This window comes from Bos grunniens, chromosome 21 (genome assembly GCF_055505025.1).
Source record: "Bos grunniens cultivar Pamir isolate PY7600 chromosome 21, Bosgru_T2T1.0, whole genome shotgun sequence".
Classification (NCBI taxonomy): Eukaryota; Metazoa; Chordata; class Mammalia; order Artiodactyla; family Bovidae; genus Bos; species Bos grunniens.
This window is the reverse complement of record NC_141185.1, coordinates 3,536,064-3,809,056: the sequence shown is the minus strand read 5'-3', so window position 1 is coordinate 3,809,056 and position 272,993 is coordinate 3,536,064. Positions and strand designations below refer to the sequence as shown.

Sequence of the window (272,993 nt, the reverse complement as noted above, 5' to 3'; positions counted from 1 at the left end):
TTGATCTCTGGTTCCTCTGCCTTTTCTAAAACCAGCTTGAACATCAGGAAGTTCACAGTTCACATATTGCTGAAGCCTGGCTTGGAGAATTTTGAGCATTACTTTACTAGCGTGTGAGATGAGTGCAATTGTGCGGTAGTTTGAGCATTCTTTGGCATTGCCTTTCTTTGGGATTGGAATGAAAACTGCCCTTTTCCAGTCCTGTGGCCACTGCTGAGTTTTCCAAATTTGCTGGCATATTGAGTGCAGCACTTTCACAGTGTCATCTTTCAGGATTTGAAAAAGCTCAACTGGAATTCCATCACCTCCACTAGCTTTGTTCGTAGTGATGCTCTCCAAGGCCCACTTGACTTCACATTCCAGGATGTCTGGCTTTAGGTCACTGATCACACCATCGTGATTATCTGGGTCGTGAAAATATTTTTCGTACAGTTCTGTGTATTCTTGCCATCTCTTCTTAATATCTTCTGCTTCTGTTAGGTCCATACCATTTCTGTCCTTTATTGAGCCCATCTTTGCATGAAATGTTCCCTTGGTATCTCTAATTTTCTTGAAGAGATCTCTAGTCTTTCCCGTTCTGTTGTTTTCCTCTATTTCTTTGCATTGATTGCTGAAGAAGGCTTTCTTATCTCTTCTTGCTATTCTTTGGAACTCTGCATTCAGATGCTTATATCTTTCCTTTTCTCCTTTGCTTTTTGCTTCTCTTCTTTTCACAGCTATTTGTAAGGCCTCCCCAGACAGCCATTTTGCTTTTTTGCATTTCTTTTCCATGGGGATGGTCTTGATCCCTGTCTCCTGTACAATGTCACAGACCTCATTCCATAGTTCATCAGGCACTCTATCTATCAGATGTAGGCCCTTAAATCTATTTCTCACTTCCACTGTATAATCATAAGGGATTTGATTTAGGTCATACCTGAATGGTCTAGTGGTTTTCCCTACTTTCTTCAATTTAAGTCTGAATTTGGCAATAAGGAGTCAGAAATAAATAAATAAATAAGTAGATTTTTTAAAAAAAGACTTCACCTTCCAATGCAGGGGGTACCTTCACCTGGCCAGGGCAGTAAGAGCTCACATGTCTCCTAGCCAAAAAAAAAAAAAACAAACATAAAACAGAAGCAATATTGTAACAAATTCAAGAAAGACTTTAAAAGTGATTCACATCCCAAAAAAACCTGTAAAAAATCTTTTAAATGTCATGCCTTCCACACTGCAAGTCAGCGTCCAGGCACTCCGCCACCAGTAACACTGGCACAGGAGAACGATGGCTGTGAGCCTGAGATGGTCCCAGTAGCCTCGGTCTCTACAGTGAAGAGTGGGGGAAGCCACAGAGAACTTATTTCATAAATAAAGGTGCATCCTGAGAACTTAGAGCTCCTGGCACATAGCGGCTCCGTCCAAACCCGGGCACGAAGAGATGATGAAACTCCAGCCTGGTTCCTGTGGCACGAGGCTGTGTCCCTAGGAGGACCCCAGGACCCCCCTCCCCATTAAAACACCCGCCTGAGAAAGCCAGGGGACTGCCCTAGGAGAATTTTCCATTTGTTCCAGCCGACCCCTGACCACAGGCCCTGACTTCCCTTCTAGAGCATTTACTAAGAAGGGCTTGCAGTTGTGAGCCTTCCTCTGCCCCTTTGAGGCGGACGGGTACCTCCTACAGCCCAGGAGTGTCTTTCTCAAGGACCTGAAAGTCGTTCCCTTGAAATGGACTCAGAAGGAAGGATACAGCTCCCATGGAGGTAGAATTCTGACCCAGCCGCCCTGTCTGATCTGCACTCACCCAGCCTTGGTGATTTTTCACTTGAACCCCCACCCTCCACACGTCCCTTCTGACTCGCTCATCCTCTCTTTAAAACACCTGTCACCTCTGCACAAGTCAGAGCGGAACTCAGCTTTTCCCCTGCAGTCTGTAGTGACTGAATGATATCTGTTTTCACCGCTTTAGCTGATGTCGGCTCTGTTTATCCTTAACCATCTGCAGAACAGAACAGTATGTAAACTGTAATGAAAGCTCTCCAAGCACTTACAGTAGTGCCTGGAACATATTCAGGGTACTATTATGATTATTATCATTTTTCATCTGTTGGAAAAAGGAATGCATTCGGAGTGTGCACACGCAAAGATATATCGAGCCACAGGCCTAAGATGAATATATTTTATGCTTTCAACAGTTCCATAACAGTTTTTAAAAATGGACAATGTGTTAAAACTGTATGTTCTCACATGGAAAGTTATTCAAAACATATGTTTAGATGAAACAAGCAAGGTCCAAAACAGTTTGCATAATAGCATCACATTATATGCAAACACATATATAGCATCCCACACTATAACATATGTATTTATTTATATATATACATATAATACTGTTGTCCAGTCATTAATCATATCCGATTCTTTGCGACTTCATGGATGCAGCACACCAGGCTCCTGTGTCCTCCACTGTCTCCCAGAGTTTGCTCAAATTCATATGTATTATGAATATATATGTTATATATAATGAATATATATATGTCTATGGCAACCTGATACAAAGAGTCAACTCATTGGAAAAGACCCCCGTACTGGGAAAGTTTGAGGACAAGAGGAGAAGGGGGATGAGATGGTTAGATAACATCACCGACTCAATGGACATGAGTTTGAGCAAGCTCCTAGAGATAGTGAAGGACAGGGAAGCCTGGCGTGCTGCAGTCCACAGAGTCCCAAAGAGTAGGACACAACTCAGCAACTGAACAGCAATATATATTATACCATACACTATATATAATGTCAGTATTGCAAAAATTAAATATTCCAAGAGCCTATATATTTCTGAAATACGTGCACTGATCTCACACGTGTACGTTCCTGATTTTTTTTAAATCGTGTGTCACCTATCAATGCAACATTTGGAGTCAGGCAGTCCCGCTGCCTCTCAGGCCATTACGCTGACCCGCAGTCTCCCTCCTCACCACTAGAGGGCGCCAGAAGCACCCACAGAGATTTCCCCACCCTCTGGCATGTGGAGAAGGAAATGGCAACCCACTCCAGTGTTCTTGCCTGGAGAATCCCAGGGACCGGGGAGCCTGGTGGGCTGCCGTCTATGGGGTCGCACAGAGTCGGACAGGACTGAAGCGACTTAGCAGCAGCAGCAGCTGGCATATGGGATGCCTGAGCCTCCTCATGCTAAACTGTTTCTACATAATTGCTGGTCAGGTTGTGCTGTAAACTGAACACTCTGCTTCTTGATGCATTCTCCCAGCATCATACCCTTTAAATGAAATTAAGCTCTTGTGAGATGGACAAAAACATTAACTCGGTTATGTTTCTCCAGCCTAGTCCAGGTCATGGTTGGCTCTTCTAAGCTGGAAGGGGAGAATGGAATTTTTTTTTAGTTTTTTTAATTAAAGTATAGTTGATTCATAATCTTGTGTTAATTTCTGCTGTATTGTGCTTCAGTTATATTCTTTTTTATATTCTTTTCCATTATGGTTTATCACAGGATGTTGGATATAATTCCTTGTGCTATACAGTGGGACCTTGTTGTTTATTCATTCTATATGTAATAGTTTGCATCTTAACCCCAAGCTCCCAGTCTGTCCCTCCCCCACCCAGAAGTAATTCTTACTGAGTGCCTACAACATGCTGGACTGTCCCTCTGCACACAGCATCTTATCGAATTTTCACAACAATTAGGTTAGTGTTCTTAATCCCCACTTTTCAGATGAGAACACTGAGATTTGGAGGGATTAAGTGATTGAGCCAAGCTCACCAGCTAGTCACTAACAGACTCTGAATCCAAATGCAGGCCAGCAGGGCCCTAAGATCTTGCTTTACCCTCTGTAAAGCCCTCACTGTCTCCAAATTTATGAATTTGTTGTTGTTCAATCACTCAGTCGTGTCCGACTCTGAGACCCCAGGGACTGCAGCACACCAGGCTTAAGAAAATAAATCCAAGGTATATTGGTGGGAGACCCCCAATCAGAACCCAGGTGTCCAGGTATCCAGAATGTGCTCTTGCTAATGCTCCCTCTGCCTTCAAGTCTGGTGTGTGCCCAGCTGGGACCAGTGCAGAAACACCAAGGCCTGGCATCACTCTCTGACTTGCCATGTTGTTCAAAATTCAAAATGAAAAGCAGTAAAAAACAAAAAACCCTCTCCTTCCAACCCTCTGTGCCCTCCCTGCCCCAAACCATCCATTCACCCAGTTCCACTCCCCGAGACAAGTCTGCTTGTTTTTCCAGAGATTATCTTTAATGTTTGTAAATCAATGCTGTTTTATTCAGAGTTGGCTCTGGCTCTGGCCTCCCCTAAAACCCAAAGACAGTGTCACCCAGAATTTTTATTATTACCATTCCCAAACTATAAAGACAAAACTCGATCCCTTGGGATTTGGAGTGACCTGCCCAAGGTCCCACAGCTGGATGACTGAGGGTCTGAACCTAGGGCCGGCTCTCTGACCGAGCAAGCCGCTGAGTCCCACTCTTCCCAGTGTTCCCTTTGTGTCTGTGTCACTCTCTCCTGCCTTCCTTCCTTCTCTTTCCCCGATGTAATCACTTCTAAATCCTCACCTAACTCAAGTGTTGCTCAATTTGAATCACAGGTAGGAGGACCTTAATGATGGGTCCAGCCCCCACACTTTACAGATGGGCAAACTGAGGCCCAGAGAGGCTCCTGCCAATGTTCAGATTTCCACAACCAGCCTTTGTTCAGCTGTTCCCTTTACCACCTCAGTCTGCCCAACTCCCTCCTGCCCTTGAACCGCTCACATAAACAGCCAGCCAGCTCTTCCTATGAGAGCACCCCCGGTTTTGCACCGTCCTCTCATCGGTCCACACATTCCCAGCAATCCTCCAAGGGTCAAAACGCTGGCCCTGCCACCTTCTCTCCTCTCCTCCTGTGACAGCTGGAATCTTACCCATTCTGCTCCCCTCTCTACCCTGACTCGGCTATTAGCTATTTATCTTTCAGTCTCAGATCTCCCTGGTGACCCAGCCAGAGGCACCCACGACCTGTCCCTCAGGTCTTAGCTCAATGTATCTCCCATAGACCGTGAGCTCAATGGGTACAGAGCCTGAGCCCGTCTTGTTCACCACTGTGCCTCCAGGGTCTGGCGCTGTGCTCCACCCCTCGACTGGCTGGTTTACAAGCTCAAAGTCGGGTGGAAGAATGAACGGTTGAACCATCCGCCAGAAAGAAGAGCCTGACTCCCCCAGGCAGTTGTGCAATCAAAAGTTGTGTACAGGTAATATCAAGTGTTTCTTTGGAGTAGACAAGCGTGTGCACACGGTAACTGGGAGAAATAACGTTAGAATAGTCTCTTCCCTCTAATAAGCACCTCTGAACATCTGTGCCAGATTCTATGCTGAGAAAAGAAAAAGAAAAAAAAAAAGCCAACGGATGGACTAAGTGGGGCCCCATTAGTCCTGCGAGGGTTCTTAGCATATAAACCTAATAAAGGCCTCCCCACCAACAATCCGCAGGAGCTCCTACACGGCCTGCGTGTTAGTCGCTCAGTCGTGTCCGACTCTTTGCGATCTCATGGACTGTAGCCCGCCGGGCTCCTCTGTCCATGAGATTCTCCAGGCAGGAATACTGGAGTGGACTGCCATTTCCTACACGGCCTATCCTGCATATAATCTGAAGGGGATCCCAGAAAGCCAGTCAAAGACCCCGGCTTAAGTATCCCTAGTCTAGATGGAACGAGGAATCTCAAATCAGGGCTTGGAGCGCGAGCCAGGCCTAAGACAAAACCGAGGGTGGAACCCAAGGCTTCGGAGAAGGTCGCGGGAACAAGGCCTTTAGGGCCAGGGCAGGGACGGCCACGGAAGACCCGAAAGTTTTGAGAAACTCGTCCCATTCGCCAGAAACAATTGAGCCGAACCAAGGTTTCCGGGTGAGGACCGCAAACCGCAGGCGGGCTCGGAAAGATGACGCCAGCGGCGCGCGAAGACACACGTCCGCCCCGCCCGATGCATTGTGGGGCTTAAAGTCACCAATTGGACAGCAGTCTCGCGAGCAAGCGAGATTCACGCAAAAGTCGGAGATCTCGGAGAGAGATTCCCGCCCCCCTGGCAGGGAGGGGCCAATCCCAGGGCGTCCGGTCTCGGCGGGGCACGTGACCGCAGCGGCCGCTACCGGGGTAAAGGGCTTAGAGCGATCTGGAGTCAAAACGGGCTTCCTGCTGGCGAAGCCCGCGGGCTGCCGGGGGGCGGGGAGTGGTCCAGGCGTCCGCACGCCGCCGCCGTGGGCAAGTCCCAACGCTGACTGTACAAGGAGCCCGCCGGAAACGTGGTCCGGCCTTCAGTGCCCTCACCTGTGAGACGGGCCCAGGGCTGCCCCCAGGCGAGAGGAGGCGGGGTGCGTGGAACGCGCCGCCGGCTAGGAAGCTGGGCGAAGGCCAGGAGGGACTCGGCGGCCCCGGGAAGCGGGCGCCCGGTTCCACCAGCCCGGGAAGCTGACCGCAGATCACGCGCTGAGCAGAGCCCGCTGTCCTTGTCTGACTTCCGGGGCCGCCGTCCAGAGTTGGCTTGTGGCGGTGCGAACCGCTTGCTCGCCTTGTGTCGTCTTGCTAGGTCTTAGCAGCAGCAGTATGGGGTCGGCGTCGTAGAGGGGCGTCAGTGCTGACGCCGCACAGCCTGGGCGCGAAGGAGCCAAGGTTGGACCCAGGTGTCCACCTGCTCAGCCCTCAGGCCTTCCACCAGGTGGCTCCTGCACCCGGAGGAGCCCATACAGCTCCTCCAGAAGGGACTCGGCTCTCGTCGGTGAGAACCGCCTGGCCCTCGTGCCCCCCTGATCTCCATCGTCGGCCCCGGTGTCTGGAAGACCAGGCTCCTGGTCTTCTGGGAGCACACTCAGGATGCTGGAAGGGCGGGCGGGAGCTGCGAGTTTCACCGTAAAGGGAGGGGCGAGCCCTGAGCAGACTAGGCATGGCCACCCCGGGACCCTTTCCCCAGAGAACCAGAGCCACCCACCGCCGCGTTAGGAGGTCTGATCCCCCTCGAGAGGAGGGGCTCTGTGACCCATGCGGTCATCACAGCAGCCCCTGCCTCACTTTCTTTGTTAACAGACTTAAAAATTTTTCGGTTTGCTGCAAAGAGTAAAGGGGTACCTATGTTACTCCTCATGGCACCACCACACAGCACAATTTCCTTTGTTATTGACATCTACGTTAGTATCTCCTTTGTTACTAACATCTTACATGGTTGGTGCGTTTGCTACAATTGATTTAACGGTATAGACACGCTATTGTTAACTGGAGTCCACAGCTTGTTCAGAGTTTCTTCGTTTTTTTCCCAGTATGTTTCTTCTGCGTCAGGATCCCGTCTGAATACTGCATCACATGTGATTGTCCACCTGACTTTTTCATTGTGAAGGCGCAGTATTGAGAGATGAGGTTAAAGAAGCATGTACTTGCTGAACTTCTCTTTGGCTTCAAGTCTGAGTAAATGCTAGGGCGGAAGCTGCTGCCGGGGGCTGCGTTCTGTGTGTGTGACAAGTGACAGCTGAGGGGGCACTGGGTTCTGGGGAAGGGAGGTCTCCAAGGAGGAGTTCCTTCCAGAGCAGCGCCTCTGGTTGGGGTGACAGGGAGTTATTGTTTAGAGTAGAAAGTTTCTGTTTGGACATGGTCGGACACGACTGATGCGACTTAGCAGCAGCAGCAGTAGTGATGGTTGCCACCAATTGTACACTTAAAATGCTTCAATTTTATGTATGAGTGCGTGCATGTGAAGTCATTTCAGTCGTGTCCAACTCTGCGACCCTGTGGACTGCAACCCACCAGGCTCCTCTGACCATGGGATTCTCCGGGCGAGAACACTGGAGTGGGTTGCTGTGCCCTCCTCCAGGGGATCTTCCCGACCCAGGGATCGAACCTGTGTCTCTTATGTCTACCTGCATGGGCAGGTGGATTCTTTACCACTAGCGCCACCTGGGAAGTCCCAGTTTTATGTATATTTTACCACATTTTTTTGAAAGCTGAAAAAATAAACATGCAATTTAAACAAGATATCTGATCTTAGCTTTTCAATAAGGGAAACCTATATGTATATGCTTCAAAACTAAACAGATCTGTGCCCAGAAGGTCCTACATTCCTCCCAGACCTGGGATCAGGGCTCAGTGCAGACTGGGCTCCAGCGCTGCTATCATTATTACTAATAACAGTAGCATTAACAAGAGCTGCTGTGAGTGACCTCTCACTGTTCTGGCAGCTTTACCGCCTTATCTCGTGTATTCCTCACAGAGCTGCCGGGGCAGTTAGGTTCATTATCTTCATGTAAGGAAGGGGAAGATGGCACAGAGAAGTTAGGGGACTCACCCAAGGTCACTCAGCTGGTAGTGGCAGCACCAGGATCCTATCAGAACCAGAACTTGCTCACCACCCCCTGCCATGCCAGCCTCACATTCCAAACCCCTCCAAAGGCAGCTTAGTAGCGGGAGAAAGGTATCTTTCAACAAGCCTGAGAGCAAGGCAGGCGGATGTCTGTGGAGTCCTTCATCTGGCCGAAGTGAGGACTATCAGCAGAGCCGCTGGTTGCGAGCTGTGTAAAACTCACGGCCCCGGTTTACTGAGCGCCTGGGTCTGCTCTGTGCTGGTGGCTCCGTGCATCGCCTATAGGTCTCTAGCCCCACACTGGCTCGATCTCAGTGTTCCACTGAAACATGCCATAGCCAGGTAATTTGGGGAACACCACACCTTCCCGCCCCCTGGAGAGTCACGTGGCTTTTGCAAAAATCTCACATTCTGCGGAAAAGTCCTGTCCTTAAGCTTTGTTTAGCATAGGGATTCCCAGCCTCACTTGATCCCATTTTCAACGTACAACCACCCCCCACCCTCCAGGCTGCGGTGCAGCTTCTCCAGACAATACTGGGCAACGTGCTTCTAAACACCGTCTCCTGTCCTCATGGGCGACGAACAGACGTAGAGAGAGCTTAAATGGCTTAACCACGGCCCCTTCTTGCTCAACTTAGAAAATACATACAAAATCGCTTAGGATAGAGAAACGGCAATTGTCAGACTTAAAGAAGGCCAACTGGCAGAGCAGGGGATTCCAGCGTCTACTGGGGTCAAGGAAGTAGTACGTGTTTCCTGATGAAACACTACGTCCTGTCACTTTGAGGGCAAAATTGGGGTTTATCTTGTCAATAAAATTGTGGACATGTCCAGTCTGCCTTCATGCTGAAAAGAGACCGTTGCACTGAGGTTCGACAAAGTCCCACCTAGCAGGACACCACGCCCTCTGCTCTGCACCTCACCAGATAAGGAGTCCTGCTGGAAATCTGGGGCAGGGGGCTGTAAAATGGTTCCATCCCTTGAAGTAAAGGAGGAAACTCTTTTGTCAAAGTGAACAATAGGATGCTTAACCCTCCGAGCAGATATTTGGATGACCATGTTGTCACTCTAGGCCAGTGGCCACCATTTTACAGATGGAAAGTGGAGGCTCAGAGAGTGGCTGCTGGGGGATATTTGGGAGAGAGAGAGGGAGCAATGGCAGCCCCTCTGTGCTTGGTGCTACATTGGAGACTGGGGGGTGGGGGAGATGGCCCACACCGTCTTGATGGTTAAAAGGCTTTAGACATGTGCAGTATCACCTGAGTTTGAGCTCATCCTATGCATCTTGCTATCTATGAGATCTTTAGCAGGTTACTTCTGCCTTCGACTATTGCCCTGTCTTCAAACTGCAGTGATAATAAGCTATCTCACTAATGTGGACGTCAGATAAAGCCATCAGGTCAGGCTAGCTCAGGACGGGGCACAGCCGTGCTTGTCAGAGGCATGACTCCCCAGCCAAAAACGTGTGTGCGGGCCATTCCACCAGCTCCGCTTTCTGTAACAGCCTAATTTCTGACCCCAGTTCCCATCCCACGATTCCACGGGGTGGCACATCACAGGAGTCCGTTCCAGAGCTCTGCACCTTCCTGAGTCAGGACTTCCGCAGGAACAGGGCCTGGGCGGGGGGGATGAGACCTGCTGGCCACTCCTCACCCACCCACACCAGTCCCTGCAGCCCCTGGATCCCATGTCTGCTGCCCCCAGCCTCGAGGGCTGCTTTGGTGAGCCTGTCGGGGGTCCTGCACCTGAGCGCACCCCCCCTGCATTGCTCTCTGGGGGCCGATGGGCAGCAGGCCCGGGACCCCCTCCCCTACCTCTCCCCGCAGCCCAGGATACCTCATCACCCACCGCTTCTCCAGGACACTTTGCCCACAAGGGAGACTCCAGTTCTTCCTTCCTCTTCCTTACATCCTTGTTGTCTGGGACTTAGGGGAAAATCCAAAGTCTGAAAGACCCACAGGCACCTTCCGCTTTCAGTCCTGCGGCAAGGGGCCCAGGCTGGCTCCTACTTACAGGGGGCAAAGGAGCAGGAAGAGGGAAGGAAAGCGACAAGGTAGGCGGTCCCTGCTTACACAGCTCCGACAGGCACAGAGCTTAGTTACTGTGGGCCAGTAAAATAACAGCAGTCCCTGCAGGGCTCGGATATCAGTCACCTCGGTGTGTTAACGAGAGTGACTTGCCTCAAGAACGACCTGCGCTGCGGGCTATTCGGCCTGCGCCAACCCCTCATGGCGCTGCTTTCAAAGTCTTGCCCGCTGCAGAGCTGCCACTCAGTTCCTACAGCCAGCAAAGTGTGCAGTTGTGTTGCCTCCTGTGATAAACCCACTTAACGTGTTACAAAAATGTATCAACGGAGGAACCTCCAGGGTGGTCCAGTGGCTAAGACTGTGTGCTCCGCAATGCAAAGGGGCCTGGGTTTAATCCCTGGGTGCGGAACTAGATCTCACAGCGAAGAGCCGCTTGCCCTAAAGGACTCACATGCTCCTGTGAAAACTGAACATCCCACCTGCAGCAACTAAGACCTGACCTAAAAATATATAAAGTAAAATAAATAATTTTTTTAAACTGTATCACTGACACAGGAAGTTGGCTAAAAGGTGGAAGTGCAGGAAAGGTACCAAAACTGCTCATAATGCTCAATCAGATTGGAGTGAGCCAGTTTTCCCAGGTGGCGCTAGTGGTAAGGAACCTGCCTGCCAATGCAGGAGACGAAATCGATGCGGGTTCAATCTCTGGGTCGAGGAGGAAGTGAGTTAGCATGCGTGTGACAATTCTAGAAGAAAGAACTGGTGGGAGATGTGGATTCCGCTGCTGCTCCAGGGCCAGAAGTGTCAGCTGAGGAACCTGGTGAGTGATGAGAAGGAGGAAGGCTCTGAGGAAGTGGTGCTAACAAAAACCTTCGTGGTAAAGGAAGTCAGAGATGTTTCAAATGGTTGAGCATGCAAAGGCCACGTCGGAGGCTGGTCCGGATCTAGAACGGACAATGACAGTTCACCATGGCAGAGAAAAGTGCCTGTTCCCTATGGTCAGTTATACAATGAGGAGAGGGCAGGCACTGTTCAAACTACTCCTGATAAGTTTTCCTTAAAATTGTGGTTAAAGACATACTATAAAATCCACATCCAAGTATACAGTTCTGTGGCATTAACTCCACTCACACTGTTGTAAAATGTCAGACCACTTCATGAATTTGTGTCACCCTCGTGCAAAACTGCGCTCACCTTCTCTGTATCTTTCCAGTTTTAGTATCTGTGTGACCTTTGTACAAAGAAATAGAGCACTCTAATTCTCAGTGCTTCTAGTGTTTTAAGTTAGAATGTACTAGATAAATGTTAGTTGTACTATTTTTTATTTCCCTATGCAATTATAACCAAGAAGAAAATTGTTAAGGTTTGAAGGTCATAAAACAATCACACTTTCCCCACTGATTTTTTTTTTTCTACCACTTGTTCATTAAACAATTTCTATTGGGACAAAGTTCACATAACACAAAATTCACCACCTTAACCATTTTAAAGTGTACACGTCAGTGGTTTTTAGCGTATTAGTGGTATCCTGCAAACCTCCCCCACCCACTGACTAAGGTGGTTCTGCATGTTTTTAACTTGGGCAGTCATTTCTAGAGTCCCACGCTACCTTGCGAATCAAAGACTGCCTTACTTCAAAATATTACCCTCTCACGGAGAAATCAACCCAGTCATTCCGGTAGCCTCAGCGCTGTGGACTCCTGATCCCCAGCTGGGAGTCCTGCCTGCACCACCACCCAGCCCTGTCGTTTTCAGTGAGGTATGCAATCTCTCCGAGACTTGGTTTCCTCAGCTATCAATTAGGGATAATCACGCATTTGTTCACTCAGTAAATATTCACAGTCCCAGCTCTGTGCTGAGCTTTGTTCCAGGAGCTAGAGATACGAAACCTTGGGCTTCCAGGGCACGTGGTGGGGCTCCTACTCTGAGCAAGATGCGCCCAGGGGACACTTTCTGTCCATCACCAAACTGACAAGAAGGCATTGCCCCCGGAAGAGAGTTGTTGGCATCTGCTCTTAAAAAAAAAAAAAAAAAAACTCCTTTATAATTAGGAAGAGATATAGAGCTACCTGTTTTGATTATCTTTATCACTAAGTAGTATCATTCAAGGTTTCCCCTATCAGCAGAGCTCCCTGGGTCAAATCCACTCTCTCTGCAGTCAGCCAGCTCTCCCTTCCCAGTACTGCTCCTGAGGGCGCCCCGTTACCCAGCAAGCTTTTTGTATATTTTGAATTATGTTAATGCCTCATCACCTGATGCACTGGGGTCTTGTTCTTCAAGAAGAAGAAACTGGTGAAAGCCAGGAATCCTAACATCTTATCATTGGAGTGTCTTCACCCTTAAACAACTTATTTTAATTTAAACTCTATAAAAGAAAAATATATTTAAGTATAAAAGTATATTTTACTGGATACATAGCTTCTTTCAACCCTCATTTAACTCATGATCTATTTGCAGGGGTAGGAACACTAAAAAATAAAGAGCCTGCATTTCCCAGACTCTCTTGCAGCTAGGATTCCGTTGGACATGAGGTTTTACCAATTGAACATATCCATGCAAGCCTTGGGGGTAATCTTTCCAAGGAGATTAGGGCAGTAGGGGCCAAGCAGACTCTGGCAGACATGTATGTTGGCAGTAGCTGGACCTAAGCCCCACTGCCTGGTCACCTGCTTCATGGTGTGGGTGATCAGACAGGAACAAGCTCTGACTTCTGGGTGACAGCTGTGGTGGTAGGGCCATAAAGCACAGGTCTGGATCGGCCCCTGATGTCTGTGCCTTTCTGTAAGCACTCGACTCCCTCTGCAAAATCCCTCTCTACTTAAAATACCTGGAGTGGGTTGTTTCCTGGCCTGAACACTGAATGAGTCCACAATGGCTTTTAAGTGAAGCCTGGAGCCTTTAGTTTGGGGAAGATGCCAATCAAATGCCTTCCTATCTTCCATGCACAGTCCTCACCTGTGAGAGATTGTGTATAATTTCTTGGTTTCTTCAATGTCAGAGCTGAAAGGCACTGCGTTAGCAGCTGATACACAGAATCCTAGATGTTTATGATTTCGCCAGTGTCTTCACTTATCTGAGTCGAATATAATTCAACAGTATTTTTAGGGACTTGCTGTTATCCAGTCTTCCAAAAAAATTCAACTTCATTTTCTTAGAAACAGGAACGCCTTTTGCCTTCACATTTCACTGCTTACTGCAGCATTTCATTTCCCCTCCCTGTGAGTTTACACATCCTTGTCCAGTGACATCACGCTTGGCCATGTGACTTGCTTCGACCAATGAAATATGAGAGGAAGTGACACGTGTCATTTCTGAGCAGAAACCTAAGAGCCAGCATATGGTTCTCTCCATCGTTCATTCCTTCTGCCATAAAACAGGTACTCTGGCCTAATTGTTTGTGTTCCCTGCCCCAGGGGACATGCTGAAGCCCCAGCCCCCAAGCTGATGATATGTGGAGATGAGGCCTTTGGGAGGGAATTAGTTCAGGGGAGTGAATTCCTCATGAATGAGATTTGTGCCCTTATAAACAAACAAACACTAGAGTGAATTCCCTGGTGGTCTAGTGGTTAGAGCTCAGTGCTTTCACTGCTGTGACCCAGGTTCCATCCCTGGTTGGGGAACTAAGACCCCACAAGCCATGTGGCCAAAAAAAAAAAGAAACACTACGAAGATGATTTCTCTCTTTGCTATGTAAGGACACAGCAAGAAGGTAGCCATCCGTAAACCAGGAAGACAGTCCTTGCCAGAACCCAAGCATGCTGCACCCTCAAACCCAGACTCCCAGCCTCCAGAACTGTGAAAAATAAATGTTTGTTGGTTAAGCCCCCAGTCAAAGTATTCTGTTACAGCAGCCAGAACTGGCCACACCACAGACAGTGCTCCAGATAGACGCTGTTCCATCAGCCTGGATCTCAGATCACACGGTTACAGCCAACCCCCGGTGGACATGTATCTGGGGCAAGAAATGAGCCTTTACTGTTCTAGCCACTGAGATGCGTGAGTCATCTGTCCCTGCAGTACAGCCCAGCCTCCTGTGATCGGAACGGCTACCCATACTCTCCCTGGGCTTGCGTGTTGCAGTCTGCTCCACTGGGTTCTGAGACTATGGCGTGGAGATCATTTCAATAGCCTCCCCCTGGGCTCAATAAAAAACTAAAAATACAGCTACCATATGATCCAGCAATCCCACTCCTGGGCATGTATCTGGAGAAAACCATGCTTCAAAAGACACACACATCCCAGTGTTCACTGCAACACTATTTACAACAGCCCAGACATGGAACCAACCTAAATGTCCACGACAGAGAAATAGACAAAGAAGCTGTGGCACACATATACAATGGAATAGCACTCAGGCATAAAAGAGAAAAGAAAGAAAGAATGCCCTTGGCAGTACGGGTGACATAGAAATGATTATACGAAGTGAAGTAAGTCAGACAGAGAAAGACAAGTATCATACGAGATCACTTATGTGAGGAATTTAAAAATTGGTAGGGGTTTCCCTGGTGGCTCAGTGGTAAAAAATCTGCTTGTCAATGCAGGAGATACAGGTTCAATCCCTGATCCTGGAAGATCCTACCTGCCTCGGAACAACCAGCCCACATGCTGTAACTACTGAGCCTGTGAGCTAGAGCCCAGGAACCACACCAACTGAAGCACGAGCATACTAGGCCCGTGCTCCCCAAAAAGAGAAGCCAGCACAGCCAGAATCCTGGGCACCGGAACTAGAGAGGAGCCCCCGCTGGCCACAGCTAGAGAAAGCCTGTGCCCAGCAGTGAAATTCAAAAATAAGGAAATAAAATTATTTTTAAAAATTGGTACAAATGAACTTATTTACAAGACACACACAGACTCACAAGCCTAGGAAACGAACTTACAGTGGTTACCAAAGTGGAAAGGAGTGGGGAGGGATGAATTAAGAGTTTGGGATTAACATTCACACACTGCTATATATAAAATCATCAACAAGGACCTACTTGTTGGTGGGCCCTACTCCAATACAAAATAAAAAATTTAATTACAAAATAAAGACTGTGTAGCACAGGAAGCTCCACTCAATACTCTGTAATAACCTACAGGGGAAAAAATCTGAATAAGAACAGATATAACTGAATCCTTTGGTGGTACACCTGAAACTAACACAAGACTGTAAATCTACGCCAATAAAAAATTAAAATTAGAAAAAACCAAACCCCCCAAATTGCTACCTGGTCCTAATATTTATTGCTGACACAAACAGATAGAACAGAAAGAGGGCGCGGAGCAGGAGCTTGTGTCTGAGGAAGCGTGAATCCCCTTCCAGGAAGGAAATCCCAGGAAACCAACAAGAGACCTAGCCTGGTGCCGGCATCCCTCAGCTCGGGGTCCAGCAAACTCTTCGTGAGGGTCGGAAGGTGGGCTCGTGCCGCCCACACCTGTAACGTCTGCTGCAGGCGTCAGGGGCCCCGAAGACAAAGCTCCCTCTGCAGGCCCCACTCAGTGACAAGACTGCATCCGTGTCAGTATCCAAGTGAACCACCTGCTGCGGCACAAAGACGCTGAAAGCAGCATGCTGCGACGGCACTCCTAAGGGAGCTGCCGGAAGTTCACGTCTTTGTGCCACAGTGGGCTTCCCGGGTGACTCCACGGTAAAGAATCCACCTGCGATACAGGAGACGGGGGTTCAATGCCTGGGTCAGAGAGATCCCCCGGAGAAGGAAATGGCTACCCACTCCAGTATTGTTGCCTGGAGAAGCCCAGGGACAGAGGAACATGGTGGGCTACAGTCCATGGGGTCGCAAAGAGTCTGACACAACTGAGCAAGCAGACAGGCAGGCCTGTGATGCATCAGACACAGAGGTCTTCGGCTCATTCTGCTTTGCAGAGGACACGGTGACAGACTTGCAGTGGGGTGATCTATCCCACGGCCACCGGAAGTCTCAGACAGCTTCATTTTCTGCAGATGCATGCCTAGCTTCCTTCCACCCCACAGTCTCGAAGCTTCCACGATGCAGGATTCAGTGTTCTGGCAGATGAAGAAGGTGTCTCTGGAATAGCGGTGCACTCGTTTTCCTAGGGCTGCTGTAGTAAGTTGCCACACACCGGGCGGTTACAAGAGAAATGTGCTCTCACCCAGTTCTCAAGTCGACATCCAAAATCCAGGGGAGGGCAGGTTGGTTCCCTCTGGAGACTCAGGAGCATCTGCTCCAGGCCCCTCCTGGCTCCTGGTGGTGGCCAGCAACCCTTGGCTTATGGACACATTGTTCCAGTCTCTGCCTCCATGGTCACATGGCATTCATCCTGTGTGTGTCTGTGTGTCTGGGTCCAAATTTCCCTCTTTCCATAAGGACACCAGGCACTGGATTTAGGGCCCAGGCTAATCCAGAATGACCTCATCTCAACTTGATCACATCTGCAAAGACCCTATATCCAAATATGGACACATGAGGTTCCAGGGGTCAGGAAGTCAACATATCTTTCAGGGGGACATAGTTCAGCCCACAAGTGGCCTCTCAAATCCCCAAACAGCCCACCAAGTGACTCTTGATAAAGATACATCAAGAAGTTTATATTTGTGTTGCCCCTTCCCTAAGTCTTGAGGAAATGAAGGAATGCATTGTGGGGGACCTCCTGGCAGTCCAGTGGCTAAGACTCCACACTTCCAATGCAGGGGGCCCAGGTTTGAGCCCTGGTCAGGGAACTAGATCCCACATGCTGCAACTAAGACCCAGCGCAGCCAAATAAATTAAAAAAAAAATTTTTTTTAAGAAATGCATCATGGGTACCATTTCAACCATGGATGGAGCTAAGCTCCAAAGACCTGGAATGACGTAGAGTGAAGATCACAGTGTGTGTGACAGGAGGGGTGCTTAGCGCGTGTCTGTAGCATCATGGAAATGTCATGACCAATTCTTTACAAATCGGCTTCGATGTATCTGCAGGTAATGAGAGCTTACAGTGAACGGTGTGGGATTCGTGGTCTCCGAAGAAGATTTAGCTTCGGGACCAGGGACCAGGGACCAGGCTTGATCACTCAGGAGCTTTTGTGGTGCACAGTTTTATTAAAGTGAAAAGGAGAGAAAGCTTCTGACACAGACATCAGAAGGGGGGCGGAGAGTGTGCCCCCTTGTTAATTTTAGCAAGCTCTCTTCTGTCTGTTAGAGAGCTATTAATCAGATAAGAGAGACACCTCAAGGCTGAAGGAGTTTCACCAGGCGCCTCTCCAAAAAATGCATTTTTGAGGGGATGGCACGAGGTGTGCCATCCCCCAGCTATAAAACAATCGATGTGAATACTTGTGTGTTGAGCTATTGTTAGCCCAAGGTTTGAGAAAAGAAAAAGCTAGTCCTAGGTGGAACCATTTTGAAGAAAGGCAAACTCCAAAGCAAATACACAGTTTCATTAACATAGCTTAAGAAAAATATTTCCATAAGAAGAAGACATTTGGTTAGCTCAGGTTTGAGAAAAGTTCAGGTGGAACCAGGTGTCGTCATAGCAACACAGAATTTTAAGAGACCCTGGCAGCCTGTTTCCTCTGTTTGGAGACCCCTGGCCTTCCTGCCTGTTACGGTCTCAGTAATAGCTGCTGAGTCATACTTTTAAAAAATCTCCTGTTTTTTGAGAATCACCTTGTAATTCACCAGGAAGGAACAGAAGTACTCGATTTCCTCAGGCCTCAAAGACTCCCTCCTCACTCACGGTGAGCAAAATGCAGTTCCAGGCGCTGGCCTGCCCTGCGTTTCAGCATTAACCAGAGCAAGCCCTGCACTGCGTGGAATCACATTCTAGCTGGGGGTGCGGACCCTGAGCAAGAATCGCAAGGATATCTCATACAGAGAAACATGCTCCAGAGGAAAATGGAGCAATTAATAAAGGGGCGAGCAGTGGGGGTGTTATTTTGAAGGCTCCTCTAAAGGGTCCCACTTTAGTGGAGGTCTGGTGAAGAGAAGGAGCGAGCCCTTTAGGATCCTGGAGGAATATTTTTTTATTTTTTAAAAAAGTTTAATTGAAATATAGTTGATTTACACTGCTGTTAGTTTCAGGTATACAGCAAAGTGATTCAGTTATAAGGGCATCAAGCCAGTCAACCCTACAGGAAATCAATCCCAATATCCATTGGAAAGGCTGATGCTGACGTTGAAGCTCCAATACTTTGGCCACCTGATGCGAAGAACTGACTCACTGGAAAAAAACCCTGATGCTATTAAAGATTGAAGGCAGGAGAAGAAGGGGACAACAGAGGATGAGATGGTTGGATGGCATCCCCAATTCGATGGACATGAGTTTGAACAAGCTCCGGGAGATGGTGATGGACAGGGAAGCTTGGTGCGCTGCAGTCCATGGGCTTGCAAAGAGTCAGACACGGTTGAGGGACTGAACTGAACCGAACTGAAAGGATGGAAAAGACCTCACACTGACGCTGATCCAGAGAAAGACGAGAGAACATGCTGACATCAGACAAAGTACATTTCAGAGCAAATAATTCCACTAGGAATAGGAGAGGCATTTCATAGTGTTCAAGCAATCAATTCATGAAAAGGTCACAACCATGTGAAATGTTTATGTGTCTAATAACAGAGCTGCAACCTACAGGAATCAAAACCAGACTGAGCTGTGTGGAGAGACAATCGCACAGTTATACGCCGAAAGTTCAATACATCTCTCAATAGAACGAGCAGCACAGATACAAAGTCTTAACACTTCAGCCAAGCTGGCTGGATAGGCATTTTCTGGAACACTCCATGTGACAACAGAGGGTGTGGCTCCTAGGCTGGGGGGAGTCACCGTGCACAGATGTGCTGAGTGTCACAGGGCTCGGGGGTATTGGCAGGACACACAAGACCCGCTGTGTCCACAGCGCCCAAGGGTCAAGAAAGAGGAGGACCCAGAAGGGGTCAGTGGATTTGCCCATGTGCAGGCCACCTGGTGACCTTCACCACGGCACTTGCCAGGGAGTGGGGTGGGGAGCTGGCTGAGAGGCAGCCCCCAGCTACACTCTGCTGAAAAGCATGAGCCTGCTGGCAGGAGGTGTGGCAGGGGTTTCTCTTCTTTCTTTCCAAAGAAAGGGTGCGTTGGAGAAGGCTGGACATGGTTGAGAAGAGTCCAGGAGGGAAAGAGGGAATGTTTGAGAGGGCGGGGAGAATTTCAGAGGCATGTCCATGAGAAGGGGTGGGCTCCAGTGCCCCCAGGGAGCGGTGGCCCTGGCTGGGAACACAGACGTTCTCAGGTAAGAGAAGGGGCTGGATCCCTCCAGAGAGGGGCGGCCAGGGCGGCAGGAGGCGTCTCAGAGGGCCTGGGGCTCAGCAGAGAGACTGAATTGCCTGCTTTAGAGGCAAATTTCCCCAACTTTACCAAAGGGCGGTGGGATGCAGGCGGGACCACGGGCGGGGATTCCCCCCGGTCACTGCCGTTGCTTGCTTGGCGGCCCGGGTGACCTTGGGAAGGTGAGCCTGGAGGCATTCCGGGGATGGACCCGGCCAGGAGGCAGGGAGGAGGTCTGGGGCGGGAGACGGCTCCGGAGTGCGGGTCCTCCGCGTCACCGCTAAAGGGCGCCACGACACCGCCCTGCTCCTTCGAGGCGCTCCCCCTGGGCGCCCCAACCTCGCCAGGAGCCCGGGGAGCTTCCAGCCTCGCCCCGAGGCTCGCTAGATAGACAAGGCACCGAGACAGAAAAGGGGGTGGAGGCTGGGACAAGCGTCATCAGAGAGAGACCTGCAGCCCGGGGGAGCGATCGGTGGGTGGAGTCCGGCGGCGGCGCCAGGATGCCGCCGCCTGATCTCATGCAGCTGGGGAGGTTCCACACCTAACGTGCGCCCTGTGGACCGGCCGCCGCTGCCACCCGGCCCCGTTCCCCGGGCGTGAGGCCTTCTTTTCACAGCCGTCAATCAACCACACGCCCATGTAGGCCCAGGCCCTGCTGGTGCTGGGAACGGGCCGTGAAATGAATGAATGAATGAATGTGCGAGCCCAGTGTGGAATTTCCCCGGGGGAGAGGGGGCCCCCAGGCGCAGAGCCTGAAAGTGCTGGGCCAGCCGGGCTTGGGCTGAGAGCTCAGTGTGGTCCAGGGTCGGGAGAAGGAGGGGAAAGGAGAGTGGGGCTGAGAGCAAGTCCCCAACTTAGATCTGAGGAGCCATCCGGTGCAGTCCAAGAAGGCGGGGAATGGACATGCCAACGGTTCATCACCAATTTCAGATAAAATACAAGTGGCCCAGCAGCCACTCCCATCGCCCATCATCTTAGAAAGGATTCTCTCGCCAGCACCCACTGCCCACTGCCAACAGAAAGCAGATTCTACTATGGACAGGAGAAAGCAGAGATGGCAGACCAAGTGGCCAGGGGAGAAGGGAAGAGGCCACTTCTGGATGGATGGCGCACCTCCACGGAGAGTCAGCTTCCCAGGAAGTCCTGCCCTAGGAGGCCAAGGCAGCATCTCACAAAAATATCCCCTCCCCTGTCAGTCTGGGGCAGTCTAGCCAGCCCTCAGAACAAGGAATTTACAGTGCCTGGCACTCAATCAACACTGACAATTCTTCTTACTATGTATTTATTAAACAGCAAAAAAAGTGGAAGTCGCGTCCGACTCTTTGCGACCCCATGGGCTACACAGTCAGTCCATGGAATTCTCCAGGCCAGTATACTGGAGTGGGTAGCGGTTCCCTTCTCCAGGGGATCTTCCCAACCCGGATCGAACCCAGGTCTCCCGCATTGCAGGCGGATTCTTTACCAACTGAACTATCAGGGAAACATCCTTGGAAAATAGAAATGCAAGCACATTTGATCAATGTATGGATCCTGATTACTCAGGTTCCTCTAATTTTCATCTGTTTAGAAGTAACACTTAATTTTGAAGCCATCAGACATATAGGGCTGCACATCTGGAGCCTGCTACTCTGTTGCCCTGGCTCGGAGCCAGGCTGCAGACGTTTGAGTCCTGTGGAGGCCCAAGTGGCTGCGTCTCTTGGGTGGTGCTGACTCACCCTGCAGGCTGCAAGCAGCCTCTCTCCATCTGCCAGGTCACTGCTGGGTTTCTGGGGCTCAAATGGGGTGTAGTCAATTCAGGGTTCACTAACCTGCACCTAATAGATCCTCTTGCATCCCAGTTCCAACCCCAAAGGACACGAGGCAGGGAGCAACCCTCGGCAGAGTGCCTGCTAATGACGCACTGTCGTTGTCAGTGGCATTACTGTTTCTCGTTACCATTATGATCATGGCACAAACTCACTATAGGTGCTTTATCTTTTCCCAGGAACGTTAGTTAGGTCTGTTCAGGCATATGACACAAGAGTGGACTGGTGTGAAATAAGACAGACAGAGGACCAATATTATGTGATAGTACTTCTGTGGAATCTAAAAAAAATTATACGAATGAACTTATTTACAAAGCAGAAATAGACTCACAGACACAGGAAACAAATTTATGGTTACCAAAGGGAATAGCAGGGTGGGGTGAAAGTGTTAGTCGTTCAGTTGTGTCTGACTTTTTGCGACCCCATGGACTGTAGCCCACCAGGCATCTCTGTCCATGGAATTTTCCAGGCAAGAATACTGGAGTGGGTAGCCATTCCCTTCTCCAGAGCACCTTCCAATTCTGGGATTGAACCCGGGTCTCCTACCTTTACCATCTGAGCCCACCAGGGAAGCCCTAGCGGGGTGGGGTGGGGGAGACAAATTAGGAGTTTAGAACTGACATATATACATTATTATATATAAATCAGGCAAACAAGGATCTACTGTATAGCACAGGGAACTACACTCAATATCTTGTAAAAACCTATAATGGAAAAGAATCGGAAACAAAAAATATATATGTATACGTATATATACACACATACACACACATACATATGTGTGTATATATACCTTGCTATACACTTGAAGCTATTAATAACCCAACATTGTAAATCAACTATACTTCAATTAAAAAAATTCCACAAACAAAAAATAATGGACTGATGGTGGTCAGGAGGAGGATGGGCTATTAATCTGTCCCCTCTTCCATGAGCTGCTGAAGAATCATCTGATAGTCTTCATGTTCCAGCAGCTCCTGGGACTTGGCACCTGGTAATTGAGCAAGAATAGGCATACTGTATGTTTCTCAGTTTTCCAAAGATGATTTGGGGAAATCGAATCAGCCCATCGTCATTCCACCAATCAGAACTTAGCTCTCTGACTGTGCATTTTGATACAAAAATAGGGCTTTTGACTTCCCTTCCTCCACCCAACTTAAAAAGTGAGTTGTGAGTTTGAACTTTCAAAAGCCAATTAACACTCCTTATAATAACTGTCACTTCTAAAACAAGAACTGAGCAGCATGGATTCTGGCCCTTAAGTCATCTCGGTGTACCAGAGGAGATCCAGGTAGATGGGAGCCGGGGGCACACTCACTGAGCCGGCTCTGCAGCCCCTATCCTACCTTGTATGGCTCCTGAGGCTAAGACCCTCGGAAGCACAGTGCCGGCTTGGGATGCTAGGGGAGCATCACCGTTCTAAGCGGAACGTAGGAATGTAGGTCTCTCTCTTGGTCCTCGGGGCCTCCTAGGGGTAATCATTTTGCCATTAGCAACCGGGACACACAACAGCTTGGCTTCACCCCACCGTTCAAGTGGGCTTTCCTGTAGATCTCTTCTGCAGTCAGGCCTCTGTCTTTGCAGAAGCTGGTACCTGCTCTGGGAATGTCCCCTCCCAACTTCCCTCCTTCCGGCCTAGCAATGTGACACTCCCCTCTTCTCCTCCCCCTGTGAAAAAGATACCCACTCTCCCTATGTGTGTTCTAAAACACAGAAAGCTATGTTTTAGCTCGACACATCGTAGTCATTCATTCGTTCAAAGAAAGAGCACAGGTTAAGGGCTTAGAACAACATCAAGCAAGAGATAAGTGCTCTAAATGCGTTAACTGGTTAACACCATTCATTTATGCACTCATTCATTGATTCATCCATTCAACATTGTTGTAGGGTCTCAGGCTCTACGCTGCTCGCTGAGGCCGCAGCAGTGAACAGGCGGAACGGAGTCCCTGACCACCCCGCCCCACGCCCCACCAAGTTCCCACCTTCAGGGCTTGAGGTGCGGGGACGGCGAGGCCTCCGCCCAGCGCTAGAACTACGAGTCCCAGAAGGCCGCGCGGTGGCGCCGCCCGGGTCTCCTGCGCGCGTGCGCGACGCCATGACGTAGGCGCCGCGCGAGGCGCCAGTGGCCGCGGCGGGCGGGCGCGCGACGTCGTGACGTAGGCGGCGTGCGAGGCGTGGCTGCGGCGGGCGGGGCGGGGACGGCGGGCGGTGGCCTTTAGGGCGGAGCCGGCTCCCGCTCTCCCTCAGTCGGCCGCGGGTAGCGGACGATCGGCCCGCGTCGCCCGTTTCTCTCGCGCGCCGGCTCGCTAGCTCGCTCTCTCTCGCCGAGTCGCGGCCGCCTCCTCAGCCCTGCGCGCGGGTCCCGAGCGCGGCGCCATGTCGGAGCCCGGGGGCGGCGGCGAGGACGGCTCGGCCGGCCTGGAGGTGTCGGCGGTGCAGAACGTGGCCGACGTGTCGGTGCTGCAGAAGCATCTGCGCAAGCTGGTGCCTCTGCTGCTGGAGGACGGCGGCGAGGCCCCGGCAGCGCTCGAGGCGGCGCTGGAGGAGAAGAGCGCCCTGGAGCAGATGCGCAAGTTCCTCTCGGACCCGCAGGTGCACACGGTCCTGGTGGAGCGCTCCACGCTCAAAGGTGCGGGGCCCGGAGCGGCGGAGGGGGTGCCCCGCCACGTCCGCAGCCGCCGGGGACGCCCCCCCGGGGACGGAGACCCGCGGGGACAATGGGCTCGCTTTGTCTGCTCGGCCTCTCAAGATGGCCGAGTTGGGTGGAGACGGCGTCTCCCGGGCTGAGCGCGGGCGGAGGCCGCATCCCGGCCTCCGCTGTCACATGAGCTCTTCGGTTTCGGTTTGTGTCCAGGCCGGGCCTGCCTCGGGAGGGATCCCTGCCGGCCGGCCTGGATTGTGGGCCCTTCGGTAGCCAGGATGTAGGGGGAGGGCCCGGCGGCCCCCCGCTCCACGTCCGGGGGCCCGGGTAGGGACCATGGCAGCTCCGCCTGCCCCGCGGGGCTTCCCGTGTGCTAGGTTGGACAGCGCATTCAGCGCGGCCTCTTGGGCCTCAAGCTGTCCCCTGCCGAGGCGAGGTGCCTCTCCCCCAACTTCATACTCGAGAAAACTCGAAGCCCCGCTAAAACGACTGGTCCAAGGTCACACCAGCGAATCCTCCCCTGACTGGACCCAGCATCTCAGGTTCCAGTCCGCTTGTTTTCATTCAGACATACCTTGTATTTGTGGAATGCTCCCTGGTGGCTTAGACAGCGTCTTCCTGCAATGCGGGAGACCCGCGTTCGATCCCTGGGTGGGGACGATCCTCTGGAGAAGGGAAAGGCAACCCACTCCAGTATTCTTGCCTGGGAAAACCCATGGACAGAGGAGTCTGGCAGGTTACAGTCCATAGGGTCACAAAGAGTCGGATACGACTGAGTGACTTCACTTTCTTTTAAAATGATCCTAAACGATGACCTAGCGGTCTTTGAATCTATTAGGTTGGTCAGAAACTTCCTTTGGGTTTTTCCCTAACATCTTACGGATGTTGGGCACGTTTTACCATCTTCAAAGGAGAGGATTCGGGTTAGGCACCGTGCTTGCTTTGGCAGCGGGTATACTGAAACAGGTTAGGCACGCAGTGGAGGGAAGGGGCGAAAGGTTTGCATATTCCAGCGGTCTCCTCCAGTAGTGACCTTCCTAAGGCAGGGCTGGACTCCTCTTGAGAGGGAAGCTAGCCTTCCACGAGGGTTTCCCCTGGATGCTTTGAGACCTTTTGTAGCCAGTGGCCCGCGGGTCTTGACAGTTCAGTATGGGTGTGGCCGGGTGCATGCAGGGACCAAGAGGATGAGGACCAGGTCGATTCTAGCTTAGTACCGAGGATGGGGCATTGTCTGGAAGTGTTGGGGGACAAGCTTCTTGTAATCTCAAAAAGCTGTGCTGTCTGCCTCATGGTCCTGTTCCCTGCCCCCTCCCCCCAGACTTAGATTTGTTTCAGATAATTTATTTCTTTCAAAGACTTTCTTACTCAGGAGATGCTTCATTGTAGCATTGGTCTCTGCAGGAAGGTCAGCTAGGGGGAAAGAGAATTTTTCTTAGATCCACAGAGAACGTTCAAAGCCAATAAACCATCCAGGCATATTTTATGTTATATGAATATTAATGTTTAGGGTTTTCTTTTATGTTTGGGATTGTTTTCCCACATGGAAACCAACAGTGTTTGAAAAACTGTTTTTGAACTCATTTCCTTTTTTTTTTTCTTTTGAAGTATATGATCTCAATAGAAAATTAAAGTAAATAGATAATTAAAATCACCTGGAATCCTTCGACCTAGATATGATCACAGTCAGCTTTTTGGTGTCTGTCTTTGTGGTGGTTTTTCAGTGAACATACATTGTTTTATTAAAATACATTTTAATCTGTGTTGTTACTGTATTTTGAGTGGCTTGACCTTGGCTAATTCTTGATCATATTTTCATTGCACTGTTTGTGTTTTGAAATCAGTGATTTTTGCATTAGATCTCAGTTTCTTTTTACGAAAAATAAACTGTAAGTTTTGTTCTTTGCTTCTAGGGTTCTCTTTAGTGGTTCACTTAACTCAACATCTTAGGATTGAACTTTGCTAAAATTATTGGAGAATAACCCTGTTTCTGTCGAACGCTTTCTGGTGCAAATCACCTCTGTTTTCTTGATGGTACATTTTCTCCTTCAGGATCCAGGCATCCGAATCTTGGCTCCATAATGACTTGCACTTTTGAACGTTGACTAAGGAATGAGACTGTCTAAAATGGAAATCCTATCTCATTCATGTATTTATAAAAGTCCCATAAGTATTTCTAGTAATTCAATCAGTCTGTAACTTATTTTTCACTTACAGAAATCTGAGGGAAAATTACATGGTCCCATAAGTCTAATTAGCATCCTGCTGCACTAGCATAATTTAGACACAAGCGCAGGCCCGGGTCACTCAGTAGGAAGACTGTCTGTCTTCCAGGTGGTTTTTTGAGTTAGTGTTGCCATTTGCTCCTTTAAGCAAATATGAACATCCAGTAGTTACTACAGTGGAAAAGTAGGCTTCCAGTATAATATTGAGAACAAATCTGAGTGGTTTAAACTGAATAAAGACCACCACGTACATTGAAGTCATATCATTTATTCAATGAATTTATTTACTTTATCTTCCCCTCACATGCCCCCCTATTTTTATGGAAAGAATTTTCTAAACACATAATTGAATATAGAAGCATTTTTTATACTGAAGATCGGTCTGTTGTTTTTTTTTTGACTGCTGCCTTTAGCTTTAAACTTTCTTGGTGAAGTACAGCACTCCTTGCAGTGTAGAATAAAGGTTGTGAATTTAGCAGTTTGTTTGGGGGGCTGCCCGTGCAGTTTGCAGCATCTTAGTTCCCCAGTCAGGGTTGAGCCCCATGCCCCCTGCAGTTGGGGCGCTGAGTCCTTACCACTGCACCACCAGGCAAGTTCCTATCAATTTCATTTTGATAGCGGAGAGTTGGTAGGAAAGGGAAGGTTAACTTATGGCTCCTCGATGTAAAAAGAGAAGTCTCCCTCCTATAATTCTTGGCCTGTGGAAAAGTGTTTTCTTCATAGCGTACTTTTGAAAATATGACCAGGTAGGTGATCATTACGTGATGGGCATTTTACGACGGCAGTGACATTTCTGTAGCGTTTTTTACCTGATGCATTTTTGTTTGAGTTCCTTCTCCAGGAGAGTGGAGGTGGAGGCCGGGGAAGGTGAGGATGCTCTGGGTGCAGCTGCTGGAGCTGGTGATTCCAGGGCTTGTCTGTGGCCAGGCTGGGAGCAGGTGCTTGGGGCTCCGGTTTTGCTGTGTTCCACTCAGGTGTCTTAGCCTTGGATGGGACTGAAAATGGTGGCTGCCTTTTACCTAAACTTGGAATTTTAGTTTTTCCTGGCAGTTGTAGTTGAGGCGGTTTTACCTCCGCTTCGTTAATGCAAAGCTGGCTAGCAACTGGAGTACGAAAGAAAGCTCGTGGTTTTTACAGGACTCGCCCTCCTAGAGGTGTAGTGGTGTAGAAAGATTTACGGGGAATATTTTTGTGGAGTTTTAAACATTATTTTTCCGAAGACTTGGTTTCCCTAAAAGATGAAGAAATAGATTGATGATTATAAGAAGTATTCCTTTCTGGCCTTTGCTTAGACCCCAGAATGGTTAATAAGATGATTAAGAAATGAACAGGAGGCATTTCCTGTGACACCGACCTGTCTTGGAGCGCTGGGCAGGAGTCCCTCAGCCTGGGGCCTCACTGTCCTGTGCGGGCCCTTGGGAGGTCACAGCGGTCTGCCGCGGGGTGAGTTTGGATGGGCAGTGCTTCATAGCGAGTGGAATTCGTGTACAGGAGAGGAAAAACAGTCACTTCTTTTTGAAAAGCTAAAAACAAATGGAAATTTCGTCTGCAGAGTATCTGGCTGGAAGCAGTGGGAGAGAGAGAGGTAGCCCAGCCCACTCCGTCCTGAGTGAGGAAACCGAAACCGCAGGCTTTTAAGACCCAGTTAGGAGCAGGATGCTTTGAGGAGGATTCTGAAACCTAAAAACAAATTTCTCTGTTCAGTCCCTCAGTATCCATTAAAAAGGGGTGTTTGTCTTTATTTCCCTCATGGAGGTTCTTTTCACTTAGTATGAGCCTTAAAAAGTGTTCAGTCTCTTAGGCATGACTGACTTACTCGTTTTTCTAGAAGTGTCAAAATGAGCCCCAGACTTCCCTAAGGTACAAGGGGAACGTGGGGTTTAACCCTCCTTTCATATTCCCAATGGTGGTGAGTGAAGAGGCTCAGGGCTCTCCCCGAGAACATCACAACCTCTGCAGGAGGACACAGTGTGGACCTGGGGATGACTGGAGAAGGTTCCAGGGATGTGAAAGGGGAAGAGCCGGAGTGGCCACGGGAGAAAAAGCGGGGAGGATATGTGTGGTCGCGATTGGCCGAAATCCTATGCGATTAGCAGCATGCTAGGGTTTTGAAAGGAAAAGAAGATGAAACGGAAAGAGAACCTGGAGCGTGCAACAAGTACTCTGGCCGAAGAAGCTGAGCGGCCTTGTTTGCTTGGCTGTGAGGAGGCTTGCCCCGAGGCTGGACAGAGTTGGGAGGGGACGGCGAGCGCGGGAGTGACCACGGGCAGGCCAGCCTGGCCCGGCCTGTTCACCAGACTGCGCACACGCACCCCCCGTCACCTGGGAGAGGCGGCGTGAGCCCTAGAGTAGGTGAACATGGATCTGCTTGCATTTCATTCAGCGAGGCGTATTGCTCACCTAAGTCACAGTGTAACGATACATCATTTGTGGTTTGAAATACAGTCGTCTTTCAAAAGAAGTATACACAGCGTAGTGCTTAAAGACATTTTGAACATGTTGAGAAGTTTTGATAGACTCTCCGAAGTTAACCAGAGAGATGACCACAGGCCATGGTAATGTGTATCAGGGTGGCTGGCAACAGAGGAATTCGAGAGGCGGGCACACGCTGTGGGCTGGTATTTCGGTTCCATGCGTGTATTAACAGACAGCACAGTATCAATCTGTTGTGTATTCACCAGTAACTGTAGCATCATTAGGAAACTGGCTCAGACTTTACGGAAAGAGGTATATTGCCTGGAAAACACGCAGCCTGTGTGTGTCTGTGTCTCTAATACTGCAGGGTGGATAGTCTCTGTTAGGAGTCAACTAGTAAGTATCTTTCTCTCCTCCAAACAATTTTTTTTAAATGTTTCTGCAGAAGGAAAATTACTGTTCTTTGGAATACGTAATAATTTATGAAGAGGCAGGAAAGTTTAAATTGTTTGGCTGCTTACAAAACAAGGTCCTGAGTTCTCCATAATGGGACTCAGACCCACTCAGGCTTCATGTGGTCCTTGTGTTTATGGGGAACAGGGTTAAAAAGCCTAATTCAAAATGTAGTCTTCAGCTGATTACTGACGACTTCCAGCAATTACTGTCATCAGAGGCAGTTTTGCAGAGCCGAGGAAGACACCTTGCACACCCTTGTCTGAGGGTGATGTCATGGGGCGTGCCTCCTGCTGCAGTGCAGTGTGATTCCAGGGTGGGCTGGGCGGGCCCTGCACAGCGTCCTGAGAAGGAGACAGAGGCCGAGGCGGCAGTGACTCATCGCCTGGCCGCCTGCCCACCTCCTTTAACCCCGTTCGCAACGTGCGGGCAACGTGGTTAGATGCTGAGTCCAGTCAGCATGCTTGAGTTCATTTATATAGAGGATGATGTTTTGTCCGGGAGGAAGAAATTATTCAAAGTTATTACTGTATTTTTTAATTATGTCAGTAATTTCCTTTGGTAATTATTTTCTGTTTATTGTTGGAGTGTTATTTTAAGGACATCTATTTTATGTAACTCAAAGAAGAACATTACTGAAAGTTCCAAAAATTGAGGGAAAAAATACTTCATAGTCCCACCACCCTGACAGCTGCTTTAGTTTGGGAGTATTTCCTTATATTCTTTGTGCTCGCATTTTACAGACTGCAGTTACGTATTTGGTTGATTTCAGGCAGTATGATTTATCTGTTGGTATGTCCACATTTTAGTAGTTAGAAAACTTGATTGGTTTGGGTTTTTTGTTTTTTGTTTTTTTTGGGTAGTTGGTTGGTAATGTTTCAGAAACAGCTAGGAAGTCCCTGGCACGCTAGAATGTTCTGCCGCTCACTTCTCTTCTCCTTCCTGAAGATATACCAAAAACAACATTTTGGAAGAGTTATTGTCGTCCTGATTAACATACCAATATTTTCTGTGCTTTTAGTGTGAATTTTGTATTTGTCTCATCTTAAAGCCAGAGATGCAAACAGCTTTTGCTCATAGTTGTCAGCATTTGTAGAAACCTTGCAGACCACCTGGTTCGGTGCCCAGCCCCTTTCTGGTGCTGCTTTTACACTTTACACATCCGAAGCTGAGGGGAGAAGAGTGACTTTCCCAAGATCAGTCAGTCAAGTCTGCTGCCTTTGCTATCACACCATGACTTGGAAGTAACGGCAGATCCCATGTACCTAGTTAGAGTAATCCTTCTGTATTTATTCTTCCTAATGTAGTTATCCCGCGTAGTATGTCATCGCAGAGATGATTTAACGAGCGGGTGTCTGCATTTAGTCAGTCAGTGCTGGGTCTAGAGGTTTGGATTACTTCCCCTTTTTATAATTTTTTATATATTTTTCAACTTTGACTTTTAACTCTCTAGAAATTGTATTCACATTCATCTTGAGTTATCGTAGTTTTACATTCCAGTAAGCTTTTTAAAATTCCTGCTGCATTCATAGGTTGACCGCAGAGCAGGCTCTCAAAGTGCTGTACGGGCCGAGGGGAGGCCGGGCGAACGCCCCCTTGTGACCCTGGGGGCGTTTCTTGGCAGCAGTTTTCTTGATGGAGGGAGGAGGGCAAGCTGTTGACCTGTGAGGACCCCAGGTTTGGAATCGCTTCTGCATCGTCCCTTGTTCCTTTCTAGTCACGTGTCTGAAGGCAGTTTACTTACGTACTTTGCTTGGAACCTACGGATAACAGTCGTCATGCCACCCCCGCAGGGTTGTCGTGAGGGTTAAGTGTGTGATACACGACGTAATGCCTGTCACATAGAGGGTGCCGAGTAGACAGCCTAGCAGAATACCCTGGGGTGGGGAGGTGGGGGGTGGCCTGCGTGTCAGGAGCTCCCGGGATGGGGTGGGGGGAACCTGGCCTTGGTGCGCGGACACCGCTGGCACCGCCTGAGGCCAGGCCCGCTCCAGGCATCGGCGCAGTCAGCCCTTCAACTGCCCAGGCATGCCAGCGCACCCCGGTTTACAGACGAGGAGGCAGAGAGGCCGGGAAGTTAAGCACCTTGCCCGGGATCACGCTGCAAATAAGCGCCTGGACCCGTCGGCACTCAGGAAAAAATGGTGGAAGGGAAAATCAGGGCGAGCCACGTCACACGGGGTGTAAGTGCCAGGTTGGGGATGGGGTGAGGCTCATCAGGCTCTGAGCAGTTGATAAATTCAATTAAAAATTGAAATATTGACTTGAATTTAATAGAACGTCTATTATGATTTGCAGAGGATGTTGGTGACGAAGGAGAAGAAGAAAAAGAATTTATTTCCTATAACATCAACATAGACATTCACTACGGAGTTAAGTCCAATAGGTGAGTAGTATAAATATACCATTATTTTGGACTATAAAACTTGTGAGAATTAAATGTAAATCCTAATCAAGTCAGAGTTACCAAGAAACACTCGAAAGATTTCTGCTCTTAAATTCAGTTTCTTGTCTTCGATTTTATCTACTCAAATTAAGAGGATTTCCAAGTCAGTATTAAAGTATTTTAATTGCCATGTCAGGGCATTAGCCCTTGAGCCACAGTGTATTAATACTTAACATGTCTAATAATGCTCTGAGATTATATCTGAGTTTTCATTATTATAAATAAGTAGTGCACATTCATAGGTACAGGTCTGATTCTTGATAGGATAAATCCCTAAAGGTAGCACTACTAGTTCAGATACAGTATTAGCGTCTTTAACACACGTTACCAGATTTCCCACCTTTTAAAAAGATTGTGCCAATTTTTATTCTAGTAGACTTAATTGAAATTCAGTTATGTAAATGTGTATTTTGCATTGGCTTTTTAAAACTTTTTAGTTTGAATAATTTCAAGCTTACCAGAGTTCCCTGGACAGCATACGGCACCTCCCAGATATCGGTTAGCCTTTCCCACGTCTGCATTGTCATTTTTCTCCAGAGCCATCTGAGAGTGAGTTATCGACAGGCTGCCCCTTTGTCCCTAAACATTCTGCAGCCATTTCCTAAGAACAGCCGCATCGTTGCTCACAGCCCCAGTACAGTTTTCAAATTGCCGAAGTTTTAGAACAGTTTACTCTAGGCACAGTGCGTGCTCGTATGTCCTCAAAACTGCCCCTTGCAGTATTTCTCCCACGATCCAGAATCCAGCTCCATGTCTTTGATGACACTGGTGTCTTTGCTGAGCACAGACCAGTAGTTTGATGGGGTGCCCTTGCCCTGGACCTGTCTGTTGCTTTTCCATGGTTACATTCAAGTTGTACGTTTTTGGCAGGAATACTGTTGTGACTATGTTCCTTCTCAGCGTGTCACAGCAGGAGCTTCATTGACTTTTTAGAATAATAGGAAGTATTGTGTCTAAAGGCCATATACATAATGTGAGAACTGGAAAACTCAGATATTGCTTCCCTTGAAGCTGTTGGTTTCACCTTTGAGCACCTGTAACACAGGTGCTCACACCTGTGCTTACACCTGTAGCACAATATAACAGCGGTGGGTGTGCAAAGGAATAAAGCATAACTCCTGTTCCCAAGAGGTTCACGGTCTTTGGGGAGGAAGAGTGGCAGATACACAACTAGCTATATTACTTGGCAGAATCTTAGAGGTGCAGAATACCGTGAAACCTGGGAGACTGCCTCTGCTTAGGAAAGGTCCCATAGAAGAAGTGATACTGGAGTTGGGTTTTGAAGGTTAACTTGGAACTTCAGCAGTTGAATAGATTTCTTAAGCGACTGCAGAAAAACACATGCTGTTAGAGAACGGGTCATGTGGTTCACAGGGTGTCTCAAGTCGGGTATGGGGTGCATGGCAGGAGAGGAGACCAGAGGAGTTGGTCTAGGCCTGGTGTAAGGGCCTGGAGTGTTCCCTCATCACTTTAACCTGCAGGTGACTTCTGTTGCGGTCAAGCTGACATGTGATTCAATATCATAAATGAATGGGACAGATTATAATGAGATCACATTTAAGTTCTTCACGGCTTGTAGCTTGCAGTTGCTAGGGAGGTTAGTTTTTGTGAGGACAAGATTATGAACTCAACCTCCATATGAGACAAGTTAACTTGGCCTGGTTTCATGGTCACGTGTTATAACCTTAACCTTGATTCCATTGTTGTCACATAGAGAATAAAGAAAACGAAGCAGCGTATTTCACTATTAGAAAAGCAACAATTTATTCTTAATATGATTTTAAAATTAAAACATTCAAATGGATTTTTAATTTGCGTGCCCCACAAAGAAGTCTGTCATCATTAAGACTGATGAGGATGAGACTATTTGTTCTAATGTTTTCTTTTCCTTTCTTTCAGCTTGGCGTTCATTAAACGAACTCCAGTGATTGATGCAGACAAGCCAGTGTCTTCCCAGCTCCGAGTCCTCACGCTCAGTGAAGACTCGCCATATGAAACCTTGCACTCTTTCATCAGCAATGCAGTGGCTCCTTTCTTTAAGTCCTATATCAGGGAGTCTGGCAAGGCCGACAGGTAAAAACCAGTTTTCCTTCGTTAGTTTGAATGTCATGTTTTCCTTAATGTTCGTAACACGCCATGGAGAGAATGATGCAGTGTTCAGAAATTGGGAGGGTAAAGCCAGTAAACCTGGAGGATGTGAATCTGTTGCATTAACGTATAGCGTTGATATTTGACAGACCTGAAATAATGGAATCCCTTTGGAGACGATAGCACGCCAAAATTTGAGATGTGTTTTGTCTTTTAAGGGACGGTGATAAAATGGCTCCTTCGGTTGAGAAAAAGATTGCCGAGCTTGAAATGGGACTCCTGCACCTGCAGCAGAATATTGAAATTCCAGAGATCAGCCTGCCCATTCACCCGATTATTACAAACGTTGCAAAACAGTGTTACGAGCGTGGAGAAAAGCCGAAAGTTACAGACTTTGGAGATAAGGTCGAAGACCCGACCTTCCTCAATCAGTTACAATCTGGAGTTAACCGCTGGATCCGAGAAATCCAAAAGGTAAGAGCATGGTATTGAAAGTATCATGTAAAATGCTTTACTCTTTAATGTCTGTGAGAAAACCGGTACGAATTCTTGTCAAGGAGGTGAATTCTGTGATGCCCATTGGCTCTCCCTCCCGTTGGTCCTGGGAGTGCTCGGTGGAGGACTGCATGGAGCGGTCAGGGTACCGTGTGACATGGTTAAGTACTGCCCGTGAGACAGCCTTAATCTCAGCTGTCTCAGTCCTTTGGTTCCAAACTAAACCACCTTTTATACAAGGAAGGAAATCTACTTGAAATATTGGCCTTAAATTTTAATGCGCATATTCAGTTAATGATATTTTTCTACCTTTGCTTAAATGCTGAGTACTCTTGAATGTTACTTTGTATTTAAGGTGACCAAACTTGATCGAGATCCAGCCTCAGGAACTGCCTTACAGGAAATCAGTTTTTGGCTAAACTTGGAACGTGCGTTATACCGCATCCAGGAGAAACGAGAGAGCCCCGAAGTTCTCCTGACTCTGGACATCTTGAAACATGGCAAGCGATTCCATGCCACCGTCAGCTTTGACACTGACACAGGTAAAGACTAGAGCTTGGAGCCAAGAGGCGGATGCCAGTGAGCTCTCAGCCTGGGTTTGTGCTGAAAAGGAACAGATGCACCGTCTCTCCTGACTGCTTATGCCTTTGCATCTTACCTCGTCTTTCCCCAGCTCCAGGTGATGGAAATGATCTTCCCACCTACCTCCCTTTCCCTTTAGGGCTTTCGAGAACAGGAGCCAGGTTCTAGGCCTGAGTATAGGGAGCCCTCGGGGCCCCCCTCCTGTTTCTTAGTTGCTTGGTTCCCTGAACAGACTGTGCTTCTTTCAGTGTAAAGTTAAGCGTGCCTTTGACGGTCCAGGCAGGAGCGTGGTTTACGTTAAGCAGAAGTTCTTTGCCCACAGGGCTGCGGAAGGAGGGCTGGTCAGTACTTTCTCTTCTGCTATTTACCTGCCCCTCCTTGCATTCTCCGCCCTCTTCCCTGTTCTGAACCATTGTCAAGATGAAAGTGGTCTCTGAATGGGTAGCAGGGAGGGTGACGTTGGATGAGCAAGTGCCGGGCGTGCAGATGTGGAGTGCCGGCCGTGGCCAGACCGTGCTCTTCACCAGAGACACATTAGAACCAGTTATCGGGACAGAAGTCGTCATGTTCTTTTCCTTCTCCTCCAGAAAGGTTGTGGTGCCCGCATTTTAAATGTTAGAGGAAACCTTTTCAGTTCCTGTGACCACATTTTGTATACTCACTAAGATATGGACATTCACTAGTGCCGAAATGTGTACCTTGAATTTTTTTTAATGCCTCTGAAACCTTTCTTTCTTTCCTAATAGATTTCTTTTTTTAAAATCTTATGCCAGAGAAAGTTTAAAATAAAAGATCAAGACCCAGGTTTTTCTGTGATCCATGTCTAATACACTCCCCCTAACTTGAGCCCTGTGTATAAAATCTAAATTTCAGTGTTCTTAATGCTGATAAAATTCAAGTTTTACAAAACTAACGTAGTATTACTAAAATGCTTTGATAGTCTAGAAAGCAGACAAAGATGACATGTCTGGACTGCCGCTCACAGCCTGTGGAGTACGCGTGAATACTGACTGACGCGTACGGTACAGTCGGTGTACAGTCGGTGTACAGTCAGTGTACAGCATACTGGCTGACACTCTTCAGAAGCAAAACTGAGAGCGCACCGGGATCACCTGTTAATAACATTGTTTTTTCAAACAGCACAATTTCTGTGTTTACTAAATCTTTTGCAGCATCAAAATCTTCCATTTTGAGGATGTATTCTAGTTTACCTGACTAGTATTGGGTTCGCCAAAAAGTTCATTTGGCTTTTTCCATAAGATCTTATGGAACAAACTTTTTGGCCAATATTTAAACCTAGAAGGAATACTGTTTTACTTTTTTTAAAAAAATTGAGGTGTAATTGACATATAACAGTGTATACTATAGTTGTCTGGCTTCATGTGAAAGCTATGAGACTGTGGACGCTTGATGTGAACACTATGTAACGGTTTCTCTGTTAATCTAGGTCTGAAACAGGCTTTGGAAACGGTGAACGACTATAATCCTCTGATGAAAGACTTTCCTCTGAATGACCTGCTGTCTGCTACTGAGCTGGACAAAATACGGCAGGCACTTGTTGCAATTTTCACCCATTTGAGAAAGATCCGAAACACAAAATATCCCATTCAGAGGGCACTGCGCTTGGTGGAGGCGATTTCGAGAGACTTGAGTTCTCAGTTACTCAAAGTGCTGGGCACTAGAAAGCTGATGCATGTTGCCTACGAAGAATTTGAAAAAGTAAGTTGTAATATCTCAGGAAGCCAGCTTTAGGGCATTTCAATGAAAACGTGCTTTAATAATAAGCTTCCCCTCTTAAATTATATCCCAGGTTATGGTCGCGTGCTTTGAAGTTTTTCAGACTTGGGATGATGAATACGAGAAACTCCAGGTATTGCTGAGAGACATTGTCAAAAGGAAAAGGGAAGAAAACCTCAAGATGGTGTGGCGGATCAACCCTGCTCACAGAAAGCTTCAGGCTCGCCTTGACCAGATGAGAAAGTTCAGACGCCAGCACGAGCAGCTGAGAGCGGTCATCGTCAGGGTCCTGAGGCCACAGGTGTGGCTCACGGTCTGAAAATTCGTGCCTGCATTGCTTGAATGACTCTCTCTCTTTTTTTTTTACAGTCAGCTACCTGTGTCTCTTTCACACTGTGAAGTGCTTCTCTAGCTCCTTTTTCATCTGTCACTGTCATCTTGAAGATCTAGTGATTCTGAATCATAGTGTTTGAGTTCAAATCTTTAACATTCTCCATCCATTCATTCCCATCCCCAAACTGCATGGACCCTAGAGCCAAACCTCATGGGTTTACATCCTAATTCAGCTGTTGAACTAGCCGTGTGACTGGGCTCACTGTTTTACTCTTTTCCTCAGACTCCTTATCTGTAAAATGTGGATAATAATTGCGTTTGGCTCAGATTTATTGGAACAATTAAATGACTCCTTTTCTTTCTTCATGCTTTTTTTTTTCTCTTCTCAGTTCACCACTTTTCTGAGCACTGCTTTTCTCACTTTAAACAATCCAATCCAGAAGTAGCGGGTGGATTGATACGTGTGTAGGTAGACGAATTGGTAAACGGATAGATACACGCGATAAAGCCAGTGGCCAATGTTAATTGGTTGGTGTTAACCATAGGCTCTCGGTGGGGTCTTCCGTGTATGTGTTTAGGATTCTCTGAGAATTCTGCAGTGTTAGTTGGGATGGGCGGTCCGGTCTAGGAGCCTTGCTGTCTCGGTCGTTCTCTGAGGAGGAGCGCCTGCCGCCCAGGGTGGACCGGGGTGGAGCGGGTCCGTAGTGAGTGCTTGGTGCCTTCTCAGCTAGTCAGTCCCCATCCACGTGGACACGTGTGCGTGTGTTGGTTTTACATGTTAACCCTTTACTGTGTCCGTGAGAGCCTTGAAGCTGGGACTCAGCCCTCCGTTCCCTGTCCTTCTCAGCTATCACTGTGTTAAAGCATCATTGTCTGCTTTCCATTTGTAAACCATGTGGTGTCTGCACTGCCTTTTTGTTCATAAAGTGTGTAATGAACTCGTGTGCAGGCGTGCATTCTCAGGATGGTCTTATTGGAGGATTGTTCACATTTAATGTAGTTATTGATAAGTTTGGATTCAGAGCTGCTGTTTGCTAGACTTAACAGCTATATTTCTTTGCATTTTCTTTTTTAGTGTTTGCTCTAGGGATTACTATAGGTCTCTAATTTATCACGATATATACAATACTGACTGAACCTCATAATCAATATAAATCTGTTTCCTCCTGCTTGTCATGTTTACAGAAGAGAAATAATGCTATTCTTACAATGCATCTGTATCCAATATATTATTATTATGTGGTATTACTGTTACATATATTATAAACCCAGAACTACAGTGTTACAAGTTAAGCAGTCACATATATCTTAGAAAAATCAGCAGGTGAAAAGAAAAATAATGACATAATCTTTTCCATTTGTCCCCGATTTACATCTTCCAGTTCTCTGCATTTCTTTCTGCGGACTAAGTTACCTCTGCCGTCTTCTCTCTGTAGCCTGAAGAAATTCTTTGCCATTTCTTGTCCCATAGGTTTGCTGGCAGCACTCTCACATTTGAAGGATAGTTTCACTGGTTATAGAATTGTTGGTTGACAGCAAGTTGTAAATCTGTCCAGACTTTTCATTCTTGCAGGGCTCCCAAGGGCTCCTGTGTGTGTCTAATTTACTACGTTGGCCCTTGTCAGACTGTCTTTTCCAGAACTCCCCCTTTATTTGTTTTCTGAATTGTAGGTGCTAGGTCTTCGTTGCTGCGTGGGCTTTTCTCTAGTTGTGGTGAGTGGGGGCGACTCCCTGTGGCCGCGTGTGGGCATCTCGTCGCGGTGGCTTTCCTTGTTGCGGAGCACAGGCTCTGGGGTGCCCGGGCTTCAGCAGTTGCCGCTCCCGGGATCTAGAGTGCTGGCTCTGTGGTGCGATGCACAGGCTTGGTGGCTCCGCAGCATGTGGGGTCTTCCTGGAGCAGCGCAGGCAGATTCTTACCCCCTCAGACGCCAGGGAAGTCCCCAGAATCCCTGCTGTAAGCTGCTCTTGTGCTCCCACCTGCAGAGCTGCGAGTCTTCCTGCCTGGGGTGGGAGCGCCCCAGGCCGTAGGCTCCCCGCCCTCAACTGAGGTCGGCACACCTCAAAGTGTCAGCTGCATTCCGTTGCTGTCCATTGTCCTGAAATGGCTGTTTAATAATTCTGTCCAGTTTTTGCTCCTATAATGTCCTTGCCAGGAGTTCTCAGGATGTTTTTAAATATATAAAATAAAAGGCAGAGGTTTACAAGGAAACATTTGTCCATAGTTCTGAAATTGTGATCTATGGACAGTCATCTGTGTGCTTCTCCGTGAACATGTAAAAGAGCAAGACAGGCCTGCTAGCAGGATTTTGAAGTAGTGAACATAAACAAGCTCTCAGGACTACAGTACAGCTGTCGTGTGACCTGGAAGAATTTATTGATGGCAGAGGGCGCTGGGGACAGCTGTAACTGTTGCCTACATCATGACTGAAGAAAATGCTAAATTTAATTAGGCTTAGTGAAAATGATTTTCTCCAAACAAATTCACAGACTGTCTGAACTTCATGGGAGGCGTCTGTGGACCCCAGATCACGCCCCCTGCCTGGCGGTGTAATTCTGCGAGAGTGGGCCTGAGCTGTGCCCGGGGGTCTGCTGCGTCCCGAGGTGCTGGGCCTGTGTGCTCTGCTGTCTGTCCAGGAGCATTCAGGGGACTGAACGGACCCTCTCAGTTACTGTCATGCTTGACCTGTCCCTCTGCTGCAGTGTGGACCCTGGGCTGTAATCTAAAGTTTTAGAAATAAAAATGAGAAGTGTACTGGGTACTGGCTTTGTATGAACCATTCCTGTGAAGTCCTGAGCTTTCCAGTGCAGTTTGAGGGAAGAACCCCAAACCCAGGTCTCAACACATTTTTTTTTTTTAGCTTCTTTGGCCACAAAACTACATTGCCTGAAGGTCTTTACAGCAGAGTTAAAACGTACAGTATCGTGTCTTACACGGTCTTGACTTGTGGTTGTAAAATGTTTGACTAAACGTTAGGCTTACATGGTGGACTGGTCATCTTGTGTGGTGTGTGCTACTCAACGAGATAAAAGTTTTCCCCTTGGCAGACCTGTTTTCTTCCAAACCCTCTCCTCCCAGGTCACAGCAGTTGCACAGCAGAACCAAGGAGAGGTGCCTGAGCCCCAGGACATGAAAGTGGCTGAGGTTCTCTTCGACGCTGCCGACGCGAATGCCATAGAGGAGGTCAACCTGGCTTATGAGAACGTCAAGGAAGTGGACGGGCTGGATGTCTCCAAGGAGGGCACAGAGGCCTGGGAGGCCGCAATGAAGAGATACGATGAGAGGATCGACAGGGTGGAGACCCGGATCACCGCGCGCCTGCGAGACCAGCTTGGCACCGCCAAGAACGCCAACGAGATGTTCCGGATCTTCTCCAGGTTCAACGCGCTGTTCGTCCGGCCTCACATTCGCGGGGCCATCCGCGAGTACCAGACGCAGCTGATCCAGCGTGTGAAGGACGACATCGAGTCTCTTCACGACAAGTTCAAAGTCCAATACCCGCAGAGCCAGGCGTGTAAGATGAGCCACGTGCGCGACCTGCCGCCCGTGTCCGGCTCCATCATCTGGGCCAAGCAGATCGACCGGCAGCTGACGGCCTACATGAAGCGCGTGGAGGATGTGCTGGGCAAGGGCTGGGAGAACCACGTGGAGGGCCAGAAGCTGAAGCAGGACGGGGACAGCTTCCGCATGAAGCTCAACACGCAGGAGATATTCGACGACTGGGCCCGCAAGGTGCAGCAGCGCAACCTGGGCGTGTCGGGCCGCATCTTCACCATCGAGAGCACGCGCGTCCGGGGCCGCGCCGGCAGCGTCCTCAAGCTGAAGGTCAACTTCCTCCCCGAGATCATCACCCTCTCCAAAGAAGTACGAAACCTCAAGTGGCTCGGCTTCCGCGTCCCGCTGGCGATCGTGAACAAGGCTCACCAAGCGAACCAGCTGTACCCCTTTGCCATCTCGCTGATCGAGAGCGTGCGGACCTATGAGCGCACGTGTGAGAAGGTGGAGGAGCGGAGCACCATCTCCCTGCTGGTGGCGGGCCTGAAGAAGGAGGTGCAGGCACTGATCGCCGAGGGCATCGCCTTGGTGTGGGAGTCCTACAAGCTCGACCCCTACGTGCAGCGCTTGGCGGAGACGGTCTTCAACTTCCAGGAAAAGGTGCATGCCGCTTCCATCTTCCCCATCCCAGAGGGTGGCCAGTCGGTTAGCAGTTAGCTCTCCACAGAGGTCGCCCGTGGTCCCAACAGCTCAGGGCCATGTCTGCTGAGCGGGAGAAGGAGGCCTTCCCCTCACCGGGCTGTTGGATGGTGTGGGGCCTTTAGGGAGGCCGTTCAGTGACAGTCCCCGTTGCTAGGGAGCCAGGGAAGAGATGAAGGGCACGAGAGCGTTGTCACTGATAAAGCTGCGTGGACAGCGGGCTGGTGGTCGGCCTGCCCCAGACCTGGCCTTCCTCCCCAAAACCCCCACCTGGCTGTGCCGCGGTCAGCTCCTGGCCCTGCTCCTGCCTCTGCAGGCAGCGCAGAGTCCACTGGTCTGGTGTGTGGCTGGCTCCTGGAGAGGGAAGGTGCAGAGCAGTGTGCCTTGATGTCCTGTTCCCGCATGTGCGGGCAGAGGGCGCCTTCCCTGGAGCGGGAGCGGGGAGGCGCCGGTGTGCATACCTTTCCCCTCCCTCCTCGGAGACAGGTGGGGTGTGGCGTCAGGCTAGCACGCAGGGTTAGTGCTCTGAGGAAGAACTTCTCTGTCTCAGACGTTTATTAATTGAGAAGAATATACATGACATAAAGGCATGGAGTAAGCTGGTGATTTAACGCAAACTGTGCCTTCCTTTAGGTGGACGATCTGCTGATTATCGAGGAGAAGATAGACCTGGAAGTCCGCTCCCTGGAGACGTGCATGTACGACCACAAGACTTTCTCCGAGATCCTGAACAGAGTGCAGAAGGCTGTGGACGACCTCAACCTGCACTCCTACTCCAACCTGCCCATCTGGGTCAGCAAGCTGGACATGGAGGTGAGCTGGTGCCGGCTGCACCTAGCGTTGTCTGCCATCTTTGGGGGTGGCCCCGGTCCACAAGTCTGTTAGGTCAGGCCTGAAAAGCTCGTTTCTGTGGCAGTTATCACTGACCGTGACCACCAGTTCTTTCCAGAAACCCCCTGCAGCTGACAGTAGCTGAACTGCCGTGCTGGCTGCAGCCGCCCTCCTCCTGCGCCGGAAGCAGGGAGCTCCGGGGGAGGGGAGGAGTGCTGTCTGCTTTCTGGGAGTGTGACAAGCTCCTGCAGCCCGTCTCTGCTCTGCTGATTGACGTGGTTCTCCCTAGCCCTCCTCTCCTGGCAGCCTTCTCTGGCCACCCTGTCTCCCTCCACCACCCCCCCAGCATCCACGTACCTCTTGTTCCTGGTTTAGAGGATCTTGGCTCACCCTTGTGGGGTGGGTGTTGGGAGCATACTTAGCACCCCGTGTGGCTTTCTCGTCAGCGGGTGTCAGAGCAGCCGTGAAGTCTCCAGAAGCAGGGAGGGTGTTTTATGGCAGAGGTCACTCAGTGGACAGGTGGTCGTGGGTCAGTTCTGAAGTTCTGTGTGGGTCACAGGTTTTCCCCTCTGAAGTGGATGAGTAAAATGCAGCAGTTCCTCCAACGGGCCCTGAACAGAGCTAACGTTCAGAAGCCCCAGTCTTCTGAATCGAGTGCGAGTCCCAGGTTTTCTCAGGCCGCCCCCACAGTGTTCCCAGGATGGTTGAGTGACTCACAACGAGGAGGGGGACTCTAAGCAAGATGCGCAGACACCCTAGTCCTTGGAAATCTCACAGATCAGAGATTTCTGACTTCCTTCTTCACTTGTTGAAAGAAAATGGTCACCGTTTGGTGACTGATGTTGACTAGGTTTACTGTGATGATCATATTACAAGTAGGTATACATATTGAATCCTTATGTTGTACATCCAAAACTAATGTTATAGTCAGTTACTGAAGGCAGGAGAAGGGGTGGTAGAGAATGAGATGGTTAGGTAGCATCACTGACTCAATGGACACGAGTTTGAGCAAAGTCCAGGAGATAGTGAGGGACAGGGAAGCCTGGTGTGCTGCAGTCCATGGGGTCACAAAGAGTCAGACATGATTTAGCAACTGAACAGCAACAATAACAAAATCAATTGTGCCTCGATTTAAAAAAGAAAAATGACTTCATCTCCAAACTCCAGTTTCCTGGTTTTGTACCTGAGGCTGGTGTTTGTGCATTTCCTGTCGCACTGAACACATTTCAAGGCCTTCGCCACGCCTGCGCGGCGATGCTGGTCTGCTTGTCGCTTGTGAGCGGGAGTCCGCAGGCGGAGAGCATAGCCAGCCTAGTCGTCCGTGAGCGGGGGCTGGAGGGTGAGGACGTGAGGTTGAGGAGCTGCGGGTGGAGGCTTGGGGTCAGGAACGATTCGTCCTGGGCCGGAAACAGCGGTGTTCTGTCAGTACGCTCTGCGAGCTAACTGGGAGAAACATTGTTCTTGGGACATGTTTCTCTGTAGATTGAAAGGATACTGGGCGTCCGGCTGCAAGCTGGCCTGAGAGCTTGGACGCAGGTGCTCCTTGGACAAGCGGAGGATAAAGCAGAGGTTGACATGGATACAGATGCCCCTCAAGTTAGTCACAAGCCTGGAGGAGAGCCAAAGATCAAGGTGAGTATCTCGCAGGGCAGCCGGTTCCACAGTAAATAAAGCGCGAGTGAAAAAGCCACTGCGGTGGGCAGACCCAGGCCCGGTCAGCGTCCTGGGGTGACGTGAGATGAGGAAGAGGCTCTTCACCCCGAGCTCCTCCCCCCACCATCCACCAGGGCAGCAGCAGGCAGACCCGGGGGGAGGGCCGTTCTGCAGAGAGCACCCCAAGTGCCAAGGCATAAGAGAAAAGTGGGAAAAGCCGAGTGTCGCAGAGTGGAAGGGATTGAGGGGCTGTGGGCCGCCGACTGTGAAGTGGTGTCCTGTGAGACCCGGGGAAGTCTGACTGGAGTCCGTGGGGTCACGGAGCCCCCATGACTGAGCCACTGAACAATGGACCGGCACTCACGTCTTTGTTTTGGTAATGACACCATTCGAGAGGAGGCCGGAGAGGGTGCATACCTTTCCTCTTCATGCCTGCCTTAGAATTCTGCTCTATGTCAAAAACAGTTTCAGAAACACTTGGGGGTTAATTTTTTCATCTATTTGGCTGTGTCGGGGCTTGGTTGCGGGGCGTGGGGTCTCCCTTTCGGTGCAGGCTCGGCAGTTGTGCTCATGGCTGAGTTATTTGTGGGGTCTTAGTTCCCCCACCACGGAGCGAACCCACATCCTCTGCATTGGAAGGTAGATCCCTAACCACTGGACCACCGGGGAAGTCCCAGCTTTTTTTTTTTTTTTTTTTCTTTAATGGAAAATAACATTTAGAAATCTACACTGGGGGAAAATTTCTGTTCTCCTAGGATATACGTAGGAATTAATTTGAAGAACTGGATATAATGGTCTGCTGCAAGCAGAAGTTCAGACTGTGACCCTAAAATGTCAGTTTTAATAAAAATCTGAGTAGAATTCTCACGGAAGGATGCAGCAGTGTACTGCGGAGCACGCTGGACAGCAGCCCTCATCTCCACGCGACTGTTCCCCGTCGTGGGAAGGAGGGCTCTGCTGGGGCTGGCAGGCTCTCCAGAAAGTTCTCTTTAAACTCTGCCCGTAACACAGGTGCTAGTTATAAACGTGTCCACCTTACACTGATGGCATTGAGCCGTGCATTCGTTCTGTGTGGTCTACAGTGTTTGTGTTCTCTTCACCAGTGAACGTCTCCAGATCAGAAGCCTGATAGAAGTGGGCGACTAGAAGCTTTGATCTGAGAGAAACAATTGGCTTTTTTTTTTTTTCTTACCAGACTTCACGTTTTCTTTTAATACTTGAAATGTTTTCACTTTTGAATACTACAGATATTCATCCCCAGAGCATACTTTTTAAAAGAAATTACCGAGATGCAGAAAAGCAAGTGAGGTGTCTGAGTTGATCAGACGTGTTAGTAAAGACTGAGCTGGAGTTCTGAAAGTAGCCCACAGCACTGGCGGGTGGCGCAGGCTGCTCCCAGCCCGTGAACCTACACCAGCCAAGTCGGCCTGTGTCTCTGCTTTCTCAGGCCACAAGGTCCTCACGTCCCGAGATCATCACAGACATCAGATCCCATGGCGCTTCACTGAGCGCCTGTTGTGTGTCTGACAGCCAGGCACTGGGTGCCCAGGAGGAGCCCATGCGCAGCTGCCCTCTGACCCCCTCCAGGCCCTTGGGGGAGGGCTGCAGACCAAACATGAGCTCACAGAAGGCTGGATCTGTTAGTAACTTAATAGACTTTGTGGTTCACACGGAACTAATGTAATGATTCAGGGAGAGAAAATGGTATATTTCAAAGCCCTTGAACTGAAATAGACTGCTGAGTCAAAACGACACCTTTGCTTTCCAGAACGTCGTTCATGAGCTGAGGATCACCAACCAGGTCATCTATTTGAACCCGCCCATCGAGGAGTGCAGGTACAAGCTGTACCAGGAGATGTTCGCCTGGAAGATGGTGGTGCTGTCTCTCCCCCGGATCCAGAGCCAGCGGTACCAGGTGAGTGCCTGCGAGGAAGCCCCAGACCTCAGCTCAGCACTCTTGTCAGCTCAGCGCTCTGGCGGAACGCTGGAGGGGCGCGGTGTGACCCGACACTTGCCCTGTAGTTACTGCTCCACACAGTCTCAGGTGTATCTCTTTTCTTAGCTGTGCACGTAGCTCCATTCTCCCTCCTCCCTCCTCTGGGGCCTGGTCTTCGCTCCCGGCTTCCCCAGCTCTCCCTGCACCTTGCCGGCCCGTCCACATCACTGATCACTGGTTCCTGTGTGTTCTGTGCCTGCCCACCCCCCGTCCTCCGTGTCCCGTCTGGCCATAAGTACCAGCCGTGTGCTGTTTCCATCTTCAGAATTTACCCTGGTCTGTTTCTTGTGATGTCCAGTGCTGCAGTCGTGCATGGTACATCTCACCCCCCTCGGCCTAGTTAAGCCCCCTCCTCACTGGTCTCTGTCTGCTCTTGCCCCTCTAAAAGCTGCCATCAGCGCAGCAGCCCAGATTACCTCTTAGGTGTGTGTTGACCCCGACGCTGCTGTTTGGGGGGCCTGGTAACGGCTTCCCGTCTCGCCCACCACGGGGCCTGCGGGCCTCCGACACGTGCCGCTCTGCCGCCTGCCTCTCCACCCCGGCTCTGCTGCAGCCCGCCGGGCCTGCCCGTCCTCACACGGGCCGGATGGACACTGGCCCCCAGGGCCTCTGCCCTTGCTCATCCCCTGCCCCCAGCTCTGCCAGGGGTCACCTCCTCAGTTGAGGCCTCCTGCGCCTCTCCGTGTAAAATACGTCCTGCCCCTGCATTCCTTCCCACCCCCGTTTCTCCAGAGCCCTGCTCGCCATCTGACGGCCTGTGTCTTTTGCTTTTCCCTTGGTTGTCTTCCCCTCCCCCACAGAACATAAGTCTGTGCCAGCAGAGGTCTTTGTCTGCTCATAATACCTGCAGCAGTGCCTGGCCTGTGACCGACCCACAGGTTGTGGACCCCGAGTGACTGTGTGCACGCTGGTGTTCACACTTGGTGGTGGTGCCTCACTCGCTGAGGTGACACCCTCAGTCCCGCCCCCTGAGATGAGAGGCTCGGGTCTCGTGGGACCCACTCTGGACACCCTGCTCCCCGCTCGAGGCACGCCTGCTCAAACAGGGACGCCACACCTTCTGGCTTGTGGTTGACGCGCCTTTCCTTGGTTTGATGAGTTAGGTTACCTGTGACCGGGATGAGTGAGCGTTATCCCTTAGGTACCATTTCTTTCCATTTACTTCAATGCCGTGAAAGGCAGCTGAGGTTCACATTTCTGTACGCACTCCCTGCTTTCATTTCCGCTTTTGTTCGGTTAGGTGGGCGTCCACTATGAACTGACGGAAGAGGAGAAGTTCTACCGGAATGCTCTGACACGGATGCCAGATGGCCCCGTGGCCCTGGAGGAGTCCTACTCTGCAGTCATGGGCATCGTCACCGAGGTCGAGCAGTACGTCAAGGTGAGGCACGCCTCTCGCTCTGGTGCATATGTGATCTGTCCTAGACGCAAGTGTGAGCTTGAATGAATGTGGAGCTAAGTCTTGACTAAACGTAATGCGATTTATGAGGTGATCTTTGCCATTTTAAAGCAAGGAGTGAACAGTGGAATGGACCTTCTGGGATGTTAATCATTTTGGAGAGGAGAAAACTTTATTCTTTTTTGGTTGGGAAGCTGAGCATTGGAAATGAGAGTTTATTCCTAACAGGGATGAAGGAACACAAACCTTTTTAGCAGAATATGACCGCACGTATTAACATTTCACAAAACGAGACATCGAGCTGCCATGGGTGGCTGTGTTCTCGTTTGCAGGTCTGGCTTCAGTATCAGTGCTTGTGGGACATGCAAGCTGAGAACATCTATAACCGACTCGGGGAAGACCTCAGCAAGTGGCAGGCTCTGCTGGTCCAGATAAGGAAGGCCCGGGGGACCTTCGACAATGCAGAGACCAAGAAAGAGTTTGGGCCGGTGGTCATAGATTACGGCAAGGTGAGCCCAGCCGACTGCCTAGAAGGCGCGCTGTGAGGGCAGCGTCTGACCACAGGGAAGCTGCAGTGTGAACACTCCTCCCCCCACAGGTCCAGTCGAAGGTGAACCTGAAGTACGACTCCTGGCACAAGGAGGTGCTCAGCAAATTTGGGCAGATGCTCGGCTCCAACATGACGGAGTTCCACTCCCAGATCTCCAAGGTGAGAAGGCGGGATCCCGGCAGGGCGGCAAGCCCGCCGGCCGCCTCGGCTCCCCGATCGACGCCATGCTCTCTGCCCACAGTCCCGCCAGGAGCTGGAGCAGCACTCGGTGGACACGGCCAGCACCTCTGACGCAGTGACCTTCATCACCTACGTGCAGTCCCTGAAACGGAAGATCAAGCAGTTTGAGAAGCAAGTCGAGGTGAGCTCTGTCCCTCGCTGTGTCTTGGGGGTCCCCGGGGTGTCTCTGTCTTACCCCCTGGCGTCCTTGTAAAGGTGGACGCCAGTGTTCCAGACGGCTGCATTTTAAAAAGCTCTGCAGGTGATCTTCAGGCACTTCAAGGTTTGAGAACGACAGGTTCTTATTTTTTGAAATCTTTTACTTTAGTTGTTGATCTTCAAGTCCTCAAAGTTGAATTTCCTTCTCATAGTTTGGACCTAGGGTGTGAAGCCCAGTTCCAGGGCGCTCAGGCCCTGCTCGGGGCCGCCTGAGTGTGGCCAGGGCAGTCCCGGGGCTGGCCCAGCGGGCCCCTCAGCGGCCTGCTGCCCTGGGGCACAGCGCTGTGGGGAGGGGAGGTTCCTGGAGGAGAGCAGGTGTGTCCTGTACCCACGGGTGTCTTCTTGGAGTCTGACCATAGCTCTTGTTACTCCTAGAAGAAAAAGCCCGTTTGTTTGTTCCCCCTCCAGCTCTACCGCAATGGCCAGCGGCTGCTGGAGAAGCAGAGGTTCCAGTTCCCGCCGTCCTGGCTCTACATCGACAACATCGAGGGGGAGTGGGGGGCCTTCAACGACATCATGAGGCGGAAGGACTCTGCCATCCAACAGCAGGTGGCCAACCTACAGATGAAGATCGTGCAGGAGGACCGGGCTGTGGAGAGCCGCACCACCGACCTGCTGACCGACTGGGAGAAGACCAAGCCCGTCACGGTGAGCCCCAACGCAGCCCCGCGCTCTCCCCGCACCAGCAGCGTCCTCTGTGTCCCCGCTTTCAGAGTGAGGCGCCCTGCCGCGGCTGAGCTTTCCAGGGTGAAGGCACTGCCCTCCTGTAATTAAGGGAGCCGTCCTTGCAGAGAGTGGCTGTGAAACCGTGAAAGCCCGCTCAGATAGACCTCTTTTCAGCCAGACCCCTCGCGACAGTCATTTAAGGCAGGGAATGCTTCTACAGCCTAGCGTTTCTCCGCTCGTAAGTTACCCTATTAGCTGTACTCGGGAGTTAGACTTGTCCCTCTTGTGGACTCAGGCCAGGCGTCCCCCGGCGCCACTGCCTGGCCTGTGCCCTGGGGCCGTCCTGGGCTGTGCCACTGCCATTGCAGTGGTTAAGGCTCTCTGTGCCCAGAGACTGCTGCAGCCAGGCCGCCGCGTTCACTCCAGTTTGTACTGAGCACCAGCCGTGTTCTGGGTAGCAGGAACACAGAGGTGACCAAAAAGGAGCCTGACCCCAGCGGGACACGTTCCCGCAGGAGACAGGGTGAGAAGGGAACCGGAAGGACACGCACTTCAAGGCAGATGGAGACTCGAGCTGGGGGAGGGTGTTGGGGCCTCACTGCTCTGCGGGGAGTCTGGCGTGTGGAGACCGCTGGGGGCAGGCAGGCATGCCGAGGGGCATGCAGACAGGCAGGACGGGGCTCAGCCATGTAGGTCCCGGCCCGCCTGGTTTTCGGGGTGGGATTCACTCGGAGGCACACGTGTGCACCCCGCAGGAGAAGGTGTGAGTGTATCCTAGATGCTGGTCTGGTTTTGTGGGCGGGGCTGTGGCTCTCCACGAGAGACCTGGGGACCGCCCCCCACGCCCCCGCCCCCGGCCCCAGCACACACTCACGTCTGCTGGGTCGGCCTCCGTCCTGCCCTCAGCTGGTCTGTGCTGCTGCCCTGAGGTCCCGCTTTGTGTCTGGTTGGGCCACGGGGCCCCGGGGTGAAGCAGGCTGTGCCTCACTGATGGCAGAACTGCCAGGTCATGCGGGGGAGTGAGGGCTGATCAGTAAGTAGGCAAGAGTGCAGCTTCTCAGGGTGGGCGTCTCATCATCTCACCTCGCTGGTGATGTTTTAGTTAGAACTCTCTTTGAGGGAGTTCCCTGGGGGTCCAGTGGTTAGGACTCAGTGCTCTCACTTCTGAGGGCCCGGGTTCACCCCCTGGTCAGGGAATTGAGGCCCCACAGGACACAGCGTGGCAAAAAAGAAAACAAAACTCGAATCGGTACTCGGTGTAGTCGTTCTCAAAGATTATTAAGACACCTGTGAATCGTGTTAGTGCAGAAGTCGAGCCGCCTCCGATGAGAGTGGTGCTTTCCTCCTCACCTTCCCTCGTCACTCATACCATGGCCATGCCTCAGAGGGCGTGCCTGGCAGGGCTGTCCTGCTCCGGGCCCAGGTCAGCGCCTCCCCGGCACTCCGCAAGGGGATGCCTGACTCGACAGGTGCTCCCCTTGCCCAGGTCAGGTCTGGAAGTAACGGGCACGCATCAGCAGCGTGCACTTGGGAACATTTACACGCAGACACTCAAGGAAGCGTAGAGTCCCCTCCAGCGCCTCAGAGCTGGGCCCCTCTGTCCTGAGACCTGGCTCTGACTCGCTGGCCTTGACCACTTCAGGGCAACCTGCGTCCAGAGGAGGCACTTCAGGCTCTCACCATATACGAAGGGAAGTTCGGCAGGCTGAAGGACGACCGCGAGAAGTGCGCGAAGGCCAAGGAGGCCCTGGAGCTGACCGACACAGGGCTTCTCAGCGGCAGCGAAGAGCGAGTCCAGGTACGAGCCGCTCCCGCTGGTGGGCGGGTGCGGGCACCTCGTGCCGACCTCGCCCCCACCCCAGCTGTCCCAAAGGCCCCAGCAGAGTCCAAGGTGGCTCCTCTTCTGAAGTGTAACTGCTCTGCCGTCCTTGATCGCAGGTGGCCTTAGAAGAGTTACAGGACCTCAAAGGCGTTTGGTCAGAGCTTTCTAAGGTCTGGGAGCAGATTGACCAGATGAAGGAGCAGCCGTGGGTTTCTGTGCAGCCTCGAAAGGTATGCATCACTAAGACAGATACCGCATTGCCCTTCACATGATGAAAGTTGGAGACTGTACTTAGGAACTTGGCAAGCAAGGAGCTGTACTGTGAGTTCACAAGAAGTCCCTTCCCGGTTGTTTATCTAAAATTTCTTTTAAGGCTAGTTTTTAAATGTTTCATCCTTTAAGGGAACGTTGGCAAACTGAATACCACCTTGGGTTTCTCTTGACAGCTTCGACAGAATTTAGATGGCCTCCTGAACCAGCTGAAAAACTTCCCTGCCCGATTGCGGCAGTACGCGTCCTACGAGTTTGTGCAGAGGCTCCTGAAAGGCTACCTGAAGGTGGGTGACCCGGAGCTGCCGGCTGGGAGTCAGCCGGAAACACGCCACGCGGATGACTCGGCTCCCTCTCTCCACAGATAAACATGCTGGTGATTGAGCTCAAGTCCGAAGCACTTAAGGACCGCCACTGGAAACAGCTGATGAAGCGGCTTCACGTGAACTGGGTTGTATCTGAGCTGACCCTCGGCCAAATCTGGGACGTGGACTTGCAGAAGAATGAAGCTGTTGTCAAGGATGTGCTGCTTGTGGCACAGGGGGAGATGGCTCTGGAGGAGTTTCTGAAGCAGGTGCGTGTCGGGCTGTGACACACACCTGAGCTGTGTGAAAACGGAGCCCCACCTGTGGTCCCTCTTGTCCCCATAACGTTAACTCACTCGGTCACTCATGTGGTTGGCGCACGCCCATACATTGATGACCTGCCTCTTTGGGTTGCAATTCAGATACGAGAAGTGTGGAACACTTATGAATTGGACTTGGTTAACTATCAGAACAAGTGTCGCCTGATCCGAGGCTGGGACGACCTCTTCAACAAGGTCAAAGAGCACATCAACAGCGTGTCCGCCATGAAGCTCTCTCCGTACTACAAGGTACGTGGGGGCTTCCCCCCCGCACATCCACCGTAATGCCCGCAGCCTCACGGGGACGTCCCTGGCGGTCCAGCGGTTAAAACTCCAGGCTTCAACTGCAGGGAGTACGGGTTCGATCCCTGGTCAGGGAACTAAGACCCCAAGTGCTATATGGCCAAAATAACTTAATAAACATTTAAAAATAAAAATGGCCAGGCTCACAGTTACCAGGGACCTGTTTTTAGAAAATGTGAGTCGCATAACTTGGTAGGATGTTCGTCTGCATCTTGGGGTAGGTTCTGGCATATCTGAGAGGGGAGAGGGCAGCAGCTGACCTCTGCCCTGCTTCACCCGCTAGGTGTTTGAGGAGGACGCCCTGAGCTGGGAAGACAAGCTGAACCGCATCATGGCCCTCTTCGACGTGTGGATCGACGTGCAGAGGCGCTGGGTCTACCTGGAGGGCATCTTCACAGGCAGCGCGGACATCAAGCACCTGCTGCCAGTGGAGACCCAGCGGTTCCAGAGGTAGGGCCTCCAGCGGGTGGGGCGGAAGGGCGGGCTTGGCTGGGAGCACCGCGTGAAGGCCGGCAGTAACCTCGCTTCTGATTTGACCTGTAGCATCAGCACGGAGTTCTTGGCTCTAATGAAGAAAGTATCCAAGTCTCCCCTGGTGATGGACGTTCTGAACATCCAGGGGGTGCAGAGGTCTTTGGAGAGGTTGGCAGACCTGCTGGGAAAGATCCAGAAGGCCCTGGGAGAGTACCTGGAGAGAGAGCGCTCGTCTTTCCCCAGGTGGGGGGCGTCTCAGGCGCAGACTGAGGGGAGGCCCAGCTCTGTGCTTTCTTCCCTCCTGGCTTGTGAGTTGCTCACTCTGACATCAAGGGTTTTGTTGCCAGTAATCCATTTAATGAATACTGTTTCCCTTTCATCGATTGATTCCTCTTAATTTTCTACCATGGATTTGTATACTAAGTTCCATTTAAACTATTATTCACCCTCCCAGGCAGCTTGTCTCTCTTAAAAAACTCACTCTGATGATTTTATTTTCTAAGTGGTATTTTTTTTTTTCTTTCTGAATAGTTTGAGTGAGTGAAACTCGCTCAGTCGTGTCTGACTCTTTGCGACCCCATGGACTGTAGCCCGCCAGGCTCCTCTGTCCATGGCCCGCCAGGCTCCTCTGTCCATGGCCCGCCAGGCTCCTCTGTCCATGGGGATTCTCCAGGCAAGAATACTGGAGTGGGTTGACAGTGCCCTCCTCCAGGGGATCTTCCCAACCCAGGGATCGAACCCAGGTCTCCCGCACTGCAGGCAGATTCTTTATGGTCTGAGCCACCAGGGAAGCTCTCTGAATAGTTTACTTATAAGTTGAGCAGGTATTTTAAACATGGATGAAGTGAGGTGAATTATATGAAATGCATTGCATTTCTTTTCAGTGTCTTGTTAGGTAAGTGAGTCTCTCTTGCTGAGGGCTGGAGAAGACCTGGATGTGATCCGCTTTCAGGCTGGAGATGGTCCACACCATCCACGTCCACTTTCCTTTCTTACTGTTTGATTCACCTTATTTGTGTATGTGTCATGTTTTAGCAACTTAAATGCTGTTTCAATTTTAGATTCTATTTTGTGGGTGATGAAGATTTGCTTGAAATCATTGGAAACAGTAAGAATGTAGCTAAGTTACAGAAACACTTCAAGAAAATGTTTGCTGGAGTCTCGAGCATCATCCTCAATGAAGACAACTCCGTCGTCCTGGGCATCTCGTCCCGTGAAGGAGAGGAGGTAGTGAGGTTTACGATTGTAACTCAGAAAACTTCGCTCCTGTCTTTGCACACCTTAATTCGTAGGTTGTCTTTATTTCAGGTTATGTTTAAAACTCCCGTGTCAATCACCGAACATCCCAAAATCAACGAGTGGCTCACACTGGTGGAGAAGGAGATGCGGGTCACGCTGGCCAAACTCCTCGCTGAGTCTGTTACCGAAGTCGAGATCTTTGGTAAAGCAACATCAATCGACCCAAATACCTACATCACCTGGATTGACAAATACCAGGTACTGTCCAGTAGCGGGGCGACGGGCTGGAGCTGGGGACACTGGCTGACCTTTAAAACCACTCTTTTGGGTCTCCTGTGTGCCGCACCTCCCAGGCCCAGCTGGTGGTCCTGTCAGCGCAGATCGCCTGGTCTGAGAACGTGGAGACGGCGCTGAGCAGCATGGGCGGGAGTGGCGACGCGGCCCCCCTGCACTCCGTGCTGAGCAACGTGGAGGTCACCCTCAACGTGCTGGCCGACTCGGTCCTCATGGAGCAGCCCCCGCTCCGCAGGCGCAAGCTGGAGCATTTGGTGAGTCCTCCTCCTGGTCAGGCTCCCCTGCCTTCCCCTCGAGCAGCTAAAAGAGCTCACGCTCGAGAAATATCCTCATTAGTGTCTGGGAGGAAAGCTAGTCGATGGGCTGTTGACAAGCGCTGGGTGGTCCTTGGCGCTCTCTTCCTGTTGAAGGGCAGCCTTGGGGAACAGGAGCCACATGCACGACCTGGTACAAAGGCTGACCTCCCGGTTCAAAGGCTGACCCTCAGCCCTCGGGGTCTCGCCCCGCCTCCCCAGAGCTCCGCCTCCGGAGGCATGTCTGTGAGCCTTGCCATTTTGCTGCCGGGCTTGTGAGGTTGTGTGCGTCAGGCAGACTGTTAGGTCAGAGGCAGCTCTTCTCCATCATGTTTTATGCGAGTTGCAGGGTTTTTACTTAAAATAAGGTGCTTTTCTCACTCTCTGTTTTTGTTGCAATTCTTTATTCTATGTAATTCCATCGTGTGACTAGCAGTTCTATCGTTTTTAAAAGTAAATTTTTGTTCCGGAATATTTATTTACATCATAGTTGGGCCTAGGAACTCAATTTCAAAGTCTCCTAAGTAATCCCAGAAGAGGCATTTCTGTACTTCAGTTCAGGGAGTGTACATTACAATAAACTCTTAAAGTGAGTCTGTCTTCAGATCACAGAGCTGGTTCACCAGAGAGACGTCACCAGGTCCCTGATCAAGAGCAAGGTGGACAACGCCAAGTCTTTCGAGTGGCTCAGCCAGATGCGGTTCTACTTTGACCCGAAGCAGACCGACGTGTTGCAGCAGCTGTCGATTCAGATGGCGAATGCCAAGTTTAACTATGGCTTCGAATACCTGGGTGTTCAGGACAAGCTGGTCCAGACACCCCTCACTGACCGCTGCTATTTGACGATGACACAGGCCTTGGAGGCCAGGCTCGGGGGTTCCCCGTTCGGTGAGTGCCTCCACACACCTGGTCAGGTGAAGTCAGGTGGTAAACCTACTTCTCAGAGATTAAGCAAATGATCTAAATGTATTTCTTAACTATGTGGCTAGTACATTCTTAAACTTTAAATCTTTACATCAGTTACTGCGTTTGTAGTAACCCTTGAACAGCACTGGTTTGCACTGCAAGGGTCCACTTAGACACAGATTTTACTTAGACACAGATTTTTTAATAGATATGCAGTCAGCCTTCCGTGTTCACAGGATTCACATCCTCAGACTGAACCAGCTGTGAATTGACGCTTCCTTCTGAGGTTGGTTGAATCCAGGATGTGGCACCTGTGGATATGGAGGGCCGACAGTGGGACCTGGTGGAATTTGCTTAGAGACAGAGGGCGAACTGTACTTTGATTTTTTTAAAAGAATTGCTTTTTACAGTTCTTAAAGCTGAAGACGTGTTCTCACTTGAGTTCTCAATTCCTTTTCTTCAAATTACAGGGCCTGCGGGAACTGGGAAGACTGAGTCTGTCAAGGCCCTTGGCCACCAGCTGGGCCGCTTTGTTCTAGTTTTCAACTGTGACGAGACCTTTGATTTCCAGGTGAGAGGCTCCTGGGGGACTGCCTAGAGCAGGGGGCCGGGTGGGGACCGCAGCCCACGCCTCTGGGGGCCGTGAGAGGCTCCTGGGGGACTGCCTAGAGCAGGGGGCCGGGTGGGGAGCGCAGCCCACGCCTCTGGGGGCCGTGAGCCGTGCACACAGCGCTCTTTTTGGGAACGGGGTTACTGGAGCTGTTTGAGGGGCCAGCCGGTGCATGACGCCAACTTGAGCCTCACGTCTTCAGGTTAACTCTTCAGTGTAACGAATCTTTCTGGTGGTGTCTGTGTTTAGGAAAAACAAATAGCGAAGGTTTTTTTTTAAACAACAAAAAGTGTTAGCTCTGTCACTGGAATTTTTTGCACAAGAGGGAAAATAATACATTACATCTGTTCATCTGTGAATGGAGTACTTGCTACATGTAGGGCTGGGCTCCTTGCCTCACGGGTGAAGCTGGTTCCACCTTCACAGCCCTCTCCACCCCACTGCACTCCTCTGGGAGGAAGGTGGTATTACTCGCGTTTCAAAGATGAGCAGACAGGTCTCAGGATGTGATTTGCCCGGGTTGGACCAGTCCCCCAAGCCAGGATTGGAACCCTGTACGGCCAGCACCGGGGCCGTCTTTTAGCGCCTTTCTTCTCGTTTCAGGCGATGGGGCGCATCTTCGTGGGGCTCTGCCAGGTGGGGGCCTGGGGCTGCTTTGACGAGTTCAACCGCCTGGAGGAGCGGATGCTGTCGGCCGTGTCACAGCAAGTGCAGTGCATCCAGGAGGCGCTGCGCGAGCACTCCAACCCCAACCTGGAGAAGAGTGAGGCTCGCTTCTTGCTTAGTTGCCCTGCTGTGGGGTAGAAACGAGCGAGGGCTCAGTGCCAGACCCTAGGCTGCAGGCGGGATGGTGCATCCTGACGGAAGACATGGGCGGGGCCCAGGATGGCACTGCCTGCCTCGCCCCATGGCAGCCAGCGGGGTGGGCCGTGCTTCCTCTGCAGACGGAGGCCCCGGGCTCCTCCCTGTGGCCCCGCAGAGCCAGGCCTCCTGGCCGGAGTGTTGGGACCAGACCCTGGTCATGTGTCTGGGGGTCCCTGGGAGCTGGTTCCACACAGAGCCTAGACGCATGAGCTGGAGGAGTTACATACATCCAGGACAGGTGCTTTACCCGTTGGTTTTCCCTGTTAGTCCATAGTAATAGTAGCTCGTCTTACCAGACCCGAGTAAAACAAGAGGAGTGTCAGAGAAACGAGTGCCTGTGAACTCCATGCTCGCTTATGGAGGGAAGCTGACTCCTGAGTGTCCAGAGTTGGGGGGTGGGGGTTGGTTTTGTGGAATGTTTTCTTGAGTGTGTGGGTTTGGTTTTTTTTTTTTTAATGACCTGAGGAAAGGGCCATGTCCATGATCTTAGCCAGTCAGGTTTATCACAACTTGACTGGTTTTTGTTGCTGCAGCTTCTGTCAGGCTGTGTTTCTGTTCTTGCATTGGCCTTGTGACACTCAGTAATCATGCGCAGAGGGGGTAGTGGGCTTCCCACTCTGGTGACTTGATCCGTGCCACATCTGAGTGGCTCTTACGTGGGCAGGGAGTGTGGAAATCGGTCTCCCGGGTAGGTGGTGTCGTGCTGCTGAGACCCCGCAGAAAGGCCAGGCCACAGCTCGCATGGGGTCCCGGGCCGGCGGGGCGCTGGGCTTGTGGTTTCAGATCTTATGGTGGTTTTCTGACCGTCGACAGCCTCACTGCCGTCATCTGAATTTCAGCCTCTGCCCCCATTACCTGCGAGCTGCTGAACAAACAAGTGAAGGTGAGCCCAGACATGGCCATCTTCATCACCATGAACCCTGGCTACGCGGGCCGGTCAAACCTCCCAGACAACCTGAAGAAGCTGTTCCGGAGCTTGGCCATGACCAAGCCCGACCGTCAGCTCATCGCCCAGGTCATGCTGTACTCTCAGGGCTTCCGCACGGCCGAGGTCCTCGCCAACAAGATTGTCCCTTTTTTCAAGTGAGTCACTGAGCATCATTCCTGATCGTGTTTCTGGCACATGTTAACTGCATCGTTTAAACGTGGCCTGTGTAATTACAACATTTCTTTCCACTCTTGTGTCCATTCTCGTTTCTTAACGTTTGACGCTGCTTGGGGCTCAGCGGGTGCTGTTCTTAAGGAAGCCCTTTCTCTTTTAGACTGTGTGACGAGCAGCTCTCTTCCCAAAGCCACTATGACTTTGGTCTCCGAGCCTTGAAGAGCGTGCTGGTGAGCGCGGGGAACGTGAAACGGGAGCGGATCCAGAAGATCAAGAGGGAGAAGGAAGAGCGCGGGGAAGCAGTTGATGAAGGAGAGATCGCGGAAAACCTGCCTGAGCAGGAGGTGAGCGGGTGTCCTCCCTCTCGGCCGGGCCGGTGCAGCCTCCCCCGCACCGATCTGGGGCTTACAGGTCCTGGGACGGACCTGCTAAATGAGCAGTGGTGGGGTGGGTGGGGTGGGGCGCTGGGTCTCCATGCTTGTTCTCAGGGCGGGGGGGTGATGGGTCCCTGTGGGGACAGAGCCATGAACGCGGTGCTGCCACCCCCGGAGCTCAGCCCGTTTCCCCCCTCAGATCCTGATCCAGAGCGTCTGTGAGACGATGGTGCCGAAGCTCGTGGCCGAAGACATCCCACTGCTCTTCAGCCTCTTGTCGGACGTGTTTCCCGGCGTCCAGTACCACCGGGGCGAGATGACGGCGCTGCGGGAGGAGCTCAAGAAAGTGTGTCAGGAGATGTACCTGACCTACGGGGACGGAGAGGAGGTCGGCGGGATGTGGGTCGAGAAGGTGAGTGGGGCCGCGGGGCTGGCTGGAGCCTCACGGAGTCCCCAGGGGCCGAGAGTGACAGTGGCCCTGCCCACCTGTGAGGAGCCGCGTCTGATGGGGCTGTGTCCACCAGGCGTGCCATGTGGTTTGTGAACATTTGTCCCAAGTCCCCCGACAGGATTATTTTCTTAAGTGCAGTGACAGCAAAACTTGCGGGAAATGTTTACTCACGTGGTGTAGTTTGCTCTCTGAAAATGCCAGCTGAAGGGTGTGACAGACACTGGAAAAGCGTCTGCGATAGTAGGTCTTGCCAGCATCACGGTGAACAACGTACATGTGCCCATCGGCAGAGTTTACAGTCTCTTCTGCCCTGGCTGCTTCCCTTCGTCTCCTCTGTGAGAGTCACTTAGGAAAATGGGTCATGTGCACAGGTTGTGCCTGCCTTGCTCCCGGGTTAGATGGCGGAGGATGGCTCCGTCAGCTGCTCGCCGTCCTCCTGGCAGGGGTCTCTCCTGAGGCAGCTTGCTGAGCAGCTCCCATTCCACCGGCTGCGGCCTTCCTGACTCCTCAGACAGCTCCTCAGTGCAGTTAAACCCTTCTCTACCCGCCGTGGTTGTGGCCGGCTCAAGGACTCTGGTTAGAAATCGCAGGCATCGCCTGGAGGGCTCCCAGCACACGTCTCTGGCCGGGCGCAGTGAGAAGCGGAAGGAGCCTTGGCGTGCCTTCTCTCGAGCGCTGACGGTGCCGCTGGATTTGCCCCCAGGTTCTCCAGCTCTATCAGATCACCCAGATCAACCACGGCCTGATGATGGTGGGGCCCTCGGGCAGCGGGAAGAGCATGGCCTGGCGCGTCCTTCTGAAGGCTCTGGAGAGGCTCGAGGGCGTGGAGGGCGTGGCCCACATCATCGACCCCAAAGCCATCAGCAAAGACCACCTGTACGGAACCCTGGACCCCAACACCCGGGAGTGGACAGACGGGCTCTTCACACACGTTCTGAGAAAGTGAGTGCATGTGGGGTGGGGTCGGGGCCTCCAGAGAACTAGGGCCTGGCACTCTGTCCTTGGGGAAACTGCGTTATTCTTACACAGTCTGGGAACACTTCAGAAACGGTTGCAAGCTGAACGTTTCCGTCTGAGTCACCGCTGTCGTAACCCCTCCACTCCAGGATCATAGACAACGTGAGAGGCGAGCTGCAGAAGCGCCAGTGGATCGTCTTCGACGGCGACGTGGACCCCGAGTGGGTGGAGAACTTGAACTCGGTGCTGGACGACAACAAGCTGCTGACGCTGCCCAACGGGGAGCGCCTCAGCCTCCCGCCCAACGTACGGCCTGCGTGCTTGTGCCCAGCGTGCTCGGCCAGGCGGGCGGCTCTGATCGTCCTGGGGTAGCCGGGGTGGCAGTAGCTTCGTGGTCCACGCCTCTCTCTGCTAGGGTTGTTGCATTCCCAGGCCCAGTGAGAGACATTCCAGAGGGTTCATTCGTAACCTGCTGCTCACTGGTTGTTAGGCACGCTCTGTAATCAGCCTTTCCTGCAGCCCGGGGAGGTAGGGTTGTGGTGGGGATTTCTGGGAAGTGGCGCAGGGAGGGATTTAGACGTGGACCTCAGGGTCATCCCTCAGAAGTGAGCCTCTGATAGGTGGGTAACCGTGCACAGGCCTGGCATGGACGTGTGTTCGTGCTTTGACCCCACGTTTATGGAGTGCCACGGTGTGCCGGGCCCCTTCTACGTGCTGCAAATATAGCCGTAACCAACATAGACAAAACCGCTGCTCTCCCGGGGCTCACAGTCAGAGGTGGAGGACACACATAGATGGGAGAAATTGGCACGGGGCTGCGGAGTGAGCAGACGAGTAATGCGGCTGAGGCAGGACGTCGCTCCGTCAGGGCTTCAAGGGGACGCTGGCAGCTTCAGTGGAGACCAGGGCCTGAGGAAGCAGCTCCTGGGTGTTGGGGTGGAGGCCTGGTGGCGGGAGGAGCCCCTAGGCGTGCCCACACACGCCAGGAGGGGAGCAGTTGGCCAGCACGCAGGGACGTAGGGACAGGACCCAAGGGGATACAGGCCTGGGGTCACCGAGGACTGGAGCTTGCCTGCTGGGATAAGCTGAGAGGCTGTGGGGATACTGAGAAGTGACTGAGTTGTGGGTGTGAGTTAAAGTGCTTGCCAGTGGCATCTGCTGGTGGGCTGAGGGAACGGAGGCTCCAGCAGGACCTCTGAGAGGGTGAGTGGGTGCTTTTATCATGACAGAGGGTCAGCGTTAGGGGTTATGTTACTTGAGAAACCAAGATACAGGTCAGGAACACGCACTCAGCAGATGAGTGTCTTGATGTAACTTGTCAGGGTCATCACCCAGTAGATTCTGACTGTTGTCAGAAAGGTGGATATCCTTGCGAGGCACGTTAGCCCTGAGGTGAAAGCTCTGGAATCAGACTCTGTGGTTTGCCTCTCAGCCTCACCGTCTAAAGCAGTGGACCCAGCGAGGCTGCCAACCCCCTGTGCAAACGGAAAGCCTGCTGGCCAGCCTGGTGGGTTCAAGTGCGAGGGCCGGCCACAGCCCCTCACTGCGGGCCCCACCATCCAGGGAGCGATGGTTCTGTCCCATTGGAGCTCCCGGTTCTCGCAACCACAGGGGTTTTTTCCTGTCCACGTTCTCAAGGAGAGAGGTTGCCGGGTGTCGTAATGATGCAGACTCAGATACTTTTACTTCTGAACTGAGTGCAGACAGATTAGAGTTAAATCGCTCTTTCAGTAGGTAGGTAGGTAAACCAACTTTAACTTCCTGATCTCTACCAAGCCCACGTCCCTAAATCTACTTGCTGTTCTCCCTCCAGGTGCGGATAATGTTTGAGGTGCAGGACTTGAAGTACGCCACGCTGGCCACCGTGTCACGCTGCGGCATGGTCTGGTTCAGCGAGGATGTGCTGAGCACGGACATGATCTTCAACAACTTCCTGGCCAGGCTGCGCAGCATCCCGCTGGACGAGGGGGAGGACGAAGCCCAGCGCCGGCGCAAGGGCAAGGAAGACGAGGGCGAGGAGGCCGCCTCCCCGATGCTGCAGGTACGGGCGGGGCTGGCGGCATGTGCCCAGGGGGTCCCCCACCCCCTCGAGTCCGGGCATGTCACAGCAGCCCCGCCCCCCGCTGCAGCCTGGGACTTGCGGGAGGTTAGCATGATCAGCGTTGTCTCACGCCAGCTTCTGAGGAAGCCAGTGGTCACAGTGACAAAAGTGTAGACGTGCGTGGAAAATCTAAAGAGTTCTTTCCGATTTCTCCACAAATTGATGAAAAACGGCCTATTTTCAGTTTTGACGGTAAAACCAATGTTCCCAGGAAGCGTGATTTTTGAGAGCTGCCAGGATGAAGGAGTGGGATTGGTCACTGGAGCCTCGACTCCTCATTTTTCAACCCGTAAAACTGTTTTCATCATGACGGGGCCCTCCCCCAGGCCCGGGTTAGAGCAGGTGAAAGTCTCCCGGCCTTGCTAGCTGGCCGCTGAGCACCGTTGACCCACCCTTGCAGATCCAGAGGGACGCGGCGACGATTATGCAGCCGTACTTCACAAGCAGTGGGCTGGTCACCAAGGCGCTGGAGCACGCCCTCACGCTGGAGCACATCATGGACCTGACGCGCCTGCGCTGCCTGGGCGCGCTCTTCTCCATGCTGCACCAGGCCTGCCGCAACGTGGCGCAGTACAACGCCAACCACCCCGACTTCCCCATGCAGAGCGAGCAGCTGGAGCGCTACATCCAGGTCAGGGCCGGGGGCTCTGGGCACCGCGGTTGCAGGGCCGACGTCGCTGTACATGTCTCTCCTTGAATGTTGAGACTCCACTCAAATCAGGATCTGCCTCCTTCCCCTGCAGCGGTACCTGGTCTACGCCATCCTCTGGTCCTTGTCCGGAGACAGCAGGCTGAAGATGAGGGCAGAGCTGGGCGAGTACATCAGGAGGATCACCACGGTGCCGCTGCCCGCCGCGCCCAACATCCCCATCATCGACTACGAGGCATGTGCCAGAGGGCGGCGTCCTCCCCGCTTCTCGCCCTGCAGCAGCCTCGCCTGCACTGAATCAGCTTTTCCTGTCGTAGAGGAACCTTGTCCCTTTAGTCTCCTGTGGTACAGGGAAGGCGGGTTAACTTGGAGGTCCTGACTTGGGTGAAAGGGAGCGGGTCCTGCAGGCGGGCAGGCCCGGCTGACCCTCACCCGCCCGTCTGCAGGTGTCCATCAGTGGAGAGTGGTCGCCGTGGCAGGCCAAGGTGCCACAGATTGAGGTGGAGACGCACAAGGTGGCCGCCCCAGACGTGGTGGTGCCCACTCTGGACACTGTCCGCCACGAGGCCCTCCTGTATACCTGGCTGGCTGAGCACAAGCCGCTGGTCCTGTGTGGGCCCCCCGGGTCCGGCAAGACCATGACGCTCTTCAGCGCCCTGCGGGCCCTGCCCGACATGGAGGTAAAGGGGCAGGAACGGGCGGCCGACCTCGGGGCCAGGGACGGGATCGGCCTTCCACCGCTCCCCTGGCCTCTGTCCTTCTGCAGGTTGTGGGTCTTAACTTCTCGAGTGCAACCACCCCGGAGCTCCTGCTGAAGACCTTTGACCACTACTGCGAATACAGACGCACCCCGAACGGGGTCGTTTTGGCCCCCGTGCAGCTCGGAAAGTGGCTGGTATTGTTCTGTGACGAGATCAACCTGCCAGACATGGATAAATACGGGACGCAGAGGGTCATATCCTTCATCAGACAGGTCTGTTCCTGTCCACGAGCCCCTGACTCCCCACCCATGTTACTGCTCACCTCTGCTCCTGACGCATCATTCCCTTTTCCTCAGATGGTGGAGCATGGGGGCTTTTACCGAACCTCCGATCAAACCTGGGTGAAGCTGGAGAGGATCCAGTTTGTGGGGGCTTGTAACCCGCCCACCGACCCTGGGAGAAAGCCCCTCTCTCACAGGTACCACCACTGGTAGACTTCCCGGGCTCACAGACACCAGTTCCAGGATTGCTTTAAACAAAGCATAACAGAAACAGGGTTTTGATGATAAAAAAAGGTAACCCCACTGCTCATCAGTGGGGTTCCCCTGGGTTTCCCTGCACTGTGCTGGAAACCTCGGAAACACACTCAGGATGAAAGCAGTAGTGAGCTGCCCACACCTGCCTGCAGGGCCCGGGCGAGGCTGAAAGAAGCCCGAGTCATCTTCCCGCCTCTGCTGGCTTCATATTCAGGTTTCTGCATCTGCTGCTCGGTGTGAGGCAGCCCTGAGCTGTGACGGGAAGCCTGGGGGCGGGGCGGGGGCGGTCCTCTGGCGCGGGTGCGCGCTCGGCGGCTGAGCCCGGCTCTCCCCGCAGGTTCCTGCGCCACGTTCCCGTGGTGTACGTGGATTACCCGGGCCCCGCCTCGCTGACGCAGATCTACGGGACCTTCAATCGGGCCATGCTGCGGCTCATCCCGTCGCTGCGCACGTACGCGGAGCCGCTCACCGCGGCGATGGTGGAGTTCTACACCATGTCCCAGGTGCGCGGCCTCCCTGCCGCTTCCCGGGGCTGAGGGCTCTGGGAAGAGTCGGAGCTCCTTGTGGAGCTCCTGCTCAGCGCCGAGGCTTCCTTCGGAGCCCTCATCAGGTCACTCCTCCAGCCAGTACCGCGCCCAGGCGCCTCGTCTCCCTTGTTATGCTGTCCCGGTCCGGCCCGTGTGTGCGTCTTCATTCCCTGATGAAGCTGAGACTAGATGGTGCACTTTCTAAGCGGGTGTGCACACTTCTGTCTCAGCAGACCCAACCCGGGCACGTGGGTCTGCACTCACTCTTCCATGGTGTTTGTGGTGACCAGGTGTGGCCACCACACTCAGGCTGGACCAGTTACACTCCCACCACGGCGCCTCATCCAGCCTTGGAAAAAGGCTGATTCAGACCGTCTTTGCTCCTTAGATGAGCAGAGGTGCTTCTCATGGTTTTGATTGGCATTCCTCTATTAGCTTCTGACAAGGGCACCTGCAGGAGAGCTGCCAGTGTTCCACTGAGGCATCATCTGGCTTAGAGTCCTGTGTGAGAATGCACTTGTCATGTTATACAAATGCTTCAGACTTTGTATGATTGCAGCCTTTTACCTACATGTTTTAAATAGCATGAAATGTAAACTTTTTTCTTTTTCTTTTTGAGATAATGCTTAGAAAAGTTTTCCTTCAGCTTAGGGAGTACATTTTTTAAAGCATTTTTATAAGAATTTTTCTGTAGTTTTATTTACTTTGATTTTTCTCAATGTAATAAGATATAATTTCAACATAAATTGAGCACTTTGGATCTAACTCTGTACTAAATTATAGTTCCAACATTATCATTTCATTCTTAAATATCGCAGGGTATAGATTCTTTATTTTTAATATAAACGTGTTAGGCAGCATTTGCCTTTGCTACTGCTTTTCTTGTCTTGGGACTTTACATGGAACTTGGTGTTCTTTTTGTTCCCGCAGGAGCGGTTCACTCAGGACACACAGCCCCACTACATCTACTCACCCCGAGAGATGACCCGCTGGGTGCGGGGGATCTTTGAGGCCCTGAGGCCCCTGGAGACGCTGCCTGTGGAAGGGCTCATCCGCATCTGGGCACACGAAGCCCTCCGTCTCTTCCAGGACAGGTGAAGCCGAGGGTCCGGGTAGCTCCCTGCTCCCCTATGTTGACCCCTGAGCTAGAATCTGCACGTGGCCTGCCTGCCCCCTGGTAGAGGGGAGCCTCGCCTCTGGTGATTGATCACGGCCACCCCCTGTCCGGGATCTCAGTGCTGTGACTGCCCTGCTTGGTTACCTTTGGACCTAGGGCAAGGCATTTTAGTTCACCTCTCTCCCTGTTGGGTGGGCCCCACGCAAGGTCAGAGTACAGAGGTCACAGGTGATTTCAGTGCCTTCTCACTAGGCCTGGGGTGCCGTCCTGTAACCGTGAGCCCTCCCTCGTCCTCAGTCTTGGCTCTCATCAGGGGATTTGCAGCTGTGTCTCTGGGGCTTTGGTTTTTCTCTTTTACCTGTTAACCACTTGTATCAAGTGTAAGCTTTGATCACATTTATCACTTGTAAGCTTTGACTTTTCCTGGTTAAGTGACCAGCACCAAAGGGAAGACTTGCTGACAGCTGTAGTTGGTATTTAGCATGGATCACAGGAGGGTCTGTGGTTTTAACCAGTGTGTCAGTAAAAGGCTGAGTCTTTTTATCTTTTAAGGAATCTTAAGAATTACTGACTTTTAAAAATCAGAGCCTTTTCCTTATATTGTTTATAGCCCTGTACAACCTTTGTTTTATGACACATTCTTAGTTTCCCTAGGTCCTGCTTTGTCATCCTTATTTATTTTTCTTTGATTTTTGATTCCATGTGTTTGAGCACTGCACTGTAACACCCACATTCTGGGTCACTTAAGGCATCTTGAGTTCAGACTCTGGTTCTTCCACTTGCAGGAAATGAAGGTTTCTGGGAGAAGACTTAGCGCCAGGCCTTGGAGTAGCCCACGGCACCCTCAGAGCCGGGTGTTTCCTCAGCGCGGCCTCTGTCTTTTCCCCTGCAGACTGGTCGAGGACGAGGAGAGGCGCTGGACCGACGAGAACATCGATATGGTTGCCCTGAAGCACTTTCCCAACATCGACAAGGAGAAGGCCATGAGCCGGCCCATCCTGTACAGCAACTGGCTGTCAAAGGTGACGCGCTTGCACCGTGTCTGCAGTCTCCTTTTTTCTGTCCTTTCAGTTAGGATCAACATCTAATCAGAAACGTCTTTGACTTGCATTCACTGTAAAGGAAGGTATGGTTACAGGCGTGATGTTGTTCAGTCGGTCAGTCGTGTCCAACTCTTTGCAGCCCCATGGACTGCAGCACACCAGGCTTCCTTGTCCATCACCGTCTCCCAGAGTTTACCCAAACTCATGCCATCCAACCATCTCATCCTCTGTCGTCCCCTTCTCCTCCTGCCTTCAATCTTTACCAGCATCGGGGTCTTTTCCATTTAGTCAGCTCTTTGCATCAGGTGGCCAAAGTATTGGAGCTTCAGCTTCAGCATCAGTTCTTCCAATTAATATTCAGGGTTGATTTCCTTTAGAATTGACTGGTTTGATCTCCTTGCAGTCCAAGGGACTCTTAAGTGTCTTCTCCAACACCCCAGTTCAAAAGCATCGATTCTTTGGCACTCAACCTTTTTTATGGTCCAACTCTCACATGACAGAGGCGTGATGGGCTGCAGGATTGTAGCTGTGGATAATTTAGGGCAAACAATCCCAGGAGCAGGCTCCTCTGAGAGCTGTGGATGCTGACCACCAGAAGGTGTGGTTCAACATGTTTGCATTGAAGGGAGTCTTTGCCTCACCTGCTTTTACTTTCCTCACAGTAAAAACAAGGCATTGTGGGTAATCTGTGTGCAAGTGTTCCGTGTACTGAGATCCTAGGCAGAGTGGACGTTTCCAGAATAGCCGGGAGTTGTCCTTTTCTCAGAAAGAGAACAGGGCATCTTAGAAGGTTGCAACCTTGGCATGCCTTTCTTCAGCAGGCAGTGCTGACTTGGGCCCGAGGACAGTCTTCCTTTAGGAGCTCAGACTCGTAGGGTGAAGCAGCTCCGTCTTGGGAGGGCTGACTCCGGCGTGGGGGCTCAGGTGAGTGTTCACAGGCCTCCATCTGGGTGTCAGGAAGGGCGTGGCAGACCTACGGCCTGTGGGAAGCACAGGCATAGAAGCAGGAAGAACAGCGAGTTTTGTGCAGTGTTGCTGCTGCTGCTGCTGCTGCTGCTAAGTCGCGTCAGTCGTGTCCGACTCTGTGCGACCCCACAGACGGCAGCCCACCAGGCTCTCCCGTCCCTGGGATTCTCCAGGCAAGAACACTGGAATGGGTTGCCATTTCCTTCTCCAAACGCAGTGTTGCTAGAATGTCCTGTTTACTTCCAGGCTCTAGATACTAATCCTGTTTCTTTCACAGGCAGCATCTTCTACCAGTGGCTTGTCTTTTCGCTTTGTTTATAGCATCATTGGAAGAATGCGCATTCCTAACGGACTGTCATTTAAACCCTCAATCAGTCTGAATTGAGTTAGCGCGTGGGGTTCCCCGAGTGCGTGTCCACGGCCTGGCGCTGGGGCTCTGGGTGGCTCTGTCACTTGGGTTTTTGCGGGGCCTCTTACAGGGCTCTGTCCTGCTGGCTGGTTCGTTCATTGCTCTCTGGGCTAAAAACCACGTGGTCATGATCATGGCTGTGAATCTGCCTGCTGGGACGACAGTACCTCACTCCTGGTTCTTCTCTGGGGGGTCTTTCCATTCTGGGCCTTTCCTCTTCCAAATGAAGTTTGGAGTTGGCTTGTCAAGTTGTGCCACTGTGACTTCCACCATCCACCACTGAGTCTTTGGGATTACACTGAATCCGCTGGTCGCTTGTGAGGGGCTGGCGTGGTTGTTGCAGTCGTGTATTTCTCCCTCCGGGACTGTGGTGTGTCTCTTCATTTACTGACACTTTCTGTGATGTCCTCAGTGATGTTCGGTTTTCTCCGTAAAGATTTTCCGTGTCTTTAGATCTCGCCCTAGTTTACTTCCATTTTCGTTGCTATGTTGTAAATACCTACTTTTGTCCTCTTTATGACAGTTTTCAGCATGTAGAGATGTGATCCACTTTTCTGTAAGAACTAAGGTGGTTTCTTACTAGTTAAGTGGATCTTCCCTTCTTTCCTATAGGACTACATCCCAGTAGACCAAGAGGAGTTAAGAGATTATGTCAAAGCCAGGCTGAAAGTCTTCTACGAGGAAGAGCTGGACGTGCCTCTGGTCCTGTTCAACGAGGTCTTGGACCACGTGCTCAGGATTGACCGGTGGGCTTTTGGTTTTTGCAGCCTCACCGCTCACCCACACTGCTCTCAGTTTAATGGTGGGGGGAGGGCTCATGCCTGGCCTTGTGCTGGCCTCCTCACAGGGCCCCGTGCCTCCGCCAGCAATTCCTACTTCTCCTCTGAGTCCAGCTGTACTGTCCCCAACGTCCCCACTAAGCAGAGCCTCATTCTGCCTCTCCAGGCTCCTCCCACCTGCCTTGGTTACGGCCGCTCACCCTCCTGCTCGAGTTGTCAGGGTGTCTGGGGACAGGGCCATGTCTTTTTTGACCTTTGCTGCCTCACTGGCAAGTCACAGTTGCTCCACGGATGTTTAAAGTACAAATACAAGTTGAAATGCATTCCAGATATTGTAGAATAGATCCTGAAAAGTGTTAGGATTTGAGTGTCCAAGGGGGAGTGGAGCATAAAAGCCTCAACCTGCATCCCTTCTGATGATGTTCCAGAATATTCCGTCAGCCTCAGGGCCACTTGCTTCTGATTGGCGTCAGTGGAGCGGGCAAAACCACCCTGTCGCGCTTCGTGGCCTGGATGAACGGGCTGAGCGTGTACCAGATTAAGGTAGGTCTGCCCGGAGTCCCTTGATCCCCACAGTGGATCCTTGCTCATGCACACAGCTCCTTGGGCGAGAACAGAGCTGACCCGCCCCGCTCCTGCAGGTCCACAGGAAATACACGGGCGAGGACTTCGATGAAGACCTCCGCACGGTGCTGCGGCGTTCTGGCTGTAAAAACGAGAAGATCGCGTTCATAATGGACGAGTCCAACGTTCTGGACTCTGGGTTCCTGGAGCGGATGAACACCCTGCTGGCCAACGGCGAGGTAACCCCTGATGTGCCGTGCGGGTCGCGCTCCGTGGTGCGGGCTCTGAGGACCAGCAGCCAGCCGCGCGGGTCGCGCTCCGCGGCGGGGCTCTGAGGACCAGCAGCCAGGGCGCTGTCCTGTCTCCCAGGTGCCCGGCCTCTTTGAGGGAGATGAGTACGCCACCCTGATGACCCAGTGTAAGGAGGGGGCCCAGAAGGAGGGCCTGATGCTGGACTCGCACGAGGAGCTGTACAAGTGGTTCACCAGCCAGGTCATCCGCAACCTGCACGTCGTCTTCACCATGAACCCGTCCTCTGAGGGCCTCAAGGACCGCGCGGCAACCTCCCCTGCGCTGTTCAACAGGTACGCCCACTGTGCCCGGCTCTGCTTTCCAGGGGCAGGCCCCGCCCTCGGGAGCTGCTCTGAGACATGGGCGTCTTTGCAGGTGTGTGTTGAACTGGTTTGGGGACTGGTCCACGGAAGCTCTGTATCAGGTTGGCAAAGAATTCACCAGTAAGATGGACCTGGAGAAGCCGAACTACATCGTGCCTGATTACATGCCGGTCGTGTACGACAAGCTGCCGCAGCCGCCCTCGCACCGCGAGGCCATCGTGAACAGCTGTGTGTTTGTTCACCAGACTCTTCACCAGGTGGGTTCTGTCTTGGGGTCATGGGAGAAGCGAAACTGACCACCGTACTGACTGGAACTGAGCTGATGTAGAAGTAGCCCCCAAGGCACCTCGGGTCTGACATTGAACCATTGCCCGGGAAAGAGTGCCTGGTTCTCGCCTGCTTCCTGCCTCTGCCAGCGACGCCTCACCTGCTTGGGGCCCAGCTGCATGTCCTTGGGCCGTCTGGCCCCCTCCCCACGTTGACTCCATCTGACGTGTCTTGTGGCCTCTTTCCAGGCCCACATCCTCCCCTGGCGCAGGGGCCATGGTTTCTCTGTGAAGGGCCAGCTGGTTGGTGTTTCAGGCCTCAGGGTCCCTGCTCGGCCTCCCCGCTCTGCAGCAGTGGTGCGAGAGCCTCGTGGCCGTGAGCGAGCGGGAGCCCCACGTGCAGAGGCCACCCTGCGGGGCGTGACCTGCTGGCCGCTGCCGGCTGCCTCTCCGTGAGCTCTCTGTATCAAAGGAGTGCAGTCTGCCCCATCAGAGGGGTCTGTGAAGAGCACTCTGACCTGCAGGCATCCTGTGGGCCCTGCCCTCCCGCTCCCACAGGCCACCTCCACCGCTCCCTGCCCTCTCCACACCTCCCTCCACCTGCGGGGACTGGAGATCTGCCTCACCCCTCTCGGTGCCGTTTCTTATTTTGGTTCTGCTGAAAATCAGCGGAAGGTAGAGGAGGCGCACTGATGCCTGTGTAGTGACGACTAGTGTTGGGGGTCTTTTCCTGGGAAGTACACCCCTGCAGCCACCAGCACCACCCTCCTCCTCTCGGAGAAGCAGGAGGAGAAAGCTCCGAGGTGGGAGGGCTTCTCGGCGTCTCATGGGAGGCAGCCGGACCCAGTCTCGAGTGATGGGACTCCTGAGGTCTGGAGTCATGCCACCACATCACACCAGCAGAACAGTCTCATTTTGAGGTTAAATCGCGATGTGTTGAGGCTAAATCACAGAGAACTAACACAGTCATCATGTTTCAAAAGGCGAACGCCCGGCTGGCAAAGCGAGGAGGCCGCACCATGGCCATCACGCCGCGCCACTACCTGGACTTCATCAACCACTACGCCAACCTGTTCCACGAGAAGCGGAGTGAGCTGGAGGAGCAGCAGATGCACCTGAACGTGGGGCTCAGGAAGATCAAGGAGACAGTCGACCAGGTGCGCAGCAGCGCGAGAGGCCCTCGCTGGGGGCGCCGGCCCGCGGGTGTAGGCGAGCCCTGCACGCTTCTGTCGCCCTGATGTGGCTCTCGCCCCTCAGGTGGAAGAGCTGCGTCGGGACCTCAGGATAAAGAGCCAGGAGCTGGAGGTGAAGAACGCAGCGGCCAACGACAAGCTGAAGAAGATGGTGAAGGACCAGCAGGAGGCCGAGAAGAAAAAGGTGCCGCTTCCTGTCCCGGGAACCGTAGCCTGTGTGGGCCGCCCGTCTCCGTCTCCCGGGTTTGTGTGCGCGTGTGTGTCCCAGGCGGCGTGAGGAGTGCTGTCTAGGGTTTCATTCAGCAAGTTAACCAGTGCTCACCCCAGAGCTGAGCCATGCTTTGTCTCTAGGTCATGAGCCAAGAAATTCAGGAGCAGCTGCACAAGCAGCAGGAGGTCATTGCAGACAAGCAGATGAGCGTGAAGGAGGACCTGGATAAGGTGGAGCCGGCTGTCATCGAGGCCCAGAATGGTGTGTGCTCGCCGCGGGGGCCTCGCGTTGGGGAGGGCGGGGGGCAGCAGGGCTCCCCGCAGGTCCCGGTGTTGTACATCCCCGAAAGCATCAGTGATAGGTCTCAGAAACCTCCTCTAACTACTTCAGACTGTCCTCATCTCTGAAAACGAAGTCCCCGTGGAGCTAGTCCACTTTTCCCATGCACGCATGCCAAGGTGCTTCAGTCGTGTCCAACTCTTTGTGAGCTCATGGACAGTAGCCCACCAGGCTCCTCTGTCCATGGGATTCTCCAGGCAAGAATACTGGAGTGGGTTGCCCTCCTCCAGGGGATCTTCCTGACCCAGGGATCAAACCCACGTCTCTTACATCTCCTGCATTGCAGGCGGGTTCTTTACCGCTAGCGCCAGCTGGGCCCTTTTTATGAGAAAAAGTTAACAAGATAAGTTTTTCATCAAAACATTCTCTTAACCTGGTAATGATTTCCTAAGTACACTGTTTGCAAATCCTCGGCTTGAATTCCATGTAGGGATGTCATGAAGCATGCAGTTTTGCTCTAACTGTTAAGAGTGTCGTGGTCGAGGCCGGCAGTGACGAGTCTAACACCGGCAGCCTCCTCCCCGCCTCCTCTTGCACCCCGGCTGCTGGGACACGTGCAGGAGGAGATGGTGACGCGCGCCCCTGTCCTTGTCTGCCCCGCACCGGGAGCGGCCTTCACCCCGGCCTTCCCGCCCACCAGCCTCAGACTTGTTTCGGGTCACCTGACGGCTTGTAGTCTTCACACCACAGAGGACTGGCGGTGACCTTCCAAACTGTGGGTTTTCATTGAGTTGGATTTGGATGAGGATTTAGGTCTCACCTGCCAAATGATCACTTTTAAAAGTGTTTTAATGAAAGTTCAGACTGGGAAAAAACGCACGTTTCTGCTTGTGGAACATGTTGGCCAATTTTTTTGAACTGTTAATTCCACATCTTCAGCCAGCCAGTAAAGACAAGTACTAAAGTGTGGACTGAAGATATCTTTGTTTAATGGGTGTAACATAAATGAGCAATCTCATTCTTTAAAAGAGTATTTACATCTTTACAGAGGTAAAGGAGTCAGGGTTTGTGAGGCGTTTGTGCAGATACTCTCCATTTTCCAGAACGTGGCGATCTGGGCTCAGTACCGGAAGGTCTTAGTAGTTGTTTTGGCCGCTGCAGCTACTCCAGAGGGTTTTAAGACAGGCCGTCCCACATTGGCTCAGCTCTCCTGCGCGGGCACCCCTCTCTGCTGGGAGTTGCGGCGTCGCTGTGGTCTGGCCCCCCTCACCGCCCCTTCCCTCGTGCCCAGCCGTGAAGTCCATCAAGAAGCAGCACCTGGTGGAGGTGCGGTCCATGGCCAACCCTCCTGCCGCCGTGAAGCTGGCGCTTGAGTCCATCTGCCTGCTGCTGGGGGAGAGCACGACGGACTGGAAGCAGATCCGCTCCATCATCATGAGAGAGAACTTCATTCCCACCATCGTCAACTTCTCCGCCGAGGAGATCAGGTGGGCGGGCCCGGGCTTCTCCTTTCTGCTGGGGCCTGGGCGTCTCTGACATGGCCTCCAAGGGAGGCCGTGTCAGCTCACGGGTCACACAGACGCCTCTCCAGGCCATTTCCACCCCAGAGAGCCAGATTCCCTCCCCTCGTTCCTGACAGCAGTTCTCTGATCCCTTGCCCCTGCTATCCCCACAAGTGGCTGGGAGCGCAGAGCTGGCCCCGGGGAGCAGGGAAGGGGTGGGAGCGAGAGCCATGGCCTGGAGTGTCCTCCGTGGTCACCAGGGCGGCAGAGGGGAACTGGCTTTTGATTTCCGAAAAGCTCCTCTTCACTTAGGGCCTCCACATGCTTAGAAACACAGCTCTTCTTTTGCAGTGATGCCATAAGGGAGAAGATGAAGAAGAACTACATGTCCAACCCCAGCTACAACTACGAAATCGTCAACCGGGCCTCCCTGGCCTGCGGGCCTATGGTGAAATGGGCCATTGCGCAGGTGAGCAGCCCCACCAGGAGCCCCGGGCAAGGGCCTCCTCACCCAGTCGTGTCTAAAATCCACCCGTCCGCCTCGGCAGCTTAACTACGCCGACATGTTGAAGCGCGTGGAGCCGCTGCGCAACGAGCTGCAGAAGCTGGAGGATGACGCCAAGGACAACCAGCAGAAGGCCAACGAGGTGGAGCAGATGATCCGTGACCTGGAGGCCAGCATCGCCCGCTACAAGGAGGAGTATGCGGTGCTCATCTCCGAGGCCCAGGCCATCAAGGCGGACCTGGCGGCCGTGGAAGCCAAGGTCGGGTTGTGCTTGGGAGGCGGGTTTCCTGCCGCCCCGGCAGCGCTACCTCTGCGCGGGCTTGCCTTGTGGCTCACCTGGTAAAGAATCTGCCTGCAAGGCGGGAGACCTGGGTTTGATCCCTGGGTTGGGAAGATTCCCTGGAGAAGGGAAAGGCTACCCACTCCAGCATTCTGGCCTGGAGAATTTCATGGACGGCACAGTCCATGGGGTCGCATAGAGTCGGACACGACTGAGCGACTTTCACTTCACTGACTGACTAACCTGTTTGATTTTCCTTTTAGGTGAACCGGAGCACAGCTCTTCTGAAGAGCTTGTCTGCCGAACGGGAACGGTGGGAGAAGACGAGTGAAACGTTCAAGAACCAGATGTCCACCATCGCCGGGGACTGTCTCCTGTCAGCCGCCTTTATCGCTTACGCAGGTTACTTCGATCAGCAGATGCGCCAGAACTTGTTTACCACCTGGTCCCATCACCTCCAGCAAGCCAACATCCAGGTAACTGTCTGCAGAGACTCTCAGGAAGGCAGGGGCTGACGTGAGGGTCCGTGAGCTCTCAGTGGCCTCACCGGAAGCCGCGCCATCCGCTCCCCCTCTCAGTTCCGCACAGATATCGCGAGGACGGAGTACCTGTCCAACGCCGATGAGCGTCTCCGCTGGCAGGCCAGCTCCCTCCCTGCGGACGACCTGTGCACGGAAAACGCCATCATGCTGAAGAGGTTCAACAGGTAGCGTGCTCGTGCGCGGCGAGGGGTGGGGAGGGTGCGTGGGGAGTGCTCCCGCTACCTGTGGAAGAGGTGAGCAGATCAGGCTGGGCCGGCAGGCTCGCCTCTGACGGCGGGCTCTGCGCGGTCTCCTTCGTCCCTGTGTTGTGACTGTCCACAGTGACCCTCCCTGAGTGGCCCCCCTGTGACTTTGTGAAATTGATGTGCTTGGCTCTGTGAAAACAGACACTCTCTTAAAATACTGTGAGAACTGAAAGCATCTGGCTGGAGTTAAGGGAAATTGCTGCCTGGTTTTGGCTTAAGGAGGCTGGAGTCAGAAGAGGAACAGGCCTGCCGCGGAGGGGGCTGACAGTGACGTCCGGGCATCCCCAGGCCTGAGCCCGCGCAGAGGTCCCCTGGTGGACCCTCCCTCATCCATGGCAGCTCCCAAACCCAGGCACCCTGGGTTTTCTTTCTGTTTTGAAAACCAAGCCCCGGGTTCCTGTCTCATCGTATCTGTACCTCTCGCTGTGTGTCGCTGTCCCCGGGGTCCAAAGAGGAGCCGACCGTCAGGTCTCAGAGGGCCTCGCTGGGGGCGCTGGCGGGCATGTCCACGCCGTGCGTCCTGGTGGGTCAGGGTGAGGGCTGCACTCACCTGTGCGAGAGTGCACACTGCAGCGCCCGTCCCACAGAGCCTGCACGCGTGAACGTTCACGAGGACAGCGTGTATCCTAGCAAAGGCCCAGAAGTGCCTCAGACGCCCCTCGTCCGGGCCAGTGACAAGGTCACTGTGTGTCTCCCCCTACCCCGGCAGGAAGCTGGGAGCCCTTCGTCCAGAGTCCCACACGGGGGCAGCTGCAGCAGATGGCAGTGCCGGCTGGTGTGCTCCGGGGCCGTGTGTGTCTACAAATGGCCTGAACCTCCTCTGTGTACACAGAGCAGAAACCAGAGGCTGACGGGTGGAGGGGGGAGGGCTCTCCCCACCTGCCCTTTTGTAGCCTCTGAATTCTGTACAATCGCGCGTAGTGTTACGTTATTTTTAAGAAACCTGAATTGGCTGTGTGACCCTGAACAGAGGACGTTGGCCCCTTTGTGGCTCGTCTCCTCCTTTATAAATAAGCCTGGTGTGGCGATCACACCTGTCTCACAGGGTTGCCGTGAGCACTGAGTGGGAGGGTCCGGCACACCTGCAGCTCATGAGTCTGCGGGACAGGGGTGCCAGTTCCTGCTCTCCAGGAGTCTGCCCCGTGGGCCAGCGAACCCACCCAGCCAGCCGAGCGCCTGTGCTCGGCCTTCACGGAGCGGCGTCCTTGCCCCAGAGAGACTAGCGCTTTGGCGTTAGCCCTTCTGAGCAGTCTGCTTGAGTCACCGCCCCCACAGGAGGTCCTCAGAAGGAGGATTTTAGCACCAAGCTATGGGTCACGTGGTCTCTTCTGTAAACCTGGAGCCCACATCTGCGCCTGGGACACCTCCCCATCGCCCTGCCGGGCCCTGCCGTCATGTCCTTGGGCTCCCCTGGCATCTGACCGGTCCTTGGCCCATCCTCAGGTACCCGCTGATCATCGATCCCTCGGGGCAGGCCACAGAGTTCATCATGAACGAGTACAAGGACCGGAAGATCACGCGGACCAGCTTCCTGGACGACGCCTTCAGGAAGAACCTGGAGAGCGCGCTGAGGTTCGGCAACCCCCTCCTGGTCCAGGTGTGTGCCCCCGCCGCCAGAGGGAAGGCCTTCGGGCCGGGTCAGTGATCTGCAACACAGCTGACACGCGTCGCAAAGCACGGTGCTGCCTTCTGGGCTTTGTGAGAAAGGGCTCCCTGGCAGTCCAGTGGTTAGGACTCAGCACTTTCACTGCTGGGGTGTGGAGTTGGTCTCTGGTTGGGGACCTAAGATCCCACCAGCCACGCGGCACAGCCCAAAAAGAAAAAAAAGCAGGGATAAAGCTGTGAGACAGCGCCATAGAAACCCAGCAGAAGCAGTGTTTGCCCTCTAACTCCACTTAGTCTGGACGGCCCCATCCCCTGGGGCTCTGAGACCTGTGCTGAGCTGTGGCCACCCTGCTGAGCACCCTGCTCAGCAGTGTGAGCAAGGAGCAGAGCCCTTCATCTGCTGAAGTAGACGTGGGTGCCTAGCGGCCACGTGTCACTCAGCACAGGTCTAAACCACTGGGAGCTGCTGGGGAGGTGTGTTTATCTGGAGCAGGAATCAGTTACATGTGGGTGGAAATACTCTCTGTGAAACGCGCTGCTAACGACACCTCACGCACGCACGCAGGATGTGGAGAGCTACGACCCCGTTCTGAACCCAGTCCTGAACCGTGAAGTCCGGCGGACAGGGGGCAGAGTGCTGATCACGCTCGGCGACCAGGACATCGACTTGTCGCCGTCCTTCGTCATCTTCCTGTCCACTCGCGATCCCACCGTAAGGCCCCGGGCAGCTGCCCACCCCACGGAGACGGGGCAGCGACGGGTAGGGCGCTGGACGCGACGACGCTGACCGGCTGCCCCGCCGCCCCTCCTGGCAGGTCGAGTTCCCCCCTGACCTCTGCTCCCGGGTGACCTTCGTCAACTTCACCGTGACTCGTAGCAGCCTGCAGAGCCAGTGCCTCAACGAAGTCCTCAAGGCAGAGAGACCCGACGTGGACGAGAAACGGTCCGACCTTCTGAAACTCCAAGGTACGGCTCCGGGTCCCTGGCTCTCGGTGCGTGTGGGGCTGAGCTTCCCCGGGATGAGGTGCCCCGGCCCGCGTCACGGCAGCACCAGGGTGAACTCTGCGACTTCTGGTCATTTCAGGGGAGTTTCAGCTGCGCCTGCGTCAGCTGGAGAAGTCTCTGCTGCAAGCTCTGAACGAGGTCAAGGGCCGCATCCTGGACGACGACACGATCATCACGACGCTGGAGAACCTCAAGAGGGAGGCCGCTGAGGTGACCAGGAAGGTGGAGGAGACGGACATCGTGATGCAGGAGGTGGAGACCGTGTCCCAGCAGTACCTGCCACTGTCCACCGCCTGCAGCAGCATCTACTTCACCATGGAGTCGCTCAAGCAGGTGGGCGGGCTGCGCCGGGGCTTCCCCCCCAACCCCCACCACCCCACCCCCACCACCCGCGCACGCGCACTCACGGCCCCCTCCACCGCCTCCAGATCCACTTCCTGTACCAGTACTCACTGCAGTTCTTCCTGGACATCTACCACAACGTCCTGTACGAGAACCCCAACCTGAAGGGCGTCACCGACCACACCCAGCGCCTGTCCATCATCACCAAGGATCTCTTCCAGGTACAGCGCGGGCCGGCTGCCCCGGCGTGGGGTGCGCCTCGGGCGGGGGGCGGGGATGCGTGCTCCAGGGACGGCGGTGTTCCAATGGCGCACTGCGCGGCGTGTCTCCAGGTGGCGTTCAACCGCGTGGCCCGAGGCATGCTGCACCAGGACCACATCACCTTCGCCATGCTGCTGGCCAGGATCAAGCTCAAGGGCACCGTCGGGTGAGTCAGCTGCCCTAGCGCGGTGCCCCCAGAGGACGCGGTTGTCTCGGTGACAGCAGACGGGACCCCTGCCGAGAGGCCCTGGCTGACAGCTGCCCCCTCTCCAGGGAGCCCACCTACGACGCGGAATTCCAGCACTTCCTGAGGGGGAAGGAGATCGTGCTGAGCGCGGGCTCGACACCCAAGATCCAGGGCCTGACCGGGGAGCAGGCCGAGGCCGTGGTGAGGCTGAGCTGCCTGCCCGCCTTCAAGGATCTGATCGCCAAGGTCCAGGCGGACGAGGTGAGGGTCCGGTGAGCGTCCCCGGCGGGAGCTGGCCTCCTCCCAGGGAGTCTCCTGTCCTGTAAAGCCCAGAACTTCGTGTTGTGTTCTCTCCCGTCAAACGTCGGACACGTCAGTCCAACCGCTCTGCCCAGAGGTGGGCAGAGCCCACGGTGATGCGTCCTCTGTTGTCCCCGTAGCAATTCGGCATCTGGCTGGACAGCAGCTCCCCCGAGCAGACCGTGCCATACCTCTGGAGCGAGGAGAACCCTGCAAGTAAGCCCTTGGGGCCTGCCTCATTGTGGCCGTCCGAACCTGGGCGTGGAATGCACTTCGCTGGCTGAACGCAGGGACGGCCAGGGACAGAAAGTCACTGATTCCTGAGATTCGCATCTCAGTGTTAGAACCTGTGGGGGTGGCTTGGACATGGGAAAGCAAAAAATTTTCAGTTCCTGTTGCAACTCTTTTTGAAAGACTGAGAGGAATAGCCAGAAGGTCCCTGCCCGGGGTTAGGCGTTAGGAGAAGGGGGCTGTTTCTGAGTATGAGGCTCTGGGCCAGCCGGGTCCCGGGAGGGGGTGCGGGGGGCGGGGTTCAGCATGGACACAGGTTGGCGGTGGCTACCGGGTCTCTCGGGCTCTTTGGAGTCCTTCCTGAGCGGGCTCCACGTGGTCATTCAGAGTCAGTAGCCACCCGTCACCCACGGAGGGCCCTGGGCGGAGGTCTTGTCACAGCTGTGTCCAGAGGGTGCTGTGGTGAGGTGGGGTGCTGGCGATTCACAGGCAGAGAGGAAGAGGGGGTGTCCTGATCTCTGCGGTGTTGTTTGAGCAGAGTGTTGCCCCACTGTTTGTGGGGCAGGGGCCTGTGGCAGGGACAGCTGGGGGGCTGTCTCAGGCCTGTGCTGTCGCCGACCCTCCTCCCGGCCTCGTTCCAGCTCCCATCGGGCAGGCCATCCACCGCCTGCTCCTGATCCAGGCCTTCCGCCCCGACCGCATGCTGGCCATGGCGCACATGTTTGTGTCCACCAACCTCGGGGAGTCCTTCATGTCCATCATGGAGCAGCCGCTCGACCTGACCCACATCGTGGACACAGAGGTGCGCGCCGGCCCCGTGGGCGCTGAGCTGCCCGTCTGCATGAGCCCCCAAAGGGCCCTGCCCCTCGACGGGCTCACTGTTGGCGGGCCTCCCCCTCACCAAAGCCCGACTCCCCGGTCTGCAGGTCAAGCCGAACACGCCCGTCCTGATGTGCTCTGTGCCCGGGTACGACGCCAGCGGGCATGTGGAGGACCTTGCTGCCGAGCAGAACACGCAGATCACGTCCATTGCCATTGGTAAGGGCAGTCGGTCTGTCCCCTCCCCGGGACTTCACGGTGGGGGGCGCTAGAGTCCAAGTCCGCCTGCTGACCCTTCAGCTGTCTGTTACCAGGCTCTACAGAAGGCTTTAACCAGGCAGACAAAGCAATAAACACAGCTGTGAAGTCGGGCAGGTAGGCTGCTTTGGTTTTGCTTCATGAGGCCCGAGTCCCCAAGGATTCCGGCCAGAGACGTGAGGCTGCGGCCTTTTCCCTGCCCACAGGTGGGTGATGCTAAAGAACGTCCACCTGGCCCCGGGCTGGCTGATGCAGCTGGAGAAGAAGCTGCACTCGCTGCAGCCGCATGCCTGCTTCAGGCTCTTCCTCACCATGGAGATCAACCCCAAGGTGCGGGGACCGAGGGCACTGGCCTGGCACCGGGCGGGGGTGGGGCGGCAGAGCCGAGCGCTCACGGGCAGCGGGCCCCGTGTGCCCCTCAGGTGCCCGTGAACCTGCTCCGAGCCGGCCGCATCTTCGTGTTCGAGCCACCCCCGGGCGTGAAGGCCAACATGCTGAGGACCTTCAGCAGCATCCCTGTGTCTCGGATATGCAAGGTGAGTGCCGCTGAGCTTGCTGTCGGGCTGGGGTGCGGGGCCGCACAGACATCTGGGCGCCAAGCTGAGGCCAGGGCTTGTGGGCGGGAGGAGGGGGTCGTGGCAGGAATTTTGCATCACAGGACTTCCCTGGAGGCCCAGTGGCTAAGCATCTGTACTTCTCCTGCAGGGGACCTGGGCCCAGTCCCTGCTCAGAGAGCTAAAATCCCACATACCACACGACGTGGCATTAAAAAAATAAAATTATCTACCAATTTTGTGTTTCTTAAGTCCTCTTTTATTTTGGGCCATAATCCACCCTTTCTGCCATTTTTAGAAACTTGTCTTCTGTGTACTTTCCTGTTGGCTGTATCATTTAGCTTAGCAGTGTAATCAGGAACACATCTTTATTAACAGAAAACTTGGTGTGGTTTTCTCCTAGCAACACCATTCGCATTAATGACTGAGGTCAGGGTGCCCCCAGTGTGAGTACGCGCAGAGCACTTTTTAAGACCTTGACTGCAGCAAGCCCCGGACTGTCTTCTTAGTTAGAACGGGCCTACATCCCGATGACCCTGTTCTTGCTAACTTCCCACCTAGTCTCCCAACGAGCGTGCTCGCTTGTACTTCCTGCTGGCCTGGTTCCACGCCGTCATCCAGGAGCGCTTACGATACGCACCCCTGGGCTGGTCGAAGAAGTATGAGTTCGGGGAGTCTGACCTGCGCTCGGCCTGCGACACGGTGGACACGTGGCTGGACGACACAGCCAAGGCAAGCACGGGCCGCGCCGTGGGAGGGGCCCGTGAGGCCGCCGCTTCCGCCCCAGCCGTGACCCGCCTCTCCTCCCACAGGGGAGACAGAACATCTCGCCGGACAAGATCCCCTGGTCCGCGCTCAAGACCCTGATGGCCCAGTCCATCTATGGCGGCCGGGTGGACAACGAGTTCGACCAGCGTCTGCTCAACACCTTCCTGGAGCGCCTGTTCACCACCCGGAGTTTCGACAGTGAGTTCAAGCTGGCCTGCAAGGTCGACGGGCACAAGGACATCCAGATGCCGGACGGCATCAGGTGCGTGCCCTCCCCACCACCACCATGGGGCAGGGGGCCAGGGCACCGGGCACTTCCGCCCACGGTAACGTGTTAACCGGCGTGCTGCTGTTCCAGGCGAGAGGAGTTCGTGCAGTGGGTGGAGCTGCTGCCCGACACGCAGACGCCCTCCTGGCTGGGCCTGCCCAACAACGCCGAGAAGGTTCTCCTCACCACGCAGGGTGGGTACCCCCGCCCACTGGCCAGCCGGGCACTCCTCCTCCGACCAGCCCCCGGGAGGCAGGGAAACCCTCGGCCCAGGCGGTGTGTGTTCTGCAGCCTCCGTTCTGGGACACGGGCTCGGGAGCTAGTACATGGGGTCTGGAGATTGCACTTAGATTTCTGTTTTGGGTTCAGAAGTGATGTCGTCTTTCCTCCTGTTCAATTTCTTTTAAGTTCCTGGCATTAAGTGACGTCTTAGAACTGTTAGTCTCTTTCTAGAAGGTATTTTTACTAGAACTTCAAGACTAGTCAAGAGATCATTTAACGCAGTGGTTCTCAAAGTGTGGTCCCTAGACCAACAGCCTCAGACGGACTGCAGCTTTAGAGATGCAGGTCCTCGGGCCCCACCCTTCCCTGGGCATCCGAACTAGGGGTGCCAGGACACTCACAGGTGTGAGAAGTGCTCTGACCCAGGCTTCTCTTTACTGGAGAAGACTGTCGTGCCCGAAGCCACACAGCTGGGGAACAGGACAGGCCCTCGATTCAGCTCTGTAACGAGGACCCCTAGCTGTGGGGCCCGCCTCCAGCCTGAGGACCACCTTGACTCAAGCCTCTCGCTGTGGGGTCGAGGCGGTGGGCCCCATGGTGACCACGAGGGAGGTCGGGCTGTCTGCGGTTGAGTCTGGATTTAGTTGGGGCGCAGGGGAGGGTCTGAGGCGGGGGCCTGGGTGGGCGCCCTCCTGTGCAGAAGCGCGTGCTCAGAGCATGCAGAGTGCCGACTCCGGTGCCTCCTGCCGGGAGTAGCTTCGGGGTCCCCTCGGCACCGCAGCGAAGGTGTCTGAGCCCCAGTAAAGCCAGAGCTCTGCAGAGAAGCTCGCCCCCAGGCCCGTGCAGGAGGCCCTGGGCTAAGGGTGCCCAAGGTCGTGTGTCCCACCTGGAGGCTGTGAGGTTTGAGCCCCAGGGGCCCGGCCAGGGAACAGCTCAGCGCTGGACTCGGAGGGAGCTCTCTCTGGGGCCAGGACCCTGGGCACAGGCCGAGCCCGGGGCACTCAGGAGGCCACCTGCTCCCCGATGACCGTGGACGCGTGAGCCTTGGCGCCGTCTCTGGTGTCTGCGCGCAGCCTCGGTGCGGCCCCAGCGGTCGTGGCTCCACCCGTGGCGTTGGGCCTTCTCCCCGGCCAGCCTGCCCTCGGTGCCATAGGGACGGGTGCCCGCAGGGCACCTCACGGGGCGCAGGGCCCCCGGGTAGACGCGCAGGGAGGCCTCCGCGCTCAGCCTGTCCCCACCACGCCCCTGCCCCCGCCCAGGTGTGGACATGATCAGCAAGATGCTGAAGATGCAGATGCTGGAGGACGAGGACGACCTGGCCTACGCGGAGACGGAGAAGAAGGCGCGGCCTGACTCCTCGTCCGACGGGCGCCCCGCCTGGATGCGGACGCTGCACACCACCGCCTCCAACTGGCTGCACCTCATCCCGCAGACGCTCAGCCACCTCAAGCGCACGGTGGAGAACATCAAGGTGGCGGCCCCGCGCCTCGGGCCTGGGGCTGGGGCGGCCCTCCCGGGTGGGGCTGGGCCGGGCGGGTGAGTGCTGTCTCAGGGCAGGTGTGCGCCTGGGCCAAGCCGGAGGGCCCAGCCTGGAACGCCCGAGAGTGGAGGAGGTCAGTGACCCTCCGGGACGCAGGGGTGCTTCCCCGTCTTCACAGGGTGGTCCGGAGCTGCTGTGGTCAGGCGCCCACAGCTTCACACCGAGTCTAGTTCAAGGTCGAGTTCCAGCAGTGCTGCAAACCCAGGGCTCCCGAGGCCGAGTTACTGCCAGTTTCCTTCCTCTTCTCCGATCCCCCTCCCCGCTCCACCCCAGCCTTCTGTCTCTCCCTACGACCGTAGGATCCTCTGTTCCGATTCTTTGAGAGAGAAGTGAAAATGGGTGCCAAGTTGCTCCAGGACGTGCGCCAGGACCTTGCCGACGTGGTGCAGGTGTGCGAGGGCAGGAAGAAGCAGACCAACTACCTCCGCACGCTCATCAACGAGCTGGTGAAAGGTGGGCAGCTGGGGGCTCCCGGGAGCTCAGGAGGGCAGCTCGGCACCCACCCCGACCCCCCGCCGGGCCCACACTCCCAGGACCTGGCTCCTGCTGCCTCCACTGAGCATCTGCCAGGACCTTGCCTCGCCTTCCGTGGTTCTAGGACCGAGGGAGGGCAGGGCGAGGCCCCAGGTGTCTCACCTGGCCGCACCGCCCGAGAGGGGGTGTCTGCAGCTGTGGTTCCTCGGGGCGGTCGTGCTCCCCCCTCACTCCCCCGGGGGTCACGCACACTGGGTGTGGAGCAGGTGTGGGGGTGCACCGGCCAAGGGAGGCTGTGGAGCCCACACGGGGGGCCCGCCAGCGCTCGGCAGAGGGGCTGTGGGCACTGACGCGGGCGGGCCCTCCCTGCAGGGATCCTGCCCCGGAGCTGGTCACACTACACGGTGCCCGCCGGCATGACCGTCATCCAGTGGGTCTCTGACTTCAGCGAGCGGGTCAAGCAGCTGCAGAGCATCTCGCAGGCGGCCGCCTCCGGGGGCGCCAAGGAGCTGAAGGTGCGGGCGGCTCTCCAAGGCCGCTGCGGGCCTGGGCGGGGGCCCTCAGGGGGAGGCCGGCCCTAACCCGCAGCTCTCTCCTCCAGAACATCCACGTGTGCCTGGGCGGCCTGTTCGTGCCCGAGGCCTACATCACCGCCACCCGGCAGTACGTGGCCCAGGCCAACAGCTGGTCCCTGGAGGAGCTCTGCCTGGAGGTGAACGTCACCACCTCCCAGGGTGCCACACTGGACGCCTGCAGCTTTGGGGTCACCGGTGAGCGGGGGTGCTCCCGCCCAGCTTCCCTCAGGCCCCCCTGCCCCGTCCCCAGCCTGCGGCTCAGCCACCGCCCCTCACGGGCTGCCTGCTAGCGGTGCCCGCGTGGCCATGCCTGGTTAGTGCCCCCAGGCTGTGCCCACGCAACAGAGCCCCCCGGGGTCCTGACCGCCCCACCCCCACCCCCACAGGCCTGAAGCTCCAAGGGGCCACGTGTGGCAACAACAAGCTGTCGCTCTCCAACGCCATCTCCACCGTCCTCCCCCTGACGCAGCTGCGCTGGGTCAAGCAGACAAACGCAGAGAAGAAGGCGAACGTGGTGAGCGCCCCTTCCCTCCTCCGTGATCAGGTGACTCCGTGGTCGCCCCCTGGGCACTAGGGCTGTGTCCCCGCCGTGGCCCCCCAGGGGACTCGCACCGCTCCCTTCTCGGGTGGGCCCCGCCCCCGGGGCTGCCTCCCCTCGCACAGCCAGCACCCCGCCTTCTCCCAGGTGACCCTGCCTGTCTACCTGAACTTCACCCGCGCCGACCTCATCTTCACGGTCGACTTCGAGATCGCCACCAAGGAGGACCCGCGGAGCTTCTACGAGCGCGGCGTGGCCGTGCTCTGCACTGAGTGAGCTGCCTTCCAGTCCCCTTGTGTGACAGTGATTGATACTTAACGTTATTCATTATGAAAGCCTACGGAAGGTTCACTGTTTAAAGTGTACGGACTTGTCAAGGCAACGTCGCTGGTGCGAGGCTGAAAGCTGCAGGACGTGGAAAAAAGCCGGACGGTTGGGAGGTGGAGCTGGGAGGGACCCAGGGCCGCGGTTCTGAGGGCCGAGGCGGGGCTTGTTTTATGAAATAAAACACTAAGCATGACTTGGCTCCGGCCTCTCGTCTCATCTCTGGCTTTGGGGGACACCCGGGAGCCCGCATGACTCCGGCAGCCCGGCTGGCCCGCCCCAGACCCGTGACGCGCACCTCCGGGGCCCAGCCATGGTCCCTCCGCAGGGAGCCCGCGGCCTCCGGGCTCTCCGTCCCCACGGTCCTGGGGTGCCAGGCGCAGCCTCCTGTGGAATGGGTTCCTGGTGCGTCCGGATCCTCGAGAGCTCCCGGTGGCTGGGTGACTGGCCGGGCATGGCACCAGCCCTGCAATAAAGACCTGCTCGTCCTGGTGGGAAGCGAGCTCGACTCCAGAGGGACAGCCTGAGGCCCCACAGCACCCCCTATCTAGCCTTGTCCCCCCAACCCCAGACAGCGGACGGACCGCAGAGCCAGAGCTGCCACCCACCTGGCTCCGGGACGTGCCCTCTGGGGTCCCTTGGGCGGCTGAGCGCTGTCCAGAGCTGTGTTTGACTGAAAATGGGGGCCCATTTTGAATGCTTTCCTCTAAGCCAACAAATACAGCTTTTGGTGGCTCAGACGGTAAAGCGTCTGTCTACAATGTGGGAGACCCGGGAAGATCCTCTGGAGAAGGAAATGGCAATCCACTCCAGTACTATTGCCTGGAAAATCCCATGGACAGAGGAGCCTGGTAGGCTACAGTCCATGGGGTCGCAGAGTCCGACACGACTGAGCAACTTCACTTACTTGCTACTCACTCTCGTCACCCAGAGTATTTAGCAGTGCCGCAGTCTCTCGCCCGGAAGCTGCTAACACCGAGGAGAGCCCCCAGAAAGCCTGACCCTCCCGTGCCCACCCCATTTACAGTAGGTCCCGAGCACAGAGGCCTGTTGGTGCTGGGCAGGGATTCCCGGTGCAGGAGGAGGACCGCCGTCTTCAATGCCCCAAAGGCCTGGCTGGGGAGGAGGGGCCGCTGCAGCCGCCAGACCCTGGTGCCCGAGTGTCCTGGGGGTGGATGTAGGGCACCGCGGGCCCAGGACCCCACCAGGAGTGCCTGGGGCCCCTTACTTGCTGCTTCCCAGCCTCACCCTGACGTGAGCTCAGTTTAGGGGGTCCAAGGAGACCCCACTTAGATCACTCCTCACTTGCCTTTGCGGGGTCAGGCTCGACAGTAGGCAGAGCTGGCAGAAAGGGGGCCCAGAGGGGACCTGGGGGAGGGCAGACAGCACCTCCTGGGCACCCCTGCCCACCCAGTGCCCTGGAGAAGCCTCGGGGGTCCACCCCGGCCAGGAGGGATGAGACCACGCGCCTCGCCTCAGTGGACTTCGCTTTGTTGGAACTGTGTGTCCCTGGGCAGCAAACACAGCGAGGGGGACTCCGATCCTCCCTGCCAGGAAGGTCTTAAAAGGCTGCATGAGAAAAAGGAAAGCACCTCCACACCCAGGTGTCACCCCACTGGGGCCCTGATCGCAAGACACCGCGCTCAGCAGACCCTGTCCCCGAGGGGAGACGCAACCGGAGAAGCGGGTGGGGTGGAGCAGAGGGAGGCATCTGAGGCCAGGGCCAGCCCCAGGGCTGCTGGGAGAATCCCTCCTGCGGCCTTGCCTCCACCCCAACTGAGCGCCCTCCACGTTCCAGCTGTTCTCAGCGACCCCCGGAGCCGATTCCTCGGCCGCGTGTGAGGAGCTCTGGGTGAATGAGTCACAGCCAGGACCGAGGTGGGCTAGAGGGCCACAGGCCCCAGCCTCTGAGTCCAGGTTTAAAAATACATACATATTTACTTAAGGGAATTCTCTGCGACTCAGGCCGGGGAGGTGGGGCCTTTCCTGAGCTGGAAACCATCTTAGCGCAGTGGTGGGGCCCAGAGGCGTTATTTACAACATAAACGAGTAACCCGCGCATCATCCGCAGACCATCAGCTCCTGAAACTTCATGATACATTTCCATTGTTTGAACAAGAAGACACAAAAGGAGCCACATGCTTCATGGAAGCTCTTTTTGCTATGCTCATCAACGCTGTCCTCGCCTCCGAGGCCCTGGCCCATGTCACCTATCGCCCCGCTCACCTGATCTAGGCCACACACTGCTTCTTTCGCTTACTCTTCTCCGGCTCTGCAAGTAAAAGTTCCAGTTTCCTCTTGGAGAGGGCAAGCTTGGGCCCCCTGTCCCTCTCAGTCCCGAGTCTGGGGGGCGGCCGTGACCCTCTGGTCCTGCCCTGGGGTCTGACAGCCTCGGGGGATCCCCGGTCTTCCTCCATCATCCCCGAGTCCTCCGGGGGTCCCGGCAGCCGGGCCATCCTTCCCCGCGCCTCCAGGCCACCGGCCTCCGCAGGTTGCATGTCCACGTCGCTGGCCTCCGGGGCTGCAGGGGCCCAGCCTGTGGCCGTCAGGACCAGGACTGGAAGGTTCGCCAAGAGGGGGTCTTCTAAGCTCACGTCCCCTGGACCCCTGGACTTGAGCGTGTGCAGAGGCCCATCACAGTTTGCAGCACCCAAGGAGCAGCTGTTGAAATGACAGGAGGTGTGACCACGGGCGTCTTCCCAGTCAGCGTCGTAAGGATCTAAAAGCTGATGACAGAAGGGTTTCTGAGCCGGCGAGCAGGGGAATCAAGGAGAACACACGCCTTACACGCATAAGTAATTTCTTCCGTCATGGACCTTGGCAAATTGTGCACGATCTGCCCTGCAAATAAATCTTCAAAAATGCCTTTGATAAGGGCTTCTCTGGGGGCTCAATTGGTCAAGAATCCAATTGCCAAGGCAAGAGACATGGGTTTGATCCCTGGTCCGGGAAGATCCACACGTTGAGGAGCAGCAAAACTAGTGAGAAGGCCCTGAGCCCTGCGGCCCAGGCTCTGCGACAGGAGAAGCCACCGCAGCGAGAAGCCCACGCACCGCTCTCCACACTTGGAGAGGGCATGTGTGCGGCAGCGAAGACCCAGCGCAGGCCAAAACACGTTTTAAATTATTTTTTAAATGCGTTTGATAAGGACTTCCCAGGTGATCCAGTGGCTAAGACTCCATGTTCCCAATGCAGGGGGCCCAGGTTCAATCCCTGGTCGGGGAACTAGATCCCGTGTGCCACATAAGCATTCACACACCACCATAAAGATCCCGCATGCTGCAGCTAAGACCCAGGGCAGCCACATAACTAAATATTTTTTAATGCATTTGATAAATATCCCAGGAGCCTCCTAAAAGCCCGAGGGTGCCCCACTGTGCGGGTGTCTCAGCCCAAGCCCCATCGTTTAAAGCCCCCCTTCCAGCGCTGGCAGCCCCTGCCCACCACCTCAGTCTGAGCTCATGTTCCTGCTCTGACCCCGGTGAGGGCCTCGCTCGGGCCGCCCCGGGCCCCTGACCGGCCTGCTTATGCAGGCCGTGGAGCCTCAACAGCCTCCACCGCACAGGCCGCCCAAGGCGCCGAAGGAGGTGGAAGTGAGTCTCTAGAACAGTCACTGTTTCCAAGGTGCCCTGGGGGGTTCCTGAAGGCCGACCACAGGCCCATCAGGGCCAGGCGACACCCCAGAGCAGCCAAACGTCTCCCCCGACCTCTACCGCCACAGCCAACGGTGGCTGCAAAGCTTTCTGGACCCTCCTCACACCACCTAGGGACTGAAAGTTCTGTTTCTTACTCTCTTTCACTCCTGCCCCGGGGCTCTGGCTGGAAAGGGCTCTAGAGAAAGCCCAGTTGCCCAAGATCAGGGACGACCCCGTGCTGCACGGAGACCCTTCCAGACAGGCTCCAGCTGTGAGGACCCACAACCCACACGACTCGACCTGTGAGCACCTCCCTCCCCGCTGACCCGCGGCCTCTGCACAGAGGGACCCCAGGCCGAGTCAGCAGGGGGACCCCCCAGGGGCCCTTTCCCTTGGGTGGTGACAACCCCCGAGAAAGCTCACTTGGTCTTTGGACAGCTGACATTCATTTACTCCAGAAGGAGAAATGAACGTAAACACCGTAATCTACTGGCAACCATAACCATTGCGGGGCCAGAACCTGGTCAGCATCGCTGGAATTCACAAAGCAGACACTCGCTCTTGTGAGCCCACCCCCAGCAGAGCAGTGAGTGTCCCCGGGTGTGGGGGCGGGGGTGCCGTGAGGGCCTCACGTTGCTATAAGCCCACAGAATCTGTCCTGGCAAACCAAGAAACGCCCGGCCAGGCCCCCCAGTCACTGGTTTTGGGTAGACGGACTTAGCAGCACGCCCTGCTCTCCAGGGGCACCTGGCGTTGTAAACCACCAGGAGGCCAGGGTTACCTACACCTGCGTGATCCCTGAGAGTGAATTTAATTTGCCTGAGATTCATTCTGAGATTGACTCATTGCAAACCCATGGTCTCCTCAATCTATCTTCCAGGCAAACTACATGAAGCCTTTTGTTCTTACTTAAAAACTTGAAAGAGGAGCAAACAATCAAGGTAAATGTCACAGTGAAGCTTTCTCTAAACTGTAGCCGCGCCGCTGGGCAGGGCAGAGGTCACGGAGCAGGCCTGCGACGGCCTCCCGAGGAAGGTCTGCAATGCTGCCCTCGGCCTGGCCTCTGGGAACTTGGGCTTGGGGGCCCAACCGTCCTCAGAGACAGGAGCGGCTGCTGGCTGCCTCGTTCAGGGACGTACCTCTCTCCAGATGCCTTCAACAAAGTCCAGATGATTCTTCTTGTGACTGGCCTGGAAAAACAAGGGGTTTGGGTCATCCTCTCTAAGAGGGAGGGCGGACAGCAGGTTCGTATTCAAGGGCAAGGATCCAGGGGCTCACTGCCCTGGCCAGTGGTCCTGTCCTGCCCTGCCCACATTCATGGACGGTAGCCCGCGGTGGGTGGTGACAAGGAGAGCCCGCTCCCAGGAAGCTGAGCACAGGCAGGGACCCTCCTTCAAGAGTGTGTTTGTAGGACTTTAGATGAAAACCTGGGCCACTCAAGAGGGGAAAGCAGAGCCAGGAATGTGGCCAGGACAGAGACTCGGCAGCCCACCATCGCTCGGGAAGCCCCGGGAAGGGCCTCCCGGCTACACAGCATGGGGCACCTGTGCTGCACCCAAAGCCAGAAGATGGTGGAAGGTTCTAGGTCATACACCCCAAACCCTCCCTTTGCAGACGCAGAAGCCGAGGCTCACACAGGGGCCAGGCCTTGCTCAGGGTCCCTGGGAAGAACCCAGGGCTGGCATCCCATATTCCAGAACCTTCCCCTCTAACACCAGGCTACCGGGAAAAGCAACTCTTGTTCTTCATCAAAAGACAGACTCTCAAAGGACAGGAATTTGAACATTGCTAGTTGGCAGGGAAAGAAAAAACCTGAGAAGGTGATGCCAAGAGCCGCAGAGGAGACTAATTCCAAGAAGGGGGTGGGGTCCTGGCAAGGGCTCCTGCTCTCTCCGGGGTGGGTCCGAGTCTGCCCTGGCCTCCAGTCCCCTCCGCCCTCCCCACCTTGTCCCTGCCTCGCCAAGAGGGGAGGGGTACCTTGAGGCGATGGAGCCTGTTTCTCTGCCTCTTCTGGAAGCCGGCCCTGGTGCTGGCCGTGAACGCGGCCCGGATGCAGCTGCGATGGCCGTTCCGCAGACCAGCCATGGCTCGGGGGCCGGGGGTGGACCTTTCACTTAACTGCAGAGCATCGGGGACAAGGCACAGCTCAGTGGTTGCGAGGGGTGGGGGCGGGCTGACCACAGGGGCGTGGAGGGAACTTTCTGGGGCCCCGGAGCCGTTGGTCTCCCCTGGGCTGATGCAGATGTCACAAGTCAGAACTCTTTGCCAACGGGGTGACTGTGAGTGAGAGCTCAGCAGAACAAACCCAGGGAGTTTTCAAAAGTTTTTTAACTAAAAGGAAACCCACAGGCAGCTGGTGGCCTGGGAGGGCCGTGCGCAAACAGCACCTTGGTGAGGGGAAAGCCCCTTCGCACCCGGACACCCAGTCGTGTAGAAGCTCACGGGCAAAGTCACACGTCCTTGACACTGAACGTTCCAGGTTGGAGCAGGGAGGGGGTCACACACTCAGCTCCCGTGCCCTCCCCGCTTTGGTTTGTTTTGAACAGATGAGAAAAATAAGCCCCGATTGTGGACTGACGCGCCCAAGGTGACAAACCCGGAGAGCACTCCCTCCCGCCCCCTCCCCCAGAAGCACCAGGTCATCAGAAACATTTGACAGTTTTTTAAAAACCATGCAGCCCAAGAAGAGCAGAGAAAACATCCACTGAAAACAAGACAGATCATGGCGCGACTTACTGAGACGAGAGACTACACACCTCCCTGCTGGTTCATGTCACTTGCTTCCCTCCAGAATCCCGGGGGTCGGCGCCCTGGGCCCTGCAGGAAACACCTCTGTTACAAAGACGCACCGCCCACCACCCATGTGCCCGCGTGGTCGACTCAGGGGCCCCACACCAGACTCCTGGGAATACCAGTTCTGAGGCAGAAACAGGAAAAGCTACAAATCAGACCCTAAAGCACCATACGCATTAGCATTTTATTTATTTTTTTAAAGATGCTTACTTAAATTTATTTTTAACAGTTTATTTTTTGGCCATGCCACATGGCCTGTGGGATCTTGGTTCCCCAACCACGTATGGAACTGGGCCCCCCGGCAACAGAAGTACAGACAGGGGAGCCCCTCATTTTTTTTTTATTTTTTGGCTGTGCTTGGTCTTTGTTGCTACACGAGGGCTTTCTCTAGTTGTGACAAGCAGGGGTCACACGCGGGCTGCTCGCGGCGGCTTCTCGTTGCGGAGCTCGGGCTCTGGGGCGCACAGGCTTCAGTAGCTGCAACAAACGGGCTCAGCTGCCCCCTCGGCACGTGGAATCCTCCCAGACCAGGGATGGAACCCGTGTCCCCTGCCCTGGCAGGCAGATTCCTAACCTCTGTGCTACCAGGAAGGAAGTCCCTGCATTCGCATTTTAAAGGCTAGAAAAGCTCCCGGTAAAGTCCAAAACTCCCTTTTTTCTTTTTCATATTAAGTCCATAAATTCCATACATTCGGATATCATTAGTTGTCCCCCAAAGTCATTTTTCTGTCCCAGGATCCCACCCAGGAGACCCTATCACATTTAGTTAATGTCTCCTGAGCCTCCTCTTGGCCGTGATTGTCTCGGACGCTCCTGCCGTTGATGACCCTGACCGTCCTGGTGGGCTGTCCCTCAGCTGGGATCTGCCCCTGCTCTCCCATGCACACATGGGGTCCTGGGAGTGGGAGGACCACCTGACGTGAGGCGCCTTCTCCTGTCGAGGGCGTCACGGGAGGCGCCGTCACCCTGGCGTGTCCCATCGCTGGGCTGAGGCCATGCCCCGCAGGCTTCCCCCGGACAGGGACCTGGTCTCACCGCCCTCTCCATCCTGCCCTCTTTGGAAAGAGGGCCCTCTGTGGAGCACCCGCTCGCTCGCGGAGGGTTAGGCCGGCGCCCTCGGAGGGCAGCAGCTGCCTAAATTTCTCGGCTGGGGTGGTTTTTCTCCCACCTGTTGATTTGTTCATTGCTTGGCATCACCCACTCAGTGGACATGAGTCTGAGCAAAACTGCAGGAGATGGTGAAGGACAGGGAAGTTCTCGTGCTGCCGTCCATGGGGTCGCAAAGAGTCGGACACGACTGAGGGACTGAACGACAACTGATTGCTCAATCACTGATTCATGTCAGCATGCACTCATTTAATTCTATATTTGTTGTTCTTCAGTTGCGTCCAGCTCTTTGCAACCCCACAGACCTCATCAGGCCCAGCTTCTCCGTCCTTCACCATCTCCCAGAGTTTGCTCAAACTCGTGTCCATTGAGTCGGTGATGCCATCCAACCATCTCATCCTCTGTCGTCCCCTTCTCCACCTACCTGCCCTCAATCTTTCCCAGCATCAGGGTCTTTTCCAGTGAGTCAGCTAGTCCCATCAGGTGGCTAAAGTATTGGAGCCTCAGCTTCAGCATCAGTCCTTCCAGTGAATATTCACGGTTGATTTCCTTTAGGACTAAGTGGTTTCATCTCCTCGCTATCCAAGGGACTCTCAAGAGGATTGAGACTTTGTACTTCAGTCAGTTCAGTTGCTCATGTATGTCCAACTCTTTGCAATCCCATGGATACTGCAGCACGCCAGGCTTCCCTGTCCATCACCAACTCCTGGAGCTTGCTCAGACGCATGTCCATCGAGTCAGTGATGCCGTCCAACCATCTCATCCTCTGTCGTCCCCTTCTCCTCCCACCTTCAATCTTTCCCAGCATCTGTACTTGGGTTGTAATAAAGACGACGTCATTTATGTTGTCCTGACTTTGGCTGGAACTTTAGTTGGCTCCTGTGTCCCTCTAACAGGACCAACCCAAATTAATTTTGATTTCCAGGAGAATACACGCTGTGAGTTAGTTAGGACTCTCTACGGGCTTCCCAGGTGGCACTGGGGGTAAAGAACCTGCCTGCCAGTGAAGGAGACATAAGAGATGTGAGTTCGATCCCTGAGTTGGGAAGATCCCCCGGAGAAAGAGAGGGAAACCCACTCCAGTATCCTTGTCTGGAGAATCTCATGGACAGAGGAGCCTGGCGGGCTACAGTCCAGGGGTCAGAAAGAGTTAGACGTTAGACGCGCTCTCTAGGCCAAAGTGAAACAGGAGAGAGGGGGCAGAGCACAACCTTTGGGAGAGTGACATTGTCTGAGGGCTTAACAGAAGCTGATAAGAGTCAGAGTCACAGAGAGTCAAGACAGCAAACGATTCAACAACCCTGATCCTTAGTGCATGCTCAAGCTAGACGACACACCCAGAGATGCCAGGACCGTTCCAACGCAGACCATCAAAGGCCAAAAAGTGGGCGGTGGCCCAATTCCTGGAAATCTCTGCCCCCTCCCCAGAATGGTTGGAATGATCCTCCTCGCATAGCAGCTGCTCCTACTGGCTGGGCTCTGTTCCCCTACACACACACACACACACACACACACACACACACAGACACACACACTATATGTCACCAGGGGGATATCCTAAGGGGATGTCCAGGACCCCAAGGTCTCAGGGCCAGCGCCCCACTCGCTGGCCCAGCAGCTTCTCCAGCAGAGCAAAGATACAAATTCCCAATGCCCCAGGATTCTCCCCTCCCCCTCCCCGCACACCCTCACAGGTTACACTAAAAAGCCCTTATCATGCAGATCTACTGGAGAATTCTTTGAAACCAAACCTATTATTATTGAAGCCACAGGGTTACACAGACCTTTCAGTCATTCCTGGCCACTCCTTCCAGACCCTTCTTCTGGAGAATTCTTTGAAACCAAACCTATTATTATTGAAGCCACCGGGTTACACAGACCCTGCAGTCCTTCCTGGCCTCTCCTTCTGGACCCTTCTTCCGAGTCAAGGTCAAAGTGGGCCTCAGGCAGGCCCCAGCCCCAATCCCCACCCCGGCCCTCCCTGCTCTGCCCGGAAGGGGGCTCTGCCCCAGGATCCCAGGCCCATTGCAGCCACCGAGCAGCTCTCCTTGAGCCTCTCTGCAGCCACCCTCCCCTCTTCCTGCCCCGACAGTTCAGTGCCTCTGCCGAGAGACCACAACCTAACCCAACTGACAACTTCTTCGGGTGGCCCCACTCCGGGAGATGTTCGAGGGCTTTCTCTCCGGACACTTCCTGAGGAAGAGTTAGAAGTGACCCTCTGTGCTGAGAGCCAGCCACACAATTGCCAGTGCAAGTCCTGTGAGTCCCTGCCCACCCAGCATCTGCCCGCTGCACACACCTGTGTCTGCACATGGTTACATGCACACACACACCCATGAACACACACACACACACACACCTGTGCTCACACACACAGGCCGCACCCACAGGCCACTCCCCGCGTCCATCGCCAGCACCACTCCTCCGGGCCCCACCGCCCAGCCTGCTCTAGGGTCCCTAATAGGTTCTTCCAAATTGACTCAGCCAAGATCAAATAGCTGATCTTTCCCCAGAATGGCCCCACTGGGGTCCTCCTAGCTCGGTGAAGCTACAACCTTCCCATCATATGACGACCCCTTTCTCCCAAGCCCCACATTCAGTGACCAACCACACGGATTGTGCTTCCCATGAGCCCAGAATTCAGCCACTGCCCTCCTTCCCTGACCCAGTCATTCTCTGCATCTCCTCACTGGCCTACCCAACCCCCAAGCCCCTCTGGGCCCCTCACCACCACCACCCCGCCCCTCACCTAGCCCTGCCCAGTCCTCAGCCCAGAGCAATGCCCTGCTACAGAGGAAGTCCCAGCCCTGCCCCTGCACCCAGCCCTCCCCCAGCTCTCCCGTAGCGCCCACCGGGTCCCTCCCACCCCCAGGGCTCAGCCTCCCTTGACCTGCACCTGGCGGCCCCTCCCTTCTATCCTGTCTTACTCAGTCAGTCAGGCCCCTCTCTCTGCGACTGCAGTAGACAAGCTTCCCTGTCCTTCACTGTCTCCCGTGTCATTCAGGTGCTAAGTCCTGTCCGACCCCTTGGATGGCAGCACACCAGGCTCCTCTGTCCTCTACTATCCCCCAGACTTTTCTCAGACTCATGTCCATTGAGTTGGTGATGCTATCTAACCATCTCATTCTCTGTTGCCCTCTTCCCTTTCTGCCCTCAATCTTTCCCAGCATGAAGGTTTTCCCCAGTGAGTCAACTCTCTCATCGGGGGGCCAAAGTACTGGAGCTTCAGCTTCAGCATCCATCCTTCCAGTGAATATTCAGAGTTGATTTCCTTTAGGATGGAGTGGTTGGATCTCCTTGCTTCCAAGGGGCTCGAGAGTCTCCTGCAGTTCCAAAGCATCGGTTCTTGATAGAGACGCCTCACCTCCTATGTGTTAATCTTCCCCGCCTTCACTGTCGGTTCTCTGGCTCACACACAGGCTGCGCATCTCCTGGTCTTCATCTCTAACCTTCTCTGTACCCTCCTTGCCTGTCTCCAGGCTCTGCAGTCCCTCCAACCAGCTCACACTCGCCCGGGCTTTTTACTGCTGTGTCCCCCAAGCCTGGCCAGTGCTCAGCGAGTGTTCCCGGGGTAAACCACACCTGTATGCTCCACAGAGGCCTCTCACCTAGGGTGTCCCAAACCAAAGGCTCTCCCCGCAAGACATGCCCCTCCTTTCCTGTCTCCACTGAACCTAAAGGGGCTCCACCATCTTCCCGGACCCCTAAGCCAGGAACCAAAAAGATTCTCCTGGAAGCTGAAGAGTTGCTGGGCCTGGGACCAGACTTCCTGGGCCCCAAACCCAGGTCTGCTACCAACCTGGCTGCAGGACTTCAGACGTCTAAAGGAGCTGCTCCTTGGAATCCCTGGCAGTCCAGTAGTTAGGACTTGGCACCAGCACTGCCAGGGCCCAGGTTCGATCCTTGGTTGGGGAACCAAGATCACACAAACCACATAGCAGGCCAATAAAAAAATAGAGTGCCTTCTCCCGACTCACATACAAAACACAAACAGACCCAGAGACTCAGAAGACACAGAAAGCAAACTGTGGTTACCAAAGGGGAAGAGGAGGGATACATGAGGAGTTTTGAATGTAACAAATATTGTTGCTGTTCAGTCGTGTCCCCTTTGTGATCCCATAGACTGCAGCACACCAGGCCTCCCTGTCCATCACCCTCTCCCCGGAGCTTGTGCAAACTCATGTCCATCATGTCAGTGATGCCATCCAACCATCTCATCCTCTGTCGTCCCCTTCTCCTCCTGCCTTCAATCTTTCCCAGCATCAGGGTGTTTTCCAAGGAGTCAGTTCTTCGAATCAGGTGGTCAAAGTATTGGAGTTTCAGCTTCAGTATCCGTCCTTCCAATGAATATTCAGGACTGATTTCTTTTAGGACTGGTTTGATCTCCTTGCAGACGAAGGGACTCAAGAGTCTTCAACACCACAGTTCAAAAGCATCAATTCTTCTGTGCTCAGCTTTCTTCACAGTCCAACTCTCACATCCATACATGACCACTGGAAAAACCATAGCTTTGACTAGACGGACCTTTGTTGGCAAAGTAATATCTCTGCTTTTTAATATGCTGTCTAGGTTGGTCATAGCTTTTCTTCCAAGGAGCAAGCGTCTTTTAATTTCCTGGCTGCAGTCACCGTCTGCAGTGATTTGGGAGCCCAAGAAACTAAAATTTGTCACTGCTTCCACTTTTTCCCCTTATATTTGCCGTGGAGTGATGGGACTGGATGCCATGATCTTAGTTTTCTGAATGTTGAGTTTCAAGTTGGCTTTTTCACTCTCCTCTTTCACCCTCATAAAGAGGCTCTTTAGTTCTTCTTCACTCTCTGTCATTAGAGTGGTATCATCTGCATATCTAAGGTTGTTGATATTTCTCCTGGAAATCTTCTTTCCAGTTTGTGATTCATCCAGCCTGGCATTTCACATGATGTACTCTGCATATAAGTTAAATAAGCAAGGTGACAACATACAGCCTTGACGTACTCCTTTCCCAACTTGGAACCAGTCCGCTGTTCCATGTCCAGTTCTGTTTCTTCTTGATCTACATACGGGTTTCTCAGGAGGCAGGTAAGGTGGTCTGGTATTTCCATCTCTTGAAGAATTTTCCATAGTTTGCTGTGATCCACACAGTCAAAGGCTTTGACATAGTCAATGAAGCAGAAGTAGATGTTTTTCAAGATGGTAGGAGGGGCAAAATCGTGTTTAGAATCAAACTTCATACCCACCAGAGACACTTAGAGGCCGAAAGCAAAACCCTTGTGTGCACCAGACCCAGGGACAGGAGCAGTGACCCACAGTAGACTGAGACAGACCTGCCTGTGAGTGTCTGGGGGCCTCCTGTGGAGGCACAGGCTGGCAGCCGTCTGCCGCGGGGACAGGGGCTCCGGCTGCAGCACCCCCGGGACGCACGGCGTGTCGCATGAGTCCTCTCGGAGGAGGAGGTCACCATTAGCCCCACCACAGAGCCGCAGGGCAGACCACCCACAAATTGGAGATTAATTATGCCGAAGAAGTTCTTGCACTTTTGCAAGTTCTAGGGCCGACAACAGGTTTCCCAACCTGGAGATGCAGCAAAGGGACTGAGAACCCCCAAGAAATATAAGATATGCCTTCATGTTAAGTCACTTCAGTCATGTCTGACTCTTTACAACCTCAGGGACTGTAGCCCGCCAGACTCCTCTGTCCATGGGGATTCTCCAGGCAAGAATACTGGAGTGGGTTGCCATGCCCTCCTCCAGGGGCTCTTCCCAACCCAGGGATGGAACCCAGGTTTCTTATGTCTCCTGCATTGGCAGGCGGGTTCTTTACCACTAGCACCACCTGCAAAGCCCATAAATCAACTATACTTCAATTTTAAAGCAAATGCCTGCTGACATGTCCCTTGTGGCCCAGTGGTAAAGAATGTGAATGCCATCGCGGGGGACACGTGTTCAAGGCAGGGGACACGTGGGAAATACGATCCCACACGCCTCGGAGCAACTAAGCCATCACGCGGTAACAACTAAAGCCCGTGTGCACCAGGGCCCGTGCTCCACAGGTCACCCACTGCAAAGGGTGCCCACGGGCCACACCTCAAGAGTAGCCCCTGCTCAGCAAAACTAGAGAAAACCCATGCAAAGCAATGAAGCCCCAGCACAGACATAGTTTTTTAAATGCCTGTTAACAAGGCAGAAAGAGGGAAAGGGGGCCTTCCTAATCAGTCCAAAGAGACTGGAGTGGCCTCCTCTCTGCAGCCCAGGTTAGCTGGCTCCCTTCTCCTCCCTGCCTGGACCTGCCCTGGCCCCCTACGCTGGGAGGAGCGCCCTGGGGAACAGGCCAGCCTCCAAACTGGAGCCCCTGTGAAGGTTCCTACCTGGAGTCCAGGAGCAACCAGGAGCAGAGGCTGAAGAGAGAAGGCGGAGGTGAAGTCCAGAGGGCCGGCTTCTGAGAGCAGAGGAGTTGGGAGGGAGCGACGCTGGTCTGAAGAAGAGAACAGAGAGGCAAAGTGGTCCTTGGCCAAAGAGGGGCTCAGCAAGTCTACTCTCAAGATCCGCCAAGAAGGGGAGAAGACATTGTGACCCTCCTCGCCCCCAGCAGGGGGCCCCACGGATGAGGCACGCTGGGGATGAAGGGGTCTGGGAGGCAGAACAGGGCATCTCTAACTTGGCCTCCGTGCTTTACTCAATTTTGCGTTTCTGCTTGAAAGGAAAAACACACTCAAAAAGCTCTCCCTTAACGATATTCAAAAACTAACCAGCAGTTCAAAGCAGGCATCTTTTCCTTGCAATAAAATTTGCCCTGAAAGATTTCCCAAGCTCCTCTTCCCCCTAAAGTGGTTTCTAAGGCATCACGGAAACGGTCTGTCATTCCACAGGGTGCTGGGTCTTTATGTCTCTGCCCACGTGAAACCAAGATCTGGGTCAAGCTTCGAATATCTGAGCACCTTTCCTGGACTGGGAACCTGAGAGAGCAAGAAGTCTTTGAAGGTCAAATTTCCAAAGATAAACTCCTGCACACACACACACACATACACACACACACACTGACAAGAAACAATCCTGGATCTGTACATCTTCCAAGGACACCTTCACAAGCTCAACTCCCATCCACTGCACCAGAGCAGGTGCTCAGGAAATACTATTGAAGTGTAATAAGCTAACGGGAGGCCAGAAGGTGGAACATTACCCCCTGCACCTCCTGGAACCCTCTGGGACTTCCTTGGCAGTCCAGTGGTTCAGACTCCTCGCTTCCACTACAGGAGGCATGGGTTTGATCCCTGGCTTAAAAGAAAAGAAAGGAAAAATGCACACTCCAAAGAATTATGTTCTGCCTAGTATATTCGGTCAGGTTCTTGTGAAGAGGCAGGGACAGTAAGACCTGTATTTTCATGCACAAACTACAGGGAAAGTTTCTTCTGTTTTTTTCCCTCTAGTGTTAACTGTTTAAATACATATTTATTTATTTATGGGCATGCTGGGTCTTCGTTGCTGCTCAGGCTTTTCTCTACTTGCAGCGAGCAGAGGCTGCTCTCTAGCTGCGGTACACGGGCTTCTCATTGAGCTGGCTTCTCTTGTGAAGCAGGTTCTAGGGTGTTTGGGCTTTGGTAGTTGCAGCTTCCGGACTCTAGAGCAAAGGCTCAGTAGTTGTGGCTCAGGGGCTCAGTTGTTTAGCAGCATGTGGAATCTTCCCAGAGCAGGGATTGAACCTGCGTCTCCTGCATTGACAGGCGGGTTCTTTACCACTGGGCCACCAGGGAAGCCCTCCAGCTTTAACTTTTAAGATGAACCCCCTTCATACCACACTTGGTATTATTTTGACCAGACGCTTTTGGGTGTAATTATTCTGAGATAAAGTTTTTAAAAATGACAGTGGATTTTTTTTTTTCATTTTGCAATCTCCTGTCTGAAAAACAGATCAAAACTTACAACTCCAAGACAATGTTGACCAAGCTGTAAAGGGAGAAGCAGTTTCAGAGGCGGCCACATCTCATGGTAACTTGTGTGTGTAGGTCGGCCTCTCCAGAGCTCCCAGGCTCCTCTCAGAATCCATCAAGGTCACCCAGTTCTGCACCCAAAATAAAAGAATTCCCATTCAGGCTGAAGGAACCCACAGAAAAGCCAGAGACCATCTGAGGTTTTCTTATTATAAATCAGTTTGTCTAGGGAAAACTACAGGTTAGAATAATATTTTATTTATTAAATAAATGCAGTTTTACATGCAGATATTAATTTTGTTGTTGTTTAGTCACTAAGTCGTGTTGTATAGTCAGTCTTGGCGAACCCCATGGATTGTAGCCCGCCAGGCTCCTCTATTCATGGGACTTCCCAGGCAAGAATACTACAGTGGGTTGCCATTTCTTCCTCCATCAGACCTTCCTAACCCCGGGATGGAACCCAGGTCTCCTGCTTCAGGTAAATTCCTGAATTCTTAGAATTCTCCTGTGGGTTTGGGGCAGGGGAATCTCCAGGCTGCTAGAGGTCCCAGGAAGGAGTGGGGTCAGCCCAAGCTCGCCCTCCCACTCGCACCTGCTCAGGGCTGGCCCAGGCCGCCCCACCTTGGCAGGGAGCTGCCGGTGCCCCTTCGCAACCCCTCACTCCACGCCTGAGGAGATGGCAGCGCCTCAGCCTGCACCAGCCCTGGGCAGGGGGGCTTGGGGAGGACAGAACAGCTCAGTTGGAAAAGGATCCGCCTTCAAGGCAGGAGACCCGGGTTCAATTCCTGGGTCCGGAAGATCCACTGAAGAAGGGAAAGGCTACCCACTCCAGTATTCTTAGGCTTCCCTTGTGGCTCGGCTGGTAAAGAATCCACCCGCAATGCGGGAGACCTGGGTCCGATCCCTGGGTCGGGAAGATCCCCTGGAGAAGGGAAAGGCTACCCACTCCAGTATTCTGGCCTGGAGAATTCCATGGGCTAGTCCATGGGATCCCATACTCCATGGGATCACAAAGAGTGGGACACGAGCAACTTTCACGTTGCTTCACTTCAACAGATATTTCTCCTTAAGCGGGAAAGAAAGGGGGCTGTCTCGGAGGCAGGGACCCCAGTCCCTGGGAGGAGGAACCATCCTCACTCCTCATACCCAAGATGGCTCCAAAGTGCTGGCTGGGCAGGGTGAGGAGCCGCCCACTCTCACTGTGGGGTTTCTTCACGCCCCGGAGTCAGGGGCCCCCACCACCAGGGGAAGGTCTCTTCACTCCCAAAGGCAGGGCCCACCTCCTCCCCGGGACTGGCGGTCCTCCCCTCACGGGGCAGGGAGCCCACGCAGGGTCTGAGCTCTGCTGTCTCGGGCCCCTCCTGGCCGCTGGGGCCTCTTGAGGCCCCGCCGCGACCTAACGCGGCTGGCGCGGCTTTAATGGCCCCCCTGCGCGGGCGGCAGGTGCGGGGAAAGGCGCCCCGTGCGGGGCGGGAGCGCCTGGAGGCGCCTGTGGCCGCCCACCTGCGCCCACCTGCACACCTGCGCCCACCTGCCCGAGATCCGCAGCGCCCCGTGCGGCCTCCAGGAGCAGCGAGGAACTGGCTCTCAAGGGTGACTCCGAGGGGGCGGGTTGTTTACTCAAGTCGGGGCCGGGGGGACCCTTGCTCAAGCGAGGCCGGGGCCGAGGTGCTGTTTATTCAGAGCAGCTGGGGTCGCAGGGCACAGCACTGTCACTGAAGGCCTACCTTCTGAATGGCATGTCCATTTTGTTCCCAGTGTGACCATCCACTGGGTCGAGAAGGAAGGTCTTGCGGCCCGACCGGTGTGACGTCACAGACATCTCCATGACAACGCATCCTGCGCCTCTCCACCCGCCCGCGCCCCCAGCGCTCCGGCGGTTCGACCTCGCGGCCCCTTTGCGAAGCTCGTGTGAACCCGCTGAGCTAGGCTCCCGCGTCCCGGCTCCACTCGCGGACACAATGTTGCCGCAAAACCTTGAGTGACTCCCCGGTGCTAGGGGATGACCCTCAAACCGTAACCCCACGTTCCCTGCCGGCGGCATCCAGACCTAAAAACCGCGCCTGCCCCCACCTCTCCTTCCAGATGCGGGAAGTTACCGAGATCCCTCCCTCCCAACCTCCCAGGGCTCTGACTTCTGCTGGAAAGGCTTCCCTCTCCTTGCCCCCACCCCTGACTTTTTATCCTCTTCCTCTTAGTTTGGCACCTCCTCCAAGAAACCTTCCTTAACCTGAAAGTCTTGGTTAAGAGCCATTTCTCTGCACTCTCACCCACAGCAAGCCAGACCAGCCTGTATAGAAGCTGCCTGCTGATTTCTACCTGGTTCACTAGACTGGAGCCAAGGAACTTTCAGTCTTAAGCCCCGCCATGTGCTCATTGTTCAGTCGCTAAGTCCTGTCTGACTTTCTGACCGCATGGAGTGCAGCACACACCAGGTTTCCCTGGCCTTCACTATCTGCCATTAGAGTGGTATCATCTGCGTTGTTGATATTTCTCCTGGAAATTTTGATTCCAGCTTGTGATTCATCCGCCCTGGCATTTCACATGATGTACTCTGCGTATAAGTTAAGTAAGCAGGATGACAATATACAGCCTTGATGTACTCCTTTCCCAGTTTTGAACCAGCCCATTGTTCCGTGTCCGATTCTACCTGTTGCTTTTTGACCTGCATACAGGTTTCTCAGGAGACAGGTAAGGTGATCTGGTGTCCACATCTCTTTAAGAATTTTTCAGTTTGTTGTGATCCACACAAAGGCTTTAGTGCAGTCAATGAAGCAGAAATAGAGTTTCTCTGGAATTCCTTTGCTTTTTTGATGATCCAAAGGATCTTGGCAATTTGATCTCTGGTTCCTCTGCCTTTTCTAAATCCAGGTTGTATATCTGGAATTTCTTGGTTCATGTACTGCTGAAGCCTGACTTGAAGGATTTTGAGCATTACCTTGCTAGCATGTGAAATGAGTGCAATTGTGCAGTAGGTTGAACATTCTTTGGCATTGACCTTCTTTGGGATTGGAGTGAAAACTGACCTTTTCCAGTCCTGTGGCCACTGCTGAGTTTTCCAGAGTTGCTGACATATTGAGTGCAACACCTTAACAGCATCATCTTTTAGGAGTTGAAATAGCTCAGCTGGAATTCCATCACCTCCACTAGCTTTGTTCATAGAAATGCTTGTTAGGCCCACCTGACTTCACATTCCAGGATGTCTAGCTCTAGGTGAGTGACTACACCATCATGGTTATCTGGATCATTAATATTTTTATTTTCTTTTTTGGTATAATTCTGTGTATAATTGCCACCTCTTAATCTCTTCTGCTTCTGTTAAATCCTTACCATTTCTGTCCTTTATAGTGTCCATCCTTGGATGAAATGTTGCCTTGATATCTCCAGTTTTCTTGAAGAGATCTCTAGTCTTCTCCATTCTATTGTTTTTCTCTATTTCTTTGCATTGTTCATTTAAGAAAGCTTTCTTATCTCTCCTTGCTATTCTCTGGAACTCTGCCTTCAGTTGGGTTTACTTTTAATTTCTCCCTTGCCTTTCACTTCTCTCCTTTCCTCAGCTATGTGTAAAGCCTCCTCAGACGACCACTTTGCCTTCTTGCATTTCTTTTTATTGGGGATGGTGGTTATATGCACAGCACAACTGCTCAAAAGTATTTGTTTTTCAATGAATGATGAAAGGAATTACCAAATTAATATGCCACAAATAATATTAGCTTCACAGTCACTAAGTATTTAAAATTGAAATATAGTCGATTTACAATGTTGTATTTAATTTCCGGTGACAGTGATTCAGTATTTTTACAGATTATGCACCATCGTAGGTTATTTACAAGGTAACGGGTTCAGTTACCTACGCTATACAGTAAATCCTTCTTGCTTATCTGTTTTATAGACAGTAGTTTGTATCTGTTAATCCCATACTGCTAATTCATCCTTCCCCCTCCCCTCTGCCCTTTGGTAACCACTAATTTGGTTTCTATGCCTGGGAATCTGTTTCTGTTTTGTATATACATTCATTAGTATTATTTTTTTAGATTTCACATATAATTGATATTTGTCTCTGTTTTTCTGACCTATTTCATTAAGCATAGTGAATAGTGAAGTCGTGTCTGACTCTTTGCGACCCCGTGGACTGTAGCCTACCAGGCTTCTCCGTCCATGGGATTCTCCGGGCAAGAATACTGGGGTGGGTTACCATTTCCTTCTCCAGGGGATCTTCCCGACCCAGGGATTGAACCCGGGTCTCCCTCATTGGAGGCAGACGCTTTAACTTCTGAGCCACCGGGGATAGTCCACATTACCACAAATGTCAGTATTTCACTCTTTTTTATGGCTGAGTAATAGTCCACTGTGTGTGTGTGTGTGTGTGTGTGTGTGTGTGTATTCCTTAAAGGTTTCCATGTAGAAGATCATGTCATCCACAGAGATCACTTTTACTCTTCTCTGTCAGTCAGGGTACTTTTTATATTGCCTAACTGCCCTAGCTGAAACCTCCAGGATGGTGTTAAATTCAGGTGGTAAAAATGAACATCCTGTCTTATTTTTTCATTTTTATTTACTATTATTTTACTTTTGGCAGCTCTGGGTCTTCATCAGAATGCTTTTCTCTGGCCGAGGTGAGCAGGGCGGCCACCCCGCTCGGAGCGCCGGCTCTCGCTGCGCGGCGTCTCTCTGTGCAGGGCACGGGCTCTAGGGCCCAGGCTCAGCAGTAACGGCACACGGGGCTTAGTCGCTCCGTGGCATATGGAGTCTTCCCCCACCAGGGATCAAGCCCACATCCTCTGCATCAGCAGGTGGATTCTAACCCACCACAACACCAGGGACGTCCCATCCTGCCTGGTTTTTAATTATGTATTTTTCATTGCAGTGCCAAGTACCTTGAGTCTGTTTGAATTACAAAGAAATGTTAAGGAAAAGATGAAATACTTACAGATGATATGATTCAGTGAAATTCAGAAACTGCTTCAGAAAGCCTGGGGGACAGAAGTGGGTTGTACAGAGTGTGGACGGGACTGACTGGCCTCGACCATTTGGCTGGATGGGAACAGTGATGGGCTCATGGGGTTCCATGCACAACGAATGGAGTTCAAAGGTGAAATGTTTTATTGGCTTCATCCATCTAGCCTTTTTTTGGCCACACCTCGCTGCTTGTGGGATGTGGAATCTTTTAGTTCTCCAAACAGGGATTGAACCGGCGCCCTCAGCTGTGAGAGCATGGTGTCCTAACCACTGGACAGCCAGGGAATTCCCTATCCATGCAACTTTTTATTTTTTTAATTTTTTTTTATTATTTTTTTTTTCCATGCAACTTTTTAAAAGGTGGAGAGCTGACACCAATTTTTACACTCTCATTTGTTAGCTTTTTTTATTTTTTACCTTGGAATTGAAAAAAACACAACAGTGCATTTTGGGCCACATTTTAAGTTCTAGAACTTTCACTGACCAAGTGTTGAGGCCTTAAGGGACTTTCATAAGGAGGTGATTATGTTCTGAGCAGACATATACACTTGGCAGAAAATATGCTCAGCTCTTCGGAGCCGAAACAGCGTCACAGGATCTTTGTTCGACTTTGATGGTGCTATTAATACACCATGACTCACAAAGAGCCCTGCTTCCTGGAATGTTCCTTCCTATAGAAGAGTAATCTGTTATCACACTTTCAAAGGTTCGAGAAGATCTTGAAGGCTTAGAAAAGGGACAACCATCTTCCCAGATTATACAACTGTTTAAACAATTTGCCATCCCCACAGGAAGGGGGGAGGATCAGTTGCGTGCACCAGTTCTTCACTCAGCCCGCAGATGAATACCCGGCCACTGGGTTGGCAGTGGACAAGCCGGACACACACTTAACCTTCACGGCCAACAGGCCCTGGAGAGGCGGGAAGATGGACCGCACACTTTCCGCTGCAGGACGGTTGTGAGAAATGCGTCAAAGAAAGGGGGAGGATGCAGGGTAAACTGAGGCCAGACAGGGGGCAAGGATCAGGCGCCCGCCATCACTCACACACTTTGAATGGGGTCATGGAAAGCTGGTGTGGGAAAAAAATCAAAGGTCTGTGGACAACCCACTAGGAGTGAGAAGTGGCAGACACGGTCCATTCATGGCGCCCCCTCTTACCCGGGACCACTCGGAGCTGCAGTGGCCTCATCTATCAAAGGGATGAATAATGATCCTTAGAAGATTCCAGGGCTTCCCTGGTGGTTCAGTGGTAAAGAATCCACCTGCCAGCACAGGAGGCACGGGTCTGATCCCTGATCTGGGAGGATCCCACAGGCCGAGGAGCAACTAAAAGCACGCACCACAATTGCTGAAGCCCGCGTGCGCTAGAGCCGTGTTCTGAAACGAGAAGCCACTGCCACGCAGCTCAACAGTAGCCCTGGCTCGCCGCAACTCGAGAAAAGCCTAATGAAGCCCCAGAGCAGTCATAAATCAATAAAATTATAGATAAACAAGGAGATTCCAAACTCAAGTGAGATCCATAACGATAACTGTTGAAGCTGGCTGATGGGACTGTAGTGGCTCACAGAACAGTTCACCCTGCTGTGTGTGTGGAAATAGGCGTGACATAAAAGTTACCATTTTAACCATTTTTAAATGGATGTGAGAGTTGGACCATAAAGAAGGTTGAGCGCTGAAGGATTGATGCTTTTGAACTGTGGTGTTGCAGAAGACTCTTGAGAGTCCCTTGGACTGCAAGGAGATCCAACCAGTCCATCCTAAAGGAGATCAGTCCTAAATATTCATTGGAAGGACTGATGCTGAAGCTGAAACTCCAATAGTTTGGCCACCTGATGTGAAGAACTGACTCATTAGAAAAGACCCTGATGCTGGGAAAGATTGAACTCAGGAGAAGGGGATGACAGAGGGTGGGATGGTTGGATGGTATCACCGACTCAATAGACATGAGTTTGAGCAAGCTCCAAGAGATGGTGAAGGACAAAGAGGCTTGGTGTGCTACAGTGCATGGGGTCACAGAGTCGGACACGACTCAGCAACTGAACAACAACGGTCACGTCTAAGAGCACAGGTCAGTGGAATCAAGTACAGTTACGTCGCTGTGCCCCATCACCACCGTCCATCTCCAGAACTTCTTCATCATCCCCAGCTGAAACTCTGTCCGCATTAAATGCCAATTCCCCCTGCCCCAGCCCCTGGCAACCACCCTGGTACTGTGTGTCGATGAGTTTGACTCCTCTTGATACCTCATATTAAGTGGAATCACACATGGCAATTCCCTGCTTGTCCAGTGATTACAACTCCACTCTTTTGCTGTTGCAGCCTGGGGTTCAATTTGGTCAGGAAACTAATATCCTGCAAACTGTGCAACACAGGCAAAAAGTTTTAAAAAATAAGTGGAGTCATACAGTAATTTGTCCTTCTGTGTCTAGTTTATTTCACATAGCATACTGTCCTCAAGGTTCATTCATGTCTTAACACGTAGTGGATCCTTCCTGTTTAAGGCCAAATAACATTTCATTGTGTGTATATGCCACATTTTGTTTATCCATCAGTTCACTGAGTGATGGGTTGTTTGTACCTTCTGGCTAATATCATGACACTGCCATGAACACTGATTTCTGAGTATATACCCTAAGGTGGAATTGCTGGATCATATAGTTTAATTTTTTGAGGGACCAAACTCCTTCTACATTTTTTCAGTAACAGTTTGAGATAGTCGTATATATACTATACAATTCATTCATTTAAAGGGTACAGTTTGGGGCTTCCCTGGTGGCCCAGGGGTTAAGAATCTGTCTTCCGATGCAGGGGGTGCAGGTTTGACCCCTGGTGGCAGAACTAAGATCCCACGAGCCAAGGAGCAGCTAAGCCAGCACAGCGACTAGAGAAGTCCCCGCACGGCAACGGAAAGCAGGCACAGCCAAAAACTTCCGAACGTGTACAGTTCATCAACTTTTACTATTTTCACAGTACTGAAAAGCCATCACAATCTATGTTCAACACCATGAACACCCCAAAAAGAAACTCTATAGGCGTTAAACGGCGACTCTCCATGTCTCTTCCCCAAGGTCCCTGGCCAGCCGCGCAGCTACGTTCTGTCTCTGTGGATTTGCCTACTGTGGACATTTCATACGAGTGAGATCATGGGATAAAACTGTGGTCTTTGTGACTGATTTACTTCACTTGGCATAGTTTTCAAGGTACACTCGTATTATAGTGTGAATCAGGACTTCATTCTTTCTATGGCAATAATATTCCACTGCCATGGAATATTTACTTTCCATTCATTGGTTGATGGACATTTGGTTTGTCTCCACCTTTTGGCTTTTATGAATAATTGTTGTTCAGTCGCTAAGTTGTGTCCGACTCTTTGCGACTCCGTGGACTGCAGGCTCCTGTCCACCACTATCTCCTGCAGTTTGCTCAGATTCATGTCCACTGAGCCAGTGATGCTGTCTAACCATCTCATCCTCTGCCGCCCCCTTCTCCTTTTGCCTTCAGTCTTTCCTAGCATCAAGGTCTTTTCCCATGAGTCCACTCTTTGCATCAAGTGGCCAAAGTACTGGAGCTTCAGCTTCAGCAGCAGTCCTTCCAATGAATTTCGTGGCTGATTTCCTTTAGGAGCGATAATGCTGCTATGAAAATGTGTGCACACATATCCTAAGGACTCCGAGGGCTGACTTCACCCTTCTCTTCATTCAAGACACTTGGGCATCCTCAGATTTTGGTGTCTTCGGGGGTCCTGGAACAAAGCCCCTGAGGAATAGACACCCTGGGAGGACTGTATGTATTTTTGTGGACATATGTTTTCATTTCTCCTGGGTACATACCTAGGAGTGGGACTGCTGGATCACACGGTAATTCTATGTTTAACTTTTCCAGGAACTGCCAGATTGTTTTCCAAAATGGCACGACTTTACTTCCCCATCATCGGTGTGTGAGGGCTCTGATTACTGCGTGTCCTTGTCAACACTTACTTGTCTCTCTCCACTTCTGCATGCACTTTAGAAATCTACAAAAGAAAAGTTAACAAAGAAACTAGAAACTGTAAACTGTTTGTAAACTGTGAAGGTCTGAGACTAATTTGTACAGAGATATCTGAGTACCATGTGCCAAACACTAAGTATTTTGGATACAGATACTTACCAATCTATGTTGGCGAGTCAGGCTGGTCCTGTTGGCGAGTCAGGCTGGTCCTATTGACTCTTCCTCAGACCCATCACTGAAGGTAGGATCGTCAGACCGAGTGTGGGATTGCCACTGTGGGCGTGCCCTGGATTTCTCAGTGCTGTTCTTCCCGTGTGTAGGGTACAAAGATGAGGCAACTTCACGGAGATGGTGGAGCTGACTGGTCACATCAAATCCACTCAGTATTCCTGGTATTGAGGACGTTTCCCAAGGGGTGGGCCCCCCTATTCTGAAAAAGCAGCCCCATGGCAGACCACGGCGACCCTCTTCCCATCATCTAAGTGGCTGGACAGTCTCCAATCCAGGCCCAAAGCTGATTGTTCAAGGCACACTCAGTAGGTTTCACCTTCTAGCTTTCTCTCATCACTCAGATGCTCAGGGGTCCCTTCTCAAGACCTAACACATCCAGGCTCTCAAGACTTGGTTACACTGGGAAGCCCCCCACCTTCTATCAGCAGTCACCCTCTTCCTGGAGCACACCCCGCCCCCACACCACCCCCTTGGAGCCTTCCCACACACCTGCCCACCCTGCCCCACCAGCTGAGCCCCTGTACTTCCAACCACAAAAAATTGGGGCTCCGTGACCTTTGCCATGGCTGCCTTCCCCCATCATGCATGTTTCTTTGTAGTTTTTTATTCTTTAAAATACTTATTTTTGCCGTGCTGGGTCTCCACTGCTGTGCAGGCTTTTCTCTAGTTGCAGTGAGCTGGGGCTGCCCTTCATTGCAGTGCGTGGGCTTTCTCATTGCGGGGGCTTCTTTTGTTGCAGAGCAGGGCCTCTAGGGCACAGGCTGTTCAGTAGTTCTGGCACACGGGCTTAGCTGCTCCGCGGCATCTCCCCAGATCAGGGTTCGAACCCGTGTCCCCTGCACTGGCAGGGGGATTCTTTACCGCTGGACCAGGGAAACCCCCGATGACGCATCTTTCATGTGTTGGGCTGGTCCTTCGCTGCTGTTCAATGAAAGCATGAGGAATCTGTGCTTGATAGCAACCAGTGAGTTCAGAGGACCAGGAGACAGCAAGGCCACGGCAGTCTGGGGAAAATTCTAGAAGGGCGAGGCCTGGGTTGGGGCTTGCAGGAGGTTACACTGCAGAAAGTACAGGGGGAACTGAGTCCAAGCAAGGTGACCGGCTGAGTAGTGAGCCCGTTAGACACCAGGCACCTGGTAAGCCCACTACCTAGGGAACGCCGGAACAGGCTCCTGAGTATATTAGCTGATTTACAAGTGAAGGGATGAGGCACAGGACGTGCTCAAACTCACTTCTGAATCCCTATAGACTGCTTTCTATAGCTTTGCTTTTTTTTCATTTGCTGTTTATGTACAAAACACGGTTCAGATTCACCCATTCTGTGTATTTTAAGCTAGAATTTTAATAAACACATACGGCTGTGCAGCTGTCCCAAGTTTCGGGGCACGAGTTCCCTCCTGGACCCCCTGCAGTGCAGTCCACTAGGAGGCAGTGTTTTCCTGTCTGGCTTCTCCCACTTTTCTCCGTTTACCTCGCCCTCTAATTTCTGCTTTCCAGTTCTCAGATGCAGGGTCTTGCATGGCTTCTTGTGAAATACATTCCTGTTTAGTATGCTATTACAATTTGTTGTTGTTTTCTAGTACAGATGTTAAAATGCTAGTAGGCATTTTAAAACACTGATGACTTTTTCCTAACAAAATTTAAATCCCATTTCGTATATTGATCTCTTATCTTGGGACTTTGATGAATCCTTGTGCCGGTTTTGTAGATTTCTCACAACCACAACCCCGGAGGAAATCTTTTCCACTCTGGTGGCTCAGTGGTAAACTATCTGCCTGTCAATGCAGGAGGAGCAGGTCCAATGCCTGGTTAGGAAAGATCCCCTGGAAAAGGAAATGGCACCCCACTCGAGTCCTCTCGCCCATGGACAGAGGAGCCTGGCAGGCTACAGTCCATGGGGGTCACAGTCGGTCACGAGTTAGCAACTGAGCACATTCCTACCTTGCACCATACAAATCTCACTTTCCAGCGCTCTGTACACTCACCAGCGTGGGACCAGTTTCAGGAGTGTGACGCGCTGGACTTGGCAGCAGTAGGCGGGGACCCCCTGACGACTGAAGGTGCTGGTGCCTCTACCCCATCTTCTCAGCCCCGGGGTGGGCACCTGTGGTCTCCGTGGTCCGTCTCTGGCATGGGGCTTCCTGGGGGACAGTTCCAATTACATGCCTGCCATAAACACTTTCCATATTCAGAGGGGAAATGCTCTGTGGGCATTTTTTTTCCACTGGAGACCATTTATAGAGGATCTAATACTTTTAATTTGAATGGAATTAGTCTCCTTACTAGAGGTGGGAAGTAAGAAAACTTGCTTTTTGCCCTTCAGTTACCAATTCCTGAACAGCAGGACCACTGGCACCAGACCAGCCGAGCCACAAGGGAAGCCCAAGGATACTGGAGTAGGTGGTACCCCTTCTCCAGCGGATCTTCCCAACCCAGGAATTGAACCAGGGTCTCCTGCGTTGCAGGCAGATTCTTTACTATCAGGGAAGCCCTCCTTAGGCTAACGGGAGTTAAAAATTGCTGCTGCATTAAATTTTAAGGATTAAAGGAGATTATTGCTTACCAGGCACTTACTACCCACCAGCGCTTACTATCCGACAGACTTTCCACAGTCTATGGACTCTTCAGGCCTCTCTCAGGCTGTAGGTCCAAATCCTGGGTAGAACTCCCACCAAGTACTCCAATGCTCACCCCTGCCCTCTCCAACTGCTGTGTGCTGCTTATGGCTGTCAGTAGCCTCCCAGACTGGAGAAGGCAATGGCACCCTACTCCAGTACTCTTGCCTGGAAAATCCCATGGACGGAGGAGCCTGGTAGGCTGCAGTCCGTGGGGTTGCTGAGTTGGACATGACTGAGCGACTTCACTTTCACTTTTCACTCTCATGCATTGGAGAGGGAAATGGCAACCCACTCCAGTGTTCTTGCCTGGAGAATCCCAGGGACAGGGGAGCCTGGTGGGCTGCTGTCTACGGGGTCGCAGAGTCGACACGACTGAAGTGACTTAGCAGCAGCAGCAGCCTCCCGGACACACCTTTCCTGAGGCTCAGTAAAGAACCAGAGAACAAGCAGCAGAGATGGCTTCAGGTGGGAAGGCGTTCAGCAGCTGTGCTTCGTGAGGGCCAGGCAGTAAAAGGGGAGTACTGCATATCCCGTTTCACCAATACCATCAAAGTGCAGCTTAGACACTGAAATCCTACAGCACAATGTCATTAGAAAATCTAACACGTGGACACAGAAGCAGCAAGTTCCATTCTCCTGTGTCTTTTAAGCAGAGGCTCACCCCACACATGTGGCCTGAGCACCCTAAGGTTGCAGCAGTAAGGCTCTAGGGAGGCCACACCACCCACCTGCTTCCTTGACTCTCCTAGGGAAGAGGTGCACACCTCATGTTTTACATTCTGGGACCATCCCCACAAATAAGACATCACACATCATTTCTTTTAATTCATCTGTATTTGTTACAACTTTTTGAAGCAGAATGTGACTTGAGCACTACATTTCCATTCACAAAACTTGCTCCAAGTTACCTTTCCGGCGGCTTTACAACATGCCTGGGCAGGCTTATAATTTTGCTACTCTAAACAATATTTTTCTTTGGAAAACAAGCCCTATGTATGGACAATGACTCCAATCAAGTTGGTTCAGCTTAACACACTAACTTCTAGAGGCCTGGCACATGCAGTCATAACTACAGGGGATGGAAGCTTTACAAAGTATATCCCAGAAGATGAAAACTTGCTGTGACAAGTGTTTCTTTTAAACATCAAGGTATATACTTCAGAACATTTCAGTGACAGAAAATTTTGGTCTACTAAAGAATCTGCTTGATAGCTAAACACTTCAGACCACAAAGTTAACAGAGGTTACATACACACCTTACAACAAACGGCAACTACTTCCATGTGTTAAAATAAGCCAACATGAAACTAGGAAACAACAACTAGCTCTGCTTTAGTGCTAAAAGTATCACAGTATCACACTTAGTATAAAGAAATCTTATCCTCCCCTTATGCAGTTATCATGCCATACAGATTTTTAAATGTTAACAAAAATAAAGAAATACTTGAAAACACATTGGAGGGAATGGAGACAGAGCGCTGAACACAGCAGAGCGACCCTCGGCAGCGCTCAGTCCACTTCCTCCATGCGGGACGTGTCGTCGTCTCCTTCCAGGGGTGGCATTTCCTCAGTGACCGTGGCGCTGCTGTCATCAGCAGTGGGGTCATCCTCGTCAATACCTTAAAGGAAACAAAAAACACGCATTAGGCTTCTTAAAGCCACATAATTAGTCCAACACTACAGCTTCATCATACCCACTCTCAAGGCTGAGCGAACTACAAGGTACGTGACGGAAAATGCTTACTTACCCCCTTTTAACTCATGTGACTTCAGCGTTTCACAAACGGAACAAGAGAGCCCAACTTGTTGAAATTGCTGAAAGTTCACCCTTTTCAACAGTCATGTGTTTGGGTTTTTTTCTTCAATGGTATTACACATAGCACTCGCGTAAGGCTTACCGAGACCAAGTTTGATCATCCTGTAGATCCTGTTGGCATGTGTCTGGGGATCCTCCAGACTGAAGCCAGAAGACAGGAGAGCTGTTTCGTACAGCAGGATGACCAGATCCTTCACAGACTTGTCATTCTTGTCAGCCTCTGCCTTTTGCCTCAAGGTCTCAATGATGGAATGGTCAGGGTTGATCTCCAGGTGCTTCTTGGCAGCCATGTAACCCATCGTGGAGTTGTCTCTCAGGGCTTGCGCCTTCATGATCCGTTCCATGTTTGCTGTCCAGCCGTATGTGCTTGTGACAATGCAGCATGGGGATGTCACCAACCGGTTTGACACAACCACCTTTCATCAGGAAAAAAAAAGTATATAGTGGTAACTGGGCATAGAGATGTTCCAGTCTCAATACTTGATACCAGGTTTATTTGAATATTTAAGGAATTTGAGTATTAATGAATCAGAAATACTATTTGCAAATACTATTACAAATCCGAAGCTTTAAGCTCCTTTTAAGTTCGCATGTCTTTAAAAATCTTAAGGACTATGTATATGTGACTTGTTCAAAAGACACCTAACACCCCTAAGAAGGGTTAGTAACCAAAAAATAAAAGAAAAAAAAGACTATTCACACACCTTTTCAACTTTCTTCTCCAAAATGTCCTTCATGATTTTGCAGAGGTTTTCAAACTTTGTCTTTTTCTCTTCTTGTTTCTTTTTCTCTTCCTCATCTTCTGGAAGTTCCAGGCCCTCTTTGGTGACTGACACTAAGGTCTTCCCCTCAAACTCCTTCAGCTGCTGCACACAGTACTCATCAATGGGCTCGATCATGTAGATCACTTCCAAGCCGTGCTTCCGGAGGCGCTCCACGAAGGCCGAGTTGGCCACCTGGTCCTTGGTCTCACCTAAGAAGCCAAAGTTTTAGATCTTTTAACAGCAATCTCTTTATTTTTGTTAGATTAACACCTACTAAATTACGTGTACCACCACACGGGCAGAAGACACACGCAACTGTTCCCATGGGATCACACAAAGATCGACGGGCGCATTTACTGCCTGTAAGTTACCTGTGATGTAATAGATGTGTTTCTGGTTTTCCTTCATTCTTGTGCAATAGTCCTTGAGAGAAACCATCTCATCACCAGAAGCAGAAGTATAGTACCTCAACAGCTCTGAAAGCTTCTTCCGATTTTGAGAATCTTCATGTATTCCAAGCTGAAAGACATTGTTAGCTTTAAGAAGACTTTCTCTGTGTTCAAATTATTTCAAATGAAAAATCAGTTTGATTACTACTCATAATCGTCAAATGTGTTTCTAACCAACCTTAATATTTTTAGAGAACTGCTCATAAAACTTCTTGTAGTTCTCCTTATCTTCTGCCAGTTCAGTGAAGAGTTCCAAGCACTTTTTGACCAAATTCTTCCTGATAACTTTCAAAATTTTGCTTTGTTGCAACATCTCACGGGAAATGTTCAGAGGAAGATCCTCAGAATCCACCACACCTCTAATGAAATCTGAAAAACAGACCAAATGCAACCAGTCACTCCAAAGACAAAAACTGACAAATTTGTAAACCCAAAAATCCAAAGATGAACGATTTCCCCCATGTTTAGTTTAAAAACCAGAGTTGACAAGATGAATCACTCAGACCAATAACAGTCATCGTTCTTTGTATCAAGACTATACTTACTCAGGTATTCAGGGATTAGCTCCTCGCAGTTATCCATGATGAATACTCTGCGAACATACAACTTAATGTTGTTCTTCTTCTTTCTGTTTTCGAACAGGTCAAAAGGAGCTCGTCTTGGGACAAAAAGAAGGGCTCTGAATTCCAACTGTCCTTCAACTGAAAAATGCTGTAAAAACAATCAAGATTAACACAGGGCAAACAACTTAAACCAACAAAAAGCCCCATATATTACAGAGTTACCTAACAATGACTCCGGGCAAAGCATGGGGCATCGGGGAACAGAATGCTGCCTCAAACATGTGCAGGGATGGTAGTTTTGAAGCACTTAGTCACTCACCTTGACCGCCAAGTGATCCTCCCAATCGTTGGTCAGGCTCTTGTAGAACTCTCCATACTCCTCGTTAGTGATGTCATCAGGGTTTCTGGTCCAGATAGGCTTTGTCTTGTTCAGCTCTTCTTGATCGATGTACTTCTCTTTGATCTTCTTTTTCTTCTTCTTGTCCCCGTCCTTCTTCTCTTCCTCCTCTTCATCTGAGCCAACATCTTCTATCTCGGGCTTGTCATCAGACTCCTTTTCTTCTTTCTCCTTCTCTTCCTCTTTGTCTTCCTTCTCTTCTGCTTCATCATCACTAACTTCTTTATCACGTTCCTTTTCCACCTTCAAAGGAGGACAAATCTTGTCACCTCTCCATCACAAAACCGGGGGAAAAAAGCTAAAGGAGACTGCAGCACTTACACCAACGCCACCTGAGAAACACTAGTAGCCAGGAAGCCACTCACCAATTTCTGAAGGATCTTAACAGTTCCGGGAACCTTGACAAGAGTCGACCCACCAGCCCAGGAATTAATGCAAGTTTGGATCTCTTATGAAAAGCACTAAGGACTAACAGGATTTCAGTTCAGTCACTTTAGTAACCTACATATACAGGATACATGGAACTCACAAAAAGAGTGATGGGATAGCCAATGAACTGAGAATGCTTCTTCACAATCTCCTTTATTCTCCGCTCCTCCAGGTACTCAGTCTGGTCTTCTTTCAGATGCAGAATAACCTTTGTTCCACGTCCCATTGGTTCTCCTGAAAAGAAAGTCCAGAGATTGAGTCCAATTTCAATCACAATGGCCTGATCAAGGCAAAAAAAATAAAAATACTATTTCGCTCTCCCGGGCAGTTATCCGAAAAGTCTACGAAGCAGAAGCTTGCGGTTACAACTGGGAAGAGTCTGAGGGCAGTTAACGGCCTTGCCCAAGATAAACAGCCACAAGTGCATGCTATCACCCTCCAGAGAAACAGGTTTTAAATAGGAAAAGTAAAAAAAAAAAAAAAAAACTACAAACTTCATCCCTCCTTTGGGGTTCCAGTGCCTACAGCACCCCACCCTGTTCTCGGGTGCCTACCTGTGTCAGTCCTCACTGTGAAGGACCCTCCTGCAGAAGACTCCCAGGCATACTGCTCATCATCGTTATGTTTGGTGATGACGGTCACTTTCTCAGCCACCAAATAGGCTGAATAAAACCCGACACCAAACTGGCCAATCATGGAGATATCAGCGCCAGCCTGCAAAGCCTCCATGAACGCTTTGGTCCCGGACTTGGCGATGGTGCCCAGGTTATTAATCAAATCGGCCTTGGTCATCCCAATGCCGGTGTCCACGATGGTGAGGGTTCGATCTTGCTTGTTCGGTATGAGATTAATGTGCAGCTCTTTCCCAGAATCTAACTTACTGGGATCGGTCAAGCTCTCATACCTGATCTTGTCCAGGGCCTATTTAAAAAGATGACACGTGATGACGCACAACATCCCCCCTAAAACAATCCCCTTTCAAACACCCCAATCCACATTGAGAGACTTACGTCGGACGAGTTTGAAATCAGCTCCCTCAGAAAAATCTCCTTATTCGAGTAGAAAGTGTTGATGATCAGTGACATCAACTGGGCAATTTCCGCCTGGAAGGCGAAAGTCTCCACCTCCTCCTCCTCCATCGGCTGGTCCTGGGCCTGGGTCTCCTCGGGCATCTGAGGGAGTACGCGTAGCCCGTGAAGCCACCGGCCGGACCCCTCCCCGCCGCGTCTCGCTCCCGCTCCCGCTCCCGCTCCCGAGCCCGGGGCGCGCGGGAGGAGCCGGCTGACAAAGGATGACCTCATTCCGGGGGCCGGGCGCCGCCGCCACCGCCGCAGCCCACGCCGGCCGCGCGGCGGCCGCTCCGCTCGGGCGCCCCCGCCCGCGGCCCGGGGACCCCACTCCGGGGCCGCAGACCCCGGCCCTTACCATCCCGCACGACCCCCGCAGCCCCGGGCCCACTCGCTCCCAAGGGCGGGTGGGGGAGGGGACGGGAGACCGCCGCAGGCCCGAGGCCTGCCGGGTTAATCATGGCCGCCCCGGGCCCGCCGACCTCAGGGGGCCCCGGGGGCTGCCCTCGCCGCCGCCCACCCGTCCCTGGATCCCCACGTCCCCCTACAACCGCCTCCCCTCACCTTGGCTGAAGGACTAGCACGAGATCCGCAGCGACGCAGCACCGGAACGCAGAGGCAACTGGCGCACCGCCCCCGCGCCGCCCTTATATAGAGGCGGGCCCGCCCAGCGCGCGGCGCCTTTTCCAGAAGCCTCCCGAACCTTCCGGAAGAACCCTCCCCAACCGCCGGCGCGGCCGCGCGCCTGCGCCTGCGTACTGGAGGCCGCCCGCCCCCTCCTCGGGGCCGCGCCGCGGGCTCCCACGCCTCACGGCGTCTGCGTGCCAAGCGTGCCCGCGCCCGCCGCAGTGCGCCTGCGCGACCCGGAACGTTCGGGCTGGTCTCGCGCCTTCCGGGGCCGCAGTTCCCGACCCTACCTGCCCCCGCGCGCGGCGTTTTGCGCCTCGCCGGCCTCCCATCCCGGGCCCGCCAACCCCGCTCGGCGCGCGTCGGCCTAACGCTCTCCCCACCCAATCTCTGTCCAGGCCCCGGGGGCTGATCGCCCGTGCCAGCGGCTCTGGGAAGTCCAGAAAAGTAAACTCTCGGTGGTTAAAGCGTGTCCCCAGATAGTGTGCACTCCGGATCCTCCCAGCATCGGGACTCCCAGACTGCGTGCCTGGGGCTAGGTTTTGAGCCTTGAGGCCGCGTTTAGGGGATCAAAGCCGGGGTGAGGGGTCCAGTCCCGTGTCACATGTATATGCTCGGGCCCTTGATCGCAGGCTTAGGTCCATGGTTAGGGGTTTGGGGGGTCCGGGCAGCGATTAGGGGGTCTAGGGCGCATCTCTTTGCCAGGGACAGCGGTTATAGGTTCAGGGCCCTAGGAATTCAGGCAACAAGTGCCTGCCAGAGCCTCGTTAACGCGGAGGCTCAGAGCCAGAACCTGGTTGTGGGGTGCAGCGGTCTGTGAGCGAGGGGTGACCAGCGTGTGTGCAGGGGGAGCAGAGGGGAGCTCCAGAGCCTCGTGGGTCCGTTCGGCTGGTTCTGAACCAGAGGTGAGCCCTGGAACAAACCGCCATTCCCCCGCCCCAAGGCAGGCCGGTATGGGGATGTCCTGTCCTTAGGCCCCGTTGCGCGCAGGGGGTAAATGTTGAAAGGGACACAGTCCCGAATTCTTACACCTTTACTTAGTTCTTTGGGCATTTGTTCCTCCTTTGTGCTGTGCTTAGTCGCTCAGTCATGTCCGACTCTTTGCGACAGTAGCCCCCAGGCTCCTCTGTCCATGAGGATTCTCTAGGGAAGAATACTGGAGTAGGTTGCCATGCCCTCCTCCAGGGGATCTTCCTGACCCCAGGGATCGAACCCAGGCTTCCTGCATTGCAATGAGCCGGTGGCTTCCCTGTTACCTACTTTGGGTTTGTTTTAAAACCGCATCTTTCAACGCACTGCAGGCCCTAGTCTGGAATTCTGGGACTTGGTGATCATTCATGCTCACCCAACCCACGCACACATCATAATTTTGTAAGGCCCATCTCTTTTACTTATTCTGTGTAATTTGAGATATCGTATGGTGGACGGCTCTGCGGTAAAGAATCTGCCTGCAATGCAGGAGACCTGGGTTCCATCCCTGGGTTGGGAAGATCCCCTGGAGGAGGGCATGGCAACCCACTCCAGTGTTCTTGCTTGCAGAATCCCATGGACAGAGGAGCCTGGCGGGCTACATAGCCCAAGGGATTGCAGAGTCCAACACGACTGAGTACATACCCGGCGCACATGAAGTATATAATTCACGGTATGGGTAATTAACTTACTTTAAAGGATAATTTCTAAATGGGAATCCTAAAAGTGTTTAGAATAGTGTCAGATGGTTGCGGCGAGTGGGGCAGGATCTTGGGTCTTCAGCCCGGTCAATAACGGGGGTGGGGGCGGTGGGCGTTGGCGATCCAGGAAGGCGAGGCTTCCGAGCAGCGCACCCCTGCCCTGCCCAGGCCTCTCCCGCCTCGCTATCCCCTTCCTCTGGTCGCCTTTGTCTCCAGTGCCTTCTACCACTGCCACCCCCACCCCACCCCCACCCCCGCTCTTGGGAACAATCTGGAAGCTCCTTAGGATGTAAACAAACTTGACTGACGACTCCCTCCACTTCCTAGTCTCCAGAGAAACCCAGCTTTTCCAGGAACAGGGTTCTCACACTGGGGCTCGAGCCCCCTTTGGGAGGCTGTGACATCAGCGCGGGGCGTCCAGAGTCCCGTTAAAACGGGGTGAACAGACTGGAAACCAGCAACCACGTGGTGAGGGTGGGTGGGGGTGGTTAGCGTCCGAGGGAAGCAGTAAAACGTGTTTCTGACCTCAGATGGGGTGGCAGCTCCCGGCAGGCGGCCCGGGTTTTCCCTGCGGCCTGGGCTGGGGGCGGGGCGGGGCGGGGGAGGACAAGGGGAGCGGCCGGGGCGATGGCGCCGAACTTTCTCGGTCGCCACCGTCGGCGGGCACCCCTCCGGCGGCCCAGCCCGCTTCCTTCTTTCCGCCCCGCTGCCGTGACCGGGGAAGTTTAAGAGTTGGCGTAGACGAGCCGTTCAGAGCCCCGGCGATGAGATCCCCGGTGTCTGGGCCCTCGTCTCCTCTCCTCCAGCGGCCGCTTGTGGACCCGGCGTTCCCCGCAAGCCCCAAGCCTTAACCCCCTTCTTCCAAACTCCTGCCGCCCGCCCGCCTACTGGCCGCGGTCGCCGAGGACAGGACGGTTCGGGCCCCGTTCCTCCCGGCGCCGGCTCCAAACCAATGGCCCGGGCCGGCCGTGGTCCCCTCTCCCCTGCCGCTCCCGCCCCGTCCCCTCTTGGGCGCCAGGGCGCTTCCAGCCTCCAGGCCTGGGTGCCGCGCTCACGGCCCCCGCCTGCATCACCCCCCCCCCGCCCCCCGGGCACCTGGAGTCTGTCCCCAGCCCGCCCCAACCCCCTCACGCCGCTGTTCACCTGCGAGACCTCCAGAGCCGCGTGGCCGCCTTGCGCGTCTTTCTGCCCTGGCGTGTCCACGTGTGTCCCCCACCCCGTAGCTGGGGCGAGCTGTGAGAACCAGATCTGGCCGTGTCTCCCGCTCCCGCACACACGCCCCAGACCCTGTGGGACACCCCATCCTTCCTGGGAGACAGACCAGGCCTGCAGGGCGCCCCCACCGACCCACTGGTCCTCCGTTCCCACTGCACACCCTGCCACGCTCTTCTCTAACCCTCAACTCCGCCAGCGGCCTGCCCACGCAGGCTGGGACATGGTCTCCCCTCGACCTGAAACACTAGTGTCTTTGCTCATCAGTGTTCTAGGGGAGCTTCAGCACAGGCATTTCCTTAGGCGCCCCTTCCTGCCTGTGCTTTCCTGCCAGGCCCAGCCTGTCCCCTGATAGAGATGGGTTCTCAGCGTGTGGACACCTTCCCTCCTGGCCTGAGCCCCACGGAGCCCTACCCCTGTGGTCTCCACTCACTTCTTTAACTCCCAGCCTTCTCCTGCTTCCTCCACCGTGCTATGTCTAATAAATATATCTTCAAGTCCTGCAGACTTAGCTGCTGAGTATTTGTTGAACTCATCCCAAAGTGATGCTGTCAGGGCAATCTGACCATCTTTCTCCATTTGAAACCTTTCCGTGTCCCTCCATTGGTAAGCTCGGACACCAGGGCCGGACCCTGGGGGCAGGTGTCCTGGATTCAAATCCCAGCTCTGCCACTGCCTCTCTGTTTACTGGGGCAACTCGTTACTCTCTCTGGGCCTCAGGGTTCAGTGTCCGCAGAATGGGTATGTGTCTTCCTCACAGAGCTGTTGTAAGGCCTAATGTGGGCTCATTCTGTTTTGGGAACTGGCCCAAGACAGCACCTGGCAGGCAGTAACTGCTGTACACGTGTTTATTACCGTAAATCAGTAGCTTTCTAATTCCCCTTTTGATTTCTTCTTTGACCCATGGGTAATTTATAAATGTGTTACTTTCTAAGTACTTGGAGGTTTTCCAGTTATTTATTATTGATTTCTAACATTTAATTCCACGATGGTCACAGGAAGTATGTGGCGTGATTTGAATTCTTTTTCAGATTTGTTGTTTTATGGCCCAGGTTGTGGCCTATCTTGGTAAATGTTTTATATATAAAATAATTATGTCAAGGGAAATTATGCCAAGTCATTTATATAACATTTTAGGAAGTGCGAGCTGAAACCCCTCAGGATCTGTGGTTGCCTGGGGGTGGGGCTGACAGGAGTAGGAAGGAGGAAACTTCAGGTGATGAGTCTGCTCACTATCTCATCTCCGTGGTAAGAGTGATTTCACAGGTGCATGCCGATGTCAGAAGGTATCAATTGTACTTTACACATTCATTTTATTCCATATCAGGTATGTCTCATAAAGCTGTTTTTAAAAAACTGACGGGTACGGATGACCTTGGAGAAACGTTCACAATCAAGTTATAACTATGTTGGAAAATGCCCGCTTTGGAAATGGGTATAGTTGACGTGGAGCAGGTTGTCTGTTGTGCCACAGTCAGCTGCTGGCTATGTGACTCTGAGCAGACTACAAAGCCTCTCTGTGCTTCGTTATTGTCTCTTCTACAACAAGGAAACAGAAGGATGCCCTGAGCTAATCCCCGGAAGCCTTGGCCCCTGGGGTGCAGTGGGTGCGCCATGGATGGGCACCTTGTTGTTCCCGTGATGGAGAGCAGGGAGATAGGGTGACCTCGCTGGCAGCCATGGAACACCAGGAATCTATCCTGCACGGTTTGAGCTCTAACTCGAGAGGGGCGGGAGGGCTGGCAGTAGAGCCCCAAAGGTGGGGATGAACGCTGCGAGCGGGAAGGGGGCCAGCCCTCTGTTTCTGGCCATGTGTGTGTGTGAGTCCACTCTATGGTACATTTCCACAGAGCAAACCAGTTTTCCATTTGACTGCAAGACTGGGGATACTTTGGTGCCAAATTTGTTCTTCTTCTGGCAAATCTTCTGGGAGATCCCTGGAGGTCTGGGAGGGGTTGGCCACTTCCTCATCAGTTCATCTCAGAGATGCACTCTCTCCCCCTGCTGTGTTACTGCTGTGAGCGCTGAGTGCGGCCGGCCTTTCCTGCTAGAGGAAACGGTGTCTTGTGTAATGGGCACATTTAATGCCTGTTTACTGAGCCGGTGTGCAGGCCTAGGACGCACTGGGCGGCAAATTGGGTCGCTGCCCTCATGGTGGGGGCAGGTGTGGAGCCAGCGCCAGGCTGACCCATGGATTCATAAGATGGCAGGGTGTGGGCACACCAGAGCCTCCTCTGAGAGCTGAGAGGAGAGGCACCCAGGAGGAGGCAAAGAAATAGAGTTAGCGAAAGCAAAATCTAAAAGGAGTCAGTGGGGAAGGAGGAGAGGGCAAGGCGGCAAAGGAAGTGGAGGCGGGAAGAGCCCTTCCGAGTCATGGGGTTTGGGGGACACAGCAGTGTGAGGCAGGGGGTGAGTGCGCTGCACCAGGGGACCCAAAATGTGGCCCGAGGACCATGGGAGGTATCGGAGGCCATCCCGGGGGCCCATGTCCACTCTGGCCAAGGTGGGGACCAGTGAGATCCATGGAGGGCTGCACCTGCAGAGCCAGTGGGTGGAGAAAGGGCAGGCATGGGCAAGACCTGGAGAATGAGGGACAGCCTGGGTGACGCAAAGGGTCCTGTGTGTGTGGGGGGGCTGTGGTCACCCCGGGGCAGCAGGTGACCGGTTCAGTGTGACCCGTGTTGGGCACAAACGTCTGTGAGGCATTCAGGAGGACAGGCGTCCAGTAGAGGGGCTGCTGAGACGTGGGCAAGAAGGCAGGGAAGGGCTGGCCAGGCAGGAAGGGAGCTGGACAGTGAGGGCAGAAGCAGGACTTCCTGAGAACCGCATCCTTGGTGCAGCCTTGGGGCCGGGAGGCAGAGGGCCTGGGCTTGGGGCGACGCCTTCTGGGGGAGGCAGGGCCCGGTGCGGGCTGTGGCCGGGGGGCACACCCTCCTGGAAGGTTCCTCGTCCCCCACCCAGCCCTCCCTGGTCTCTGTGCTGCGCCCAAGTCAGGCAGAGGATGGGTAAGCAGCTGTGCGCGGTGCCCGGGGCCAAGGCTCAGCTGGAGACTCCCAGACCTAACCTTCAGAACTTTCGTGGGGGAGGGACGGACAGAGTTCAGGCCCATCCCTGGCTCCTACAGGAAACGGCGGTCCTGGACAGGAACGCAGACGACTTTCGGAAGCTCTGCCATCTTCCCTTGAACTCACCTTCAGGCCTTCCGAGTCATCTTTGACTCACCCTTCAGCCCCCACGTTCTGAAGCTGCCAAGTCCGCGGGAGCATCTAAGACGTCCTCTTTCTCCAAGCTCAGGGTCCCACTTGGATCCAGACTCTATGCCATGGTCACCTGGCTCTCCCTGGATTCACCTACTCTGCATTCCTGTCTTCACCTGCCTACTTCCTTTTGCAGAAATGCCCGGGGCTCGCGGGACCCCCAGCCAGCAGCCCTGTCTGGGTGTTCACACCCCAGGCCCCGATCATGCCGCTGGCCCTTCACTCCTCCGACCACTGGCTCTGACCTCAGCCTGACCACTCCCCTGTCCCCACCCCTGACCTAGGTGCTCTCAGACCCAGAAGGCTGGCTGCAGACCCCTGCACCCCACCCCCGGCCCAGCCCCCAGCCCCACTGATTGTCCGAGGCTGGGGCGCCACCATCAGCAACCCTGCCCAGGTGACCAGTAAGAAGAATATGGCAGAGAAACAGGTCCAAAGAGAGGAAGGACAGACTGAAAGTGTGGTGGTGGCCTCTGATGTTGTTCCAGCCTCCCACCTCCATTGCCCAGCTCCTCCCAGAGCCACCCCCAGAGATCCGGGGAAGGCACAGTAGGAGGGACTCCAGGGCAGGGGATCTCCCTAGACACCCTCTCCTCCTCCAGGTGACACTTGCATGGAGCTCAGCTCAGCCCAGAGATCGCCTGCCCGGTTTCCTCTGGGTGCCTCCTCCACGCTCTAATCCACAGGGAGGAGCTGAAACTAGGTTTTGTCTTGTCTCTTGATCCCCCAAACCCAGCTCAGAGCAGGCCTGGGCAGGTGGCTGTCTACCATCTCCACGCACAAAGGTGTTGGAAGAGACCAGGTGGGACTCCTCCCCTTCGAAGGCAGATTAACCTTTGGTGCCATCTAAGGGCCAGGTAGGTGATTGGTTGTGTTTGGGGCCTCCAACTGGAAGTGGCATTGAAGTTTAGGAATTTCATTTTTCTTTATTCTCATCAGCTGGAGAGTTAGGAAAGAGAGGAGAGAATTATGTGAGATGCAGTCTAAATCACCATCATTTTTTTTTGGCTGTGCCACTCGGATTGCAGATTCTTCCCGGACTAGGGATTGAACCTGGGCCCTAGGCAGTGAAAGCTGAGTCCTAACCACTGGACCACCAGAGAATTCCCTAGGTCACTATCATTAATGTCTCACGCTTGAGAGTTCGTGACAAAGCTGTCAGCCTGTCACTGAGTTGGAATGAAACTGAGAGAACTGGAGGCAACTTTTTAAAATTAAAAATATATATATGTACATGTGTTAAGTTATATATAATTTGTATATATGTGTGTTGGATGGCATCACTGATTCAATGGCCATGAACTTGGGCAAACTCCAGGAGATGATGAGGGACAGGGAGGCCTGGTGTGTTGCAGTCCATGGGTTCGCAAAGAGTAGGACACGACTTGGAGACTGAACAATAGCAACGTGTGTGTGTGTGTATTTCACCACTAAAACCCCATATACATAAAGACAGACTGGAGGGTTAAAAGATGCCAACCTCAAATCATCTGAGTCTTAAGATGGAGTCAGGTGTGAGTCCAGCCCTCCCCAGGCCACTCCGCCTCCCTGGCATCCCAGGGTCATGGCCCTAAAGCTGGGGGGTCGCAGGTGGGTTGGGGGCAGCTCTGCCCTTCCTGCTCGCTTCTTTGTCTTGGCCAACATGAGGGCAGGGGCCTTTAGGCTGAGACTTCCCCAAGGGCAGCCTTGTGTTCAGCCAGTGGAGGAATAGGCCAGCTGCTGCTGATCTTCGGATGCCCCAAGGTGAGGTGAGGTGGGTCAGAAGCTGAAACGGGAGGGGGACAAGCAGGTGTGATGTTCCTGGGCCTGGGAGGTGACAGTTCCTTTCCATCTGCACTGAGCCAGGGGTCACCAGGCTGTCAAGACTCTGCCCAGGTGGCCCAGGGGGAGGACACCTAGGTCTGGCCAGCTTGCCACGAATAGGGTCATCATTTTGGGCACTGACTACCCATAAAGGGGACCCGACCAGGCCCTCCGGAAGGCCCTCTGGAGGGCCAGGAGGCTTCTCCTCCTGCTCCCCACCTCAACACCCTGCAATAAGGGCCTCTGCCTGCCTGCCCCAGCCTCCCGCCTGTTCACACCTCTGCTCCTGCCTTCTCTTCCTGTCCAGCCTGGAAAACACCCACTCCTTCAAGAGCAAGATCAACCCCTTCCCTGCCCAGTGAGGTGCTGTCTGCTTCTTTGTCCCTCTTGTGTGCCTCCTCTGCTGACTTTGGGGCCAAGTCTCTTGAAGCTTCAGTTTCCTTACCTGGAAAACGGGGGCAGGGACAGGACAATCGGAACAGGTTCCTTCTGTCTTCCTGCGTGGGTGCGTGTGTGCTAAGTCGCTTCAGTCTTGTCCAACTCTTTTTGACCCTATGAACTGTGCACCAGGCTCCTCTGTCCATGGGATTCTCCAGACAAGAATACTGGAGTGGGTTGCCATGTCTTCCTCCAGGGGATCTTCCTGACCCGGGGATCAAACCTGAGTCTCTTACATTTCCTGCATTGGCAGGCAGGATCTTTACCACTAGCACCACTTGGGAAGCCTGCCTCCCCCTGCAACAATCTGTCTTCATATGGTGCTAAATTCTTTCACTCAAGGACAAATCAACTGTGGCACATATGTGTTATTACCCAGAATCAAGCAGTGAATGAGCTAATGGAAACTTCCACACTTTGCAAACACCCTCTACTTTATCTGAAGTTATGGTAGACAAGCGTGTGTAAGTGTGTTAATTAACAGCCGTGTCCCAATGAATGTGTTGTGACAGATAAAGCTGAGTCTGCAGTTCAAGTTGCTAATGGATATATGAAAGTGCATTAGTTGTTCAGTCGTGTCCGACTCTGTGCAACCCCATGGACCGAAGCCTACCAGGCTCCCCTGTCCATGGAATTCTCCAGGCAAGAATACTGGAGTGGGTAGCCATTCCCTTCTCCACGGGATCTTCCCAACTCAGGGATTGAACCCAGGTCTCCTGCATTGCAAACGAATTCTTACCATCTGGGCCACCAGGAAAGCCTCAAAGGGATGTATAATAAGATTCTTTTCTTTTTCCTTTTTTTTTTGGCCGAGCCACATAGCATGTAGGATCTTATTTCCCTCACCAGGGATTGAACCGTGGCCCCTGCAGTGGGAACGAGGCATCCTAACACTGGACCGCCAGGGAAGCCCCAGAAGCTTCTAATTTCTAAGCTGTTTCCCAATGCAGTGTTCTGAGCAGCACACCAACAGCATGCTGCCCTGTAAATTCGAAGCCCTTTCAACAACTTGGCATTTCATTTAAAACTACTGGATAAGTAAATCCACCCAACACGACATTTCAATCAGCATTGTCTCATTATCCAAAATAAAACAACTAGGGAATTAAACCTGACAAGTGTACGAAGGGTCTGGTGAAGAATGACCTGTCCTAGAAACCCCGGGCTGTTCACAGGGGCGGGAGGCCAGGCAGTCACAGTCACCACTGCGCCCACCACCCTGCCACGGGTTAGCACCTGCCCCCCTGTTCTCAGAGGCCTAGGTGTTCCTGTCATTAACGCTATCTCTTTGCATCTCTTTTTAAAAAAAATCTATAAATGAAGTCATTATTAAACCCGCCCCCCCTTTTAAACAGAAAGGTGGACAAGCCTCCGAGCATATTTCCTTTTATAGGGAGAACGGCAGCAGCGGCGGCTCTGGACCCAGTGAATCCTTTGAGTGTGCTGAGCTATCATGTATATACAGCAGCTGGAGAGTGATGGGAAGACTCTCAACAAAGAAATAGAATCATGCAGGGCCACCCTGCTGAAGGTCATTCAACATCATCAATTTATGGTCTTTTAAAAAAGAAGCTTTAATTATTTATTGTCAATAAATACATTTACTATTAATAAAAACATTTATTGTTAATTTGTTAATGACAAATTTATTATTAAATAAATTTCATAACAAATCCATTAGCTTATCAATAAATTAATGTTATAATAAAATTATTTTTATTAATAAATTTATTTATTTAGGCTGAGCCACGCCGCTTGTGGGATCTTAGTTCCCTGACCAGGGATTGAACCTGCGCCCTTGGCTGAGTCCTAACCACTGAACCACCAGGGAATTCCCCACCAATCGTGCTGAAGTGTTCTCTTTTACCATATATGTATGTGTGTCCTTAAATGATGGATGTGTTTGAATGTAAATAAAGGGTTATCATATGTAGTCTGTGGCTTTTTTTTTTTTGCTCAGCATGGTGAAATTCATTCACATTGACTTGAATAACCAGTTTATCCCTTTTTCCAGTTGTGTAATATCCTACCACAGTGCTGCTGTGGATATTCCAGTCATGTTTCCATGTTTCACAGGGTACTGAACGCCTTAGTTTTAGCTGACACAGCCAAATTGTTTTCACAGTGATTTATATCAGTCGACACTCCCAGCAGAGTCCCTGTTGCTCTGCATTATCAGTAACTCTTGCTGTGACACAGTAACAAATTTTTCCAGTCTAGTGGGTGTGTGGTGGTTTCTCATTGTGATCTTAATTTGCATCTCCTAGTTTAGTAATTATATCCTTTTAATTTTTTGGCCACACCGCATGGCATTGCAGTTCCCCAACCAGGGATTGAACCTGTGCCCCCTGCATTGGAAGCTTGGAGTCTTAACCACTGGACCACCAGGGAGGTCCCAATAGTCCAGTCTTTTCATGTCTTTTCTTGGTCATGGATTTGAATCTCTGCTCCAGGGCTCATGTTGACCTTGGGATCAAGTCCAAACTCCTCAGCACATCTACCAGGCCCTGCCTCCCTGCCCCGGCCCCCACTTACCTCCTGCCAGCACCACTCTCCTCCCAAGATCCGGTCACTCCAACCTCTCCTCTGCAGCACCCCGCCCCGCCGGCCACCCCTGCGCTTTCGCTAATGAGCAGGGGCTCAAGGGGCCGCCCAGAGCTGCCTCTTCTGGGAGCCCAGGGGGTCGCGTGCCTTTCCCCTTTGCCCCAGCACTCTTCTCTAGCCCTGTGTTGTGGCTGACTGCCAGTTGCACTCAGGCAGGGACCTGGCACCTCTTGGGCACCGCTTGGGCCCTAGTGGCCCCCAAGGAGATGCTGGTGCAGTGAAGGAAGAATGGGCAGACAAGGGAAAACAGCTTTGCATTCTGGGATCCTCGCCCCTCACCGAGGGTGGTGTGGAGGGCTGGGGAGCTAACTAGAAATGCTTGGGATAGGAATTGTAAACCTTAGTCCCCTCACCCCTAACCATATAACTGTACATGTAGTGGCCACCTCATTGCGAGGGGGTCTCTCCCGAGGGAGCCCAGAGAACTGGGGAGGAGGGCTATTCTCAGAGACAGACTGAGTGATGGATCCAGACATACATGCCTCATACCTGGGGACACTCGGGCCTTTTTTTTTTTCTTAATATTTATTTGGTTATATCTATCTCAGTTGCGGCATGTGTGATCTAGTTCCCTGACCAGGGGTTGACATTGGGGGTGTGGAGTCTTAGCCACTGGACCACCAGGCAAGTCCCTGGAACTTTGCTGGGTTCGAGTGACCGAGCACCCCGCTGACAACACAAACACCATCTTCCCGACTTCCGGGCCAAACCTGCATAGTCAGCTCTCGGTAAAGGCAGAGCCCACGGGCGATCCGAGCCAGGGTTTCTCCAGGTGTCAGGAGGGAAGCTGTCTGAGCCAACACAATAGCGGCGGGAGCAACATGAACACCTGGAAGCTGACCCAGGGATCAGCCAGCAAGTCACCCAGACACAGGCTGGGGGGAGAAAGCAGCAGGCGAGGGAGGCTTCGTGGGAGGGGACCCCCTGAACGAGGTAGAAACACATCGAACACACACGTGCCAAGCACCTGCTTCCTGCTAGGACCTGTGGCGGGCACAGGATGAACTTGGACCTGCCAGGTAGGACACGCTGGGCTTCCTTAGAAGCCCTGCCACTGTCTAAGGGATTGAAATACGTGGCATGTTCTCTTCCTGCTTGGAAAGCCACCGTGGGGATCCGAAAGGCAGACAGAGTCAGAGGACAGGGAGCTGGGTGACCTCAAAGGTTGTCAGCTCATCCCCAACTCCCATTTCCCAGGAAGGCGGCATGTCGACTGGTGGTTGTGGACTGGGCTAGAGGGCCCGGGGGAAAACTGGAACCTGGGGCTTCTTTTCCCCAGGCTCTGAGCAGCACTGTGTGGACGGCGCAGGTGAGCTGAACTGGAGTGTCTGAAGGTTGGTTGGGCCGCACGGTTGGTGAGCTGGGGCAATCTCTCTTGAAATGCCCCCCAGGAGGGTATCTGTTCGTAGATGTGTGCTATGGGTTTTGCTCCAGCCTGGAACTGGTGCTGGTTCTTCTCTAAGCACTGGATGGGGTGGTTAATGTGACTTAGGGGCCAAGTTGTATGGAAAACAAGGCACTTCACTCATTGGAATCAGGTGAGGGTACAGGTGTTGGTGACCGGCTGTACAGACACAAGGGCGGGCATAATTCCTGCACTGGTTAGACGCACAGAGACAATCAGGAAGCTTTTCCCAGGGACCAGGCAGAGAAGCGAGAGTCCTGTGAACTCGGCGCCTGGCAGGCCAGGCGTTCACATCACATCCGTGCCCGGGTGTAAGCCGAGTCTGCTTTCTCCCTTACTTGCTCAATTACAGCCCTCAGATCAATTATTCCTGACCTCTGAGAGCATCCACCCAAACAACTGCTCAACTGCTCCTGAAGTTTTCTGCTGTTTTCATTTTGGTCAAAGTATTTCATTAGCTTTTGCCTTTCAGGGAGCAGAAAGGAGCCACCCTTTAATGGAGAACCTTTCCTTCTGTCAGCTAATAGCAAGTAGGGAGCTTCTTTAAAAAGCCATCCTGATTATACAGTCATGAATAATCATATGATGGTCATATGAATAACAATAACGATGAAGATGAGAAGAGGGACGCTGTAGTAGAGATCAGCCTGCCAGCCCGAGCTGCCTGATACGAGAAGATGGACAAAATACAGATGAATGAAATACACAGACGGGGCCTGGGAAATGACACCATGCCTGAAAAACACTGTCGGGAAGTGCTGTGGCTTGCCAGAAACCCTGAGGAAGATGAAAAGGTCGTCAAAGTTATTCTTAGAGCAAGAAGAACAAAGAAGGGATGATGAGGGGGACAGTTCCAAGTGGAGTGATGCTGAGAGAAGGCAGAGATGCTGACCTCCAGGGACAGAAAAGCTGCTGTCTTACGCAGTAATTTCAGCAAAGTATAGGCCATTTCCCCTGATGAAATCGGCTGGCGATCCAGCGGCTGAGACTCCATGCGCCCCATGCAGGGGGCATGGGTTCAATCCCTGGTTGGGGAACTAAGATCCTGCGTGCTGTACCGCAGTCTAAAGACAAAATGAACAAAGAACACTTTGACAAGCCTGGGAATGAGGACTCTGGAAACTCCAACGCTGCTGGTGGGGAATGGTCGGTCACAGCACTCTCATAGTTTCATGGGGAAGGACTTCAGCTTCAATAACTATACGGAGTTCTTAACCTTTGCGGGGTATGTGTGGCTGCTATAACAAATTATCGCGACTGGGGGGCATAAATCAGAAGCTTCCGGAGGCCAGGAGCCTGACATCGAGGTTGGGCAGGACCTCACTCCCTGCCCCTGCCCCGCCCTGCCTCTGATGCTCCGGGTGCTCTTGACCTGTGGCCACGTTGCTCCAGTCTCTGACTCCATCTTCACCTGGCTTCTTCTCTGTGTGTCTCTTTAAGGATACTCGTCATTGGATTTAGGATAATCCAGGATGATCTCATCTTAAAATCCTTAACTTAATTAGTCTCCAGAGACCTTTTTTTCCAAAGGAGGTGACATTCACAGGTTTCAGGGTTCAGGACATGGATATATATTTTTTGGAGGGTCACTATACAACCCACTGGGCTTCCCAGGTGGCACTAGTGGTAAAAAACTCACCTGCCAATGCAGGAGATAAAAGAGATTTGTGTTCCATCCCTGGGTTGGGAAGATCCCCTGGAGGAGGAAATGGCAACCCACTCCAGTGTTCTTGCCTGGACAATCCCGTGGACAGAGGAGCCAGCAGAGCTACAGTCCATGGAGTCGCAAAGAGCTGGACACGGCTGAAGTGACTTAGCACACATGCACGTACGCATACAACACGCTACACGATCTTAAACCACTTTCAGAATCTGATGAGAGCTAATGAGCCTTGAATTGGGTCAAGCTCTTGGAAGGACTGATGGTGGCTCAGAGGTTAAAGCAATCCGGGAGACCTGGGTTCAATCCCAGGGGTTTGGAAGATCCCCTGGAGAAGTAAATGGCAACCCACTCCAGTATTCTTGCCTGAAGAATCCCATGGACGGAGGAGCCTGGTGGGCTACAGTCCATGGGGTCGAAAAGAGCTGGACACGACTGAACGACTTCACTTTCACTTGGAAGCAGAGCCTGAGACAGGGGTTGTTGTATGAGTGATTTTTGGAGGGAGGGCTCCAAGGAGAAGCAGGCTCAGGCAGGGGAGAACTAAGCTGGACGGTGGTCTCAGCGGCAGGTAAGCTCAGCCTGACCTCGGGAGAGGCCCTGGAACATGAGCCGCGCTACATGGTTGTTCCCACCTTGAGGCCAGGGGGCAGCCTTTGATGCAGTCAGTTTCCCCTCCTGGGGGCAGGTATAGCCTCTGTGGCTCGGGGCTCCCTTATGGCCAAAGAAATTCATCAGAGAATGGGGCCGGCATGCCTGCTAAGTCACTTCAGCCAGGTCTGACTCTTTGCAACCCTATGGACTGTAGCCCACCAGGCTCCTCTGTCCATGGGATTCTCCAGGCAAGAATACTGGAGTGGGTGCCATTTCCTCCTCCAGGGGATCTTCCTGACCCAGGGATTGAACCTGTGTCTACTTACATCTATCTGCATTGGCAGGCGGGTTCTTTACCACTAGTGCTACCTGGGAAGCCCAGAGAAGTGGGGCACCTGTGATCCCTTTACCCCAGGGCTGCAGTGTGTGTTGGCTGTTATCATAGAGAAGGGGGAAGCTGTGATTAACAGACGACACTCATCGCAGCCCTGGGGCTAAAGGGATCTGGTCAAGGTGCCCACAATACCTACTATAGGCTATCTGGAAAGATATCACACACACAGCTCCATTTCAGGGACTTCACAAATACTCAGAAGTCATGGATGCAGGTTTAGGCCCTCTCATCCCACCTTGTACCTTTTTCTCCGCTCTCAGAGGAAATAAATGATGGGTGATGTTTGGGAGGAGAACTGAACGCCTTCAAAGCAGTTCTGTTGTGATCACCTACCTGCACGCTGCACGCCTCCTGGTTGGCTCTCTGCCCTGGAGAGAGGTCAGTTATGGTCCCACCAGACTGGGACATGGTGGGTGAAATGAATTCAAAGGGAATTTGAACTCACAGCGAAGTGCCTTGGGCCACAGATGTATAACCCATCTTTCTAATCAGCTTTTCAGTAATAAAGCTAATAGCTTAATCTCCACCCATCCAAGAAGTCCTGTGTCTCTCAAGTAATTCTGAACTCAGGCAGGGAAGCGAGAGGTTATTTACAAACCTCCTGAGACTGTAAATCCTCTCCTCAAAGATGGTGCTGCTCAAAGTATGACCTGTGGACCGGCTGCCCGTTCACACACTCTTACCTGACTGCTTGCCACAGGACAGACTCAATGCCCTGCTTCCTTGATAAACGCTAGTCACTCAGTCGTGTCCAACTCTTTTCGACACCATGGACCGTAGCCCATCAGGCTCCTCTATCCATGGGATTCTCCAGGCAAGAATACTGGAGTGGGTAACTGTGTCTTCTCCAGGGGATCTTCCTGACCCAGGGATCAAACCCAGGTCTCCTGCACTGCAGGCAGATTCTTTACTGTCTGAACCACCAGGGAAGCCCCTTGATAGAGCTTGCTACAAAAGGAAGTCAGCTAAACTCAACCGAGTGTGCAGGAGTGAAGATGGTTTGCAAGCTCTTCTCATAGACCGGCACCTTGACCAGCACCGATGTAACCACCGGCTGACGAACCCAGACTGACGGATGAGACAGGTGGGAACTATTTGGAGGGCTCTCATCTGAGCCAGGAAGACAGGACAATGAGTCGAAGTTACAGAGAAGCAACATTTGACTCAAAACAATGGAATTATTAAGGCAAAATGTTCAGAGCCTTTGCTGCTGCTGCATGGCCGGTTCGGATCCGGGAGGCCCAATCAGGGCAACGCAGAGGCTCTATCCTGGGGAAGCAGGGGTGCTTGCGGAAGGAGCTGGTGGCGCCTGTGGGAAAGGAGGCGGAGCAGAGCGGAGAGAAGGGAGGCGGTAGGAAGAGGAGTCTCCTGGTCTAGATGTGGGAGTGGGTTCCTGATTGGGAGTCAGTGGGGTCTGGCGCGTTTTCAAGAACAGCTGCCATTCACGGGGCAGAAGTTAAAACAGAGGTGGGCCCACCACAGAGGTCCCTCACTTGCAAGGGCTCCCTTGGATGGGCCTAGTGATGTGCTCACATTTTGGTAGGTTTTGAACATTCAAACCACATCAACACGAATGGTCCCGACCCCTTTCTGCTCCGTTTCCGCTGTCGCCCTCTGCCCCGCGTCTGAGCGTCCCCTTGGTTTGGGTTCCTGGGTGGTGTGGATGCGGTTGGGTCACTTCTCTGTGCAGTCTGGGGTTCAGACCCAGTGAGTCAAGGGTTTAGGACCAGCAGTTCCCATGGGTCCTACTGTGCCTGGCAACGGAAGCACGTGTGACGTGGGGAGAAACACGACGTGTCAGAAATACACGAAACCAGGAGTTTGCTGGTGAAAATTCTTCCAGTTACCAGATGTCAAAGGAGGATTCAGTTCTCATCAATACTTTGTCAGAACAGAAGTCTCCTCTGGTAGGGATATACTCTGGCAAGAAGTGAAAACAATTACAAACACATCACACATTTTTTTTTCCATTTTGATAAGAAATACATGAAATAAACTTGATCAGAATTCCTGTGTCCTCGCCAAGTACCGGCAGCAATATGACAAATAGCCAAGTCCACCCATGTGGACTGGTAACGTGTGTTTTCTACATCCCAGTGTGCTCTGCCCTGCTAAGTTGCTCCAGTCCTGTCTGACTCTTTTCGACCCCATGGACTGTAGCTAACCAAGCTCCTCTGTCCATGGGATTCTCCAGGTAAGAATACTGGAGGGGGTTGCCATTTCCTTCTCCAGGGGATCTTCCCAAACCGGGGATCGAACCTGCATCTCATGTCTCCTGCATTGGCGGGTGGATTCTTTACCACTAGGGCCACCTGGGAAGCCCTCACCCCAGTCTGTTGGAGTGCAAATTTGCATATCTGATGCACCTTATCCTGATGAAGTCCGGTTGGCAAAACTGTCCCTGAGGCAGCAAAACAGCCACAGAAAAAAGTGTTCCTGAGTTAAGGCTCCCGCACATTTCCATCGATGAGCACAGACGTATACACCGATGTATGAAGTGCACAAACAACTTGATTACAATAATGAGATGCAATGCATCACAGCAGCTGAAACACATTTGAGTTGTCATTTGTATGTCTTCATTTCAGGTTAATTTTATAGATTCTTTCTGAATTGTTCATCACATCAAAATTCAGATATGGTAAGGAGATAACCTAGTGGACGCGAAATACCTAAAATGAAAGAAAGTGAAATACCTTTCTTTAGGTACAGAAAGTTTGGAACATTAAAAGGTACCATTTTACCACAACACTAAACACTCTTATGATCAAAGTCATGAGGATAAAGAGAAGAATCACAACAGCCAAGAAAAACAGGTACTGAACCTTAAGCCAGTAGACACAAGGAAGATTATGAGAATCAGGACATTCCCAGACAGAAAACAAAAAAAGCAGAAAGAAGATAATAAAGAAAACATCTGAGGAGAGGTCAGCAACAGGCCTTCCCTGGTGGCTCTGAAGGTAAACAACCTGCCCGCAATGCAGGAGACCCGGGTTTTATCCCTGCGTGCTAAGTGCTTCAGTCGTGTCCATCTTCGTGACCCCATGGACTGTAACCCACCAGGCTCCTCTGTCCATGGGATTTTCCAGGCAAGAGTACTGGAGTGGGATGCCATGCCCTCCTCTTGGGGATCTTCCCAATCCAAGGATTGAACCATGTCTCTTGCGTCTCCTGCGTGGGCCCGCGGGTTCTTTTCCACTAGCGCCATCTTGGAAGCCCCAAGGTCGGGAAGACCCCCTCGAGGAGGAAATGCAACCCACTCCAGTATTTTGCTTGGAGAATCCCATGGACAGAGAGCCTGGTGGGCTACAGTCCACAGGGTCGCAGAGTCTGACATGACTGAGTGACTAACACTTTCACGTTCAGCAACAGTGTTCTTTTTTTCCCTTTGGTTGAAGCAACTAGGTACGTGGGATCTTAGTTCCTGGCCAGGGATTGAACCAGCACCCGCTGCAGTGGAAGCACGGAGTCTTCACTGCTGGGCCACCAGGGCAGTTCCTGCGTCCTTCCCGTCGTTGATAACTTCGAGTTATTCCACTAATGACTGCCTTGTATTTACATTTGCACTGCCTTTTTTATTCCCCCAATTTTTTTCCTGAAGTCTCCAACAGGTTATTCAAATAACTATCAATATAATATTTTCAAACCATTTAAACGCAGTGGCTCAACTATTAATTTCCTGGAAGCCTCCTTCCCACAGCCTCACATCGTCTTGCTCCAACCTGCCACATATCCTGGGAATTCCTTTCCCCACGTTCCTGGGTTAGAGTCCTTGCTCCCTAGGTCCCGTGTCATCCTTCTCTTGGTTCAGCCCCCACGTTGCAGAAGCACGTTCTCTAGGGACGTGGCACACACTCACGAGGATGCTGGTGGGTGTGTCAGCGGGTGCAGCTGTCCCAGATGGCCATCTGGCTGTGTCAGTCAAATGAAGAACACATGAAGCCTCTGACCCAGGGATCCTGCTCCCGGGCACTCACCCAGGGGAATGGTCATGTGGGCCCCTAAGAGGATACACACAAGAGATGTTCACGGTGAAGCCCTGGTGTATTTGTGTGCAGGAAGTTTTCTGACTTCTGTAGATAATTTATACCCTATCACTTCACCGAACAGCAGCTTTTTAGCTGCTTCTCTTGGGTTTTCTAAGTATCTGATTATATTATCAACAAATAGTAAAAGTGTTACCTCCTCTTTTCTAATCTCTATACATCTAATTTCTTCCTCTTTTCTGATTGCTCTGGTCAATACTTTCGGCACCATGGGAAATGGTAGTACAGTCGATGGCCATTCCTGTCTTATTTTAAACAATTAACTAGTTGATTAAGTTTGGGTTTTGCTGAGGCTTTGTTGCTGTGTGCAGGTTTCTCTAGCTGCGGGGCGACCAGTGGCTCCGCCTCGTTGGGTGTGCAGGCTTCTCGCTGTGCTGGCTTCTCTCGCGGACCATGGGCTTGAGGTGCGCGGGCCTCCGTGCTTGTGGCTGTGGAGTCTTTCCGGGTCAGAGTTCGAACCCACGTCCCCTGCACTGGCAAATTCTTATCCACTGTACCACCAGGGGAGTCCCCATCCTTTCTTGTCCTGACTTTAGTAAGGTTATGGACGTTATATTTTATTTTAATTAGACCATTGGATTTTTTTTAAACTTTTTTATTAAAGTAAATGTACGGTGTTCAGATCCTAAGCATAGAGCTTGATAAAGTTTTACAAATGTACAGATCCAGATCAAAACACGGAATTTCCATGGCACTTCCCTGGTGGCCCAAGGGTTAAGATTCCACCTTCCAATGCAGGGGAAGAGAGCTCAATCCCTGGTCAGGGAACTAAGATCTCACATGCCTGGGGGTAAGTAGAGAAGCCCTGCCTCCCCCTGCCCCGGCGTACCACAACTAGAGAAGCCCCCTGCCTACCACAACTAGAGGAAGCCTGGATGCTGCAACCAAGACCCAGTGAAGCTAAAATTTAAAAAAAAAAAAAAAAAAAATTCCAGCACTCTGGAAAGGTCCATGTATCTCCTGTTAATCATTATCTCATTCCAAGATAACCACTATTCTGATACCATTCACTAGTTTTATTTGTTTTTGAACTTCATAGCAATGGAATTCGGAGAAGGCAATGGCACCCCACTCCAGTACTCTTGCCTGGAAAATCCCATGGATGGAGGAGCCTGGTGGGCTGCAGTCCATGGGGTCGCCAAGAGTCGGACACGACTGAGCAACTTCACTTTCACTTTTCACTTTCATGCATTGGAGAAGGACATGGCAACCCACTCCAGTGTTCTTGCCTGGAGAATCCCAGGGATGGGGGAGCCTGGTGGGCTGCCGTCTACGGGGTCGCACAGAGTCGGACACGACTGAAGTGACTTAGCAGCAGCAGCAGCAGCAGTGGAATTATACAATGTGTACTCTACGGCCAGCTCCTTCCACTCAATATTGTGTCTGTGAAATCATCCACGCTGTGTATGTAGCACTGGTCATTTTTCATTGCTATGTGGAATTCCACAGGAATATATGAATATACCACAACCCATTTAACCATTTCATGCTGATAGACGTTGGGTTATTTCCAGTTTTGGCTATTATAAATAAAGTTACTGTAAAAACGTGTGTATGCATCTTAATTAGGTCTGTATACAGGAGTGGAATTGCTAGGTCACAGGGCATGTGTTTCAGCTCATGTGTGGGTTAGTCACTCAGTCGTGTCCAACCCTTTGCAACCCATAGACTGTAGCCCAAGGGCTTCCTCTGTCCATGGAATTTTCCAGGCAAGAAGACTGGAGTGGGTTGCCATTTCCTTCTCCAGGGTTTTAGCTCATTCATGTGCTCAATTTAGCACACACTGCAGAACCATCTTCCAAAGTGGTTGTAACCAATACACACTTTCAGTTGTTCCATTTCCTTCCATTTCCTCCCCGACACTTGGTTTTTCAGTCAGTGCTTTTAATTTTAGCCACTCTGTTTCGAGTGCAAGAGTATTACTGTGGCTTCACTTTGTATTTCCCTGATGAGTGATGACATTTAGCACCTTTTCATATAGGTTATTGGCCATTGGAATGTTACCTTTTGTAAAGTGTCTGTTCAAGTCTTTTGCTCATTTAAAATACTGGGTTGTCTTCTTGTTGATTTTCTCTATATATTTAAAATTTTCATACATTATGTAACATTATATTAAAAAAAGTTTAGGTCAATTTACCTTTCTATTGAAATTTAGGAAGATGCTAGTTTTGCCATACACACTCCAATGCTGAATAGTATCAGACTATTTGAGTTCAGTTCAGTCAGTCGCTCAGTCATGTTTGACTCTTTGCAACCCCAAGGACTGCAGCACGCCAGGCTTCCCTGTCCATTACCAACTCTGGGAGCTTACTGAAATTCATGTCCATCAAGTTGGTGATGCCATCCAACCAACTCATCCTCTGTCATCCCCTTCTCCCACCTTCAATCTTTCCCAGCATCAGGGTCTTTTCCAGTGAGTCAGTTCTTCGAATCAGGTGGCCAAAGTATTGGAGTTTCAGCTTCAGCATCAGTCCTTCCAATGAATATCAGGACTGATTTCCTTTAGGATTGATTGGTTTGATCTTCCCGAAATCCAAGGGACTCTCAAGAGTCTTCTCTAACACCACAGTTCAAAAGCATCAATTCTTCACTGCTCAGCTTTCTCTGTGGTCCAACTCGCACATCCATACACTACTGGAAAAACCATAGCTTTGACTAGATGGAGCTGTCGGCAAAGTAATGTCTCTGCTTTTTAATATGTTGTCTAGTCCAGTCATAGCTTTCTTCCAAGGAGCAAGTGTCTTTTAATTTCACGTCTGCAGTCACCATCTGCAGAGATCTGCGAGCCCAAGGAAATAAAGTCTGTCACTTTCCACTGTTTCCCCATCTATTCACATGAAGTGATGGGACCGGATGCCATGATCTTAGTTTTCTGAATGTTGAGTTTTAAGCCAGCTTTTTCACTTTCCTCTTTCATCTTCATCAAGAGGCTCTTTAGTTTCTCTTCGTTTTCTGCCATTAGGGTGGTGTCATCTGCGTATCTGAGGTTATTGATATTTCTCTTGGCAACCTCAGTTCCAGCTTGTGCTTCATCTGGCCAGCATTTCGCATGATGTACTCTGCATATAAGTTAAATAAGCAGGGTGACAATATACAGCCTTGACTTACTCCTTTCCCAATTTGGAACCAGTCTGTTGTTCTGTGTCCGGTTTTAACTGTTGCTTCTTGACCTGCATGCAGATTTCTCAGAAGGCAGGTAAGGTGGTCTGGTATTCCCATCTCTTTAAGAACTTTCCACAGTTTGTTGTGGTCCACACAGTCAGAGGCTTTGGCGTAGTCAATAAAGCAGAAGCAGATGTTTTTCTGGAACTCTCTTGCTTTTTTGATGATCCAACAGATGTTGGCAATTTGATCTCTGGTTCCTCTACCTTTTCTAAATCCAGCTTGAGCATCTGGAAATTCTCGGTTCATGTACTGTTGAAGCCTCACTTGGAGAATTTTGAGCACTACTTTGCTAGCGTGTGAGATGAATGCAATTGTGTGGTAGTTTGAGCATTCTTTGGCATTGCCTTCTTTGGGATTGGAATGAAAACTGACCTTTTCCAGTTCTGTGGCCACTGCCAAGTTTTCCAAATTTGCTGGCATATTGAATGCAGCACTTTCACAGCATCATCTTTCAGGATTTGAAATAGCTCAACTGAAATTCCATCACCTCCACTAGCTTTGTTCATAGTGATGCTTCCTAAGGTCCACTTGACTTCACATTCCAGGATGTCTGGCTCTAGGTGAGTGATCATACTTTTTAATGTTTGCCAATATGGCAAGTGTCAAAAGGTATTTAATTATTACTCTATTTTTAACTTTTTAGAACTTTAGGTTGATTCATACAAACACGTATACATACAAGAGTGTGTATTTAAAAGAATAAGAATAAAACCAGGGACTTCCCTGGTGGTTCAGTGGTGAGGACCCCACTGCAATCCCAGTGCAGGGGGCTTGGGTTTGATCCCTGCTTGGGGAACTAGACCCCACACACTGCAACTAAGACCCGGTGCAGCCAGATGAGTAAACAAAAAATAACAATTTTTAAAGGAATAAAATCAATCAATGGCAGTATACCCATCACTCAGGTTAAGAAACAGTATTATTGGATCTTAGAAGCTCTCTATGTGCCTCTCCTTGAGGTAGCTACCACCTTGTCTTCCGTGTTATCATTTTGTAGTAGTTGGGGTATGGAAAGAATAAAGTACTGAAATAAAGATATTCAACACTGCATTAAGAAATAAGTCATTCCCATGCCAGTCCGAGGTGAACAGTTCAGGTTGGTGGGACAGCTCTTGTCTACATGGTCATTCGAGAGACTTGATTCCTTACATTTTCGTTTTCTGCCAGTACCAGGGCACTTCACCATCTCTTTGGTTGAAGCTGTGTCATTGACGCGTCCAGGTGACAGCCGGCAGGAATGGGGAAAAAAATGATGGAGGAGGCACCCAAAAGTGATGGAGGAGGCACCCAAAAGTCTTAGATCCAGACCCAGAAGCAGCACATCACTTCTACTAGGCTTCATAAGCAAGACCATGGTCAATACTTAACACCCCAGAAATGCAGGCCATCTGGGCAGCCATGTCCCCGGTGTCTTCTGTTATCACTGGAGAAGGGTCTGGGTTTTGTGGTTTTAAAATCATGGCTTCCAGTCCCATCACTTCCTGGCAAATAGATAGGGAAACAATGATTTTTGGGGGCTCCAATCACTGCAGATGGTGACTGCAGCCATGAAATTAAGACACTTGCTCTTTAGAAGAAAAGCTATGACCAACCCAGACAGCACATTAAAAAGCAGACATTACTTTGCTGACAAAGGTCAAAACTATTATTTTTCCAGTAGTCATGTGTGGATGTGAGAGTTGGACCACAAAGAAAGCTGAGTGCTGAAGAACTGATGCTTTTTGAACTGTGGTGTTGGAGAAGACTTTTGAGAGTTCCTTGGACTGCAGGAAGATCAAACCAATCAATCCTATCCTAAAGGAAATCAGTCCTGAATATTCATTGGAAGGACTGATGCTGAAGCTGAAACTCCAATACTTTGGCCACCTGATGTGAAGAACTGAGTGAGTCATTGGAAAAGACCCTGATGCTGGGAAAGATTGAAGGCAGGAGGAGAGGGGGACGACAGATGACAAGGTGGTTGGATGCCATTACTGACTCCACAGACATGAGTTTAGGTAAGCTCTGGGAGTTGGCGATGGACAGGGAAGCCTGGAGTGCTGCAGTCCATGGGGTTGCAGAGTCGGACACGACTGAGCAACTGAATTGAACTGAACCTTGGTGTGTACCTTGCAACAAGTTGTTGATTTTTAGTTGCTCAGTCGTGTCCGACTCTTTTGCAGTCCTGTAGGCTGTAGCCCGCCAAGCTCCTCTGCCCATGGAATTTCCCAGGCAATAATACTGGAGTGGGTTGCCATTTCCTTCTCCAGGGGATCTTCCCGAACCAGGGATCAACTCTGGGTCTAATGCCTTTTCTGAACTTCAGGCAGATTCTTTACCATCTGAGCCACTGGGGAAGCCCTAGTTTCCTGAGCAGGGATCAAACCTGGGCCTCCTGCGTTGGAAGCATGGAGTCTTGGCCACTGGACCACCAGGGAAGTCCCTTTTCATTTATTTTCTTGCATTTTCCAAACAAATATCATGTGTAAATAATGATAACTTAACCTTTTTTTCCCAATTAGAATGTTTCTCAGGTCTAAAATTCACTTGTTTTTAGATATTCTGATTACCTACAGCATCTGTATTCATTTCTTAGGGCTAATGCGACCAAGTACCACAAACCGGGTGACTTAAAACATTTGCTGTCTCACAGATGTGGAAGTTCAGTGTCTGAAACTGAGGTACAGACAGGGTCTGCTCTTTCTGAAACTAGTAGGGAAGGATTCTTCCTGCCTCTTCCTACTTTGGGGGGTTCGCTGGCAATCCCGGGGTTCCTCCAATTGCAGCCGCAGCGCTTTGCTCACTGCCTCTGTGTGTCTGTGCCTCTCTTCTTCTCACAAGGACACCAGTCATTTTGGATCAGGGCCCATCCTAATGGTGTCATCATAATTTATTAATAAGTACATTTGCAAAGGTTGTATTTCCAGAAAGATCGCATTCACAAGCACCGAGGGCCAGAACTGTAACATCTCTTCAGTGGGGACACGAGTCAACCCCTAACAGCGTTGAAATGATTTCCTCTTTTTAAAAAGTTTACTTGGCTGTACCAGGTCTCAGGTGCAGCACGGGGGATCTAGTTCCCTGACCAGGGATGGAACCCCGGGCCCCTGCATCGGGAGCGAGGTGTCTTAGCCACTGGACCACCAGGGAAGTCCGTTTTCCTCTTCTTGAGGCACCTTGAAGAGTAGGGTTAACAGCAGAAATCAATGGAATTCGTTTTTCATTTTGAAGAAGTGTCTATGAAACCCTTAAAGTTGTACGTGAAATCGGGTACAGGTATGCATTTGGGTTGGGGGAGGGGGTTTAAGACGTCCACAGGATTTCCACAGGGGTCTTTCACCCCCTAAAAACTTAAGACTTACTCATGCAGACCAAAAAGGCAATATACCTACACTTTGTACGTTTGTGCAGGAATTGGAGATTTGTTGAGTCAAATTGCATCACTCCATCAGGTATTTTGACAGTGATCATCAAATTTCCCTCCAAATAATAGCATTTCACACTCATCAATGGAGACTAAAAGTGCCAATTTCATACTTTTGCCAATGAAAAATCTGCAGTAACATTATTATCACGTTGTTGGGGTTTTGTTGTTGTTGTTGTTGTTTTAATTTTTGGCTGTGCTGGGTCTTCACGGCTGCGTAGGCTTTTCTCTAGCTGCATCCAGTGGGGGCTCCTGTCTAGTCGTGGCGCGTGGGCTTCTCGTGGTGGTGGCTTCTCTCTTCTCTAGACACACAGGCTTCCACAGTTGCAGCACATGAGCTCAGCAGTTGTGGTTCCTGGGCTCCAGAGCACGGGCTTGCTTAGTTGCTCTGAGGCATGTGGGACCTTCCCGGATCAGGGATCGAACCCCGATTGCATTGGCACCCAATTCTTAACCACCAGGGAAACCCTTTTATCAAGTTTTTATTGATAACTTATATTTTCCAATGTGACATTAAAAAAAAACTTCACTTTAATTTGCATTTATTATTAGAAAAGCTGAGCATCTTAGAGTGGAGAAGTTTTTTCTAGGTATGACAAGAAACTCAGAAGTCATAAAAAGTCTAATAAATGCAATTTTGTGAATTGCTTATTTATGTCTTTTGCCTACATATTCAAAAAATGATTATTTTTCCCTTCTTATTGATTTAAAGAAGCATTTTTATTTTTAGGGATAATATCCCCTTGCCATATATGTTACAAATATTTTTTCCAAGTTTGTTATCTTTTTAAATGGTGTTTTGTGCCATGCAAAATATAGAATAAAAATAGCCTAAGGCTTCTGAGTTTGGGGCTATATTTAGAAAAGCCTTCCCTATTTCAAGATTACCAATATAAATATTTACTGAAGTAGTTTCTTTTTGGACTCTTAGGTTAATTTTTATATTTAAGTCTTTGATCCATCTGGAGCTTATTTTGGATTGAGAAAGGAATTAGGAATCCATGTTTACTTTAATTGGCTAGTTGATTTTTCCAATCCCTTTTATTAACCCTGTCTTTATTATATGTCTATTTTTATTGGGGGTCTAATTCTATGCTCTATTGTACTCCATTGATTTTTAAAATAATTTATTTCTGGCTATGCTGGGTCGTTTTGCTGTGCAAAACAAGTTGCAGCGAATGGGGGCTACTCTCCAATTGCGGCTCAAGAGCTTCTTATGGAGGTGGCTTCTTGCATTGCAGAGCACTGGCTCTAGAGCACGTGGGCTTCAGCAGTTGCAGTTCCCAGGCTCTAGAGCACAGGTTCAATAGCTGTGGCACACGGGCTTAGCTGCTCACAGCATGTGGGCTCTTCCCACATTAGGGATCGAACCCGTGTCTCCTTCATTGGCAGGCGGATTCTTTACCACTGAGCCATCAGAGAAGCTCTACTGATGTTTTAATTAAAGAGGTTTCAAAATATGTACTAATATGCACATTAGTGCAACGCAAGTCATTCCCCAACGTTACTCTTCTTTTTCAGAATTTTCCATAGTGATTCTTATTTATTCTTCTAAGTGAAATTTAGAACAATTTTGACAAGTCCCTTTAAAAAAAAATTATTTATTTGGCTGTGTCGGGTGTTAGTTGCGGCACATGGGATCTTCGCTGCACCTCTGGGGATCTTTTCTCGACACCGACTCTCTAGTCGTGGCCCGAGGGCTCTGGAGTGTGCCCACTTAGTTACCCCTCAGCGTGCGGGATCTTAGCTCCCCAAGCAGGGAACAAACCTGCATCCCCTGCACTACTGCAAGGCAGCTTCTCAACCAACGGACCACCAGGGCAGGGAGTGAGTGAACGCCACTCAGTCGTGTCCGACTCTTTTGGACGTCATGGACTACGAAGTTCATGGAATTCTCCAGGCCAGAATACTGGAGTCCGTAGCCTTTCCCTTCTCCAGGGGATCTTCTCAACCCAGGGATCATACCCAGGTTTACCGCACTGCAGGCAGATTCTTTACCAGCTAAGCCACTAGGGAAGCCCAAGAATACTGGAGTGGGTAGCCTATCCCTTCTCCAGGGGATCTTCCCGACCCAGGAATCGAACCAGATGTACCACCATGGAAGTCCCTAATTCTGACAAGTTCTAAAGAAAATTCTGTTGATTTAGGTTGTATTCAGTACATATACTGATTCAGAAAGAACTGGCATTTTTACATTGGTGAGTCTTCTTACCGAGGAACAAGGTGTTTTCACTGAATTATTTTATTCGGTTTCTTCATAGAGTTTTATAGTATTCTTCAAGTACTGAAAACTTTCTGAATATATTCAGAGACTTTGCACAGTTCAACCCCAGGGGGCGCTATTCACATTAACGTCAATGATTGAGGTCCCTGTTCAATGCGTCATGAGTTCCTTTCTATACCTTACTTTCTTACTATGTGATATTCTCTTCTGCTATATTTAAATTAGACACTATTTTGACACGAGAAAGTTACTGATGTTTGAATATTCACTTTATAACCTGCTACACTTGTTGTTTCTTCACACTTTCAGTTGATCCTCAGGTTTTCAACATGTAATCATGATAACTAATGATAATTTCACCTTCGACTTTTATGTTCTGTACTGGCTAACACTTCCAATACAATATTAAGTGATGGGATTAAGTGCAGAACTCACATCAGGTCTTTTGACCTTAATTCCCGATGCTCTTTTTCAGGTACATATTCAATTCATTAAATGATTGCTGAGCCCCAGTTACATAAAAAGCATCATTCTATACAAGAAAGATACGGTAAAAGGAAAAATAAACTGTTCAGTGCTCTAGTTCATAATCTTTTCTTATCCCAATAAAGAGATCTAAGTAAATATCCAGTTGATAATTCTTACGCTGTTAAAAACCTGACAAGTTCAGTATTCTATCCTATTAAATAGAAATGTGACCCTAAAGAAATATTATTCTCCAAAAAGAGGACACAGTTTTGCTTGTTTTTTGAGGAGAGGGAAGCGGCCCAAAGGGCATGATCGATATTTACCTGAAAGCCATACACAGAAAGGAAACAAAGGACCGAATGCCCCCTTGAGATGCTGGAAGCAGAGGTAACGGATAGCACACGCGATGAGGCCCGTAAGCAGAGTCTAACCTTGGGGTAAGGTTTAACCTTGGGGGAAGGTCTAACCTTGGGGTAAGGTCTAACCTTGGGGGAAGGGTTAACCTTGGGGGAAGGTCTAACCATGGGGGACGGTCTAACCTTGGGGGAAGGGTTAACCTTGGGGGACGGTCTAACCTTGGGGGAAGGAAAGCATGACTGAGCGTGTTTTCAAGCACGTGAGCTGCAGTCATGCGTAGCTGACTATCTGGTGGGATGAGACTGCAGTGTAATAAATGTCATCATCAAGTTAAGTATTACCATCAGGTGCTAAAAGTTAGAGGCTGTTTCTCAAAGTGGGTGAGTCATTCACTTGGCAAATCTACATGGGGTGCCTCCTGTCAGGACCCAACCTGGACACAAAATGCTGGATGAAGAAGACAGCATCCCTCTTCTCAAAGAGCCTACAGTCTACCCGGGAGTAAACACAGAAGTATGTGTGGATGTGTTATTAGAAATTGGGGTAGGTGCTCTAAAGCAGTGGGCCCCAGCCTTTTTGGCACCAGAGACTGGCTTCATGGAAGATAGTTTTTCCACAGACTGGGGATGGGGCGGATGGTTTGAGGATGATTCAAGTGTGTTACATTTACTTTGCACTTTATTTCTATTCTTATTACATCAGCTCCACCTCAGACCATCAGGCATTACATCCCGGAGGCTGGGGACCCCGGCACCTGAAGGATGTAACGACGTGCAGAAAACAACGTGTTTGTGTGTTAGTCACTCAGTCATTTCCAACTCTTTGCGACCCGTGGACAGTAGCCCACCAGGCTCCTCTGTCCATGGAATTTTCCAGGCAAGAATACTGGAGTGGGTTGCTATTCCCTTCTCCAGGGGTTCGTCCCCACCCAGCGATCGTACCTACATCTCCTGTGTTGCAGGCAGATTCTTAACTATCTGAGCCACCTGGAAAGCCCTTCAGAGAAGAATCGGGTGCCATAATTTAAATTTGGAACATTTAGGAAGCCTCCCTGAGAAAGCAGCCTCTAAGTTGAAACTTGAGAGCACGCCAGGCAGGGGCAGTTTCCCAGCGAAGGTTCACAGGACGAGATGGCCTTCTATCCCCTCTGAGAAGCAGAGGAGGAAGGGACTCCAGCTTGTGCAAAGGCACGAAAGCTTAGGTGTGACAGGTATGAGGAACTACAAGTATCACAGCTCAGGGAGGGAAGGTGTGTAAGTGGAAACACCAGGAAGAGAAAGAAAAAATAAAGACAAAAATATGAGGAAGGTGGAAAAGGAGAAGGCTTCCCAGGCGGCTCAGTGGTAAAGAACTCGCCTGCCAATGCAGGAGATGAGAGTTTTATCCCTGGGTTGGGAAGATCTCCTGGAGAAGGAAATGGCAACCCACTCCAGTATTCTTGCCCGGAAATTTCCATGGACGGAGGAGCCTGGCGGCCTACGGTCCATAGAGTCACAAAGAGTTGGACATGACTTAGTGACTGAGCATGCACGCATGGAGAAAGCTGGAAATTCATTGAGTATGTGCGTCACGCTACATGAGGGAGAGGGGATCCTCCTCATTCCAAAGAGGAAAAAGAATGGCTTGTCCTCTCGGTCAACTTGGAGTCTAACTGAATGGATAACAGGAATATCCGTCCTTAACAATAATCTTTCAGAGAATACTCTCTACCCTGTCTGAGACAAGATCTTTTTAATATAAATTGCATTTTGCTTTACCCAACGGTAACTCCTAAAGTGGATTTTTATTTTATTTAGGGCTATGCTGCGAGGCCTGTGGGATCTTAGCTTCCCAACCATGGCTTGAACCTGGGTCATTGCAGTGAAAGCACAGTCCTGACCACTGGACCACCAGGGAATGCCCCAAAATGGATTTTTTTTTTTCCAGGCCACACTGTGAGGCATATGGGATCTTAGTTCCTTGACCAAGGATCAAACCTGTGCCCCCTGCATTGGGAACGTGGAGTCTTATCCACTGGACCACTTCGGAAGTCCCATGGATTTTTAAATTAACAAATGCATCTTACTTTCTACTACAGGCTCCCAACCACTACTTTACAGCAGCGGATGGCTAGAAATCACTCAGCTTTGCTGCTTCTCAACAGCCTAATAAAATGTTGATAAGGCTCTCCAAAGAGTCAAGTTCTTTTAATCATGAGTTAGCAGCATGTTAATTTTTTTCTTTACAGATAGCATATCAACTCTTTTTTCAATCTCCTTTTCTCTTTTCTGTTTAAGGTTCTCAGAAAACATCAGAAATTGTTATTGAGGCTATTAAGCTTGAATGTCCTTGCTCTAATCTCTAACAGATAAAACATGTTTGTTGGGCTGCTTGGACAGGCTGTCATTGAACCTGCAACCAGAGGAGCTTCATAATGAAAAACAAAGCTGGCACAAGCTCCAACCGCAAAAAATTGATGTTCGAATTTGGGTGCAGTTCTAAGAATGCCTTAAATCATTCCACTGGTTCTGGGTCTGTGAGCGACAGAGAGAATGTCACAGCCTTGTGACAAATGACTCTCTCATTCTCTTCCTGTATTTTTTCCTTCATTACTATGGTTTGAAATCCACATTTCTGTCTTATCCCAAGAGTCTAAGACATTTAAAATAGCATGTGTGGAACTGAATATATATATAAGGCCGGGGAGACAGCTATGAGTCTTTCAAGGCTGGGAGCTGAGAGACTGGGCATGAGATAGAGTGTTTTGTTTTTAAGCAGAGAAAAAGAGCACCTCTGTTGACTACTATTCCTTGCTCAGCAAGTTCACACTGCCGGGAAGGAGGCAGTGGAGGCAGCAGTGTGCCTGGGAGCCAGGGAAATTAAGCATGCTATCCTGAGCACACAAGAGGGACTCCCTACAAGAGCAAGGGGGAGAAATTTGTTTTGAAAAGGAAAAGCACACAGAGAGAAAAATGAAGGTACAGCTTGGAGACTGGGGGAGGCTCATGCCTTAGGGCAGAGATTCCCAAACTTGCTTGGTTCTCAGTCTGAGCGTATCAGCAATTTCTTTACGTCACCCATCGCCGCTTAGAACAAAACACCTACCAACTGTTTATTAGGTTAAGTCCAAACAGCCTAACGGGACTTATTCCTAATAACTTAGTAGCTGTTTGAAAAGTAAACTGGACCCTGTGTAGCTTGCTCTAGTTTTGACTCCATAGCACGTACAACTTACCCATGTAAAGGGTACACAATTCAGTGGGGTTTGGTATATTCAGAACTAGGCAACTATGCAGTCAATGTTAGAATAGCTTGTCACCTTAAAAAGACACTCCACACCCACAGGCAGCCAGTCCTTCCCCCTCCCCCTTCCAGCTTTAGGCAACCACTAACCTATTTTCTGTCTCTATAGAATTGCCTCTTCCTGACATTTCCTATAAATGGAATCATAAGACATGTGGCCTTCTGTGTCAGCCTCTTCACTCGGCATGTTCTCAAGGTCCGTCCACGCCGGAGCACACATTGGTACCTCATTTCTTTTTGTGGCTGAACAAAATCTGACTGCATGGATACACCACATTTCGTTTATCCATTTATCAGTTAGTAGACATCTGGATTGTTTCTAATTTTTGGCTATTATGACTAATGCTGCTATGTACGTTCATGTACAAGTTTTTGTGTGGACATGTTTTCACTTCGCTTGGGTCTCATACACCTGAGAGAGGAATTGCTAGGTCATTGGTAACTGTTTAAACTTTTGAGGAACAAACACTAGACTATTTTCCAAAGTGGCTGTGCTGTTTCCCATTCCTACCAGCAGGATATGAGAGTCTGGACTTCTCCACATACTCATCACCTGGTATTACCTGTCTTACTGATCATAGCCATCCTAGAGGGTGTGAAGTGGGATATCACTGTGGCTTTGATTTGCATTTGTCTGATGACAGTGATGCTGAGCATCTTTTCATGTGCTTACTGGCTTTTTTGTATATTTTCTTAGAGAAATGTCTATTCAAGTCCTTCGCCCATTTAAAGACTAGGTTGTTTTTTTAAGGCGTAGGAGTTGTCTATACATTATACATACAATTGTCTTATCAGGTACCTGACTTGCAAATATTTTCTCCCATTCTCTGGGTTGTGTTTTCTAGTTTTGAGTTTTTTAAAAAAACTTTTGAATTAAAAAAACACACGTGTTTGCTAGAGAACGGACTTCTGGTTGTCAAGGGGGAGGGCAATGAGGGAGAGATGGAGTGACAGCTTGGGATTAGCAGGTGTAAACTACTATACATAGAATGGATAAACAACAAGGTCTTACTGTATAGCACAGGGAACTATATTCAACATCCTGTGGAGATGAATAGAAAAAGTATGTGTATATGTATACATATACATATATAACGGAATCACTTTGCTATACAGTGGAAATTAACACAACTTTGTAAATCAACCATACTTCAATTTTTTTTAATTTAAAAATACATGTTTGCTTCATTGGAACTGTTATTCTTCCCCCTTCAGTAACGTATGGTTTACAGATGAGTATATTTTGTTACTTTACTCCAAGATGTTTCTCTTTTAAGATCTAAATTCAAGTTTTGTTTCTGTTAACACCTAACTGCAGAGTAGTAATTTGGACAAGTCACTTCACTGCTCTCTTTTGTCACGTGTAGACAGGAGGTAAGGGTACCTCCATCGCCAGGTGGTACGTGAAGACCAGGCTGTGTGTGAGCACTTGGCAAAATGCCCACAGAGCAGGCACTTCCTTTAGGCTGCACTGTTGTTCAGTCACTAAGTCGTGTTCAACTTTTTGCCGTCCCATGGACTGCAACATGCCAGACTTCCCTGTCCTTCACTATCTCCCGGAGTTTGCTCAAATTTAAGTCCATTGAGTCAGTGATGCCATCTAACCATCTCATCCTCTGTCACCCCCTTTTCCTTCTGCCCTTAGCCTTTTCCAGCATCAGGGTCTTTTCCAATGAGTCAGCTCAAGAGGTCAAAGTATTAGAGTTTCAGCATGTCCTTCTAGTGAGTATTCAGGGTTGATTTCCTTTAAGATTGACTGGTTTGATCTCTTTGCAGTCCAAGGGACTCTCAAGAGTCTTCTTCAGCACCTTCTCTAGGGGATCTTCCCGACCTAGGGACTGAATCTGAGTCTCCTGCATCGTAGGCAGATTCTTTAACATCTGAGCCACGAGGGAAGCCCCTTAACTATATTAGAAAACCCTACAAGAGCTCTTTAAAAAGTACTTTTACTGCAAAGTATGTGTGAAATATTAAGTACTGCATCCACTTGATAATGGTTATTTAGAGAAGAATAAGATGCTTTACACAAGATTAATTTGTACATATCATAATTGAACAGTTCCAATGGTGTGTCAGTTTAACCAGTCTGCACATCTGAAATACAAAGTTGAAGTGGTGTATTAGGGACACACGTTACATGATGTTTCCAAATTTGTTTTCCAGTCCCATAATAGTGTTATAAGGAAGTACCAAATCATGACATAATTCGTAATAAAATAAGCTCATCAACAAGATAAATTTGAGATTGGTTACTGTATATAATGAGTCAGTAAAGAACTCCAGTGTAGTTTCTAAAGACACTTATCTGTGCCCATTTTTCTTTATAAGGTCACTGTGCATGCGTGCTCAGTCATGTCTGACTCTTTGCAACCCCATGGACTAGTCATAGCCTGCCAGGCTCTTCTGTCCATGGAATTTTCTAGGCAAAAATCCTGGTGTGGGTTGCCATTTCCTCCTCCAGGGAATCTTGCTGATCCAGGGTTTGAACATTCATCTCTTGGGACTCCTGCGCTGGCAAACAGGCTCTTTACCTGGGCCATCTGGGAAGCCCAAGGCCACCATGGCAAACACTGTTTCCCTTCAAGGTTAAAAAAAACCACTGCTTTCAGAGTCTTAATGAACCAATCTCTGAATTGGAAAAAACAATAAGTTTGGTCTAAAGTGAATACTCCTATGTGTTAAGTTGAAAAAAAAATAGTATGCTCTTTTTCATCAACAAATATTCCTCTTCTTCTCTCTCACCTCCTAGATTGTCCCCCTGTCCCCATTCACTCCCTTGGTGACAGGATCCAGGCTTTGGAGGCCGTCTATCAGCTAAGGACTGCTGAATCCATGCACATGCCAGTGGGCTAGACTTCTATCCAGACCCGATTATTCAACTGCCTCCTGGACGTTTCCTATTAATGCCTCATAGACATCCCACACCCAGCATGCTCAAAACTGAGCTCCTGGTCCTCCTTTATTTTTTTTTTAGAATCTTGTTTATTTTCCGTTGTATTGGGTCTTCGTTGCTGCTCAGGCTTTTCTTTAGTTGCAGTCAGCAGAGGATGCTCTCTAGTTGCCGTGCTCAGGCTTCTCACTGCAGTAGCTTCTCTCGTTGCAGAGCTCAGGCTCTAGGTGTGCGGGCTTTAGTAGTTTTGGTGCTCAGGCCGTAGCTGCGGCTTGTGGACTCTAGAGCACAGGCTTGATAGCTGTGGCTCATGGGCTTAGTTGTCCTGCAGCATGTGGGATCTTCCTGGATCAGGGATTGAACCTGCGTCTCCTGCACCAACAAGTGAATTCTTTACCACTGACTCACCAGGGAAACACTAATCCTCCTTCCAAAACCTGCTCTTCACCAGCCTTTTCATCTCAGTTCATGGTACTTCCATCTTCCAGCTGTCTATCAAGGGGTCATTCTTGACTCATTTCTCCCACAAGTCACCTCTTATCTGCTGGGAAATCCCATTGACTTTACCTTCAGAATGTAACTAGATTCTCTAGTCTTTCTTAACCTCAACTGCCACCACTCCTCATCCAACCCTCCATCGTCCTTGGCCTGGATTACTACTGCTAGCCTCCCTGTCCACTCATGTCTCCCTGAGTCTACTCTCAAACCAGCAAGCAAATGGATTCTTTTGATTTTTATTAATTAAAAAACCTTTTTTTTGGCCATGGCACATGGGATCTTAGTTCTTCGACCAGGGATTGAACCCAGGTCCCCTCCATTGGGAGTACCGAGTCCTAACCACTGAACCATGAAGGAAGTTTCCCAGATGGATACTTAAAGCCTGCAATGGCTTCCTCACTCACTCTGCTCTGGCCACACTGTCTTGCTACTCCTGGCACATGCTATGCACACTCCTGCCTTGGGAACCCTGTGGGGGCTTTTCCCTCTGCTTGGTCAGCTATACCTAGATCTTCCCACGGCAGGGCAAAGAGCTAAGGGTGATAGCAGAAGAGTTTGATTGGAATGGAGGAATCATGCAAAACAGAGAGTATGGATAATCAAAGTCATCGAGAGTTTTGGGGGCAAAATAATGTAATATCTAAAGCACTGTTTTAAGAAAATTAACTTAGTAGCTGTCTATTCGAGGAAAAGTTGAGAGAAAAAAAGTGAAATGAAGGAAAGGTATATTGCTAAGGAAAGCTATATTCAAGAAGCTATAATGACTCAACTTTGAAGATGTGGATAAGATTTAGAGGCTAACAAATCTGAGACACAAATCCACGTAAAAATGCCTGGTTTGAAACAGAAATCAGTCAGGCCCAGTTATATAAATTTGGTGTGATTTATTGAATTCAGTGTGTAGCAGGGTAAATGAAAAGAAGAAAACTATTAAAATTTTCAAAGGATTTGGATGGGACAAAGTGAACAACCTATTATTACTGTGATCACAATCAAATGTTAAATTTATATAGAATAAAACCTTAATAGAAGCCTAAGATTATAGGTATTATTGGTAATCGAAAGTTGTGGTTAATTTGAGGGTTAATTTCTGCTAGCTTAGGTTTTTTTTTTTTTTTTTCCCTCCAAGAAGTATTATTATGCTTTCCCCCCTTGGTAACTAAGGAACACAGTTGAATTATTTTTAGACGATTCAGGATGTCACTATCCTTCAAGGAGATTATACACATTTTCAACGTAAAATAACATGGTTACAAGAAATTGGGATAAATACATGGGACCCAGAATACATTGAGGCATTTATAAAGACTTCTGATGCCTATTCGACTTTCAGCAAAAGACATAATAACATCGAAACAATTGTAACACAAAATTTTAGGTGTTTTAGGAATCTATTCTTTAAGTAGGATTTTATTCTAGAGCTTTTCTGCCAACATGCACATCGGATACGGGATGTTAGCGTCAAACGCATTATTACATCAGTGACACCGTCTGCACTGGCATCTGCTTGCTTTGTGATACATAAAATGTTTATGATTTAAACTCTTCTTTACAACTTAGCTCCCTCTACTTCTTTTGTGACCCTCCATCTATGATTTGGACTGAGGGAACAGAACATTGTTGGTGTAAAAATGTTGGCCTCGCACTCCAACTCCGCAGTCTATTAGAATGTTTATGACTTGAGAAACTCTCTTACTCTAGTGCAATATGCAAAGAAACCCAAGGATAAAAGGTGATGGTTTAATCCGCGTGCCTACTTTACAATCGAGACCTACTACAGCATATCCCCACAACTACGCGGCGTAAACCATTCTGCAGATTCCACTTGAGCCTGATAAAAAAAATCAACAGCCTCCAACTTTATGGAAAGCTCTTAATGAACTGTGGCGCAAGAGAAGGCAATCTTGCTTCGATTCAGTATCTGGTTTCCCAAGTCATTTCCCCGACCCGACCCCTCCCCTTTTCTCTAAACACCTGTTGGAGATACACTTAAGAAACAGAAGCGCCGACACAACCTGCTTTCCTGAAATTAGCCAATGCTCACCGCATATAGGTATGCAGATATTTGACTAGCAAACACAGATGCTACGTATCTGTACGTCCTCTCCCCGGCAATCCGTCTAAAAAAAAAGAAAAAACAAAAGGGTGAAGCGGCAAGCTGAGGTCCTTCAGTACCTTGTCGGAAACGGACTCTGGGAAGCGCAGAGGGGCTTCCTGACTCGCGCCTAAACGGTCGCGCGGGGCAGTCTAGCGGAGGCTCAGGACAGGGCGGCCCGCCCCCTGCCAGCCTCGGGGCTCCCCCGCGCCCTCCCCTGGGTCAGAACACTGGGGCTTCCGCGCTTGTTCGCGGTGCCCCACGCGCAGACCCCGACTTGCCGACTGCCGAAGCGGCTCCCTTCTCAGCCCCTAAAGGTCTCGGGACCTCTCAGGGCAGGGCCCGAGGCAACTGAGGAGGCCGTCCCGAGTTTGCCTCAGCGCCGCCGACCGCAGCCTGGCCGCGGCTTCAGCTAGCCTGGCTCAGTCCAGTCAGCCCGTCCGCCCCTTCACACGTTCATCGACCCCGCACACCTCGCACCACAACACCTGCGAGTCTCTGGGGTCGCGCCGAGGCCGCGCCCGGCAGGGGGAGGAGCCTGCGGACGCCCCGCCGCGTGGAGCGCGCCAGGTGAGCACGCCTGCGCAGTCGGGCCGTAAACAAGCCCGCCCCTTTCTCCTCGCCGGCCTCCGCCGGGCCGGCTCACGGGTGGGAGGGGCCAGAAAGAAGGGGCGGGGGCCTGGTGGGGGGGGAGGGAGGAAAGAGCGAGAGCCCCGGGACGGCGCCTGCGCGGTGGGCGTGATCCGGGCACTTAGGGCAGGATGAACGCTGCTTTCCAAGATGGCGACGGAGGGAGGAGGGAAGGAGATGAACGAGATTAAGACCCAATTCACCACCCGGGAAGGTCTGTACAAGCTGCTGCCGCACTCGGAGTACAGCCGGCCCAACCGGGTGCCTTTCAACTCGCAGGGCTCTAACCCTGTCCGCGTCTCCTTCGTAAACCTCAACGACCAGTCTGGCAACGGCGACCGCCTCTGCTTCAATGTGGGCCGGGAGCTCTACTTCTATATCTACAAGGGGGTCCGCAAGGTACCGACCGGGGCGTCAGCGGGACTTCGCCCCGGCGTGGGCAGAGGCCGGGGGCAGGGCGGTGACAGCGGGGGGCCGGGGTGGCCGCCGCTCTCACTTTGGAGTGGGCCGGCAACTCCACCGGAGTGCTCCTGAGGAAGGAGGGATTCGGGAGGAGGAGGGTGGCGGCGGCGGGGGCGGTGGAGTGGGGCCGCGGGGTGCGGGGCTCGGCCCGAGAGGCCCCCGGGAACGTGTGGGGCCGGCTGCCGCCCCTTCGGCGGGTTTGTCAGGTTCTGACACGGCCGGGGAGCCGGGCCTGCGAGTCCCCGGAAGAGGTGGGGTGGCCGTCTGGTCGCGGCTTGGGCCGCCTCGCCTCCCGGGGAGGGTTGCGAGTCCGGCTCTGGGTGAGAGACCAGGGGCGGCTGGGGGCAGATCTGTAAGGCGGAACCCGGCCGGGAGGCGGAGGACTCGGTCAGAAATGGACCGGCTCGGCACCGAGGGCCGCCTCACCTGCTGCCGCACCGCCACTCACTATGAGCCTCTTCTGCTGTTAGCACTTGGCCGTTTCCAAAAAAAAGAAAAATCATCCGAGGGAGGCCGGCTGTCACTTGTCTCCGCGGAGGGACCCTTTCTCCTGAGAGATTGTTAAGGGAGGGGTCATCTTGTCCCTTACAGTATGGAAAGGGCTGAGGACCACACTTGGGAGTGGAGGAGATGTTTTCAGTGAACTGAGCTGGTTCTTAGGGATGCTGTATGAGCGTGCCCAGATCCATCCTCGTCCAACAAGTCAGACTGTATGTGCCCAGCAAGGGAGGGATATGCCTTAAAAGCTGCTTCACAAGAACCATTATTCTGGGCGGGCGATTTTAACAGTAATTCTGGCAAGCATGTAATCATCCTCTTAAAGTATCTCTTTGAAAGAAGCAACTTATTAGAACTTTTCTTTCATTGGCTACGTAACTGTGTTCTCATTGAGAACTACTTTCTTTTGAGATACGCCGTCTGGGAGTTCACTCTTGGAAAAATGAGGAAATTAATGCCCCCCCCCCCCCCCAGCACCTGGGCGTGGGAAAAGGTGTTAACAGATTAATTTATAAATGGTCAGTGTGAAAATAAATTGTATGTATTGAAGGCTGAACGTTTCCCCGGATATACTGTATCCAGAAGCAGTGGGTTTTTGCTTGGTTACAGGATCTAGGAACGTGGCAGTGGTATCTAGATGGAGCAGGTTGTCTCATTTGTTCCCGGTGAGCCTATCTGTTAGTGTTTGCGCTAAGTGTACTACTGTGTTTGAGGTATCCTGTTATAAATTACCGCAGGGAAATCGCTTGACTTTGTTCTTTTGCAGAATTGGAAAAGTCTGAAGTAGTTAGTAGTCTAGGAGTTGAAGTTTTTAGTCCTACCCTCAACTTTGTCACTGACTTGCTGGGTGACCTTTGACGAGTTACTTAACTTCTATCTGCAGCTCTTTAAAACAGAATATTGCAGTACAGCTGTTGTGCAGTATAGCTATTGTGATTTTTAGTATTATGACTATAATGAACTTTAAAGGCCCGAAACATTCAGTAGATGTAAAATACAGTTCAGATGAGCGTTAAGAGCATCTGTCACACAGGAGCGTTTATCTTGATATTGATGCAGTGACTGAAAGGATCAGCTTTTTCTCTGAAAATAAGTTTAGAATTTTAAGTTGTTAAATTGATTTACAAAAAAATTTAAAAGTGCCTAAAGCTAAATATATTAAGTTACTAGTGTAAACATTACCTTAAAAAATTTTTTTTTCTTTTAAAGTATGCTATTTTTGAAGCATTCTAGTGGCAAACTGTATCTGTACCTGGTAGCTCTGGTTTGTATCATAAAAATAGGTCTCTTGCCTGGAAGTATCATAATGGTGCCTACTTTTAGTCCTACTCAATGAAGGATGAATTAGGAGATCTTTTCAAAACTACACCAAAAAATTATTTTAAACAAGACAAATCTTAAACATGTAAATTTGCCTTCAGCTGTATAATTTACTTGAGCACATTAACTTTTCTGTAAAATTTCATTTTCATGTGGTAATATCTTGTAGATACATTTGCATTATATGTTGGACATTTAAGCTCTTTTCTAGCCACTGTAATTTTTTAAAAAAAGCATGTCCAAGAATGAGTTTGCATTTATTTTTATTTCTGAATATAAGTGATTGTTTTTATGACTCTGTTTTCTGATTTTAAAACACAACAGATACTTTTCCTTAATTAAAAAATCTTAATTAAAGGTAACCTTAAAAACTTCAAATTTTACTTTTTGGGGTTAGGAATTATAAATCTGTATTTGACATTTCGTCGTTTTGACTCTTTAAAATTTTTTCCTTTGGGGCATATGAAGTTTTACGACAATTAATCAGATTATTTACATCATTTAGAAGATTTAAAATTGGATGAATACATTCAACTTAAATCTGACTGTGGATCTTTTATTAAAGTCTAGTTGGTTTATAGTATAGTATTAGTTTCAGGTGTAAGGCATAGTGAGGCAGTATTTTTACAGATTATACTCCATTAAAAGTATAAGATAATGGCTATAATTCCCTGTGCCATACAGTGTATTCTTGTGTCTTGTTTATTTTATACATCATTTGTATCTCTCATCCTGTACCTGTAACTTGCCCCTTCCGCCTTCCCTCTCCCTTTGGTAACTGCTAACTTGTTTCCTCTGTGAGTCTGTTTCTGTTTTACATAGATGTTCCTTTGTGTTATTTTTAGATTCCACATACAGTATGTGATGTCATGCAGTATTTGTCTTTTTCTGAGTTACGTCACTAAGTGATATTCCCTAGGTCCATGCACACTGCTGCAAATCTGGGTCTTCTAAAGACCTTAAATTATGAACTCTGTACTGTCATTGCTGAAAGCAAGGGTGGGGTCCTGGGGAAATAGAGTAGATGAGGAGGTAGTCAAAGACCTAAGCTGAGGAGTGTGATCTTGGCCCCTTGAAAACACAGGTCAGTTGCTAGAGCTGAAAGGGACCTTCAGTTTACGGAGTCTCACCCCTTTGGAGAAAGCCAAGGCTAGAGAGGATGTGCAAACTGTGAATCAGTTTTTTTCTCGAGGTAAAGAATTCATGACAAAGAAGCACAACTGAATCTAAACAGCTGTCTTAGTGAGAAGAGACCTATCTAGCTTTTTGGTTGCACAGATAACCGTATACTTCAAGCTCTTCAGAATTTACCCCAGCATTTTGCCCTGTGTAAGCTTATTGAATCTTCCAATCCTGTTAGGTAGATGAAGCATCATTTCTTTTTGGAACCAAAGTTCCGAGTAGGGTTTCTTGTGTGAAAACATCTAGTTTTATAAATTTATTTTGCTGAACTAAAAATAATATGGACACTGATTTAATACTGAGGGTAAACTCATTGTTTCAGCAAAGATTTAAGTGACTACTATGATAATAATTCTACTCGGCAAGGTAATGTGGGATACCCAAAGACGAGTGAGACCCTGCCTTTCTCCCCCAGAACTTTCAGCTACTAGCTTTCTTTATGCATTCTTTGGTTTCCTTTTTTAAAAAAAGAGGTTTTAGGATAAAGATGCCAAGGTACTGGGCTTGTTGTACCAACTCTTTGATTTTATGGAAATCTGTTGTAGCATAAATGAGAATGCCACCACTCAGATCCCTGCTTAAACATCACTTCTCAGCATATCCTTCTTTGAATTCCCAGTCTAGATAAGTTTTCCCCATCATATGTTTTTATAGCATCCTATACTTTGTCTTTCTAGAACTTTTCTCAATTTGTAATTCTCTATCTCTTCTAGAAACAAAGCTCTCTTAGAATGGAGGTCTTTCTGTTTTCTCTGTCTTCCTACATGAAGTAGACCCCTACAGTTAAATTTGTTGAGTGAATGACTGGGTAAAGCGTCTATGCCCATCTATGTCCTACTTTAAAAAGATGTTTAGAGACTTCCCTAGTAGTCAAGTGGTTAAGAATATGCCTGGCAATGCAGGGGCCCTGGGTTCAATCCCTGGTCCAGGAACTAAGATCCCACATGAACTGGAGCAACTTAGCCTTCATGCCACAACTTAGAGAGAAGCCGGTGCACAGCAACAGAAGATCTTGCATGTGGCAGCTAAGACCTGATGCAGCCACATACATTAGTTTAAAGAAAGATCTTTAGGTGCTGGAAGATGTATTCAGTTTTAGGCCTAAAATTACCATGTATCTTTAGTAGCTCATGTCTTTTAAAAGACATTTTTATTTTTATTTTTTTAATAAAAAAAAAAAACGAAAAACTTTTTTTTTTTTTTTTTTGCTGGACTACACAGCTTACAGGTTCTTAGTTCCCTCATCAGGGATTGAATTCAGGTTTCCGGCAGTGAAAGAGCCGAGTCCTAACCACTGGACTGCCAAGGATTCCCAAAATGCATTTTACTTTATTAAAAACTGACAGTACTTTTTCATATTTCTTTTTCTTTATTGTTCATTTGGCCACACCAGTTTTCATTGCAGCAGACTGGGTCTTCCGTCTTCACTGTGGCGTGTGGGATCTTTAGTCGCAACCTGTGAGCGCTCAGTTGCAGCACGTGGGATCTAGTTCCCTGACCAGAGATCGCATCTCGGCCCCCTACATTGAGAGCCACCAGTCTTAACTACTGGGCCCCCAAGGAAGTCCCCTCAAAAGATGTAATAAATTTGTTAGTTGGTAACAAATTTCTCTCTCTATATATATAACTGGGAAATTATGTAGCAAGAGACAGTAAAGTGGTAGAAAGCACCAAATGGTGCAGGTTACTTTTGATTTGCTTCTGTCAAACCATGTTACCTACCAGACCTATGTGCTATCAGACAACTTTTCAAATTTTTAAAAAATATTTTATTGAAACATAATTGATTTGCAGTGTTGTATTAGTTTCTGGTATACAGCAAAATGATTCAGTTATACGTATATGTCTATATACTTTTTCATATCCTTTTCCATTATGGCTTATTATAGGCTATTGAATCTAGTTCTCTGTGGAGGACCTTGTTTATCCTAATTTATGCCTTCTCGACCCCCCCTGTAAAATATTAGTTTGTTTATGGTTGCTCTGGGTCTCCGTTGCTGTGCGCGGACTTTCTCTAATTGCTTTAAGCAGGGCTGCTTTCTAGCTGCGGTGCTCTGGCTTCTCCTCCTCCTCTTTTTGCAGACCACAGGCTCTGGGTGCTCAGGCTTTAGTACTTGCGGCTTGGAGGCTTACAGCATGTGGAATCTTCCCAGACCAGGGATGGAACCCATGTCTCTGCCCTGCATTGGCAGGCAGATTCTTAACCACTGGGCCACCAGGGAAGTCCTCCTTCTTTTTAAATTGAATCAAACAAGTATTTAAAGCTACACTCAGAATTACTTAACATTCGAAGCAAAGAGCCTTTACATTTTGCCCGCCATCTTAAGATTCTGGGCCATCGATGTACTGTCCAGAGATTGAAGCAATTCTTACAAGAGATGAAAAGTAGAATTAGATGGTATCCAAGGCCTTTTTGGTAAAGAATCTGCCTGCAATTCAGGAGGCCAGGGTTCGATCCTTGGTTTAGGAAGATCCCCTGGAGAAGGAAATGGCAACCTACTCCAGTATTCTTGCCTGGAGAATTCTGTGGACAGAGGAACCTGGCGGGCTGCAGTCCATGGGGTCACAAAGAGTCGGACTAAGTGACTGACACACACGCAAGGCCTTTTCAGTTCTTAAGATTGTATGATTCCGTGCCCAATGATTTTTGAATGAAAATTTGTCTTTGATTGGGGAAATGTCTTCCTGACTTGGTTTCATTGACTACTTTTTGAATGGGAATTGGGAAGAGTGGGGTGTGTAGTGAAAGCAGGTTGAACATACAGTGATTCTAGGTCTTTATTGCTAGAAAAAGCTTGGGTACTCACCATGCTGAGATGAAGCTGGGGTCAGAAGGTCAGTTAATAATAATAGCCAAAATGTTTTTTGAGATGGAGTTATCCAGGAGAGTTATGGGTTGACTTGAGAGACAATGAGTGTTCCGTATAGGAAATATCAAAGTCTCTTTGTCAAAGACTGCAGGACCACCTGTTGGTGACCGGGGGATTCATGCTTCATGTGGGAGGGTGAACTACATGCCTTTTAAAGCTTTTTATCCACAGACTAGTTTTAGATACTAGATTGCTCTGAAGAAGATCATGTTCACACCCTTCTCCCCATTTGTATTTTCACACCATTCTGCTCCCCATTTATTATTTAGAAGAGGCTTAGAAGTTCAGAATTTTTTTATATCAAATTCACTTTGAGAAATCTTATACTTAGTTTAGTAGGGCACATAAGGAATTGAATGGAAATCTTTTTTTTCCCCCATTAAGGGCCACTTAATGACTTCTGAAGTATTCATATAAAGATTAATTTGACTATAGAATCATCTATACTGAGGGTGAAGCATGTTCGTTTATCGCCTAGAGCAGGCTTGAGAAACTTGCATGTGATACCTTGGTTCCCTTGGCCTTGAAGAGGAGGATGGTGCTGATACTTGGAGAGGCTCCATGGGTGGATGTGAGCCGTGGTGAGACGCTCCCAGAGCGTGTCAGTGAGAGCCAGGATCTAGGATGAGTGTCGTTCTTTCAGCAAATATCTGTGGGGCGCACCTCCCAGATACGTGGTGCTAGATCTGTCTTTGTTGTCGTTCAGTCGCTAATTCACGTCCAACTCTTTGCGACCCCATGGACTGCAGCACGCCAGGCTTCCCTGTCCTTCACTCTTTCCAAGAGTTTGTTCACACTCATGTCCATTGGGTCAGTGCTGGGCGTAGACAAAGTCTATGCCCTCAAGAAACTTACATCACCTATATGTATTATTGTTGAGTTAATCATCTAGTAATTTCTAGTGTTTATTGTATACTGGTAAAAAACTTGAGCAAGAATCAAAACGTAGTGGATTTTGTCGCTGACTAGTTTGGCTATAGGCCTAAAGAACCTCATTTTTAAAATAAATGTAAAGATTTTCATAGTCTGGTATTGTCTTAGAGACCATTTTAATTTATATCTCAGCTAGGTTAGTTTGTGTAGAAATATGAAATGTGGTCCTATTTGTTAGGAATAGACATCAAAAATAGAAATAACTTTATTTGGTAGACATTCCCAATTTTCATTTTCAGTGCATTTAAAATATCAATGACAGGTTATCCTCTGAACATCTGACATCTGTTTTTCATAACAGAGTACAAGATGTGTCTTGTTTTGAAAAAAATAATCCTCATTCATCAAGCGTTTTTTGCTGAATTGCTATATACAAGTTACTGCTATCTCTCGTGGGTGACGTGAAGGTAAATTAAGATACTTGCTATCTGTACGGAGCTTGTATTTTTGTCTTGATGATTGTAGTAGAAGTAGAAAGTGTGTGCTCGCCTCACGGCATGAGCAGCACACGAGTCCGATGGGTTCGGGGGCGAGGGTGACGTGGGGGAGTCTTTCTGTGCCTAGGGGAAGAATTCTGGGTTGGGTTTCACATAGATGATTGGGCCTGAAATGTGGTGTACGGATCACATTTTTGTAAATTCCAAAATGTGTAGCCTTGTATTTCTGATTTCAGAAATGCTTTGTCTTTACTTCTCATTGACCCTTAGTTGGCAGTTACTCTTACCTTTTCTAACCCTTTCCACTTATTTGTTATTATTACTTTAAAATTTTTATTGGACTATAGTTGACTTACAGTACTTTGTTTCAGGTATTCAGCAGAATGGATGTGTTACACATGTATCCACTCTTTTTTAGATTCTTTTCCCAGATAGGCCGTTACAGAGTATTGAGTAGAGTTCCCTGTGCTGTATAAAGAGTCCTTAACTAGCTGTGTTATATTTGGTAGTGTGTATATGTCAATCGCAATCTCCCAGTTTATCCTGCCCCCCAGTCTTACCTTTCAGCATTTTCACCAACTTCACTGCTTCTCTGACAATTGGTAATTTGGAAACTGAGTAATGTTGGTTCTGTTTTGTAGTATGGAATTTTAAACAGTAGGGTAGATGGTATTAATACTAAAAACAAGTCAAATCAGCCTGTGCTACATTAAAAAAATTATATTGTTTTATTTTGTTTTTTATGTAGTATAGTTGCTTTACAATGTCGTTAGTCTTTTCGTTTTTCATTTTAATTTTTTGGCTGTGCTGGGTCTCTGTTGCGCTCTCTTCCTGCCCTGAGCAGGGGCTGTTCTTCAGTGCGGTGCTCAGGCTTCTGGTTGCAGCGGCTTCTCTTGTTGCAGAGCTCAGGCTCAGTTGTGGTGCACGGGTGTAGTTGCTCTGCGGCATGTGGAATCTTCCGGGATCAGGGATCCAACCAGTGTCCTCGGCATTGGCGGGCGGGTTCTTATCCCCTGGGCCACCAGGGAAGTCTTGTGCTACATAACTGTAGATTTTTATGAGAAAGAAGCAAGAACCATTCATGAGAAAGGAATTTTAAAGGTTTTTATATTTTAAAATTAAGAATGGGAATATTTTTCACATATTTTCAAGTAACCATATTGTAGTTTATCCCTGTGACATTAAGCTGTTTTTCCGTCGGTTGGTTCATAGCCAGGCTCACCATTGTAGGGGGTGGGGTGGAGTGGGGTAGGTGGGGTGTGTGTGTGTGTATGTGTGTTCCTGCTACAACAGAACTGGTCCAGGTGCTCATTCTGTACTTTAATCTTTGCTTCAGAGGCTCTGTCTTGTCTTAATGTTTCATTTAATAAATGTTTGAGTGGTTTTAGGGGCTTTCTTGGTGGGTCTGGTGGTTGAGACTCCGAGTTTGCACTGCAGAGGATGTGGGTTTAATCCCTGGTTGGGAAACAGAGATTCCACATGCCTCGTGGTGCTGTCAAAAAAAAATTTTTTTTTGAGTGGTTTTATGTGAGAAGCAGTATACTGGACTCTGGGAAATCAAAGATGTGTAAGTTGATCCCTGAGCCCAGGAGGATTATCATCCAACCAAGGAGACAAGATACTCACACACTTCCTCTTTCAAGATTCCAGTGCCTGCTCTACATTGTTGTTGAGACTGAACCTCTGTGGTCAGGGAGCTGACAGTCCAGTAGGAGGATAAATGGCTGTTCATTCATCTAATATGTAATGGACCTGTAAGCCCAAAGACAAGTAAGACATGGTCCCTGGCCTAACATGACCGTAACCAGGTGTTAAGATTGATGAACGAGTGGTGGTGAGATGTATGGTGTCTGCTATTTTAGACAGTATTCACTTACTGGGGCTCTTCTTTTTTATGGCTGCAGTGTGAGGCTTGCAGGGTCTTAGTTCCCTGGCCAGGGATTGAACCCCAGGCCCTTGGCACTGAGAACACAGAGTCCTGACGCGACTGGACTGCCAGGGAACTCCCTGGGGCTTCTTAATCTGATCAGAATTTAGGAGGTATGTCAACCTAGATGGGGAGAAACATTTTACATCTTTATTTTTAACTGAACTTCTAACTGAGTTCTAATGTGCTCTTCAATTATGAACATGGGCAACAAATCACGTAGTAACAGACCTGTGACTTATCACCAGTGAAAACCACAGGTGTTTGCATATCACATTATGGCTGTTGCAGAATATCAAACATCATTTATACTCATCACTACTTTGAAATTACAGTAGTTAGTGGATCTGCTACTAGAACCCGTTATTCAGTGTGAAATAAACTTTAAAAAATCCTAAATTTGTTTAATATAGTATTACTATTAATATAATCGATCTCTTTGTCATCTTTTTTTTTGGATCTTCGTTGCAGCGCACAGGCTCCTTGTTGCCGCGCGTGGACTTCGCTCTGGGGGTGGCGTGTGGGCTTCTCGTTGCAGTGGCTTCTCTTGTGGAGCGTGGGGTTTAGAGCTCGTGGCTTGGGAGTTGTGGCTCACGGGCTTAGTTGCCATGGGGCATATGGGATCGTAGTTGCCAGATCAGGGGTTGAATCCATGTCGCCTGTGTCACAGGCAGACTTTTAACCACTGGATCACCAGGGAAGTCCCTCCTTTATACTCTTTTGTATTAAGAATATTATTATGAGGAATCCATGGTACAGAAAGTTTAAGCATCCTGAGCAGATAATCTTGGCTTGCCTTCTTCAGAGTATTGTATGTGATTAAATGTGAGGAGGGCAGCTGGTTTCTTCTGTCGGGTGAGCTTCGCTCCGTGAAGTGGTCTCTGTGGCGCCTCTGGCGGGTGGTATTTACTCAGCAGCTGAGTCTAGGATTCTGAGTCACGGGTTTGAGTGCTGCGTTTCGTTGTCCTCCTCATGGTTCTGTGCCCTTGGTGCCCTAAATAGAGGGAGAGGTACAAGGTGGACTGTGTTTCTGTTGGCTCCTGGAGTGGATGATTACAGTGTGATGTTTCCTTGTCTCAAATGCAGTGGGAACTTAGGTTTTAACAGGCTACATTTGAACTGAATTCCGACGGGTGGACGGGCAGAAGACGGAGAGGACTCTGAACGAGGGGCCTGGGAGCCCAGCGCCTAAGGATGTGGCATTTGATGGCTCCTTCTGAAAGTGCTGAGCGGCTCCTGAGGGTTGAAGCTTGTGCAGGTTTTGGGAGGACAGGGTTATATTCCTTAGTGAGTGACGGTTTAATGTTGGGTATATCCTAGCTTCTAGAACTTTCAGTATGATTTTTTGAAAGTTTTTTTTTTTTTTTACTGTATTTTCATTCTTTTGATACTGCTTCTGCAGGAACGGATTAGTCCTGTTTTAGTTAGTCCTTACAGTTCCTGGAGTGTTATCCTCTTCCAGGACTCAAGCCATCAGATCGTGTCATGCCAGCCCTCATTGGACTCTCCCCACTTTCCTTCGGTTCTCAGTGATTCTAACTCCTGCCACCCTGCTGCTCTCTCCAGCACACTCCTGTCTTAAATGCTGTGACTAATAGTTTTAACTCCCTTTGCCCACACACTCTGTTCTATCCCTCATTGAATCCAGTTCTACAGCAGTCATGTTGTTATTCCCGCCATCTTGAAAAAGGAAGGGAGAACCCTTTCTGGCCCCCACCCACTCCCTACAGGTTCTTTGCCTGGGGCAGCTTGTTGTTGTTCAGTCGCTCAGTCCTGTCCAACTCTTTGTGACCCCATGGATGGCAGCATGCCAGGCTTTCCTGTCCTTTAGTATCTCACAGAGTTTGCTCGGACTCATGTCCATTGAGTCAGTGGCGGCATCCAACCACTTTATCATCTGTTGTCCCCTTCTCCTCCTGCCTTCAATCTTTCCCAGCATCAGGGTCTTTTCCAATGACTCAGTTCTTCACATCAGGTGGCCAAAGAATTGGAGCTTCAGCTTCAGCATCAGTCCTTCTGGTGAATATTCAGGCTTGATTTCCTTTAGGATTGACTGGTTTGATCTCCCAGCAGTCCAAGGGACTCTCAAGAGTCTTCTCCAACACCACAGTTAAAAAGCATCAGTTCTTCAGTGCTCAGCTTTCTCTGCGGTCCAGCTCCCACATCTGTACATGACTACTGGAAAACCATGGCTTGGACTATACTGACCTTTGTCGACAAAACAGTGTCTCTGCTTTTAATACACTGTCTAGGTTTGTCATAGCTTTTCTTCCAAGGAGCAGGTGTCTTTTAATTTCATGGCTGCAGTAATTTTGGAGCCCAAGAAAATAAAGTCTGTCATTGTTTCCATTGTTTCCCCATCTATTTGCCATGAAGTGATGGGATCGGATGCCATGATTTTAGTTTTTTGAATGTTGAGCGCTTTTTTTTTTCCAAATATTGCTTTTTTTTTTTTTTTTTTGAATTTATTTAATTGGAGGCTAATTACTTTACATGAGTATTGAGCTTTAAGCCAGCTTTTTCATTCTCCTCTTTCATCTTCATCAAGAGGCTCTTTAGTTCCTCTTTAGTCTCTGCAATAAGGGTGGTGTCATCATATCTGAGGTTATTGGTATTTCTTCCAGCAATCTTGATTCCAGCTTGTGCTTCATCCAGCCCGGCATTTCACATGATGTACTCTTCATAGAAGTTAAATAAGCAGGGTGATAATATACAGCCTTAACGTACTCCTTTCTCAATTCTGAACCAGTCTTGTTCCATGTCCTGTTCTAACTGTTGCTTCTTGACCTGTCTACAGGTTTCTCGGGCAGCAGAGATAAGGTGTCTGATATTCCTATATCTTTTAAGAATTTTCCACAGTTTGTTGTGATCCATACTGTCAAAAGCTTTAGCACAGTCAGTGAACCAGAAGTAGATGTTTTTCTGTAACTCTTGGCTTCTTCTATGAGTCAATGGATGTTGGCAATTTGATCTCTGGTTCTTCTGCCTTTTCTAAATCCAGCTTGAATATCTGGACATTCTCGGTTCAGGTACTGTTGAAGCCTAGCTTGGAGAATTTTGAACATGACTTTGCTAGCATGTGAGATGAATGCAATTGTATGGTAGTTTGAACATTCTTTTGCATTGCCTTCTTTGGGATTGGAATGAAAACTGACCTTTTCCAGTCCTATGGCCACTGCTGAGTTTTCCAAATTTCCTGACATATTGAGTGCAGCACTTTCACAGCATCATCTTTTAGGATTTGAAATAGCTCAGCTGGAATTCCATCACCTCCACTAGCTTTGTTCGCAGTGATGCTTCCTAAGGTCCACTTAACATCGCACTCCAGGATGTCTGGCTCTAGGTGAGTGATCACAGCATCATGGTTATCTAGGTCATTAAGATCATTTTTGTATAGTTCTTCTGTGTATTCTTGCCACCTCTTCTTAATATCTTCTGCTTCTGTTAGGTCCATACCGTTTCTGCCCTTTATTGAGCCCATCTTTGCATGAAACGTTCCCATGGTAACTCTGATTTTCTTGAAGAGATCTCAGCCCCATTTCTCAGCTACTTCTTGGGCTTCCCTGGTGGCTCAGAGGGTAAAGAATCTGCCTGCAATGCAGGAGACCTGAGTTCAATCCGTGGGTTGGGAAGATCCTTTGGAAGGAGGGCATGGCAACCCACTCCAGTATTCTTGCCTGAAGAATCCCGGTGGACCGACGAGCCTGGTGGGCTACAGTCCGTGGGGTCGCATAGAGACTGAGCGACTAAGCTCAGCTTACTGCAAAGCTCCCCTGGTTGTTTGGACCCTTCAGAGTGCGGTTCGCAGACCAGCGCCATCGGTGTTGTCACCCGGAGCTTGTTGGGCTTCAGAACTGTGTCCCGCTCCAGACTTACCAAGTCAAAATCGGCCTTTTACAAGAGTCTCTAGGTGACTCAAGGGCTTTCCTCCTGACTCAGTTGGTAGAGAATTCACCTTCAGTGCAAGAGATGCAGGTTCGATCCACGCATCAGGAAAATCCCCTGGAGAAGGCAACCCACTCCAGTATTCTTGCCTGGGAAATTCCATGGACACCAGCGTCTGATGGCTACAGTCCACGGGGTCACAAGAGTCGCACATGACTGAGCCACTAAACCACCAGGTGATTGGTGTGCTCACTGCCGTTGGAGAGGTGGTGGTCGGTACAGCTTTCTCCAGTTCTTCCACTGTCTCTTCACACTTAATCCAGTCAGATTATTGTATCTTCCCGCCCTCTATTGTAAGTGTCCAATTCACTGGGATTTTTTTTTCTAGTTTACTAAGTTGTGCAACTATTACTATAATCCACTTTTAATACCGCAGAGATTGTTTTCAATTTTAATTTTGTGTAAGTTTCAGTTGGGCTTCCCAGGTGGTGCAGTGGTGAAGAATCTGCCTGCTGATGCAGGAGACTCAGGTTTGATCCCAGGATCAGGAAGATCCCCTGGAGTAAGAAATGGCAACCCATACCAGTATTCTTGCCTGGAAAATTCCATGGACGGAGGAGTCTGGCGGGCTGCTGTTCAAATGGGGTTGCAAAGAGTTGGACACGACTGAGCACACACATCAGATCAGATCAGATCAGTCGCTCAGTCGTGTCTGACTCTTCGCGACCCCATGAATCGCAGCACGCCAGGCCTCCCTGTCCATCACCAACTCCTGGAGTTCACTCAGACTCACGTCCATCGAGTCAGTGATGCCATCCAGCCATCTCATCCTCTGCCGTCCCCTTCTCCTCTTGCTCCCAATCCCTCCCAGCATCAGAGTCTCTTCCAATGAGTCAACTCTTTGCATGAGGTGGCCAAAGTACTGGAGTTTCAGCTTTAGCATCATTCCTTCCAAAGAAATCCCAGGGCTGATCTCCTTCAGAATGGACTGGTTGGATCTCTTTGAAGTCCAAGGGACTCTCAAGAGTCTTCTCCGACACCACAGTTCAAAAGCATCAATTCTTTGGCGCTCAGCTTTCTTCACAGTCCAACTCTCACATCCATACATGACCACAGGAAAAACCATAGCCTTGACTAGATGAAGTTAGTAGTAAAGTTTCAGTTACGCCCAATGAATAAATTCTGGAGGTCTGCTGCACAGCGTAGTGACTGTAGTTAGCAATACAGTATTGTGTACATCAGAACTGTTAAGAGAGTAGATCTCGTATTAAGTGTTTTTACCACGAAAAACAAAAGTGAAGTGACACAAGGAGATGTTGAGATGTGTCAGGTGCGTCTGTCACCTTGATTGTGGTCATGGTATTGTGGGGTCTTGCATGTGTGCATTCAGGAAACCCTGGTTCAGTTCCTGGGTCAGGAAGATCCAGTGGAGAATATTCTTGGGCTTCCCTTGTGGCTCTGCTGGTAAAGAATCTGCCTGCAGTGCAGGAGACCTGGGTTCGATCCCCGGGTTGGGAAGGTCCCCTGGAGAAGGCTACCCAAGCTCATCAAATTGTAAATGTTTAACACGTGCAGTTCTTTTTATGTCAATTATACCTTTATAAAGCTGTCAGAAATACATTTCTTTTTACATTTTAATTATGTAAAACATTTACGGGCTCTAATATCCAAACTATAAAACATGATTATGTTCAGAGACCTCTAGCTTCCAATTCTTTCTGACCCCTTACTCCATTCCCTTCCACTCCCTATAATCATTTTATTTGTGTCTGACTCATCTTTCTGTTATAAGAATAAGATGACATTTGAGCAGAGATCTGAAGGAATTGAGGGAACCTACTATGTATGGTATTTTGCATCTTTGTGTTTTTTTTTTTTTTTTTTTTTTGCTTAACGATATATACTGGAGATCTTTCCATATTAGTAAATCGAGAGCTTCACTCTTTCTTGTCATTGCTTTATACTCCATGCTGCGGGTGTACCCTGATTTATTTAACCAGATGACTCTCGATTGTTAATGTTTTTTAAATTACAAATAAGGCTGCAGTGAATAACTTTGCATGTGTATTATTTTGCATGGAGGCAGGTGTGTTTGTAGTATGTATTTCCAGAAGAGATACTTCTGAGTCAGAGGGTAGATCTGTACCTGTTTTTAATAAATGTGCATGTTTTTAATAGGTGTGGTCAAGCCTCTGTAGGGAGGCCTGCACTGATTTGTTCTGTACCACAGCCTCACCAGCAGTGTGTCCCCAGACTTCTGCATTTGATATGATAGGTGAGAAGTTAGTATGTTTGTTTTCTCCTTGTAGCAAGTGAGGTTGAACATCTTTCTGTATATTTAGGGTGAAATAGATTTCCTTTTCTGTGAATTGTTTCATATCCCTTACCCATTTCTCTTTTGGGTTTTTGAACATCTTGATTTTTCTAAAAGGGGAGTTCCTTATACATTACGGAGGTTAGTCCTTTGTCTATGATAATAAATTAACAGGTTTTTTTTTTCTTCTCAGATTGTCATCTGTCTTGTAACTTTGCTTAAGGATGTGTTTGTATTTGTTTTTGCCATAAAGAATTTCCGTATTTTTGCAGTTAAGTTTGTAAATCTGTAAACTTCCTTTGTAATTTTGAGCCACAGTTTTAGTATTTAGGTATTAACCAGTTGCTATTCTCCAAGGTTTAAATAAGAGGGAAATTTTACATTTTAAAATTTAGGTTTAATAAAACTATGCTGGAAGCAAGAGATGAACATCAGAGTGTGTTGTACAAGAAACTGATTATCTATAGATAATGATTCACCAGTGATTTTAGGATTTAGCATACCTTGAATATATTATGATGTTAGGTATGTTTTGTTTTGCAAGTAACAGGAAGCCAAACTCATATTTAAACTCTAAAAGGGGGCTGTATTGGCTTATGACACTGAAAACCCCCACGGTCAGGTGGGTTCAGGTGTGGGCTGATCGAGGCACCAGCTCTGTCTGCTGAGCGTCTGTGTACTCTTCTTTCCACAGTGTGTCATCCTGGCTTTGGTGGCAGAACAGTGATGGGGGTTCTAGGGTTCAGTTTCTGTACCCTGTGGCCCACAGTGAGAGCCAACATCCAGGATGAGAATAAACAGTTTTAAGCACTTTGTCAGAATAAGGACAGAATAAGGTTGTTTGTTTTAACACTTTGACAGAATAAGGTAGTTTCATAGAAGCCCCCAGCAAACCTCCTTTGACTCCTTGCCCCAAACTGGGTTACCAGCTCATTCTTGAGGCCAAGAAAATATGCGGTGTTCAGTCAATTGGGAGTCCTGACTGACTCACAACTTTCTTAAAGGGATTGAATTATATGATATCCTGATTGCTCTGGAGCTGCAGTGTGAGTAGATTCCAGACAGGAGAATAGGTCTATAGATAGATACAGGGTGGGCAACCAGGAGGTGCAGGCTACACTGAAGTCAGGTGACCCAGACGGAGTAGACGCAGCTCTTTCCTCTGGAGAAGAGCTCGCGGTGAGATGACTCAGTAAAGCAAGGAACGCAGCACGCTGCAGCTGCGCGCTGAGCGTGGCTTGGGCTGTGCAGTGTTTCTGCGTGCTCTAGAAACCTGTTTCCCTTGCTCTTACTGTTTGACTGTTATGAGTGTTCTCCCACCTTTTCACAGTGTTGGAGATTTTTGTATGAATCTTTGTCTCTTTCACCAAATGGTGAATCTTGAGGGCAGAAACCATCTTATTCATCTTATATCCATTGCAGTGCCTGTAATTGTTGTTCAGTCACTCACTTGTGTTTAGTTCCTCTTCACTTTCTGCCATTAGGGTGATGTCATCTGCATATCTGAGGTCATTGGTATTTCTCCTGGAAATCTTGATTCCAGCTTGTGCTTTATCCAGCCTGGCATTTCTCCTGATGTACTCTGCATATAAGTTAAATAAGCAGGGTGACAATATACAGCCTTGACGCACTCCTTTCCCAATTTTGGACCAGGCGTTTGTTCCATGTGTGGTTCCAACTATTGCTTCTTGTCCTGCCTACAGCTTTCTCAGGAGGGAATAAGGTGGTCTGGTAGCCCCATCTCTTTAAGAATTTTCCATGGTTTGTTGTGATCCACACAAAGGCTTTAGCGTAGTCAATTAAGCAGAAGTAGATGTTTTTTCTGGAAGCCTATACATGGTAGGCACATTGTGTTCAATTTTAAATGAATGAGTTGGTTGAAATTGCCCTCTGCTAAGGACTTACTGGAGTAAATTCAGTAATCTCTCAAAATCCCTGTCACAAGACAGGCCCGGTTCGTGTTTGCTGCCAAAGCTCACAGAGGTCGGCCTGCCAACCCCATTTGCACTGGTTGAGAGGCTCTTAGAAATCAGTCACAGCCTCAGGTCTGGTGCTGCTAGAGTTCTCCAGGCTAACCCAGGAGGCATTTGTCTGGTGTCTTGATTGCCTGGAGCTCGTTTTGTTCCGAAACAACCACTTCCTTGTCTTGGTGTCTTGGAGAAGTGCTCACACTCTCTCTTCCAGTCCCTTCTTATGTCCCATTTAATTCTAGGAATTACACAACTCCTTACATTTTTTTTTTCCCCTTCTGGATTTTGGAATAGGTAGGTGTACAGGTAGCTGGCAAAACTGAGAGTAATATTAGCTCAGCTATTAAAAAATAATGGGGGTTGTTCTTGGGGCTTTCCTTGGTGTGGCTGCAGTTTGCAATCAGAGAGATCTCAGAGGGTGCGGCACAGGTTGAGCTGGAAAGGCTCCATCAAGTCCCTGCACAGCAGGCTCTGGATTAAGCGTCCCTCCAGTTGCCACCCTTCCTGGCGTCCCTCTGGAGTCTCTGCCCTTGGACTCAGGCCACCTTTCTCTCTTCCTCGTGGCCACGAGCCGACTGCCTTGCTGTCTGTTCATTGAACGCCTTGGTGCCTGCCTCACAGCCTCCCTTTCCACTCCAGTTCTGGCCACCATGCTGGGTGGTTTCCTGTCCACTGCGTAACCCATCAGGCACCGTGGTGCCTCAATTTCTTGCCTTGTGTGTCCACCTCCTGTCACCTCCTGTAGTCCACCTCTGGCACTCCCTTTCAAAGTGACACTCTGAGTCTTGTCATCAGCTGAAACAGCTTTAGCTCCAGAATCACTAATCCAGATGGAAACACTTGTCCTTCTGCCCTAGTGTGACCTTGGCTCCCACTTCTTTGATTTCTCCAGCATATAGGTTACTCAGCGTCAAAACTGTTGGGCGCCATGCAGCCCAAAACTTTGTTGACCTCTCAGCAGCAGTGGACACAGTTGATCGTCTTCTCTTCATTGAAGCCCTCCTTGTCTTGCATGACACTTAACTGTGACTGTCTTTCTCCTTCTCTGCACCACGTCTGTCCGGCCACTCTGCTTCACCTTTGTCTGCTCCTTCTGTTCTTCCTAGTCTCTAACTGGGTTTCCCTGTGGCTCAGTCCTGTTCCTTTTCCTTTCTTACTCCCATGATGTGGACTACAGATACTTCTCTGTATCTTTTGTTCCAAATTGTTTCTGCCTTTTCTCACCACCCCGCAAAGGGAAAAGTATTTATTGCAACAAGTTAATCCAGTGGGTATTCCCCAGGGAGCAGAATCTGTTTGTGAAGGCAGTTAAAGAGATCGAGGCCTCCTTGGTGTGGCCTGTGCTGCAGCAAAGCCCCGTCTCTGTCCCTGTCCTCTCTGGAGCCTCCTTGGCGGTGGCTTCTGCCGGTTCCTCCTGCCCTGCTGCCGTCAGCTTTCCAGGCCGTCTGTCGGCCGTCTGTCAGCCGTCGTGGCAGGCTGCGGGCGGGCTGTGGCCCCTGCAGAGCGGGCCTGCCCTGGAGTTGCTGGGCTACCTGAGCTGCCATTCGTAGGCAGTCCCTGGCCGCAGTCACCAGCTGGAGCTGCGCCCCTCCTTCGTATTTCACCTTTTTTCTAGGACAGTCTTGTAAGAGTTTGTCAAATTTTGTTTCACAGAATTGGGTGTTCCTTTGCTTTCTGTTTTTTATTAATAAGATCTATCTTTACCTCCTTTGTTTTCTTTGTACTTTCTCTAGATTTCTGGCTTGAAAACATAGGTTATTAGCCTTTGTTGCTTTTTAATGATGTGCTCAAACTGTAGAATTTCCTCCTAAGCGTTACTTTGTCGCCCGTGCGTTATGCATGTGGTGATACCGCCACTGTGCTCAGGCTCTCAGTTGTGTCCGACTCTCTGCCACCCACAGACTGGAGCCCACCAGGCTCCTCCGTCCATGGCATTCTCCAGGCAAGGATCCTGGAGTGGTTGCCGTGCCCTCCTCATCATTGTCATTAAGATCTAAATATTTTGTTACTTCCATGTTTATTTCCTCTTTAACCCTGAATTTCTAAACAGACATTTTAAAGTTACTATTCATGGTGTTGTTTTGTTATTAATTAACTTATTCTCGTGATATCGTCATAGAATGTTTTTTTTTAATATCAGTTACTTGAAAGGTAATGATCTTTTTTCCTTGTAACCTAGTTAAAATGTTTCATGTATTTTTAAAAGAATGTGTATCCTCTGTTAGGCTCCGGGTGACATATCTCTGTATGTGTGTTTGATAAAGGTTTTAATGCTGTTCACATTGCCCATATCTTTACAGTTATTATGACTGCTTTATTTATCAATTTTTGATAGGTGTGCGTTAAACATCTCACTGTGATATTCTGTTTTCAGGATAGGAAGTTCTGTTTCCAAAATTCTGTTTTGAGGGTTGGAAAATCAGTTTATTTTTGTTAATATTGGCATGGAATGTTTTCCTATCCCTTATTTTCATCTTTTTTATGTAGATTTGTTTTTGATGTTTTGGTCCTTTGAAATGTTCCTTGTTCCATCGTTATCTGTGACGCTTTCTTCTCTTTCTCTCTTCCTCGCTCCACCTACTCTGGCAGGAATTTCTGTTGGTTTTATCTCCAGAACACGCGTTGAGTGCATCTGCTCTGGCTTTCACTGCCGTCACTCATCTCACCCGGGCACGTGCAGCCTGCTGACTGGTCTTTTCTGTGGCGGGGCTGCCTTACCTGGGCTCGTGGGGTCGTAGTTCTGACCTGCATCCCGCAGTGCTCGCAAGGCGTCCTAACCACGGGCCCTGGGCAGCCTCTGGCTGGGCTTTTGCTTCGCTCCTCTCATTTATTCTCTGTGCAGTAGCCTGAGTGATCTTTAAAAATGTAAATCTGATTGTTGCTCCCAGGCTTAAAATCTTTCAGTGTTAAAATGTGTTCACTGGTTCTTGTTGCTTTTAGCATGAAAAACAAAATTATTAACATGGCCCACTGGGCCCCGCGTGAGCCGGCTCTAGCTTACTTCATCACCCTCTGTCCCCCTCACTGTATCATTCTGACTCACTGGCGTGCCTTTTAATTCTTACCACCAGCTTTACCTTCTTGCCGCAGATTCTTCTTGTATCAGCTTCCTTTGCACGGAATGCTTCCACTCCCGGCCCCTTCACCTGTTCATTCCTCCTCCTCGAATCTTAGCTCACATGCCCTTTTCTCCCAGGCCTCTTGCCCTGACAGCTGACGAGGCCAGGCCTCCTGTTACCCCTACCAGGTCTTTCGTCTTTCTAGCACGTCACAGTCAGTCAAAGAAAAACTGATTTTGAAATTTAATGTTCCTCTTCTTCCTACCACATAAACTAGATTGTGAACTCAGCAGGGCTGACTCCATCTAATTCATTCCTAAACCCCCATGTCTAACTCAGTGCCTTTGATGCTGTAAAGGCACTCTGCAAATACTTGAATGATTGGATAAATGTGTAAGTAAATGATTGTCGTGTGTATTGACAGTGGGTAGATTATGGTAAGCGTGTTGTCTTGTATGTAGTTGGCACTTGGTTAACTACTCTGCTCTTTCTCATCGTGTTTTGTGAGATGTATTTAAAGAATAGCAAGCTGTACCCATCTCACTCTAACTTGGTGCTCTCTCTTTCCCCTTCGTCCACACACACCTTACCTGAGCACTGGCGACGGGTAAAGGCAGGAAAACAATTAAGAATCCTGTTCAGTGTAAAGTGTTTTGTTTTAAATTTATTTTCTTTCCTTATTTTGGCCGCGTCGGGTCTTCATTGCATGCAGGCTCTCCTCTGGCTGCTGTGAGTGGAGTCCTCATTTCGGGGCGTCTCTTGTGGGGCGCGGGCTCCAGGCACGTGGCCTTAGCAGTGGTGCGGGACGTGGTTGCTCCGTGGCAGGTGGGACCTTCCCGGACCAGGGATTGCGCCCATGTTCCCTGCGCTGGCAGGCGGACCACTGGACAACAGGGAGATCCCTAAAAGGTTTTCTTAGAAGGAAAGTCTGCTGATCACTCAAATTACTAATGAGTTTGTCCTGTAGGAGTTTCTCCTTCATTGGCAGCAATAAAAAGGAAAGATTTTTTTTCTCCCTTTAAAGTTAAGATATGTTTATGGTAGAAAATTTGAAAATATCAAGGAAGAAAAAAAGCCCTTATCCCATCTGTTAATATTTTGGTGTTTTTCCTCCCAGTCCTTTTTTAGGTGCTCAGTTATGTATTTTAAGCATAATTGAGGTCCCTAGTATCTAACACTGTGCCTGGCGCAGTGTAAATGCCCGTTAAGTATTTAGAGAACGTTCCCAGGTGTGTGTGCTGTTTGGTATGTAGCTCCCTCCCTGCTTCATGTCTCTGCCCACGTGTCTTCCTGTCAGAGACACTTTCTGTTACCTCTTCCCAGGAGGGCTCTAATCACCCTTCCCCTCAGCCCCACCTCTCCCCTTTCCTGACTGGGCTTTCTTCATAGCCTTTTCCACTCTCTGATGCTTGTTTTGAGTAGTTGCTTACTGGCGGTGTCCCTCCTAAGTCCACAAGAGGAGGGGTTTATTCTCTTAGCTGAGACTCAGTGCCTAAAGCAGTGCTTGGCACATGTGGAACTCAGTAGTAACTGGATAGTGAAAGCAATTTATTTTCTCAGGTATCTTAGTGAGAAAATCTTCATTGAGAATATAGGTACCTCATTTAGGAATAGGTACCTTTAGAACATCACCCCAGTGCCATTTACAGTTGCCAGGACATGGAAGCAACCTAACTGTTATCGACAGATGAGTGGGTAGAGATATGATATATACGTTAATGCATATATACAGTGGAACAGTACCCAGCCTTAACAAAAGAATGAAGTAATGCCATTTGCAGCAACATGGAAGTACCTAGAAATTATCATACTAAGTGAAGTAAGTCAAAAAGAGAAAGATACCATGTGATATCGCTTATTTATTTACAAAACAGAAACACACTCACAGACTTAGAAAACAAGGTTGTGGTTGCCAAAGGGTAGAGGTGCGGTGGACGATAAATCAGGAGTGTGGGATTAGCATGCACACATGGTGCGCTCACTCGCTCAGGCCTGTCGGGTTCTCTGTGACCCCATGGACTGTAGCCCGTCAGGCCCTCTGCCCATAGGATTTCCCAGGCAAGAGTACTGGAGTGGGTTGCCATTCCCTTCCAGGGGGTCTCCTGACCCAGGGATCAAAGCTGGGTCTCCTGCGTTGCAGACGGATTCTTTACCATCTGAGCCACCAGGGAACACCACTGTGTGTAAAATAATCAACAGGGACCTGTAACACAGGGAACTCTGCTATCTTAGAGTAGTCTAAATGGAAAAGAACCTGAAAAAGAACAGATGTGTGTGTGTGTGTGTATAAACTGAATCATTTTGCTCTACACCTGAAACTAACATATTGTAAATCAATTATACTCCAATATAAAGTAAAAATAAAAAACGTAGGTATTATGACTTCTCATAGGCATATTTTATCTTGTATATAGGTGGTGCATGCACACGATTCAAAGTTCACGTGGCACGCAGTGCAAAGTCTCTCCTACCCTGTCCCCTCGCCGCCTCGTCCCCAGTCTCAGAAGTGACCAGTGTTAAGTTCATGTGTGTGTTTCCAGAGACAGCCTGTGGTTCCACATGTAAAGTCACAGGCATATTCCTCCCTCCTTAAAAGAAAAATGTAACTTTCAGCATCTGTGCTGTTTGGTACCTTCTTTCTGTTTGTTTTGTTTTATAAAATGTATTTTGGAGATTATTCTTTGTCAGCATGTAAAGCTCTGTATTTGTGAACAGCTGCACAGTATCCCGTTGTATGACTATATTGTAGTTCCTTCTTTGATGAACACTGAAGTTGTTTCCAGTCTTTAGCTGTTACAAACTGTGCTGCAGTAAATATTGATAACCTTATATATATGTCATTTGCCATGTTGCTAGTATTTGAGGAATAAATTCCTGTGAGTGGAATTGCTGGATCAAAGGAATGAGTGTTTGTACTTTTTACGGACACGGCTTATCTTCCACAGGTTATACCAACTTAGACCTCAGATAGTGTGCTGTTACTTGATCGTTGCCAATTTGACAGGTGAAAAGTGATGTAAGTGGCATCATATGTTTAATTCATTTGTATTTTCTGTGAGTTGTCCATGTCCTGTGCCCATTTTTCTACTAGGATTTTGGTCTTTCTTTTGTTAAAAATTGACTTGTAGGAGCTTTCTTTTATGTAAAATTGGCCTTTAATTTGTGATCTCAGTTGCAAACATTTGGTTCCATCGGCCAGTTGTTTTCTGATTTTGCTCATGGTGGTTTTTCCTAGGTAAAAATTTTATCTTTTATAGGAAAAACATACTTATCTTTTCCTTTCTGGTTATGGGTTTGGGGTCATACTTAGCCTTTATGATTTATTTTTTAAAAGCATCATGATGTCTTCTTATACTTCTGAGGTTTCATTATTTATGTTTGCTATCTCTTTGGTACTGCTCAAGTTTTTTCTGGAATAAGATGTGAGATGGAGTTTCAACCCCTTTTATTTATTTTAAAATCTTAGAATTTTTAGAACTTCTTATATCTTACTTGAGAAATAATCTGTCAGCAGTTTTCTGCTGAACTCTAAATGGATCATGTGTAATTTTTCATTATAAGTTGTAATTATTTTTGGCCATACCACACAACCTGGTTCCCTTACCAGGGATTGAACCCGGGCCCTCAGCCGTGAAAGCACAGAGTCCCAATTGCTGGACCTCCAGGGAATTCCCAAGTTGTAGTTATCTTTGTCTTACTAATGTGGACCTAAAATAATAATTGAGATTCAGTCTATTGGTAAGCATTGTTTTGAGATAAATTTTGCAGAGTTTTCAATTGGTAAGTAAAGATTAAGATTAGTAATAATAGATGTAATGATAGCTAATTAATATTGTGTACTACACCTAAGGAACATGCTTAGTAAATGACTTAAAACTAAAGAAATAAGAAATTTTATCCCCTCATTTGAGTGAATCATGTTTGAGGTCTCTTTGCTCTCTTGATTAATGCCTAGCTCTGCCAAGTTAATAAATAAGAGTTTACTGGGGCTTGACTCTTGTATCTCGTAGACTCCCTTTATGGACCGTCATTGTGCAGAATGACAGTCCTGAAGATCCTGGCTGTAGTGCCAGAGGAGGCTTTGGGATTACCCACACGGGCTCAGTGATGGCCTTCAGACTTTTGCTGTCTTCTGATTGCATGCTACTTAGCCTGGCCTGTTGTTGCGTCCCTGCGGGCAGGTGGCATTTTCACCATGTGGTTAACTTTCTCAAATTTTGTAATGGCTCGCTTTGCTAAACTGTCAAAAAATGCAAGCTGGGCCTAGTAAAAAAGTTAGCCTGCCCACAGCCTCTTCAAACTCTTTCTCTTGGTTCTCACAATGAGATATGTAACTGGCCACGGTGGCCCTTGTCGCCCCCGCACCCTTGTTTGGTCTGTCGCCGTCTCCATTTTTGCTCAGGTGCCCTCCCACACCTTTCTGCTCAGCCATGCCATTGCCTAAATATTTGACTTCTCACATTCTCCAAAACTGTCGGGTTCCTGTTCCCTCCCTCCTCCCTTCCGTAGAGGTTCTCCTGGATGTGGTCCTCAAGCAGCAGCAGCTCCTCACAACTGGTGAAAATGTAGGTTTCCAAGCCCCCATCTTGAGCAGCTGAAACAGGAACTCCAGGGGTGTGGCCCAGCATGGTGTTTAGCTCACTGAGTTTTATCTGCTTGCTCTTCTGTCCATGGAATTCTCCAGGCCAGGGTACTGAAGTGGGTAGCCATTCCCTTCTCCAGGGGATCTTCGCAACCCAGGTCTCCTGCATGGCAGGCGGATTCTTGACCATCTGAGCCACCAGGGAAGCCCCCAGTACTCATGTGCTGAAGTTTGAGAACCACTGCTTTATGGGATCTAATTCAGAGCTCTCCTCATAGTAAACAGTCCCTAAACGCTTATTGGTCATTTAATTGTGGATTATATTAATAGCCATTGATTAATGTGTCTGTCATCACAGTGACCATTTAATGAACATCTACTCAGTGCTGGGCACTGAACAAGGTGCTTTCACACACATTGTCTTGTTCTCACAAACACTTTGCACAGTAGGGAGTGGTATTTCCCACTTGGTGTATAGATGAGGATGGGGAGGCTCGGAGGAAGCAGTAACTTGCCAGGGCGGCGCATGGCTGTGAGAGGCAGCGGGCGGCCTCAGTGGGCCCGTCAGATGCTACGCCGATCCCAGGATCCTTCTTGGTGCGTGACACTGCTTTTCGGATGAACCTTGCTCCCAAAGAGCGCCTGCGGGTCCGTGGCTGTCCTGCGGGCATGTAGCAAGTGGCTGTAGTCCCCCCCCTTTCTGGACCTCCCCCTCACATTCTTAACCCCATCTTCTAAGTGACAACCTTCCAGCTTTTTTTTTTTTTAAGGTAGAAACAGACTGTTTTCTTAATACTCATTTACTTAACCGTATATCAGAGAGTTGGGAGGTAAAGGAGACATTGAGATCATAGTCTGGCCTCTGCATATTTGCATATCTAGCCATTACATTATGTGTGCTGTTTTTCTCTCAGAAATCAACTTGTTTTTTTGTTGCAGTATAAACTGGTATATGTCACAACTCTGGCCCCTGCACTTGCGTTATTTTTGCAGCTTAAAAAAATCATGCTACATCGAATTTAGAAAAATTTTAATTGGTCAGAAAAAGTGTTTTTGCTGGCTTTGCCTCAGTCCAGCTGTGCTAGGAAAGTGACGTGAACAAGTGTTAGATCGCACGCTGCTGTGACCCAGGGGCGGCTGCTGTCTTGGGGGAGGGTGCGTTGTTCACGTCTTCTTCGCTCCCCTTCCCTCTCAGACCGCCCTGCCCTCTCCCTCTCAGACCCCTGCCCCTCCACGCACGTTTTGGGACAGGTAGTTAAATAGGAAAATCTGTTTATTTTTAAAATTTTTACACAGAATTAAGTGCTTATTTCTTACTCTCACTATGTAAGTGCTTACTCTCGCTATAGTTCTTGGTTTGAATGCATTTAACAAATGTGAATTGATGTTATTTATTTAATAATGATAATAGCTAATACTTAGGTAGCTCTTTCTGTGGGCACCACTCCAGTCACTTTACGTACTTTAACTCCTTAATCCCCCAATGCTGTGTTCTCTGTGACATGTCACTTTGCATTTTTGAAATGGTTCCCTATTTAGCATTTGTGTTTTCCTGTTAGGACCTGTGTGGAAGATGGAATTGATGTGTGAATTTCCATAGATTCCGTTTAGTTCAGTCGCTCAGTTGTGTCTGACTCTTTGCGACCCCGTGAACCGCAGCACACCAGGCCTCCTTGTCCATCACCAACTCCCAGACTCCGCCCAAACCCATGTCCATTGAGTCGGTGATACCATCCAACCATCTCATCCACTGTCGTCCCCTTCTCCTCCTGCCCTCAATCTTTCCCAGCATCAGGGTCCTTTCAAATGAGTCAGCTCTTCCCATCAGGTGGCCAAAGTACTGGAGTTTCAGCTTGAAAATTAGTCCTACCAATGAACACCCAGGACTGATCTCCTTTAGGATGGACTGGTTGGATCTCCTTGCAGTCCAGGGGACTCTCAAGAGTCTTCAACACCACAGTTCAAAAGCATCAATTCTTCGGTGCTCAGCTTTCTTTATAGTCCAACTCGCATCCATACATGACCACTGGAAAAACCATAGCCTTGACTAGATGGACCTTTGTTGACAAAGTAATGTCTCTGCTTTTTAATACGCTGTCTAGGCCTTTAAAAATGTCAAATAATCAAGTGGTGTGCTGGGGACACAGGCCAAAGCCCTGTGATGAAGGCAAGGCAGCGTCTGGAACAGGACGTCCCAGGCTTGAACACAGGCTCAGGCCGCCTGGCTCAGCCTCGTCCCACACAGGACAGGCCCCGGGCGGCTCTGTGCTTGGGCCGGGCTCGTCGTCCTCTGGGGTCCTGAGTGTGCCGTGCTTTATGACCACTCAGCATGCGTATTTGTGCTTGAGGTCCAAGAACTTTGGGATTTGAGCACAAACACTCAGGTTTGCTGTGATCAACAAGAAAATTTGGGACGTTGTTATCATGTGTCTCTTCTAACTTAGAGACAAGTCTAGCAGCGGTGCTCTGCATGGAGGAGACGTGAGACCTTCGCGTACCTCCCTGAAGACGGCCTTCTAGCTTATGGCCAGTTCAGTTCCGTCTCTCGGTGGTGTACGACTCTTTGCGACCCCATGGACTGCAGCACCCCAGGCTTCTCTGTCCATCCCCAACTCCCGGAACTTGCTCAGACTCATGTCCATTGAGTCGGTGATGCCATCCAGCCATCTCATCCTCTCTCGTCCCTTTCTCCTCCTGCCTTCAGTCTTTCCCAGCATCAGGGTCTTTTCTAATGAGTCAGTTCTTAGCATCAGGTGGCCAAAATATTGGAGCTTCAGTTCCAGTTATGGCCACTTACTTAAAAATGCTGCTGATGGGATCTGCTGGTATTTGGAGCCTCAGCCTTTGTCAGAACTGTATGTACCACCACCAAGCTGAGCTGCTCGCCTGTGTTTCTCAGCTTTCAGTAGCTGTGCAGCCTCACTTAAAATTGCTGCCTATTTCTGCCATCCTTCTTGCATTTGCATACAAAATTTCAATACATCCCTGCTGGCCAGAATGTTATTAGTGGACATTAGCCTCGGCTACAGAGGGAAGATTTTCTGAAAGGCAGTCAGGAGCTCCGGAGAGCGCTGTGGGCGTGGGCCTTCTGCAGCTCCAGAGCTCGGACACCTCCTTGTCAGGAGGTGAGCAGCGCCCTTCTGCCTCCTCTGTCCACCCTCCTCACCACTCGGCCTGAAGAAGGCTTGCAGCAGTTGGGACGTGGCGCCAGCTAAATGAGTGTCACTTGGTTTATGCTAAGCTTAACGAGTTTTGCAGAGTCTTCTGTATTTCTTCACTCTACGTTGTACATGATATAATTTCAAGTTCTGACAACTAGTTGTTACTGTCTGATGTAGAAGCCAGAAGACCACAGGTGAAGGAAGGATACGGAAATGAGGGCTTTGGCTTCCACTCCTCTGGTGCTTTTCCTGGTTTACTGAGTGTAGAGCTTCCAAGTTTAGCTGTGGTATGAATTGATTTTGTGATTGTAGACAATTTACTTCCTTTGTCTTAAGTTGCAGGATCTTGAGAGCAAATGTGACTTTTTACAAGGTCCACTCTGGCTTCTGGTTCTGTGAATGTGAGACCTAGATTACCTCTGTTGAGATAAGACCAGTGTAGGTAGAGAGATGTTACAGAATTACTCATGCTGGAAACTAGTTGCTGCTTCAGTCTGTATCTTTGTGAATAGCTTTATATTTAACTTTTTCAGCTAGTAGTTGCAAGTTTTTGTTTGTTTGTTTTATTATGTGAGATAGTGAAAGTGCTTAGAGTGAAGCAAATGTGCAATTGTTGCCAAGTGCTAACTTTTGGATTATATTTGATTTCACCCTTGAGTTTAAAACTGCTTATTCGGCTGGTTGGCCTGCTAACCTACATTTAAAATGCAGTATTGTCCCCGTGGAGACTACAAATACAATACTGTCTCTCTTGAGCCTAATATTTTTATTTCAAGCCTCTAGATTTTCAGTGTTAAAATGCTGCTGAATACCAGAGGACAGATTCCACTGTGTAACCTTTCAGCTATTTCTTCTGGATTGAGGAAGGGCCTAGAATCTCTAGAAAAGCATGGGATTGATGATAAATTTGCAGTTCAGTTCTTGTGAGAAAGACGGGGTTTCGATTTTAGATGCACATTAGAAGAAAAATTGGAAGGTAAATGTGGAACAGATTGAATTCCCCAAAGAGGACTCTGGGAGAAGTTATCTCTGTTGAACACTGTAGCCAATTAGGAGGCCCAGTGAATGCTTCTCACACTGTAGCACTGTTGGGAGAGGGAAACAGCAGAGCCGGCCGTGGCCTCCTTATCTGTCCCCTGAATGGCTGGCTTCTGAAAAGAGTTCTCCTGTCTTACCTCATCGAGGAGCATCACTGGTGCCACAGAAACATTCATAACAGACACCGGCAGTCCTGACGGGTGTGAAGCTTAGGATTTGGCCAGTCCCAGGTAGCCCGTCACCTGTTGGTGACGTGTCACCCCTGCTCACACGCTTGCCTGGTGGAGCTGCAGGCTTCCTTTTATGGTGGATTTTCCTTGTTTGTTCACAGACATGTATTTGCCCGTGACCTTGTGCTAGACCATGACATGCTTTTAAACTGCTAGAATACTTTTCAAATAGTTTCAGTTTTTTGACCTGTGTTTCCTTCTTTTTCTATTAAAAAATTATACAAGTATAATAATTATTGAGGAAAAGTTAGAAATTAAGATAGAAAAAAAAGTCATTTAAATGCTATCCCTGCTTTTAACATTTTTAATATTTTGCTAAGTATCTTTTCAACTTGTTCTCTTTGCAAACATATATATCTCAAATAGAATGAAACTTCTTTAATTATGGAAAATTTCCGACTTACACAATAGCAGAGAGAATGTCTCCCAGCTTCACCATTTGTCAACATGTGGCTGGTCTCATCTCATCTACTGTCTCACCTATTCTGTATTATTTTAAAACAAATCCCAAGCATCATATATTTTCTTCATATGTTTTCTACAATACATATACTGTTTGGGGAAATAAAACCATATTTTTACATGTAAAAAGTTTACATTTGATCAACGTCTGTTCTTTGACAGATTCATAAATATTTTTATAGTTGGTTTGTTGATATATAAGGATCTTTTTCTTATTTATTTTTTACTTTTTAATTTGAAATAATTACAGATTCATGAGATGTTGCAAAACATGTGCCAGGAGGCCCCCACACCCTTCACCTGGTCTCCTCAGTGGTGGTGTTTTGCCTGACTGTGGAGTAGCAGGAGGCCAGGAAAGTGACGGTGGTGGATCTGGATTTCACTGGGTTCACGGGGGCGTGTGTCTGTGTCTGTGTGTTCTCTGCAGTGTTACCCCGCTTGTCGATTCATGTAACCACTGCCACAGTCAGTGTTTTCTAGTCGGTTTGTTCAAATTCATTTTGTAGTTGGTTTATTTAAACTTGATTCCAAACATGGACCACACATTGTGTATAGTGTGCATGCCTTTTAAGTCTCTTTCTAATAAAAAAATTATCTTGTTGCAGTTTTACACTTAGAGAAAATGACAGTAACAGCACGGAGAACCCCCGGGTGACTGTTTAAGATCTGCCCTTTGTTTTATCATGTGTTTTCTCTCCGCCTATTCTCGTTCTTCCTCCCTGCTTCCTGTATGTATATAGGTACATGTATAATATAAATCATTTGGGAGTACTTTGTAGACATCATGCCCATTTATTCGTGTAAACCTCAGTTTCTATTTCCCAAGAGCAAGATTTCCTCATATATTACCACAGTACATTTATCAGAATCTAAGCTATACCATTGACCTCATCTGACGCTCACATTAAAATCTCAGTGGTTGCCTGCATGTTATCCTTTAAGAGCCTCCTGCCCTTGCTTCGGGAGCCAGTCCAGCTGCACAAACTACAGTGAGTTGCAGGCTCTCCAGTCCCGTTCAGTCTGGACTGATTCCTTAGTTTTTTCTTTGTTTTCATGGCTTTGACATCTTGAAGACTTCAGACCAGTTGTTTTGTAGGATCTCTCAGTTTGGCTTTGTCTGGTATTTTTGTGATTAGGTTCATAGTCTAGTTCACAGTTCTAGATCACAGTTGGAGGACCACAGAACTGCTGCTGTGTTTCTCAGGGCAGCAGGAGAGCGGGAAGAGGAGGCTGCCTTGCCTTGGTCACTGCAGTAAACTTTGCTACATTAATCCATTGTCAGGTTCTGCTTTGCTCTTTGTAATCCATACATAATTTGTGAAGGGATACTTTCGGGCTACATAAATATCCTTTTACCCATCAGACCTTCATCCACTGTTTTACCATCCATTGATGGTTTTTGGCTGAATCAGTTATTACTGTATTACTGTGATGGTTACAAAACGGTGATTTTCAAACTCCATTTTTCTCTCCTTCTACATTTATTACGTGTTAGTCTGCTGTTAAGGGAAAGCCTATTTTCCCCTCCCCATTTATTAATATTAATGTGAACTCAGATTCTTAATTCATTCCATGAAAATTCTGGAGTATTGTTTTTATGTCTAAATTGTCCCATCTCTGACCAATAGTAGTTGCTCTGCTTTGCCCCCAGAGTCTTTTGGACCCAGCCTCAGAGGTCTTTCTTAGTTTTCTTGCTCAGCAGAACAGAAAGGTGTTCTAGGTTCATCTTGTCCATTTCTTGCCCCGTACCTGGTATCAAGTATATAGGCGCCTTGGTGACTTTAAGTGGCAGCATTTGTAACAAATCGCTTTTGCCCAGTCTGGGCACCGGGACTTCCAGTTGCCATTTGGTCATTGCTTCTATACGTTTCTACCTTCCGTGTGGAGAATCTGAATTCCTAAGGACATCCACATGATTTTTTGCTTTATTTTACAAGACATTAAGAATAACAATACACTGTTACTACTGACGGTATGATTACAATGTGACTGCCATTTTAAGACTTCATACTTCTTTTTGTCTTTAGAATCCTATTTTTAATTGCATTTTTCACTTAATATCCTTCTTTGCTGGTAAGTAAATGTCTTCATTTTAAATGGCTACATGATACATTTACCCATTTCATTTTCAGAACACAGGATGTTAATAATGTTTTGTTACAAAGCTGAGGAGACTATCTTTGTACATGTGTTTGACCATTAAAATTATTTTTAAATTTATGATTACCATCCAAACAGGAATGTGTATAAATGTAAAGTTCTATTAATTTTTCACAAAGTAGGTCGACCCCAGATTAAGAAACCTCATTCCTGGCCTCCCCGGGACCTCCCCACACTCTGCAAGGGGCGACTACCGTCTTCACGGCCAGCATCACAGACTAGTTTTACTTATTCTTGAATTTTAAGTAAATAGCATTATTTCATGTGTCCTATGCTGCTTTTGTATCTGGCTCCTTTCATTCAAGATTATTTTATGAGGTTTTCCATGTTGTTTCTCAGTGCGTGGTCTTACATGGGTAATATTGCGTGGGTAGCCTAGTATGGATGCACATTTGTGCTTGGGCCAGCCCTGGGCTGCTACAGATTGTTTACCCACTTGGAAAGTATTTTCTAAGGATAAATTCCTGGGAGTTGAATTTGTGTTTAAAGGATAGGAGGCTTTTGCTCCGTGTTGCCAAATTGCCCTGTGTAAAGACTGTGCCAGTTTACATTCCCGTCACAGTAGGGTGAGGCCTGTCCCCCCGCATTCCTGTGTGTGCTGGTCTTACTGGTCCATTTTGAAATGGGGTGGCATTGCATTGCCATAGCTGTGCCAGTGCAGAATACACTTCAAGTGCCTAAAAAGGCATGGGGAAAAAACATTAGAAACGTGAGTGGCTGTTACTTGAGGTCACCTGTAAGGCAGTTACCTCTTAAAAAGATTTGGCTTAGCTGGGGAGATAAGACATATGACAAATGGCAGACAGTGGAAATGCCAGGTGAACAGCAGCAGTTCCAGTGATTCTGGGAAACTTCAGAGGAAGCAGAGCACAGGACTTTCTTCGTGGTCATGTATAGAACGGCCCAGCTCTCTCACTGCTGTGGGTTTGAGGCTCCTTTCTTCACCTGAGGCCTGGCTGGACGAGAGAATAACTACTTGAGTTACAGAGGCCAAATCCAGTGTTCTGCCCATTGATCTCAGTGGCTGATCACCTTTTGTGTAAGATAAGTTTTTTCTAGCTCTCTCACTTCCTATTTGAAAACCCAGCAATGTATGGACTCCAGAATACTGTCATTTGGTGTAAAATTAGTGGTTCACATCATTGCCATTTTTTGAAATTTCATATGTTGCAGATTCAGTAGCTCATTGTTCCGACTGAGGTTGGGTGATTGGAAAGATGGCAGCTTGGTGTGATTGAAATTGCACTTCTAAGCTCTGTGAAACCTTGAGCAGATCACCACCTTTCCCTGGGCTCAGTTTCAATGTAGGGTGAGGAAATGGGGGTCAGAAAATTGGCAGGGCCTCTACACAGTTGGAGATTGAGGGCATTTCTCGACTGGAATAGGAGCTCCTCTGCAGAGTGCTGCTTGTATTACTCAGCATCTTGAATCAGAAAATTGAAAAATCATTGTGTGCTCTGCCAGGCACGCGCTTGTGAACTTGTAAGTGTCGGGAAGGCAATAGTATGGCAGTTAAGCAGCATGTAGGAGCCGCTCACTGCCATGGGATGGGCTTCCAGTTCACCAGTGTTGTCACGCACTTTCAGGTGGCCACAGAATTTCTCCCCACCCCCACCCTGTTAGGAGAAACTTTAAAAATATTTATTTTCCAAGTATTTGAAATGAGTGTCTTTTGCAGAAATGAAAACATCTTCCCTTACCTTCCACTTGAGATGTTGGTATTCCCTTGGGAGTAGATAGGCATATTTCTATGCATGTTTAACAGAAGAGTTTAATAAAGATAGGGCATTTGAATATGTCAGCATTTTAATGTGATGAGACCTGGTGTTAGAATGTGTGCAGATTGATTTTACCTAATGTTTATTCATAGTTTTTCTTTAATGAAGAAATCAATATTTTATTAGCCTAAATGAAGCATTTGTAGTGTTTCACATTGTGAGAAGAGACTCAACCTGAACGTGGAGTGCAGCGTGAGCAGAGAAGAGATGGCGGAAGTGTCGCGGTTCAGCGGCTTGCTAAGTTCATTTTTGAAAAACCACTCTGGGGGAAGAGGAGTCGAGTTTACATAGCTGTTTTTAAGTGACAGGCCTCCTTGGGGAAAATGGCATGTGATGACAGCAGCTTGTTTTTTCAGCAGACACGTGATGGACAGTGCTGGCCCGGGAGAAGGAGCCCTGCCCTCTGGGGGGCTTCTCCCACCTGCCCGAAGCAGGAGCCTGCCTGGCTCCCAGGGCACGTCTCTCCCTGGGGACCAGTAAGCAGTTCCCCAGGTTGTCCTGTGAAACTGCACCAAACATGCCTCTTCTGACTGCGTCTCTCCCCGTGTTGGAAGGACCTGAAGGTGGCGCCCCTCACGCTTTCCATCGAGTCGTTTGCCCGTTTCCTGATGGCGGGTGATGCAGTCCTTCTCTCTCCCGCCCTCCTTGGAGCTCCCTGCCCCACTCACTGCTCTGGCCCCACTGCTTCTGGCCCAGGGGAGGACCCCTGGGTCGTGAGTGCCGGGTGCCCGTTCCAGGTCAGGACGGGCAGGAGCCTGCGAGCAGGCCACATGCCAGCTGTTCTCAGTGGAGGGAGTGGGTCTGGTGTGCCAGTGCAGGTGTGGGCGTGTGCACATATGTCTGACAGTGGAGGAGGAGTGGGAACTAAGAAAGGGAAGGTGCTGCCTTGTAGGAAATTATATTGGAAGGAAAACATGCCCCTAAACTTGGCTTCTGCTGTTTTTCTCCAGGAAATTTAGAGTAGAAAGAAATATCCCTGTTTTTCCTTATTTATATTTCTTTGAAAGTATTAATGAATGATGAGACATTTCAAAGCCTCTCTGATAAGCATCAAGTCCTTCTGTATTCAAAAGGAGAAATACGAGTTTCAGTGAGAGGAACTAACTTTTTTAAAGTGCCTTTTAAGTGTCAGGTGTTGCTCTTCAGATGGTCTCCATTTTAGTAAAACAGCCCCGCGAGGCACATGCTTTGAGAGGGTGGGTCTGGGGTCTGGGCCAGCCTGAGCGAGGCCCGAGTGTCTGAGTCCCACTTCAGCAAGCCCAGGAGCCTGCAGTCACACAGGGACAGAGTTTTAGGGTAGGTGCTGCCTCGGATGGTGTCTCATCAGCTTCCCGTCAGAGCAGCGGAGGGAGCAGCAGGCCGGGAATCCAGCAGTCCTAACCCCACCACTTGCTTCTCCTTGACAGCTGTTTGTGTTCCTCTGTTTGAAACATGGGAGTGGCGTAGTTCTTCGGGGCGCAGGTCTGTAACGACCGCCAGAGGAACTGATGTTTGAGGGCGCTCTGTAAGCCGTCAAGTGACCTTCTGGTATGTGCCAACGAGGGTGGTTTTCCTTCACAGATGGGCACCCAAGAAGGCATTAGTTGTTGGCTGGGCTTTTGGTCAGCAGAAGAATTATGTGTGTGTGTGTATATGTCTGGCTCTGGATTTCTTCTGGTTCCCGCCATTCCTTTACTTTTCTTTCCCTCCATTTTCAAAAACGTATCATTCCTACAACAGAAACTTAAGGATGCCTTCTGTGTGCCAGCCCTTTATTAGGTGTTGGAGATAGAGTGGTGAATAAGACAGATAAGGTTTTGTCCTTTTTGAAACACTGAAGCTGTACAGTTGACTGACCTTTTTTGTTTTTCCTATTGGTATAAGTTATCCCAAACCTGACTTCCTGATACCCCTGGTACCTTTTTTTTTTAATGTGTTAGACCCTGAATACCATTAATGCCAGTTGTGCAGCTGTTTTGACTGTACCTGTTGGTCTGAAGAAACGTGAGGAGGATGGACCGCGCGGCTCTCCCGCAGCAGGAGCCCGGTTTGTGTCTCCTTCCCGGCGGCGGCTGCGAGCGCGGCTCGGCCTCTGGGCGGCGCCTCGCGGCTGACTGCTCCCTGCAGTCAGGTGTGGGCGGCCAGCGTGTTTGCAAAATCCCTGATTGGTACTTTTGTCGTTAGGGCCCCCGGTTATTTTCCACTCTGTTGGAGAAGATTTGTATTAAATAGTACGTTGATCTTTGTTCACGAAGCAAGTAAGCCTCAGCTCGGAGTGGTCTGCGTCTCCTTTCTTGAGTCCTGTGACCAGAGCCGTTTCCTCAGGATGACCAGCTGGGTGTGGTCCCACCCCAGACTGTGGACTAAGCCCCCGCAGGCACGAGACCCCAAGCCTAACTAGGTTCGAAGTCTTCCCCAGGAAAAACTGGCGGACAGTCTGTAATGTGGTTTATTTTGAATTCCCAGTCTGGAGATAGGACTCTTGAAGTTGGTGATCCTCTGTGGCCCCCGGAAGGAATCCCCTGTCCACTTCCGGCTCCTGTTTTGGTCGTCTGAGATGCGGTCAGGAGGAGTGGTGACAGCACACGGCCCTTCTTTGATTTTCAAATGGCATAATGGAGACCTTTGATGTTACTGGGGTGGCTCCAGCTATTTTGGATTAATCCATTCAGGTTGTCAGTGAGTCAGCAGCCTCCTGACTTTTTTGTTGTTTTTAAAAGGACTGTCACTGTGTATGGAATACAGTTCCCATGAAGGCGCAGGTAATTGTGGTGCAGAGGGATAGGCACGCGGTGGCGGCCCAGCAAAAGAACGCCTTGCATGATGGGCTCGGGGGGAGATGGCACTGGCCCTGTGGTGGGTAGCATTTGTGTGATGGGAGGAGCGGGGAGTGTTCTGAGTGAAAAGAGGAAGGCAAGGGAGGCAGGAGGGTGTGGAGAGCCCAGACGGCGTGTGAGCACGCGCCTTTGCAGGTGTGTGTGTCGACGCCCATCGTGGATGGCCCGTGCCTGGCCTGTGGATGCCAGCTAAGGAGTTTAGCCACTGGTGCACTGGGCAGGGCTTCAGAGGTTCTGAGTGGGAGAGCGATGTGAGTCTTTGTGAGGATTAATCTGGCAAGTGTGGAGGACAACCTGGAGGTGTGGGGACAGGCGGGGAGGAGCCCGGTGCCGAGCCATGGGAGCTGCCCCTGGACTCAGGCGGCCTGGCGGAAGGCAGGGTGCAGGCTGGGGGCACCTCGGAGGCAGTGGGCCTGAAGCTCGGGAGAGGGGCCTCGGGTGGAGGGGAGCCATATAGTGTAGACAGGGTGAGCGTCTGGTCTGGGAGGGTATTAGACAGCGTTTAGATATGCCACTCCAGTACTCTTGCCCGGAAAATCCCATGGGCGGAGGAGCCTGGTGGGCTGCAGTCCATGGGGTTGCTAAGAGTCGGACACGACTGAGTGACTTCACTTTCACTTTTCACTTTCATGCATTGGAGAAGGAAATGGCAACCCACTCCAGTGTTCTTGCCTGGAGAATCCCAGGGATGGGGGAGCCTGGTGGGCTGCCGTCTATGGGGTCGCACAGAGTCGGACACGACTGAAGCGACTTAGCAGCAGCAGCAGATAGGGCATAACTGGACTCTCGTTTGGCAAGTTCTGTGAGACTAGTTCTCTCTGAGGTGGTTCTCAAGAGGGGAAGGAAAATGGGACATTTTTTACCTTTATCACCTACACGCCCCCCATGTACCATCATCTGGCGTGCCTCTTTCAGAAGAGGTCTTTCTGAGATTATTTTCCACACCACATCAAGTGCTTCTGGGCTCTGAGGAGTATGAAGTAGCAGGCTCCCGTGAGGAGGGCTTGGCCGGGTGCACGCGCCTTCCCTGAGCTCCTGGAACGGCGTGTCCGCCTGCCCGTGGGAGCCGTGGGAGGCCTTGCCTTGCCGGTTCTCTCCCTCCTCCGCATTCCTCTTGGCCCCGCAGCCTTCCTATGGACCAGGGAGGGGTCTGAGGGAAGGTGTGAGTTGGAACTGTTTCTTTTGCAGACCTCTGTGGTTCTGGAAAGATAAATGCTTGTTAGTGCCTTGCTGAACTGACCCAGCTGACTTCATATTTTGACAGTATTCATCATGAAGAGAATTCCAGGGATTTTTAAAGGATCAAAAGTCCAAGGAAAAAAGAAACAAAACATTTTAAAGTTTGTACTTACTGACCAAGGATTTTGGTTAACCAGCCCTGTTTCTGTAGTAGGAATTGTTTAAAGCATCATGTACATTTCTTCTGTTGAGAATGAGATGCTGATACATGTAGTCAGTGACTCCTTATGCAGAAACTAATGAGCATAATGATGAAATTTAGTCTTACTACTGAAAAATCGAAGTCCATTCACCTTTTGTGGCAAATACTATGCTCTATTGGAGCTGAATAACCAAATATTCTTATCAGTTCTTAGAATTCTTGCCAGTTCTTAAAATGGGTAAGACTTTTAAATAAATTGGTTCTGCTATAAATTGACGTTTAAAAATTTAGATAATTGGTAATAATTAGGATGCAGAAGCACTAAAAAAAAAAGTATCTGTAACCTATCTATGAAGGATTTACCAGAAAGCTGAAGAACAGAAGTAATTTTGTGGAATAATACAGTGGTAACTGTTTAATAAAGTAGTTCTGCTTTTTAAGGGAATTTTTTTATTAGAATTCGTAATTGTAATCCTTGGAAGGAAAGTTATGACCAACCTAGACAGCATATTGAAAAGCAGAGACTTTTCCAGCAAAGTCCGTCTAGTCAAGGCTATGGATTTTCCAGTGGTCATATATGGATGTGAGAGTTGGACTGTGAAGAAAGCTGAGCGCCAAAGAATTGATGCTTTTGAACTGTGGTGTCGGAGAAGACTCTTGAGAGTCCCTTGGACTTCAAAGAGATCCAACCAGTCCATCCTAAAGGAGATCAGCCCTGGGATTTCTTTGGAAGGAATGATGCTAAAGCTGAAACTCCAGTACTTTGGCCACCTCGTGCGAAGAGCTGACTCATGGGAAAAGACTCTGATGCTGGGAGGGATTGGGGGAAGGAGGAAAAGGGGACGACAGAGGGTGAAATGGCTGGATGGCATCACCGACTCAATGGATGTGAGTTTGAGTGAAGTCCGGGAGTTGGTGATGGACAGGGAGGCCTGGCGTGCTATGATTCATGGGTCACAAAGAGTCAGACACGACTGAGCGACTGAACTGAACTGAATTGATGATAACAGACGTAAAGTAACACTGTGATCATATAAGTGATTAAACACTAAATTTTGTGTAATGAACTAAAGTACTTGGAGAGTTGAGATAAGGGAGCCAACTTGGGAAGTGGTAGTTGGGAAAATGCTTGCTGGAGGTGGTGGGACTTGTACAGATGGATAAGATTCCTGCAAACGGGTAAACGAGACTATCCCTGCCGAGAGGGCAACTCAAGCCAGGAAAGAGGGGACATCTGCCCGCCCCAGACTCCACGTGGGTGGACGGCAGGACGAGCTGAGTGGTGGGACATGGGCCCTCGACCCCTCCCTCCCTCCCTCCCCAGGTTCCTCAGTGGTAAAATGCGGTTGGTATAAGCGTGGACTCTGGGGGGTGACTGTGAGACGACATGCGATGCTAAGAGTCAAGTTCCTGGTGCGCAGGAAGTGTTCAGTGGACCGAAGTTGCTGTGGCTGTTAGAGAGGATGGAAGGGCAAGACTGCTGGGTAGTTGTCATGTTGTGATGTGACGGGAACTAGGAAGCCCCTGCAGCACTGCCCCCGGGTAGGTTGTGACCGGGATAAACCAAGAATGGTAGCGACCATTGGAACGCTCACGTGTGCTGGGTGCCTTATCTCCGTTATCCGCGGGCCTCTCCTTGGCCCTGTGGGGAGCTGGGGAGCTTCGTTCTTTGCGGCTGTGAGAGAGGTGATGCTCACCTCCCCAGAGCCACCTGGCCACCTCTTGGGAAGGCAAGGTTTGAACCCAGGCCTGCCCGGTTCCAAAGTGTAGGCTCTCTCTCCTTCAGTTAAACTGTCTTGACCTGGGAAACCGTCTATCGGGCTGATGACCCCGCGGAGAAGTGGCGGCCGGCTCGGGACATTGGCATTGTTACTGAAAGGTGGGTGGATTCTGACCCCACTCGCCAGAACAAAGGAGGGGGAAGAAGAGGAAAGAAGATAGTAACCCAGCAGTGGAAAAGAGACACAACTCGGTGACTGGCTGTCAGAGGGAAGAGGACGAGATGAGTTGGAGGTGATGGTGCAGCTGGAAATAAAGGCAGGAACTGGTGGTTCCAACGTTCCCCTTACCTGGCTTCAGGCTTCAGAAAGCTCAGGCACCACGGCTGGAGTCCCCAGGTTTCTCGGAAGAATAATTTCCTGTAGTTGGGCACCTTGTTGTCACTTCGGGGCTCACGGGAGTCTTGCTGGTGTGAGTGACTCTTGCCTGGCTAGTGTCTGCTGTTCTGGTGCCATCGTTGCCTTTGGGGCTTGAAGGGGAGTGACCTTAGGGAAGAGAAGTGCTTGCTTGTGTTCCTTGAGCCTCGGTCTGTGTTTGTGCCTTCTGGGACAGTGCCGCCCCCATCAGTGTTGAAAGACCAGTTTTTAAAATTGCAGCGAGTAGGGGCTCCTCTTTGTTTTCCATCGCGTTGCGCAGGCCTCTCGTCACAGTGGCTGGCTGTTGAGGAGCAGGGGCTCCAGGGGCGCAGGCTTCGGTAGCTGCCGCAGGTGGGCTCAGGACTAGAGCAAGGCTCAGGAGTTGTGGTGCGCAGGCTTAGTTGCTCCGTGGCGTGTGGGATCTTCCCGAATCAGAGGTTGAACTCGTGTTCCTGGTATCGGCAGGCAGATTCTTAACCACTAGACCACCAGGAAAGCCCTGGACTGATACTTTTGTAAAATAAAATAAGGATTACTAGGAAAAGAACTGAAAAAGACATTTAGGAAGCAAATTTGGATTTTTTGTTACCAGAGTCGGTGGGTATTAAATCACTCTGTCACGTTGCCATTTTAAATGCTTATTCTCAGTCTCTGCTTAATTTTGACTGCAGACTAGCAGACTACTCATGGTCTGGTACACTCTGAGAGCAGTAATCTAGGAAGAAACTTTGTTAAGCAAATTAGTAAACAGGACGCTTTTGGACAATTTACTTCGAGAGTAAAAATTGTCTATCAGTTGGCGTTTGAAACACTGCAGACGTGTGTTTGTGTGCTCTAATGACAGACAGCATCTTTCAGTGAGGTTCCCTGTTAGGGGCAGGAAGGCAGAAGAGCTATTCCAAGAACTGAGGCTGAGGTTGTGAGGGATCCATGAGTTTAAAACTAGTAGCAATATTTGGAAACAATGGTGCTTTAAACTTCCTCTGTTCTTCTGAGAATCACTATTTCTTTTGCTCATTTAATTTGAATTAGTTTGTTTTCTCTGGTAACATTTGGCTTGCTTCTGAATTGTTTTTTATGTTTTGGTGCATAATTTTATGTATATTCTTTCATGGCGTAGTTTCTTAAACTGAAAAAAAGAAGTCTCAGTGGTTGCCGATATAGAGATCACGTAATAATTTAGCGGTTCTAATTTCAGATTTGATTTTTGACTCTCGCCATCAGCGTATCTTATATTTTGTTCTGTCTTTACTTTTGCTGCTGTTTCCTTGCCCTGAGTCATGTGCCGAGTTGTTCCCTTAGTCTCGACTTCTCTCTCCCTCCTTCGGGCTGAGCCCAGGAGCTGCTTACCCCCAGCTGGCCTCTCCTGTCTGTGGTAAAGGGGCTCCTGTCCGGACCCCCCCCCCCACCTCTGCCATGCACCCACTTCGCACATCACAGGACGTTCAGGCCCCGCGCACGGCCCCACTTCTGCTTGCTCCAGAGTCGGGGCTTCCTTTCGTAGACCACACTCTGCTTAGCTCATCCTCTGGACAGCACCCTGGGGTTGGGAAGAGAGGTGCTCTCCCCACTCCAGCTGCGGTGAGGCAGGGAGAGCCCTCCACGCACGTCTTCACTGCTTTGCCCTGGGCTCCCAGGGTCACTCAGCTCCAGACGGCCTGGTGCTCAGGTTTTGAGCCTGTCATCGTGAGGTCTTCTTTTTCACACACTGTTTGTAATCTGACAGACCTAGAATACTGAGTCACTGTCCCAGGCCTCTTCGGAAGAACGAGATCTTCAGACCCCATACTCGGGGTGGTCCGTAGGAACCAGAGCTGTGAGCCCCAGAACCGCACACAGGGCCAAAATGGGTGTTTCAAGGAGACGCTTGGTCGTCTCCACCGGTGATTCTCCGATAGCAGGGGAAGCAGCGGGTCACCTTCATTTCAACAACATACTGGATTGCAGAGAAGGTTTCTCATGAAGAAAAAGGTCCTGCTTTTAAAGGGGGAGGCACTTTGAAAAATCATGTTTAGCCCAAGTCAGAAGTCAGACTCCGGAGTGTACGGTGTGTTTTCTCCCTGCCCCCTCTAGGGTAAAACAGGTTTGGGCTCCATATGCAGCCCTTCCGCTTCTTGAGTAGGTACAGGGACCTCGGCTGGGTTATTTACCTTCCCTGAACTTTTCTCGTCTGTAAAATGGAGGTAAACGTGGTCTCTCTTGAAGTGTTATGATAAGGATTAAGATGATGCCTGTACCAGACTTGGAGTGTGGGTTCGATGAGTGAAAGTCACTTGAAAGCTAACGCAGAAGAGACTGTGACCCAGCGCAGGAGCCGCTGCCTCTGCATAACTGGCTGCAGTCCTGGTTCACAGCCCGAGCAGGCATCAGGATCACCTGGAGCACTGTTGCATCTACAGCTTGCTGGGCCCACCCGCCCACCCTACTGGTTTGATTCATTTGGTCTGGGGTGGGGCGGGAGAAGGTGCGTCTCTGAGTTTCCAGGTGACGCCGCTGCTGCCTCCGCTGGTCTGGGGACCACACTTTGAGAACGACTGGGCTGCAGGTAAACCCACCAATGAGCTTGTCGGTGCTGGAGCTGTATGAAAGCTGAGCTTTTATGTGGTTAGAAAATGCTTGAAATACGTTTTACAAACACTGAATTTAGTATCTCAAGGGTTTTTACCTCCTGAAGTCCAGGAGTCTTCATTAAATATATGTGAAGAAGAATAAGTTGCAAGAGTAACAGTTGTAAACATATTATGGATAGTCTAACAATATCAGATTGGCCGAGGTATGTGAAAGTGCTTTTATAAAATGCTGAAAACTGCAAAAAAAATTTTATAAAAATTAAAATATTTCAATATTTTAATTTTTAAGATTGAACATCATAATGGAGTATAAAATAGTGTAACTTAGAGTTCTCATCTCAATGTGCTGTTTACCGTGTGTATTTTTCTCTTTCTCCTCCAGGCTGCTGACTTGAGTAAACCAATAGATAAAAGGATATACAAAGGAACACAGCCTACTTGTCATGACTTCAACCACCTAACAGCCACAGCAGAAAGTGTCTCTCTCCTAGTGGGCTTTTCCGCAGGCCAAGTCCAGCTTATAGACCCAATCAAAAAAGAAACTAGCAAACTATTTAATGAGGAAGTAAGTAGCACCCTGTCTTAGCTGTTAAGAACCCCTATAAGAATGTATACGTTCTTACCGAGGGTATGGGCCTTATAATTTTACTCTGTGAGTGAAGCCCATTTTCCATCCTCAGCTGTCCTGCCTAGTATTACCCAAGTTTAAATGTGGTGCGTTGACTTGTTGACTTTTACCTGTTCTTTATTGGGCTAACTGTTTTTTTGTGCATTTTTTTATGTTCAGGTGTCTATAGCAGGTGTTTTAAGAAAAATTGTTTTTATAATGGAGATAAGGACGAGACTAATAGCTTGATCTTTATAATTTAAATAAGAAGATAAAGAATTCTAGATTGTATTCACATGGCCAGAAAATTTCATGCAGATCAAAGAACTTGCTAATATTTCCTTAGTTTTCACAAACGGTAGATAAAGTTTTGATGTGTCTGTTTGACAGGCATACATCTGAGAATTTGCTCTCTTGCTCTTGAAAGCATTTGCTCTAAAATCACCTCTTATGTGGTTAGAACTCCTGGCACTTGAAACTGGCTGGCAGGGCACAAGCTCCTGCCTGTGTTGTGCTGTGTCCTGGGATTCCTGGTGTCTCCAGTCTCATTCTTGAAGGAGCCCGAGAGATCTGAGCTGTCTGTTCAGAAACATGTCAGAACCTTTAAACCTGGGCAGATGGAAGTTGCCAGATAGATTATATCTTTAAAAGCTGTTGGAGTGGCTTTTCAGTCCCAAGTATTGCCATTACATATTTGACGCACTTCCTCCGCTGTTTCAGTGTGACTTTCCTAGTAAATGGAACGGACGAGGTCGGCTCCCTGAGTTAGAGGCCCTGGCTGCAGTCTCCTTGTAACCTCAGCCCTGGGGTGACGAGGGTCAGGTCACCTGAGCCTCTGTCGGGAAGGGCAGGAGGTTTTGCATTGTTGCATGGTGTTAAAGTTATTAACTAGAAACAGAAGTACATTATAGATTCTGGTTTTTAAGAAATAATTTTGTTTGGGAAAGAATACTCCACTTGACAAATTGCAGTTAAAATTCTGATTCTTTTGCAGTCCCTATGGTATTTGCTGTCCATGTATATCCAGTATCCATCCACAGTGCTCCTGTTGGACTTTGCCAGTGGATTTGGTGAAATCTTTTGAACCCTGCCACCTCCTCTTCTAGTTTCATCTGGGTTGACTGGAGCAAAACTTACCATCTGGATTGACAAACTAGAGAGGAAAAGTATTTAATCCCGTTTTCTGTTAAAAAAAAAAATCTTAAGCAGAAAATTATTCTGTTTACCTGAACATTTTATTAACAGCATCTGAGGGAGTGATTTCTAAGTAGCTGGATGATTTTGGTGGGGGAGTTGGTGGTGGGGAGAGTGGGGACACAAAACTATACTTCTCTGCATTCTTAATAGAAATGGTGAATTTGGCATCCTTGTGGGGTTCTGTTTGTGTTTAGGCGGGGACGTGCTTTCGGTGGGGAGGAGATTGGAGCCATGTAAAGGGTGGTTGGTAAACAAGGTCGGGAGGCCGCCCGGCTGTGGATGGCACAGCATGCCTCCTGGAGAACAAGAAGGATTTGTGTGCCATCGCTGGAGGGGGGGTGGTGTGCAGCACAGGCCCCAGGGCCCTGAGAGCACTCGGTCACCTCAGCTCTCCCCATTCCTTACTCAGGACAGCCGGGAGCCATGGGCTGCAGCTCCCCACCCTCAGGGAGTGAAGTGGAGTTACCTCCTACTCTTTGTACATTTTATTTGGAAAGTGGCTGTTCAAAGGGAGAGGATTGTGTGTAGTTTAATGCCAACTTGGCATTTACATCTCGAGGCTGAAATTGATTGCCCTTCACAGTGAGAGTGTTCTTTGGCCATACGGATAGCATTCTCATCAGATTTTGGTCAGGATGTCTCAGAGACAGGGTCATCGGAGGTTTGTTTCTCAAAGGGTGCCAGGGATGGTGGTTGAAGCAGTCGATAGGCCGTGCTTTGCATTCATGTGAGACTTGGAGGTTTCCGAGTATTTTATCTGCTTTCTCTGCACGGGAGGGCAGGCTGTCGTCTCCACTGTGCAGACAAAGAATTAGAGAGAGGATGAGTGAGTTGTCCAGACCCGGCAGCAATTTGATGATATGCCTAGATCCAGAAATTAATTCCACGCATCCTTACTGACCATAGATTGTAAGCCCCATCATAGCTGGTTGCCATATGGGCCTTGTCGCCTCCGGAGCTCACTCTTCTGTGAGATGGACAGGGAGGATGTGGAGCGTGTGTTATGAACAAAGTAGCAAGAGAGGTGGGTGCTAACTGCACTCTTCAGGATGTACCAGATATCATAAAATAAAAACAAAAATTCAGTGAGGGAGGTTTGAGAAAGCTTCCAGAAGGTGACGTTTGACCTGGGTTTGAAAAATGCGGAGGAGTCGGAGGAGGATGAGAAGGGCCTTCGAAGCTGGAGAAAACACCTTAGCATGTGGAGGAGCATGAGGCCAGCAAGACCTCAGTGCGTGGGCCTTGGAGTGGCCAGAGGTGAAGCTGGACAGGGGAACCGGAACTAGATTGCAAAAGCCTTTCGTAACATGCTGAGAAATTTGGACCTGACACTGGAGGCTGTGGGGCAACCTTTGGGGTTTTACTTAGTGAAGCGGAGTGATAGGATCAAGTGTGTTTTTTTAGAACTCTTGTCAGCACTTGGGGAAGATGGATTGGAATGAAGATAGCAAGACGAGTGAGGAGGCTCTAGTGATTGTCCAGGTGAGAGCTGAGGACTTGACCTGGAGTTGGGACCATTTCCTCATTCATTCTGCAGACCTTGGTGGCTGACCACATGCAGAGAACACCTGCCCTGTGTCTCCCCTCCAGAGAGGGGGAAGTGTGAACAGCGCCCCACACACAGACACACGCATACACGGCACGTGGTGGTGACTTGTGATGTCAGAGGAGACAGTAGGCCTGAGGGAGAGAGACAGACACAGCGCCTGATGGACAGGGAGGTGGGGCACGTCTCGGAGGAGATGGTATGCTTTGAGCCTCGTATGAGAAGGCCCCCCAGGTACGGAGCTGGAGTGTTCCTGCAGGAGGGAGAGTGGGGGCAGGCCCCTGTGGGAATGAGCCTGGGGACAGGAGCCCTGGTAGAGGGGCGTGGAGTGAGGGCGCAGCCCGGGTTGCTGCTTGGCCTCCGTGCAGGGAATCTCGCACTGGGGAGCAAGAGGTGGTCTGCTTGGTGTTTTTGAAAATTACTCTGGCTCCATCTTGGAGACGGAGTTGGAGAGATGGATGAGCAGATGCTGGGTTTCTGGCTCACTTGGCGCACTGGGTGAGAGGGGAAGGAGCAGGTGCTGGAGCAGAGCGAAAGGTCAGAGTTCCTTTTCCTGCTTGTTAAGCTTGAGAGGCCAGGGGTGGTTGCGTACGTGGATCTGGAGCTTCAGACTAGAGGTAGATTCTGGGAGTGGTCAGCATATAGATAGTAATCACGCCCCTGAGATGAGATGTCAGGTCTGCGGAGAAAGCACAGTAGGAGCAAAGACAGGTCTGCTGCGTCCTGGACGTGTCTAGGACTGAGCCCTGTTTACACTCCAAGGCTCCAGCCATCTGTTCATTGCCTGCAAAGGGGCATTTACAACAGTCAGTCTATTACCATGAAATTTACAGACTCAGAGTACAGTGGCTAAGAGCATAGCCTCTTGAACCTGAGTGTCCAGAGCACAGACAGCAGCCCTGCCCCTTCCTGCCCGCAGGGTGTGGGTTTGTACCTTCATCTCTCCTCAGCCGGAAGGTGAATAGACATGCTCCCCAGGAGGGGTGGGGAGGATGGGAGGCCGGCAGAGGGTCTGGAGCGCCAGCCCTGGGGAGAGCTCGGGAAAGTTGTGCACACGGGGGAAACCGGAGGTTCATTTCACCGGGGCTTGCAGGAAAAGCTGCTTGGGAGGTGAGGTAGCAGCAGTTTTGAAGGAGAAGCACAAAAAATTTTCCAGAACAAGAAGGTAAGAGCAGGGCAACACAGAGAATGAACACTCATCAGACAGGTGATGGGGACTGTTTATCCTGACTGCGGTGTCTGTCTGTCTGTCTTACTCATCCGAGGGCTGCTCAGCCTCCCGTGATACACAGGCACACACGTGTGCATACGCTGCAGTACTGATTACTCTGACCTGGGCCTCCTTTCTGAGGGCATCTGCTCTGTGAGAGTAGAGCAGATGTTTGGGTGGACGGATGGGATAGGTGGGTGGGTGGAAATGGAGTTCTGGAAATCCACATTAGACCAAAGATGGATGAAAATGTCTGTCTGGGAATCGAGTGTATCTTAAAAGGTGATTTTTCCGCCCATTGAATAAGAAGTTTTAAATACTTGTTTATACAAAAAATTGGGACAGAGAGAAGTACAAAAAAGATAGGAAAACATGACCTGTGAATCCCAGTGCTCACTGGTCGCTTTATCATGTTTGTAATTTTTTACGTTTTCTAAGAGGTGAACTTGTCAGACTCACACCTTCCGTTAAAGATGCTGGCAGCCTTCACCTCCCAGTCTGGCCCTCAGTTTGCCCGGTTCTGTCCGGGCATTGGAGGTGAGCCCTGCCCTCCAGGCCATCCTGGCAATGAGACCCGGGCTGCTGTGCCAGTGGAGCCCAGCCCAGGAGGAAGGCAGGGCCCTGTCCTCTGGCCTTCCTTCAGGGGTGCTAGGCTGGGACTGCTTTCTGCAGCCTTCAGGGCGGGCTTCGGGCCTCTCCTCGCAGTGTCACCCGTCTCTGACGGGACTTGAAGTATCTAATGGGCTCTGTGAGTGTCTTGGCACTTCTGATGAGCTCCCAGACCGTGCCACCTCCTTCATCGTAAGAGCTGCTGGTGGGAGGGGTCACCGGGTCAGGTTCAGCCTTGTGTGAAGCACCCCAGAGGGTGTGGATCCCCTTGTTCATCACTGATGATTACAGTGTCCTGGGGAAGAGACGCAAAGTGGCGGTTCCCACGTGGTGATGAACTCAGGCCCGTTGGGTCTCTGTAAAAGTCCTGATTATATGGGGACTGTGTCCACAGAATAGTAACTTGAGAGGATTTTCAATTGTGTCTGATTGCTGGGTTAGATGGAAAATCTCAAAAGACCTGGTCGTCTCTGCTGCTGGCATCCCTGGCGTGTGACCAGCGCCCCTCTTGTTGACTGTCTGCTCTCTGGCAGGTTGTGGCCAGGGCAGCAGGGCAGAGGCTGTGGTCTCTTGGTGGACACCCAGCCGGCTGCTGCCCGCGGCTGGGCCTTCTCTTCAGCCCGCGCCCCCCGGGGCAGGGAGGAGAGGGACCCAGTTTCGCAGTATTCTGTCTAGTCACCCTCCAAAAGAGTGGCTCTGGGCACTTTGTTAGTTTTGTTTCTGTTGCTTTTTTTAATCAAAGGAAGGAAATGGGCATGTAATGATCTCCTTCAAGTTTTAATGTTGATAAAAGTGACATTTGATCCTCTTTCCCAGGCTTTGAAATCCCCTCTCCTGATAGTAGTACTTCCCGAGGGAGCAGCGTCTGTAAGTGCCTTTATAGAATCAAAGCTCTTGGCCACTGTTTTTGCTTGTGACTACATTGTGGCTTTTCCAGTAGCTGCTGTGGCTTTTGAACTGTTTGTTTTTAGTATTTTGTTATAAATTAATATCTGCATTGTAAAATGCATACCCATCTCTCCCCAATAATTTTTTTCCTGCTTATTATGTTGATAGCAGTGAAAAATAAAGTGTGTGTGCTTGAGAAAACTTCATTTTAGCAGTGGTGGCTTTAATATGGTCACAGGTTTATTTTTGTTGTTTCCTTTATACTGGTTTCATATAGTTAGAAAATCTTGTTTGTGAGTGCCGTTGATGATGGTAGTTTTGATGCTGTTGCGTTTCTTCACTGGATTAATTTTAGAAATGAGACGGTTCCTTCTGCATCCAGAAGGGTGATTACCAGGGGGAGAGCGGGTGGGGGAGCCCACATCCTGGGCAGCTGTCTTGGCGTGCAGACCTGGCATACTGATGCCCAGATTATGGACGTTATGGGATTTTGTGGGCGTGATCATGGCAGTAGGCCTCGGAGCATTTTGGTGTTTTCCTGTTTAATGGAGAGCCCGGCGGCGATGCTAGGCGACCTGAGAGCCTGTCTCACCCTGAGACCTGCCATGTCCTTCCCGCTGGGGCGGCCCCCTCAGCCTCTCCTCTGCAGCCCTGGAGCAGGGGCTTGCTTCTCCTGGCCCCCCCACCGACCCTGTGCCAAGACAGGGATGTGGGGGGCGGGGAGCAGGGCCCCTGGCCTGGCCCACGCTCACTCAGCGGCAGTTCCTTCCTCTCCTCATGGGACTTCGGGCTTGTTTTCTCTGCTTGCCTGGGTTTGGTCCCGCTCGCTGTAAGGAGCTTGTCCCCAGAGTTTACACCCTGCTCCTCTTGGGCGCCTTCTGCCTTGGCCATCTGACTGTCACATGTCCGGCGGTTGCTGTCCACAGCCGATACCCCTGTCCTCCCCGGTCACTTTCCTCAGCTCCTTACTCAGTGGGTATACGTGGACGTCTCCCCCAGCATGGCCGCCGTCCGCTCCTCTCTGTCACACCCTTCCCAGGTGCTGTCCCTCAGCTCCTCGGAGTCTGTTCACAGGCCTCCCCCACTCCGCCCAGCCTCACCCCCTGGGAAACCGTCCGTCCTGCCCCCACCTCTGGTCGAGTTTAAGAGCTTCTTGTCGGGGGACAGTTGTCACAGGCTACGGAGCAGTCTCTCTCCACCCGCACCGTTCTGTGCCTCCCGACGGGAGATTCCGCTTGGTTCTGTGACTTCCCTTTCCAGGAATCTTGGGTGTGAGCCACAAATTCAATGTAAAATTTTCTAATAGCCACAGTGAACCATTTAAAAAACAGGTGAAGTTGATATTTTATCTAATACATCCAAGTATTATTTTGGCATGTAATCAATATAAAATTATGAATGAGGTGGTCTCCATAGTTTCCCAGGTCTTCAGAGTTCAGGGTGAACTGTGCCCTTGCATCATGTCTCGCTGGGCCAGTCACTCTCAAGGGCTCGGGGCTGTGGGGTTGGTCAGCACTGGGCTTCAAGGTCACTGCCCAGAGCCCTGAGCCTGGGCCTCCGTGTCCTTGAGTCCTAGCTCACGATTCCACATCTGATTTCCGGCCCTTGCTCAGGTGCGCCAGTGGAGGGGGTGCCAAGACGTCCCCGAGCTGCCTGCCCCCAGCCTGGGTGCCTGCCTTTCCCCGGCTGCCTCGCCCCTCCTCTGCCCAGGAGCTCCTCACAGGGGACCTCGGGTTTTGCCAAGAGTGTTTTTCCAACATAAACATGTGCTCGTCCAGCTCAAGGCCTCACTGAAACTGGAGAATGGAAGCACAGAAGGGAAATCCCGTTTCTTAACTTCAAGAACTAAGATGCCTTACTCTGTTTACTAGACATTTTCTAGAACAAAAGTATACCCTTATGGTCCCGAGACTGGGCTGCATTCGTTCTAGTTACTGAGCAGGGTATTCTAGGTATTTGTTTCTTGACTTCTGTTCTCTTTTTGTTAAACCCAAACCAAGAACAGTATGAAATAATAGCCCAGAGCAACTTGGTTCAGAGACTCCTAGCCAGCCCAGGACATGTGTCCCGCACCTCACCGGGGGCTGAGAGGCCTGTGCCGGGAGTCACCTGGCGCGTCGCCAGGACGACAGCTCGTGGTTGGCTCCCCGTCCGCGCCCTTGCTGCCCTTCTGTGTGGACGCCCTGCCGCCGCCTCCAGCCGCTGTCTACTGCCCTTTCCTTCTCGGCTCGGCGAGCCCGCATGCCAGGGCAGAGGCCTCGCAGGCGCTCCTGTGAAGCTGAGTCCCTCCTCCCCGCCCCCTGTCCCTGTGCCTGCTCGGTGTTCGCTCACAGCAGACCCTGTCCATTCCCCTCCTTTTCATCCCTCGTGAACGCAAGTTCCCCGCGGGAAGGGACGGCTGTGAGTGGCGTGTCCATGTCGGCTTGTCGTCTGTGCTCAGTGCAGGAGTGAACGAATGGGCGTGGGTGGTGAGCGGGAGGGCCTGCAGGGAGCCCCGCAGAGCCTGTCCCCCAGGGGTGACAGGGCACTCGTGCCTGCCTTCCTGTGGGGAGCGGGACACCCACACCCTGCCGGTGGAGTAGACGTTGTTGCATCCTCCGTGGGCGGTAACTGGTGATCCCTGGAAACAGTTGCCAGTGCGTGCGCCTTCTGACCAGCTATCCCACTAGGACCGTACCCTGCAGCTGTGTCTACCGGTGAAGGCTGCAGCACACACCAGTTAGTCTTTGCCACGTAAGTGTCCGTCAGCAGGGGCTTTTCAGATGCAGCGCAGCACGTCCGTGTTGTTGAGTCCTCTGCACCATAGGAAGGCACGGAGAGGCCATCTTCGGACGAGTACCGACCGATGCGCGTGGTGTGTGACTGGGTGAGAAAGCAGAGGTGCAGACGGTGCAAAAGAGGAAGCTGGGTCCACATGTACCTGTACTTGCCGTGTCCCCACAGGAAGACCCTGGGAGATGGACAGGAAGCCAGCGACAGTGATTCTGGGGTGGGGAGAGGGGTGTGAGTGAGGCTTTCAGCTGGACACTTTTATATGTGAATTATGACTGTATCACCTATTTAAAAAACAAAAGCTTACGTCGTGGGGTCTATGTATGCAAAGCCTCGTGCTCAGGGCCTGGCCACAGAGCAGATCCTCGGGTCAGAGGTCAGCACTGCTGTCCTGACGTGCCTACCACGCGCCCAGACCCACGGTCCCCGAGACGAAGAGGAGCTTTTCCCTGCCCTTGTGCACAGGCTGGTGGCAGACTGACGGTGCAGAGCACTGGAGAAGCCCTTTCTACGTTGGAGTTGGAGCTGTGGGCCGTTGGTTTGGGTGGTTTGCAGGTGGTGAGGTGTGGCATGTCTGGTGCCCCAGCAGGGCGCGGAGGTGGGCTCTGGTTTCAGTCCCTAAGTTGTATCCGTGTGTGTGCTTACAGCAGGCTCAGTGCACCTTTTAAGCGTGGGATACTCTTGAAACGTGTTTTGGCTCCCCAGTAACATGTATTTAATAACGGTGCCGTGATTCTGTATCTCCATACCTCACAGTTGCAGAGAAATGCCATTTTTATTTGATAGCATTACAATTTTGAGTTCTAATGGAGTCATTTTTGCAGTGTCTTTTTAAGCCAGAAATAAAATTTTCTCTTGACCATAGTGCTAGATATTTTTGTGTTCATCCTTAAATGGAGAGATGTTGGAAAGATTGAGATGAGGTTTGGTTGCAGTGAGATATGAGGTGCAGGAGTTGAGGCCACACACAGCTGGACGGGGGAGAGGTCGCTTCTGCAGCTGCCCCTCGAGGCCCTGGCCGGGAGGTGAGCCGCACGGTCCTGGGATCCTCGGCCCCCAGGCGGGTCACATTCAGAGAGACAGCCTGGCCCACTGGGTACAGCAAGGCCTGGGGGCTTGTGAGGTGCCCCCGGCCTCCTGTGGAAACCCTGGCAGAGCAGCCTGGGCTTGCAGGTTGTTGGCCTTGGTGCAGGTCAGCTGCTGGACCGGTGGGTCCCGGGCAGGAGAGGAAGGGCGCGAGGGTGAGTGTGCGGCTGTGAGATTGCAGTGACAGTGAGGCCGCCTGCTGCTTGGAGCCCTCACCCGGCCCGCAGGCCCCAGCCCCTGGCCCTGCACCTCGTAGGGTCGGGCCTCCCCGCTCCTCCCTAGCTGGGGACAGGTTGACCACCTCTCTTCTGGGGCCTCATTTTCTGTGACTTTCTGTAGAGATGCAGCAGACGCACGGCGCGAAGCCGACTAGGCACGGGGCCCCGTGTCTTGGTGGGCTTCCCGTCCCTGTGGCCCGTGGCCCCCTGAGGCTCGGGTCAGGGAATCCCAACCACACGGGGGAAGTGGGAGCATGTATCGCCTCCCAAGCCTGAGGGCTCCCAGAGCACCAGTTATGGGGGTGGCAGCAGGACTTGCTGGGAGCTTTGGGTCCTGGGAACCCCAGTGGTTTCTGGTGCCATGATTTGGGGGCCGGTGAGCTCCGTGCAAGGTGTGCAAGCAGGGGCACGGACGTGGGGGTCATCCTTCAGGGAGTTTCTGCTTCTGCCTTTTATGCTTTTGGTTTTAAAGGGAAAACTCCCAATCTGTGCCCATTAAAATTGGTCAGTGGGTCAAAAATAAGCGTGGGGTAGAGATTAGGTGTTAATCATCTGTTAATGTTCTTAAACACCGCCTTGTTCCAAAGAAGGTGGGGGGATGGCCTGTAAGAATACACGCAAGACAGGGATGGTGAGTGAGGCAGTCAGTGAGTCAGGGCTGAGGTCAGAGCCCAGGGAGGTGTGCGCTCCTGTCCTGGGTGTTGCTGGCTGCACGTGGACCATCCCCTGACCCCCGGGAGTCTGAAGGGGCAGGTGCCGTGGGGACGGGCCACAGGGGCCGTGAGGGCGCAAAACAGCAGAGCAGAGCGCCTGGGGCGGTCCAGCACTCAGCCGTGGGGCCCGCGAGGCTTGCCCAGGGGCCGCATTGCACGGAGGCTGTGCAGGTGCTGGAGTCCCAGACCCCGGGCTCCCGAGTCGGATGTGTGACGCGCCAAGGGCTGCCCCCGCCCTGGTGCGTCCTGAGCCTGGCACAGCGTCGCGCGGGCACAGACTGGGCTCCCAGCAGGGTTTGCTGAATAACTGACACCCTCAGTGCAAGCCAGCGTCCCGACACCTCAGTGCAGTCCTAGAAAGCGATTCCACGAGGGCCCAAATGCCCTTCTCTGCCCTGCCCGCAGGCTGGGGCGTGGAACGCCTGGACGGATGTGTCCATTCTCACCGAGAAGCAGACAAGGTTTCTTGCTGGAAAAGTAGACCTTGAAAACTTCTCCATTGTGATAACTTGTTCTCCTTTGTCTTCACAGAGACTAATAGACAAGTCACGAGTAACCTGTGTCAAATGGGTTCCTGGTTCGGAAAGCCTTTTCCTAGTAGCCCACTCGAGTGGGAACATGTACTTGTATAATGTGGAGCACACTTGTGGCACCACAGCCCCCCACTACCAGCTCCTGAAGCAGGGGGAGAGCTTTGCCGTGCACACTTGCAAGAGCAAATCCACGAGGAACCCTCTCCTCAAATGGACGGTGGGCGAGGGGGCCCTCAACGAGTTTGCTTTCTCCCCAGATGGCAAGTTCTTGGCGTGTGTGAGCCAGGACGGCTTCCTGCGGGTGTTCAACTTTGACTCGGTGGAGCTGCATGGCACCATGAAAAGCTACTTTGGAGGCTTGCTGTGCGTGTGCTGGAGCCCCGACGGCAAGTACATCGTGGCGGGCGGAGAGGACGACCTGGTGACCGTCTGGTCCTTTGGGGACTGCCGCGTGATCGCGCGGGGCCACGGGCACAAGTCCTGGGTCAGCGTGGTGGCCTTTGACCCCTACACCACCAGCGTGGAAGAGAGCGACCCCATGGAGTTCAGTGGCAGTGACGAGGACTTCCAGGACCTTCTTCACTTTGGGAGAGACCGAGCGAACAGCACCCAGTCCCGGCTGTCCAAGCGGAACTCGACTGAGAGCCGGCCCGTCAGCGTCACGTATCGGTTTGGCTCCGTGGGCCAGGACACGCAGCTGTGCCTGTGGGACCTCACGGAAGACATCCTCTTCCCCCACCAGCCCCTCTCGCGCGCGCGGACACACACGAACGTCATGAACGCCACCAGCCCCCCCGCGGGCAGCACCGGGAACAGCGTGCCCACGCCCGGCAGCGCCGCGCCGCCCCCGCTGCCACGGTCCAACAGCCTCCCGCACGCCGCCGTCTCCAGCGCCGGCAGCAAGGGCAGCGTGGCAGACGGCGCCATCGCTGCTGGGGTCAGCAAGTTCGCCACACTCTCGCTGCACGACAGGAAGGACAGGCACCACGAGAAAGACCACAAGCGGAACCACAGCATGGGACACATCTCCAGCAAGAGCAGCGACAGACTGAACCTCGTCACCAAAACCAAAACGGACCCAGCGAAAGCCCTGGGGACGCCCCTGTGCCCTCGCATGGAAGACGTCCCCTTGTTAGAGCCGCTCATCTGTAAAAAGATAGCACATGAAAGACTGACTGTGTTAATTTTTCTTGAAGACTGTATAGTCACTGCTTGTCAGGAGGGATTTATTTGCACATGGGGAAGGCCTGGTAAAGTGGTAAGTTTTAATCCTTAATGCTGCACCAGATCTAGAACTTGAATAGGTAGCGATTTTTTTCTTGCGGGAGGGGTGGGGTGTACAACGAATGTGAACGACACTTCTTATTCTTAATGTAAATCTAAATGCATCAGAGCCATAATTTTGGATACTGCATGCCATATAATTCCAAATCATTTGATAATTTACCTTAGAACGTTTAAAAAATATAATCAAACTAATTGCCAGCCAAGTCAGTCACCCTCCTGCGAGTATAGAGTCCCACGGTTAGCCTTCCTGTATTAGACTATTTCGATTTTAGGAAAATCATGCCAGTGTGGGGAAACAATGACTTTAAAATGCTAAAATTAAAATTTCTGCTTTAACTGGAATATTTTTGCTTAACTACTCAATTAGAATATTGTACACCTGATCAGAGTGTATGTTCAATACAGACGGCCATTAATTGTCATTTATAGTCCAATTTTTTATCTTAATCATAAACTGTTTAGGAATCTATGAAATTTAACTTTAGGAACAAAGTGTTCAGCAGGGTTGATTGATATTATTTTTACATTGTTCTGGCAATCCACAGAAAGAGAAGAGCCTTAATTTTTAAAACCCATTTTAGTCATTTTATGACAATTAAAATTGTTTAATAAACATCTTTTTTCAAAGAAGCAGTTTGTAGCACTTTGATTGAGATTCTGTGCACTGATGAAGTAGCCACATCTCTCAGAGCCTGGACGGTTGCCGTGGACTGCGGGCCAAGGGCGCAGAAGTGCCTCTTGTCACACAGCCAGGGTCTCGCGTGGTGGATGTGACTTGCTTATGTTTTTCCAGCAAGGGGAAGGAGCTTTTCTTTTCTTTCTTTTGTTTTTTTTTTGTGGGGGTTTTGGTTGGGTTTTTTTTGTTTGCTTTTTGTTCAGCGAGGCACATGACCACAGGCCCTCGTGAGCCTTCTCAGCTCTGTTTTGTACAGGACCCAGGGTTCAGAGAGCTTCCCGCCTCTCCCCTGTTTGGGTTTCAGGTTCCCACAAGAGGCAGAGGGCAGGTGCAGCGTGTCCGTCTTCTGGATCGTTCTTGGAAGGCACCCCACGTCTGTGGCAGCGGCTCCCCCAGTGCCCCCCTGACTTGGCTGCGCCCACTTCCAGGGGAAGCCACTCTGTTTGGCTTGATTCCTTAGCGTGAGGATGAGCTGTGGGCGCAGTCGCTCTTTGGCTCACTGTGGACGAAGTGGCTCTTGGAGCTGTACGTTCCACATCGAGATGACGATGGTGTTAGTAACTTACTTGGGTCACTTGGTTTGTATTTCGTTGTGTACACCTTTGTGATTAAATACAGAGACCCTGATCGTTCACACTGGTTTGAGTAGTGAATGCGATGCAGCAAAGTGCAGGCTTGGTTTCTCTGTGGGTCGAGACTCTGGTGCAGCAGCAGCTCTGGGCCCCCCGGGTCCCCCCCAGCCCCCACTGCCCTCGGTCAGGGCCGGAGCCCCGCACTGTTTGCCTGGCACTCCCTCACGCCGCGACAGCAGAGGCGGTGTTCTTCCGTGTGAGAACCGCAGTCCATGGGAATGCTAACGTCCTATTTGCCTTTAAGAGATGGCCTTTTGTTCCTAAATGTTAACTGAAGTCAGGTAGCAAAGGCAGCCATCCTTGCGGAGCGTCTCAGGCTTGAGGCTGTCAGATGGAGAGAGGAGCCCACAGCCCGTGTGCAGTTCTGTGTACCTGATATAGTATTAGAAGTTCAGTACCAGAGGCTTCTGTACCTGCATCGCATTAGAAATTCAGTGTCGGATGCTTCTGAGGCATTGAGTATGCAGTTTCAAAATTCAGGACTTGATACTGGGCCCAAGTGAAGAGTGGCTGACGCAGGTAAGTGGCCTTGAGAGGGTGGGGGTGGGGAGAGTGCGCCCTGCGGGACTGTTGGTTCTGAGCGCTTTGCGGGTGGGCCGTGTTGTTCTGGGGCGCTTTCTGCCTCCTCCCGCCTGGCAGACACTAACTCACTCAGGGCTGGCCTGTGGATGGGAGCGGGGTAGTGAGCAAGAGGAGGATGTTGTCGGTTCCTTAAAAAACAAGCTATGAAACGTGCTGCCGGAAGCCTGTGTCCATCTCCTCCACCCCAAACTTAAAAAACGTCGTCCCTGCACGGTTTGGGGTTTGGGACTTGGTCATAGACTTGCTCTTGCGGTGTCTGCGGGTTAGTGTGCCCTTGATGTCTTGTCTGTACCCTGTCTGGGGCCCTGGCTGGGTGTTGGGAGCTGGGGAGGGGCTGGAAGGCCCAGGCTGGCTCTGGACGGGGCAGGGCCCCCCGAGGCCTGCCCTGCGCCTGGACGGCCGGCAGAGCCCTGCTGCTGTCAGGAGGACGGTGCGGGGGGCTCTCCGAGACCAGGACGAAAGTTGCTGGCGCTTCAGGAGAGGCCGGGGGCACGCAGCGCCTCCCCACCGCCCCTGGGTTTGTTTTCAGGGTCCCGGCTTCTGTGGCCTGGGGTCAGGAGGGGTTGCTTCGACTTTGAGGGGTTCCAGTTGCAGGTGTATAAGGAGCAGTGGCCTGCTGAGGGGGTTCTAGGGAGTGGCCTTTGCAACTTTTCTCCCCAAACTTTGAGCTTCCTCACTGAAACTCGTCCGTTTTTCAGCTGGAACATTATCCTGAGCAAAAATACCTTTTCTAACCTCACCTCTGGAATAAAACAGCTTTAGACAGAATCTGTGATGGCTCAGTCAGCAAGATTTTCCATCATGCATTGAGATGCGTTGATGAAAAAGCACAGAAATAAAGCGCTCAGGGCGGCCCATAAGCCAAGACCCCCAAGTGTGTGTGGGGGGTCTTCTCTGCCTGCCCTGCTCGGGCTCCTCTTTTCAACCTTCTAGGAAACCCAGGAGCTAGGGTCGCATTGTGGCTTGGGTGATTCTGGCTTCTGAATCCCCGGGCCGCCCCAGCCCCGGCCCTTCTCTGTGTTTCTCCTCTCCGGGAGGACTGGAAAAGAAAGCCTTGGGAAAACCTTGCCTTCTTTTAAAAACAAATGTGTAAGAGGGAGTAGGCAGACTCTTTAAAAATAATCAGGAGCTTTGGGTTCTGAATTGACTTGCATCGTGGTGAAGAATATTAAATTTCATCTCTGTGCCAGACCTTCTGGCACTTTGGAAGGGTTCTCCTATGAGCCCTTGGGACTGAGGGTCAACCTTGATGGAAGAACACTGAGGAGTAGAAGTACGGGAACGAGGCACCACGGTGACAGTCGCAGGCTCCCAGAAGCAGGGAGGAACAGGGTGCCAGGAAGCCGCCTCAGTTCCTCAGGCGTGCGTGCATCCTCAGTGTTCTGGCCCCTCCGGGCCTGCAGCCATTTCTCCCCGTCTCTCCACCTCCTGTGGGAAGAAGCTGTCGAGTATTGCATTTGCACTGGAGTTGGTGAAGCTGTTTTATCCATGTCTGCACCGGTGGACGAGATTCTCGTCACCTCCTGTCAGAGGGAGGCCTTTGATTTCTTGGTGCGGAAGCTCAAAGGGTAAGGGGACACCAAGGGGCCGGTGGGGGCTCCGGGGAAGAAGTCCTGTGAACACCCAAAGGCCATGAGGGTGGATCCAAGTGTCTGAGGAGGAACTGGCGGGAGAGGCCGACTGGATTTCCCAGGAAGGATGCACATGGGGTCCCATCCTGTGCGGAGGGCCCAGCCCAGGGGGCCCCTGGATAGATCTGTGGGGGGCCCAGCCACTGGGCCCTGGATGGATCATGGTGGGCCCCTGGATAGATCACGGAGGGGCCCAGCTGCTGGGCCCTGGATAGACCATGGAGGGCCCCTGGATAGATCTTGGGGGGGGTCCGGCTGCTGGACCCTGGATAGGTCATGGGGGGCCCCTGGATAGATTTTGGGGGGGCCCAGCCGCTGGGCCCTGGATAGATCATGGAGGGGACCCGGCCGCTGGCCCCTGTACCTGGGGCCTGAGGGGAGGCGGTTGGGCCCTGCGCAGGTGGTCCTGCTGTGTCGGGGTGTCCATTCCGGGGCTTTCCTTCCGCCACATTCGCATGTAGGGCTCACGAGTGACCGGAGAGGTCTACCTCGTGGCCCACAGGCAGGGTGCTGTCGGCCAGGCCCTCTCCTCGCCCAGCGCGTGCACCGGTCATGCTAGGCTGCTTGGGACTATCCCCTGTTTGGGTCGTCAGGGGGCTCAGCCCCACGCCCCAGTGCTGGCCAGTGAGGAGGACAGTGAAGGGGGCGGGGGGTCCGGGGCTCACCTCCAGAGGCACTGGTACCAGCTATTCCCACTGAAGCTCAGAGCCAAGTTCACGGGTTCCCTCCAGAGAGGGAAGTGGTCCCCGCTGGTACTGAGTTTTGTTCATTGCTGCATCTGTCACATGGATTTTGTGTCACAGTTAATGTCGCTGTCTCTCAACTTAAATATGTAAAAGAAAGGTTTTCTGCATCTTTGGTTTCTGGTTACCTAAGCTTATTAAAGGTCACTGTGTTAGGTAACGCTGTTTAACATTGTATGAATATTTTACCTTTAACAACAAAAAAACACGCCTATGTATTTCCTTTTTTTTTTTACATTTTTATCTGATTTCTTGAAAACTTGAATAAATTTCATAAAGAGCCTTCCTAACAAAATGTTGGTAAATTAACTGTTGCAGTAATTAATGAAGCTTTAATATCAGCATTGTTACTTTGTAATTTTAAGAAAGTCATGCTTTTGTTTCATCGCCCTGCTTTTCAGCTGTCCCTTGTCACTGTCACAGCTAGAGACTTAACGCCGTTCTTGATATTCTGAAGAACTCTGGGATTGTCCTGTGTATAGTGACATTAAATAAACGTGTGAATGAACTGTAAATATAGATAATTTTTAAGTCATTTTCACATCTAAACTTAAAAAAATCTCAGTGAACCAAAAAATGAAAAGCTTTTAAATGCTGTAACATTAAGGGCTCTGTTCATGTTTAGAGAACAAATAGCCCCAGGAATTTCTACCTCTTATTACTGGATTCTGAGTTTTTCCTGATTCGAAGCTTACTAAATGGAATGTTTGTTCTGACCATCGGAGGTATTCATTGTTTCCTGTGACCTTCCTCTCGGCCGAGCCCCCTTTGCCGCGAGCTGGTGGCCCGTCTGTGCGGACGCTGGGAGGCCGCCGGCTGGAGTCCAGGTGGCCGCAGGCATGCTTCTGCAGCGGCCCTGCCCCGGTGGACTTGTTGGCTTCCTCCTCCGAGTCTCGAACTGTTTGCAGGGGCTCTGTCAGTGCTGTTGGGGCCCTGAGGCCCCTGGTGCAGAGGGAGCGCCGTGAGCGGGCGGGGAGGAGGGGCTGGCCCCTCACCCTGCGCCCTGGTACCACTGGTACCTCCGTCTCTGGAAGCTTCTCAGCAAGAATTCTGGGCCTGGACCTGCATGTCCCACCCGGGGCTCGCCCTCGTCGGGCCCTGGGAATCCCCACTCAGCTGGTGATCCCTGCTGTCTCCGTCCGGGCCTGGCGGGGCGGGCAAAGCCTCTGGCCACTCCCTCCTGGCCGCCTCTCCTCAGGGTCTCCAGAACCCGCCCGATGGTGCGGCCTCCTGAGAGTGGGGCCCTCGCCCGCCTTTGACTCGGAGCTGCTGGAGCGGGAGAGACGTCAGGTTCTCCGCCCTCAGAGTGACCCGCTCCTGCAGAAGCCAGACGCCGTCTCCTCGGCCCTGGAGTAGGTTTTAGGCCCTGAATTCTAGTAGATTCATGGAAGTTTAAAAAGACACAGGTGCAACATTTTGATCTTTTAAAAACCACTAGTTTTTACCTTGAAAAAATAAGTTCCAATGCCTGTTGAAACAGGCGATTTTGGACCAGATTCTGGACCAGCGGGCCTCTTCAAGGCGCTCAGCCCCACCGCGTCTGGTGTCGGCAGCCTCTGCAGCCATCAGGTGCAGGTGTGACTCCACTCGTGCTTGGATGCTCCTGAAGACGCGGAGGTCCGCAGACCAGAGCGGGTTTCAGAGCCACAGCGGGTCAGCGGGCCGGAGCCTGCAGGCCGCGGGAGGGCCTCCCTTCCCCAGCACAGCTCTCACCAGAGCCTATAACTGGATATTCCCTCAGAATATTCCCCTTTCCCCAGATGTCTGTAAACAGCATGGTCATTTTCTCTGGGTGACTTTTCCCAGGTTGAGTGGCCTTTTTGGAGGAAGCGCGTCATCATCCGTGTGACCTGTCAGCGGGCAGGTCAGGGCTGCCCAAGGGGAGTTGCCCCCTGAAGCCAAGGTCGCAGGCCTTGGTGAGCGCTGTGTCTGGGGCAGGGCGGATCCAGGTGCCAGGGAACGGCCCGGAGGAGGCACCGGCTGAGTGAGCCCCTCGCTGCCCCGCACCCATGTCCTAAATCTAGCTCGTTGAGTGCAGGACCCAAGCCTCACGTGCAGCTGCTCTGTCCAGCTTTTCTTTGGTTCTCTTATGCAACCGTCTGGGCAGCAGGAGTAGTGGGAACCTTGTGGCTGAATTAGGGAAAACGTATCCATAGCTCGAAGCAGCCCCGGGGGGAAGGCAGCCAGGTGCTAGCTCGCATCGCTTTTGTACCATCTCTGAAAGGGCCTCACTTTACGGAGATTCACCACAAGTCTCCGGGGCCGGTGGGGCAGTTCAGGGGAGCTCCCGGCAGGCTGCCTCGGACCAGAGCCCCAGGGGTCAGCCTTCCAGGGCAGGTGCAGGCCCGCCCCGCAGGTGAGGCTGACCTGGCACCGGAGCTCCGCCCGTGCCCCTTTCCTTTGGGGCTCAGGAGGCTGTTGGTCTGTCTGCAGCAGGACCCGTCCTGGGGCCGGTGTGCACGTCACAGTCTGGGCGGGGAGAGCGACTCGGAGAGTTGACTGACCAAGCCTGGACCAGTGCCACCAGCCCGTCCGCCAACCACCCCCTCGAGGGCCTGAGGGGCAAGTCCAAGGTAGCTGGGGGTGGAGGGGAGCCCTGCTGGGACCCGGGGAGGCTTCAGGACGAGGGCTGGCTCTGACCTGGGCCTCCAAGACCCTCACGCTCCCTTCTTGCTCTCAGGGCCTCCAATCTCAGTAGCGCCCCAAAGATGTGTTCCGTGGTTGTAAATCGTTTTTTAGTTGAAATGTTACTACTTCTATATATTCTTATGAAACAAGGTTTAATTCTATCAGTTTAGTATAATCAAACCCAGACTAAGAGCTGGGGTATTCTGATCAATTCTCATACGAAATCACTAGCAGGAATAAAGCGGCAACTCTGGTGAGACCAGATCGGCCTCCTGAATGTTAGACTCAAGAGTTGCCGCTGCTCCTGTAGCCGGCTTCCTTCCTGGGGGCTGGTAGGAGGGCTCGTGGATTCCAGGCTGGAGAGAGCTGGTGCTTCGGGGTGTTCGTAAAGCCCTTCCTTGCCAGCTGTCCAGTGTCCAGGGCACAGACGGGCATCTACCTGGCTGTCTGGACAGCTGGACACCAGCAGGGTCTCTGAGGCCAGATGCTCTGTCCTGAGAAAATCCTCAGGGAGGAGGCAGGCAGGACAGGCCACCCTCACGAGTGGCCCGCAGCGGCAGGGGAGCGGGCCATCCGCACCGTGCTCTCGGTTCACACATCCAGCCAGCCTCCCCTAGGGCGTGGTCTGGAGTCTCTGACGGAGGCCTGCCAGCGTGTTTTCCCTTTTTCTCCCTGCCGCCCAGTAACTAGCTTCTAGGCTGAAGCACAGGCTTACAGAAATAAGGTGACTTTCCACATCTTCTTTGGAATAGTGTTCACAGATCTGGAAATTTGTAGCTTCAGTGTTGCAATGTGTAACCTTAAGATTATTAATAAATGAATGCCAGACTGTGACGTGCATCCCAGTGAGTGTGAGGAAATGTGAGTGCTGGTTGTTGCATGAGGCTCAGCCCTCTCGGGTTCGTCTTGAGCTCGGGGGCCTCCTGACCCCCACTAGAGGGGCGCCGCCATCACCACCCTCAGAGAGCAAACAACTTTTAAGAAATGCCACTAGGCTCTGTTCCTGGGGAACGCCGGCTCTGGGGAATGGGGCGCAGGCTCTGGGCCGCGCTGGGCGAGCTGGCCTGGGAGCCGGGGAACCCCTCAGCGGCCCCGAGCTGCAGCCCCTGGGGAGGGCAGTGAACAGCCCCTGCCCCCGGGAGGTGCCCCTCGCCTTTGGGCAGCGATGCTTCAAAGCACCCAGGCCCTGAGAGACCGACCACCCTCTCGCCCTGGCAAGCCCTGCCCAAAGCGTGCCTGCCAAGCAGCTCAGCGGCCTCCCCTGAGTTAGGGACTCGATACGCAGACACGGAGGGGGCTGTGAGAAATGTGGGCTCCCCAGCCGACTCGAGGCTGGGCGTGCCGCTGGAAGGGCTGAGTGTGGCTGTCTCCGCCGCCCCGTGTTTTGCTGGATTAATGGAAACTGCTTTGTTTGCAGGGTTCACTGTCAGCCCCCAGCCAGGCCACTCCTCCAGGTGGAACTGCAGTGTAGGGGCCCACGCCTGCTCGGGCGTCCTTGTCCCGGCCGCGTCTCGAGGGAGCAGCCGCAGCGCAGCGCCAGCCGCGTGGGACCTTTAGCAATGCCGCGTGGAGGGCAGGCCGCGAGGAGCTCGGCGCGGCGCACCCCAACAAGCTGTTTCCAGTTTTAAACCGTTCTTTTGGGCTGCAGTAAAAAATGAGAAATGAGGTTTTCTTGCTTTTTACTCTTAAAATTCAATGTAATGTTTTATATATATATATATAATTATACATACATACATGGTGTAAAATAAAAATGTTTCTTGGACGAGAAATCCCCTTAAATCCAACTGTTTATATAGTACTTCCCTGCTTCTGCACTATTTTTAATACTTTAGGTGGTCAGGAGACAACCTGGAATGCACTCACAAAAGTTGTTAAAGTTATTTCTTGTAATTCAGGAAGACAAATGCTGCAATCAGATTTTTTAAGATTATTTGCACTTAAAATAGCTTAATGCAGTTACAAAGTTATTTTGAATATGGGTGCAGTGGAGCGCCGAGCTGTGGCACAAACATGCCCTTTTTTAATCTGTTAACATTTATTTTAATACTCTTGTTCCAATGCAGTCAGCTCTGTATTATATGTATAAATAATGTAAGTCTGCAGTTGCGGAAAGGGTCACTTCAGTAAGTAATTTTCATCATTTAAGAGTGATATTTCTAATTCACACAAAGTTAATATTAAAGCTGTCTTGAATATACCACTCGTCTGTCTTCTGTTAAACTGGCTCTGGCTTCACTGCAGTTTTGTTTTTGAGGTGCTCAGGCCGTGTCCCTCGAGGCCCTCCAGCAGTCGAGATCGATTTCAGGCAGCTCTGGGGAGCCGGCTGCTTCTCTGGCCACTTCCTGCCACGTCCCCATCTTCGGCCGTGGCACGTGGGTGCCGACTCCGGTCTCAACAAACCATTTTCTCCTTACAGCTTAAAGCCCACGAGCCCACCTTTTGTCGCTGAGAGATCTCACCCGCGACTCTCTCTACGGTTGTGTGTGAAAATGCTTTGTTCCCCATGCGGCAAAAAGGCTAATGAGATGACTCGGGACTTTGGTTGTAACCAGCTGGTGAGCAGCTCTGAGCATAGGTCAGGCCCACACCTGCGTTCAGACTCTACAGGTGACTACAGTAATAACAGTGTGCAGCTGCCAAGCAGAGACCTTTTGGTCAAATCAGTTGAGCCCTCTGAAGGCCTTTGTTCAGTCAGGCTCTAAACCATGGTGCCTAAAACACATTTCTCAGAGATCCCAGTAAACCGGGGGCACGTCCGAGTGATGTTAGTCTAGACAAGATGTGAACACACTCCACTCACTCCCCTGCCATCATCCACGTGAACGTCCCCACAGGATCACGCTGCTGGTTGCAGGAAAACTCCCATCAGCGCAGGTCTTGCTTCCTTCCCGAGACGAGAGGAGGAAGGTTGGGAGCCAGCTCTCCACTGCCGCCTCGCCTCACAGCTGGTCGGGTCTATGTGGACAGAGACCACCAGCACTCGGGCAGCAGAGCCAGGTGGCCACCTGTACCCCGGAGGCCTGGCCAGTGCCGGCCCACGGGGTGCAGAGCCCTGGAAGGCGGGGAGCCCCTGGGGCAGCAGGACTGTGCTCCTCAAACCCGGGAGAGGGGGCCCACCCGCTGACACTGAAGAGGGAGCCCCCCGGGGGCCCAGCCCAGCGCCACGCTGGGGGACAGGTGTGCAGTCACTGCACAGAGCCCTTCACGTCTCTGTATTCAAAGTGGGTTACGATGCCCCTGAACTGCCCTCAGAGCTGCCCTCGCTGGGAGCTGGCTCCGAGCAGGCCCCGTCCCTGGCCGCCCCCTCATCTGCTGAGCCCTCGGCGCCCCCAGCTCCCGCCCCAACCCCGGAAGTGGGCCCTCTGTCATTCTCGGCCCAACGCCACCCCGCCACGGGAGGGCCCTGAAGCCGGCCCCTCGCCATGCGCCCAGCCCAGAAGGCCCCAGGCCTCCCCCTGCTCCTGGGCCCCCGCCGCCAGGCCCCGTGAAATGACAGCCCCCTGCACCCCTCCCCCGGTCCCCGTGAAACACCAGCCCCCTGCCCCAGTCCCCCACCCCCCGCCTTCCATGGCCACTGCTGCTCTGCCCTGGCCTCCACCAGCAGGGGAAACAGGTGTCTTCTGTGCCCACTTACTGCCAGCACCCCAGAAACGAAGCTGGGTGCCTGCCCCCCGGGGCCATCAAAGCAGTGCCCTCTACCCATGGAGGAGGCTGGACCCTGTGGGCTGGGCCGGCGACCTGCCCGCAGCCCGCCCCTCGCCTACCACTACACCAGGGCCCCAGGGCCGCGTGCTGGCCTGGGCACCCTCCTCAGGAGGCAATCAGGTGAGCCGGGCGCTGCGCCCAAGTCTCCCCAGCAGAGCCAGTGCCCCTGACGCGCCCACAAAAGTCAAGATAAAGGACGGTCAGGACACGCGTTCAACTCGGCAAACAGGAGGATCCAACACCGTGAGGACAGCTTGCTCTTTAATAAAATCAGGGGTCTCCGGTGGCATAGTCCGGAAGCTGAACTGTGCTAACACTAGCACTGATGGGCTACAGGCACGCGGAGCCCGCGGTGAAGCCAGCCTAAACAACACGTAATAACAGTATAATCTCTCTTCTGATTCATATAAAAATTACAAAATGTCCCTGCCCCAAACCCTTACGTTATGGAAATGAAATAAAACCCTAGAAGGAGGTGGTTTTACAGATGTATTAGACTCGAACACACAGTAAAGCCGCCCTCTGGACACGGCTGTCCAGCCGGCGGCTCCAGGCCGAGGCGGTGGTGCGGGTCTGGGGGCGGCGCTCCGGGGACAGGACGCCCGGCCCCGGGAGCCCCCGCGCGCTCGCCGGCACAGTGGCGGGGAGCCAGCCCGAGCAGGGGGCCGCGGCGCTCAGTCGCCCCCACCTCTGCGCTCTATCGTGGGCAGGCGGTACTGCTTCAGGCTGGGCTTGATGTCCTTCTGCGTCTCTGTCTGTCAGAGAGAGGGACAGACACTCAGTGGGGGCCAGGGTAGGTGGGAGCGCAGGGCGGGGGGCCGCAGGACGCCCACCTTCTGGGCCGCACCGACGCACTTCAGGGGTCTCAGCAGCGGCACCTTCGGGAGGAACACGGATGGCAGGGCCGGGCTGGAGTAGGAGGCCAGCTTGGCCGCTCCCGACAGCTTCAGCCTGGGCAGCTCCATCAGGCAAGCCGGCCCCGGCCTCCGGAGGTGGTTCTCCTCTGGCCTCGGGGGCTGTTTCTAGAAACAGGGGCAGGCCAGATGAGCGCAGGATGCCAACCCTCTGTGGGAATTAGGCAGGGCAACGGGGGCGCCCTTACTGCTCCTGCCTCACACAATTCTGGACTGTGAGATGTGACCACACGGTGACTGGACAACACACGCCGTGTCCCAGGCAGAGACTCGGGGGGCCGCTCCCAGGTCAGGCCTGCGTGGACGGCGGTGGGGGGGTGGTGCGGTCTCACTTCCCGCTCTGACCCCTGGGGTTGGCCGCGCGGCCCGCAGCCTGCTCCTGTGTGGCCAGTGAGCTAATGGGTTTCACAGCTTTTAACGGGTGAAGAAAATTTCACGGCATGCGAAAACTGTATGAGATCCCAACGTCAGGGTCCACAGTTTCGTCAAACTCCATCTGCCCCACGCGTTCACGCGAGGTCCAGGCACCGCCAGCGGGCGCGGGCCTCGGTTCTGCCTGCAGGGGGCGCCCTGGGCAGGTGTCGGCAAGAAAAACACACGCGCACCTGAGCAGGAGGCCGGGCCGCGGGGGACAGGGTCACCGGGGCCAAGTGAGGGGCTCAGGCTGGCGGAGTGGGGTGTCCACGGCTGGGGCTGAGCAGCTGCTCCCACCCCCTGGAAGATGAAGGGAGGGCAGGCTGCGGGAGAGAGCGGGAGGCGAGCTTTGAGCGCGGTCGCCTCCTGGACGAGCACGCGGGCCGGACCCGGGGTTCCGCTCTCTGGAGGGCAGCCTGGCCGCAGGGACACCTGCGTCCTCGGCCTCCAGCAGATGGACCCTCAATAAACACCGGGCCGAGTGATGAACGGCAGACGGGCAGTCACTATGGAGCTCGGTGCCTGCCCACAGCTGTGAAGGGGGCTCAGGGCCTGAAGGGAAAAGTGAGGCTCTCACAGGAGAAGCCATAGCGGCTAAGTGCGCAGCAACCGCCGGTGGCCCCTGCTCCTGCAGGGCTCAGTGGCCAAGGGCTCACCTGGCCAGGGGTGGCTTCCCTGTCCCCCAGCTAGGGTGGTCTGAGGGACATGACAAGGTGACCGGCGCTGGGTCTGGGTGCAGCCTTGCCCTGGGGATGGGAGGACCCGCCCGGCGAGGCTGTGGAAGGAGCTGGTAGACAGCAAGGGCGGCGGCCATTGGAGCCGGTGCCCACCCCCAGTGTGTGCAGACGCTGTCTGGCTTGGCAGTAGGTCGCTCACGGCCCCTCCGGGCGGGTGGGGGGGCCTCCAGGGCGTCTGCCTGGGAGACACGGGGTCCCTGCGGCCGTTGGCTCCCCCGATCACACTGTACCTGCTTCCGGCCCTCCTGCGCCGTCTGCCAGGCGCTGCTGAGCTCTGGGGCCGTGGGGCACTCGGGGAAGGGAGCGGGAGCCTTCCACCTGGCCCTGGCCAGCGCCTGCTTCTCGGCCGCCCTGTGGGGAGCACAGAAGTGCGCCTCTCTTGAAAACCCACCGTGGCGTCCGCCGCCTCCGCTCCCCTGCCTCGCTCACGTGCATCTCACCCACTGACCGACGGGGAGCTCACCCCTTCTCTGCCTCAGCCTGACAGCCTCTGGGCTCTGCGCTCCGGGACTCGAGGCAGGAGGGGACAGACGGGTGGTCAGGTGCCTCGGCGCAGGCACTCCCCACGTCAGGCACCACCCAGCTCACTCTGGAGCCTCACAGCAAGCAGGCTCACCCCACTAGCCCGTTCTGCTCTGACTCCCTGGGCTCAACGTTGGAGCCTTGACCTCGACTGGAAGGCAGCCAGGCCCTCCTTCTACCCTCCGTGATGCCACTAGCCTCCTTTTGGAAAAAAGTGCCAGAGAAGAACGAGGGATGGGTTCCCAGAGGTATGGGCACTGTTCCCGGGACCACCTGCCCCTCCGCGCACCCCCCGGCCCCTCCGTGTGCGCTCCTTGGCCCCTCCGCGCGCCTCCAACCCGGCCCCTCCGCGCGCCTCCCCGCCCCCCCCCCCCCGGCCCCTCCGCGCGCCTCCCCACTCCCCCGGCCCCTCCGCGCGTCCCCCTCGGCCCCTCCGCGCGTCCCCCTCGGCCCCTCCGCAGCCCACCCCGGCCCCTCCGTGCGCTTCCCCCGGCCCCTCTGCGTTCCCCTTGGCCCCAGCAGGGCGCCCACCTCTGCTCCTGGAAGTAAGGGTGTTGCAGGGCCTGGTGGGCAGTGATTCTCTCATCGGGATCATAGGCCACCATGGCGTGCAGAAGGGAGAGGCATTGCGGGGACAGACTGGTGGTCAGTAGAGGTATCCCTGATCCCTTTTTAAAAGGAAAATCAAAACTCATAGCTCTCGACCTGCATTAAAAGCCCAATGATAATAAACGGTCACGCCGCCATTTAGAGCACGTGGCCGGTCCAGCGTCAAGACTGCACAGGGACCTGCGCTGAAGGGAACAGTTCTCGATCTAACAGTGGCGCGGGGAGGCACAAAGGCGTCCAGACTCCTCGCGCAGGGAGGCCCCTCAGGGAGCCGCAGCCCTGGGCTCCTTGCGCGCCAGTGCCGCCGGGCAGCGTCGGCCCCAGGAGGGGGGAGGTCTCTGCACTGCCACTCAGTTTTCCTGTGAACCTAAAACCGCTCCACGACATTAAATCTGTTTTTAAAACGGGTGTGTGTGTGTGAAATCTCATGCTCTAGAGCTAAGAAAACTTTCCTTTGAAAAGACTAATACCACATTCCCACCAGAGAAGGAAATAAAATTTAAAAAAAGAACAAGACTCCAACATAGTTGTCACCTCCCTACCTTCCTAGCGTCTGGGAGCTGCTGGGTGCTGCCCACTCCTCACATCGCCGGGGCCCTCCAAGAGCCCGGCTCCCCCAAGTCCCAGCCCAGGCGTCAGTGCCGCGGGCACCGGGCGGAGCTGCCCCGGGCCAGGCGTGCGGCCTGTGCTGGGAGCCGTCCTCAGCCGAGGCTCCGAGGTCCGAGTGAACCCCTGGGGACGCCTCCCGACTGCCCGGGCCCAGTGGGCTGTGCTGAGGTAGCGGGGAACAGCAGCGGGGTGAGCCCTGGGGCGGGGGCCTGGGGCCTGCACTCACTGCTTGAACTTGGTGAGAGTCTTCTCAGCAGGCGTGCCCATGACGTCGTGGATCCTAGAGATCTGGTCCAGCTCGTTGGCTCCGGGGAAGAGCGGCTGCAGGCTGGGCGGGATCAAGGCTGCCGTCAGGGCCCCAATCCTCCCAGCAGCAGAGGGACCTCCAGCACCCGCCCCTGCCCACCCCTGCCCCAGGCCTTCCTCCTCCATTGTCCCCACATTGGGGTCCTTCTAAGGTGCAGAGCCCACTCCCGAATCTGCAGAGCCAGGTCTTCACCAACTGTGAGAGGAAACCCCCAGAGCCTCTCACGGCCAGGGGAGCGCTGCCAACAGCAGTTCAGGCCAGGTCAGGCCAGACTGCGTGGACAAACGAGGTCCACGGAGCGTTTCAGTTTCGGAGCATTCACAGATTTGGGACTCGAGGATAAAAGGGCTCTGGCGCCTCTCACCTCCCTCCAGACTGACTCAAGCGGCTTTGTGCTGTGCTGTGCTTAGTCCCGCGGTCGTATCCAACTCTTTGGGACCCCCATGGACTGTAGCCCACCAGGCTCCTCTGTCCAGGGGATTCTCCAGGCAAGAATACTGGAGTGGGTTGCCATGCCCTCCTCCAGGGGATCTTCCTGATCTGAGGACTGAACCCTTGTCTCCCACATTGCAGGCAGATTCTTTACCATCTGAGCTACCAGGGAAGCCAAGGGACTTAAGTACACGACAAAAGACTGTCTGTTGTAACTTTAGCATCAGTGAAACCACAAGTCTCCTTTCCAAAAATAACAGTTACTTATCAACAGGGAAGATCTGGAGTCAGAAGCTGTGCCCTGAAGGGCCTGTGCATATATCAAGGGGTCAGTGGAGCAGGTGGCCATGGACACCCTGGGTCCTCCTGCCTGGCTGGGTACTGTTCTGACCGGCGTCACTCTGACGGAAATCACCCTCCCACGCCCCAGCCCCGTCCTTCCTGACCTGCTGGAGCAGGAGGGTGCGCCCCCCTCCTCCCTTCCCAGCCTCTGCTGTGGCCTTGCTCCGTCCAGCAGTGGAGCTGAGGCTGGCATGGGGGCAGCATGCACGCTCAGGGTTGGAGCACTCCAGACTCCAGCTCCTCCTCACCCCGGGGGCCTGAGCGCCCACGGGAATGACTGAGCTCCGAGGGCAGACTAGGGGGCACGGCCCCCGCTCCCCACGGCAGGCCCCACACAGCGCAGGAGCACGCCTGGCTCCGATCTTCTGTGGGCTTCACCGGTTCTACCGCTGACGAGGCCACACAGAGAGGCCTGGCCACCCGGGCCCGGTGGCCAGTAACTGACGGTGTTCCGCCCTCCATGCTGGGCAAGCAAGGAGAGCGTTCCGCCCACTTCCTGTCAGGGTCAAGAGCAGCCACGACACCAGAAGGGCTGTTCCAGGGGCACAGGAGAGGGTGCAGGGGGGGCCTGGCGGAAGCCACTGGATGCCCCCCCCCAGGGCCCAGCGTACCTGGCCATCTCGTAGAGCACGCAGCCCGCGCTCCACAGGTCCATCTTGAAGCCGTAGAAGCCATCGGTGAGGAGGCACTCAGGGGCCCGGTACCAGCGGGTGGAGATGTACTCGGTGTACGGCTGCTTCGAGTAGACGCTCCGGCACGACCCGAAGTCCCCAAGCTTCAGGACATCCCGCTGCGAGGGGGAGACACGGGGACAAGGAACATCTCACCAAGCAGCGACCGTCACACAGGCCATTCCAGGTGCAGGCGCACTAGCACAAGGACGCCTGGCATCTAAACGAGCTTGCAGACCACGGAGCGCTGGCTCTGTGAGCGTCTGAAGTTGCCTCTGACCCAGGAGCAGGTGGGGTCTCTATCCAGTGGATCACATTCACAAATATTCTGGCTGTGTTTTACAGACATTTCAAAATGTCTGCAAAACGTCTACGGGCTGTGCAAAGGTTTAAGTCACAGTGTAAGTCTACAGGTGAATTCTACACCCTGGTCATATCCCCCGTTATGCCTCAGACAGGTTTCAAGGTGTTTCTTCCATCTTCTTTCTCTCTCATACTCAAGTCGTAAAATGCGTGCTGTCGATAAGCATGACGTCTCTGGCAGGCGCCTGCAGCTGCGGCCCACGTTAAACAGCACTCGTCTTGGCCAGATGAGGAAGAAACCTGCACGGACAGCCTCGTACCTCTGCTCCCACTCCTGACACAGTCAACAAAAGTTAGGCACATAAAAAGGCAAGAAAAAACAGTCTAAAGAGGCAAAGCATGCATCAAAACCAGACTCAGATATGGCACAGGTTTTAGAATTTTAGAATTACCAGAGAAGAAATTAAAAAAAAAAAAAAACAAATTATGATTAATTTAAGGGTTCCAGGGGAAAAAGAAGACAGCATGCAAGTTCAGATGGGAAAAGTAAGAAGAGAGATGGAAACCCTAAGAAAAAATCAAAATAAAACATCACAAATAACACTGGAACAGAAATTTTAAATGACTTTGATAGGTTCATCAATAGACTCAACAGCCAAGCAAAGAGTCAGTGAGCTTGAAGACACGCCAACAGAAACTTCCCAAACTGAAATGCAAAGCAATAGAAGAACATCAAAAACAGAGACAATTTCTGTTTTTGACAGACAACATCAAACGTGAGACAAAAGCTGTGGCACACACACTACAGTGTGGACCAATCTCAGAAAAACGATGCTGAGCGAAAGAAGTCAGACCACGGGAGGGCATATAACATGTAATTCCATGTATAGAACATTCTAGAAGACACACACTAATTCTATTATGACAGAAAGTCAGCTTGTCTTTCCTGGGGACAAGGGACAGGAAGGCAAAGGTTACCAAAGGCAAGAGGAAGCTTTTGGGGGCAGTAGCTTTGTTTGTCGACTGGGATCATGGTTTCACGGGAATATACAACTGCCCAAACCTAACAAATTGTACACTTTACACATGTACAGTTTAAGGGCTTTTGAGTGAGACAGATCCAAGCTCAAATCCTGCCTCTTCCCCTTTTATATTTACAGTGTTTAGAATAATTTATCAATAAATGGAGTTTATTTTTATACACAGTATATAAGAAGGGTGCCTTTTTCCAGACGTACAGTTATGTTGATGGCATTTACTAACGATTTTTTTTCCCAAACTGGAAGGGAAAAAAAAAAATAACAAACATGACATCCACTGGGATTGAAAGCATATTCAGTGAAAAGTTTTTATATTCTGTCTTCATTCTGATATCAATTTTTCATATAAAAGTTCTTACCTTTACTAATATATTTTCTGGTTTTACATCTCTGTGAAATATTCCATTTCTGCATTCAACATGAAAAGAAGGACAGAATTAATTGTACCTCATTCAGATCCTTTCACACTGCATTTTCTAATGATGGTAATGCATTTTTTTTTTTTTTGGTAATGCATTTTATTAATCTGAAAGCCTCCAAGGCTCCCCGTGCATACCTGTGCATGTGGTCCAGGGACTTACACAGCTGGTACATATAGTGCCTAACTTTTTTCTCTGATAACGGGTGTCTTCTTCCTGTGCAATCAAGGAAACAGCCAAATATGGTTACCAATATCCCCGTTTTTGAAATAAAACAAAAGTCCATTTTTAATAATGTGCAAGAATTTCTAATTTTCTCAGTGAAAACAGAATGGAATAGTTCTAGGAAATATGGAGTCCATCTACAAAATATGCCATGTAGAATTCTACATACTGACGTGATTTAATTCAGAATCGCCGGGCCCCAGGCCTTCTCTGCAATGAGAAGGGTGCTGAGCGATCACCAAGGGGCACTCGGTCTGGGGGCCTCCACGCAGCCTCGGGCAGGCCTGCAGGGCACACTCCTCCACACTGCGACTCGAGGTGGCAGGCCACGTGCGTGCATATGTGCTCAGTCATGTCCCACTCTTTGTGACCCCATGGACTGCAGCCCGCCAGGCTCCACTGTCCACGGAATTTACCAAGCAAGAATACTGGAGTGGGTTGCCATTTACTGCTTCAGGAGATCTTCCTGACCCAGGGATTGAACCCGTGTCTCCTGTGTCTCCTGCATTGGCAGGTGGGTTCTTTACCACTGAGCCAACCTGGGAAGCCCGAGATGGCGGGAGTCGGCTGCAAATCCAGCATTTTCCTCAGCTTCCTGTCTAGATGGAGATTTCCGTCTTTAAGGGAATAGATCACAGTTTTTTTATTTTTCTGCTGCACTTCCCGGCATATGGGATCTTAAGTTTCCTGACCAGGGATTGAACCTGCACCCCTTGCAGTGGAAGCATGACGTCTTAACCACCGGGCCACCAGGGAAGTCCCAGAAGTACGTTCTCTTAATCGAAGAAGACCAATGACTGAAATTTACAGCCCACACGCTCCTTTCACAAAAGGGAGCAGTCACTGGCACCGCTGACCACGCCCTGCAGCACGCGGGCGCCCATCCGCACAGCCTACAGCCTGTACCCTCCTCGCTCCTGCAGTGTTCATCATGTTCCAGAACCCCGCACATCACACTCCAGTACCACGGAGTACTGCGGGCCACGGGGTCCCAAAGAGTCGGACTCGACTTAACAACTGAATGACGACCAACAGCACAGACATCTGCGTTCTTGAAGATGTCATATTTTATTTGATTTTAATCTCAGAGGCCTGTGTTTCTAGGTCATTAGGCTTTAAACATGGGAAACACACCCTCACCTAACCATTGAGAGAGCCAGCACGAGCACACGGCCCACTTGACTTTTTGGTGCTAAGTTTGCAATTTCTGCTGAAAATTAATGTTTTCTTTTTCTCGCATAACAAGAATGTTTATGTTAATCATCAGATCAGATCAGTCGATCGTGTCCGACTCTTTGCGACCCCATGAATCGCAGCACGCCAGGCCTCCCTGTCCATCACCAACTCCCGGAGTTCACTCAGACTCACGTCCATCACGATTTACAAAATGTCTAAGTAGAGTGAATTTTTCCATGTCATCTTTTTATTCTGTTTCACATCAGTTTTCCACAATTTAAAAGAATTAAAACTAAGATTGTTGGCTTCCCACAGCTTAAGGAATCCTGTAATTTTATCGATTATCTGTACAAAGGTGAGCAGAAAGCAAAATTCCCACTCTGTCCCCCGCGAGGCTGGCTGAAGCGTTGAGGTTCTGTCCCCTCTGTCCGTGCTGCCCACGGACGAGCCGGGCTCCCCAGACCTCGGGGGCAGACTTCCCCCCGCTCAGGGCTCTCAGGACCAGGGCCCCCAGTCCCCCGGGGCTTGTGAAGACACAGACTGCTCCCCATCCTCGCCCGGCACATCCGGTTCAGCAGGTCTGTGGCGGGGCCCTGAAAGCTGCCTTTCCACCGAGTTCCCAGAACCAGCTGCAGGGCCTGGCTGCGCGCCTCAGGAACCACGTCCCACGCCTCCCTCTGGCTGCCAGGACGCCCCAGCCCCATCCCCTTCTCCCGCTTCCCAGTCGTGCTCACGCTGCCCTGTTCCTAGAAGCACCTTCCCAGCCACAGCCACACAGCCACATCCCAGTTACAGCATAAAGCTGTCCTCACATTCATTGGAACCTGAACTCAGGGAAGGTGGACTCTTTCAGGAAAAGTCTACTGCATCCGATCTTCATAATCGCCTAGGGATCTTTCATAAAGCAGATTCCAAGGCCCAGGCCTAGCCCGAGTGAATCACAAGCAGGGAGGCCAGGAGTCTGACCTTTCACTGCCTTCTGCCCCCATTGCAGGAGCACTCTCTCCCTTCCTCCCGGGCTACCTCCCTCTACCCGTTCATAGCCGTGGGGGCAAGGCCGTGACTCCTTCCCATCTCTCCGTGGGAATCCCTGTCTGCACACGGGGACTAGCAGGGGAACAAGGGGCCCGCCTGAGCCACGGGCACCACTGGTCTGAGCAATCAGAGAGTCCACACCCTCGACAAGGAGGATGGACTATCGACTTTCAAAAGTATTTCCCCCAAAACAAGACCCTAACTTTCTGGGCGCGAGATGGTATCTGGTTCCCACCAGATTCTCACTTACAAACATCTTGAAGCAGACAAAATACTGTTAACAAAACGCCCTGAGGTTCCTTGTGTGACCCTTCACTGAAGCCAGCAGACTGCAAACATATTTCCCTGGCTCACTGAGCCAAATTAATTATTCCAAGATAATTTTTTACCAAATATTCTCATTAAGAAGGCACTTAATGAATGTCACACATAACACCAGCAATGTAAAAATTCGAAAGTGAACACAATGATTAACTGTGGCCTCCAGTGTAGCCCATGTTGAACCAGGAAATCTAGCACACACGCTCCTCTCACAAGAGGCCCTGTCCTCAGGCTGTGCCTGGCTCTCCTGGTCAGGCTCCAGGTGCCTGCCGGGCCCACCATGGTGCGGCCAAGCGGCCCACAGTCTATGCCTAGGCCCAGAGGCTAGGCCCTGAGGCAGCGTGCGAGCACGTGTCTGCCATCAGTGTTTTCCAAGAGAGAGCCCTGCAGGACAGCACGTGGTTCTCAGAGAGGCTGGAGGTCCCGCCCGGCAGAGGGTAGCAGGCGCGCTGTCAGACTCAGCATGGAGCCAGAGCCATCACCAGCACCCCTCTCTCAACAAGACTGCACTCAAGGAGGGCCTCCCAGCTCTGCTCTTTGCCTTCCGCTTTGTTTCTTATTTATTTTTTGGCCAACTATGCGGCAAGTGGGATCTTAGTTCCCTGACCAGGAATGGAACCCACACCCCCGGCATTGAAGCAGTCTTAACCACTGGACAGCCAGGGAAGTTCCCCAGCTCTGCTCTCTGAAGCTGGCTCATCTCAGGCAAGTGCTCTGACTTCTTGGAAGCTCTTTCCTCATCTCTAGAGCGCAGCTGAGCTCCCAGCACGGGGACGAGCCAGTGCAGGAGGCCAGAGCCGGCACACACCAGCTGTGCGCAGCGTGGTGGTGGTGGTGGTGACAGCAGCCCACGCTGATTAGAGACCACGCCAGCCGGGGGCTGCTCCGCACACCTCACACCTGTCATTTACTCCTCACAACCACCCTGAGAGCCAGACACCATGATTACCCCCGTTTTCCAGACCAGGACCTGCCGCCGTGAGATGCGCACGGCGCTGCGCTGTGCGTGCTCTGGCCTGGAGTGCAATCGGGGACACCCGCGCTCCATTGACACAGAACCAGAGGGCACTTCCCAGAAGCACCAGTACTGACCTAACAGGATGGTGCCATCAGCTTCAGAAAATTCCAGCGAAAATAATGCTACTCACTCACACCCTGAACGCCACAGATAGACAATGTGAGGAAGACGCTCAGCGATCATGCCACGTCAGAATATCTCAAGGAAAAGTTAGGAATGCCGTAATGGGTTTATGTCATGTCTACTTCCTTTTTCAGTTCAGTTCAGTCGCTCAGTCGTGTCCGACTCTTTGCGACCCCGTGAATCGCAGCTTGCCAGGCCTCCCTGTCCATCACCAACTCTTGGAGTTCACTCAGACTCACGTCCATCGAGTCAGTGATGCCATCCAGCCATCTCATCCTCTGCCATCCCCTTCTCCTCCTGCCCCCAATCCCTCCCAGCATTTCCTTTTTATATACGCACAAAAGTGACATGGGTGGAAACTGTCTCAATAGTTCTGAACGAGTCCCGTTACTAAGGACAGAACTAAAATTGCTAAGTGATAAGAAAGGTATGTGTCAGAGCGGTAGTGGCAATGTTTTTCTTCCTTTTTGTTGGTACATAAAAAATACTGCATCTTACAGTTCAGTGGCTCAGATGTGATCATACATAAAAATATAACTGAATTAATCTGACACAGTAATTAACCTGTCATGCAAAATCGTTACGTTGCATAGTGACTGGAACATGAACCTGATTTCAGAGTTGCCTCAGCATTGAGGAAATACAGTCATCCCTGGGTGTCTGCAGGGTACTGGTTCCAGGAGCCTCTGAGGTACCACAATCCGTGGATGAGCAAGCCCCTTGTATAAAGTGCTCCACAGCTCAGACGCACTGCCTAAGCTCCTCAGGGAAACAAACTAATGCTACGCTTACAGACAAAGCTTGGTTTGCTTTTTCCTACCTGGCTCAGAGTCATGGATTTGTTTTAGGATGCCTGGTCCACTCACAGGTGACAAGACGAGCCCCGGACCTGGAACAGCCTGTGCTCCAGAAGGCGGCCCATGTGCTGCCGGGGCAGTCTCAGGGTCTAGGTGGCCAAGTCTGTCGAGGAGGACAGGCAGAGGAGCCACGGCAGGGGACTACGTGGCCCAAAAGTGGTCGGTGGTGGCCTTGGCTGCCAGGCCTTCCCGGTCCACTCAGGGCTGCCCAGAGGGCCGTGCAGGGTGGGCAAGAGCAGGCGCTGCCCAAGTCCCGACCCCAGACCATCACGGATGAGGCCCACAGCCGTGGACGGGTCCTTTGTCTCTCCATGCCTCCCTTTCACCATCCCGAACATGCAATCATGACAGAATCTGCCTCACAGGCTCTCAGGGTGAAATAAGCTGACTCCTCGAGAGAGCCAGGGGCAGTGCAAGGCCTGTGGTGAGCACTCAGGGCCGTCAGCCATCACTGTCATCACCGCACAGTCGGCGCCCCCGAACCCCCGGGTCTCTGTCCACGGGTCCCGCATCCAAGGTTTCTGAGGTTGGCTGAATCCCTGAGTCGTTTTATATACAAGGGGCTTGAGCATCCATGGATTTTGGTACCTGCGGGGCTCCTGGAACCAGTAGCCTGCAGGCACGGAGGGATGACTGTATTTCCTCAACACTAAGCCAACTCTGAAATCAGGGTTCACGTTCCAACAGTGAGCATTTGACAATCAGTCAACCGTGCTCCCCACATTTTAACATCTCTGACACTTATAGGCCCCTTAGCACCGAGAGCACCTGATCCCATGCTCAGAGCACAGCGCCTGGCCTGTGGAGCCACTCGGCACCCACGGGATGAACCAGCGGCCGTAGAGCCTTAATACAACAGTCTGCTTTCTGCAGTCTCTGTAGACAGATACTGAAAGAAACAGATTCACTTCCTCCAATTACACAACTCCCCTACTACTGGAAATTAAAATACTGATTTCTAAACAAAGTTTTCTCCAATCTAAACACACAGAAACTTGCCAGAAATTATCCCCTCCCCTCGAATTTTAAAATATCACATTCTAACAATCATAATTCTAACATATGTATCTTATACCAAGAGAATTGTTATTATACTAAAAGGAAGTGATTCTATAGATTCATTAAGAACAAAATGCTGGCTAACTGGTAAAAAGATCATTGCAAATTTAGCGGTTGTTTCTCTTGGTTACATTGATACCCTGTCCTGATACACTGTTAAAATATGTATTACACAGAGACTATCAAAGTGAATAATCTAAGTTAGTTAGTGTACCTGAAAGTTAATCATAGAATAACACTTACTTATCCAAGTTGTCTGGAATAAGACCTCAAGTGAAATTTCCAGGTAAGTGAGGTTTACTCCTCAGATATAAACTCTTTTCTATTTGGAGGTATTTTACATGGGATCTTTTAAAAACGTTTCACCCACTTTCCCATCAGCATATCCTAGGTGATATGGTGACCACAACCCCGTACACGACTGTGCTCCCGCTAACCTGTCTTGGGGAGCCTGGCAGCTTACAGCTGTTTTCCCGACCATTCTTGGTTTGCTTTGTATTTCCAGTCTCCTCCCCCGTTACTGGATCGCCACCTGTCACTTTCTGTTGGTGTGTAAAGTTCTAGAAGCTCCTTTTAAGAGCTCTTATTTTTAATAGGTGTTAGACCAAGAAACCAGATGACTAAGTTTATTTTAAATTGTACTTAAAGCAAGACACCTGAGTGAGAGGCTTGTCTATGAATAAAATACCCAAGGTCTGTAACTTAAAAGAAATACCATATATTCCCAGACACAAGGCAATCTCCTACTTTCCTCAAAAGATGTAAAAGTTTCTGGATCCAAAAGTTTTATATCAACTTCCACAGATGTAAAACTTGTCTACTCATGCTATTTATTTTATTTACTAAGCCACATATTTTAAATCACATATAAAATATGTCCATTTGACATAACATGACATAGCATGACATCTTTCCATGCTCTCACTTCATAAATATAATTTTATCTGAACTCTTCACATGCACCTTTAACATCATGTTAAAGGTCCCCTTTGTTGCAAGAACAGCTTCTCGATCTAAAAGTTCTCTACAGCACATCATCTGCGCTTTGGCCTAACCTGCTTGAGGTAACATCACAGTTTTTAAATCATCTATGATACTGTCGCTAAAACTCTATTTCAGATATAAAGAGTCCCTCATATGACATAAGGCAGTGATTTTCATTTGTTCGGTAAGAATAATATGATCCATGAAGTCTAACACTTGCTGTGTGGTATTTACAAGGCTCATCTGTCCTGACATCTAACGCCACGGGGAGGTCAGACCCAGGGCTGTTGGATAAACGTGGGCCAACCTTCCGCCTCCTGCTCTCTGCTTCCCTCGGGTGACCTCCGCTGGCCTCCAAAACCAGCTGCGACTGGGGTCGGCTCAGGCAAGCGTGCTTCCCCCAGACAGTGCTGTATTGTTCAAACGATGGGGAACGATGAGCACTCAGCAGTTCAGGGCACCGCATGAGGCTCCCAACCCAAGGAGGAAGGAGAGTCCCTCTCAGGGGATGATTTGTGGGGGAAGCCCTACCTCATTCTGAAGCCTAGAGTAGAACGTCGAGCAACGCAGAGCCTGGAATGGACCCCCGAGGGCACGAGCCTGCGGGAGGCCTGAGCCAGGCGGATGATTTGTGGGGGAAGCCCTGCCTCATTCCGAAGCCTAGAGTAGAACGCCGAGCAACGCAGAGCCTGGAATGGACCCCGAGGGCACGAGCCTGCGGGAGGCCTGAGCCGTGCCTCCTGCTGCGCCTCCCTCACCCGCGTCACCTCACCAGCCTGAGCGCTGTGTGGCATCACTTCCCGTCTGCAGCCACATTCTGAGCAGACAAGACTGCCCCCCAAATACCTCCCACACCCAGGTGGCGCTAGTGGTAAAGAACCCACCTGCCAATGAAGGAGACATGAGAGACACGAGTTCAATCCCCGAGTCGGGAAGATCCCCTGGAGGAGGGCAGGGCAACCCACTCCAGTATTCTTGCCTGGAGAATCCCACGGACAGAGGAGCCCGGTGGGCTACAGTCACTGGGTCACAGAGTCAGACACGATTGACACGACCTAGCACACATGGCTGTATACTTATACACAACTACTGAACTGCGGCGATAGATGATTTTGAGAATTAAGACAAATATATGGGAACTATAAACTTTAAAAGATTTTAGACGCTCTTTCAAATTATTCTACATACCTCGTATTAGCTCATAAATATTCATGTCCATAAGTTCACATATTAGTGCAAGAGAACCAGATTTTCTGTCACTGAAGAAGAAAGCAGGTTTTTAAAATGGTTTTTTCCTTGCATTAATCAGAATAAAAGCATCAAATATTTAACTCATTTGTAAACACTTCTGATAAACATAAAACACTCCCATAGCAAAGACCAAAGTGTAATGACCGAAACAGCAGAAGTTTTGATTTTCAATCAGTATTTTAGGTAAAAATAATTTTAAATAATAATAAAACAATTTTGGGCAGAAATTCTAAAAGCTGGTCTCCCACAATTTTGGGAAAAAAGCATCTTGAGATTATGGAAGTAACTATTATATCTTCAGACAGAAGAAACAGGTTGAGGAGTTGGAGAAGCAAAACAAAGAAAGTAGGACTTAATTCAAGCTCTGTGGCTGCAAATTCAGCTTTAATTCACCTAAATTACTTCCATGTCACTGAGATACATCACAGTGTGGGAGTGAAATACACAACCCAGCCAGGGGCAAAAAGAGGAAGACGCCTCTCCCCGCGCCCCTGCAGTGACACCCCGGGCCCCTCAGGGTGCCTGTGGAGGGGCTGGATGGGGCCGCGCTGTCCCTTGGGCTGCCGTGGACAGAAGCGCTTTGCCCCTGAAGCACTCGGCACAGGCAGCACTGTGACCGCTGCCCCGTGCAGGCTGCAGTCTCCGGACCGGCCGAATACGTGCTCAGAGCATGCAGGCCAGGAGGCCACGCGGCCAAGACAAGGCACTGCGTTTTGAGTTTAGAACTGGTCAGCTCTCTGATGAAAACCTCCCCAGCTCAATGGTCAGAGACTACGGTTTCCCCAGATGGTGGTACAGGCCAGGCTTCCCGCTGAGGGGCGCTTTCTCGGAGCTTCAGGCCAGATCCCAGCCCCAGTCCCCAGCAGACAAGCCCTTCCAGACGAGCTGCACTCTGCCGTCTTGATTAGAACAGAAATGAAAAATCCCCTGAAATTATGTGGAATACAGTTAAGAATGGCTGCTTGAAGTCATACCAAGATGGCAACTGCAGGCATGACCTAAGTGCAGCCCCTGAAAGAGGGCCACAGGCTCACACGCAGGTGTCCTGAGCCATCGCCGCCTCCACAGCAGCCCAGCTGAGCTTCCAGGAGGGGGACCATTTGAATGGTGTTCACTGCTGTGACACGGAGTCACTGCAACGAAGGCCTTTCCCTTTAGGACTCGGATGCAAACACTGGCCCGAATGTGTCTGAGCTACAAAGCCAATATTTAAAATGTCTACCATGGTTTTCTTTCTTAAACAGAGATCTAACGATTATCACCGAGGTTAGATAGTTCCTAAAGCCCGATATACTTACAAGACCACCTGGTGCAGCGTGAGGATGTTCGGGTGCGGGTTCAGGCGCCTCAGCGCTTGTATCTCTCGCAGGTTGTTCACTTGCTCGATGCTATTGTGCAGGGAAGAACAAATAACCGGTGTATCATCTGGGCCAACTTTAAAGTCAGGTTATCAAATCGCTGTTTATCATCCATGATCACAAGTTACAAGCTCACAAATAATGCCAAGCAAGTTTATCAAGTTTTATTTCTCCCATCAGCAGCTGAACGTAAGTATACCTCACTTCCACATTATCTTACAAAAATTGAGGCTCTTACAGCTTTGGACATGCACTCAAACTCTTCCCATCTAAACTCCTGAAAGAATGCTTTGGTAGTTTCTCTTACAATTAATAAATATAGAAACAGAGACTAAAATTTTCCACTAGTCAGTTTATAGGAACTAACTGAGCAATGTAAGCAACATTGGAAAATAAGCATCTCCCGTTCACACTGGCCTTCTTTCTGACCTTTAACGCAGCTGCACGCGTTTTCAGTCGTTCATCCGGGGAGAGGCGCTCTCTCAGCAGGTGTGTCGTTACCGAGGCTTTTCTTTATGGAGACTGCTCTGCCTGCCACTGTGTTCACATCCCAGATCACAACAATACAGTGGAGGCCAACGGCCAGAGGCTGGCTGTGCCACCCTCCAGACTGACCCTTGCCAGGGCCCTCTCCCTGTGGCTGGGCCCGTGGAGTCATCCCAGCCGAATGACTCTGTCCACCAGAGACTCCATCTCAGCGGCTCCAAAAGAAACTGATTCTGGAAATATTCTTTCTCTGAACTGGCAAAACTATTTCATCAACTTCTTTTTTCTTTTTTTTCCCTGGCCTTGCCAGGTGGCTTGTGGGCTTCTTGTTCCCAGACCAAGGAATGAACCTGGGCCCCAGGGTTGAACCGGGTCCTAACCACTGGACAGCCAGGGAATTCCCAACCAACTTTCAACATGTAGAGTAAAGCTCAGCATTTTGTTTGGTTATTCAAAGAGTGGTTATATCCAAAGTATAATATTACTGTTGTTGTAAATCAACACGGCTGGATGTTTTCAGTCTCTCTCATGCTAGGCCACAAACGGGAGCCTGGAGCACAAGCCTGGGCAGCCTGAGCAGAAGGGCGCTCCTGACACAAAGCCTCCTGAGCAGGAGGGCGCTCCTGACACAAAGCCTCCTGAGCAGGAGGGCGCTCCTGACACAAAGCCTCCTGAGCAGAAGGGCACTCCTGACAAAAAGCCTTAGGCCCCTTTTAGCCGTCATCCCATGTCCTCCCTCATACCCAGGATGAAACTCAAAATATTAGCAACTTACACACCATGGTCCACAACCAACCAGAAAAAACAGCTCACTTTGCTGGCGCAGCAGACTTAAGGAGGGTCCCTGCTGAAGCCGGGACTGTAACCCTTTAGTTGCTGGAGAGAGTGGGGGATCCCATGACTACTGGGTAAGGGGCCAAGCATGCTGCGTAGGGGGTGGGGGTGGGGCCACACCCTGGAGGCTCAGGATAGCAGCTCCTTCCCGCCTAGAATCTGAGTTTTTCACTGCCTAATAACCACTACGGATGGCCATCCTGGGGCGTGTAGGGACCAGACCACGACCCTGTCTGTCCACTCCGCCAGCTCAGTGCCCAGCCCACCACCTGCTCCTCCCCGCACCCTGGCCTCCTCTAGGTGACTCTAGGACAGTATTTCCCAAAACATGTCCCACAGAATTTTATTTCTCTGGAAAACGCTTTGTGGATAAACTGCATGTTGAGGAAACGTGAGACAGGGCCAATCTAGTTCCTTCTGGAGAGTGACAATTTACAGTTGATGTTAGAAGCTTTCAAAAATCCTACAAAATAAGGACAACAGTTTACCTTCATTTAAACCAACATTTTCCAGACTTTCTGGGGGCACAGGGTCCTCTCTTACATACTAGTAAGTCACCGTCCCTTAGAACTAAGGTTCTAGAGAACACACCACGTCAGACCGTCCTCTGAGTGACATGGCAGATACAGATTATTTTCCTTAGGGCAGAGGAGGTGAACAAACACACCAATAAGGCAAAAGGAAGAAGAAAACATCAAGCAGAGCATTCTTTGGGGGGCGCTAATCCAATAGCTGCCAAGCATCTCTCCCTCCCTGGGGTGCGCACTGGAAGGGCATCCACGGTTCGCCCCACAGTCCCACACCGCAGAGTCCCTGACCCAGGACCAGGCCACTGAAGACCCCCCACTGATGCCTGCCACGCCTCTGCCCAGGGCATGCTGTAAGCCAGTGGTTATCGACTGAAGGGACCTTGCCCCGCTAAGGGACACGGGACAACACTAGAGACACTTTCAGTGTCACTGCTCCGTTCGATGGCAGCAGCCAAGGACGATGCTAAATCTCCTATGGTGCACAGGACAGGACCTGTAACAGAGGAGCCAAGGCCCCGACGCCGACGGCGCCAAGACGCCCAGCCTTGGGTGGGAACAGCAGAAACCAACCGAGGCTAGCAACAGTTCTAAGTTTTGAACTATACACCCGATCTAAAAAAAAAGAAAAAATTAATCAGTCTTTTAGGACCAGTTAGTCAAACAGCTTTGTCATTTAGACAAACATTTACTCACTCTTCTCATCTTTAATATGAAAACCAGCTATGATACCCTGAAACACATTTTCTTATTGCAGACAGAATCATTTTATGCCTCCCCAGGAACTCACTCAGAACCAAGGAATGAGTGCCGACATTAGACGGGCACCCTGACGGGGTTCTGCGCACCTCAGTGCAAGGAACAGTGTGAGCTCAGATGTAAAGCAACTCTGCTCCTGCTTTTAAAGATCTTGGGGAAAAAAAACTAAAAATCTGCAAAGTAACCACTTTTCTTTGCCTTGGAGTTGCTTTGAATTTTGTGGTCAAGTGACATTCAGGTTTTTTCTGTGTGTTTGTCTTTTTACTGCCCTGCTGGAAACAGAAAATATCACGGAGTGGAACACAGAGGGATGTAGGCAAGCCTCTGCTTCCAAAAGAAACAGCTGGGGAATTTCCCAGGCTGTTCGGTGGTTAAGACTCCAAGCTTCCAATGCAGGGGGTGAGGGTTCGATCCCTGGTCTGGGAATTAAGATCCTACGTGCTGCGGAGCAACCAAGCCCGAGTGCCAAAAGTGCTGAGCCCACACCACGACCACAGAGCCAGTGTGTAGGCTGCGCCTGTGAAAGACCCCCTGACGTGACGACGATCCCAAGCTCCATGACTAAGACCCAACGCAGCCAAATAAACATTCAAGCACACACATAATGAAGCAAAAGGACACGCTCACTGGAGTGGCCAGAATTTAAAAGACTAACCACACCAAATGCTGAAGAGGATATGAAGCAACTAGAACTCTTGGGTTCTTTGCTGGTGGAAGTAGAAAAAGGTATAATCATTTCAGAAAAAGGCTGGGCTGTTTCTTGTAAAGTTAAATATACATCTACCCTGTGACCCAGAGATTCTATTTCCAGGTAATGACCTAAAAAAAAAAAAATATATATATATAGATAACCATAAAAAGTCTTGTATGAAGTTTTACAGGTTTATTCACAGTGGCCCAAAACCAGAAACAGCCCAAAAGTTCCTCAACAAGAGACGAGATAAACAAGGCGCTCTGCAGTCACAGACTGGAATGAACATCACTCAGCGGTGAGAAGGTATCAACTGCCGATAGGACAACAGGGATAAACCTCAGAGACTGCATGTATGCTGCGCTAAAGGAGTGGAGAGATTCCATTTAACAGGAATTTCTGCTGCTGCTGCTGCTGCTGCTGCTAAGTCACTCAGTCGTGTCCGACTCTGTGCGACCCCACAGACGGCAGCCCACTAGGCTCCCCCGTCCCTGGGATTCTCCAGGCAAGAACACTGGAGTCGGTCACCATTTCCTTCTCCAATGCATGAAAGTGAAAAGTGAAAGTGAAGTCACTCAGTCGTGTCCAACTCTTAGCGACCCCATGGACTGCAGCCTACCAGGCTCCTCTGCCCATGGGATTTTCCAGGCAAGAGTACTGGAGTGGGGTGCCACTGCCTTCTCTGAACAGGAATTTCTATAAGAGAGTAAAGAAACAAAACCCAGAAGAGTGGCCACCGGGGCAGGGAGGGAGGACTAAGTAGGGAGCGTGAAGGAGCTCGGGTGAGAGCAGCACTCTGTGCTGTGAGTACAGGGAGCTATCCACTTGCAAAAATCATGCAGTTCAAAAATGTGCATTTCAATGAATGCAAATGTTTCCTTTAAAAAAGAATTGTGTAATAATAACCAAGTGGAATGTAAAAGTAGGAAGTCAAATATCCAAAGTGGCAGGCTTGTTTGGCCTTGGAGTACAAAAGGAAGCAGGGCAAAGGCTAACAGAGCTTCGTCAAGAGAACATGCTGGTCATAGCAAACACCCTCTTCCAATAACACAAGAGACAACTCTACACATGAACATCACCAAATGGTTAGTGCCAAAAGCAGATTGACTATATCCTTTGCAGCTGAAGATAGAGAAGCTCTACACAGTCAGGAAAAATAAGAGTAGGATCTAACTGTGGCTCAGATCACAAACTCCTTATTGCAAAATTTGGACTTAAATAGAAGAAAGCAGGAAAAACCAGTAGGCCATTACGTATGACCTAAACAAATCCCTTATGATTATACAGTGGAGATGATGAACAGATTCAAGGGACTAGCTCTGACAGACAGAGGGCCTGAAGAACTACAGACAGAGGTGCGTAACACTGCACAGGAGGTGGTGACCAAAACCATCCCCAAGAAAAAGAAATGCAAGAAGCCACAGCGGTTGTCTGAGGAGGCCTTACAGATAGCCGAGGAAAGAAGAGACGTGAAAGGCAAAGGAGAAAGGGAGAGATATACCCAAGTGAATGCAGAGTTCCAGAGAATAGCAAGGAGAAATAAGTCTTCCTAAGTAAACAGTGCAAAGAAAAGAGGAAAACAATAGAACGGGAAAGACTAGAGATCTCTTCAAGAAAATTAGAGATACCAAGGGAACGTTTCATGCAAAGATGGGCTCGATAAAGGACAGAAATGGTATGGACCTAACAGAAGCAGAAGATATTAAGAAGAGATGGCAAGATTACACAGAACTGTACAAAAAAGATCTTCATGACCCAGATAACCACGATGGTGTGATCTGTCACCTAGAGCCAGACATCCTGGAATGTGAAGTCAAGTGGGCCTTAGGAAGCATTATTACAAACAAAGCTAGTGCAGATGATAGAATTACAGCTGAGCGATTTCAAATCCTAAAAGATGATGCTGTCAAAGTGCTGCACTCATCATGCCAGCAAATGTGGAAAACTTAGCAGTGGCCACAGGACAGGAAAAGGTCAGTTTTCATTCTAATCCCAAAGAAAGGCAATGCCAAAGAATGTTCAAATTACCATACAATTGAGCTCATTTCACATGCTAGCAAGATTATCTCAAAATCCTTCAAGCCAGGCTTCAACAGTACATGAACCGAGCACTTCCAGATGTGCAAGCTAGATTTAGAAAAGGCAGAGGAACCAGAGATCAAATTGCCAACAAATAATGAATCACAGAAAAAGCAAGGGAATTCCAAAAAACATCTACTTCTGCTTCACTGGACTATGTTAAAGCCTCTGGATCACAACACACTGTGGAATATTCCTAAAGAGATGGGAATATCAGACCACATTATCTGCCTCCTGAGAAACCTGTATGCAGGACAAGAAGCAACAGTTAGAACTGGACACAGAACAGACTGGTTCAAAACTGGGAAAGAAGTATATCAAGGCTGTATATTGTCACCCTGCTTATTTAACTTATATGCAGAGTACATCGTAGGAAATGCTGGGCTGGATGACTCACGATCTGGAATCAAGATTGCCAGGAGAAATATCACTATGCAGATAATGCAAATGACACCCCTTTAATGGCAGAAGGAATAGAGGCACTAAAGAGCCTCTTGATGAAGGGGAAAGAGGAGAGTGAAAGCTTAAAACTCAGCATTCGAAAAACAAAGATCATGGGTTCTAGTCCCATCATTTCATGGCAAACAGATGGGGAAACAATGGAAACAGTGTCAGATTTCATTTTCTTGGGCTCCAACATCAATGTGGACAGTGACTGCAGCCACGAAATTAAAAGACGCTTGTTCCTTGGAAGAAAGGCTATGACAAACTTAGACAGTGAATCGGTGCTTTTGAACTGTGGGCTGGGGAAGACTCTTGACGGTCCCTGGGACAGCAAGGAGATCCAACCAGTCCATCCTAAAGGAAGTCAGTCCTGAACATTCATTATAAGGACTGATGCTAAAGCTCCAATACTTTGGTCCCCTGATGCGAAGAACTGACTCACTGGAAAAGACCCTGATGCTGGGAAAGACTGAAGGGAGGAGGAGAAGGGACAATAGAGAATGAGACGGTTGGATGGCATCACCGACTCAATGGACTTAAGTTTTAGCAAACTCTGGGAGATAGTGAAGGACAGAGAAGCCTGGTGTGCTGCAGTTCATGGAGATGCAAAGAGTTGGACACGACTGAGTGACTGAATCACGACAGCAACCAAGCGGGGCGGGAGACCAGATGGAGTTATACAGATTAATTAAAAATCACAGGCTTGGTGGTGGTGGCTGCAGCACCTGGGGTTCATTATACTACTGTTTACTTTGTATATACTGAAAAGTTCTGTAATTATATCCTATTTAAGTAAAAGAGTCTTTAAAGTGACTCATGAGTTTCTTGCCTTTGTTTTTATTTAGAATCCCACACTGAAGACTTATTTTTGTAAAAGTAATGTGAGGACCACTGAGAGATGTGACTTGGGAAAAAGCCGTGTTCTGAGTCAAGGGCAGGCACCGCACTGCCTCCCTCAGCAGAGCACTGAAAGGACACAGCCCCCGGCCCCACACAGACGGGGGTCCCACAGACGATCTGCAATGCTGGGAGCTCGCCCCTCATGGGAGCTCGCCCTCTAGTGGAGGGTCCCTCATTTGGAGGAAGACTCCCCTAGGGCTACTGGGAGGATTAAACGACATACGCATGCAATTCCCCTGGTACTGGGCATGGCACCAGATGCTCTGGAACAACTGCTGCAAGCTTCACTTTTTTTGGGGGGTGCTGTGCCACGAGGCATGCAGGATCTTAGCTCCCCAACTGGGAATTGAACCTGTGCTCTCTGCCATGGAAACACGGAGTCTTAAGCAGTGGACCACCAAGGAAGCCTGCGTAATCTCCATTTTCACTACTGCTACTCGCATTTATTATTGCACCCCAATTTTCCAAAGAGTCTGCAAACTATCTTGCTGAGTAACTTGCACCAACTGCTAGGCGACTAGTTGACCCATTACTGTGCTAAGTGTCTCACCTGCACCTTTAACCCTCCCAATGATCCTGCGAGGTAGACACTGTGGTCGTCCCTACTGTATACATGAACTGAACCACACAGAGATTAACGAACTGCCCAAGGTCACACAACTAAAAGCGGGAGAGCTGCTGCTTCTGCCCTCACCTAGTAACCCTGTGCTGGTGAGGACCCGTACGAGCATCTCTTACTGCTTCGGGACAAAAAGAGAGCTCCTACAAACATCAAGACTTTTTAAATGACTCATTCCACTTCTTTACAACATTTCTAAAGGAAGAATACAGTCGTAGCAAAAAAAGGGAGCATCTTATTAACAGTGTATTTCTGGTGAGTATAGGCGGGAGAACCCTCTGAAGACAGAGCAAAAAAATATCAAAGCGACTGGGTCACGCTGCTGGCCTTATGCAAGTAACTAACTTCATCATCCCCAAACTAAGGCTTTGAGCCACTGAGGGAAGACAAATCTCAGGAGCTGCAAATGCCCTCCCGACACAGTACTAAAGAACTGATCTATTATAATACCTCACCTTGACTTCCTATCAGCAAAGGAGACTGCCAAAGCCATCGATTTCTATTTCAGAGGAGCAGAAAGGAAGGGCTGGAAGTAACTCTGGGAGGAGCTGGGTCAGAGGCTCCGAAACCAAGCTCCTTCTGGCTGCGTGACTCAGCGTGACTTGCCGCTGTTACTGATTGACTCTTCTTGCCCACACCACCCACACAACTGTGCAAGGTGACTCTGAGGTTTCACTCAACCATAAGCAGAGCAGAAATGGATTTTTAAAGGAACCTAAAATTATTCTTCAAATGAATAAGGTTAAACTGATTTATAATGATGACAGATATTATATTCCAGAGCTCTAAAAGCTGAAGATACTATTTTCATGGTTGAAAAAGAAAAATAAAATCAAAGAACAGAATAAAACTTGTGGATCAAGGATCAGTGACACTGGAATATCCAATAAATGGTCGGCAATAAAACTCCTAGAAGTGACACCAAATGCAGCTGTCTTTCTTCTAGAACTTTCTTTTAGAAACTACAGTCATGTCTTCCTGTAAAACAGAAATAATAGCAATACCTTTTTCAACGTTAGAAGCCACGTACAATGACTCATTCCGGATCATCTATGGTTATTTTCTGTTTGTTCTGATCTGTTTTTTAAGTTTGAAGTTACTTTAGATTAACAGAAGAGTTGCACCAACAGTGAAGAACGCCCGTGTCGCCTGGCTTCCCCCGATGTTAGCGTCTCACATGACATTTACCAAAGCTGAAAATGAACGCTGGTGCGACCCCCTCACTACACTGGACCCTTTACTTGGGTTGCCCAGCTCTGCCACTGATGCCTTTCCCTCTCCTGGGATCCAGCAGACCGCACTGCAAGCCAGTGGCCATGCCCCCCCTGACAGCCCCAAAGCCTGTCCTTGTCATTATCTTCACCGTTTTGAGGATGGCTGGGCTGGTGTTTTGTAGAACGCCCCTCAGTGTGGGCTCTCCTGATGTATTCTCATAGATCAGCTGAGATTACAGACCTTTGAAAGAGAACACCACAGAGGGGACAGGCTCTTCCCATGCCATTTATCAGAAGGTATGTGATATCAACATGTCTTATTACTGATGATGCTGATATTAATGATTTAGTTAAGTAGCATCTACCAGACTTTTCTCTGTAAAGTCAACTATCTTCCCCTTTCATTTTCTACTCTTTGTAAGCAAGTCATCAAGTCCAGCCCTCAGTCAAATGGAAGGAAATTAAGCCCTACCTCCCGGAGGAAGAAACAGCAAACAATTTGTGGACATAAGTTAAAACCACCACGGTAATTAATAAATATTCAGGAGATCATTTGAGGCTGTGCAGAAATCCCATTCTCTTTCAAGTTTTAGCTTACTAATTTTAGCATTCACAAATTTATCTCGCCTGCAGAAATGATTACTTATACTAATGATGATTTTCCATTTCCCTCATTCCTCTCTGTACCTATGAATCATAAATGAGAAAAAAATTTCCCTCTCATCCCAATTTATCTATTCATTTGGCCATTTATTTACATCAATACGCACTCAAGGTTATTGGAATGAAGAGAGAGAGGGTAGTGTACATATATGCTAGCTCTGTCTGCTGAGAGGACCTAAAGATGCTGACATTCCGGTAGCAAAAAAAGAGGTTTAAAAAAAAAGATGATGATGGGGGATGCCTCAAGAACACAGGGGCCACCCTGAAGGTGCTCTCCACAGCCAGGGCTGGCTCAGTTTTAGCTGGAACAATTATCGAATAAATAACGAGAGCACTGGATTATAGTCGCCTATGGTTTTCAACACATGTGTAAGAGTAATGAGAGTTCACAAGAGAAAACGTAAAACCTGTTCCCTGTGGGTTTCTATCAACGTATGTCTAGGAGCAAACGAGAACTTAAAAGAGAAAAGGCAAAACCCATTCCCTGTGGGTTTGGATTACACAGGCCAGCAGACACCTGTCAGAGCTAAGCTGGAGACACCACCAGGGATTCTGGACATCAAAGAGCCACCAGACACCGCCAGTTCAGTGTTTCCTTTTAAGTGAAGCCAGCATGTGAAAGTGGCCGTCAATAATCCCCCTCACACACACACACGTTAGAAAAAACAAGGAAAGTATAACTGATTCAGTGACACTCTATTAGAAAATCTTTACTTATTATGGGTTTTTTAAAAGAGAAATAAGTGTTCTAATCAATCACTTCTAAAGTTAGGACAACTGCTTCTGAAACAGAACAAAGGATCACACATCGTAACGCGGGCCAGCGTCTCCCGAGCGTTTACCATGGGCCTTGCGTGACAGCTCCTTCAGCTTCCCACCTCGGTCAGTCCTCCGCGCCTCACGACAAGAAAGCCAAGGGCCAGGTGGACGAGGTACTTTCAGCATCGGGACCTGGTGGGAACCGCGTCCCTCGGGTGGCTCCACCTTCTCCCCAGGGGCTGAGGTCAGCCCAAGGCACTTTTCCAGATAAACTGAGTGTTCCCTGCCTCCCCAAAGGACTGCCCTCAAACCATTCTAACCTCCTTCCAGGGGAGCGCTTCTCACATGTTACAGGTCTCTCTGCGTCCTGAAGGCCCAGCAGTGGCCCACGTGACCTCTCCTGGCCGGCTGGTTCCCCAGAGCAGCCTAACTCTGCATGGTTCTGACCCAGCAACCGTCGTGGGAGTCCTGGGGTCTGCAGGTGTTCTGTCCGGCACATACTTCGTGTTTATGTCTCCACCAAAATTGCAGCTGGGAAGTCCTGCCGTCTGCAAGCACGTCCACCCCGCACCCGACAGGGAGCTCCCGAGCTGACAGGGAGCCCGGGCCTCTGACCAAGCGGATGCACCCCACCCGCCGCTCAGAGTCCCGTCTTGCTCCGCTGGGCTTGTGGGGCGTTTGTTCACAGCGGCTGAGTGAGGCCGTCTGCTTGGGCGACGGGGGTAATCAGAACACTGGGCAGCAAATTCTCCACCAGGCATAGTGTAAAGGCAAAGACAGAGGTTGGGGGTGGACAAAGAAATACAGAGAATTCAGAACACATGGAGGAAGAAGTGATAGAAAGGAGGAGAAGCAGAAGCCCCGTAACCTCAGCGTCGGTGCAGCAGTTAAACACCACGTGCTTTGGCCCAGCTCTGCCCGCCCAGTGACCTCGGTGACCATGGTCAAGTTACTTCACATCGCTAACCACCTCTCCTCAGGTGCAAAACAGTAACGATGACGCCTGCCCTGTGGGGATGTTACCAGGGCGACATCACTGTTACCCAATCTCCTTGACGCGGTAAAAGGCCTGAGCTGCTTTCCAATTTGAAACACTATCTTTGCATCCTAAGAGTTTAAATCAAGGCCTATACCCCAAAACACTCAGGAGGCTCCACATTTTCAGGACATTGCTATGCTTTTTAAAACGCTGCCTTAGATATTCAGAGGCTTCAACTCCTTTGATATTAAAAAAGACTGAGTTTCAAACCTCTTTACTGAAAAGCAGAACAGCTGCAGTGACACCATCGCTTATTTCCTTATTCTGACAGCTTCCTAATCACACGTGGTCTCTGACTCAGGGTGGTCTGTGGTGAGAAGCTGTAAACGCAAGGACTCCAAGAGGCTGCTCTGTGGGAAAGGCCATGCGGTCTGCAAGGGACGAAGTGAGAACCAGAGGACTCCCTGCGCCACGAAGTGCACTGGTCCCTCCCAGTGAACACATCTCTCTAATCTTATCTGAAAGTTATTTTTCAACACAGTAACTGATTCACAGCTAATTAAATCACAAGGACCTCTATATCTCTAATCTAAGGTTTCAATTATAAAAATCCAACAGACACAACTCTTAGGAACATACAGACGGTTTAAAGTGAGGTATACTTCTCCAGTATAAATTTTTGTGACCATTGTTTATTAGTATTATAGTAAACTCAGCAGTGGCCACAGGACTGGAAAAGGTCAGTTTTCATTCCGATCCCAAAGAAAGGCAATGCCAAAGAATGCTCAAACTACTGCACAATTGCACCCATCTCACATGCTAGTAAAGTAATGCTCAAAATTCTCCAAGCCAGGCTTCAGCAATACGTGAATTGTGTATATCCAGATGTTCAAGCTGGTTTTAGAAAAGGCAGAGGAACCAGAGATCAAATTGCCAACATCCGCTGGATCATGGAAAAAGCAAGAGAGTTCCAGAAAAACATCTATTTCTGCTTTCTTGACTATGCCAAAGCCTTTGACTGTGTGGATCACAATAAACTGTGGGAAATTCTGAAAGAGATGGGAATACCAGACCACCTGACCTGCCTCCTGAGAAACCTATATGCAGGTCAGGAAGCAACAGTTAGAACTGGACATGGAACAAGAGACTGGTTCCAAACAGGAAAAGGAGTACATCAAGGCTGTATATTGTCACCCTGCTTATTTAACTTATATGCAGAGTACATCATGAGAAACGCTGGGCTGGAAGAAGCACAAGCTGGAATCAAGATTGCCAGGAGAAATATCAATAACCTCAGATATGCAGATGACACCACCCTTATGGAAGAAAGTGAAGAGAAACTAAAAAGCCTCTTGATGAAAGTGAAAGAGGAGAGTGAAAAAGTTCGCTTAAAGCTCAAAATTCAGAAAACGAAGATCATGGCATCTGGTCCCATCACTTCATGGGAAATAGATGGGGAAACAGTGGAAACAGTGTCAGACTTTATTTTTTGGGGCTCCAAAATCACTGCAGATGGTGATTGCAGCCATGAAGTTAAAAGATGCTTACTCCTTGGAAGGAAAGTTATTACCAACCTAGATAGCGTATTGAAAAGCAGAGACATTACTTTGCCAACAAAGGTCCATCTAGTCAAGGCTATGGTTTTTCCAGTGGTCATGTATGGATGTGAGAGTTGGACTGTGAAGAAAGCTGAGCGCTGAAGAATTGATCCTTTTGAACTGTGGTGTTGGAGAAGACTCTTGACAGTCCCCTGGACTGCAAGGAGATCCAACCAGTCCACTCTAAAGGAGATCAGTCCTGGGTGTTCATTGGAAGGACTGATACTGAGGCTGAAACTCCAGTACTTTGGCTACCTCATACAAAGAGCTGACTCACCGGAAAAGACTCTGGTGCTGGGAGGGATTGGGGGCAGGAGGAGAAGGGGACGACAGAGGATGAGATGGCTGGATGGCATCACCGACTGGATGGACATGAGTTTGGGTGGACTCCGGGAGTTGGTGATGGGACAGGGAGGCCTGGTGTGCTGCGATCCATGGGTCGCAAAGAGTCAGACACGACTGAGTGACTGATCTGAACTAAACTGAAATTGGGACATCAATAAATTCCACTACAATAGAAATAAAAGTAGCCTTTAATCCTCTCTGCCCAAAGAAATCTGATGTTACATGCTATCGCATGAATATAACTTTCCCATTAAGTTGGTCTTATCGACTCACACCTGTGCCTGTCTTTAGTCTCCAACCGGCCTCGGGCTGCCTACCTTTCAAAGCGCTGTTTCATCTGTTTACATGCGTAGTGGTTGCCATCTCTCAGGTTCTGTATCTTCATAACTTCAGAAAACGTTCCCTCTCCTATTTTGCCAATTGCTTTATAGTCTATAAATAAAAACAATTATAAAAATAAAAGTTTATTTATGCATCTGTTTCATACCTGCTTCCAGACAGCAGATGTCTTCATCTGTAAGATAATCCAAGAGCAACATGCCGAGGATGGTTTGTTATGTTTTTAAGGTTTGGTGCTCCCCTTATTTTAAGAGAAGCTGGGCTGTGTGTGGGCAGCACAGTCTGTCTCCCTCGTGCAGCAGGAGTGACGCGAGGCGAGCAAAGGCTGGGGACCCCTACAGGATGTGAGAGCAGAGGCTCCGAGGCGGGCTGCATGGGTGGCCCTCGCAGGAGTGGCGAGCCCGGGCCCAGCCTCTGGCAGGCCTGGCCGTGCCCCAGCGGCTGGGAGCACACTCCTGAAAACCACTCCAAGGTCCCACACAAGGCCCGACGGACCTGTGGCAGGCTCCTGGGGCGCTTGTTCCCTGAGTTTCTGGAAGCTGACAGCACGTCTCCCTGGCTTTGTGGCCACTACCACCATCACCTGGGCACAGACGGTGGTTCTATAAGCCTCCAAGTCACTACGTTAAATCCCTTGCCACCTGAAACCCCGGAGCAGTTCCTGTCTTCCTGACCGAACCTTGACAGGCAGAGAAAGGAGTCTCCTGGAGCGCGCTGGGAACAAAGACGGAAACCAGGCCATGGAGCAGCGAGGGGGCAGGCCGGCCGCTGGAGGGCCCGGCTCATCAGGGTGCAACTGCCGGCGACGGCAGACTGCCTGCAGCGACTCCGCCTTTCGCAGACCAAGTGTCCACAGAGCCTGTTGGTCCAGGGACAGCAGCAGGAAGAGCCAGGATGACGGAGGGTGCTGAATACGACCACCCGACAAGGGCTCTCCAGACAGAAGTGAGCACACGGGAAACGTGCTACTCTCCAAGCAGAAACGGAGGCGTGAGAGAAGCCCAGAAAGCAAACGCTTCCCTGGGTTGGAAAAGCTTCTGTGGTCCAAATAAGAGGAGAAGACCAAAAAATCTTCAGAGAAAGCAGGTGTGAGACTTGACAGGTGAAAAGCTACTCAGCCTTGCACCAAGGTCACTGGAAAGTCACAGGAAGGAGCCAGTCTCCACCCTACCCAAGCACTTGCCTTAGAGAGCGAGGAGACTCCTGCAGACTGAGGCAGCAAGGCACGACGGGAACAAGACAGGCTTGAGAGGCACGTTGGAGAGAACACTGAGCGTGGAAGTGACCCGAAGCAGAAAGATCAGACACCTACTAAACAAGCCTGGACCAGAAAGAGTCCAGCACTGGCAGGTCCCAAACCCACAGCAACAGAGAGCAGGCCTTTAAAACCATCCCACTCCAAAGGAGCGCCTCCTCTTTCAGACAGAGCACATTTTTAATACCTCGCGTGAATTCTGATTTGAACAAACTGACAGAAAAAAGGCCCAGTTTTTTAGAGTAATGTTTTTGAGAAATAGCGTGCTTAAAGATTTTAAAAGTGCTTATCCGTTAGCAAGAAGTGTTGATAGTAAAGTCTTTCCAGGTAAAATGACACAACATTTGGATTTTCTTTAAAATCCTATACATTCCCATTCACTTCTGCCGGAAGTATGAAGTAATACAGCTATGGCTCAGAATTCCGATCCGGGGTATAGACTCAAGAGAAATGAAAGCATAAGTCTAAACAATAGCTGGTACACATATATCCATGGAAACATTTTCACAATAGCCAAAAGTGGGAAAAAAGAAACGTCCATCGGCTAAAGAATTGGTCAACAGGGACTTCCTGGCAGTCCAGTGGCTAAGACCCTGCACTCCCAATATAGGGACCCAGGTTCGAGCCCTAATCAGGGAGCTAGATCCCACATGCTGCAACTAAAGATCCTGTATGCCGCAATAAAAACTAAATAAATGAAGATTCCAAGAGCCACAACTAAGACCTGGGACAGCCAAATAAATAAAATGGATCAACAAAGTGTGGTCTAGCTACACGGTGACAGTACTCAGCCAGAGACGCAGGCTGCAGCACGGAGGAACCTTGAAAACCTTATGCTAAGTAAAGGAAGCCAAGCACTAAAGGCTATTTACATGAAATGTCCAGAACAGGCAAATCCATGGACGGAAAGTAGGTCAGCAGTTGCCAAGGGTGGGCGGGGTCTGCAGGAAATGGGGCATCGATGCGAGTTGATCCCGGCTTCTTTTTAGGACGATGATGAAAGTGCTTTAATAGATTATGATGATGGCTGGAGCACTCAGTAAAAACGCCAACAATCACCCAATCATGTACTTTACCTGGGTGAACTTTACAGTATGTAGATTACATCTCAATAAAGCTGTGAAAACAGACAGCTCTGTGGTGTTCAAGTCAGAACAGCGGTTGCCCTGGGGCTGCAGGACAGGGTGAGCTCTGCGCAGGCTGCACAGCAGGTTAACGACTATTTCACTTTCTGAAAACCCACCAACCTGCACTCGTAACTTCTTGCTAATGGATAAGCACTTTTAAAATCTTTAAGCACACTATTTCTCAAAAACATTACTCTAAAAAACTGGGCCTTTTTTCTGTCAGTTTGTTCAAATTAGAATTCACGCGAGGTATTACAAATGTGCTCTGTCTGAAAGAGGAGGCCCTGCTTTGGAGCGTGAGGTTTTCTGGACGGACATTATACTCCAATATTTAAAAACTGGAAGAAAAAAAAGCAAGCCAAAGGTGGGAATAGGTAGAAAACATGAGGAACAGAAAAGATACAAAGAGTACATGCAGGGAAAGGCACAAAGAAACACAGCCCCAGATCAGACCACTGTCGGGACAGCCACGCACACAGTCCCGCTGCCCAGACCAGCACGAGCGGGCTCTCAGCGCGGCTCTAGCTCCCGGGAGTGCCGGCCTTCCTGCTCTAGACGTGTCCTGTTCTCAAGCTCAGCCTTAATTAGCGGCTATAATTATAAGACACCTCCACACTGTGAAGTGTAGTGAGACTCACTGGTCCTCACAACTAAAGCAGACTGAAACCACCTCTTGAATGAGAAAAGCAAAGTTTAGGGGCCACTGACATTCCTCCACAGACCCCCTAACAGGGAGGCTGGATGTCCTCTTCGGTGGTTACCTCCAGAGAGCCTCTTCTGGCTCCTCAAGCAGGTCTCCATCCTATTTCCATCCTATTTCCAAATGAAAAGTCTGTGGGCAGGACTGCCAGCCCCGACACTGACAGTACTTGGTCCTGGCAACTTACAAGAGCTGGACATAAACTACATCACACCGAGACAAACACACGAAAAACAACAGCAAAAAAATAAAGAACGCCTGGGACAACGAAATACGGTTTCAGTATTATGACCATTCCATCCATAAAGAAGGCTGAGCACCGAAGAATTGATGCTTTTGAATTGTGATGCTGGAGAAGACTCTTGAGAGTCTCTTGGACTGCAAGGAGATCAAACCAGTCCATCCTAAAGGAAATCAACCCTGAATATTCACTGAAGGACTGATGCTGAATGAAGCTGAAGCTCCAATACTTTGGCCACCTGATGCAGAGAGCTGACTCACTGGAAAAGACCCTGATGCTGGGAAAGGCTGAAGGCAGGAGGAGAAGGGGACAACAGAGGATGAGATGGTTGGATAGTATCACTGACTCAATGTACATAAATTTGAGCAAACTCAGGGAGATGGTAAAGGGCAGGGAAGCCTGAGGTGCTGCAGTTCATGGGGTTGCAAAGAGTCAGACACAACTCAGTGACTGAACAACAATTCACATGTAAGGAAATCTGTACACTAAAAGCCACAGTCCCAAGCAAACATGATGGAAGCCTGTACTTTGTGTTAGAAGAGGCTGGGCCATCACACCAGGAAGGGCCTCCCCAAGCATCACCTGCAGGAAATCTACCCGAGGGTGCTGATAAACTCTCAGCGAGCATTTTCCAAACTGAGTTCTGCAAAACACTAGCACCCCTAAGACAGTAACAGGTACTCCCCAAAAGGGGGTTCCACGAGCAAACAAAGGGAACGCGGGTTAGGTTAAAGAGAAACAGGTCTGACTTGCCCCAAATCAGCCGTGTGTCCCAGGAGCACGCAGGGGGCTGCGCTGCGTGTGAACACACAAGGTCTCTCAGGAACTCCTGGGGCTGCTCTGGACCCCCAAACTGCAGATGTTTAAGCCCTACAATCCCTCTTCACCAAGTCTTCCCTGAGTAAAAAGTAACTGACCAAGCTCCCAGCATGGCAGGAGTTTGAAGCTGTTCTGCCAGTTCTACAGTTCTTCCCACTCGCCCTCCGAGAGCGGTTGGCTAGAATAAGGCAGGGCTCAGCCCTGGTGGGGTCTTCAGGATACAAGCATCAGAGCCCTTCTGACTAAAACCGGAAGCTGTAACCCACTTGACAACCACAGCTTCAACTAAAGCCCAGAGCCTCCCTCAAACAGGTAACCTGCCCAGTAAGTCCTGGAACCAGACCGGTAAGATTCTTGGGTGAATCCTCCCGAGAAGCTTCTTCAAAACAAACTGACCAAATTACAGCCCCGTGTGTGGCTTACCACTAGTTTATCCAGCTTGGAGCATCATAAAACAACTTTGACAAATTTCTTAGGGAGCCTCCAAACTTGAAACTTGGTGGGGAAATTCAACCAGATGGATGCTTCTACTGAGTAATACATCCTCTGGTCCTCAGGAAGACCCACCTGACCTGCCTAACCCCACTCCTACTCATCAAGAAACCGCCAGGGAATAACCGCTGCTCATTAAAACACCACCAAACCTTTCCCTTCTCTTGGATGGACTAGACTGGAATGCCCAGAAATTTCCCTGAAGAGAGACACAGTCTATTACTGCACAGAAAAAGCTCACGTGGCGGACCTAAAGCCACGCTCCGTAGAGACATCTGCCTGCAAGGCTGGCCCCGGCTGCCATCTGGGAACCCAGATTTGGGAAGGGCTCCCACCAGTCTCTGTGCGGTAAGAGTCACTCACGATGCCTGCCCCGCTCAAGCAAGCAGTGTGGTTTGCACTGAATCTGCACAGGGTGCCTGTGTTCTCAGCTCCCGGTAGAAACCCGGGGCAGCGGGGCTCTCATGAGCTATCCTTACAGAAAACAGGTCACACGTGCCATCACAGTTTGCTGTGGGAAGAACGAAGTGCATCCTGGGTGACTCCACGAGGAGAGGACTCGGGAGCTTGTGTCTCGTTTCCTCTAGGCTTTGCCCCACGTCACTTTCTCCTTCGCTGCTCTGCATCCTTTCACTGAGGACATCACAGCTGTGAGCAAAAGTGTAACCTGAATCCTGTGAGTTCTCTGAGCAAGTCTAGGGGTGGTCTTGGGACCCACACCGCCCCCAACACCATTTCTGCTATGTGTGCATGCTACATCGATTCAGTTGTGTCCAGCTCTCTATGACCCTATGGGCTGTAGCCCGCCTGTCCGTGGGATTCTCCAGTCAAGAATACTGGAGTAGGTTGCCACTCCCCCCTCCAGGGGATCTTCCCAACCCAGGGATCGAACCCATGTCTCTTCCATCTCCCGCACTGGCAGCCGGGTTTTTTGTTTTTACCACGAGGGCCACCTGGAAGCCCAGTGCACACCGCACTTCAGCCTAAATGAATTAAACACCCCTGGCGGTGTGACTACATGACCGTGGACATCACTGCGGCCCACGGGCACCAGCTACACATCCAGTGCTGGGCGACGCGTGGAGGACACAGAGGTCAGGAAGACACAGTCCCGCAGCTCGGGGACAGAGTGTGTTCCCCAGCCCCCAGTTTTAGGTCCTTTACTTAAAAGAGAGGCACACTCCTGTTTAGATAATATTAAAGACCAAATAAATGGATGCTTAGTGTCCAAAACTGAATATGCGATGCTGTAGATTCTAATCTCCCAGGACCAACCTGGTAGGTAGGCCTCAGAGCAGACGCCTTTCCTCCTTCTGTGGGCACCCTGTCCTCTGCCACAGACCTGTTCGTGTCCACTCTGCACCTCTCTCCATAAGGCCGTAAGCCTCTTAAAGGCAAAGTCTACTAGCCTCCTTCATGCCCTGTACATCCTCCTCAACAAATGAATCAAAGAAGAAATGCCATGTCACATGCCCCCAATCCAGGATTCCTACAGTCCTCCAGACACACACTGCAGGAGGAACTTCGACAGCTGAATCACAGAATTATGACTACTGACTAACTGGCAACTAATCCTTTTTTATTCATCTGTGTTTAAATACTGGGTATTTCAGATCACAATGAGAGCGCTCTCCTGTCTCATAGGTCACTTCCTTTCCCAGGTCAGACCATCCATATAAACAACAGAGAGATCAGGAGGGTAGGGAGGATAAATGACTGGAAGGATGCTCCTTAAACTACCTTCATAGTCCTCCATCAAACTGTCTTTCAGAATGTTTTTTCATTAATATTAGTAGGAATCCATGGATATTTATTTTATATTCTGGGATAATCTAATGCTACTTTAGTGTCTTGCTTCAAACAGTTCCTGCTCTGGCCTTTAGGAGCTCTTTCCGTTGGCTCCCTGGTCCCTCTGACATGCCCCCCTGGCCTTTAGGAGCTCTTTCTGTTGGCTCCCCGGTCCCTCTGACATGCCCCCATCCACAAGGTTTGTCTGTCTAGGTTTACATTATCTGTTTTCTCAGGACTTTCTTACTTTCTGGCACTACAAAATCTTGTATATTTCTGTTTCAGTCCTAGGATTGCCACTTGGCCAAGGAGTCCTGGTTCCTTCTTTCAGAAAAAGATATTTATCAAACACCAAGATCTGAACGCTAAGCCTCAGGTACCACTTTTCACTTAATCCTCTCAACAACCCCATGCAACAGGTACCTCATTAGCCCATCTTACAAATGAGGAGTTGTGGCACCGAGAGTTTAGGTATTCTGCCCAGCGTCACACCAATAAGGCAGCAGGCTGCACACACAGGGAGTCTGACCCCAGAAGACTTTCCCAACCACACTGCCACTGCTGTCTCCCATGAGCAGAACGCTGTCCAGGAGATGCAGAGGCCACACAAATGTACTCGTAAGAGCGGTGACCATGGTAAGAGACCCTTTCCAAAGTAATGGCTCAGCTGACAATGCCCATGAGAAAGGCAGAGCCTGGGAACCCCACTGCCAATGATATGAACATGTGAAAGTGTTAGTCGTGTCTGACTCTTCGCAACCCCATGGACTGTAGTCCGCGAGGCTCCTCTGTCCATGGAACTCTCTGGGCACGAATACTGGAGTGGGTTGCCATTTCCCTCTTCAGGGGATCTTCCTGACCCAGGGACTGAACCCAGCTCTCCTGCTTAGCAGGCAGATTCTTTACCGTCCGAGCCACCAGGGAAGCCCATGATAGAGAGCCCGCTCCTCGGTGTAAGGGACAGCGCCACAGGCTGCAGCGGTGAGCGGCGTGGCCGTCACGAGTGGCGGCCACAGTCGCGCTCGCCCTTCCCTTACTGGACCCTCCGGGCCTTCTGCCCCAGGCGCCCACCAGGCGCTGCAGTCACAACACCCCCTGACACGTCCACACCGAGCCAGAGCCTAGGCCCTTCACGACAGTGCTGGCTGTGCTAACGTGCTCCGTTGTGTCTGTCTCTTTGCAACCCCCTGGCCTGTAGCCTGCCAGGCTGCTCTGTCCACGGGGTTCTCCTGGCATTTCCTCCCCCAGGGGATCTTCCTGACCCAGGGATCGAACCTGGGTCTCCTGCGTCTCCTGCACTGCAGGCGGACTGTTTACCGACCAAGCCACTGGGGAAGACCGTAGACAGTTGTTGAACAAATAAAATGACAACGACTAGCTCTTAAAACTCAAGTTAAAGCACATTCACTAGAATGGCTCCAATTTAAAAGACTGAAAATACCAAGTGTTGGCTAGGATGTGGAATAAATGGATCTCTCACACATGGATGATGGTAAATTAAAAATGGCATAGCCACTTTAGAAAGCAGGAAGTTTCTTATAAAAGTAAATACACACTTCCAGCCCAATCCAGCAATTCAACTCCGAGGAATCTAGAGAAATGAAAACATATGTCCACACAGAGACTTGTACATGAATGTTCACAGCAGCATTATTCACAATAGCCACAAAATGGAGCAATCCAAACGTTCACTAACTGAAAAATGAATAAACCGACGGTAGCATATTCACGGGCTAGAATACAGCGATGAAAAGGGCCAGACTAAGGAGAATCCCACGGGCTGAGGAGCCTGGTAGGCCACAGTCCATGGGGTCGCAAAGAGTCGGACACAACTGAGCAACTTCACTTTCACTAAGATGCCACTACGTGCATGGACCCAAAAAAAAACATTCTAAACAAAGAAGACAGATTCAGAAAACCACATATATTTATATTTACTGCATTTATATGAAATTCTAGAAAAGGCAATACTTTAGCAATAGAAAGCATATCAATGATCTTGGGAGCCAGAAGTGGAGGAGGGGAGTGACTGCAAAGGAGCGCAAGACAACTTTTGGGGGTGAAAGAAAAGTTCTGCATGTTTTTTTTGGCCACATGGCTTGCTGGACCTTCATTCCCTGGTCAGGGATTGAATCCACAAGCTGAAATATTATGTAGCCAGTAAAAATTATGAGGCACAAGCTGGAATCCAGACTGCCGGGAGAAATATCAATAACCTCAGATATGCAGATGACACCACCCTTATGGCAGGAAGCGAAGAGGAACTAAAAAGATTCTTGATGAAAGCGAAAAAGGAGAGTGAAAATGGTGGCTTAAAACTCAACATTCAAAAAACTAAGATCATGGCATCCTGTCCCATCACTTCATGGCAAATAAACGGGGAAACAATGGAAAGAGTAACAGACTTTATTTTCCTGGGCTACAAAATCACTGCAGATGGTGACTGCAGCCATGAAAGTAAAAGATGCTTGCTCCTTGAAGGAAAGCTGTAACCAACCCAGACAGCATATTAAAAAGCAGAGACATTACTTTGCCAACAAAGGTCCGTCTAGTTAAAGCTAAGGTTTTTCCAGTGGTCATGTATGGATGTGAGAGGTGGACCATAAAGAAAGCTGAATGCTGAAGAATTGATGCTTTTGAACTATGGTGCTGGAGAAGACTCTTGAGAGTCCCTTGGACTGCAAGGAGATCAAACCGGAAATCAGTCCTGAGTATTCATTGGAAGGGCAGATGGTGAAGCTGAAGCTCCAATACTTTGGCCACCTGATGTGAAGAACTGACCCACTGAAAAAGACCCTGATACTGGTAAAGACTAAAGGCGGGAAGGGAAGGGGCCGACAGAGGATGAGATGGTTGGATGGCATCACCAACTCAATGGACATGAGTTTGAGCTGGCTCTGAGAGTTGGTGATGGACAGGGAAGCCAGGCATGCTACAGTCCATGGGGTTGCAAAGAGTTGGACATGACTGAGCGACTGAACTGAACCGAACTGAATAAAAATGAAGACTCAGCCTTTCCACTAAAATCCGGAACAAGATAAGGATGCCCACTCTCACCACTTTTATTTAACATAGTATTGGAAGATTTAGCCACAGCAATCAGACAAGAAAAATAAAAGATAGCCAGACTGGAATGGAAGAGGTAAAATTATCATTATATGCAGATGACATGATACTATATATAGAAAACCCTAAAGACACCCAAACTACAAGAACTGATTAAGTTCAGCAAGGCAGGAAGATACAAGATTAACATACAGAAATTGGTTTCATTTTTTACACTAACAACGAAATATCAGAAAAGGAATATAAACAATAATCCCTTTTAAAACACGTCAAAAAATAATAAAAACAAATCCTACCAAGAAAGTGAAAGACTTATATGCTGAGGACTATAAACATTAACAGGACTTCTCTGGCGGCCAGTGGCTGGGAACTGCCGACCAGTGCAGCAGATACGGGTTTGATTCCTGGTCTGGAAAGATCCCACTTGCCTTGGAGTAACTAAGCCCACGAGCCTAGGTCCATGCTCACCATGCTCAGCAACGAGAGAAGATACTGCGATGAGACGCCCGTGAACTGCAACTAGAGAAAGACTGCGCATACACAGCAACGGAGCCCAGCACAGCCAAAACTAAACACACATTTTTATAAAAAGTTTAAACAACATAGCTATATGAAAAAGGCAGATAGAACGCGGAAGATAAATAAGTTCTTCATATTAAGAGTCTATTCATTTTTACCAAACCAAGGCCTGTTTAAGTGGAACTTGAGCCTTATTTAAAGCATGAAAATGGAGTTCAAATTCACCTTTTGTGCAATTCTAAAACTGCCACACCCAAATCCAACTATCTATTAAAACTGCTTCTGAAAATCTTAATCAAGGCAGGTGATAAGCATCAGAACTATGCTGTTGTTTTAGTCGCTCAGTGAGTCCGACTCTTGCAACCCTATGGACTATACTCCACCAGGGTTCTCACCCACAAGATTTTCCAAACAAGAATTCTGGACTGGGTTGCCATTTCCTTCTCCAGTCACGACTAAGGGGGAAGTTAATCACTAAGTGTAACTCTCAACTAGAGTTTAAAAGAGGATTCAGCTTCTAATTCCCACTCTCTTTGAGAGAGAAAGTTCTTCAAACCAAATCGCTAAAAACAAGGTCAAGATCCTTCAATAAAGAAGGCTGTACCAAATTAATTAGTTCATGCACTGTGGGAAAAATGGTGACCTGAATTACTAAACATCATGAAAATACAAAAAGATGAAAAATTGTTCATAAACTCATAAAAATGGCGATCATTTTGTAATGTGTAGAAACACTAACTATGCTGTGCAGCTGGAAGCAGCAGTGTTGTGGGTCAATTATACCTGAAAAACACATAACATTTTAAAATTTAAACTGCACCCTTTGGGTCTTCTCTGGTGGCTTAGGAGCTAAGACTCTGAGCTCCCAATGCAGGGGCTCTGGGTTCGATCCCTGCTCAGAGAACCAGATCCCATGTGCCACAACCAAGACTTCGCACTGAAGATCCCGCCTGCAGCAGCTAAGACCCAGTGAAGCCAAATAAATACGTAGTTTTTAAAAAACAAAAGTTTAAAAGATACAAATCATAAAATGCAAATGTTAACATATAGATCGTGTGTGTGTGTGTGTGTGTGTGTGTGTGTGTGTGTATGTACATATATGCTAACATTTGTGATTTTTGACTGGGATCCTGGAAAAAATAAAAACACCTATCATGGATATTATTGGGATAACTGGGGAAATGTGAGATATAGACTGCATACTACATAACAGTATTGTATCAGCATGCTATTTACTGCGATTATGTAGGAGAATGTTCTTGTTCTTAGCAGATACTTGCTGAATTATTAATGGTGAAATGTAATGATGTCTACAACTAACTCTCAAAAGGTTTAGTGAAAATAAATACATAATTGAGAGAGACAGAAAATGCCAGAGCACAGTGAGACAGCACACGAATGAGGCAAGTGGAGCGTCTAGGTGAAGGGTGTACGAATATTCAGTGTACTCTTCTTACAACTTTTCTGTAGATTCGAAAAATTTCAAAATGAATAGCTGGGAAGGAAAAAAAAGGAACACAGTAAAAAAAATACGTGTATATAAGTCCACTGCTGCTGCTGCCAAGTCGCTTCAGTCGTGTCCGACTCTGTGCGACCTGAGACGGCAGCCCACCAGGCTCCCCCCGTCTCCAGGCAAGAACACTGGAGTGGGTTGCCATTTCCTTCTCCAATGCATGAAAGTGAAAAGTGAAAGTGAAGTCACTCAGTCGTGTCCAACTCTTCGTGACCCCATGGACTGCAGCCTACCAGGCTCTTCCATCCATGGGATTTTCCAGGCAAGAGTACTGGAGTGGGGTGCCATTGCCTTCTCCGATATAAGTCCACACTATACATAAAAATATAAAGCCTTTTGTAGACCTTGTATTCTAACTACTGCTTTGGGTGCATTACTGAAAAAGATAATCACGTAAACAATATCTAACAAAAGAAAATAAGAACCTCTTGGACTTCACTGGTGGTACAGTGGGTAAGAATCCTCCCACTGACGTAGAGGACACGGGTTCGATCCCTGGTCAGGGAATATTTCACTCGCCTGGGAGCAACTAAAGCCCGTGAGCCGCAATTACTGAGCCGGAGTGCTCCAACCATCAAAGCGTGTGCACCGGAACCTGTGCTCGGGAAAAACAGAAGCCGCCACAATACGCCCAGGCAGCACAACAAAGAGTGGCCCCCACATGATGTAACTAGAGAAAGCCTGCGTGAAGCAACGAAGACCCAATGCAGGGAAAAATTAATTATATGAAGAAAAGAAGAATGTCTTGGAAAGGATGAATGAGATGAATTAATTGTTTTAAACATCTTTGTTACACAATTTATACTGTATACCGATTACCAATTGACAATCAGGATACAATGCAAATTTAACATCATAACTACACCCAACATAATTTAATCTTTTCACAGCAAAACAGGTTGGAATTTTTCTGGACCTCAGGTTCATAGCATAAACGACAAGTATACCTGTACAGTGCTGTAAAAATAAAAAAGCAGCCCATTCTAGTTGATTACACTTGGATTGTTCATAATCCACAAACTGAAGCACAGATAAATACGGTACCCCTCACATTTTCAAGGATGACTATCTCAGTTCATAACTTCCCAGCAACGCTCTTTCACTGAAAGCCTTTTCCAAAATTTCTGTAAAGAAGTTCTGACAAAAACAGTACTACCTGATTCCAAAATAATAATAAAGTAAAATACACAGCCCAGCTTTCCTCTCAATTGTCTACTAAACCAATGACAATAAAAGGTAGGAAGCCACATTGTACCCGCTCACTACATTACTGCCAAATGTTTTCAACCCACCATTTAAAAGAATGAAAAACTCCCCAAACTCTAATGTAACCTCGAACCAAAATAAACCTCAGCTGGACTCGGGTCGACGTTCTGAGACCCCTCACAGCCGGACCAGCACTGAAGCCCTCGGGCTGCCCCCTCCGGCTGCCCCGGGGAACGCGGGTCCCCGACAGGCCACCGAGGTCCCCACTGCCCACCTCCCACGCCCGCCGAGTGCCTCGCGAAGCCGGCCCCCACCCGCCGCCACTCGCCCTCTGGTCCCGCCCCTCGCGGCTCCACTCAACTCTTCATCCTGGGTGCGGAAGCCGGCGACAACCCCTTGCCGATACTGGACGGAGAAGAAAGGGATAGAAAGTATAGGCCCTGGCTCCACTCCTTAGAGGCAGGGTCCCGAACTAGGACCTCCGTGGTGGTCCGTAAACGGAGAGCGTTAGGATCCGGCCGCCATGTTGTATCCCTGTCACCCTAGCAACCGTCAGGTCCCTACCACCCGGAGGCCGGAGTCCGCGCGTGCGCAAAACGACCTATCGGCGCCCTCCGGTCCTACATGTACGCGTGCGCAGTAGGGCCCGCCTCCTCACTCTAGTTGCTAAGCAACCCTCCCTGCAGCTTTAAGCTGTTCCCGGCTTTTGAGTGTAGGCGACTTTCCCCGGGATCGCTCTCCCCAGCCGTCCTGAGAATTTAGTGATTTGGGACCTCATGCCTGGACGACAGCCTTGAGCTTTAACTGGGCTGGGACACACTAAATAATTGTCAATGGATATCTTTTCTTTGCAGTCGCATGTTACAATTGAATATCCACTGACTATAGATAACATAGTCCCATGATTCAAAATTCAAAAATAACAAAAACAGAACAGAGTGGAAATCCTCCCTCCCACTGTTCTGTCCCCAGTTCCTCTCCACATAAAGTAGGTAACTCGTTATAAGGGATCTTTATTCTTTTTTCCCTTTCTTACATCAGTGGTAGTCTCATATAGACTCCGCTTTGTATTTTGCATTTTTTCCTTGATACTTGGATACTTTCCCCTAGCAGTACCCAAAGAGTTTCATTCTTTTATTTAATGGCTCTTCTGGTTCCTGGTTGTCTGTGTGCGCTCACTCGTGCCCCACTCTTTGCGACCCCATGGACCGTAACCCACTAGGCTCCTCTGTCCATGGGATTCTCCAGGCAAGGATACTGAAATGGGTTGCCATTTCTTCCTCTCGAGGACCTTCCTGACCCAGGGATCTGACTCTCATCTCCTTGGACTCCTCGATTGACAAGCGAATTCTTTTACCGCTGAGCCACCTGGGAAGTCCCGCCTCATGGTTGCACCATCTCTGATTTAACTGGTTCCCTGCTGGACATCTCGGTTGTTTCTAATAAGCTGATCTTTCAAGCACTGCTGCAGTGACCAGCCCTGAACATACATCATGTTCCATACGTTCATGTATACACACAGGAGGAATTCTTAAAGTGGAGCTGCTGAGTCAAAAGGCTGTTGTTGTTGTTGTTCAGTCACTAGGTAGTGTCTGACTCCTTTCAACCCCATGGACTGCAGCATGCCAAGCTTCCCTGTCCTTCACTGTCTCCTGGAGTTTGCTCAAATTCATGTCCCTTGAGTCGGTGATGCTATCTAACCATCTCATCCTCTGCCTTCCTCTTTTCCTTTTGCCTTCAATCTTTCCCAGCATTAGGGGCTTTTCCAGTGAGTCGCCTCTTTGCATCAGGTGGCCAAAATATTGGAGCATCAGCATCAGTCCTTCCAATGAGTGTTCAGGATTGATTTCCTTTAGGATTGATTGGTATAATATCCTTGCAGTCCAAGGGACTCTCAAGGGTCTTCTCCAGTACCACAATTCGAAGGCATCAAAAGGTATCTACTTTGTTTTGTTTACTTCTCTTTAAAAATTTGAGTCAAAATCACATAACATAGAATCAATCATTTTAAAATATGACATTCAGTACATCCATGATACATGATGCTAAGTGAAATAAGCCAGACACAAAAGGCTACCTGTTGCAGGATTCCATTTACAGAGTAATTCCAGACTGGACAAATCCATAGAGGCAGAATGTAGATACAGGCTTCCAGGGACTGGGGGAATGAGAGTGGCTGCTAACAGGTAAGGGATTTCTTTTTATGGTGTTGACAGCATTCTGGAATTAGATAGTGGTGATGGTTGCACAACTTTGTAAGTCTAGTAAAAACCACTGAATTGTATGTATTAAATGGTTAGAATGGTCCATTATGTGAATTTTATCAAGTGAATTGAAAAAAAACCAGGGTGATTATTGCTGGTATTATTATTGTTTTTTTTTCCAAATCAAAAGAGCTTTTATTGCATCTTTAAAATATCACAAATGAGTCCGAAGAATCATCTGGCATCTTGTGGTTTCTGTAGCCGGACCACCCAGAGCTTATTCATCAGCCTGCTGAACTGTTCCTTTTTCAGAAACATAGATACCATCCAAAAATTGCCTGATATCCTTGTGGCTTGCTGAATCTGACACAAGTTCCGTGTGGTTTCCTTCAAGACTCAGCTCATCTTCCTGAGCTTGAGGGACTGAATAAGCCATGTCTAGGCTCATCTGACCCCTGTGGATGTATTTTCCATCCCCGAAATTTTCAGATTTCAGCAAGAGAAGCATTCTCCTGAATAGCAACATCGATGGGGAAGTGAGCACGCACAGACCTCATCTTGTAACAGAAGCCCAGCGTGACGCTTTTGATCATGTTCTGTACACGACTACAGATCGTGCAAACAGTAACCAGTTCCTTTTTATTTCTCCACCATTTGTCAACTTGGAGCCTCTTCTTTTTCTTTCCAAGGAGACTGAATGCTACATCGATGTGATTGAAGTCCCTCCACTGGGTGCCTCTCGGGCCCTTCACTGTGCATCCCTTCAGAGTATGCGCAGAGTCAGACATGACTTAGCCACTGAGCACTGCTGCTACTAGTTCAGAGTAATGTTGACATTTCTGGAACGCCGGCAGTCCAATTGCTGAGAATGGTCTACATTCTCGCAGTGGATGAGGTGTGGGTATTACTGTGGGTGGTCCTGTCCTTGTTGGCTCTGAACAGCCACATCTAATCTCTCCAGATCCCTGGAATTGATTTCTCTCTTCTTTCTCCTTGTGGTCTTTCCCCTTATGTGGGGACTTGTATTTAAGTCACATTGATCTCTCTTTCTCACACTGTCTTTTTCATATTCGTTTCTTCTACCAAGGTAGGTTCTAAGCTTCTTAGCCCACCCACCTGTCTCTTCTGCAGGCAGAAGGACTTTCTGGGTAGTCACTGAATACCTGTTAAAAGGTGAACAGATGAATGCATTTAACATCATCATTTGGATCTTCTATTCACCTTCACTGTGGACAATTAGTAGTGAAATCCTGAAGAAGCCCAGGGGGGGTCCTGATCCTGAGGAAGGATCACAGCAAGGCGTCCCCTGTAGGCAGACACAGCCCTGGTGCGCCTCCCCAGGTGAGCAGGGGCTATTGGACTTCAGCCCTCCAGCGCCATGAACATCAGCACCCTGGTCTGCAACCTGCACTTTGAACCTGGAGGCCTTGGGAGAAGGGAGTGGAAGGGCCTTCGGAGTGGAAGATCAAAGGAAACAAACAGGGACCTTAGTAGGAAGGCAGAAAGGGAACTGTGTGAGATTTTGCCTAGAGCGGAGGTTCTCAATCTTTAACTTGCACTGAACTCACCTGCCTTCAGGTGATTCTAGACTCTGCAGGGCCCCGACCGCAGACTTCCTGACTTTGTCATTCTGGGGTGGGACTTGAAAATTCACGTCTTGGGACTTCCCTGGTGGTCCAGTGGCTAAAACTCTGCGCTCCCAATGGAGGAGGCAGAGGTTCCATTCCTGGTCAGAGAACTGCATCCCACCAGACTCAACTTTAAGACCCAGTGCAGCCAAATAAATAAGTATGATAAATATTAAAAAGAAAGAAAATGTGCATCTCCAACAGAATCGCAAGTGATGCCACTGCTGCACTTACAACCATATTTTGAGACCCACTAGCCCATTCTTTATTTAATTCTAAGACGACTAGGAAATGCTACTTCAGATTAGCCTGGGAAGTCTTTCTGTAGAGTTTATAGACAGCGGGTTCAGCCTTCTCGGGTTTCAGGTGTGTGGCCTATGTCCTTGCTTCTTTAGACCACTCTTCCACTAAAGGACAAAAGAAGAATTGACAGATGAGGAATAACAGGCTGCGAGCTCCTCCAGGGAGGCCCACCCTGAGCCCCTTGCCCGCTCAGCACAGATAGCCACCAGGCGTATGTCACATGCTCGAAAGATGCTTGTGAATGAAACCAGCCTGCATCCCTGGAGCTCTGCTTTTAAAGCTCTGCATGAATACCACCTAATTATAGCCACTTGCGCCTTTTGACTCATTCCGAAACTGTTCCTCAGACAGTTCATCCTGTATCCCAACATTAGCTTTTCCCTAATTTCCAGTCTCAAGAGATTCAAGCTATGTTTAGCAGACAATCTATTTCTGCTGAGTTTCTTAATTAATGTTCAAAGCAGGAAATGGGCAGAAGCTAGAAAAATTAGGAAAGACAGAAATTTCATACATGTTAACCTCGATGAGGTGGATGAAACGCAAATCTACCTATGGATATTAGAAATCAGATTGATTTTAGAAAATAATGGAGTTCTCTGGTAACCTAGGGGTTGGGACTCAGCGCTTTTGCTGTTGGGGCCTGGGTTCAACCCCTGGTCGGGGAACTGAGATCCCACAAGCCATGTGGCATGGCCAAAATAATAATAATAGTAATATAAAAATAAATAATAAATGTAGCTCAGAGGAAACTTAGTAAGAGCAGGAATGTAAAATAAGAGCAAGAACATTAGCCATTCAAATGAACATGAAGAATGGCAGTTAACCAAAGCAGTTATGAATGAGGTTGTGGTCAAGTGTGAATGTAAAACAAGTCAACATCAGGCTAAAGAGGAGTCCAAGCACTTTTCCAGCAAAAAGACACATGGAACAATAGATTTTTAAGTGTGAAAGAACTTTTCCCAAGAAGAGAATAGAAAAATTCTTAAAGTAGTAGGAGAGTGAGCCAAGTGAGTGACCCCAATCAGTGAGCCAAGTGGGTGACACCAGCCGAGTTACAGGGACAGTGTTTCCTCATTTCTGAACAATGAGGATAAAAATACCCTCTGCGAAGAGCAATGCAAAGAGTGAAGAGTAGATGCGACATCTCTGTCTCTCTAGAGTATGCTGTTTGATTTTTTCCCAGTCTGAAACCAGACAAGACCCTGTAGGACTCCTGGGCACAAAAGCCTTTCTGTGTCCCCTTTTAGTGTCTTGTTTGTAGGAAATAGACGTCATTCAGCCCCCATGACCTCCCCTGAGTCCCAAGGAGCAGGTTCACACGGTTGCCACCTAGGGAAGGGAGGAGATGTGGAGACAAAGGCGGAGCAGGCAAGCCAAAGGGGAATGGAGGGACTGACAGGTGCAAATGGGCATATGTAGAATGAATAAACAAGGTCCTCCTGGATAGCACGGGAAACTGCGTTCAGTATCCTGTGATAAGCCATAAGGAATATAAGCCAAAGGAATATGAAACAGATTGTATATATGTATGTGTGTGTGTGTATAACTGAGTCACTTTGTTGTATAGCAGTAAGTGCATCCATACTAAGTTGCTTCAGTCACGTCTGACTCTTTGTGACCCTATGGACTATAGCCAGCCAGGCTCCTCTGTCCACCGGATTCTCCAAGCAAGAATACTGGAGTGGGTTGCCCTGCCCTCCTCCACGTAATCTTCCCGACCCAGGGATCGCACCCATGTCTCCTGCATTGGCAGGTGGATTCTTTACTGCTGAGCCACCAGGGAAGCCCATTCTTTTCTACTTCACCCAGAACTCTGTCTCCAAAATTTAATTTGGTATCAGTGTATGGAGGCTGGATTCTGCATCAGGTCTAAAATAGGCCTGGCAGAGAGCAAATGTTCAATAGAGGTTCTTGACTAATCAGGAAACACCATCAGCTGTCACCTGCTCTGTCTGTCCTCTGTGATGAGGGGCAAGCCGACTTTTGATGAGTGTTGAGCATCCAGGGCAAACCTTGGGCATCCGAGGTGACTCAGTGATAAAGTGCCAAGTGACAGACACAGGTTTGATCCCCAGGTCAGGAAGATTCTCCTGGAGAAGGAAATGGCAACCCACCCCAGTATTCTTGTCTGGGGAAATCCCATGAATGGAGGAACCTGGTGGGCTACAGTTCGAGTCACACAGTTGGACACGACTTAGCAACTCAACAACAATAACGACAAGGGTAAACCTTAATCCGTGATAGGGAGGAATTGAACAGGCAGACTGACAGGTTGTAGAAGTCATATGGCCTGTTCTTGGGGATCCAGAGAGGGGAAGGTCCTTACCAAAGTCCCCCACGCACTGGTGGACCCCTGGGCTCTGACCCGGGTCTTCAGCTTCCAGCTCCCTGTGCTTCTACAGCTGTTGTGTCTAAAAGAGACCTTTATAAAAGCTCTCCAATGAATGCACGTACTCTCAAGAAGTACATTTTACAAGCCCTTGAATCAACCTATTTGTTGTAGCAAATTAGAAGCAACATCTGAAAAACCCTTCTGTTTGTCTATTTTTCTTTTGTATTGTCTAACAGCTTTGACATAGTACATATTGTACAATGAAGCATTTCACTTCTCTTTTTCCTTCCCTTCTTTTTTTTCCAGAATCGGCTGGCAAGAATTCAGCTTCAATGTTGAAAGTGCTTTGCTCTCTCTTTGTCTCTGTGCACCAGGGCCCCTAGTCAAAATGAAAAATGTAAAAAGGGGACTTCCCTGGTGGTCCAGTAGTTAAGACTCTACTGCAGGATCATGGGTTCAATCCCTGGTTGGGGAACTAAGATCCCACAAACCTCGCTGCATGGCCAAAACAGAAAAAAAAAAAATGCCAGGACAAAAGGACATGTTTCCAGATTGAAAAGGCCATGAAATGCTCAGCACAGTGAATTTGACATTCATTTAACAAATAGTTAATTGAATGTGTGCTGTGCCTGGAACTGTTCTAGGAACGTGGGATCCATGAGTGTGAGGTCAGAGGGAGAGATAAGTGATGCTTCTGCAAGCCGGGGAGCATCCAGGAATGCCCGCAAACAGCCAGGAGTGTGGGAGCGGGCCTGGAACAGGTTCTTCCTCAGAACCTTCAGAGGGAACCAACCTTGAAGATACTGTGACCTTGGACTTGTGGCCTCCAAACTGTGAGCGAATAATTGTGTTGTGTTCATCACCCAGTTTGTGGGGTTTTATTATGGCACCTCTAGGAAACGAATGGACTTCCCTGGTGGCTCAGATGGCAAAGAATCTGCCTGCAGTGCAGGAGACCCCAGTTCAATCCCTGAGTCGGAGAAGGGAATGGCAACCCAGTCCAGTATTCTTGCCTGGAGAATCCCATGGACAGAGGAACCTGGCGGGCTACAGTCCAGGGGGTCACAAAGAGTCAGACACGACTGAGCAACTAATACACACACTGAGAGGAGACGAATACAGGGGTGCCTTTATTTTCATACCAAAGGCTGCAATTTATAAACAGAATGACAAGTTTTATAAGTTGATTTTAAAGCAAACAACTAAAATCTGAGATAGTTGCGTGCAACAAAGCACCCCTTGGATATTTAAAAACCCATGTAACTATACGGGTGTAATTCTGATCATGTATGTGTTTTCCTGGACTTCCCGGGTGGCTCAGATGGTAAAGCATCTGTCTACAATGTGAGAGACCTGGGTTCACTCAAAGATTGAAAATTAGGACTTGTTTGTCCTGGAAGCCCTGTAAAGTGGGGTGAGAAATGGCCGGAGAAGTTCAGAAGGGTTTGGAAAAGAGCGCTGTGCAAAAGCCCCAGCCTTCCGCCAGCGCCAGACTTCGAGGAGCCCAGGCACCCAAGTGCGCAGCTCCCTACGTCGGTCTAGGGTGCCCCCTGCCG

The 272,993-nt window shown here is 50.4% G+C and overlaps 5 protein-coding genes, 5 long non-coding RNA genes and 1 pseudogene across 43 annotated transcripts; 4 read left to right on the top strand and 7 right to left on the bottom strand.

Annotated features, from left to right (window-relative positions):
• Positions 1-21,639: 21,639 nt before the first annotated feature.
• LOC147348934 (uncharacterized) lies at positions 21,640-23,487 on the bottom strand. The gene is made up of 3 exons (XR_015149406.1): positions 23,367-23,487; positions 22,731-22,852; positions 21,640-22,375 (listed from the first exon to the last, which is right to left on the bottom strand). It is a non-coding gene; the product is annotated as an uncharacterized LOC147348934 (long non-coding RNA).
• Positions 23,488-23,629: 142 nt separating this feature from the next.
• Positions 23,630-84,601, top strand: DYNC1H1 (dynein cytoplasmic 1 heavy chain 1). The gene is made up of 78 exons (XM_086362887.1): positions 23,630-24,013; positions 31,414-31,501; positions 33,461-33,634; positions 33,868-34,123; positions 34,500-34,686; positions 36,174-36,445; positions 36,537-36,764; positions 39,873-40,949; positions 41,622-41,801; positions 43,302-43,451; positions 45,241-45,387; positions 46,709-46,849; positions 47,200-47,376; positions 47,466-47,576; positions 47,659-47,778; positions 48,264-48,503; positions 50,164-50,319; positions 50,460-50,573; positions 50,790-50,900; positions 50,978-51,187; positions 51,341-51,487; positions 51,825-51,991; positions 52,085-52,258; positions 53,077-53,242; positions 53,324-53,512; positions 53,608-53,802; positions 54,447-54,729; positions 55,218-55,318; positions 55,961-56,120; positions 57,061-57,304; positions 57,484-57,667; positions 57,897-58,109; positions 58,852-59,090; positions 59,255-59,411; positions 60,919-61,146; positions 61,607-61,837; positions 61,950-62,090; positions 62,302-62,535; positions 62,622-62,828; positions 62,913-63,034; positions 63,430-63,595; positions 64,550-64,713; positions 65,629-65,758; positions 67,767-67,900; positions 68,362-68,476; positions 68,575-68,736; positions 68,867-69,081; positions 69,164-69,368; positions 70,361-70,534; positions 70,635-70,754; positions 70,922-71,042; positions 72,352-72,547; positions 72,914-73,031; positions 73,111-73,326; positions 73,611-73,823; positions 73,926-74,053; positions 75,578-75,731; positions 76,305-76,451; positions 76,555-76,705; positions 76,824-77,077; positions 77,173-77,307; positions 77,419-77,513; positions 77,621-77,795; positions 77,975-78,050; positions 78,707-78,867; positions 78,992-79,103; positions 79,199-79,259; positions 79,349-79,472; positions 79,565-79,678; positions 80,258-80,428; positions 80,509-80,726; positions 80,823-80,926; positions 82,214-82,425; positions 82,794-82,947; positions 83,341-83,483; positions 83,570-83,738; positions 83,930-84,057; positions 84,229-84,601. The coding sequence occupies exons 1-78, from the start codon at positions 23,761-23,763 to the stop codon at positions 84,355-84,357; spliced, it is 13,938 nt and encodes a 4,645-aa protein (XP_086219013.1). The 5' UTR covers positions 23,630-23,760; the 3' UTR covers positions 84,358-84,601.
• A 1,893-nt stretch (positions 84,602-86,494) lies between these two features.
• Positions 86,495-101,604, bottom strand: LOC147348931 (uncharacterized). 5 transcript variants are annotated; one of them, XM_086362891.1, is made up of 7 exons: positions 101,571-101,604; positions 99,836-99,974; positions 98,284-98,871; positions 90,797-90,857; positions 90,018-90,158; positions 89,180-89,230; positions 86,495-87,131 (listed from the first exon to the last, which is right to left on the bottom strand). In XM_086362891.1, exons 5-7 carry the CDS (start codon positions 90,123-90,125, stop codon positions 86,637-86,639), a joined length of 654 nt encoding a protein of 217 aa, XP_086219017.1. In that variant the 5' UTR covers positions 90,126-90,158; positions 90,797-90,857; positions 98,284-98,871; positions 99,836-99,974; positions 101,571-101,604; the 3' UTR covers positions 86,495-86,636. The 5 variants fall into 5 exon arrangements, with proteins under 5 accessions (XP_086219017.1, XP_086219016.1, XP_086219015.1 ...); XM_086362890.1 differs by having other exon boundaries at positions 90,777-90,857; positions 98,284-98,390; XM_086362889.1 differs by having other exon boundaries at positions 98,284-98,390.
• LOC147348932 (uncharacterized) lies at positions 88,338-91,175 on the top strand. Of its 2 annotated transcripts, XR_015149407.1 has the most exons (3): positions 88,338-88,626; positions 88,921-88,981; positions 90,587-90,795. It is a non-coding gene; the product is annotated as an uncharacterized LOC147348932 (long non-coding RNA). The 2 variants fall into 2 exon arrangements; XR_015149408.1 differs by lacking the exon at positions 88,338-88,626 and having other exon boundaries at positions 88,960-89,284; positions 90,587-91,175.
• Positions 101,605-107,742: 6,138 nt separating the features above from the next.
• Positions 107,743-110,334, bottom strand: LOC147348930 (uncharacterized). Its single transcript, XR_015149409.1, has 2 exons — positions 108,950-110,334; positions 107,743-108,815 (listed from the first exon to the last, which is right to left on the bottom strand). It is a non-coding gene; the product is annotated as an uncharacterized LOC147348930 (long non-coding RNA).
• A 2,120-nt stretch (positions 110,335-112,454) lies between these two features.
• On the bottom strand, positions 112,455-117,748 carry HSP90AA1 (heat shock protein 90 alpha family class A member 1). Its single transcript, XM_086362888.1, has 11 exons — positions 117,689-117,748; positions 117,068-117,229; positions 116,612-116,978; positions 116,158-116,291; positions 115,551-115,871; positions 115,214-115,379; positions 114,847-115,037; positions 114,591-114,738; positions 114,160-114,428; positions 113,538-113,871; positions 112,455-113,258 (listed from the first exon to the last, which is right to left on the bottom strand). Exons 2-11 carry the CDS (start codon positions 117,227-117,229, stop codon positions 113,149-113,151), a joined length of 2,202 nt encoding a protein of 733 aa, XP_086219014.1. The 5' UTR covers positions 117,689-117,748; the 3' UTR covers positions 112,455-113,148.
• A 3,199-nt stretch (positions 117,749-120,947) lies between these two features.
• LOC147348928 (uncharacterized) lies at positions 120,948-128,064 on the top strand. The gene is made up of 3 exons (XR_015149405.1): positions 120,948-124,747; positions 127,525-127,662; positions 127,872-128,064. It is a non-coding gene; the product is annotated as an uncharacterized LOC147348928 (long non-coding RNA).
• Positions 128,065-150,878: 22,814 nt separating this feature from the next.
• LOC147348927 (uncharacterized) lies at positions 150,879-155,882 on the bottom strand. 2 transcript variants are annotated; one of them, XR_015149404.1, is made up of 3 exons: positions 155,690-155,882; positions 155,166-155,241; positions 150,879-152,995 (listed from the first exon to the last, which is right to left on the bottom strand). It is a non-coding gene; the product is annotated as an uncharacterized LOC147348927 (long non-coding RNA). The 2 variants fall into 2 exon arrangements; XR_015149403.1 differs by lacking the exon at positions 150,879-152,995 and having other exon boundaries at positions 154,494-155,241.
• Positions 155,883-155,969: 87 nt separating this feature from the next.
• On the top strand, positions 155,970-220,774 carry WDR20 (WD repeat domain 20). Of its 15 annotated transcripts, XM_086362874.1 has the most exons (5): positions 155,970-156,245; positions 199,399-199,581; positions 202,225-202,302; positions 210,394-211,653; positions 219,992-220,239. In XM_086362874.1, exons 1-5 carry the CDS (start codon positions 155,997-155,999, stop codon positions 220,043-220,045), a joined length of 1,824 nt encoding a protein of 607 aa, XP_086219000.1. In that variant the 5' UTR covers positions 155,970-155,996; the 3' UTR covers positions 220,046-220,239. The 15 variants fall into 15 exon arrangements, with proteins under 15 accessions (XP_086219000.1, XP_086218999.1, XP_086218998.1 ...); XM_086362873.1 differs by lacking the exon at positions 202,225-202,302; XM_086362872.1 differs by lacking the exons at positions 202,225-202,302; positions 219,992-220,239 and adding an exon at positions 212,663-212,932.
• A 1,752-nt stretch (positions 220,775-222,526) lies between these two features.
• Positions 222,527-265,514, bottom strand: MOK (MOK protein kinase). 14 transcript variants are annotated; one of them, XR_015149398.1, is made up of 13 exons: positions 265,332-265,514; positions 252,223-252,337; positions 238,949-239,038; positions 237,588-237,658; positions 229,739-229,817; positions 229,542-229,590; positions 227,780-227,958; positions 226,314-226,415; positions 225,401-225,574; positions 224,578-224,698; positions 223,802-223,933; positions 223,116-223,304; positions 222,527-223,037 (listed from the first exon to the last, which is right to left on the bottom strand). XR_015149398.1 is itself a non-coding variant. In XM_086362876.1 (12 exons), the coding sequence occupies exons 1-12, from the start codon at positions 265,336-265,338 to the stop codon at positions 222,957-222,959; spliced, it is 1,257 nt and encodes a 418-aa protein (XP_086219002.1). In that variant the 5' UTR covers positions 265,339-265,514; the 3' UTR covers positions 222,527-222,956. The 14 variants fall into 14 exon arrangements, 9 of the variants coding, with proteins under 9 accessions (XP_086219002.1, XP_086219008.1, XP_086219005.1 ...); XR_015149401.1 differs by lacking the exon at positions 223,802-223,933 and having other exon boundaries at positions 225,401-225,537; XM_086362876.1 differs by lacking the exon at positions 223,802-223,933.
• A 1,937-nt stretch (positions 265,515-267,451) lies between these two features.
• Positions 267,452-268,053, bottom strand: LOC147348924 (large ribosomal subunit protein uL6-like; annotated as a pseudogene).
• Positions 268,054-272,993: the final 4,940 nt, after the last annotated feature.

Excerpts from the sequence above, each read along its gene's own strand:
- DYNC1H1 (XM_086362887.1), top strand. The coding sequence starts at position 23,761 with ATGTCGGAGCCCGGGGGCGGCGGCGAGGACGGCTCGGCCGGCCTGGAG. Across the intron at positions 50,320-50,459 it reads GCAGCGAAGAGCGAGTCCAG|GTGGCCTTAGAAGAGTTACA; the intron begins GTACGAGCCGCT and ends CCTTGATCGCAG. Across the intron at positions 78,051-78,706 it reads GAGCGAGGAGAACCCTGCAA|CTCCCATCGGGCAGGCCATC; the intron begins GTAAGCCCTTGG and ends GCCTCGTTCCAG.
- HSP90AA1 (XM_086362888.1), bottom strand. The coding sequence starts at position 117,229 with ATGCCCGAGGAGACCCAGGCCCAGGACCAGCCGATGGAGGAGGAGGAG. Across the intron at positions 114,739-114,846 it reads AGTTCTCTAAAAATATTAAG|CTTGGAATACATGAAGATTC; the intron begins GTTGGTTAGAAA and ends AATGTCTTTCAG. Across the intron at positions 113,259-113,537 it reads GATGATCAAACTTGGTCTCG|GTATTGACGAGGATGACCCC; the intron begins GTAAGCCTTACG and ends GTTTCCTTTAAG.
- MOK (XM_086362876.1), bottom strand. Across the intron at positions 226,416-227,779 it reads GTGCTCTACGAGATGGCCAG|CCTGCAGCCGCTCTTCCCCG; the intron begins GTACGCTGGGCC and ends GATCCCGCCCAG. Across the intron at positions 223,305-224,577 it reads CGCAGGAGGGCCGGAAGCAG|AAACAGCCCCCGAGGCCAGA; the intron begins GTACAGTGTGAT and ends CCCTGTTTCTAG.
- LOC147348931 (XM_086362891.1), bottom strand. The coding sequence starts at position 90,125 with ATGGCTGGTCTGCGGAACGGCCATCGCAGCTGCATCCGGGCCGCGTTC. Across the intron at positions 89,231-90,017 it reads ACAGGCTCCATCGCCTCAAG|GCCAGTCACAAGAAGAATCA; the intron begins GTACCCCTCCCC and ends TTGTTTTTCCAG. Across the intron at positions 87,132-89,179 it reads TTGAAGGCATCTGGAGAGAG|CTTTTAGATCCTTACGACGC; the intron begins GTACGTCCCTGA and ends TTCTGTCATCAG.
- WDR20 (XM_086362872.1), top strand. The coding sequence starts at position 155,997 with ATGGCGACGGAGGGAGGAGGGAAGGAGATGAACGAGATTAAGACCCAA. Across the intron at positions 199,582-210,393 it reads GCAAACTATTTAATGAGGAA|AGACTAATAGACAAGTCACG; the intron begins GTAAGTAGCACC and ends TTGTCTTCACAG. Across the intron at positions 211,654-212,662 it reads GGGGAAGGCCTGGTAAAGTG|GTTCCCACAAGAGGCAGAGG; the intron begins GTAAGTTTTAAT and ends TTTGGGTTTCAG.